General features: G+C 37.2%; 6 protein-coding genes, 5 long non-coding RNA genes and 2 pseudogenes across 65 annotated transcripts; 5 read left to right on the top strand and 8 right to left on the bottom strand.

Moving 5' to 3' along the window:
• Positions 1-3,367: 3,367 nt before the first annotated feature.
• GAUT7 (galacturonosyltransferase 7) lies at positions 3,368-33,338 on the bottom strand. 9 transcript variants are annotated; one of them, XM_088874113.1, is made up of 10 exons: positions 33,055-33,338; positions 32,572-32,603; positions 32,367-32,426; positions 32,175-32,234; positions 15,138-15,222; positions 14,989-15,053; positions 14,592-14,899; positions 5,499-5,859; positions 4,803-5,348; positions 3,368-4,198 (listed from the first exon to the last, which is right to left on the bottom strand). In XM_088874113.1, exons 1-10 carry the CDS (start codon positions 33,218-33,220, stop codon positions 3,923-3,925), a joined length of 1,959 nt encoding a protein of 652 aa, XP_088730239.1. In that variant the 5' UTR covers positions 33,221-33,338; the 3' UTR covers positions 3,368-3,922. The 9 variants fall into 9 exon arrangements, with proteins under 9 accessions (XP_088730239.1, XP_088730243.1, XP_088730241.1 ...); XM_088874117.1 differs by having other exon boundaries at positions 3,368-4,092; positions 14,989-15,047; positions 33,055-33,336; XM_088874115.1 differs by having other exon boundaries at positions 14,989-15,047; positions 33,055-33,336.
• Positions 33,339-35,425: 2,087 nt separating this feature from the next.
• Positions 35,426-74,126, bottom strand: MOR1 (ARM repeat superfamily protein). 2 transcript variants are annotated; one of them, XM_006842592.4, is made up of 54 exons: positions 73,836-74,126; positions 73,507-73,612; positions 73,214-73,337; positions 70,978-71,057; positions 70,655-70,832; positions 70,501-70,565; positions 69,424-69,506; positions 69,156-69,241; positions 68,934-69,047; positions 68,035-68,154; positions 66,938-67,040; positions 65,503-65,639; positions 65,310-65,375; positions 65,053-65,170; positions 64,518-64,561; positions 63,306-63,368; positions 63,091-63,195; positions 62,879-62,984; positions 61,886-61,998; positions 61,699-61,786; positions 59,464-59,564; positions 59,196-59,303; positions 58,952-59,057; positions 58,787-58,866; positions 58,555-58,701; positions 57,146-57,221; positions 56,855-56,979; positions 56,648-56,758; positions 56,383-56,532; positions 56,219-56,293; positions 55,519-55,597; positions 55,301-55,428; positions 55,104-55,205; positions 54,946-55,020; positions 54,765-54,860; positions 54,538-54,639; positions 54,364-54,465; positions 48,801-48,983; positions 48,592-48,703; positions 40,977-41,053; positions 40,808-40,887; positions 39,360-39,425; positions 39,064-39,190; positions 38,401-38,523; positions 38,252-38,329; positions 37,999-38,157; positions 37,767-37,925; positions 37,586-37,683; positions 37,350-37,506; positions 37,112-37,228; positions 36,894-36,989; positions 36,527-36,598; positions 36,111-36,414; positions 35,426-35,993 (listed from the first exon to the last, which is right to left on the bottom strand). In XM_006842592.4, the coding sequence occupies exons 1-54, from the start codon at positions 73,996-73,998 to the stop codon at positions 35,782-35,784; spliced, it is 6,045 nt and encodes a 2,014-aa protein (XP_006842655.1). In that variant the 5' UTR covers positions 73,999-74,126; the 3' UTR covers positions 35,426-35,781. The 2 variants fall into 2 exon arrangements, with proteins under 2 accessions (XP_006842655.1, XP_020521683.1); XM_020666024.2 differs by lacking the exons at positions 70,655-70,832; positions 70,978-71,057; positions 73,214-73,337; positions 73,507-73,612; positions 73,836-74,126 and having other exon boundaries at positions 68,969-69,047; positions 70,501-70,542.
• An 18,148-nt stretch (positions 74,127-92,274) lies between these two features.
• LOC18432491 (uncharacterized) lies at positions 92,275-97,388 on the bottom strand. Of its 7 annotated transcripts, none has more exons than XM_011624413.3 (5): positions 97,042-97,388; positions 95,652-95,733; positions 95,021-95,093; positions 92,913-92,968; positions 92,275-92,672 (listed from the first exon to the last, which is right to left on the bottom strand). In XM_011624413.3, the coding sequence occupies exons 2-5, from the start codon at positions 95,729-95,731 to the stop codon at positions 92,552-92,554; spliced, it is 330 nt and encodes a 109-aa protein (XP_011622715.1). In that variant the 5' UTR covers positions 95,732-95,733; positions 97,042-97,388; the 3' UTR covers positions 92,275-92,551. The 7 variants fall into 7 exon arrangements, with proteins under 7 accessions (XP_011622715.1, XP_020521833.1, XP_020521834.1 ...); XM_020666174.2 differs by having other exon boundaries at positions 96,985-97,386; XM_020666175.2 differs by having other exon boundaries at positions 96,944-97,382.
• Positions 97,389-117,646: 20,258 nt separating this feature from the next.
• Positions 117,647-119,813, top strand: LOC148781147 (Pentatricopeptide repeat (PPR) superfamily protein). The gene has a single exon (XM_088874122.1). It carries the CDS (start codon positions 117,906-117,908, stop codon positions 119,661-119,663), a length of 1,758 nt encoding a protein of 585 aa, XP_088730248.1. The 5' UTR covers positions 117,647-117,905; the 3' UTR covers positions 119,664-119,813.
• On the top strand, positions 117,647-133,309 carry LOC18432493 (uncharacterized). 6 transcript variants are annotated; one of them, XM_020666074.2, is made up of 11 exons: positions 117,647-120,584; positions 130,740-130,841; positions 130,986-131,105; positions 131,226-131,288; positions 131,554-131,663; positions 131,763-131,844; positions 132,015-132,073; positions 132,237-132,276; positions 132,453-132,546; positions 132,657-132,726; positions 132,873-133,309. In XM_020666074.2, exons 2-11 carry the CDS (start codon positions 130,743-130,745, stop codon positions 132,976-132,978), a joined length of 843 nt encoding a protein of 280 aa, XP_020521733.1. In that variant the 5' UTR covers positions 117,647-120,584; positions 130,740-130,742; the 3' UTR covers positions 132,979-133,309. The 6 variants fall into 6 exon arrangements, with proteins under 6 accessions (XP_020521733.1, XP_088730251.1, XP_088730249.1 ...); XM_088874125.1 differs by having other exon boundaries at positions 131,554-131,631; XM_088874123.1 differs by having other exon boundaries at positions 117,647-117,880.
• Positions 133,310-134,092: 783 nt separating this feature from the next.
• On the bottom strand, positions 134,093-135,095 carry LOC105420517 (uncharacterized; annotated as a pseudogene). Its single transcript, XR_016060981.1, has one exon. The product of XR_016060981.1 is annotated as an uncharacterized LOC105420517 (transcript).
• On the bottom strand, positions 134,093-168,626 carry LOC105420540 (uncharacterized). 19 transcript variants are annotated; one of them, XM_088874138.1, is made up of 8 exons: positions 168,156-168,620; positions 167,507-167,549; positions 166,980-167,099; positions 166,548-166,631; positions 150,128-150,198; positions 145,392-145,479; positions 145,176-145,265; positions 134,093-135,118 (listed from the first exon to the last, which is right to left on the bottom strand). In XM_088874138.1, exons 1-5 carry the CDS (start codon positions 168,288-168,290, stop codon positions 150,143-150,145), a joined length of 438 nt encoding a protein of 145 aa, XP_088730264.1. In that variant the 5' UTR covers positions 168,291-168,620; the 3' UTR covers positions 134,093-135,118; positions 145,176-145,265; positions 145,392-145,479; positions 150,128-150,142. The 19 variants fall into 19 exon arrangements, 16 of the variants coding, with proteins under 16 accessions (XP_088730264.1, XP_088730256.1, XP_088730265.1 ...); XM_088874130.1 differs by lacking the exon at positions 167,507-167,549 and adding an exon at positions 167,848-167,929 and having other exon boundaries at positions 150,128-150,201; XM_088874139.1 differs by lacking the exons at positions 145,176-145,265; positions 167,507-167,549 and adding exons at positions 155,608-156,447; positions 167,848-167,929.
• Positions 168,627-178,518: 9,892 nt separating this feature from the next.
• On the bottom strand, positions 178,519-180,024 carry LOC148781148 (uncharacterized). Of its 6 annotated transcripts, XR_016060993.1 has the most exons (7): positions 179,973-180,024; positions 179,807-179,888; positions 179,630-179,688; positions 179,410-179,449; positions 179,198-179,264; positions 179,026-179,085; positions 178,519-178,951 (listed from the first exon to the last, which is right to left on the bottom strand). It is a non-coding gene; the product is annotated as an uncharacterized LOC148781148 (long non-coding RNA). The 6 variants fall into 6 exon arrangements; XR_016060994.1 differs by having other exon boundaries at positions 179,026-179,081; positions 179,807-179,973; XR_016060996.1 differs by lacking the exon at positions 179,973-180,024 and having other exon boundaries at positions 179,026-179,081; positions 179,203-179,264; positions 179,807-179,945.
• A 478-nt stretch (positions 180,025-180,502) lies between these two features.
• LOC148781149 (uncharacterized) lies at positions 180,503-196,966 on the bottom strand. 10 transcript variants are annotated; one of them, XR_016060991.1, is made up of 10 exons: positions 196,872-196,966; positions 196,544-196,661; positions 193,021-193,105; positions 189,217-189,349; positions 189,026-189,053; positions 188,869-188,901; positions 188,567-188,764; positions 186,051-186,438; positions 181,347-181,504; positions 180,503-180,958 (listed from the first exon to the last, which is right to left on the bottom strand). It is a non-coding gene; the product is annotated as an uncharacterized LOC148781149 (long non-coding RNA). The 10 variants fall into 10 exon arrangements; XR_016060983.1 differs by having other exon boundaries at positions 188,869-188,923; XR_016060986.1 differs by lacking the exon at positions 181,347-181,504 and having other exon boundaries at positions 188,869-188,923.
• Positions 196,967-198,437: 1,471 nt separating this feature from the next.
• On the bottom strand, positions 198,438-214,460 carry LOC105421425 (transcription factor IIIA-like; annotated as a pseudogene). Its single transcript, XR_016061484.1, has 6 exons — positions 213,721-214,460; positions 206,979-207,145; positions 203,852-204,223; positions 203,001-203,138; positions 201,178-201,323; positions 198,438-198,640 (listed from the first exon to the last, which is right to left on the bottom strand). The product of XR_016061484.1 is annotated as a transcription factor IIIA-like (transcript).
• An 18,192-nt stretch (positions 214,461-232,652) lies between these two features.
• LOC148781150 (uncharacterized) lies at positions 232,653-234,406 on the top strand. The gene is made up of 4 exons (XR_016060998.1): positions 232,653-232,738; positions 232,862-232,981; positions 234,127-234,186; positions 234,319-234,406. It is a non-coding gene; the product is annotated as an uncharacterized LOC148781150 (long non-coding RNA).
• Positions 234,407-238,146: 3,740 nt separating this feature from the next.
• Positions 238,147-243,417, top strand: LOC148781151 (uncharacterized). The gene is made up of 6 exons (XR_016060999.1): positions 238,147-238,956; positions 240,487-240,589; positions 241,233-241,347; positions 241,926-242,039; positions 242,618-242,735; positions 243,350-243,417. It is a non-coding gene; the product is annotated as an uncharacterized LOC148781151 (long non-coding RNA).
• Positions 243,418-244,333: 916 nt separating this feature from the next.
• On the top strand, positions 244,334-245,529 carry LOC148781152 (uncharacterized). Its single transcript, XR_016061000.1, has 2 exons — positions 244,334-244,427; positions 245,190-245,529. It is a non-coding gene; the product is annotated as an uncharacterized LOC148781152 (long non-coding RNA).
• The last annotated feature ends 3,663 nt before the right edge of the window (positions 245,530-249,192 follow it).

Genomic DNA, 249,192 nt, shown 5'->3' on the forward strand with positions numbered 1-249,192 from the left:
AAATCATGTAGACGTTTGAAGGAGGGAAAATGAAAAGCATGTGCCTGAAAATCATTGCGTCGAGGTTTGAAGGAGCCGATGAAGGTAGAGGAGAGCTTGAGTTTCAGGGCAGGATCTTGAAAACCATGGAGGAAGTGAGAGAGGGAGGCTTGACCAGGTGGGTGGGTGGCGGAATGGGGGTGAGAAGGTGAGGAGAAGAGAGCAGGTGGAGCGACTAAAGAGGAAGGAGCCTCCGACCTCACAACTCCAGGGGTTGGCTGAAGAGGCACAAAAGAGGGGGCTTGACGAGGGGAATGTATTTGGTGTAGAGGAGAGGGGAGGGAGGGGGAGAGGCTCTATGAGCACCGCTGGATGGAGCTATAGTCAAAATAAAGTTTAAAAATGTAACATGACCATAAAATAATCTCTCTAACTCAATGTTTTTTTTTTTAATTTCTATATCAATTTAAGAGTTTTGATTTTTGAAAAAAAGTTAAATTGAATAAATTTAAGGGAAAATTTTGTATAGAACCTTGACTCTTCGTATTATTTCATGGTAGACCCTCCTTCCGTTTTTTTTTCAAGAGGTAATAAGAAATCTCTAAAGATTTCACCGTACCTCATCATCTCTTATCTCTCTCTTTTATTGACTTTTGATCATAAAAATTAGTCCCAACGAATCTTTTTATATCATCTCAACCTAAAAACTTTTTTTAACTATCTTTTCCCCTTTTTATTCAAAAAAATGTTTTTGGATTGAAATGGTATAGAAAGATTTGTTGGGGTTAATTTTTATGATCAAAAGTCAATAAAAGAAGGAGATAAGAGATGGGGGTACGGCGAAAATTTTAAGGGTTTTTTTATGTCGCTTAAAGAAAAACGGAAAGAAGGTATAGCATGAAATAATATGATAAATTAGGGTTCTATATGAAATTTTTCCTAAATTTAATGGAAGAGGTTGTTAGTAGAGAGAGAGAGAAATTTAATAAAATTGATTGTTTGAAGAGTGAGAGAAGAGAAATTTAGAGGAATTGATTGTTTGAATAGTGAGGGAAGAAAAGTTAGGTTAATTTAAAAGGGAAAAGTGTATATGGAGCGGAGGTTCTAAACAATCAAATTAGAACTTACCTCAACATTTTCATTAGAAGAGGTTGTTTTGATGTTCAAATATCATTAAATTGATCATCTCGGTATCAAGATGTATGGACATGAGAAAAAAAATGGATTTCAAGTTTTGAAATTAGTGCATCTCGTAACGTATTTTGGGACCGACAATTTTCGATTTTTCATTGATTTGCTCAATGTACACTATTTTTGAAGCTTTAAATTTTATAAATAAAGATGAAAATATAATTTAAGGCTATCACAAAGCTTTTCAGTATCGAAACTATGTTTCTCAACATTATTTGAAGTTGGGCTCTAGAACCCATATCTCTCAACATTATTTGAAGTTGAGCTCTAATTTGATTGTTTAGAGCCTTGGCTCTATACAAACCTAACCTCATTTTAAAAGACTTACATTTCAAATAAACAATAAAAACCTCTATGGTTATTAAAAAAAATTGGACATTCGAATAAACAATGAAAAAACTAAAAAAGTATTTGCAAAAATAAAAGGCAACGTAAATGTTTGAAAAAAATAGGAAACTATGAACCGATTAAGTGATCCAGTCCACTATAATAATAAAAAATAAAAAATAAGAGAAAAATTTGAAAATTCAAAATATATTAAAAAAATAAGTGAACCAGTTTTATGACATCAGTTATGTTAGAGAATCGATATGGACCGGCCGCTTTTTAGACGGACACCGCCAGATCTCGATCCTCATATGATGGGAACCAAATCAACTTTGTTGATTTTTTATCGTAATTTTGATTCTTATTGGCAATTTTTAAAACACTAAATCAAAGTAAGGTGTATCTTTAAATAATGTCAAAGTATGTTGTTGCGGTATCATAACTCTTTATGATGGTTTGAAATTTTATTTTCATCTTTAATTATAAAAATTAAAAATAGTATAGATTGAACAAATCTATGAACATTTAAAAATATTGAAAATTGACGGTCTTGATAATATCTTACAAGAGGCATGATTTTCAAGACTTGAAATCTATTTTTTCTCATGTCCATGCATCTTGAGGTTGAGATGATCAAAATTGAGGGTTTGTCAGCATTGAAATAACATTTTCTAGTGAATTTTTGAGGTGTGCCTCAATTTGATTGTTTAGTGCCGCGGCCTCACATAAACGTTTTCCATATATGAAACTAAGAAAATTTATAGCATATTAAAGTAGATACATCAATGATAACAATCGACTATAAGCTCTCTTGAAAATAAAAGTTTGAAATTTGATAAAAATGTTTTTTGAATGGATTTATTCATCGTACCAAATAGTTTTATGCTTCCCAAGAAAATTCACAGCAAGAAATTAAATAAACTATGAAATGGTCATACCTTCGGTGAATATAGATTAATTTATGAACGTAAATCATTGCTTCTATGAGTGCATTCCGTACAACTCCCTTGGCTAATGAGGTAAAAAAAAAAATGAAACTTTAGGATCCATCCAACTTTCACTAGACTCTCATTATTAAAGAAAAAAAAATGGATTTTGATAGGTCTGCTAAATATCCATCAATTTAATATATACAAAATTACGGAATTTGGAAGAAAAGAGAGAGGAAGGGAGGCGATATAGGTCGCTGTCCAACATTCTTATAAGGCACACAATCTATTATTTAAATTTATAGAGGCTGATACTTTTACATCAAATGAGAGAGAGAACACATCAAGTGGATAGGATGTGCTGTGTACAGAAACAAAAGCACTAATCTTAAAGGGTGTGGTTTCCATAAGGTTGCAACCTTTAACGATCCAATTAGGCACACCTTCAAATTTTATCATAACATATAATTTTGATGTAAAATATTCTTAGGATTATTTCAAAATCTATTTTTATATTTGACTATAAAATTTCAAATGGTTAAAATCAAATAGATCTATAAACATATGGAAAATTTGAAAATGGACGATATATATAATATATTGTAAGATACACTATTTCTGAGTCTCAAAATCTTTTTATTTTTCATATTCATACATCTCGATGTCAAGATGATCAATCAAAAAAGATTTTCAACGTGAAAACAACTTTTTCCATGGATTTTTGAGGTGCATCCATAGTTATACATTTTAAGGTTGGTTACAACCTTATATAAACTTTTCCCAATCTTAAAAGAAACAAAACTATTATTCCATACACCACTTCAAGCAAAGGCAGTCGAGCTTCCAGAGAGAGAGAGAGAGAGAGAGAGAGAGAGAGAGAGTCTATTGGGTGGGTTGGGTGGCGAAGAACAGAATTGCACTCACTTGTTAAAACCAATCAATCAAGAAACAAAGAATTGCACTCACATGTTAAAACCAATCAATCAAGAAACAAAGTCATCAACAGGAGTCCTTCCAGCAGGAGAACAAAGGCGATTCCCCTGGAGTTGCAAATGCTAATAATACCAACCCGTTCATACATCATAGAAAGACATCCCTATTCATCCGCATTGCCAGTTTTAACCAGGCAAGGTTTACCTACCTCTATACAGTTTTTGTTTTACATTGCTGCCAAAGCAACAAAACGAGAAAGGAGCAACCATCCATTCCATTTCAAATCTTTTGTGTCAAGGACCTTTTTTCAACTCAGCAGCACGCAGCTACGTTGCAATGAACCACCCTCTGAATCTTCTCTTCAAGCACAAAGATGATACCAATAATGGCCCTTTATTATGGAGGCATCTCCTCTTTTCCTCTCAAGAATAAAATTGAATTGAACCAGATCTCCTGATCTGGGAAAAAAGAATACATGAAAATGTGGTATCTGGCAGGCAATTTGCCCATGCACCATCTACCTCTCTCCCTCTCTCACTTCACTCTCCCCTTCCTCTCATCCGTTATCGGTTGACATTACACTCATTCATGAACTGCTCGTCTCGCTTCAAATACTTTCTCCAATACCTTTTGTAGCTTGGAATGGCCAGCTCCAGCCATGGCTTCATGATGCCATTGTAATGCAACACAGCTGATCTCTTTATGACTTCTTTGTCAATCCCATAGTCATGCCCTAACCCAGAAACAAGCCATGAATTGTCAAGACTGTAAGTCATGTCATAGAATGTGATTAAACTTGCAGGTAATGCCCCAGCCCTCCACCCCGGCCCCTTCCCACTCTGCTGTCCAAGTTATACCAATAAATGTGTTAAATAATAGGCCAAACTGCAAGTACTATAGTTTCTTGATTAGTTTTGCAAATTTCAAGGTGTAGTCTAGAGTCTTGGCACATAAAGTTAAACATACATCTTATATCCCTCTCAAGATACATGTTTAAGTCCAACTTATCGGAAAAAAAAAAAAGATATATACTTGATCCTCTTTATGAAGCTTTGTTAAACAGCTTATCTCTTTTTCCCGTTAAAAACCAACTAAGGGTTAGGGTTAACAAGATCTCCTTAATGTTGAAAAACATGATTATAATAAGTTCCATTAGTAGAGAGTTCTATTAGTCCCTCTGCAGATGATTTCACATGTTGCCACTGTTTCTTTTCTTTTAGCTCTCAAAAAAGGAAAAACAAATCTTTTCATTATGGATTTTCACACATCGTTGCAACACACATTTTATTCGTATGAACTAAAGTGCCACTTACCCAACAAACAGAAAAAGTGCATTGTAAAGCAATTCTAACACACGGCAAAAAAAAAAATCAGAAATTGATAGCCTATGTACAGTAATTTATCTATGTTATTATAAACAAAGAGAGTTCCTAAAGTACTCACCGATTGAAGCCACCTTCTATAAGTCCCTGTGAGATTTTGCTCCCTCCACCTCTCCAAATCAATTATGTTCAATCCCGAAATCCAAGCACATGCATTGTCATCAAATTGACTGGAACCGAGGAAACCCTTCAGGGTACCAAGCCTCACTTGGCAGTAGTCCACAGCACCCATAACTTTCCCTCCCAAATTGAGGTTCCATAAAGCTGAGAGGTCTCTCTGGACAACCACATCATCACCCAAAACTACCACCTTCGGCAGGTCAGGGAATATCTGGGGAAGATAAAAGTGGGTATGGCTGAATAGAGACAAATATCTGGGTCTCATTGGAGACAAGGAGGATGAGCCTCCTCGAAGAATGGAAACTCGGAACTCCTCAGACGATGAGAGATGGGGAGGCTCTGAACTTCCAAAGGAATCAAGATTCAGGTCTTCTATGTTTTGGATGTGAACGGTGGCAAATGCATAAGGGCTTCTTGAAAACCATTGTCTCATGGCAACATAATTCTGCCCATCTGTTATTATATGGAAAACCAGTTTCACACTTTCCTGTTCCAGTGAGCCGCAATACCACACAAATCAGATCAAACCCATCTGAGCATAGAGTCCAACAGGGACTGAGAATACAAAATTCTGAAAAACAAGAGTCTCACACACAGGTACCACCAAAAAGTTGCAGAAGATATATGCAGCCCATACCTTGGCATGCGCGACAGTTGAGTTGATAACAACAGATGAAGCAAGTATATTGTTGGAGAAAATGACATAATGGTATGAGTCTGATGGCCCATCATATCCGTTGGTTAGAAAGGGCTCCTCATCAGGTGGTTCGGTTTTGAAAAACTCCACAGTTAATCTCATTGATAAACAGTGAATACTTTTGGGCATCGTCTGGACTGCAAGTTGATAGAGGAAGGCACTCTGCTTCCTGTGGAAGTAAGCCTCATCCTCAGTCATATCAAGAATCTGTCTCAATTTTTTGTCTATGTTATTGCAATCCACAGAAAATGTTTTTGCTTTGGCTATGGCGCCTTCCATGTTCTGCAGCTTCCTCTCAACACTGAAAATAAAGAAAGCGGATTTAGCTTAACAAAAATATTGTTACCATAAAGTTACTTAATCATAAAGAACCAAAGATGGCAAGGAAAAATGAACAAATATAAGAAGACCATGGAGTAAAGGATGGATATTGGAAAAAATATATTTTAGGGAAATTTATCAAACTACACCTAATATTTGAGCTAGCAGTTTGCCCATATTTTTTTGATCAATTTCCAATTTACCCATCATTTTTTTGATGATTTTTCAAAAGAATGTAGTCTGAAAATTGATAAATATCAAATTACATCAAAGGCAAAATGCTTTTTTTTAAAATATGTTAACCTTTGTATTGAGTAAGAGAAGAGAGTGAAAAGGTGTATGACAGGGAGACCCCAAAACAATCAGGGCCATGTACAAAAACTTCATGGGTCCAACAAATGTGCACCTCTAAATGGGCTACCAGAAAATGCTTCTCATATAAGACTTGTTAAAAAAAAGAAAAAGAGATGAAAACGAGCTAAGAACGAAAGTCAAGCTGAAATGCAAAATGTTAAATAGTTCAGATGAGAATTAGAAGGAAATCTTAACTATGAACCCAGGATAACTGGTGTGAGTTTGACTCCAATGGCTCCCTATAGGCCACCTCTGGCCACTGTCTTCCTCTGCTATAACTATGTCCATCTCGTCAAGCCTCCCCCTGTCCATACTCTTCTCCATCAGACTGCTCCCTTGTGACCTGACCTCAACCCCTCTCCTCCCGCCTCCATTGCCCAATTTCCATCCTTACCCCCTCTTGTTATCCCAAACCAAAATCCTTCCAAACCTTCACCCAATGTTCGTCTCACTCCTAGTCAAGAGGACCCCACCTTGAAATCTGAACCCTCCTCTTCCTTGGTTGGCTCTTTCCAAGCCCGTCGAGATAACGTTCGTGATATCAAGAAATGGGGTAAAAGGCTTCGGGGTGAACCTAATTTCTGCTGTAGAAAACTTAAGAACAGGAGAATTCTCTTCCTCTTCCCTTTCAGTTGATAGCCTTTCTAGCTGCGAAGACTAACTCTGCTAGCTTTCGTGGAGCTTCCCTTTCCTTGGCTCCCTAGACCCATGATTTTGAGCCTTCAAGACTCGTAAGGTATACCTGAGGGCCTTCGAAATCCCTCTCCATGCCTAGACCCTTGAACCTTTCAAACTCAATGGAAACGCTTGTGCCTCCTTCATCTCCATCCATTGGACGACCTTAGAATACCTTCCAATGGGATCAATTCAGTTGTTGATAGCGGTCCTCGACCCCAACTCTATTCCTTCCATGTTGTGGATAGAAGTGGAAAGCCTCTTTTACCGGATTCTCATCGCTTGGTAGCTAGCTTCACCACCCTCTCCCCACCATATCCAACCTCTAGACCTCGGTAGTCAACCTCCTTCAGATCACAGGGAGTGGACTACGGTAATCCGCAGGTGCAAGGCTTCAGCCAACCATAACCGTCCTAGACTCAATTGAATGGCCATCACCCCTCCTTGCTCAACGTCCACAAGTGAAGCCTCGACACTTCCAACCCATCAGCCCTGCTCCGAGACTGTCTTCTGTTATTCCCTCTCTCCTCCAGAGACTGTTGTGTCCCCCTTGGTCTCCCGCCTTCTTCATGAGGACGACACGTGCCCCTTGAACTTTGACCCCAAGCCGCCTTCTTCTCTCTCCCCAATTCACCTTTTTCTCTCTCCCCTCAACACCCATTTTTCAACCCACCCATGTGATCCATCCTTCCCTATGGACAGCTTTTTGCGTCATCACCAGAGTTGAACGTGTGCAGAGAATCTTTTAGGTCTTTCCCCTGCTCAAACCATTGGGGAGTGATTTTAACGTCGTCACCCTCATTGGACATGCTCTGAGGGGAAGATGGCTTGGGGACATCCTCTTGGTGGGATGAGGAAGGAAGGATGATCGGGTCAGGGATGCAGTCCAATAAAGTTGGTAGTGGGGGAAGAGGCCTGAGAAATTCCTGCTCGACTGGCAGTTGAGCCGTCTTGTTTCTCCGGGGAGCAGCCCTTGGTTCCCGTCTTCTCATGGTTTTCATTGGCGTTTAAACACATTTTTCAGCACCTTGGTCCTTGATGCGGAATAAAGAGGAAGCAGGTCAATAAAGCCTACAAAACAGTGGAAATTTTGATAGTCTCGGAATGGCTCCAGAATTGGTCAACATCTTCATCAGCACTCCAAAAGGCCACCTGCCAAGTTTCATCGCGATCAGACATTTCTAAGGCAGTGATCACAAAGAAACAATTTTAGCAAAATCAACCTTTAGCACCCTGAAATAGACCCTGTAACTAGAACTATATTTTTGGTGCGTCAAACAGTTGTGGGACCACCTCCATTGGATCCGACACGATCAAAACCCCTATAGGTCAAGTTCCAGCTTAATCGAGCACTCCAAGACAAACTTATGGGTAAAATACCAAAAAGAGGTAGGCCGCACACTATTCCAGTGTGGCCACCCTGCACCAAAACACCATTAAAGGTGGTTGTGACTTTCGAGGCCTACATCTCACTCGATCCGAGTCAGATCGCTCTCAAATTTGGTGAGCATGCATCTCATCGAGACGAGCGTTTCGATAGGTAGTAAACCCCGTGACGATGCCCAAGCACAGAGAAAAACTAGAGAGAAATTGCTGATTCAACACTTCCAACCCATCAGCCCTGCTCCGAGACTGTCATCTGTTATTCCCTCTCTCCTCCAGAGACCGTCGTGTCCCCCTTGGTCTCCCCCCTTCATGAGGACGACATGTGTTCCTTGAACTCTGACCCCAAGCCGCCTTCTTCTCTCTCCCCTCAACACCCATTTTTCAACCCACCCATGTGATCCATCCTTCCCCCCGCCCCCCCCCCCTTCTTCACTGCCCCTTCACATGGTCTGCCCCTCTTTTGAATCCCTCCTCAGCATGTCATCCAGGCTCCCTCTCCCCTTCCGTCTAGCTCTTGTGCCATCTGGCCTTGTTGTAGCCCATCATCAAACTAGTCCCCATCCCAAGGAACCCGACCAGCCTCCTCCTTGTATCCCTCCACGCATGGCCTCTCCCCCAACTCTCGCCCTCCTCTGTCTTCTTCCTTGCCTTCCTCCACCCCCCGCCTTTCCTCTTTCAAGAGGTCTTCTCCTCATGAAACCTTCCTTAACCCAGCTCAATTCAGCGACGACCTCTCCCTCATCCCCTCAATGATCCCCCTACACCACACCCCCCCCAGACGCAAATCTAGCGCTTTCTTCTTTGGCAAACCCTCCCCCTTAGCATCCTCTACAACTCCTCCCATCTTTTGAACTACAAGTGGCGCCAAATGTAGATGCAAGTGCTTCTACCCATTTCGATAGCGTTCTCCCTTTGCCACTCCTGAAGGCAACCAACCTCCTTCATCATCATGAAAGTGGCTTTGCTCTCTCAGCGGCTTTAGCCATCTAGAACCCCGCTCGCCGGTCGATCTCTTCGGATCACCCTCCCCCTCCCGTTATTCATAGTAGGCTTCTCAACCCCCTAGCAGCTCCACCCCCCCCTCCTCCCCTTCCCACCTCCTTCCTAGACTCAGATCCTTCCCCTAGTCTCTTCGTCCTTCCCTCTACCCCCTTCTCTGTGGCACCCCTACCTCCTCCTCCAACAACACCCCCCCCCCCCCCCCCCCCCCTTCCCCAGCTAGTGCATCCTCACTGAACACACCTAAAGTCTCCTCTTGTAGGAGCACTCCTCTTCTCCCATGTCAGTGGACTCTAGATACATAGAAAAAATGTTCCAAGCTCAAGGAAATGTAATCCAAGTTTTCAAAGTGATGGTTTTCCATTTTGATGGTCCACAAGAAGCTGTCAAAGCTTTCCTCGAGGTGGATGCTCAATCTAGAACACAGGTAAACAGCCAAGGCAATAAAAAAATCTTCGACCTAGCATTCGTTATTAACTACGACTGGCACGCCCTCCCGTCTCTATCCGCCGGTCCACCTACGGCCCCTGCCCCCTCAGAGGGAACCTCTCTTCAACGTTCATCCAGACGTGTCTTCCCCCTCCCTTTCTAACCATGTTGATCCATTCTTGGAATGTTCGAGGCCTCAGGCACCCGACCAAGCACAATGTAGTGCACGACACCAACATTCGTCATTCCCCTACCATCTTTGCCTCACAGAAAGTAAATTCCCCTCACCCACCCTCTAATTAGTTCGACAAGTGTGGGGCCTAAGGCCCTGTCAGTAGGAAGCCCTCCCTGCAATGGGAGCCTCAGAAGGCATTTGGGACCCCTCCCTTCATTCCATTACCTCATGTGTTGCTTCCTTCTCAGTGACTGTGGTCCTTACAAGAATTTCAGATGGCCTCTTGTGGAATTCACGGCTGTCTACGGCAAAAACTTAGAAAAACTTAGGGAATAGTTTTGGGCCAAACTCAACCAAGCGACCCCCATACCCCCTTCCTTGTAGGGTCTCAAAGAGGACTTCAATATCACAAGGTTGTCTTTTGAACATAACTCCCTCTTAAGAGTGACCATGGGAATTACCCAATTCTCAGATTCTATATCCAGACATAACCTCATTCACATTCTCGTAGAGGGTGCCCAGTACACCTAGTCCAACCACTCTCCCTCTCCCTCTCTAACCTCAACCGTTGTTTGCTTAGCACATAATGGGATTCCTTGTTCCCCGGATCCCATACCTTAGCCCTTCCCAAACCCACTTTGGACCATTGTCATATCCTTCTCAACACCCAACCAGGCCCCAAAGTTCAAACCCTTTCGATTTGAGCTGGCATGGCTAGAAGAACCCAACTTCCTTTACCTGATTCCACTTTGGTGGGCTCTTCCCTCGTTTCGAGGAGGGCTGGTTTCTTACTCCAATGCAAGCTCCAACTCCTTAAACTTTTGCTGAAAGAATGGAGTAAGTAGCTTTCGGGTAATCTCCAGTCTTGAAAAGGTTCAATTTTACATTTCGTCTAGGCACGGGATGTCCTCGAGGAACTTAGAGCCCTTATTGTAGATGAAAGACAGAAAGAGCCCAACTTAAGATAGATTATTGATCTCTCCTTAAATCAGAGGGAATCTACTGTGTATCAATGATCCGGGGTCAAGTGGCTCAAGCTTTAGGACCTCAACACAGCATTCTCCACAAGATTGCAAACTGTAGGAGGCGTGATAAAACCATTACTTGCATCAATGTTGTTGAAGGAAACTTCGTACAGCTGGCCGAGGTTGAAAAGGCAATCTTGAATTTCTTTAAACACCTCTTCTCCGCCCCCTCTTATGCCAAACTGTCTATGAGGGACCTCACATTCCTCTGCCACCCTGCTGAGAAGGTATCCTAGTTAGAACACCCCTCCTTGGAAGATGAGATCCTCAAAGCAATCCATGACTTAGGCCAAGATCGAGCCCCTGACCCCGACAGTTTCCCCCTAGCCTTCTCCAATTCCTTTTGGAGTTCCCTCCGCAATGACCTGGCCTTCTTTGAAGAATTCTTTGATAGGGGCATTGTCCACAAGGCCCTCAATGCCAACTTCATAGCCTTGGTCCCGAAAGTTGAAGGGGCTGAAGAGCTCAAAGACTTCCGCCCCATCAATCTTATTAACAGTCTCTTAAAATCCTCTCTAAGGCCCTTGCTTCTTGCCTCAGAGAGGTTCTAGGACCAGTCATCTCCCCCCAGCAAGGTGCCTTTGTTAAGGACCGTCAAATCCTAGACAGTGCCCTAATCACCCATGAATGCATCCACTCGAGGCACCTCTCCAAACCCCAGGTCTGGTCATCAAACTCAATTGGGAGAAGGCCTATGACCACGTTGATTAGGATATCCTCGACGAAATCCTTGCCCGAATGGGTTTTGGTCACCAGCCGAGGAAGTAGATCCAAGGTTGCATCTCCAACCCTCACTTCTCGGTCCTAATTAATGGGACCCCAAAGGCTCCCTCCCTTCATCAAGAGACCTAAGACAAGGCGACCCTCTCTCCGCTTTCCTATTTGCAATAGTGGCCAAAGTCTTTGGTCGCTCCAAAACTGCTTTTTCCAATCAAGCCTGCCGCATGGTTTCAAGAGTGTGGACCCCAAGGACCAATCATAACCCACTTGACATCACGCAGATGACACCCTTGTCGTCTGCAATGCCTCCAACCAATAGGTCAACTCCCTCCTCTTCCTCAAGTCTTTCGAATTGGCTACAAGATTCAAAGTGAATATGGATAAGTCCGAGATGATTAGGGTGGCCATGGGGATTGGCAAGGGTGGCCATGGGGATGGCAATCGGAAAACCTTCCTTCTACCTAACTCAGTCTTCCCTTGTGCATAGGAGAGTCTAAACAAAGCTTGTGGGCACATATTATTGATAAATTCGACCAAAAATTTGAAGCTTGGAAAGGGTCACTTTCTCTCTTCAAAAGGAAGAGTCACCCTCATCAAGGCCACCCTATCTAATGTGCCAATCTATCAAATGTCGCTCTTCCAAATGCCAGCGACAGTTAGTTCCCACCTCGAGCAACTCGTGAGGAACTTCTTGTGGGAAGGCGAGGACAATAAACATAAGTTCCACCTGATTTCCTGAGACAAGATTTGCCTACCTCGCCACCAACATGAACTTCGCATCCATAGTCTCAGGAAAACTAATACAGCTCTCCTGGGGAAATGGTGGTGGCAATACGCAACCAAAGAGCCTCTGGCTTGGAGATCCCTCCTTAGTATCCTAAACCTCTTTAAAGATAATACCTGTATCCCTGGGATGGTAGTTGAGTTAGGTTTTGGTGCGACCTTTGAATAGGTCATACCCCCCTCAAAAGACCTTTTTCCTTCCTCTTCCTCCTAAGCCTACTGTAGCAGACCTCTTCCCTACCTAGGGCTCAGCCAGAGTTTGGAGTCCCATCTTCAGGAGAACAACCTCATACTCAGAACTCCAGGAATTCGTCTACCTCTATTCCCTTCTTCGCACAAACTTCCTCCTTATCCAAGGTGACGACAATATTATTTCGTGCCTGGAACCTTCAAGGACTTTTTCAGTCTCCTCATTTTACAAAAAACTCCTTCAACCCTCCACCTTTCCCCATGCTCCAGCTTCTATTGTGGCTAAGGCTTGGTCTTCATTCGCTCCTCCCAAGATTCAAGTTTTAAACTGGATAGCTCTCTCAAAGAGAGCCCTCACAGTCGACCAACTCCAAAGAAGAGGCCCACCAATCCCCATTTCGCAATGTGCTTAGCAGCAGAGGAATCCAATGCTCATTTATTCATTCATCGCCCCATTGCCCATTACCTGTGGGGAGCTCTTCTCCAACTTTTCCACTGGCAATGGCTGACCCCTCGCATCATCCCCCTATTTTTCTCCTCTCCATCCCTCTCCCTGGGGTAAATCAGGTATTCTTCTGTGGAAGGCCCCCATGACGGCCTCCTCCAAACTGTCTGGAGTGAGCGAAACAGTAGGATTTTTCGAGGAGAGAGTTCCTCTCTGGCTTCCTTATTTGAAAGGATCAAAACTGTGATCATCTTTTGGGCATCAAATCACAAGGGTTTCAAAGGATTTCCTCCTGTCCTTCGGCCTTCCATTCGGATGGGCTGGCCTTGCTCAGCAATCCTCGCATGTCTCACACCTCTCTGTGGAAACTGCCAGAACTAGGCCTCGTAAAACTCAACCTCGAGGGTTGCTCCCTAGGCAATCCCGGACCTGCTGGCATTGGTGGTCTCTTTAAGGACCATGTAGGCACTGTCCTGGCCTCCTTTTCTAAGCATATCGGCCACTCAGACTCCCGAACTGCATAGGCTCTAGCTCTTCTTAAAGGCCTCAAACTATTCAACCCCTCTTGGAGCCCAGCCTTAACTGTCAAAGGCGATTCCAGCAACGTAATCTCCTGGGCCTCTAGCTCAGCAACTTGCCCTTAGTCCCGGCACATATCTTCAATGAAATCTCCCACCTATGCAGGGGCTTCAAATTTCTTAGAGCCAAATTTGGCGGGAAGGCAACTCAGAAGCGGACACTGTGGCAAAAGCTAGTGCTACTAACTCTAGTGACAGAAACTTTTTGGAGACTCAGTCCACCTTCCTTTTCTTGGCCTCTTGCCCCCTGTTTTGCTGCTCTCTCCCACGCCCGTGGTGGTTTTTGTATAGAGCTCCCAGTTTGTGGGTAGCCATTTCTTGGGGTAGCTCCCGGCTCAAGGGAAGCCCATTTTTTGTACTGAGCCCTTCTTAATACATATGTTAACATTCTCAAGAAAAAATGTTAAATAGTTCAAATTTTCGGTGAATTGTGATAAATTTCCCCTATTTTTTATGAGAACCTTACTTTTCATGGCTATATATTCAATATAAAATCAGGGCCCAGACCCTGACTAAGCAACTTCCTAGCTGCATTTCCTCCACTGCCATTTTACATTTAGATTTAGGACTGCCACAGGGTTCATCATGGAGAGAGAGAGAGAGAGAGAGAGAGAGAGAGAGAGATAGAGAGAGAGAGAGAGAGAGAGAGAGCATACAGGAAACTCATACGCAAGTGATCTTCTGACAAACATATACTACACTGTACCCAGACTAACAAGAATTTTCACCTTCTCTCAACCAGCCATGGTGAGACAGGCAAGCAAGCTAAACTTTGTTGCACACAAAACATATACTACACTACCCAGACTAACAAGATTTTTCACCCTCTCTCAACCAGCCATGATGAGACAAGCAAGCAAGCAAAACTTTCTTGCACACAAGTATTTTCTTGAGTGGATTAAGATTAAGGTTAGAAAACTTGGGCCACAAGTCATACATTCAAAAGTAACTCACCTATGAGGAAGGTCAGAATCCGTACTAGCTTCACTGAGAATCCGTTCGAATTCTTGAATGTTTTGCCTCAATTCACGCTGGAGCTTGTCACGCAGTGGATGCTTTGCAATACTCGGATAGTAAGCTCTGGCCAAGAACAACTTGTCTTTCATTTTCTTCACCACAGCATCATGCATCTCCTCTTTATGCTCCTTGGACCAAAGGCAGTAGCTCCCAAACACATGCTCACATGCTTTCTCCATCTCATCGCTTAGACTAGCTTTAGCAGGATCAGTTCCCCCATCATTTGCAATTCCATCTGTTTCTGTCTGCAAGTTCAAAAATGTAAACCCTCAAGTTTGTTCAAATGCAACAAGTTAAGAGATTCAAGGGAAAAACATGACCAGGAAATGCTTACATTTCTGTGAGGACTAGAGCCCTCAGCTTGTTCAGGCAGTTGCACCGGATCTGGTTTCCCTGTTACTTTGAGAAATGGGACATTGCTTTACAACCAAAACCAACATAACAAGCATGTAGTATCTTGGAGTTCATGTCATGGAATTATACCTTTTTGTTCCTGATCTGATCTTGCATTGGTGCTGCTAGTGGTACTATTATGAGCCTCAATGACAGAGATGCTTCCTAAAACATCCTGTCCACAAGATAACATTATATTAGCAATCACAGCCAGCAAAAAGCTCATTGATCATATTACATGAGTATGTAGGCCAAAAGCCGCAGTGGTGTTTCTTCGACACTCCACTTGGTGACTGTTGTCACATACACATCTATACTATAAAAGATAATAAAATGCTTCCTTGTGGATTCGCCTCAGAATCTCTAGAGCTACGTAAAAGTACTAGACATTTTAGACATGCTAGACACCAACAGGCAAAGCATCTATAAAACCATGTCTCAATGGAAATTCAAAAGTTTTTATTTGGTAATTAGTAGCAAAGTACGTCAGCTGAAAGACTAAAGATACGAGATGCAGGGGGAACAGCTGCAGCAGCAGTAAAACATCAATAGTTCCAAAAAGTAATGTAGAAAGGTCTAGGGAACAAAGTTCAGGGGAAGGGAAGAATTGCAATTTCAGAGTGGAAGTGCCATCCAGTGTACAAAGTTCCTGCAACTACCAGGCCCTAAAGGCCACCCTCCCATCCCAAAACCAAACAAGCTCCACAACACAATCCAAGCCCAACCTATAACCATACTCCCGAAATAATCCAAATACAAAAACCAAAGTCCAAAACTTTATAATGCCACAACGCATGCACCTGCTAACAAAATTGCCCATGACCTAAAGAAAGTCTACATGTCAGTCCAGACACATTACTTACTGTTTAAACAAAGCCTTAAGATCAAGAACTAATTTCAAGGCACATACACTGGTTTTTCTTGCTCCTCTTTGCTACTTTAGCATCCCATGTCCCTGGTATGCTCAGGAGGCAGGGACAAGCCTATTTCCCCATGGGATGCGATGGCCTCCCATCATAAAAAAATAAAAAATAAAAAACAAAGGAAACTGGAGCAAGAACTAAGGGTATGAACACTTGATTTGGACCCTACGAGTGAAGCTGAAGGTGTACTACTATAACTCTCAGAATTGCAAAACCAGCAAGAGGGCCACTAAAGATCTGAAACCCTTCCATAAAATAAATTATTTGGTGATATTTCACTATGCATCGACACAATGGGCCTGCATATCAGTGTAGGATAACACAGCTATCAAAAATGACACTGAGCCCAGCGAGTCTAAGTTTATCCCATTAAGCATATTTGAGATTGTCCAGAGTATCTAGAGAGAGAAAAGAGAAAAAGAGAGAGATATGAAAGACGTGTGAGAGAGAAGACAGTGACATGAGGTTCAAAGAAACCCTTACGCACCTCTTAACTTATTTGTCATTTAAAAGAAAGTCTTAAATACAACACTGCCCGTAAAAAAATTTTACAGGCAAAACTGCCTATACAAATAGATTTAGGACACTTGGATCCTAGGGCTTAGATAACAAAGGATTTTTAACACTCCCCCTCAAGCTAGAGCATAAATGTTGCCCATGCCCAGCTTGAAACATATTACAACCAAGGCCTTTAGTGAAGATGTATGCCAGCCGATCCTTAGATTTTACACATGGAGTCGACACCTGCTTACTAGTGACTTTCTCCCTATAAAATAACAGTCTAGTTCAATATGCTTGGTCCTTTCATGAAACATTGTACTGGCTATATAGGTAAAAGCTTTATTGTCACAATACATCTTCATTGGTTCAACAACAGTAAAACCCATCTGCTGAATTAGTGTTTTCAGCCACATCAATTCACATATAGTATGTGCCATTGCTCTGTATTCCTTCTCTACACTAGATCTAGACACAATATTTTGTTTCTTGCTTCTACATGTTACCATGTTTCCACCAATAAATGTACGATAACTTGTGGTAAACCACTTGTTAGATGGTGAACCTCCCCAATCAGAATCTGAGTAACTTTCAATGGCTAAATGATTATTTGGCTTGTAAATCAAAAGTCGACATCAAAGTATATGCATAAATTGACTCACAACACTTGCTACAAAAGCAATATTAGGCCTGGTAATAGTCAGATGAATCAGCCTGCCTACCAATCTTCTGTACCTTCCCAAATCCTCAAACAAATCGCCCTGAATCCATTGGCGTATTCACCGGTCTAGTGCCCAAATTCCAGTTTCTGTCAATAAATCACCACATATTTCCTTTGAGACAAACTAATTTCATGCTTCAATCTGGCTACTTTGATTCGCAGAAAATACCTTAGCTGGTCCAAATCCTTAGTCTGAACATATTGCTTCGAACGTCCCTTCAAATGACGGATTGTTCTTGATCAGTAACAACAATATCATCAACATAGACAACTAAAGCAATTATACTGGAGTCATGTATTCAAGAAACACTAAATGATTTGCACGACGGCGATGAAATCCATATGGTATAACAATTGCACTAAACTTTTCAAACCATGCCCGTGGGGACTATTTCAGGCCATAAATGGCTTTCTTCAACTTACATACTCTATCCGACTCCCCATGAGTAACAAACCAGGTGGTTACTCCATATACACCACTTCTTGTAAATTACCATGGAGGAAAGCATTCTTGACATCAATTTGCCACAACATTGTTGGCAGCCACAAATATAACCGCTCGAACTAAATTAAGTTTAGCAACAGGGGTAAATATTTCAGAGTAGTCGATACCAAATGTTTGTGTCCATTGGCTACCAATCGAGCTTTTAATCTTTCTACAGTGCCATTAGGTAGATATTTGAGTGCATAAACCCATCAACACCCAATAGTCATTTTCCAGTTGGTAACTCAATGAATTCCCATGTATCATTTGAATGAAGTGCCACTATCTCCTCTACCATTGCTCTCTGCCACCCAGTATGAGAAAGGGCTTCCTGATAGGTCTTAGGAATAGAAATAGATGAAAGGGCTAAAGCAAAACTTTTATATGATGGAGACAAATTTGTAGAGGTAAGAAATTGTGCAATTGTTGAGTACAGGACCTGATACCTTAATGGATGGCAATAGGTACATCACCATCACAAGAAGGAAGTAGATTGGTAGACAAACATGATGACTGAGTGGCCAGTTGAATTGGTGGGGAATGCCCACCCTGCATTTTTCTTCTGGTGTAAACCTTTATGGGCTGCTCCTATGAAAGTTCATGACGTGTAGATGTACTCAATTCAATGGAATCAGGTAACTGCCGCAAAGGAGAAGTATCAATAGGAATACAAGAGGAATCATAGAAGGCAAGGACTTTGAGACATCTTCAGAAGCAAGGTAAAAAATATTTGTTTCAAGCACATGTCTCTCTTATGAAAAGTAAGCAGTGTTTTCAAAAAAAGGTACCATTAGCACAAACAAACTTCTTTCATAAACCAAGATGACAACAACGACAACCTTTTTCGAAGTGTGAATACCTAATAAACACATGCTTGAAAACCTAGGTATCTAGCTTATCATTACCAGTATCTAACTTATGAACAAAGCAAACACACCCAAACAATAGAGGAGGAACAACAAACAGTGAAGCATAAGGAAAGAGAACCGAGTGTAGTGTTTTTCCATTTAAGACTTAAGTGGGCATATGATTAATTAAATAACATGAGGTTAGCAAGATATCTCCCCGATAAACCTTTTGAACATGAATATTAATGAGCAAATAATGGGCTACTTCAAGTCAGTGTTGATTTTTCCTTCCAACAAGAAATTTGGTTTAAAATCCCACCTTGAGCAAAAGAATAACGGAATTCTCTAAAAAGATACTCTTTAGCATTATTCGAACGTGAAATAAATATTCTTATTATTTGGATGCCTTTGTAAAACAATTTAAAAATGGAAAAATCCTATCTCTCTCTTTTACTAAATTCAACCCATGTCATTTGTGAATGATTATCCACAAAAGTTTCAAACTACCTATGGCCAGACAAATTTCGAACTCTAGCTAGACCTCATATATTAGAATGAACCACTGAAAATGGAATAAATATCTATTTGTCAACTCTATGATAAAATGGCACCCTATGATGCTTTCCTAACTGACAAGCTTCACACTCTAAAGCAAACACAAACTCCAAAGAAGGAACTAACAACTTCAAGTTATTGAGAGAAGGATGACACTGCCGACCAGTCGTTTAAAAAATGGATCGGTGCCCCGGATCGGGCACCCCAAAAACACATCCGGATCAGTGAATCGGCGGTTCAGATCGAGAATCGACCGAATCGGTCGGATTTGGCACTAAAAAATCCAAAAAAAGTTTTAAAAATCATTATAAATGTTGTTTTCTAAGAATCCAATAAGAAATGAGATACTACATTATTAACTTTCATGTTTTTTCATCAATATGCGAATATTGAGACGTTCTTTCCCTGTATGAACTTATGTTAACCATTAAATTTATATCACACAAAAGAAAATCATAGAATTATCATGGGTGAAGTATATAACAATACATGGACTACAATAAAGAATGGATTAAATCGATGAAAAAATGGCCACTAAAATCTCGAATTGGCAAAAAACCCTACACTAAAAAAACCCAAATTATTACAACCTAACTAACTATAATATTATTTACTGAAATTGAAACTGTTGGTTTACATTTTATAATTATTTTACAATACAAATAATAACAAATCCAAAATATCTTATAATATCATCTACTTTAAATTATATTATTGACAACCGTAAGAAAAATAGTACATTACATAATTTATAATGCAAATAAAATACAAGATTTGCTTATCAATGTAGAAATTATTAGAATGCGTACCAATTTTTGAAATAACACTTTAATTTTTTAAAATTCTAATTTTTTAGGTTGCTAGAATAAATTTAGTGGAAGAGATTGTTAGTAGAGAGAGAGAGATTTCAAATGGCCTCATTGTATGAAATCTATCTTTAAATTAATATTTCTAAATTTATGTTAAAGACCACCATGTTATAAAAATAAAAAATATAATTAGACTATTTATTCCTAAGTAAAAAAAAAAATCTAACAATAGGCATTCATATATGAGAGAGAAAAAAAGAGCTAACATGCTTCAAGCCTATATTGTATTACCTTTACATATCTAATTTAAGCTTACAATAATCGCAGCTCAAATGCGTGCTTGAAAAGCATGATACTTGTTGTATTACCTTTTATTTATTTTTTGACAAGAAATACTTGTTGAATTACCCTTCTTTTGTTTTTTACAAATATTTATCTTTTGACAAGAAATAATTGTTGCATTTCCTTTTATTCTCTTTTTTGACAAAAAGAATAAGAAGACTTGTTGTATAACCTTTTATTTATTTTTTGACAAGAAATACTTGTTGTAGTACCTTCTTCTTTTTTTGACAAATATATATTTTTTGACAAGAAATACTTGTTGTATTACCTTTTATTTATTTTTTTGACAAAAAGAATAAGAAGAGTTGTTGTATTACCTTCTATTTATTTTTGACAAGAAATACTTGTTGTATTACCTTCTCTTTTTTTTTTGACAAAAAGAATAAGAAGACTTGTTGTATTACCTTTTATTTATTTTTTGACAAGAAATACTTGTTGTATTACCTTTTATTTATTTTTTTGAAAAATATTTATGTTTTGACAAGAAATACTTGTATTACCTTTTATTTTATTTTTTTGACAAAAGAATAAGAAGATGGTGCTGCCAAGGTTCGAACTAGGACCTTTAGGTTAGAAGACGGACGTGATAACCGACTAACCAAAGCGCCACTTTTTGTATTATCTTTTATAATAGAAGCCTATATTGTATTACCTTTTCAAGCCTATACCTTATACCATGCTCAAATCGCACATCGAAAAAATGAAAGAAGTTTAATGTGCATAAAACCTTCCTCAATACCATCTTTGTCACGTGCTTGAAAAGCATGAGTATGCACATGGCCATACTTGTATAATGCCATTATTGCCCCAATTTTTTAAAAAAATTACAAAAATGCCCTCCCCTCGGTTTGATGATGTCATAATACCGATTTCCTGTGCAGACTCGACAGTTCACTGTAGCAAACTTGGTGGTTCACTGTAGCAAACTTGGTGGTTCAGTGGAATCGACACGGGGTGACCGATTCCAGTGTAGACTCAGGCGAGTGTGTTGTGACTCATCGTTTTTTTAAACATTGTTGCCGACAATGCCATAAGAAAGGAGAATCAATAGAGTGATGAGCATCACCAATCACATCATGATCCAAGTAGCACAAGTGCCCTAACTCATACCCGCCACATATCATCCTCTTCGTCTTTAGATGCTAAAAGACACAAAGGATAAAAGGTTATACAGTTTGCTCACAAATAATAAACTGAAGGGGAACTTTGGAACGTATAGTACAAACGACAAAGAGGAAAAAAGTAGGCATAATTGTACCCTGCCCTGTCACACTGGACCACCATACATCAGCCAGGGTAACAGAGGAATTAGGAATACACTTATTTAGAGATACAAAAAAGGAGGACTCACCAGTCATGTGATCAGAAGCTCCTGACTCAATAACCCAAAGAGCAGGTTTCTGAAAGGTAAGAAGCATAGAAGTAGCAGAGTTGGCAAGGGTGGCAGTAGATGAGGAAGAGGGAATTATAGACTTTTATACGTGGCAGTAGATGAGGAAGAGGAAATTATAGACTTTTATACTTGCTTAACATGTTTATAATATTCTTCTTTGGAAAGCAGAACAAAGTCACCAACAAATCCAACTATTGTTCACGATCACTGGGTCCATTCAGATAAAGGTTATCACTCTCGGATGTGTGAATAGCCTGGTTTTCCTAAGCAAGCTTACCAATCTTGTCCCAACACTTATAAACCATATAATTTTTACGTCCACAATGCGAACACTTGCGAGTTCCTTGACCTTTGCCACCATCACCTCTACCTTGGCCTCCTCTTGAATCACAAACATGCCTCGATCTCTGCTTCCATCACCTCTCCCTACAATTGTACTCAAGGCCGACCCATCGCTGACACTTGAGTCAGAAGGAGTGGGAGAAGCAGATATATTGACACATTGAATTCATGAGTGCATTTGTGAGAGATGGGAATTCACGGCTTGCCAAGATCTCATGTATTGAATGGTACTTGGGATTAAGGCTAGATAAAAATGTGGCAAACCTAAATTCTTCATGTTGCCTCTTATGTAATTCTACCACATACAGTATTTCAAACAGCACTAGGCGGCACCTAGGCGGTCGGGGGGGTCCAGGCCGCCAAGTGCCTAGGCGGGCGCCCAGGTGGGCGCGCAAAACCTAGGCGGCCTAGTAGTTTTTTTTTTTTTTGGGTTTTCTCTCTCTAAAATAGCCTCAAATGGGTTTTAGGTTTCAAATGAACCTAAAACCCACAATTTTGCCCCTTTAGTATTAAAAAAATAACCCAAAAATACCGTCAAGGAGCTGCATTTCTGCCCCTATGCGGGGCACAGGCCCTGGGCGGCTGCCTAGGTGGGTTCAAGTGGGTGCCTCGGCGGGTTCCCGAGCGCTCAGAGATATCTGCCTAGTTTGGCCGCCTAGGCCTGGGCGATGCGCCCAAGCCTTCTGAACCACCTAGGCGCTGGGCGGTCCGCTTTTTAAAACTATGTCCACATATTACCCTGTGGCAACTGACACATGTTCTTAAATAGATGATATACCCGAGATATTTTTGTATATGATGAATTTGTTACTTTCAAACTGTTCCAAATTTCTTTAGTTCTATCAGGAAACATCGCATTCGCACTTACTTAGGGTTCCATGCTACTCCACAAAGTGGTCATAATTATATAATTCTCCCTCATCCACTCTTCACATCTACCTATCATATTCACTAGGATTGTCTTCAGTCGAGTATTTCAGTTTCCCCCTTGCACCACAGAATACTTTGACAAGATTGTGCCCATGCAACATACTTGGACTCTCTTATTTTACTGAGGTGATTTGTATACACACTTTTCAAGAAAAGTAAGGATATCAGGTTTGATTTCCTTATCCATGAGTATACAAAATAAAGGGTAAAGAAGAGAACATGATCGGCAATTTTCCGTCACTCACACAAGCCTAGTACAATGTTAGAAACCACTCAAAGAGGAGAGAGATACTTATCATTTAGATCATGTCCCGTTCTTAGACTTGAATGAATTGGGGCAACACCACATTGAACACATCTAAAGCATCATCACACTACCATTACTGAAACTATGTCATGACCTCCTTGTAGATTTTGATCATGAAAGAAAAAACACACACCCAGCAGCATAGACTGGCAGTAACTTGAAACTAGGTCACGATCTCTGTGCAGATCTTGAATTCGAAAGAGAAATTTCACACACAGCAGTATCGCCACCCTAACTGCAGATCCACATGGCCTTCTTCACACAAAGCCCTAGATAGAACAATCCAAGATTGAACAGTCCTAGGATACACCCCTTGACGAGATCATCATCAACAGGGTTAGGGTTTCCTCTTCTTTTTTTTCAAAGGGGAAGATGAAAGGAAAGGGGAAGATGTAAGAAAAGGGGGAGAGCAGGGAAGCTGAAAGAAAAGCAAAGATCGACCTTGATACCATGTTAGAGTATCTACAGAGAGAAAAGAGAACAGAAAAAAAGAAGAGAGAAGACAGAGATATGAGAGACATGAGAGATAAAGATATGAAAGATGTGTGAGAAAGAAGAGAGTGACATGAGGTTCAAACAAACCCTCACACACCGCTTAACTTATATATCATTTAAAAGAAAGTCTTATGGACAAAACTACCCATACATATTATGGACAAAACTTCCTATACAAATAGACTTAGGACACTTAGATCCTAGGATTTTTAACAGAGATAAAGCTTTACAACCTCTTGGGGGAGGAAGCCATATGTCTGATAAGTATGAGCTTTAGCACAAAACACACAACAAATATCAACAAACCCTCCTCAATGTCCAGACTGCCAACCTCCTCATAACTAATTACGAAACACCTATTGCTCAATACACATTGACTTGGAGGCTTGCTAATGGAAAGCACTAACTAAAATAACTCTCTTAAGATTCTCTCATTATGCTCTTTCCATGCTCTCCAGAAGAACCATAATAGGAACGGAATCTACAAGATGCATGACATTGTGTTTGACTCAAACTATACAAGACACATGAAACTGAACCAATACACAGGCTGTTGGTACAACCTAACAAGTGTTAACAAGCTATTCCACCCACCTATATATGGAAATGTGTTCATTTCCCCTGCATTGATCCTCATTCTATGTATCATTGATTCAAAAAGCAGTCTGCCCAGCACCTAGGTGGGGTAGGGGGGGCCTGGCCACACCGCCCAGGCCTGGGCGGACCAACTAGGCGGGCTGTCCTTTGGCACTAACCGAGGGAACCTAGGCGCCCACCTAGTCAGCCTAGGCGGACGCCTAGGTACTTGGGCATCCACCGGGAGACTGCGCCTACTTAGGTGCAAAAATAACCATCGAGTGGGGTATTTTTTTAAAGGTGCGGCTATGTGGAACTTATGGTATTAAATTCAAAATTTTCTTTTTACTTTTATTCCCAATACCTGAATTCCACTTACATGTACCACAATATATTGCTGGAAAATAAAAACAATGCCCTAAATACAATCTAAGATGTTTATTTTATTGCCAAGAGAAATAGAAACCATCCAAGAACTTTAAACTAGCTATTATAAAAAAAAATTAACACAATATGAGTTCCTGAAAAATTACAAAAAAATAGAAAATAAAACCAAAAATAAATAAAAATTAATGGGAAGATTTACTGAAAGATGCCTAGAGTTACCCAACCAGAACTTCGTACACCCCACACCCGATTCCCAGACCAATGGCACACTTTTCCTCCTTAAGGTGGTGTTGGAAATTCTTTGATAGCAAAGTTTTGTAGCCTATCCTTCTTCCTCTAAGGTTTAAAATAGCTCAAAAATAACCTAGGGTTTATACAAACCCTATGGGAACAAATAGGGTTGATCTCGACGTTAATATCTGTCTAAGTTAAGCTTCTCTCTTCTTCCTTTGAAAAATACAGCAAATCCTAGTATAAGGTTTCTCCTCAAATAGGCCACCTCTAATCTTTCCTAAAATATGCCACCTCTAATTTTTCTTTCAAGACAAAAATATACAGGAGATAGAGAGAGAGGTGGCATGTCTTAGACAGATAGCGTGCCTCTCTTTAGATTAAGAGAGAGATGGCGTGGTAAAATAAAAGAGAGAGAGATGAACTTTTTATTGGCATGAAGAGGAGAGATCGATCCCCAAATTAGAGGAAGGGAGAGAGGTCTCCCCCAAATTTGATGCGTGAGGAAGAGAGAGATCCCAATAATTGCTATGTAAGGGAGAGAGATCTCTTGGGAGCAATAGAAAATCTTGTTATTAGATCTCAAATAAGCTCGTCTTTAAATAAAAAGAGATCTAGAGAAAACTTATCTTCTAGTTTGAATAGGATTTGCCTTAGCTAATTTTCAGTTTCACCCAATTAGGATAAATAGGAAATCTATGGGGTGAGAGATTTAATCAGAGCCATCCATCCCAAAAATCAGCCATGCTTTTGGGTGAAAAATTAGGAACCTTATCCCTTTACACTTTAACCCAATCCACTCCTACTTAAAATCAAACCAATCAAATTTAAACTTTATCCTTTTAAATTTGAAATAAAACTTATAATATTTTCTAGATAAATCTAATTTAGATTTCCCACAATATTTGGGAAACCATATCTCATTAGATCTCAAATATTTGGATTTATCAAATTTAAATTTGATTTTAAATTAAGGGGGGTAAGCCCCTTTCTTCCTAACAAAAAATCCTGAGGGATTGTGCCACAAAATGTGGCGTGGGCCCCCTTTTCTTTCATAAAAAAAAGTGGCCCGCTTTTTGTTAAAAAAAAGAGGCGTGACACCCCCTTTAGCAATAAAATAGGGTGTGCCAAATATTGCTTAACAAAAATATGGTGTGATCCCTCTTCTGCACGGAGTGCCACATATAGGGTTTGATCATTGGTCCCACATGTGCTATTTTAAAGTTTTAAAAATTTTCAAAAATACCCTTTTATGAAAATTTACAGTAGAAACAATATTTTACTATTCTGAAAAAAATATATATATTTAAAAATCAAAAAAACATTTATAATACCAAAATAAAATATACTAAGAGTGGATTTGTACCATTGGGTCAAAATAAGCGACACTAAGGGCGCTCCCCTCGCCCTAGAAACCATGATCCACAAATATTCTCTTATCTAACCCAACAAAAGTCCCATGACCTACAGTCTCTTTATAGGGGTTCATGATTGGCTTGTCAAAGTTGGATAATAAAACAGTGGGACTATGATCTTAGAATGTGGATTACAATCCCCCCTTTAAGAGCAAGTCTAGCACTTATCACTACAGTGCAAAAAGGGCACTACAGTGCAAAAGGGGCTCTCTCAATGCACATGTACACGTGTCCCTGTAAAAAAGACTGCTTCCCATGCGACTGTCATATGTACATGCTGTGCAGAAGTCTGTTGAGGATTTGGCCTTTGCTCTCACAGGCCTACAACCGCACACAAGAGTTCCTGCCCTACAAACATGATCCTTGGAATCTTTACGACCTCAACAAGGGGTAACCCACTTCAAACCATTTTCGGATGTGCCACATACCCAGGGCCAAGGGTTTTAGACATGACCAAGGCCATAAACCATCCAACCCTTGGTCAGTCAACACACAGTCCCATTGAAGTGCATATTCCACTCTATATCATTTTATTTACAAGTTCTCTAGGCCTTTAAAAGCCACAAAAACCCAACATTTTTGGTGTTTTTATTTGTTTGCATTTGACTTTAATGGGGAAGAAAGTATAGGGTCAGTATGCATGAATATCTTTGTCTTTGTGGTATTCGTAAGCGAAAATAATGCATAAGTATGTATTCTTTATACAAAATTTGCACCTAAAACAGGATTACTGGACACCTCTTGGCCCCTTTTGAGCGTTGATGGCGGCCTACACCCCCCCCCCCCCCCCCCCGGCCGCCTAGGCGTCGCCCGGCGTTTTTTGGAACATGAGTGGAAGGTCCATGCTCAAACATAAGAGGTGATAGCTGAATATGGAAATCCTTAAGCTTAAGAGTTAAGACAGACACATTGCACAAAAGCTTGTGAAAATCTAGGAAACTGAAATTGAAAGAAAATCAATATGAGGCAATCTTTATAAGAAAAACAATGGGAAATAGAACTTAGATGACAAGAATAGAAAATAAACCAACTTGAGGGCATAAATTTAATTTTGCCAAAGGTATGAGCAAATGAGAGTAGGGGTGTGTTTGTTTTGTGGAAGAGGGATTGACAAAGTTTGAAAGCCACTGCTTCCATGTGTTATCGTGAAAGTGGTAGTCTCCTAAAACAATGCCACTTGACGTCACTTCTAAGGCTGTTGGAAACATCAAGCAGTGGCTTTCACTCCCACGTAACAAACACAGAAGCACAACAGTTCATGAAAAAAACACACCCCAACTTATTCAGAAATCCTAACTATGGTCCAATTAAATAAATATTACAATCATGTGTATTTGGAAAGAAGTTAAGTTTAATATTAAATCTCGATGTTCACCATTCTAAAACAATAGGGCCATCATAAATGCAAATAAAGACGCACATGAGGACTTCTAAATTTAATCCTGCAGGACACGACTATGTTAACATTCAGTTGTTAGAGTCAAAGTGTAAAAGTCAATCCCCTACCATATGTTCCGTCAAGAAAAGGGAACCCAGTGGACAATAAAAGAAGGAAACCAGCAAAAAGGGGAATCAGTGCCATTGCAAGGGCACCAACTCTGGAGCTATCGCAAGTTTATGGGTAGAACTTTCTTGCAGGAAGAGAGCACAACAGCTGATGAGATTAAGTTAATGATAAACGGGTGCAGCTAGTTGAATCAGAGCCCCTTCACCAATACATAGTTAGGTGGAAGCAATTATCACACAACTTGACAGTAATCTTGGTTTGGTAGAGCAGGAGCTGCACTTGCTGAAACTTTCTCATAAGACCATCCATCAAGTGGATCTCAAAGAATCCCCTCAGATAAACACTAAAATGCATACCAATTATTTGAGGCACAATTTTAAACTCTTTTATGGATTGATACGGTTTTGCATCAAGAGTATTTATTCAGGTGGAAGGTTGGGTAGGATTCATGTTTGTAAGAAAATTTTAGATGTTTGTATGAATTTTGAAGGTATGGACCAGTAGAGAGGTTAGGGGGCAATTGGCTAGTTGGAAGGCTGTGTTATAGAAGAACACTGCTGGACAGATATTAAGGGCCCGTTTGATAACTGGAAGCAAGTTCAGGAACTGTAAATTAGAAGTTCTTAAGTTCTGTGAACTTAAGAAGTTCCTAGTTTCTGTGTTTGATAACCTCCCTGGGAAGTTAAGAAGTTCCTGGCTGTGTTTGATAATCCCCTGAGAAGTTAAGAAGTTTCTGGTTTCTGTGTTTGATAACCTCCGAGGAAGTTAAAGAAGTAGAGTTCCTGGTTTCTGTGTTTGATAACCTCCTGGGAAGTTAAAGAAGTACTGGGTATCTGTATTGGATTAGAGAAAAGACTGGTTTTCATCCCATTGGCAAGAGTTACATTTTTCATATGTCCACCACTAACACCACATGATAGATCTCAAATACTAGAGTTACACTACCAAATATTTTATAGGAATAAAGATCTCAAATAATAGATCCCTTCAAAATGGAGAAGTAAATCATCAAATCAGTAACGAGAAATCAAAGACTAGTCATGAAAGTAGGATAATCATGACCAATTTACATGCATGATGCATCAATATATGAAACAAAAGACTTCAAAAGGTTCATAAAGCCACATTCATAGTTATACAAACGCATATGATATTAATGCCACAGGTGTAAGAAACAAATATCACCAAATATAAGGAGGCAACCTTATACAAACCTCACCCTCTTTTATATTCTAGTAACTAAACTACAACTTCAAAAAACAAAATTTTGAACTTTGTGACACACACAAGCTATCAAATTTTACATTGGATTGTTATAAATAATTCTGATCATCATATACACAATTGTAACACATATTTACATGACAAGAAATTGACTGGAAAATGACAAATTTGTTACTAGTTTTCTATTGTAAAAAAAGGCAGCACTAAGAAATTATACTCATATACTTTATCAACATGTAGAGCTCGAGCATGATAAATGTCATGCAAAAAATAGATCAAAACAATGCAAGTAACAACCATTGCCCATTTTGTTGCATTCCTTTGATGCAAAAGCAACATGTATCTATGTGTGGTGTTAATCTATTACACACAGCATGTGATCATCTCTAAATTGATAAATTTGGTCAAGATATGATTCAATTACATCAAGAGAGATGATGGTCCATTAAACTTAAGATGAACACCACAAAATCAAATCAAAAACTAAGAAAAAGTCCTTCATTCAATTAAAAAATACATTTCTTTTCAAATGTGCCTAAGAAGATATTATTTATGGTTAGTTTAGGCAATGCAAATGACTTTAACTTTAAAGGAAATTGCTATATCATTTTGAGAAATGGAAAGGAAATCAAAATGAATACCAGATAAGAATAAAAGCTGGATTGGAAACTGGTTTTGCAGTAAAATCTATCCAATAGAATAAAAAATCTAAGATGGGGAAGTGTCAGAAAAAGCTATTGCGATGGATGCCTTTGTCGCAAAAACTCAAGCATGTAGTTGAAAGAAAGGTAAAGTTTAAAACCTTATATGCTTTCCAAATTAGACTTGTAGTTTCTACCAAATTATGATCCCAAAATCTCATCTACACTTGAAGATAGATCAAATAGCATTTGAAAATTACAACAAAAAGCAAGTACAATCAATTTACCACATTTGCATGGACAGTTTCACAAAGGCCATACTGGAGTTTCTGTATTGATAGATTCATAGAACATTAAACATTCATAATTTACCAAGGACAATTCACATCCAATACACAGAAGCTACATCAGTGAATTCATCATAGAAGCACTCGCATAAGATTTCAAAACCAACTCAATATTTCAATTTCACAATACTTCAATTTCACCAACACACACATGCGTGATGTAAGAGAGAGAGAGAGAGAGAGAGCATGGTTATTTCTAGGCATTGAGCAAATTATATATTACACCCATTAATCAACAGCCATGGAAAAGAAGCCCAACATTTGGAGAAATGAACAAAAATCAAATCATCCATGATCAAAGAATACGACCCCAAATAATCGAATAGAAACACTAAGTTCCAGCAAACATTAAACACTTGGGGCATTTCATAAGCAAGTAACATCCATTGCCCATTTTCAAACAGTGAGAAAATAACAGAGAGAAAGAGAAAAAAAAAAAACTAAGAATACCCAAATTGGAAGTCAACAGAGAGGGAAAACCCCACAAAAAAACTTGTACCCTAAAATCATGGGGTATAAGAGCTCTAAGCTTCAAGAGCTCAAGAACAAACACAGAGATCAATAATACGAGCCCTTTGCTTCAAGAGCTCAGGAACAAACACAATGATCAATAACAGAGAGAATAAAGTGCATACCTCAAGATAATGGCATGTTGGGCTGGCTCAACAGCGAGATGGAAAGTTGCGAAAAGAGGGGCGCTCAACGGGGTGGGTGCTCAACGGCGTAGAGAGGAGTGCTCAGTGGGATGGGTGCTCAACAAGGGGCTGTGCTCAGAGATTAGGGTTTTATCGAAGAGGAGGGGTGCTCCGGGTTATCGAATGGGGAGGAAGTTTAGAGCTTCCTATTTTAGGTTCCGACCATTGGGTCGGAACTTTTTTTACACCGGGGTGTGGGAAGATGAAAACTTTCAATTTGGGGTTCTCATTTTTATCAAACACGAAAAGTTGAGAAGTTCTCAACTTCCAGAAGCCACTTCCTATTATCAAACACGCCCTAAAGAAATCTGGTCTCCTTGTCAGATGAGGAGAAAGGTAGGACCAAATAATCCAAAGAAGATATGCCAGAAGTGTAAAGACCAGAGGTCCTAAGTTGGATGTAAAAGTCTAAGAACAAGTGGTTAAAGGAAGGGCATAAAAATGCTAAATTCTCTCAAAGGATAGTCAATGTGAGACATAAATGTGATCTCATCCGAAAGCATGGCGACCTGCTTGAGTATCCATGGGCAATTTTATGCATTGATTGCGGATGTTTTTAATAAGCAATAAAGTGGTGAGATGCAAGAGGATCTTTGGTTGGATGTCAAGGAGTTTGAGGTGTTTTTATTCGGAGTAGGTAGCATAATGATTTTTGACTGGGTTCATTAGCACTCTAAGTCCTTATTGCCTTAATCTCACCTTGTGAAGGTTTTTGGACAAGTGCTAATGTCTCATATGAGTTCTATGATATGATCAGGATCAGTAAGGAATGCACATAATCACAGGATTCTTGTCATAAAAGTAGAAAATGCAAGATATTTTATGGAAATTCCGGCCCTCTCACTTGTTGATGGTATATACATCTAACAATCATCTAACAATAATGTAGCCAAGATGAGGTCCATTATTTCACTTAAACAAAGTGCATCTGTCAGCACAAGGGAGATTCTTTTTAATTTGACTTCTCACTAATATCTATTTTCAAGGCATACATATAGTTGACCGGAAATATTTTGTAAGTTAGACCCAGAGAATGCAGCCATCAAGTGGATTTGGCATGCCTAGACCATGAAGGATCAAAGTGGCGAAGATGGATCGGGTGTCCAAGTGTTTTGATGGCTGCTATCTCAAAAATGGTGCATGGACACGCTAAACAGGCGCTCAATTAGCAAAAAGGAAAGAAAAAATTGCTAAACAACTTCTCCAAAAAACCTTCCCACCCATTATTATATGCAGATATTTGTGAAATAAGCCATAAGGCATACAACTGTCATGATGGCAGATACCATGCCCTGATTTTTATTGTATTTGCAGCATCATTTGACATTGTAGAGATGAAAAACTAAGGCAGTTATACTAGCAAGCAACAGGACATTCATTTTTCTTTCCATCCTTCCTGCATCTTCGCACAAGAATATGATTTTCAAAAGCAAATGGATATCAATATGAAGTTGTACCTTAGCGAGCGGTGAACTTAATTGCTGAATGACATCAATTATGTGATCGGACTTCACAGCCTAAACGGAAGAAAAGGCACAAAAGCAATTCAGTGAATAACCTAAAACCTAAGCATTTCAAATCTTTTGAGCCTATGCCCGGTCTACCTAAAAATCAGCAATTCACAAAATACAATACAAAAGAGACAATACCCCTCTCTGGTTCTTAGCTCGATCAGAGACCAATGGATCCAATCCAGGGAATCTAGCATTCTGAAACATCACGCATGCACATCAAATCAAAGTGCTATTCCATTGAGAAAATGCAACCAGATCAAAAGCACACACTAAATTACCCTCTATGTTTCAGTTACAATACAAGTATTAAATAAACATCCCACTAAGGAATTGAACTTACCAGAGGAGAATTTCTATCTTCACCAATATAACCTGAAGATGATTAAAAGAATAATCAGAGGTTGCTCATCAGCCATTACAGTATCTCATAATAAACTCATAAATCACAGAAGTTAAATGAACGTATGCTTGAACATTTCACCCAAAGGAAAAAACAGAAGCTAATGCAGCAGAGATCCAAATGAGTAGACAGAAATAAAGTGATGAATCTCAAAAACTTCACCAATTAAAACTTTGATCCAGAAACTAGTAGAATATAAAATGCAGAATAATCAGAGTGGGGAGAAAGGAGCACTGGTTCATTGGAAAAAAGTTTCAAAAAAATAGTCAGGAAAAAAAAAGAAGAGGGAACTACTGTGAAGAAAAGTAAAACAGATCCAGTTATAAGAACAACCATCCATCTTCCAAAGTGGAAGAGGAAAGAGTTAGATCTGAAAAAGCAGGAGACATCGATTGATGCACGAACAAGTGAAAGCGAGAATACCGTTGGATTGGAAGCCACTGTGGAGGCCTAGTAAGAAGACGAGGGGGACGAGCATTGAGAGCATTACCAGCCCCACAACTGCTGTACCCAATCTCCTCCATCCCCTCTTCCCCCCTCCTCCCAAAACCCCTCCGCCTCCTCCTCCTCCTCCTCCTCCTCCTTTCATCCCTTACTCCCTCTCTCTCTCTCTCGCTCTCTCTCTTCTCTCTACACCATCAGCAACAGAAAACCACCTTAATACAAATGGGAACACCTCTCTATCTCTCTCGAAAGGGAAGACACAAAAAAGGAGGAGAGAATAATGAACGAAATAAGCGACAAGCGTTTTCTTTTCTTTTTCGTTTTTTTTTCCAATTTTGTCTTTCTTCCTTCCGCATAAATTGAAAAATGAACAGATTTACTTACCGGTTGCCGTTCGTATTGAATTGAGGCTCTAAAGAATCGAAGTAGCGCACCTTCAAATAGTGTTAAAAAATGTTTCATTAAAAATATTTGTGATAGCTTTAAAATATATAAAATTTAAAACTTCAAAAGTAGCATATGATCTATAAAAATTTAAAAATCTTGAAAATTGTCGGTCACAAAATATGCTACAAGATGGATTATTTTCAAAACTTAGAATTCATTTTCTTCTCATGTTCATGCATCTTGGTGTTGAGATGCATCTTGGTGTTGAGATGCATCTTAGTGTCAAGATGATCGATTTGTGGATATTTGAGCATCAAAACAACCTCTTCTACTTAAGTTTTCTAATTTGATCTCTTAAAGCTTAGGCTCTATATAAAGTTTTTCTTTATTAATTTACAAAAAAGAAATTACCAAATACCCCTATGTCTCAAGGAAATATCGAAAGAAACCTTATTAAGTCGTCTCAGTTGTGTTTTCGTAAAATGGTTGTTTGCACATGCTTTGCATGAATGGCGACTTTATTATTGTACACACGTAAACATAGGGCAGCTTTGAAGCAAAAGTATTAAACAATTTATAAAAAGGAAAAGTTTATATAGAGCCAAGGCTTTACACAATCAAATAAGAGCCCAACTTAAACATTTCACTAGAACATCTCGACATCAAGATGCATGGATATGAGAAAAAAATGGATTTCAAGTTTTGGAAATAACACATCTTGTAACGTAATTTTTTACCGTCAATTTTCAAGTTTTCATAGATCTGCTTGATCTACACTATTTTTTAAGCTTTAAATTTTATAATTAAAGATGAAAATATATTTTAAGGCTATCACAAAGATTTCTTGTATTGAAACCGCATTAACAATAAGAGCATAAAATTAAGATAGATTAACAACCAATGATGAACTTGGAAACCCCCTCATTAGCCTCCCTATAACGATGACGGAGATCAACATTAAGCTGCGAGACCTTATCCCTAATTTCATGAAACAAGGATCTTAATCTCCAAGGAATATTGAACTCCTCTCTACTCCAAGCTATAACATTTGGCGAATCTCCTGCAATTATCTTTTCACCCTGCCATTTAGAGAGCGGTTTCAGGCCTTCTAACAAACCCCGTGTTTCAGCCTCGTTAGAGGTAGTAAAACCACAGGGGACAATCATTGGATAATGACTGATCTACAATCTGTTGAATGGTAACGAATAGATTGATACTCTAACGAGCCCAATCCCAAATGTTCAAGATGAAGGGGCAAGGAAGGAATAAATGCCTTGCTTGTGCCGGATAAGTTCGTCATTTCACACAAATGCCTTGCTTGTGCCGGATACCAAGATACACCTGAATGTTCCCAATTTCGAATACCCAATAAAAGCAATTTGAAAAAAATTGATTCATATAAAAACTTAAAAGCATATCCTCAAGTGCAATTTATTATTTTCCCAATAATAAACCTGTTTAGATACCATTTGAGGCACTTTTCTGATATTATGCTGAGAAACTTGAAGTAAATTTTCCATCTTTTCTGGCCATCGACGGTGGGGCCATATAATATATCGAGAGACTTTATGCTTTCGTTGGTCGCTTTTTTCAAGAATAGTAAAACATGGGATGACAATTCGAATCTGTTGCACTCAGTTTTTTTAACAGGTATCCCAAGTTGGGTTTCACTTCTTCAAATAAAACGAAATCAGTCCGCTGGTCAAACATGCATCCAGACATATGAGACACATTAAGGATATGCATCTAAAGGTCCCCGTGAGTTTATTCCATCTCCATTTTCCAAGATTGTTCACAGAAACTACGAGTCCAATATCCTAAAGCCAAGACTCTCATTTCCAATGCTTCACTTTGATATGCGATAATTGGTTTTGGTAGTTAATTCCCACAACACCGACACAGCTGTGCATGAAGAAACCGGGAGAAAGATGGTGCAGGTTACATACATAATGACAAAGATCTATTGAGAAAAGAAAGAATTATATGCATCATGAATTCACCATTCAAACAACATATCGCGAGAGTTCAGCCTTCTCGCTACAAAGAAATCAAAACTATATATGCACCATACAGGACATCACCAATTCGAATTGAACGGGATCGAAAAAGCTGGGTTAAGTGGCAGGAAAAATATACAACTCGCTCACCAAGCATGTTATATCCACAATCCCTGGCTCTTCCTCTAGCAAATGTATAGAGGGCTTTCCTTTAATTCCATCCAAATCATTGTGCTTCATCTCTCTCTCTCTCTCTCTCTCTCTCTCTCTCTCTAAGCGCAGAACTCCTTGAAATTGAAACTGGGAAGATGCACACTCCCTCCTACATGGGCTCCACAGCACCGCTTTTTAGCCTTTCCATGCGAGCCTGGAGGCCCGACAATGCCTTCTCATCCATAGGAAGAACATTAGGTGGCATCATCGTAACTTCCACATTACCACCCCCACCCCCCTCTGTATTCCCGGCAGCTGCAGCTGCCTGCATGCTCTTCATTCTCTCTCGGATGGCATCCAATGTCCCACTAATGGGTGCAGCTGTCCACCAGTTCAAATATAAGTGAGAAGAAAGACCAATCTAAAACTAAAAGCACAACAAAATTACATAGTCCTCAATCTCCCAAAAGGGGAGGCGTCGTATCATAATCCCTTTACCTGCAAATGCATATTTCTCGTCATGGTCCTCTCTGGGAATGGGAAGCTGCTTCCTCAATTCGGGGAATGCGTTCATCAGCCTTTTTGGTGAGACATCACCACTGGGCATGGTAGCAGCATCATCAAGTTCAACACCCAAGGAGTTGTTTGTGAGTTCATGATGCTTAATCACATTGTGCTGCTGCTTCGTATGGACAGGGGACATAGGTGCAAGCTTTGGAGAGGAGAGATTCATGGCTACAGGAGGAGGAGTCGACATTGGCACACTCGAAGGTGTCCTTCCAGCTGCTGTATTTCTCTCCATCTGCATTGCATTCCATTGCAATCAAACAATACAAGTACTTCATAAGCCAGCACTTTCTTCTTATAATAGGAATACACAGGAAACCAAATCATTTAGATGGGTACCAACCAACCTGTGCTAATCCATCTCTTATATAAGTGCGGAAGGCCTCACTCGCATTCTGTAGCTGCGCAAATATATCAACCTGAAAGAACCAATGTTAAATGTCAAATCCCTGCCACCACTCCTATACACTAAAATTATTCGCAAACATTTGTTCTAGCCGTGCAAAACCCTGTTTGCACGTAGAGCGGGTCAAGGAGGTCCTATCCCTTGTGCAATCTAAACCTCCCTTCCCCCATCCCCGCATGCAAAGAGAAGAAGTAAAGTTGCATTTACAGAAGACAAAAGCCCTCAATGGAGAAATACATTTACTTCTTTCTTTGCTCCTCGTGAATCAGTCACTAAGGCCGTGTTGCAAGTACAAAAAGTGTATATACCTTGGGGTACAACTGTGTGATCCGGTAAAGCTCATACAAACCAATTGTGCATGTCTGCTTGTCACCAATTTTCTTGAAGACTGCGGCAAGCTCTTGCTGTAACCATGTCAAGAACAAAAAAATGCTGACTAAGAAGGCAGGAAAAAGATGCTGACTAAGAAGGCAGAAGACAAATAACACATTTATTTCCAATATCAGTTCCAAAGTTGAGATGGCACCTTCAATTGTGCATCTGCTGAATGTGTAGCAGGTGATGGCCCATTGGAAACAGAGTCACCCCAGTGTGTTTGGCCAATAGGTCCTGACGGAGTCAGCATTCTAGCCGCTGCAAGAGTCTGCACAAAGAAGAGAAAATTGGCTTAAAGATCCTGAATTCACATCATAATATTATAACCAAAGAGGTAAGATATGGGTCAACGTGGCAATAAAGTTTTTCAGTATAAAAGAAATCTTTACCTGGAGATTAAGGTCGATGTATGCAAGTATAATTGGTTGAGGTTCCATGTCTATAGGAACCATGGAAAGGTGACCCTTTATTGCAGTTCCCCGAAGCTTAACGAGCTCATGTAGAACAGTTTTAACCATGCGCAGTGGCTTGTCATCAGCCCCAGCTCTGGCAATTATCAATTGGTCAGGTTCAATGTCCTAATTAATGATGTAAGAAGTGGAAAACTACTGGTCTGATAATAAACCTTTTTCGTATTTCCTCCATTCCTAGTTCTTGCAAATAGAGATGTATGCTTTGAAGAATACGATCAAGATCCACCTCAAATATTGTACTCTGGAGAACCTGAAGAAACTAATATTACATTAGCAGTGTGCCCAAACATAACCAGGGACAAAGTGTTACACATTATGTTGGCATCTGACTACCTTTGTCAATTTTATGAGACACTTGACAACAAGATCAGAGAACTTTTGACTCCTGGCTGAAAAGGTCTCACCAGATGCAAGCAATGGCCATCTAGAGGGATCTAAAGGCCGCAAGAGGTTGATCAGTACAACAAAGGAGGAAGTGCGCTCCGCATTATCCTGAAACCAAAGTAAGAAATTATACATGATATGACGATGAAAACAAAAGCAGTCGACTTCAAGAAAAACTCACCAGAATCTTTAGCATCAAAACATTTAAAGCCTTCAAAAGTTGGCTTCCATCATCCATTAAAGGAACTCTTTCATCCAAAAGCCATAAAAGAAGCTCGGTAATAAGGATGTTGAGGGTACTTTCCTTTACAGCATGAGCTAGCCTTTTAATTTGAAATGTCTGCAAGAATCATATGGTTTTACTGCATTTTCTTCCAAAAACAACATCATATCAGAGCAGCACAATCACATAAAAGGGGTACAAATAAACTTGCCTGCATAAGGGTGTTCAGGACATATTTACATGACCTTGAAGAGGCGCCAGCAAGACTGAAGTCAAAAGTCTTGGGTACCTGTTAAAAGTAGTCAAATAAGCTTGCGAAGATAACTCCAACCAAACAGATCCTGGAAGATAATGATAAACCTTTGTTGCAAGGCATGAGACAAGTCTATCTGCATCCTTGACTAGATCCTCCATCGCAATACTTTCTGAATCGTTTGTGGCTTGTGTTAGCTCATGACAGATGACTTTCATACCTTCAACTGCCTGCAACGAAGTATATAACTATGAAATCCAGCAAAGTGCAAAAACAAAAGGATAAACCATGGTCAGATGCAACTCCAACTTGGGAATGCTGACATTCAATGCTCATGGATTTCTCTGGAGGCACACTTCTTTTGCAGAAAGGAAACACCTATAATTTTCATTTAGCAAAAGAAATGGCACTCATGAGCCCTATGCAGGCAGGTGAACCTCCGTCAGGAGTAGAACCGCAAAGGCATATAAATACATACATCATCCATAGCTTCAATATAATGAATAGTGAATTAGGCCTACAATGTTGTAATCTTAACTAAATAATTTCATTGGGAAGTTGAACATGTCAAAATTCCCACAACAAGAAATGTTTTGTTAAAAATATCAGGTACTCTAAGACAAGCTCCAGTCTTAATGTTTACAAAATATAAGATGCACATTTCACCTAAATCCTTTTTGGGGTCTATTTCCCCTAAATCCTATGAATAGCATAACCTACAAGAACAATAACGACGACGACTACTACTACACTAGCAATAAGTAACCAACCTGCTCAGGAGCACCCATCAATATGATATTCAACGCTTCATTCCAGTCAGCTGGTCCGCTTGATGCTGTATGCATACCAGGTAAGGGTTGCCTGTCCACAGGATCCTCAAAATGTCCATTGCTTGCCCTAGCCCAAAGAAGCATTCCACATAAAGATAAGTTGACCACAATAAGAAGTATTCTCCATGAGTTGAACAAACTTTGCAGATTGTGTGTAGATTCTATTTTTTTCTCTTTTTTTTTTAATGCTAATTATGATTCATTCACAAAATAGATAAAAAAGAAACACCATATACCTCATCAATATAGGTGCAGATACTGGCCGGGGGATAACCTCTCCACTTTGCTCTGCAACATCTAACCTATCAATGCAGAATAAAAAAAATGAACATATGAGCATAGGCTTATATATATATATATATATATATATGCATCAACTAACAGTTCCAGAGGATTACACCTATCCCAACGAAAGAAATAAGAGAACAGAATGCACAATAACTTGGTTATAACAACAGAATCCCTTAACATCCAAAAGTGATCATTCATAAAATAGATGAAAACAACGAGGAAATGTAAATATGATGCATAGGCACTGCATCTCGCAATAGCAACACCTTTAGAGTGGGCAACACATTTCGAATAGCACCGATGCACAAGCAATCCAACAAATGACCAGGCAAATCATGTAATGGAAAGAACACCACCAACAGCAAATAAATATCGTGATCATCATCAAAGCCTTTTCCCAACTATTGAGGTCGGTTACATGAATCTTGGTCCACAATTCGGCACCATCAAGGATCATATCCTCAATGAACCATTCTACTCAATCAAGGGTCATAAGTCCTCATATCTTTTCTCACTACTTCTAACCATGCCCTTTTGGGCCTACCCCTTGCCTGTTTTGAGACTTCCACTTGAACCAACTCACAACTCCTAACTAGTGTTGTATTAAGTTTCCACTGCACATGGCCAGTCCCCCTAAGTTTACTTTCTCTCATCTTATCGCCTATTGGAGACACACTTAAGTTCTCCTGAATGTATTCATTTCGAATTTTATCCCTTCTTGTCTTGTCATTCATCCATCTTAACATCCCCATCTCGACTACACTCATCCTATGGGCCCAACATTCTGCCCTACAAAGCAATGCTGGTCTCACAACCGCCCTATGGAACTTCCCCTTCAACTTTATTGATATGCGACGACCACATAAAACTCCGGTTGCACATCTCCACATCGCCCACCGACCTCTAATTCGATGTTCGGCATCTTCCTCAATTTCTCCATTTTCCTGGAGAACCCGTCAAATAAATAAAGCACAAATAAACCTTCCAACATTAGAAAACCCTTCCACTTAGCATGTCATAGCAACAATGCCTCAGAATCACCCTACTTTTTCTATAGGATGGATGGTTACAAGCTTCTAGTTCTCTGTCTTATCTTAGACTTTTTTAGGGGATAATGTGTGTGTCCTGTAGGCATTCAATATTAGTCTGGCGCATGCATGTGTGGCTAGGATCCAAGACACCCAAAAGCATCTCTAAGTCTGTAAGATGAAATGACAGCCTATATTCAAGATAGTGTTTTAGGTTATTGAATGTGTCAAGCTTTTCTTTTTCGTACAAAAAAGAAGTGTCAAGATATTGTTAAGCTTCACGATAAGTAAATAACAACACTCAAAGGCTAGTTATAGTTATTTTCTTAGATCAAAAGCTAAAAGGAAAACAACGAATAACCTACCCATTGTCCCTCACAGAACGTCTTAATGTTGCACGAGCTTCCCCAGGTTTTCCCTCCTTCCTTTTGTCCATCTCACGAGCCTGGAAATACAAAACCCATTCGAATAATAGAACTATAAAAGACTAAAGATGAAGAAAAATAAAAAGAACCAGATATATGTGCAACCGACCTTCCACTTAAATCTATCATCAAGCATGCCCTTTTGAGCGTCAGATAACTTTCCAACATATCTCCAAACATCCTCACCTGCACATAAGATGGTTGCAAAGTGAACATATTAGGCTTAAAACAAGAGACGGTCACATAGATAATTTAAACAGCATATCTAATATTAAGAACAACATTATTCACGCAACAAAGACAAACACACTTCAGGCATTATAAGTAGATCTATCAGATGTCAGCACACATAAATAATACCCTTGAGCTCGTGATCCATTTCTTCATTTCAGACAACTACAAAGGTTTTCACAAGTTCAGTAATCACAAGCATAAAATACTACGACAGGAATGCAGAAACCCCAATTCCCCAGTCACATAATAGAATAAGGGCCTCATAATGTACCATATCAAGGAATTTCTCTTTAAGTGAACCTAAGCCATTCATCCAAAAAACAAAAAGTGCACCTAAGTCAGATGAATGCCCCTAATAAGAATTCCCAGATGACTAGGTAAAAGCAGCAATGGCATGGGGTTCACAAATAAGGAACATGGATCCAGACCAAATCCTACACAGGTTATTATGACACATACACAGAGACTTTTTCAAGCACAAGAACAATACCTTACCCGGCTCATCAAAAGATTAACAAAAAATGACTTACCAAGAATGCCACAATTCAGCAAACTGTCCATCATTGTGGACTCTAAAATGAAGAGGTTGAAACACATTGAATACAAGATATGCTATACAAAAACGTAATGAACTATGATTTCCAATTTAAGTGTTAGCCTAATGTTATGCTGGCGCAACTATGTCCAAAGTTTGAATCCGACAGTTGAACAATGCAACGTGTGTTTCTGTGCTTGTGTCCGTTTTGCAGAGGAATCTTGTCCACCTCTCAAAAGTATATTTCATGATCCTAATGATTTTAAGAAAATCGTATGTTGTGGAGAAGAAATAGGAGCGCACAATGGCTACCTTCAATATCGAACTCACCAGCAAAAATTTCAAAGGAAAATAGCACCAAACCCTTGGCGCGCACATCACATGATACTCCCTCAGGTAAAACTTCAAGAAGAATATATTCGCCATCATTACCTCCACAACATCATTCTCGTCGCTACTTTCTATGGGGACTAAGAAACTTGTTACCTCCAACATTTTGGGAATAATTCCTTGACATCCACCCTGTTCTTCATAAAAGATAGGAGCATCCACAAAACCCTCTCTAATGGTAGGATTTTTTTATTGATCCTTTTTACGGATTGGATCACCATTAAAATTATGATCACCTACTTCTTTCTTGTAAGGGCCACAATTTTCTCCCAAGCCAATATCGTCGCGCGAGAAGAAAGATGTAATGTCGAGCGAGAAGGCGTAAGGATTTTCGCAGCGCGCGAAAGGCGTGTGAAGTATTGCCGTCTGAGGCATTGTCGTGCATGTTTAAGGAGCAGCGCCGGTTGGAAGAGAAGAGAGAGTAGCGCTGGTTGGAAGAGAAGAGAGAGTGGCGCCGGTTGGAAGAGAAGAGAAAGCAGCACCGATTGGAAGAGAAGAGAGAGCAGCGCCGGTTGGAAGAGAAGAGAGGGCAATGTCAGTTGGAGCAGCGCCAGTTGGAAGAGAAGAGAGAGCAGCGCCAGTTGGAAGAGAAGAGAGAGCAACGCCAATTGGAAGAGAAGAGCGAGCAGCGCCAGTTGGAAGAGAAGAGGGAGCAGCGCCGATTGGAAGAGAAGAGAGAGCAGCGCCGGTTGGAAGAGAAGAGAGGGCAGCGCCGGTTGGAAGAGAAGAGAGGGCAGCGCCGGTTGGAGCTGCGCTGGTTGGATAAGAAGAGAGTAGCACCGGTTCGAGGAGTGCCTGATAGAGCAGCGCCGGTGGGATAAGAAGAAAGCAGCGCCGGCTGGAGCAACGCCAATTGGATGCTTGATAGTGCAGTGCCAGTAGTGGTTTTAGTCAAACGTACAGCCTCTATACATGTCAGAGCCGCCCCATACGTGTCAGAGCAATGAGTGATTGCATCAGCCACAGTGTTTTCCAACCACCCTCTCCTTTTAAGCCTTGGGCAACACGGGTCTCTCCCATTTTTCTCAACTTTCCCCTCTCTCTTGAAGTTCATTGTTGCCCCTTTCAAGACAGCACACTGGTGAAGCCAAGGAAAGCCCGTGGAGGCCATGAGTGAGGATTTGTGATACCGTGAGAAGTCAAGGTAAGTGGGTTTAGCTTTATGCATCCATGAGTGTTGTAAAAATGTTGAAATGGATTAGATGATAAAAAGCAAAATGTGAAGAATAAATGGGTTAATATGAGGTTGAAGTTTCAATTTGTGCTTCTCAATGCCATGAGTGTTTTAAAAATGTTGAAATGGATTAGATGATAAAAAGGAAAATGTGAAGAATAAATGGGTTAATATGAGGTTGAAGTTTCAATTTGTGCTTCTCAATGCCATGACTGTGTCTACCATATGTTTGATCTTTTTATTTATAGAAACTCATGATATCACTCACTATGAGGCTCCTTATCACGAATAAGGTTCCAAGCCCAAAGTGTAGTTTGGCTAAGAAACATTAAGTGTTCTTTAAAAATATATTAACTTGAAAATATATTAACTTGAGAATGTGAATTTCCAGAACTGTGAATGTTTTTGCAACTATATGTTCGATGACCAAATGGCGTCCAAATAGGACCAAATCGGTCCCAAATGAAAGACATGTGTGTCTACTCCAAGTTTACTTCTTTGGTCATCATAATATTTTGCATGGATAAAAAGATATGGCCCTAAATGTCGAGGCGTGACACTGTTCACAGTCGCTGCTATTTCCAGCCACTGCGGTCCTTTTGGGCAATGCTTTTGACCAAGCTAATGGTATCCAAAAACCTTGAAATTACCGTCATTGGAAAGGTTTATGAATGTACTTAAAGTTGCATGTTTTGAGATGCTTGAAACAATGTGCGAACACGTCACTGCACACTGTTGCAGGGAAATTTCCAGCAACTAAGGCTCACTTTTTACTGGGCTATTGACCCATCAAATGGTACCCAAATTTCTTCAAATCACTGTTTTGTAAAGAATGTGTATTAGCTTAAGGTTTCATGTTGGAGGCATCCTGAAACTCCCCCTACATCGGGAGCTACACCCTCACTAAGAGGGGCATGTCTTTGAATCATTGTATGATCATGCGACACTAAGTTATGATATATGATGAATGTGAATGCCATATGATAAATTCCATGAGAATGCCATAAAGATATGTGAATGATGCCGTGTAAACTGCACTTTGTGAGAAAAAGGGGCCACGAGAACAATAATGATGAAATGAATTAACAGTGAATGCCAAATGCAACTGAGAAAGCTTATGGGTAAATGCCATGTGATAGCTTATGAAATGCATGTCTTTTGCTAAATGCTATGACGTTATGATGAATATGATCCATCTGTTATGAGACAATGAATGGCCACTGCTTATATTATTATTGACCACTACGGGGTGGGACACTCACCGGTAGTGGATACTGTTATGACGATGTGATGAATGGCCACTGCTTATATAGTTATCGACCACTATGCAGTGGGACACTCACCGGTAGTGGATACCGTGCTGTTATATTGATGAGAGTGTTGACCACTATGCATTGGGACCCGAGCCCTTTGCTAGCAGATATTGGACTTATTGATGGCAACATTGGCCACTACGCGGTGGGACCCGAGCCCATCGATAGTGAGAGCTAGGTTCACCAAGACATTGATGAGAATATTGGCCACTACGCGGTGGGACACTCACCGGTAGTGAATGATACTATGATATTGCCTGCTACGCGATGCGACACTCATCGGTAGTAAGAAAAGAGATGCTGGCATATCCCCTAACCTGCATAATGATAGGAACAGGTTAAAGGAGAGGATAAAGGGTCGCACCCTAGATTTATGAAATGATATGCGATTGATGCCTTGCAAGGTAAGAGCCTATCGAAACCCCAATGCACGTTGGGGACTGTGTGAGTGTGTTGAGGGTATTACGAAGTGGATACCCCGCTTGTCATTACCCTCCCTCATGTGTGATGGTAGAGGTCTTAAGCAATGGAATTGGCTTAGCCAGATAGATAGGGCCTCTAATGTGGGAGTAGGTGATTTAAGGAGTGCGTAGGTAATAATTGAATTTCTTTATAAAGAATGTTTAGCATTATAATGATGGAATGATTTATGATTTCAATAATTGAAGGTTCTGATCGCACTGATTTAGTGATGAATACCGTTTAAATGCAATGTCCATATTCCTTGTCTTGACTTGATATGCATTTATGCTAAATTATGACCCTATATTGATAAACTGCACTGTTGTCACATATGGATACAACCACCATAGATGCATAATACTAGACAGGCTTACTGGGCTGTATAGCTCATCCCATTATTTCTCCTCTCCTTGTAGATTGATAGCGGCAGGTACGGGGATGAAAATTCGTGTTTGGCGGCTGGAAGACAAAGATATTGTTCTTGAAGAAGGTGCTTAGACCTTGTTTATGTATGGGCTGTTTGGCCCTGGTTTTGTTTTGTTCTTGATGGATATGTGTAATATAGGGCCTAGATGCCCCGAACTAAATGTAATATTTTGAAAGATTTTTATATTATGAATTTTGGTGTGCGGAGTTTTTTCCTTACTCTTCTACTAGTTAAGCTTGTCGCTTTAGCTCTCTTCTATGGTTTGCTCGATTTCTGAATATAAAGGCGTTGAGTCCACTCCCACCTGAGAGACAAACGTTACATTGAATCACGAACCCGCGCTCGATCGCCCGTCACCGCGTAAGGTACGGTGGTTGGGGGCAGGGTCGTGACATTTCTCAACACCCAAATCTCCATCCAAGTACTTGTCAAAGATTGGTGGTGAGTCCCAGTCCATAGCATGTTAATCATGAGAACCATTTGATCAAAATAAAATTTCTCCATGCTTTTCCTCAAATAGGCATTCATAAAACTTCGGGATCTCAACCTTGAGACCGGTTTCCCACCTACTACTATTCCTATCTATCGGATCCACTAATTCTCTCCTTGGAGCTTGATCAAAGAAAAGATTTATGGATTCTTCATCTGCCTCGATCTCATAATCCTGAAATGGGGCTTCCATCTGGGCTACACGTGGAGCTAGGGTTTCGACCAATCTCCTCAGATCTACAATCTCTCCTCATGAACTAGCATCAAAGGCTTCTATGGTTGTCGCTTTTCCTCCTTTTCCTTTGCATGGAGGCATGGTTTTTTATCTAGGACACAAAAATCAATGCTATAATAACACACTACAATATCGTGCTACATTACCATCCTTACTGATCGTCGGGCTCTGATACCAACCTGGCGCTCACCTAGTAGGTTGAAGCTAGGGTTTTGGCAAAAGAGATAGAGCAAATCCACATTTAGAGAACGATTCAAAAACCATAGGCAAAAGAAGGAGCACTTAATGCTTTAGAGTTTTGAATAAAAGTCCATAAAATAATCCCTCATTATGCTTGAGTACATCCCTTATATAAGAAAACCCTAATCAATACTTAATCTTGACCATCCATCCACTCTAATCATGGCCATATATTATAAAAGATATTAAGTGAATAAAAAGACATAAAAGACTTCAAAAATTACTACTTATACCCCTAAATGAATAAATGACTCGAGAAATAACTAAATTACATAGAAGGATAGATTCAATGATTATTTTGCCCTTATGTGGTTCTTCTTATAAACTTTAAGCATATATCTCTTATCTAGTTACTAGAGAGCAACATTCTAGCCTGCAGCACAAATAGACTTCATGGGAGCTTAGGAGAATATAGATGCTTCAGGAGACCCATGGAGAAGTCAACAGTCAGTCTACAGGCCTTCAACCATCACAACCCTCAATTATATATGTAAATATATGAAAAACATTAAGAGCCTATATTGTAGATGCCCGCCAAAGTGCCTTAGAGAGCTTTGTTGAACCCAAAAAGATATCCTTAATTCATCTCATCAATCAATCTCAAAAGATTGTTGAAAACAATAAAAATAATTTGCGCCTCCTAACAAGTGCAGACTCAGAACATCACCTGTTAGGAGGTGAGAGTTAGTTCAAGTGGAAGTCTCAAAAAGGGCAAGAAGTAGACCCAAAAGGACATGGTTGAAAGTAGAAAGAAACGATATAGGGACTTATAGCCTCACTGAGGGTATGGCCCTTAATAGAACAGAATTATAGACCAGGATTTATGTAGCCAACTTCAATTAGTTGGGAAAAGGCTATGATGATCATGATGATGAATAAAAATAACTTGCATCGTAAAAGTGTTCCAAATCAACCAATAAAAAATAAAAATTAACAAAAAAATGTGCTCCAAACAAATCCAACATCCCACAATGGACATAGACTGTCCAATTGATGGGCAGTGAGATGTAGGGCTTTAAGAGCCCAAAATCAGTTTAACAGCTTCAAAAAGAAAAAGAGAGAGAGAAAAAAAAAAGAGCTCAAAGTCATTTTTCTTTATTATTTTCTAAGCTCATCACAAGGTAAATCTAATATGTCTTGGAAGAAAATTTCAACTGGTAAAATTCCCTCGAGCTAGGTGTTTAGGCAGCTTACTGTAGTCTGTAGCTTTAGGCCTCCTGGACTATAATTTCCAATGTGTGGGTTTGCGCACACGAGCATGCATGCATTGTTACTTTATAGGGTTTTGTATGGTAGATTTACCAAAAATGCCTTAGCTTTTTGGTCAAGAATATTACTTTATAGGGGGTTGTTGTTATCATTTGACAAGCGGATGATTGATATTTTTGCAAAAGACAAAGGTATTTTTTAGAAGAGTATCATGTTGCTATATTAGTATAATCGTTTAGTCAAAATTTCAATGACACCCTTTATAAATGACAAAAGTACTCATCATACCTATCAAAAATTTCAACCACGCAGAATGGGGCTGAGGTTGCAGTGGTAATACCACCTGAACCCCAGTTAAAAGTCACATCCTCCATTCTCACTAACACTTTCAAAAACATTTACTCTTTCCAAAATGGATAGGGGGCCTATAATTCCCATTGATCTACCCAAAAAAAAAAAGTCAACAATGTCATTGCCAACTGACAAATTGCTATATGAGAAACCAAATACCTTAACCCATGTTCATGCCCAAACAACATAGCCTTGAGAGCAAAAGTTGTTAGATAATAGGATACAGCCTTGAGCAATTGATCAAGGTGCTCACAATTGCAATCTTGCATCCCATTCTCAAATCCTAGTTATGACCTACCAAAAATTAAAAGAAAAGAGAACCTCCAAGCTAACGAAAACGCCCTAACCAACCATAGATGTTTTGACAAGATTTTGATGGTGGAAATAGTGCCTGAAAGAATAGGCCTCAATTTCCACTAAGCAAAAAACAAACCGGGAAAGAGAAACCCTAGGGTATGAAATTCTGCATACTCACCATCCCAAACATGATAGCAAACAGTATCTATAATAATAATTTATCACTAAATATAAGTACAACTAAGATCAGAACCAGCCATATGAACTTGGAAGAATGTAAAACAACATAGGAAACGAACTACATCTAATTATGCAAGTACATTAATTAAAAATAAAAAAAACAAAAACAAAAGCAAGGAGCAGCTTACCAAGATTCTTGTAGGCAGTTGCCAAAGTATTTAGTGCAGCCTTTCTGATTTCACCATCTCGCTCAGAAGTCAACCCAGCGACAAGTTGCAAGGCCTTTAATTGTCCACTTATCTGATTAATTGAGAAGCAGACAATAGTGAACCATTTGTAAAATAGTTTGCCGCTAATCATATGGAAACAACCATGCCCAGAAATAATCTCAAGATACCTCTGCTCCATGATTATCCATCAAGAATCCGATAAGATCCACACATTCTATTCGAGTGCGATTATTTTTTGAACGCAATCCCTCCAAAATATAGAGAAAAAGCTTGGTAGGTGAATAAATGCATGCAATTTGCTTCGTCAGAGCACGCATTTTTTCACGTACTTTTTCAATGTTATGCCCCGACTGCAACTCAACCATAAAAAATAGAGAAAAAAGTTAGAGAATGAATAAGCACTAAAATAACCAAAACTCTTGGCAATCATAAGAACAAATGAAGAAAGAGTTTACATTGGTCCAAACAAACTACGCGAAACAACTTATAGTAAAGTCTGGCAATCATAAGAACAAATGAAGAAAGAGTTTACATTGGTCCTAACAAACTACGCGAAACAACTTATAGTAAAGTCAGCTAATGTTCACAACACGCTAGGATAAAGTACTAAATAGTGCAATAACGGAGACCGAATCAGATTAACAGTAACTGTGATGATACTTGGGAAATCTACAGAAAGAAAATGTCAAAGGAACAATCATTTCAAGGCAAGTACCAAGTCTTAACTCAGGACCAACATAAAAACGTTTCTAATCTCAATGAAGATACCCTTGAATAATAAGGGTAGCTATTGCCATTTTAATACAGTGAAAAGCATTTACACGATCTTTATCAAAGATAAGAAGATATCACTTATGCATATAAGCCTCAGTGGCAGGAACCTTAGACTGGGGCTCCCACACCAGAACTTCAATGAGTCTTCCACTAATAAACTCCACAGCTAGCTGCTTCCATGCAACTACAAGACAAAGTAATCAAACTACTCCTCTGCAAGTAAAAAGTGAAATCAGAATTCCCAAAGAACCAACATCTGAACATAGAACAAGAATAGACATCAATCACTTCCCCAAAAGAATTAACAACATTTAGCTTCACAGGCCGCAATCAGGTTGGGATCCAAACCTATTGGGGTGAAGCACCTCACCAGTTCCAGCAAAGTCCAAAACTAAGCCACAGTGCCATACTAGTTCCCACCATCAAGGACGTGTACGTGCAAAAAAAAAAAAAAATTTTAAAATGCAAACGCCAAGAAAGTGTTGATTTTACAATAGGGAATGCTACCCTCTTGGACGGTTCCTCAGCTAGTTATGAACTATAAGCTCACATCTACAATGGCCCTCTCATGTGTGGCACCAACTCTTTCTAGAGCCCCACTAGAGGTCTACACATTAGGACACTTTCAGATCCCTACAGAGAATGGACAGGAAATACAAATTAATGTTAGGTCATATGTTTTTTTGAAGATGAATGTTAGGTCCTATGTTAATGTCAATCACCAATATTTATTGCAGGAAAACTAAAAACCTCGAAGATGCAACCTAACATTATGGCACAAAGCATTAGAAGCTGGCCCATTGTCATATCAGTTACATGCCAAGAATGCATCACTTGGTAAAACCCCCCCAATGCCGAAGATGGTGGCATGTGTGAAACTCATTCTTAACAACAGCAATGAAAGATTGCAGTGTTGGAACTCCACCAAAATCTACTGAAAAAGCTTCCTATCATTCTTAAACTAGAACTCAATACAAGAAACCAACCAAGAATTCCATTTGCGATTCAACAATCAAAACATATGACATCATTCCTGTAGAGATTAACGTCCTTCATGAACTTCAAGAATGGTTCCCACTTCAAGTTGAACCTTCAAGCCATCTAGCAACCAACACTCTCGTAACAATCTCACCAATTTCGACACCACACAGCATACCCAATGAATAATTGTATCTAAAGGAACCACATCATAAAGCCACTCTCCCCACACACCCATCATAAAATTTTAGGAAACTCGGTATCATCAAGATCATGACCAAAAAATATAGCAAGAGATTCAGGATTCACTACAGTCAACCAAACATTGCCATTGGCCTTGTGTTTAAAGTTGTATAAAAAAATGCAAAGACAAGAGGCAAGTTTTGATATGCTGAATCTTTAACTACAGTAAATCTGAGTCTTGACTGAGACTTCATTACATTATTATAAAGTAAAACACAAACAAGTCTTATGATATATACTTCAGGTACATTTGACAAAACAGAACAATATTCACGTTATTGGAGATTTGAATAGAGGCATTCTAGGTTTTTATCTATTTGGATTATATACTATGCTGATGTGTTTTTTTGTGCCTCTTTGACTATCGACTTGCATGTTAGCATTTTCATAGATTTGAACTTTTTTACGTTTGGCTGAAAAAATCAATTTTGATTGATTTTTCTTGTTAAGCACACATCTTTCTATACAACGTAGCATCTCACTCACTATTGAAGAGAGATAGTGTATGCCAATATCTACAAACAGGAATTAATATGAAAAATGAAACCAAATAAATGACTCTCAAACCAGTAAAAACATTTTGCATACAGGTCTATTAAACCAGTAAAAATACACATCTAATTACAAATCGCTCCTCTTACCATAAACATGGATCATTTTACCCTTCTCGAGTGTACCCAAATGTGAAAAGGCTGATTACCAAGACCACATTATCCGACCTAAAGCCACAATGGAGCATAGAGCCATAGAATCAAACAATTCCAATGCTTCCATGCTCCGCCTTACCGGAGCACAGCCAGTTAAAACCGTGCTCCATAATACCGTATCTTACGCAATATGGTCACTCCAATTTTAACTGTTCTCCATGATACTATACCTTGAGCAATACCATCTCTCCAGTTCAACATAACATGTAAACAAGACCATATGGGTCTTTTTCAAGGGAGCAAGACCTTTTAAAGGGAGCAAGACCGTATCTCTTTGTACCATTTCTTCAAGCACTTTGTGAGCAGAGGCTAAACTAGTGCTTGAAGGAATACAAGTGTGCATGAATGTATCCAAGCACAACCCTGTTTTCACAACTTGACAATGGATGGACCTTCCTGGTTCAAGCTTTGAGAACAATGGGGGAAGTTGTGAGTACCAGGGCTAATGCTATTACTGAGTGTACTATTATGCACAACAATTTACAATGTATTCAGCCTCTACCTTCTCAATTTACATGGCCAGTGAGGCAAACTCAAACTTGCGAGAGATGGCCAGTGATGGAATAAGTGTTGACAGTGTGAGTGGTGGACAAAGGTGAGGGCAACAGATGGGGCCACAAGATTCCATTGAGCCTTGCATTCTCACCATGGGTACCTTAGAAGGCAGAGAGAGAGAGAGAGATTCTTTGTGGATTATGTTGGGGAAAAGCAAGGAGTTGAATAAGCAGAGATATCACAACAAACTCCACATTCATATCTAAGAAAAACTCAATGCTTCCCCATACTTTCTGCTCCCTATAACAAAAACAAAATGTTCTACACTACTAGTAGATAATACGCAGCCAATAGCCAATTTACCATTGGCCCCAAACTAATATAACCAGTCTCTGTATTCCCTAAGAGGGTACCACCTTCTTGTCTTCATTTTCCATGTACCACGCGTCTGAACAGTGAAGCATAGCAATTGTGGTGACATACGGTCCCTTCAATAGACATTGGCTAGCTGCAATGCTCCCCCAAAACCTGTATTGAAACCCTTAATTCCCTTCTGAATACACCACATGGGGTCCGATTTGATAATGATACAGGTTATAGCCTCCACCACTGTGTTTGGGCCGTGAAAGTACCCATTTGAGTTGCTCTCTTCCACTCTGACATCATTTCATGCACGAATAATTTGTGCCACTTATTAGAACAATTTTTAATTCTCCAAGCTTCTACCTTCAAATATCAGCAGGCCATTTATTTCCTTGAATATTTGTGCAAAAAGTTAAAGGAGAGGAGCCAGCAGAAACTGAAGTCCTTGTGTCCCAAGCAATAAAGGCTGGTTCAGCAATAAAGGCAGGTTCAGTAAGAATGGTCCCTGACTTGCTTTCCTTAGAAGGAACACAGCATTTACAAGATCTCCAGATAGTTAGTCCTTGCTTTCGCAGTCCTCAACGTTGGTGACCAACAAACCCCATCTACAGCTAAGACCTTGTGGCCATCATCCATCCATGAAGAAGAACAAATCAGAACCCAAGTCCATCGTGAAGCTTTCATCTCATAATTGGGCTCCAATATTTGAATGCTAACGGCACCTCTTCCATGCTTCCTACTCCAAGGATAATAGCCCAATCAATGTTCAAGAAGGTGTAGGCGGCCACCTAGGCGGTGAGGGCTCTGGGCCACGTAGGTGAGCGCCCAGACCCAAAGGCGGTCTTCGTTGTCTTTTTCTTAAAGTTGGATCCCCACACCTCCCCCTATTTTATTGTATATATTATATAATAATAATTACAAACTAATAGTATCTTTTTGGTTTGGCAACAAATTAATTATTATCACATGCAAAAAGCATTTTCGAGAAATTAATAATTACGCATTAATACTATTTTTTGGTTTACCAATAAATTCATAATTATTGTTACATGCAAAGAGTATTTTCGAGAAATTAATAATTACAGACTAATACTATCTTTTGGTTTATCACATGGAAAAAGTATTTTCGAGAAATTAATAATTTTGAATTAATATTATCTTTTGGTTTACCAATAAATTAATTATTGTTACATGCAAAAACATTTTTGAGAAATTAATAATTACAAATTAATATTATCTTTTAGTTTACCAAAAAATTAATGATTGTTGTTACAAGCAAAAAGCATTTTCAAGAAATAAATAATTATGAATTAATATTATTTTTTGGTTTACCGATAAATTAAAAATTAGTATTTCACATAAAAATTATTTTGATAAATTAATAATTACGAATTACTACTATCTTTTTGGTTTACCACTAAATCAATTACTATCACATGCAAAAAGCATTTTCAAGAAATTAAAAATTATGAATTCATAAAATCTTTTCGTTTACCAATAAATTAATAATTACAGTTACATTCAAAACCATTTTTGAGAAATTAATAATTACGAATTCATACTATCTTTTTGGTTTACCGATAAATTATATCAGAGGCGAAAAGCATTTTCGAGAAATTAATAATTACAAATTAATACTATCTTTTGGTTTACCAATATATTAATAATTACTATCACATGCAAAAAACATTTTCGATAAAATAACAATCAATAATTACCAATAAATCAGTACGACATTACCCAATACTGTCCCTCTCCACATGCCCCACATGGCTGAAATCCCCATGGTTAGGACCGTGCCTTACCTTTCTTAAATCTGAAAGGTATATGCAACAGGCATGAAAGAAAACTCGAGACAGCGCGAGTGGAGGTTTTCATGCCCTTAATGCTATAGTAACATAGTATAGATGACCTCCACTCAAAACTCTAAAATGAAATCCCTTTCCAATGATGCAGAACGCCAATTTGTCTTAGACCAAAGGGCAACATATGCTCACAACTCCTTATTTTACCCTAGGATCAATTAGAAAGAAAAAAGAACCAAATAAACACAGGAAAAAAAAAAAGATATTCAATGCACCCCATCTCCATTTTGGCAATAACAATCTGTAAAATAAAGACCTTCCATTCCATTCAATTACTCATCATTTCAGTCTTTGTCAAGGTATACCTTTTCTATTAGGCATGGGAGGAACATGGCAGCTTCAGCTTCAGTCAGACTATAGCCCTCATTCTTCAAAGTGTCAAAAAGCTCAGGAAGAAACTCCAGCACCTAAGAAGATTGCTAAATCAATCAAGAGAAGCCAAGCGAGTATCCAATAAATACTTCTACTAAAAAGAGTACCTTTAATAAGCATGTTGTGTTTGACTCGCAAAAACGCAGAGCAGTCCATCTTAAAAGAATATCCACAATTTCGATTATCTCCTTTCCACTAGCTGGGACAACCTGAATACATAAATTTACTCCATTTGTGAAACAGAACTGAAAACGATTAACGATCATAAAATAAATAAACAGAACCAAGAAAAAAAAATGACACGAGAATGAAATTTAACAAATTCAGGCAGCACCTTCTGCAATAACTCTAGACCATCCACTTGCTTCTTGAAGTCTGTGCTCAGAAGTTGTTTGTGCAAGTCTTCTCTGAAATACTTAACTATATCATTCTGCATGAAAAAGCCAGTTAGAAGAATGAGCATAAAACATGCCTTATCAAAGATAAAAAAACAAATCCAGAGCATAAGTGTGAACCTCCAAGTCCTGAATTTGTTCCAACCGTGGTTCCTCAAATTTATGTTTACGTATGATCAATCTCTCTCTGTCTTCCTGTCGTATCGAAAACACAAATCAAATGTATGTAATTAACATCCAAAGTAAGTTTGTATCAAAGTAGGTTGCACTCAAGATACCTTGCTCGAGTCCTTCAGGTTAAATAAAGCCATCCCCTGGATGGTAAAATCTTGGGCAGCCACCATAGCATCCTGCCTGGACACCTTTGTTTGATTACCTCTCTGCCCAAAATAGATTAGAAACCAAGTCTGTCAACCTATCTATTCATTCACAGGGGCACATATGTGAATTAACGGATATCAGGCACAAAACATACCAAGGTCACAACTTTGCCTCCATGCTTTGGTGCACGATCATTGCATCCATTTAAAGCAACTTTGCCAATCTTTGAATTTATTTTAGGCCCCGGGCCGTGGGAAATCATTTTAGCAGAGTCAGATGATTCTGTCAACCAAAAAAAAATGTAACTGCAAGCATTAGCCAAGTCCAAGGAGCATGTAAACAAGAAAACTAAGCTAATGGACCGGTATAAACCTTCAAGTACACCAGGCCTTAGCCTTTCAAGAATGATGTTTGAAGCTGGTCCAGTTATGTCCTTCAATGCCTTAATCACCTAGAGCAGAAGACAGGAATAAGTCAACAAAGATCAAAATATAAGAGGGCAAGCTTTCTATGCTTCCCCTACAGCATAGAAGTTCTATCCTCCCCCGTATCCAACCATCCATTCTGAATGGAGGGCTAAGATTGCCCCAATCACAACGTCACGTCTTTACACTATTTTATTTTTAATTATTTTTCTATAAACTATTTTGACACCAAATTTTGGACATCCATTCCTCTATTAAACTCGCACTAGCGAAAATATAAAAAAAAATATTTTCAATAAAATAAAATGGCCAACATACCCCTGAAAGTTCCAAGGGGTATTTTGGCCATTATATTTTATCAAAAAATTATTTTTAATATTTTTTATAGGTGCGCCCCAATGAGAGGATGGCACGTACCAAATTTTATATTCATACAATTTGTATAAAAAAAACTAAACATAAAATACTTTGAGACATCGGATCTAAGATCAAACGGTGAGTGGCTCTCTTGATCAAAATTGGACGGCTTGATGGTAGGGGGAGGATAGAACTTCTATGCTGTAGGGGAAGCATAGAAACCTTTCCCAATATAAAAATAACCTTCTAGAAGGAACCAGATAAAATCTATAAAGAAACTCCATCTATACCAGCTCCTGTCCACAAACTCTGACTATTTCAACAATCGAAGCTTCCGCAGCTTTCCGAACATCGGCAGATTTGTCCTAAACAAATCCAAGAAGTCCAAAGTTAACAAAAATGGTCATCTTCAACTCTCATTATATCAAACAGAAGAAAAATCAGATGGGTGTACCATCATCGCAGAAGAAGCAGACTTCAAAAGGTGCCAAACTTCAGATGAGTCAGATAGCCTGGTTAGCTGCTTTGATAGCCAATCAAGAAGGTCCTTCCTCCCCTCAGCACCGAGTTTCGTATCAGCCAGAGCAGTAGATATGTACGGAACCTACAACACAGAATTTCCAAACAAGATGAATGCAGGAGAGTCCATAGTTAAATTCAATAAACATGATACAAAAATTACCATCTTATAGACCGATCAAAGAAAAAAAGATAACTACCATCTTATCGAGATGGACAGCCATAACCCAAGCATCCAATGCTTTGATAGTGCTTTCTCTCATGTTCTTTTTATTGTCACCAAGGCATTTAAAAACATCTGAAAGGATACCCTGAAAAGTTACAGTAACAGTTGTCAGAGACATGATAAAATATGTGAAAGTTTCAAAGAATCAAACCAATAATGGAAGAGGGGCTTGAGAAAAAACCTTGCTGGCTTTATCAACTGCAGATCCCATTGCAGAAGCAATATTGCCAATAGTACCAAGTGTCAGAATCACCAAGTTCTTGTTGGTATCATACAAACGGCCTCTAAGAGCTCCGAATAACTCAGCTGAGAATCCACATAAAGATAGACACCAATTGAATAACATGACATCTTACATTGCAAACTGTTCCCTTCATAATAAATTGCTACTAGATACAATCAAATACTACACAATAACAAGTTGAACACTTAATAACTATGAAATCATATGGAAACATTGCAGCAAAGATACCAGTGCCAGTTGGCTGAATGCGTCGATTGGCTTCTTCCAAAATTTTATTGATTGATTCAATTGTTTCTGAACGGACCTGTAAAAAAACCCAAAAAACATAGATATTGCGAGGTAATTAGACCAACCTATGCTGTGTCTTTAGTACTGTACTTGACTATGTATCTATCTTAATTGTAATAACCCGCTATATTTTTTGGAATTATGCCTGTAAATTCTTAGAACCGCAAAGATAATATAAATTGCTAATAAAACATTAGCTTGTTCAAAATTTCAAATGGATTGCTAAATGGTAATTCCTAAATGCAAATTTCAATTTTTTCCGAAGCACCAAGAAGGCAAGGATACCAACACATTAAACACGGAAAAAATATACAGACTGGGTCAGCAAGCTTCAAGCTAAGTGTCCTAGACGAAGATGACCCCTAAAGAATCAAACAAATATCACATAGGACACCATGACTTTATGTTTGTAGCCTTCAAATATTAATTTGGAATATAAAGAGTAGACACAAAAGGAACGTCAATCAATAATTCGTTGAGAATTCTGGTATGAGAAGTAAAGAAGAAGATGATTAAGCAGATGATAACAATTGTGATGCAGGGATACATGCACACATGCATGCATCTATAGTTACATAGCTACTTACATACAGACAGAAGAAAATACTTTTCCTATAGCTTAGAGCATCTCGCAGACTTGGGAAAAAATGGCATAACAATTAACTATGATACTTCTATATAACTTTCTAGGTTTTACAATTGTAGTTTGTAACCTTTATTTTGAGCTTTGATGATCATAGACCATAGATAGAATCATAGACAAACTCCTCAGGGAATGTCTAATAGACTAGCAAAATTTATTTAAACAATGATAGAAAGCAGAACTAAAGAGCAATGGACAGAAAAAATAATCTTTTGTAAATTGTAAAAATATAATTTCCAAGTCTTGAATATAAGATAATAAACAACCAAAATTCCTAAATATCAGACCCATATGAGAACGTTCTTCAAATTTATTTAATTGTAGAAAAATTGGTGGTTTGTTCTATTTTCTTTTAATTTTATTCTTTTACTTCAAGAGAAATAAATCTTTCCAGTCAGAACAGTTAGATCAGATTGGACGAGAGCAGCCACTAGCACCAGTATGATGGCTGGTCCAGTCCTGATAACAATTGTAAAAGTGATGCAGCAAGAATCGGTAAGAAAATATGCAAGTAGAACCTCATGTTCATTGTGACATGTAATTCTTAAAAAAAAAAAAAACCTGATGCACAACCAGATTCTTTTCTTTCTTGAAAGGGATTCAGTTATTGCACCATAAAAACAAATTTCTTCACAGAATGGGGCAAAAAAAAAGTTAAATATGAATACACACCCAATCTTAGGTAATAGAAGTTTGTAAAAGATACCTTCCAGTCAGGGCTACTGAGGTTCTTTAAAACACAAGGCGTAATCTTCCCACTAATATCTTCCCGTGGCAGCCCATCCGACCCAATGGCAGAAATAACTGATGAATCTGAAGCCCTCACGGCCTTCTTTGGCACTGCAGCATCTCCCTGTTCAATGCCATACCAAGTAATTAGAGAACACGGCCCATGAGAAAATAAGTACAGGGTATGCACCATGACCAAACTAATATACCTCAAAAGGATTTTTGTCATACTCAACATCAAGTGCGCTAAGAAGTGCAGGCTTCACATCAGAAAGGAAGCCTTTAACGTCTGCAGTAAAACTAAGTCAGAAGAATACAATGAAAATTTTCAACTCTAACCACTACTTGATTTGAAGAGAAAGCAAATAAATCACCTGGACCGACAAACTTATGTAAAACTCCAATAAGCTTGATAGTTGAATTCCTAGCAGCAGCAGCACTAGACTGTAATCCTATGTCCTTACAGAAATCAATCAAATCCTGCACACAAATATCAGTCATTTTCTCTTATATAAGACAATGGAAATATACATTTGCAAAGCTGAATCCAAAAGTGAAACAAAAAGAATAAGAAAAGGCCAGAACAGACAACAACAAGAAGGTGAGGGATCAAGCTACCTTCAACTTTAAATGTGAAATGCCAAAGTCTTCAACAGCGCTAACCATCCATAAAATTCCCTCACTAAGAACCTTAGGGTTCTTGTGCTCTTTCATGATTTTAAAGAGCTAAAAAGTTTAAATAGAACTTGTAAGCAAACATTAACTCAAACATGTAGAACCAGATAAAAATTAAACAGTAACATTAAAAGTAAAATCAATTCATATTTAAACCTCAGATAAAATATCAACACCACAATAATAATTTTAAACAAGACCACATCCTTACTCTCTCAAAAACAAATCCAGGGCCCACTGCCTCAGAGAAAGCAGTAAGACACTTCATTGCAGGGGCACGTGTTTTAATATCTGCTACTCTTTCACTTATCCCTGAAAATAAACTCATAGATAAGAATACAACCTGAGCACATGCCACCCAGATCCTTCCCAAATAACCAAGCAGCTAAAAAGACTAATGGGCAATAGAAAAAGGGAATTTTGAATCGTACCCCAAATAGATAACCCCCAAATCCCGACCTTCCCAACATAAACCCCCAAGATAGGAGTTTTTACTCATTTATAGTCAAATACCACTCTTTGTAAAATTTAATTTAATCTTTCTTTTTAAATACTCTCTACCCAAAGGAGAGCTGCAAAGGCCTCCCTCCCACTCCCTCTGCCTCACCCTCTTCCCCTTCCTCCCACTCCCTCTGCCTCACCCTCTCCCCCTCCCCCTCCCTCCCTCCCTCCCTCCCTAAATTTGTGCACAGCGAATCAGAGTTAAAAAGAATGGTAACTCCTCCCTCTCTCACTTTCTCTAACCATCTCCGAGTTAATTGGATCAAAGCTACATCCTGAATTGAAGGATTTATTATTGAATACGTCAAAATCATTGTGTAACTGTTCAACAAATGAGCTTTAGCAAGGGCATTCGTTTACTTAAGATAAGAATATGAAAGTTCAAAGAAGGATCAGAAATTTCCAGAAACACATTCTCTTTGATTTTTTTTCTTTTTATGTATACAACGAATAAATTTTCAGCCATTGAGAGTGGAAAGAGAGGGGGGCGGGAGAGAGGGAGAGATAGAGATTGAGGCCTTTTTTAGTTTCCTTTAGGTAAAGAGATATTCTAGGAACAAGTTCTTTATACCAAAAAAGGGTACTATGGTCCATAAATGGATTGAATACCTATCTTGGGGGTTTTTGGTAGAAAAAGTTGGGATTTAGGGGTTATTTATATGGGATATAAAAGCCATGGGTTTCTTTTATGGAGCCTTATGGGTTGGGGTTACAATACAAATTTCCTTCAAAATAACTCATTCATTAGAACTTCAAAGCAAACAACAGATAACACTTTCAACACGTACACACACACCACCATCATCCAAGCCTTATCCCAACCACTTGGGGTTGGGTACATGCATCTTGTTCGGTTATTTCGCTCTATCAAGGACCATATTATATATATATATATATATATATATATATATATATATATATATATATATATATATATATATATATATAAAATATTGTTTACAATAAGACCATTTACCTTTGTACAGGGAGGTCACAGTTACTTACAACCATCCTATGTGAAATCTGATAGCTTGGGTGTGTCACAAAGTTAGAGAAAATTTCTTCTGAGCTTGGTCAATGAAATAAATGCAGCCACCCAATTTCACATCCAATGGTCAAAATTAATTGTGTGATGACTTTGTATCAAACGTGAATCGTCTCATCATATACTTATATATATATATATATAGGATTGTTTACAATAAGACCATTTACCTTTGTACAGGGAGGTCACAGTTACTTACAACCATCCTATGTGAAATCTGATAGCTTAGGTGTGTCACAAAATTAGAAAAAATTTCTTCTGAGCTTGGTCAAAGAAATAAATGCAGCCACCCAATTTCACATCCAATGGTCAAGATTAATTGCGTGATGACTTTGTACCAAAGGTAAATCGTCTCATCATATACTTTCCCTATATATATATATATATATGAGTAAACCTTCCAATAGCTGGGCAGCTATAATGAATAGTAATATAGGTCGAATCTCAGCCGTCAAATCTTCATCATATGGTTCATAATGCATATCATTATATGAATTTTAATTTTTTTCTATATATCTGATTAAGATGAGATTTTGGGTGTATATACCTAACACTATTGCGCACCATATAAAAATTTATTTTCAATAATTTAAAATGACCAAATTACCCCTATCATTTTTCAGGGGTATTTCGATCATTTTATATTTTGGGAAATGTTTTTTATATGTTTTTTAATTGTGCACCCTATTTTTTAGTACACATGTCTAAAATTTCATTATGATCTGATATCTAAAAAAAAAATCAAAATTCATATAGTGATATGCATTCTAAACCATATGATGAAGGTCTGACGGGTAGGATTCCACCTATACTACTACTCATTATAGCTGCCCAGCTATTGTTAGCTATTGTTTGTGACTAAAAGCTTAACAAATAATTGCCTTATTAACTAATTCGTACCTAAAATGCATAGTACTATGCATCGCTTCGGGAGTTTGGTGACCGTAGAAGCAATAAGAGTTATGACTTCAATAAGCTGCTGCTGAACCTATAGCGATTTGGAGAAGAAGTTTGCATTGCTCATTGAGAGGAGTATTAATTTCAAGACTGTTAAAATTACAGCAACAATAAAGGGTCAACAATATACCTGGACGTTTTTCTCACCCCAACCAGGAACATGACATAGTAAACGAATCAAGATTTCTGCAACCTGATCAAGATTACCAAGACCTTCTATCTCTTGTTTCAACAAGATCATTGCTGCCAAAATCATAAATCTCATTGTCATATTGGCATATTAGTTCCAGAATATGCTCATTAAATGTTTAACTTCAGAGCAAAAAAATTGAGTATTAATATATTCAACTTTGGAAAGAACGGGAAAAGGGGAAAACAAAGTTACGTCTAGAAACACCAATCAGATTGAACATTTGAAGTCAATGAGCATGACTAAACAGAGGTCTAAACAGAATGAAGTAGATTCAACCTACACTCGATGTTTATATGTCCGGAGAACAGGAACCGTGGTCTTGTGATTACATACAGTTCAGAGAAAGCAAGTCATCTTTTTTTTATCAGTAAAAAGTAATTCACCAAACTAAATTATGCATAACAGACAAATATTTTTCACAAACAATTTACTCAATGTCCTTTACAAAGTACATTACATTGACTAATTGTTAACAAAGTAATTATCAGGAGCCAAACGTAGCAAGGACGAGAAACAGATCTAATAACTTGGATTTGCATAACGATATACCAACAAGAAGAAACACTTGCAAGCTAACTATCTTCACCAGTAAGATTTTATATAATCTTATTAAAAAGAAACTATTTCATGGGATCACATAATTAAACTGTAGAATAAATATTATCCCATGCAAATAGAACTCAAGAACTAGTAGAGTTTCCAAAACTCCAACAGCTATATGTCGCTGACATAACAAACATTTCCATTTCTGAATTCTTAACAACATACTCTGTGAAGATTATGTGAACAGATATCCAGAGGACCACCTATATTAAAAAATGCCAAAAACAATCCACATCGAACTATTACCAGCACAATTTTGATACTTCTATATAATTCTATATACCCATTGAATATTTGTCAGGCAATGAAGAGGTAATAGAAGGAAACCTCCAAGTCTGTCCTTCCAGACACCACTTTTTAATTGTGATATTGTATCTGTTTGTAGAATAGATCCCAATCTTCCTTCAATTTCCTCCAAACTCATATCTGCAGGCTGAACATATGAACAGAAATGGTGATGCTCTATATTCTAGTGGCAGATGACATCTTCCGCATGACTATTATAAACCACAAATCTAGTGATCCAAAGTACCGCTTACTTCAACATCTTCAACTTCCACCAATGCAGATGCCTTTTGGGGCGCAGTAAGAGCACTCTTCTTCACAGTGCCAGATTTAGTTGACACACCTTTTTTGGTAACGGGCTGAAAGTACAAAAAGGGACATTTTAACTTAATAGAAATACGCAAAAAGTACGAATCAACCATTGAGCAGAAAAAAAGATATCCAAATGGGAAAAAATGAGCATAACCACCTGAACCACCTTCTTTCCACTCAACATGCTTGCTGCCGATTTTTTCACAAAGTTATCAGTTATCTGAAGCAAGTTAAAGGGAGTTAAAAAAAATGTTCCCATTCACTTGAATGAAAGTAAGACATTGCCCAATGTTATGAACTAAAGAGACTTACTCAAAAAATAAAAAAACACACACACGCACGCTCGCGCACGTGCACACACACACAATCTCTCTTGTCACAATCTCTTGTCATCAGATTTCAAATACAGTGGTTTTGAGTGTGCCATTGACTAAACTCAAGTTCAAAAAAAAAAATTCTCGAACTTTGTGAAATTCCCCAAGCCATCCAAATTGACATCTAATGGCTAGTAGCAATTGTGACCTCCTTGTAACAAAGATAAATGGTCTCATAGTATACATTCCCAATGGAATAATTACAAAAATCACATTATAAGGTCGATGCATTTGCAGGACAAGGCAGCTGAATCATAACTTCCAAACAAGCTTGAGGAGAATAAGCCCTAACATAAACAATGGAAAGAATAACAAGTAAAAAAATATAATAATAATAATAATAATAATAAATAATAATAGAAAGAATTAAGTTCTTAAAGGCCATGGTATCTCATCTCTCCATCACCATTAAGATGCAGAACTACACAAAATGGCACATACTTCAAAAAAGTTCTATTGATCAAAAAGAAATTCCTTTTGTGATACAAGAAAATTATTCATCATCCACCAGAAAACAAAATGTTAGCTTGTTCCAATCAATAATACTTCTGCTCCTTTTTCTTTTCCTATTGTTTATGCAACTACTGTTATTTTTCCAAGGCTACCTAAATTCAATCCCTTACATAACGTCTGTCTAAGATACATTATGCTCAATTGGTGACCAATTTTACAAGTATGATACTTCCATAAATCAGAAAATAACAGAAAATAAGTGCCTCATGTTAGAAGAAAAGCAGGAAGAAAATAAACAATAAAAGACCTAACTAATTCATGATAAAATATAGAAACTAAAGGAAAAAGAAATAGAAATCTCCAGATACAGGATGAAAGACAACACCAAACTATGACAACATTTCTTATCAAACATGTTGCTCCGTATTTTGCCAATAAATCTCCAGATATAGGATGAAAGACAAGACCAAACTATGACAACATTTCGTATCAAATGTGTTGTTCGGTATTTTGGCAATAAAAATTGCATTTGAACCACCAACCTCTGGAACAGATGAACTTAAGCCACCCCCACTTGAAACTGAAGCTGGAAGTGGAAAAGGGAAAATCAGTATATTTAAAACAAGGGAAAAGTTTATATAGAGCCGAGGCTCTAAACAATCAAATCTAAACAATCAAATCAGAGCTTACCTCAAAAATTTCATTAAAAGAGGTTGTTTTGATGCCCAAATATCCTCAAATTGATAATCTCAACATCAAGATGCATGAACATGAGAAAAAAATGGATTTCAAGTTTTCGAAGTAGTGTATTTTGTAAAGCATTTTTGGATTGTCAATTTTCAAGATTTTCAAGTTTTCAGAGATCTGTCGATCTATACTATTTTTGAAGCTTTAAACTTTATAAATAAAGATGAAAATATATTTTAAGGATATCACAGATTTCCAGTATTGAAACCACATTCCTCGACACTATTTTAAGGTAGGCTCTAATTTGATTGTTTAGAGCCTAGGTTCTATACAAACCGCACCCTTAAAACAATAACAATTGAACAGGAACACTCAATGCTGTAGTCATACCAGATCCTGTGCTAGGAGGCTGACTGCCTCCAACATTCCCTATCATTTCTGAGAGCTTCTTTTTCCTCACCTCATCCAGTTTCTCCAATGACCTCTCCAGAGGTCTCATACCAACCATCTAGAGGGAAAGGTGACACATTTTATCATAAAGCTCAAAGTAGCTAAGATCTATTACCCTACATCAAATGAAGTATCACATAACAAAAAAGGCAAACTAGTCAAGTACAAAGTAAAAGAAAATCGTTAACTTCTTGTACCTTAGCTATTGCTGCTAAAGCAGCAAATGCAGCATCTCTAACTTCTGGAGTTCCATCATTTAAGCACTGCAAGAATTAAATGAAAACATAAAAAGAAATGCTTCAGCACTGCAACTATCAAACAACCATGGCAATTTTCCAGGGCTGCACACCAAGAAAGATGGGATGGAATTCACAAGTGCCGTCCACATACCTCCATACAAATGGGGACATAATCCTTATGCAACTTAAGAACCACTGCTTTGTTACTTGTGTCAATACAAAATGTTACCCAGTTCAAAGTTAATGAGCGCACAAGAGGAACTTTATTTTTCACTGCTGCTTTCACATCTGCCATACAACAGAAACCAGCAGCTAAGGAGCTGAAATGGGGACAAAAGAAAGAAAAAAAATGCTCCCCCAATCTATACCACATTCCGTTGTGCGAAACGCCAAAAATATATCAATATTTTCTGGAAAAAAATGGTCAATCATGAAAAATTGACAGTTCATAAACAAGAAATTGAGTGAAGAAATGGACAGAGCTATATGGCTCCAATTAACAATTAATTATATTCTTAATAGTTATAGGGAAACAAAAAGCAACGAACTTCCGTTCTTAATTCGAAAGAGTACTCGATCTAATTAGACATTAAAAATGGATTAGTACCTGGTGCAGGAAAGAGTTCTCCTGTGAGTGGATCGTCAATTCTTTTTTTTTTTTTTTTAAAACACGAATCCTAACTACTATTTTCCATAAGCTGCTGGAGTAGAGACAAATGTGTATAAGAAACAGTGTACTGATAATGAAAATCCATTCCAAAATCAGAAGAGCGATTAGGTTGCCAAAATAAAGGATTGCTAATACACCATCTCTAATAACTATAGCATAAGGAGCACAAAAAAAAATTGATGGAAAAAGATAACACCCGTTGATTAGACAACCCAGGGTATCTATTGGTATTCCCATATATTATAGATCTTGCTTATTCCGACCCTATCACACTATGTATCATTTGGTCACATCAAACATAGTTGATAAAGGAGACAACATGAAATGGATGCATGTGACAAATGAACTAAAATACTAGGAGAGAGAGAGAATCAAAGACATATCAGCATGCTTTGAACAAGATATTGATGATTTAATAGGCAATATTGACACCATTCTCATGTGAGGGTAGGAGTGCCATTAAACAAAGTCCACAGAGATTCACATTCTAGAAGGTTTTGCTTTTATTCTGCCTAAAATACAGCACAAGCGTCAAAAGACCAAGAAATGGATAGACAAGAAACAATTAGAGAACACAGTGAACTTCAATAATTAAAACATAATTAAAATAAGAAACAACATGACCGATAAAGTAAGAAAGTCGACTAACACTGATTACCAAAAATAGACAATACTCAAAAATCATTGTTGTAAGGAATCCAAGTCTAGACCACCATTACACATTCTTGGGGAGATTTAATGTTAATTTCTTTATACTAAAACTCAAGTTTAGGGTTGATTCAATTGCAAATATGATAACACCAAAGTGCTAAAAAAAATAACAAAGTAGCACTATAAAAATCATCAAATGAAAATAATCATGAGAGACCCATTCAACCATCTAAAATATCAATAATTAGATACCATGCTAAGTTACCTTCAATAACATCAAGAAGACTCAAACAGCCAGCTTTATGCATTGCTTGAAGTGTTTGAGCAAGAGCATCTATGACTACCGGTTTCTTTTCCTTCAATTTTTCCTACAAAAAGTTGAAAAAAAACAGCATAAAAAATAAAGATAAAACGAACAGAAAGAAAAAATCATCATCCCAAAATTGCATGAATGCTATAAAACAAAAGAAGATGCTTCAAGAAAGCACTCAGAAAGCACAGAACAACAAACCCAGTAATAAGAAAAAAAATTATGTCTCTCATATTTTTCATCCCATAAGAGAACATTTAACTACAATATGAAGTAACAATCCAAGAAATCTCTTGCACATAATAGCACAAACTCACAGTTCCAAGTGTTCCAAACTTCTAATATGAATTTTAATAAACTTAAGGTTTATACAGTGTTTCAAAAAGCAGATCGCCCAGCACCTGGGCGGTCGCCTAGGCGGTTCTGGGGGCCTGAGCGCATTGCCCAGGCCTAGCCGCCCAAAAAAAGCGAATATCCCTGGGCACCCGCCTAGGCGGTTGCCCGCCCAGGGGCTGCAATGCCCCTCGTTGAGGGTATTTTTGGGTCATGTTTTAATACTAAAGGTGGGGTTTTAGGTTCATTTGAAACTTAAAACCCATTAGAGCCTATTTTAGAGAGAAAAATAATAATTTCTACTAGGCCGCTCAGGTTCCAGACGCCCGCCTTAGCGCTGGGCGGCATGGACCCCCCCGACCGCCTAACGCTTTTTGAAACATTGGGTTTATAATACATGCATCAATTTAACTTGATTCTTTAACCCAGCAGAATAGATTTTGTTAAAAAAATTGCTTAAATTTAAGCAACATAACTGAAAAACCTGAACTAACTTATTCCAGTTATCACTTTCCCAGGATTTGGGAATGAGCTTTGATTGGGTAAAGTGTTGACAATAGCAACATTAATCCCAATATCGAATCCAATCACTGAACTACCATAAAAAAAAGGTAATCACTATCCCAACCATAGGAAAACACCAATCAGCATGTCTATCAGATCGAAAAACTATCCCAAAAATGCATAGATAAAAGAAAACAACATTAAAATATACTCACAAGTAAAATAGGTAAAAGCATACGTGAGCTCCCAGAAAAATCCTTTCTTAAACCCCGTGCCAAATTCCCAATCGCCAGGATTGCTTCAGAAGCAACTGCTATGTTCACATCTGTAATAAGCTGTAAGGGTGCAGATGGTTTCAGTATTTTTCTTAAGTCCAGAGCATCAACTAGTTCTAAAGCTGCTACTTATGACTCTTAACCACCCATCGAATTGTACTCAGCCTTGTAATTTTTACATGTCTCACACCGATCCCAAAAAAAAAAGTGCATGCTTTACTGTTTTAGTATTCTTCACCACAGAACAAAAGGAACACATAAACAATTGTACTCAGCCTTGCAATATTTACATGCCTTACACCGATCCCAAAAAAAAAGTGCATGCTTTACTGTTTTAGTATTCTTCATCACAGAACAAAAGGAACACATCAACAGATAAAAGCAAATGTGCACACATATGTGGCTGCAAGTCTACATTATGCACAAACATATAAAGATATGCATGTAGGTACAAACGCACAAATAGAAGAGCAACAAATGTGAGCAAAAAAATGAATGAATGCATTTTATGTACTTCGGTACCAAATGTGAGCACAGACACATGCACACACATTATCCCTGCATGCACAAATGTTGAGCATAGCTAAAACGAATGCATGACTATGTATGATCACGCACAGACATACATAGCAGTAGGCATGCATGTAGGAACAACACGGCTAACATTTCTTTTTCTTTTTCTCTTTTTTTTATTGTTCACAACATGTTTAACACTACAAATGCAACATTGCAGATAGTCATATGTAAATAATTCCATGTACGTATATGAACATCTGCAGGAATATGTGCGTATGTGCATACATAGATAAATAGTCTCAAAGACAGAAAGATAGAAACACCTTCTTAAGTGTCCTACATATTTCTGAAAAATCACCAGGTGCAATTCTCTTTGTTGAAGAAAGCTTTGTAAGCTCTGCAACCGCATCCCTCCTTTCCGACCATTTTGTAGCTTTCTGTGTTGAAAAAAATATTTTATCATGATCCACAGATAATGTTCAAGGTAACAAGTAGACAAAACAAGGAATAACAATAAACAAAACAAAAGAAATAATATAACTAACCACTCCTTCCCAAAATCCTGCCTTCTCTAATGGAGTCAAAATATCAACAGGGTCAACAAGCTCGTACTCATCTATCTCTTGAGGAACTGAAACAATCAAAACCAAGACTTAAATGTTGAAATATGATAAAAGGACTTCCAGACATAAAATCAAGCACAAGCCATGCTTCAATTAACATTTATGCCTAAGCTAAACTTAGTTGCAGGCACATTCTCCACTAAATTAAATAAACCATAAGCATGCTCATTCCATTCACTTTGTTCCTTACTTGCAACTGGAGACTCCTCTGAAGGACCAAGGCCAGCAACTTCAGCCATGGCTTCCTGCTCAAGCTCCTTATCTTGTTCAGACCTATTCAAGTGATGCTCCGAAAAGCTCAAGTTAATAAAAAAAGCAGGGTAACATGAATCTACACATCATTTAACAAGAATTGCCATTCCATTCAAACTTCATCTGCCAGCAGACATCCGTCCCATATAATAAAAAGAAAAGGGCAAGCTTAAAAACTCAGCTATCAGAAAGCCATACCTATGCAGAAATTGAGGAGCCATTATCCAATTTTTGTCTTTAAGAAATTGCATATGATGGGGAAAAAAAAAGAAAAAGGAATGGTCTTTGAGAAATTGCACATAACCCTAGGGGTGCAAGCATCTGACATATTTATTCACAAACATAGATATAAATAGGATATGGGACTTTCAACAACTACCCTTGGAGGAAATCTTTAAGAAATTGCACGTAACCCCAGGGGTGCAAGCATCTGACAGATTTATTCACAAACATAGATGTAAATAGGATATGGGACTTTCAACAACTACCCTTGGAGGAATCATACGTACCGTTATTTCCCTATATGGATATTAAAAAGAAAAAAAGAAACGGAAAATGAGATTTGTGTGGAACATAGCAGCTAAAATTTAAAGATTTTGTTTGGATGGTGCACAAATGTAGTATTGCCATCACCCACAAGCAAGATGGTGTTTAAAACTCGACAAGTCGACTCAGGATTCACCCAAGTCCACTCGCCTCCACATCCAACAAGTTCCATGCAACTATCAAGGGAAACTCCTGAGTATAATGATTTTCATCCCTTACAGAGATTTTTACCCATGATTCAGCCAAATCTTAGCGTGACTCAGCCAAATCAACCTGCTTGACTCAGGCTTGGGACCCTTGTGAGTCCCAGCCTGAGTCCAAGTTTTCAAGCATGTGTTACACAATAAGGATAAGCAAAATATGGATCCAAAAATAAAAAAAGAGAATGGCAAATAAAATACAACGAAGCATAAAAGTGTATTAAGATTTAAAGACAAATATTCTTTTCCACATAAGTCAAAACAGACACCTGATTTTGCGAGAAGGCCTAGGGACTCCAGAGACATTGACAAGCTCTGCTTCAAGTTCTTTTTTCTGCAAGTTGTGCAAAAATATATTTGCATGAGAATCATCTTCAAATGCAGAGAAATCAGGAATTTTCAGGTGAAAAAATTCATCCTCACCATTGTATCTCTCATCTTCTCAAACAGAATTGACTTCACTGTGTCCTTCCCAATCCAGCGGCACAGTTCAAGTGTCAGCCCTTTCGATGAGGCCCGAACATTTTGGTCTTGGTGGTCAAAGAGTTCAGGAAGCATTCTCAGAATCTTTTTAGGCGAGACAACCTTTGAGCCAAACTCACTGCATATCAAAATAACAGAGAAAGTTGAATACTGGATCTGTTGATCAGGTAAAAGAAGAAAGATGAGGCGGGAATGATTAGAACATCAGGGTAAACAAAATGTTTAGCATCTGAGCCTTCTCAAATTGACAATGATCTCCAAACCTGAGAGATTGAAACATAACATCGATTGCCGGCACCACAGCCTTTGCAACCTTATTCTTAATCGCTTTCTCCATGGCATCCTGAAATGGGAACGTTTGCCATAAATTTAGCAAAACAAAAATCCACAAAAAGCCATAAAACACATGTTTAATGGAGATATCATAGATATATACCTTCAATAACCATGATATAGCACAAGTAACAAAAGAAATTTTTCTTGGAAGCAAGAAGAAGAAAATAAAACTCCGAGTAGCAGACAAACATCACCAGAACAGTCGCCTATGAGTTGCTAATAATTGTCAATGTTCACATGATTCCAACAAAGTCCATGTCCAATGGGAGCAACGGTAAATGTAACTCTTTCAAAGGGCCTGCTCGTGATGCAAAAACTGATGATAAAACAGGTTTTAAGTCTCAGGTCAACTTAGGTTGGCATTTCATATTCCTTATCATGATCCACAGAAACCAGCGCTAAGGAAGCCAAGCGTAAATAAGTGGTTACAGAAAACCTCTGATTTCTCGAACCAGAGGATAACAAATACGGATCATTTCATAGAATCTCAAACCATAAAGTATATAGTGACTTTAAGTTGCCTGAGTAGATATGAGGCTCATGGAGTCAGAGAATCCCAAAATCCTAGAAGACACAGCCAGAGGAGAGAAGCACATTGAGTACCCCAAAGTAGGAGAAAGAGCTGAGTCAGCTGACAGTACCCAAGCCAGATGGAGATGACATCTGTTGTGCTCACAGTAATTCCAGAAAATGCAAAAGATCCGCTACAAACAATTTCACAAGTTGAGGAATTCAAGGTATAAAGCTCAGAGAATGGTTGGTGAAATAGTCCCTACATAACCAGATAAAACCATAGTGGTCGTACAACAGAGAACTCCCCATGTACACCCTCACACAATTGTAAAATACAATTAAATTCTTGATTCTATAATGGGAGGATTAATCATGGTATTGACTTACAAATGATACCTAACAAAAATGACCAAACACATTCAAGAACCCAAGTTTACTTTTCACCACCTAGCAAATAACGTAGGAGATTTACCTCTCTCACTTTACACCACCCCACCCCCTCTTCCATCGCAACTCAAACTCTCTATGTCCCCACCACCCATCCCTCCCCCTCTCTTTAGTGAGTAGCAAAAGAGCAATGGCTGTACAAAAAGCTTTGCAATATATTTGTGTTGTCTTAACTGAAGGAAGAAACCCACTTATGACTTAAAAGCATATCTTTGCCGGCCAACAAACAACATTGACCGGCCTGCCTCCCTCCCTCAACATCTCATAGCCTCCACCTTTATATCTATTGCACACACAACTTGTTTCTCCTTCTCCCTCTCTGCACCTCATTTTCCATTAAGGATGTAGGAGGGGAATCTTCCTCTGCACCAAAACTCCATATTCAAACCACTGTCTGACAACAAGTTTGTCAAATCTATGCACCTGCAGCTCCAATGTATCGCTCATTTCTCATCAGATTTGATAAAGGTCTTCACATGCAACTGCTCCTACATGCAAAGTGAAATCAAATGGGAAGAATCCATCAGTTCCCATTTTCAAGTAAAATTCAGTTCCCACAATTATCGGGTGAGAGTCAGCACCATTTATGCGCATCTAAGGTGAATGGATAGCTTGAGATATTGTTTACACACAATATTTTTTTCTTGTGATTCATGAGCTACTAAGTACGGTCACGAAACAGTTTATGTCAAAATGGAAATTGTGCAACACCATGCTTGATTCCAGTATGTACACAAGTAATTGTATGTTTTCCAAAACTGTCTGTCTTGCCACTTGGGAGCTGCCTCGAGGCAGGCAGGAGTGATTCCAATAACTACATGAACAGTGGTAGGTTGTAGAAATTATTATGAGGCTGATTTTTGGAAAAATGCAGAACTTCATATGCCAATGGCCTGCAAATGATGCACTTGACAAAAAATGTCAACTCTATTTGACATAAAAAATGGTTGACTGCTACCCACTTCCAGAAATGGAATACAAGAGAACAAGTTTTCAAGCAGATGAAAATATGTAATAATCAATATCACAGTTAGCAAAACAGAACTCGACAGCAAAAAGTGATTACCAGTAACACAAAATATTTTAATACATGCAACGACACATATGTCATTCTACAAATATGTGAAAACCTCAAAAATCCATTACAAAAGCACACAAATAATCCATAGATAATGGTATGAATCACATTGAAATAATGCCTACCAAGAAAATTTCAGCAGCTTCCAGCTCCACCCAAAGAAGAAATACTGTTTGAGCCTTCTCAACTGTTTTGGGACGACCCGTGAGGCACTTGGCAACGATTGCATCACAAACTTCTTTTGCATACCTGAAAAGGAAAATCAGCCAGAGTAATCATATGCCCCAGTTCACAAGCTTTCATTGTGTGACCGCTTGACTAACATTAATACGCGAGAGTATGTGAATAGAATTTCTCGATGAGACTGATGAATGTACATAGACTGGAGCTTCATATTAGAAGGAGCTGGTCCGCATACCTTGCCGCATCAGCATCAGCGGCACGTAAAAAGGCAATCAAGGCATCCAGAGCCTTCTCTTGAACAGGAGCATTAGAATCAGCCACTGTTTTCTTGAAAAGATGGCCTGCCAAAATACGAAGCCCTTGCATTTGTTAGCAGGTGACAAAAATCAAAGAAAAACACACTTGCTCGTTGGTTAAATAGGTGGGTATGTGGGAAATTGATCTGATAATCAGAGGGATCATTGAGATGAAAACTTCTTAGCCCTAAACCAAGTGATAATTATGATGCAAGTGATGATGGGGAATTAGTTAATGGAAGAAGAAGGATTATGATTCTTCACTCACCGAAATCCCGGAGCCGTGGATCCTTAGGATCGGAGATGGAGTCACAGAGAGCAGCGAGGTCCACATTGGCATCGTTCCTCACCTTCCAATTCTTGTGGGTCAGCCGCTCCTCCCATGGCAGTTTCTTCGCCTCCTTGAGCAACTTCTCGTCCTCTGACGACATTTCTATATCCTGCCGAGAAACTCAATCTCGAAGGTGGCCGCAACCTGATCTGAATTGTATTGGTGATGATGCAATCAATTATATTTCAAAACAATGGTATAGAAATGGAAAGTGACTCTCACGGCTGCTCTGTAGGACTAGGGCGGGTCACCTCAACGCCATGGATCCTTTGTTTTGGACATTAGGGCATCCTCTAACAGGGTCTTCAAGGGTTTAGTCACTAGACCAGGGGATGGATGATTTTGGAAGGATCTACGAACCTAAGGGGGATTGTCTTGGGAGGTCTTCAACACGATCTACCTTCGTGTCGTCTAGTTTCCTGCGAGACTAGAATGGGGGATCTGGTTGTGCCCTTCATGGGGAGATCGTATTTTAATCCCTCTATAAAAAGTTGAGATTTTGCCCTTTATTCTCACGTTAGATCTCAATGTTTTGATTTTTAATGTTGATTTTTTTTCCCTCTCTCCTCTAGATGTAGAGTCTCTGTTTCCTTTGTGGGATTGGTTCGTGTGAAACAGTAGGACTGGAAAAATATTTGCGTATGCAAACGGCCTCGAGGGTAAAAGCTACGCTTGTTTTCGGGTTCGGTAAGGACACTTGGAAAGAGGCAGAGCAAGGATGCGACAATTTTGAAATTTTGATTCCCTACCTAGTTTATCGCTCAAATATTTTGAAGTTTGAAAGTCTCTCTATTTTTTTTCACTATTTCATAAAAAAAAATTGATATAAGGATGATACCTTATAATATAAAACTACGGATGTCTCTCAAAAATCCATCCGAAAAGGTAGTCTTAATGTTGAAAAACCCTTTGATTGATCATCTCGACATTGAGATGTATGATTATGAAAAATAAAAATATTTTAAATTTCATAAATAATATATTTTACAATATATTATCTACACAATCCATTTTCTAGATTTTTATATGTTTATATATTTACTTGATTTTAACCATTTTTAAAATTTAAAATTTTACAATTAGATATAAAAATAGATTTTGAGATAATCCTAATAATATTTTACACCAAAATTATATACCATGATAAATTTTGAAAGGCACCGTACCTCTACACCTATGGAGGCGTTTGTGTGCCAACTGCACACTACAATATCATGTTTTTTGGGGCTTGTTTTTAGCCTCTTACTTGAACTAATTCACACTTCCCAACATGTCACATAACCCAGCTCACCTAAGTCTATTTCTATCTAAAACTTAAATTTTTATATAATTTCTCTCTCTAAAAATTTTAACACTATTTCTCTTTCTACAAATTTGAATTTTGAAATAATTGATCTCTCTTAAAACTTGATATTAAGATTTCTAGGACTAAACCCTAACAAATTTTAATCTATTGGTATAATTATATTTCATAAATATATATTTATGTATATTAAAATTTATTTCATAAATATGTTAAATAAATACATGCAGTATTTAATATAACTAAAAATATATAGTTATATTTGTTTAAATACTATTTAAATATTATTCAACTATGATAGACTAAAATTTATTTATATATTAAATAAAATATTTATATAATATTCAAATATTAAAATAACCAAAATACCCCTTAATATTATTAGGTGTATTTTGTTTATTTATGTTTTAAATTTTGCCGGTGTGTGGTGGGGAGAAGCTTGAACATACAAAATTTGAGTTTAGTCCAAATAAAATATCTCAAAGTTAATCCCAAAATTATAAAATATATGAGACTTTTAAAAAATATATAATAAAATAACATTTTTTATAAATTTTCCTAAGTTCAAATCATAATTAAAATTTTCCAAATAGTTTTACTAGTCATACTTTTAGATTTTAAATTTTTTTCTTACTGAGGTATGCACACGCTACTCCCATCCCACGTCACTGTTTTAAAGTATCATTTTACCTAATTAGCACTTAATGACTTTTTATCGCGTCTTACCAGTATGAGGAAACCAAGATAGAGAAATCAATGTTTCAAATGTGTTGATTCACTGAATTTCATCGAACAAATTTATCAATGTATGACCCCCTTTTTGCATTGTTGCTACGCCTTTTTTTTTCAAGTTGAACAGATTTGTACATAAAAATATGATATACAAATGGAACATCCGTGAGTTATTCTTCCCTTGGAAAACCTAGGCGATGGTTAACTATTGAGCTTCACGTGGAAGCTCTCAATTGTTGTACATAATCAATTCACAAGAAAAACGACATTGATGGTAATATATATTCGTTTACAAAGTAGGATGTTTTTTCCCTTGATATAGTTTAGAGTAATGATACTATGAGACCCTCTTACACCCATGCGAGTAGGATCCCAAATGATCACCTTTAGATTTTGATACAAATCTCTATAAAACCGATTTACCCAAGTCTCACACTCATGTCATAACTTTTTTAGAAATCTGTATCAAAATTTAATAAAGATCATTTAGGGTCATGTGTGGGAGGGTCTCATAGAGTCATTTATCTATAGTTTAATATAATATTTTATTGTGAGAATTTACTAATCTTAGTAAGAGACCACATTGTTATGTAACTATATCATTTTCGAAGAAGATATTTTTGGTTTAGGATTTACTTTAGGAACTTAATATCAAATCTTGTTATTGTCGGCTTCACTAACTCTCTCACCATTTGTATGCTTCCCATGAGATTTAAGGACAAATGAGTGGGTGTAGATAAATTTTGCAATGCCTTTTGCCTTATCTACAAACAATTAAATATGAGACATCCTCGCTATAGCCTTCAGCATCAAATCCATACATAGTATGTGTTTATGTGAGAGAGAGAGAGAGGAACAAGATTTATAGAATTTGTGGATGGTTTGAATGTTAGTAGACTAACAATTTCCTATTTATAATATTTAAGGAATTTGTGGATGGTTTGAATGTTAGTAGACTAACAATCTCTCATTTACAGTATGCAGATGATATTATTATCTTTTGTAGCCCGGAGGAACGAGAAATAAGGAATTTGTGAGTGTTCTTACAGTGTTAGCAATAGATATCAAAGTGAATTAAAAAAGACAAATGTGATTGGGATTAGAGTTTCAGATAACATAGTTGCATATTTGGCATAAATTATTGTATGTGGGGTTGGCAAGTTTCCTTGCAAATATTTGGGTATTCCTTTATTTGGAGGAAACCAATTGGCATCTATTTGAAATCCTATTATTGAAAGATTTAATAAGAAATTGGATCTATGGAAGTCTAAAGAATTGTCGCTTGGAGGAAGATCTACTCTTATCAACTCTATTTTGTCTAACTTGCCCATATATTTTACGTCCATTTCCAGAATGCCACAGCAGGAGGTAAAGACTTTGGAAAACAATATGAGATTTCTTTTATGGGGCAATGTAGGAATGAGAAAAAAACTAAAACTAGTGAAATGAAAGAAGGTATGCACCTCCAAGAGAGATCGGGGTTTAGGAGTTAAAAAGCTTAAATTAATGAACACTAGCCCATTGATTAAGTGGTAGTGGTGCTTCCAAAATCAGCAGGATAGTTTATGAGGAGAGGTGTTAAAGGAAAAATATGGAGTAGATGTATTGATTGGACTCGTTAAAAGTCCAAGTTCTAATGTTGGTTTTTCAAGTATTTGGACAAGATTGATGGGTGTCAATTATTATATCTTAATCAGTGTCGCAAAGTGGTTGGAAGGGAGATTAAACCTTGTTTTGGCTTGATAAGCGGCTGGGAGACCTTGCTCTTCGAGATTTTTTCCCTGAGGTTTTCTCCAAAGTCAACATTCTATTGTCCTCAATGAAAGATCTCAGAGGAGCTGATTTTACTAACTCTTATTGGACTATTATTTGCAGGTACAATAGGGTCTCGAATTTTTTTTTTTCATGAGTTCCAATTGCTTATGAATTTGTTGCATAATTTTTTCTATGTTCCCTATAAAGATGATCAATTAGTGTGGGAACTCACAACTTCAGGGGAATTTTCAGTTAAGTCTGTCTATCAACAGCTGCATGAAGATAATCATAGAGCGACTGATCATAATTTAGCAAGAATATGGAATTTGCAGGTGCCGCTGAAGGTTCAGTTATTTTTGTGGTTAGCTCTTAAAAACAACCTGCCTATTGTGGACAACCTTCATAAGAGAGGTTTCATAAATATCAATGTTTGAGGGATAACGAAAATATAGACCATATTCTTTTATATTGCCCTTTCACTCTAAGCATGGTGTAGAAAGTTGTTGAATCTAAATATCTTGATCCTACAAAGCCTAGAGTTGATCCTCTCTCACTGGATGAACCTTGATTTGTAGAAAATTGGCACCGTGTTATGGAGAGATTTATGGGTGAGCACTATTTGGAATATTTGGAGAGAGAGAAATAGAAGAACATTTGAAGGGACTCAAAGTGAGATTGAAGTTTTGAAGTCCAACACCTTAGCAACAGCAGCTGAATGGTTTTCAACAAACAAGGATTGTAAGTTTATCCCAAAATCTCATATTTTTTAGAACCCATATGAAGTTGTTAAGCTTAATAATGACAAACAGACTCAAAATACTATTTGGATGCCTCGTGAAAATTGCTTAAAACTTAACTTTGATGGAAGCTCGAATGGAAACCCAGGCACAATAGGTTATGGTGGTACCATTAGAGATCATATGGGTAATTACAAATTCACCTACTCCAGACCATACAAACATACAACAGTGAATGAAGCTAAGGCAAGAGTTTTTTTGGAATGATTAAAGATAGTAAAGAACCTCGAGGGCCAAAAGAAAATTGAAGGTGATTCAAGCAATGTTATTGCTTGGGCAAAAGAAGTAATGAAGCCACCTTGGAGATTATGCAGCATTTTTTATGAAATATTTTTCAGTTTAAGTAGTGGTTCTTTTGAGTTATCTCATTGTTTTAGGGAGTCTAATATGGAAGCTGATACTTCAGCAAAAGGTGGTGTGCACCAACATTCATTGGTGGTTACATTATTTTCTTCTTGAACCTCGTTGTAATCGTTCATGTGTGAATGAAATTCATAGTAACTGATTTCAAGAGAGAGTGAGAGAGAAAGAGAGAGAGAGAGTCTTTGTAATTTATATGAAATTTTGTTGAAGTCCGTTATAGTAACTGATATTGGTCGTAGATATTTTAGAGCCATTCATTTGCCTCATTGAAAACAACATATGAAAAGGTTTAGTTGTTGAATGTAAAGAAATTAGTTGGTTCCATGCTAAAATGTATATGTAAATTAGGTCCATTGTAGAATGGTATAAGCAGTCATTATACACTTATTATCAGTTATATATACAGTTATAAATACACTTACCAGTATGCACGTTGATATACATGCCCTTGTATACACTTGTTATCAGTCACAGTTACTAGTACGCACATTGATCCCGTGAGGAGTCCTTTTGCCATGTTCGTCGGGGCTTCAACTCGGATGCTGACACTCTTGCTCACCATACTTCGTTCCCTCCTTAATCCCCTCTAAACCCCTCTCCTTTTTCTCTCTTCTCTCTTTCCCCTTCTCTTTCCTATTTTTCTTTGTTTATTAGGCTTTGTAATCTCTTCATTATCTCACTGAAATCTTCATAATGTGTTTTTTTATTTAAAAAAATCAGTTACATTCACAATTATTAGTGTACATGTACCCTGCTATGTAGTTATTATATTATATACTTAAATATACAACAATGTATATGCTTATTGCCAATTATATACATGGTTTTAAGTGTGTATACAATGATATATACAATTACATATAAGGCACTTGATATCAGAATATATGTGCACTGATATATGTTGTTATCAATGATATATAGACTGATATATGAAATTATCTAAGGTCTGCATAATTGACATTAATTAAAACATTTACCAATTTTGCTTGTCTAAATGCAGTATTTTCCTTTAGTAGGTACTCAAATTTTCAAACTCCAGGGGCGTGTTTGATTGCAAGCAAGACACTGGGAAGACTTTATTGGAGCATCGTGCTAATGTAAGGCATTTTCCTAAGTTCATCATCCTTAGTGTTTTGCCATCTTACATGCTATTTTAAAGTGGATGTAGGAGTTTCTTCCTTTAAGCGTCTCGTAAGATAAGGTGCATGTCAGAATCATAATTTATCTTTGCTTGATGATTTAGAGTTACATAATTTGGTAAATGATCTACTAGTTTAAAAGAGACTCTGCATAATTTGCTGCATTTTTCTTTTATGGCTTCTGAATTTATGCTTCCGCTAATAGGTATGGTGGTCTAAGTATTGTTTCTTACAACTGATTACTTGACTGCAAAGGAATCCTTTGGGATGCATTGGAAACTGTGTGCCATTCCCAAAGCTTCTTTTTGTTTTAGTGGACTAGAAAAGCCAAGCCTTGTTGTAAGTTGTAACATATCCTGCTTACAAGCAGTCTTCTTATTAAAAAATCCAAACTGCCATTGTATATCATTCACATGGGTACATTGTTCTTGCCATGATTGTTCAATGGAGAATTGTTAGATTGAGAACATGAGCCTAAAGTATTTCAATACCAATTTATTGTGACAAAATAATAGTCGCTGGAGCTTCATAATTGTTTTCCTCAAAAACACAATAAAATGCATATTATGATAAATATCTAGTGTCTGTGGTCCATGAGAAAAGACAAGTGAACTAGACAGTAAATCAAAGTTGTTCTCCCTGTTTCAAGATAATTTGGGAAACCTCACTTGAGAAGTTGTATACTTTGAGCTGCAAGACACCTTCATCTGGGAGCTGTTGACCATTTCAGAATTGATTTTATTGATCCCTGCTTCTAAGAAAATAAATTCACACAATCAGGAAGCAAGCAAATAATAGGACCTGACTCAAGAAAACCATGTTATAGGTTAATGCTTGTATACATGCGTTCTTTTGCAGCCTAATGCTTAATAGGACCTGAACTCAAGAAAACCATGTTACGGGTTACTGCTTGTATACATGTGTTGTTCTTTTGCAGCCTAATGCTGAAACTGAAGACAATATTACAACACTGTTATCTGCTGTGGCTGTTGGTTTGTCGGAAAGTTTGGAGTTACAGCAGATCGTAACAAATAACTGAGCAAACCAGGTCACACAAAATAAAAACAATCAGAATAAATGAATCCATATGAAAAAACCAGTGGAAACAGATCAAATCAAAATGGATATGGAAGGTAATTAAGAAAATTAAAGCAACAAGTAGAGAGAAGTCATTTAAAGTAACTAAATAGAAAACCAGATTAGGGAAAACACCTCAAGCACAAATTAATAGAAATATATATAACAAAAATCAAAATAGATCAAAGAGAATACACAAAATGACCAACATTGATCCATGAAAACAATACCAAAAAGTCATAACAGAGTAAAGGAAAAAACTAAAAGAGACAACAGACAGAGTCCTCTAAGAGATGAAGCACAAAAAAAAGAAGGATAGAGATAATAAATGACCAGGATACAGATAATCAATGATCGAAAGCTTAGAAGAAGCAAATATTACGGGGAGAAACAAGAGTATTGAAAAATGAAACTAGATTTACAACAATAACTTCAATATAAAAAGAACAGAAAAAAAAAATGCTTAGCGTAAGATAAAGTTTGAGAGAGAAACAAAAGAAGTTATTATGAATCAGTACCATTCATGCCAATCTTGATCTTGCTGGAACCTGCATTAGATTCCATAATAAGAGAGATGAAGCACTGAAAAAAGGAAAACCCCATAGAAAGGCACAACAGAATGGAGAACCGATTGAAAAAACCATATGTTGGAATGCAGTCTAGTGAGAGAAGCACCAAAAAAGCCATATAATGGAACGAATGTACAAAGAGAAACACCAAACATCCATCTTTGTACAGTTTATGGAGAGAGAGAGAGAGAAAGAGAGAGAGAGAGACCTCTCTCTTTTATTTAACAGGAGGATAAAAAAGAATACTTAGGAAAGAAAGAATCTCAGAGAGAGGGAGGGAGGGAGGGAAACTCACTAATGTATTATATAGTTTATGTGCAATTAAAAAGTACCACCACAAAGTATGGGAAAATGACATGTACCTCTAGGTACTAAGCCACACATTAATAGTGGAGAAACTTGTTTTCCATAAAAATTTCAAGATTAGCACTTCACCTTCTTCAATTCTTGAAGACATAAGATAGCTTTTATATTATGGGCATAGTATGCTAGAAAAGTGGGCCTCAGGTCTCTGCAACATCATAGTTTCTAAGAACTTATTTTGAATTATAAATGATGAGAAACACTGGTTGCTACATTAATCATGAAGAGGGTCTTTGTTGGGAGAAATGCTGCAGAAGGTATGAGCCAACCAGGTTATGAGATTAGATTGTGCCAAACTATAAACTCTTAGGGGAATTGCAATGGAAGTCACAGCCAGATAGTGAGATAATGTGGTTGTGAAGTACATCATATAGATGTACCACTCAGGTTAAAAGAGGCACATTGACATTGTATGAGATCGGAGAAATGCTGCAGAAGGTATGAGCCAACCAGGTTATGAGTCGGATTGTGCCAAACTATAAATTCTCAGGGGAATTGCAATGGAAGTCACAGCCAGATAGTGAGCTAACGTGGTTGTGAAGTACATCATAGATATGTTCCACTCAAGTTAAAAGAGGCACATTGGCATTGTATGATGGATACAAACACGTGATACGAGAACAAATGCTTTGGCTATTAGTGCAAACTTAATCTTGTTTAAGAAAATATTAGATCAGAGATTGAGGATTGGTTATATGTCTCAGTTTCAAAATGATGGGAGTGCAAGGGAGATCTTTTAGTGACCACAAATTAGCTAGGCAGCAGGACTGTAGGATGCCTGTGCTTTACTTTCATGTCAATTGTGATGAACTGGATTCTCTCTTAAACGGAACTCACCCCATAAGAAACCAGAGGATCTAATGTCCTGTTCTTATTTTTTTATCATTAGGTGGAGAGAGGGTTTCTGAGTGGTTCTATAGACATAGGATGGAGCAAGAAACATTGTGTACGTTCTCCAACAAGTTGAGGTATTAGATATTACGGCCACATACAAACACCTCTTTCCTATGAGGAAGATTTGGAGGCAATAAACGCTCTGTGGTGGCTGCTTTCTCATGGTTTTGTTATTAGATCTTAAATTGTCGATCTGAATATATCTTAGTAGGAATGATGCCAAAGGCAAAATCTCTTCATATAATAATATAGATGATAGCCAGGAATTGCATTTGGGATGTTAGAGACAACAGAAGTTTCCAAATTGGAAGCATTGTTTGCCAATATGGGAACAACACTCATAAGAGATACATGTTGGGTGAATGTGGCCATTAAAGGCCTTATGAGTGTTTGTAAAATGAAATGATATAGTGGAACATGAACTCAGTGGGAGTGTGGTCCCTCGTGCACCATATTAAGCAAACGATATTTGATGATACCGGACTGTGCTTGACGGTCTAGGTCAATCGGTTGGGAAAAACCCATGTTACTTGGGTATAGAGTATAAACCGATAAATGTTCTAGTGAGTCATCCCTTTATGAGGTCTGAGTATGCCTGGATGAGTGATCCGAAGGACTGTGTGACCCTTGTGTGTGACTGTGTGACCCTTGTGTGTGATGGTGGTCTTCAGAGACGGGGGCCAAAGCCTCATCCATGTACCATCACACGTCATGCATATTGATATACCGTTTAGGGAAAGCAAGCCACCTTTCAAGGTAAAGCGTTTACATGTGTGAGAGATACCCCTATACGCCATATGAGCTATGGTCGCATCAGGTCTAGATGACCTTGACCCGTCTCTAGGGGAGTACCTGAAATCCACAGACTGAGATTGCGACCCTTTGGCTCATCGGCCAGACTTTGGTGACCCACTAATGAGCCTCTGCATGGACTATAGGTCATGAAAAACACTTGGTCGGTTTGATAAAGCAAGTATGGTTCGTAGTCCACAGTTGAAGGTGGAGTGTCCCAGATTATTTATTCCTAAACCATATGGATATTTATCTCATCTAATAAATTTAATTGTGTTTATTTTATGATGCTATGATTTTAGAATTATTAGTTGAATTTTTCTAGATCTCTGGATATTTTATTTATAAAATTTGGATTTATAAAATTTGGATTTATAAATTTTTAATGTTTTAAATATTCAAGTTATTTCTAAAATCATTCATTTATTTTTAAATATTTAAAAATAGCATTGGGGGCCCATTGTGCACATGGGCCCACCATACTTAAATTGGTAATATCCAGCACTCTTTTTTTGTTTATTGCTATAGTCAATTATATTGGTTTTATATTTCTAAGCATAAAATTTGTGGATATTTTCTTTGTTTAAAGAAAATTAGTTTAATTGCATCAAAGTTTTTAAGATATTGGATTTGTTAGTTTTATTTTCTTTGAAGCAAGAGCAATTGTAATAAGACTACTTGTAAGTGATCTTTGCCAAAAAAAAAAGGAAAAAAAAAAAGGAAAAGGGGTGAAAAGAAGAAAAATAAAAACATATATTCCCAGGCAATCGCATTATTTTTCATTCATTGGTGTCAGAGATATTGATACTTGATGTCATTAATTGTTTTTTCTCTTTATTGAGTCTAGATCAAGCTTGGGAATGAGATATAAAAAAACTAATGACTTTTGTGGTCAAGTAATACACCTCGGTTAAAGAATTATTGGAATATTCAAACACCGAAAAGACACTCTGCATAATGGGTATTCTGGGCTATTTTGGATCAGTGATATGAGGAAAATAATGATATATTTTTCTATTGCATACTTCAGTGATATTGTATGTATTTGAGATTAGGATCTACCTACAAAATTTCAATGGGAGATCCTAAGGAATTGAGAGTTATGGAAACATCAATGAAGGGTGTCAATTCTGACCTTGCAAAATCCAGGAACTGTCTTTTGAGTTTTGTGATTTTTCCCACCAAACATATGATTTTATTTCCTACTGAAATTTTATAGTGACTCATAAAATTGAGTCTACTTTCAAACAAAAAAGTTTCATCAAGAAAGTCCTTGTGGTTTGAAAGATGTGATCAATTTATTGAAAGGTGCGCAATGACTGTTTTCTGCAACAAAAACTATTTCCTTGACTTGGAAGTTATGATTTTATTTCTATTCTTAACATAATTTTTTATGGCTCCCACTAAGTTTTTAGACTACCATTCTGAGTCTAATTTCTAACAAAATTTATTTGAGAGATAAATATTTAGGGGACGAGAGGAATACAAATTTTGGATCGAAGAGAGGTCATCCTGAATTTTCTGCAATTTGGTATGTTCTTTATTGATACATGAATAACTATATCTATCACGTCTACTTAACAGAGTGATATAAGGCTTGTGGAAATATATGTGTTACTATTATGTGTCTACTTTCAAATAAAATTAGTTTGAAAGGAAAACTCCATGAGGGTAAAGAAAGAATACAATTTTACTAGATAGTGTTTATCTTGGAATTCTGCAATATAATTTATTTTGTGACGTGAATGTCACTTATTTATTTCTTTGAAGAAAGGTATTATTTGAGATTCACATTATGATGTTATGATTTGATTTTGAGTCTATTTTTCAACACAAAATATTTCAAGAAGAAATTCATTGAGGATTGAGAGAAACAAAATATTGAGAGGGCTCAACCTGATTTTCTACTGAGAAAATTGCATTGTGATGTAAATGTCACTAAAATGAAGACTCACTAAATGGTATGATTTAGGGATGGAACTGAGCACTATTTTATATTTTGAGTCTATTTCAATACTCAAAAGGATTCGGAGATAAACTCTTTATGAGTTGAAAGATATCATATTGTTATCATAGGATGATCAAGTTTTATTCTGCAGTAAATTAAAGATGTGGCATGATAAGCCACATCTTTAGATTCCTAATTATGAAGACCTTTTTAGGGCTCATTTAAAAAGGTTTTATAGTGTGTTATGAGTATGGTTTATTATAATAAAACTTCAAAGAGAGGTAATACAGAGTTGGCAAGATATGACATTCTATGTGAAGAGTATTCAATCTGGGCAGAAAGATGAAGAAACATAATACCTATAAAAGCATATTGGTTTCTTCGAAATGAAAGGATATATAGAGAGACTTGATGGTAGCATAGAAACGCTAAATATTAGTGGGAGAATTGAAATTGTGATATTTAAAATAATTGGATAAATAAGATTATTTCTTCACGATGTGAGATAGAGAGAATCCAAGTGCTAAAAGGATGGACACTTCATGACATGTGAAACCGATGACCAATATATTCTCCATCAGTTGCGTGCTCTTCCAAGGTCACAAAATCTTGTCAAACAAGTAAAAATAATGAATCAAGAAAGCCCAAATATCACACTACAAGGTTTTGAGGTATGAAATCTATCCCATATTACATGGTAAGGTCATATAGGGAAAGATTATTCAATAACTTTTTATTTTATGTTTAATATACTTTGGTTATATTTTGGCTAATTGTTTTATGAATATGTATGGAGTGTATGGACATTAAGTGATAGGTGCTAACAAATTTGATATAGCCGATTTTTTAATATCATGTATTTTAGTGCCTCATTGTGCTAGAGTATGAACTACTTTAGGTAGTAATACACATGGAGAAGTAATTTGATCAAGGGCTTTGAGCCTTAAGAATGAAACACGAGAGATTGGTGTGGCTCATTCAAATATGTAAGCACGAAGGGAGTGTTTTGATGGAACTCGATCTTAGTGACCATCCTCCCAATAATGGCTATAATATGATGTGTTGCATGTGATGATGATCTTTTTATAAATTCTCCATTTTTGCCAAAAAGGAAGTATTTTGTTAAGGCTTTAACAGACATTCTTTAGTCATGTTTTATTTTGGATAAAATTATAAGATGGTATTTATGATTTATTTTTGTAGCCATGAACTTGACTTGGTAGAAAATTAAAAGTGAATGCGGTAAAATGATTGGATGATTTGATAAAAAATCTAAGTCTATGAATATGGTTTTGAGAAAACCACATAGTCTTGCGAGTTCCACTAAGTCTTTATGAAAATCATTTTAAACTGTCAAACTATGATATAACTATTGCTTGTGATTGCATATATATATATATGAAAATCATTTTAACTGTCAAACTATGATATAATTATTATATATATATATATATATATATATATATATATATATATATATATATATATATATATATATATATATATATATATATATATATATATACACACACACACGCACACATCAAGTCGATATTATTTATAACATTGTGTCTTGAAGGTATTTATAAAAATGAAAAAAAAACTATCATGCACTGTTTTTTAAATACCCATATACCTTGACCCATGTTTCTAGTTATTTAAAATCCTCGATTACCTAAGACCTTAAATCATTTGGAATGTTGAAGGAAGGCTATCGTGCTAGGCTTCCTCGACACATGTTGTGTTGATTAGATAACTTGATTTATATGGATTTACTACCAAGATGACTAGTGTGGTTGAATCTTTGTGGTTCATGAAGGTTTTGCAGATTATGAAACCAACGAGTATTGAATTACATATTGCATAAGAATACTAAGAATGTATATGTTGTGTGTGCAATAATTGAGTGGGAGCTGCTACATTCCCACGTTTTTTAGCTGCTTGGATATTAAGATATACAGGTGCTAGCTATCTCACGGATCCAGATGATGCGAAGTTTATATCTGGATATGTGTTCATGCTTGGAACGGGTACAGTTTATTGGAAATCAAAGAAACAAGATGTGGCGAAATTATCCACCATGGAGGCAGAGTACGTGGAGTGCTGTTTAGTGGCCAAGGATGCCGTATGGATTGATAAATTTCTTAATCACCTTGACTTGCATCCTATGCGTTGTGAGGCAGTAATGATTTTCTACGACAACACAACGACGATATGCATGTCAAAAGAACCACAATTGCATAAGAACTACATAAAACAATGTTTCTATCACCTGAGGAATGAGGTGAGATTGAAAAAGATCGATATCCAGATAAACTAAATATTCTAGTAGGAGCACCTGCTAATATTTGACTTGCCAGATGGAACAATAGATTATAATGTTGTTCACCCATGTAATCCAGACGTGTGTCACAGGTTGTATAGCTACATAAGGGAGCAACTTATTTGAATAACTCATTTGAGCCCATGAACATACAACCCCATAAGATGAGGGTACATGATGGTGACAACAGGTCCATAATTCGCGATGTGATATGAAAGATGGATTACGGCCACTTTTGAGATGAGATCCGAGCAATAAAGAGAAAAAGGCGTTGCTTCTATAAGTCATTTTGTGAAAGGATTGATGGCGAAAGCTATCATTAATATATTGAGAGAGAATACGTGAAAAATGCTTGAGAGAGAGATTGTAATTGGGAGAGAGAGTTGGGGATGAGAGAAAGTGAAGAAAAGATAATGTAAGGCCTTCAAAGGCCAAGGGGGAGATATTGGGTGAATGTGACTATTAAAGGCCTTATGAGTGCTTATAAAATGAAATAATATAGTAGAATATGAGATCAGTGGGAGTGTGGTCCCTCATGGACCATACTAAGCAAACAGTGTTTGCTGATACCAGATTGTGCTTGACGGTCTAGGCTAGTCGGTTGGGAAAAACCTTGGGCATAGAGTATAAATCGATAAAGGTTTTAATGAGTCATCCCTTGATGATGTCAGAGTATGCCTGGATGAGTGAACTGAGGGACTGTGTGACCTTTGTGTGTGATGGTGGCCTTCAGAGATGGGGGACCAAAGCCTCATTTATGTACCTTCACATGACATGCATATTGATAAACTGTTTCAGGAAAGCAAGCTACCTTTCAGGGTGAAGCGTATACATGTGCGAGAGATACCCTTATGTGTCATTTGAGTTGTGGTCGCATTAGGTTTAGGTGACCTTGACCCGTCTCTAGGTGGCGACTCGGTGTGGAGTGTAATAAGCCCTATTGAAGTAATATTCGATACTCTCTTTTTGTTTCTTGTTATATTTAATTGTATTGGTTTTATATTCCCAAGTATAAAAATTGTAGATATTTTCTTTGTTTAAAGAAAATTGGTTTAATGACATCAAGGTTTTTAAGATATTGGATTTATTAGTTTTATTTTTTTTGAAACAATAGTTATTGTAATAAGACTAATTGTAAGTGATCTTTGCCAAAAGAAAAGAAAAAAGAAAAGGAAAAGGGGTGAAAAGAAGAAAAAAAAATAAAAAATATTCCTAAGCAAGATCGCATTAGTCTTTCTTTCAATAAAAACAACTAACTTAAAGGATTAAACATCCATTTAATAGAGTAACACAAAGGAATTTGAGTTTTTTCTGCAATTCAAACTCACGAAGTAAAACTCCCATGATAATGACCGTAGGACATAGAAACTCAGCAGGCAAGCTAATATACCAGTGTCCCACAGGTGCTTCACATGCAAGACATTATCAAATTTTCTGCCAAAATGATGACTTAAACTCGTAACCATACACCATGGAAAGTTTCGTCACATCAAAATACAGAATATTCAACAATGGAAATGAAATAACATCAAATGCCCATCCTTGTAGCCATAGGCATACCTCACACATCAGGCCATGAGCATATTTGTTTCAGTTTCGCCATCTTGGAGCTACAACAACATCAAGTTGTAACAGCAGAACAATTACTCTCTGATATGAACCACATGGAGGGTGCAAGGAACAGTTACTCTCTGATATCCGCAGTCCATTTTCCTATGGAGGGTGCGAGGATCAGTTACTCTCTAATATCCAACATAACATAATGGGTTTTGGATCCGGCCATACCAATGACATATGGTATAGCACTTCTTACATATGGTATAACACTCGTTACATTAATCTCTTAGGCTCTTAGCCCGACATAATATTGAAATATATTCCATTATTAACATTTGATCCCCAGGTCAAGGATACTTTAATCCAAGCTTAGCACACGCTTGCTGGTGTATGGTCTACCACCCACTGTACCCTAAATGGATGACGTAGATGAACCACAGTCCGATAATTAACATTCAACTCAGCATGATTCGTCTGCACCACACATGTTAGAAATGGATGATGGATGCTCCATTGGTGTACCATCTTATTGATGCAACATTGGTTTGTGTTATGCTTTCCGTTAGCTAAATCTTCTTTTGATATCGTAATGTATATTGTGTCGATCCAAATGTGAACACTACACTCATTTCATATGCTTCGCATCCGTGAATGGTATGAGTCATGTTACGTTGTTTCTTATTTAATTGATGTATTTAATTCATATTTATTTTGCTTGTCATATGTCTGGTGTTGATTTTATTCATGTAATTCGTTTGTATTATCTTTGTTTTGAATGGAGAGAGAGAGAGAAGGGTGGGGTGGGGGGAGTGTGCCAGTGGAAGTGGTCGAGGGGTGGTAGGTGGATGAGATTTCAACATATGGTTCCTCTGTGAGAGAGAGAGAGAGAGAGAGAGATAGAAGGGGTTGAAGTGGGGGGAAGTGGTTGAGGGGTGGGTGGTTGGTGGATGAGATCCCAACATACGATTTCTAAACTTACCCCTGGTACTAAATGATATTCAAATTGTTTCTGCTTGGGTGGTGTGTGTGTATGTGTGCTTGCACTAGAGGTATAAGCCATGGGCATATGGGTTGGCATATAGCTAAGTGTTAGCTGAGATTCAAAACACAGCGAGGTTATATATCGGGCTGAAATTCCTCACGTCCTGAACTTGAAAAATAAACAACTTCCATTAAAAAGGGTTTTAAATGCTTGAATCTACCACCCACTAAATGGACCTTATGCGTTGATCAAAACGGCAGATTATGTTTCCCTTTTTTGTCTGAATTATTTTTTTTTTCTTTTATTTCTCTAGAGGAGATATACATAAGTGCAAATTCCGGAGTTGTACGAATCCCTTCTTCTCATGAGTGGCATATGCTAAGTGTGTTAGTTTTGGCTTATATTATCTTTTTCACATAGAGAGAAAGAGAGAGAGGGGGAGAGGGAGAGAGAGAGCTGGTTGGCATTCAAATTGGTTACCCATCGGGGTTTAGTATAGGGAATCTGTAGGCTTGTGTGTATGTTTTTGTATGTCTGTGAGAGAGAGAATTTTGTAAATCCGCTGCTCATTAATAACTATTTTGTGTATTGTGAATGGCTTGTGGATCAGAAAGTGAAGAACCAATCACGCCATTCTCTGCGTCACATGTTCTTGTTCGTAGTGGATCACTTGTTCATCGGACAACCATCAATGCCCCTTCAGTTCGGGGAGAAGGGTACAGATACATATCTCATACATACATAATACTTTTTCCTTTTCTTTTCTTTATTTTGGGGACTTTCAGAACCTAAAAAATGTTTAGCAAAACACAAACTTGAATAATTGAATTGATCCAATGGATGAGTCTTAGGTACCGATATGCACTATAAAACTGAACTCTTCTTGAAGTCATATTTGATGAGAGAGAATTGTAGAGGACTTGTGTTTCTAGCAAAAAATCTCCGACTGCAGTATCCCTAAACAATAATATAACTTTTGATCAACCATTCCCACATACTGCTCTGACATAAAGACGCATCACTTCAAAAGTCAGATTTGTGAGTGAGAAGGGTTGTAAAAAAACTGGTATTTTTTTGAGATAAGGTGACTCGAATTTTATTGCTGACTAGAATTGGAAAAGACTGGTATTAACTGGGAACCTTTTGTACATGGTTTCTTAATCTGCTTCAGTTCTTTGTAGCCATGTTTCGGGCTTTACATTTTATTCGAATTTGTTCAAATGACTATTCTCAAACCAGGTAATTTTTATGTTAATTGGAGGACTCATAACAGAAACTGGTTTGTTTTGCTTGCACTTGTAGTTTCCTTTGGAACCTCAGAAGTCAGCTTCCATGAGATTTTATGGTGATATGGAAGAAGAAAAAGAGGTTGGACACAATAGGGGAAGAAGCAAACAATTTGTTAAAGCTCTGCTCAGCAGGTGCAGATCAGTCAAGTACAGGCAACGTCCCTCTACTTGATAAACACTCTACATCTTTACACAGCCAAGCTTGATGCATCGCAACCAACCACTAGAGATCCATTCCCCCTCAGCTCTTTGGTTTGCTAATTGTCCAGAATTGGTGACTTTTAGGTGCTTACCAATTTTACCTTGAGCAACAAACAAAAAAATATTACTGGGCAGTTAGAGAATCACAGTTGGAACTCCCTTTGGCTTAAGAGCTCATTAGCACGGGAATTTACCTAGGCAAAAACTGTTAAAAGAGGAAAATAGAAGGTGGGTATGCCTGCTTTCACATGCGATGATGTAAATGACGACTTGGATGTGTACAAGCAACATGGAAGGCTTCAATGTATTTTCTTTCTTTTCTGTAGGGCTTTTTTGGCTCGCTTAGTTTTACTAGGTAGAGACACTACACAACACATGGATGAGAATCAAAATCTTGTACATAGGTATATCCAAACTAGTGAAAGGCAACCCAAGGGGCGATTCTTGGGAATAATACCAACAGTCTTGAGAGTGATTTGTTCGTTTATACTTGAGAGCTTTGTGCATGCAAGGAACTGGAAGCAAGAGCAATGATTGCCCGCTTCTGTAAATAGCTGATCATATTTAAGTCATGATCGGGATCCCTCCTTTGGACCAAATTCTTCAATAAGCTTTGTGGCAAGTGTCGGGATATCAACAAATGCACTGAATGATGCACGGAGAAATCTGGCTTCCACTGCCTCGAAATGGCTGAGTCAAGACGACAAGAAACAAGGTTTAGCAAGTAGATCACAAAACTAGGGATTTCATAAGGAGATTACTATGATAGTTGAAGCCAGATAAGAATATGAACATTTCATACAAAAAAATAAAATAAAAAAGATGCAGTCTAGCTTGCATAATGCAGGGGGATTCGTCAATAAAATTGCCTCAAATAGGAAAAAGGAAAAGATAACTCTTATCATATGCTCTATTAATTAAGTCACTCACACTGAAAGCCTTCCATCAGACAACAACATCTGCCTCTTCACTTTATCAGGCTGCAACTGTATCATGATTACATGAAGCAGTGCAAAATGAGATAACCAACAAAAGGTTTAATCAATCAACATGGATGGCTAGAAAGCCCAACAGTTTATTAAAAAAAATAGAAGAATACCCAAAAATAACAATTCTGATCGAATTAATTCCATTCAACATACTCGCCACATTGTATAATGGAAAAAGTTCATATAAGGTCGCAACCTTAAAATGTAAAATTAAGGTGTACCTTAAAAATCCATCAGAAAAGGTCGTTTTGATGTTGGACAGCCCTCCAATTGATCATCTCAATATCGAGATGTATGAATATGTTAGAAAAATAAAAATTTTGAGTACCAAAAGCAGTACATCTTGCAATACATTCTCTAGACTGTCCATTTTCAAGATTCTCATGTGTTTATAGATCTACTTGATTTGAACTATTTTTGGAGTTTAAAATTCCTACTTAGAGATGAATATAGATTATAAGGCCCTACAAAGAATTTTGGTGTAAGACAAAATTTGGAGGTGCACCTTACTTGGATTGTTTAAGGTCGCAACCTTATACAAACCATACCCTTGTGTAATTATCTACAAAAATGGACTCAATAATTTTCATCCATGCAAGGAGCTGAATTAACAAATCAAAACTCATGACAGATTATTTAATAGAATAAAAAACACATTAGAAACAACAAATGCTAATTAGCAAAAGCAACAATTTCCCATAAGCATAAAACACTGATCAGCAGAACGGAATAGATCAATATCTTTTTACAGACATGCATTCAGCAAAACTAACATCTCTTGCTAATCCCATGAGTAACAACAACTGAGATTGCAAACCATTCATCAGCACGAAAAAAATGGTTCCAATAATATCATTTATTCAGTGGGTAGTTCTGTACAATCATAAGCTACAAAAGATCCTTCAGAATGGATACATTCAAGGATTGCCTGTGTCATGAATATAAATACCACAATTGTCCTTCAACTGGTGCTCTCTGATTTATTTGGGCACTGACATGTAATGCACTAAAAGAAGTCTCTAGTATGTAATACCAAAGAGGAGTTAAGGAACAAGTAATCTATCACAACCGAACAGCAAGAATCAACAAAATAGGACAATGAAGGAGCACTATGAATGGTTCAATCGGAATTTGGATGGAAATTGTGGAATTGCAAGTGTGCATGAAACAAAAATCTGAGGGTGAAGAAAATGATTCAAAATTCAACTGACAGATAAGTAGCACTTGATGTAATAAAATAGAGACCAGGACATCGGTCGCATTCACCAAAGAAAAATCGAATGTTTCAAGGAATTAAGTTATCTGTAAAATACACAAGGCTGCTCAAAGACAGGAAGCAAGAAAACTAACAACTAACTACTCATTCCCAACTATCAATATAAGGGAGAAAGTAAAGAGGTGATATGAGAAAAAACAAAAAATACAAAAAAAGGAAATGGATTGAAAAATTGAATCTGGAAATAACCCACCCAAATAGGGTACGACCAATAGATAAAGGAAAGGTATAATCCTTGCAAAAGGATTAAATGAGTTCCGGTGAATCTTATTAAAGAGTATTCCTGATATTGACCGTCAAAAATCTACATGTATACAGAAAGACATGGAGAAGATCAAGTGCTTCCAAAATTGACAAATCAGTTCTCCCAAATAGAACAAGTCTACCAAAAATTAAACATAGGGATGAAATTCTCTATTTTTTCGGATGTTGTAGGTGTGCATGTGGGAGGTAGTGTGCATATAGTCATTTTTCTTGCCATGAAATAGTGCAATTTTTTTCCCCCTGTATAAATACACTGCACATGATAATCCAATACATACCTGTTTCTTGATAAGCCACATCATTTTAAGTTTCTCCTAGTCCTCCCAATTTCTTTTTTTGGTCTAAAATGAAAAGGATATGGAATTTATTTTTTTGGTCTAAACTGAAAAGGATATGGGCATTTTGACAGACACAAGACTACAACTCAATTTAAAACCAAGAATGAGAGCCCAAATAATAACCATAAAGGCGGAATATGCAACATGGAAGCCTTCCATTTAATGCATTACCTCCTTATCAACATTTAAAGCTCTAAAGATCATAGAGGCATTTTCCACTGAGCCACAATCCACTTCCAAGTCACTGCAAAAAACACATTGGAAAGATTAAAGACTGCAATTGGATATTTAGGGCACAAAGCAGATTGAATTTTTGGAAAGTAAAGACATCACATAACAATATCTGCAGCTCGTCAATTCTACCCTCATTTCCTTAATGTACTACTTATCAACTAAGACATTCATTCTCTTGCCTGAAATAATGCAACTTCTCTAACAGTTTGGGGAACCCAAAATTTTTAAGGGCATGTTTGATTGGTGGAACTTTTTGAGAGCAGGACACCCAAGTTCCACCATATCTCCCTCCTGCATTTAATTATTCTCTGCTCGAAGCCGCAAAGTGGAAATCGCAGCTTCCAACGGGGAGTGAAGCCGCCCCTTCCCCTTCCTTACAAAATTCCATATTTTGGAGAGGGGGCTTTGGCAGGCCCCTTTTCCAACAATCAAACACGCCGTAAAAGAGTTATAAAGAAGTTTGGACACCAAAAGTAAAACTCGTACTTGATGACAGGTAATAAAGAAGAATATCCTCTAAGAAATAAAAATAAAATTTAAGGGGCAGAACTACGAGAGGAAAACTTACCAGGAGAACGGCCACTCTGAGAGGGGCTCGTCTGTAGAATCAATGGAAGGGCCTTCTGTGTTCACAACTATGGCACCCATCACTTTAAAAATAACACATATTTAGTATAGAGCTGAAGTTTTCTATTGACTGATAAGCTTTCTGGATAACAGGCTAACAACTCACATGGCAAACAATTTCAAAGTAAAATCTACCAAAAAATCCCAAATAAATAGCGTCTTTTTCTTTCTTTTTTCTTTTATCCTTCCGAGAAAGAGAAAGATGTTATTAGCCGAGGAAAGGGGAAAAGGGGTTATTGGCAATTAGCCTCTTAGAGAAATAAGGAATTACATATAAAAGTGCTGATAAAAGTGAAACTTTCGTCTCGTGCCACAGTTACGTGAGAACACCCTGATAATAATAAAAACAGAATTAACAAGGAAAAGTACACTGGATTAAGCAGATAGACAGACAGACGCACTTGGGGTGTGTTTGATGATTTGAAACCGGAAACACACATCGCTTGAAATTTGGAAGCTGTAAATTTGGATACCTGGTGGTGGAAAGTGCTATGAAAGTACAGTGTTTGGTAACATGTATGGAATCCTAGGGATTTTAGAAACCGGTGTTTGAATAAACCTGGGAATTCTGAAACCTGGAGATCTGGATATTAGCCAGTTTCAACCACCCCCCGGAATATATCAGCAATGATATGTATTCAATCGAGGTTTTAATAGCATGTGTAATCCATGGTAGGTCTATTCAAATGGAGGGATCAGATCATGAAACTATGTAAAAAGATGATCTCATAGAATATACAGGATAATAGAGTCATATGAACAATATTGCTATGCTTATTCTTCAAACCAAACCAAAAAAAAATGTTAAAATATGACAAACTCCCAAGGTTACTGCATCTAAGTTGTATTCCAATGTTTGGAGGGTTATGGCCGAGGAGTTGACACTCCCTCTAACATATCCCATAGCATTTTCATCACAAAAATAAAAATGGTGCAGAAAAAAGGGAAAGGAGATTCTTTTATTTTTGTTTAAAACTTTAAGGCTTGGTTTGACAAAACATAATCTGGATATTCATATTTCTAAAAATATAAATATAGCCATTACCAGTTTTCCATATATATGAATTATAAATTATCCTGAATATGCATTTTTCTATGCATATTTGACTATCCGCCTCTATCTTAAAATTGTTACATCACTGTCCACCTCTATAAATAATGCTACACAATTTAGTCTAGAGAGAAATGTTAATTTAGAAAAAGGGAAACATTAAAAAAGCCTCTCCCATTTACCGTAGCCCTTGAAATTTTTGGATAGAGAGAGGAGGGAGTACCCATTCCAACTTCCTTCACCCCCAAGCCTCCCTCAAAAGAGAGAGAGAGAGAGATACCTAGGTGAAAAGTCTTGGCATACTCTATCGTTCACAAAAAAAGAAGAAGAAGTCATGGCATGGCCTTGCCGGGTATCACATCCATAACCAGATCAGAGCTCCTCTTTTTCTCTCACTAGAGCGGCTTGTGAAACGTTTTACTGTCCTTTCAGCAAAAAGGGTCTGCAGTCCATGAGAGGTGATTGTTGAGAAAGAAATGATTTGCTGTAAGAGAGAGAAAGATGGTTTGCAAAACGTGGAGATCTATAGAAGGCGACAATGAAAGTCGGGATGAGAGATTGGTGTGGGTAGTAGTTGGACAGTTGTATAAGAGGGGGAAGAGTTCAGAAAATTGAAAGAGAAGGGAGATGGAGAGATTTCGGCGCGTGAAATTGGCCTTTTTTTTTTTTTTCCGTTGGCTCATACAGTTCGGCTCGGCTTGGCTATACTCAACTCGGTTCGGCTCCAAACAGCTCAGCTTGGCTTAGCTCAGTTTACATCGGCGCGGCTCAGTTTTATCGGCTTAGCTCAGCTCATGTTCGCTTGCTTCAATGAAGTTTACAAAGATTTTAGCCGAGTTGAGCCGATAAAAGCCTAGCCAAGTCTAGCTGAGCCAAGCCGGTCTATTTCAAGCTGAACCAAGCCGAAGTAAGCCGAGCCGATTAAAGTCGAGCTGAGCCAATACAAGCCGACCCAAGCCTATATAAGCCGAGCCGAGGCAATGAGAAAAGATAAAATAGTGAAATTACGAAAAAAACTATTAACATAAAATTATATTTCTACGAGAAAATTTGTTCAATTTGAATGAAATTTTAACGAAATTCAATGAAATTTTGAAATAAAGAAATTGTGGAATTTCAGTGAAATTTTGGAAAATCAAACAAATTTTGTACATCATTTTTTATTGAGAAAACTGCATACATATCCGTTATAGTTTCCGTTATTACAACTCTACCGAATAGTCTCCGTTATTACCACCATGTCCATTTTTTCATATTAAAACTGAAATTTTAAAAAAAAAACGACTTTACCCTTTTTTGGTTGTTGAACAACCGAATTCAAAGTATTTTCAGTTGATCAACAACCGAAATGGGGCTAATTTTGATTTTTGAATAAAATTTTTGGTTCTTCAATAACATAATTTTTTTTTTTTAAAAAAAAAACTCTCTCTCTTCCCTTCACCAAGCATCTTTTTTTTGGGTAGGTTCATAATCCCTAAGATTTCTCCTAAATTTAGGGGCTCAAACTAGCTGTTCCCCCTGATTTTATCAGATAACCATGACTTCAAAGAGGTAGAGAGAGAATACGCCACAAGATTTCTCCTGATCTTCTAATCTCAGAATCCTTAAGATTTCTTGTAAATTTAGGGGCTTAAACTAGTTGTTCCCTTTTGATTTTATTGGATAACTATGACTTCAGAGACGTAGAAAAAATACGCCACAAGAGAGAGAACATTTTTCAGAAACCAAAAATTTTAAATTTTCGGTTCTTAAGAACCGAAATTGGTGTATTTTTTGAATTCTATTGTTCAGCAACCGAAAAAGGGTACAATCTATTTTTTTAATTTTTTTTTTTCATTTTGACATGAAAAAAATGGACACGGTAGTAATAACAGAAACTATTCGGTAGAACCGTAATAATGGAAACTATAACAGATATGTATGTAATTTTCCCTTTTTTATTTCCAAATTAAATGATCTTTTTTTTTGTTTCAGCTACAAATTGTTGTAAGTCAAACTTCAAATTTTTAGAAGTTAATTAGGTTTCATATCCCAATTCTTTGCTTCCTAATCTAAAATGGTATGAGTCATCTCTTTCCCCTGTGTTTTCTCTCTCTCAAATAGACTGTTTATTACCTCTTTTTTCATCGCCATAGCCGAGCCGAGTCGAGCCAGAATTAGCCAAGATGAGCCGAGCTGAGCCAAAAAGCAAGAAGAGGACTAGATAATAATTAAAATAAATATAAAAAATATTTAAATATATAAAAATAGATGCGGTTAGCATGAAGTATGCCCGCACATGTAGAATGCGGGCACCTTAATAAGATTATTTTTGAAATAAAATTAGGTGCTAATTTGTAGAGAATATGTAATCTTTAACATGGGGATCATGAATATAAAAGAATAAATAAAAATGGAAAAATTGATATAATAATTCTATTATAAAAACATTTGGATCGTTAGTTTCAATTGTTTTTAAATGGCCCACCAATTTGCCTACATCTTTGTACCTCTGGACCGCATATCAGCCAGCATAAAACAATTCATCTTTACAGGGGTAAGGAGAGACAAGAGAAATGACATGTAGGTGTTGTCAATACGAGTTGACCTTAGTTTTGCATGGCATCTCTTCAGGGTGTGCATCCTTGTTGAGGCTTTGTTGAAACTCATTTATAGTGCAAAAATTTCATATATTCACTTCTTGTGTTTCATGAATAAGTTTATTGAGTTTAGTTGAAATGCAACAAACCCAGTTGTATGAACAGTCTTACTTTCAAAATCCCATAAATTTCTCTCTAATACTTTATCTAGAAAGAAAAGTTGGTGATGAGAGATTAGAATGCATCTAATCTTGCTATGTGTACATAAGAGAATCCATATGTGCATTGCATGTTCTTTCTTTCCAAGTTGTAATTCAGGTTAATTCTTATAAGTATGGTATGAATATCTTATCTTATAACTAATACTTGTAGGGTTAACTAGATTTGGTGAAACTGAGGTAGGGTTAGAGGAAACAGAAACACCTTCAGAAATTTGTTGGAATTCCAAATATCTAAGAAACTATCTAATATGACTGGCAACAGTAAAACTCGAGGGGTCATTGAGAATATTTAGGAATAGGGTTTTGTTTGTTTCCATCCTCGCACAACACAAACGGTCTTGAGGTGAATGGGGGAATTACGAGGCAACCTAATGTGGTCGATCTTGTAGAAGCAATTCAGTGTTGTTCCCTGCACATACATTACCACCTCACGCTGAACACTCGATACTGATAAATAAAAGAAAAAAGAAAAAAAGAAAACCAAATAATAACATTTTCTCTCACAACAAATATAATGAAACACAAATAAAAAATTACCACATCACTCGCAGTTAGAATGTTCAGTTGACAGACGCATCATTGGACAAGGCTTCTCTCCCTCCACTACTTCATGCTTACACCCCTCTTGAAATGTATTTTTAACCAATTAAATAATCAACCAATCAAAACACTAACCAATCACATTTCTCCTATTTTTAACCAAAAAAATTCCTCTAAAATCCTCTCTCTCTCTCTTTCTTCTGTACTTTACATGAACTTAAAATCATGGTGACATTTATCCGAATCTCTGAGATTATGATTACCACTAACCTCCCTCATGCCTCAACTCAATCCATATACCTACAAATCACATATATCAGATATATACCAATGCTAAGCGACTGGTAATAATATCTCATAAAATGCATGTCTGAAAATAGAATTGGAGGGTTATGTCTTCCCCACTGACTTACCCACAAAAAAAAAAATTTGGAGGGTTATGGCCGACATTCTTACCGGCTTGTCATTTCCACGGATTTTGCACTCCCTGAAACATATCCCATAGCATTTCCATAACAGTGAGCTTCTCTATCTGCTATCTCTCATTTAAATAAAAACGGTGCAGAAGAAAGGGAAACAAGATTTTTTTCTTTTCGTTTAACACTTTAAGGCTCTGTTTGACAAAACAGAATCTAGACATTTATATTTTTAGAATATGAATATAGCCATTACCAGATTTCCATATATATGAATTATACATTATTCAGAATATACATTTTTCTGTGCATGTTTGACTGTCCACCTCTATTTTAAAATTTCGTCACATTACTATCGACCTCTATCTTAAAATTGTCACATTACTATGAACAGAAGAGAGAGAAAGAGAAGTAGAGTGAGGAAGAGCGGAGTAACGTAGCTAATTACAGGTTTGAAAACATAGAAACAGCAAAAAGACTCATATCATAGTAGCCAATCAATCTTTTTTTTTTTAGGGAGAGTATAAATAATGCTACACAATTTAGTCTAGAGAGAAAAGTTAATTTAGAAAGAGGGAAACATTAAAAAAGCCTATCCCATTTACAGTAGCCATTGAAAATTTTGATTAGAGAGAGGAGAGAGTACCCATTCCAACTTCCTTCACCCCCAAGCCTCCCTCCAATGGGAGAGAGAGCAATTCGAGAGAGAGAGAAAGCAATACCTAGGTGAAAAGTCTTGGCATACTCTATCGGTCACAAAAAAAAGAAGAAGTCATGGCATACTCTCCTTAAACCTTGCTACATTTATCGTATGCTTCATTGAGGAGTTCCAAGGAAGCAAGCATGGCCTTGCCAGGTTTCACATCCATAACCAGATAAGAGCTCCTCTTTTCTCTCACTAGAGCAGCTTGCGAAGTAAGTTTTACTGGCCTATATAGCAGCCTTTTAGCAAGAAGGGTCTTCAGTCCTCCATGAGCAAAGAAATGGTTTGCGGTAAGAGAGAGAAAGATGGTTTGCAAAATGTGTGGATGTATAGAGGGTGAGAATGAAAGTCAGGATGAGAGATTACTGTACATAGTTGCCAGAGGATTATAAGAGTCCAAAAAATTGAAAGAGAAGGGAGATGGAGAGATTTTGGGAGATGGAGAGATTTTGTGAGTGGGGAAGAACAGATTAGAGAAAGAGGAGAGCGATTGGCTCATACAGTTCTGCTCGGCTCGGCTACACTTGTCTCAACTCGGCTTGAAATGGCTCAGCTTAACTCAGTTTATATCGGTGCGGCTCAGCTTTTATCGGCTTAGCTCAGCTCATGTCGGCTTGCTTGAATTAAATTTTCACTGCTTTTAGCCGATAAAAGCCTAGCCAAGTCTATTTGAGCTGAGCCGATATTGTCAAGCCGCGCCAAGCCAAAGTAAGCCGAGCCGAACCGAATTAAGCCAAGCGAAGCCGATACAAGCTGAGCCAAGCCTATATAAGATATTGAGAAAAAATAAAATAGTTAAAATACGAAAAAAAAAATTTCTACAATAAAATTTTTGGAATAAAATTTGTGGAATTTCAATGAATTTTTAACAAAATTCAATGAAATTTTGAAATAGTGAAATTGTGGAATTTCAGTGAAATTTTAGAACATTAGACAAATTTTGGACATCATTTACGAATATGAAAAATAAATAAAATTTGAAAATTAAAAATAATAATTCTATTAAAAAAATATTTGGATCGTTAGTTTCAATTGTTTTTAAATAGACCACCTATTTGCCTCTATCTTTAAGATAGATTGATGCTTTATACCTCTGGACCGCATATGAGCCCGTACAAAACTATTCATCTGGAAAAAAAAAAAATTTTTTTTATTAAAGCCAAACTATTCTTGCTCTCAATGCTATTCCCTTTATCCTAACCACTGTTAATCGAATAGAGCGGTAGATCTATCATCAAATATGGTACTTCGTTGGAAGACAAGTGCTCTTTCCCCTGAGGCTTGTTTTATATCAGGAAGTTAGGGGCAGAAGAAGGAATTTATATATTATTTTATAAACAATATTATTACTTATTATATATTATTTTATAAAATATTACTATTATTTTATAAATAACAATTATATATTATTTAATAAGTAATAATATATTAATATATATCTTTTCATTATATTATATTACTTAAATTATATAATACTATGATATAATATAAATATTATATGTTATATATTATATATAATATAATAGATATAGACAATATATTAACATATATATAAATTAATATACATAATTATTATAGATCATATGTAATATACACATTGATATTAGCAAGTATAAACATTATTTCATAAAAAATACTATTTTTTATAAATACATTATATTTCTTAAATATATGGAATATTATAATATAACATAAATGTTATATATATATATATATATATATATATATATATGTGCAGTTTGTATAGAGCCTAGGCTCTAACAATCAAATTAGAGCCTATCTTCAGTCGAGAAATGTGGTTTCAATATTGAAAATAAAAAATAGTGTAGATCGATAGATCTACGAAAACTTGAAAATCTTGAAAATTGACGGTAGAAAAATGCATTACAAAATACGCTATTTCAAAAACTTGAAATCCATTTTTTTTTATGTACATGCATCTTGATGTTGAGATGATCAATTTGAGGATACTTGGGCATCAAAACAACCTCTTCTAGTGAACCTTTCGAGGAAGGCTCTAATTTGATGGTTTAGAGCCTCTGCTCTATATAAACTTTTATATATATATATATATATATATATATATATATATATATATATATATATATATATATATATATATATATATATATATATATATACAACAAATCAGACGGCTTGAAAGCTAATGGTAGGTGATTATGAACTTGTTGTCAATAATATGGGTATATGACAATAAAAAAGGGTCGCACCAACACCAATCGTGTTCACAGACGATGACATCCCAGCTAGCTTCAACCGATTTCATGTCCAACCTCTGCACATCACTGTCTTCATACAAGGATATGAGATACGAAGAGTGCTTGTTGATAGTGGGGCATCTTTAAACATATGCCCTATGAAAACAGTGAAGCAGATAAGCAAAAGCCTAGATGACTTTGAGTCGTATCAACTAACTATCGCTGCATACGATGGAACCAAAAGACAAGCTGAAGACATATTGCATCTCACACTCAAGATCGGCCCTACCGTCTACGTGATAAAGGTTTATATCTTCCTTCAACATGTTGTTAGGAAGACCGTAGCTGCATGAAAACCTCGTGGTTGTCTCTACACTGCATCAATGCCTCGAATTTTCAAATAAAAACGGTGTCGCAAAGGTATATGTTGAACCCCATGCTTTTATCAATCCTAATATACATAACGGGAAGCTAGCCGTAGGGGTCGAGCTCGGAGAAATCCCGCTCGCTTCCTTCGAGTAAGCCGATTGTGCCACTTTACGCCTAGAGGCTGGCGACCTTGTTTCTCAAATTTTGCAAACTTCTGCATCGATGGATGACATTATCCAATGTCAACATTGATATGGCTTCGGGTCCCTCGAAGCTTGGCTCATGCCCTTCTCCCAAGGCCTCCAACCAGGCCAAGGCTTGGGGAGTCAAGGCAAGGCGTAAAGGAGGCAATTTCTGAATCATTCGAAGCCAAAATTGAAAACGATGATCAAAGATGTCTCAGGTGTTCTCTCATTATATTGCAACGTCCGATGAAGCCTTTAAGCTATTCGAGCTTTGTATCTGGAGGCATTCAAAGCCTCGATCCTCGCGATGCCCGTCCTTCAAAACGGCTAAAGGTGATCCTTGATTCCCCAACGGTTGGGAATTCTTCTTCCACATCGCAGCACACACAAGAATTAAGAATTGAAGACCTTTTTGCTGACCTGAATTTGAAGGTATACATAATCGACTCTAACGCAGCCAAGCATGCTCATCCATCGATTCAAACCCAGGAAAGGAATTGGTCGATCACTCCCCTATCTCGAAAATCTCTGGAAGCATACCAGTGGCACTTTCAAGTCCCGGTGCCAAAAAACGGATAAGCGTAGGGTGGCCATCTCACCACCCATCCAGTCCTCAACATTTCTCTCGCGAATCCCATAAGGGACACCTGTTGTGTTATTTTAAAAGCCGTTGAAAAATCAAAACATGATAAAATTGATAATATTGAATTTTTTTTTTCAAAAACGGAGAACACTCAAGATAGCCCGATAGCAGTTTACAATACCCAAAATGATGAATTGGATAACCAAGACAAAGATCAAGAGTGCTAAGAGTCTGAAAAAATCACTCAACCTAAGGAACTCACTTCCCATGTCGAGCAATTCAAGAAGAGATTTGATGGTGACCCAACGATTATCATCGAAGAGATGATCGACATAAACCCAAGAACTGAGAAGGACTCAAGGTTAACTAAGATTAGAACCTCCCTATCTCCTGAGGAGTGGGAAAATATGATTCACTTTCTCAAGGAATATCACGATGTCTTCACCATGTCATACGATGATATGACAGGGCTAGATCCCACATTGGTGCAACATCACCTAATATTCAATGAAGGGGCCGAGCCTGTAAGGCAAAAACTCCGATGACAAAAGACCCACCTTGAGCCCAAAATTAAAGAAGAAATCGACAAGCTGCCCAAAGCGAAGTTCATTACCCCCATCGATTACTCAGAATGGTTGGCCAACATAGTGGTCGTACCCAAGAAAGACGGGAGGATCCGAGTGTGTGTTGACTACAAAGACCTCAACAAGACATGTTCAAAGGACAATTTTCAATTACCAAACATAGATGCTTGGGTCAACAATACTGCAGGGCACGAGATATTATCATTCATGGACAACTTCTCAGGTTACAACTAGATCCTCATGGCAGAAGAAGACCAAACCAATACTTCATTCATAACACTATGGGGAACTTATTGCTACAAAGTCATGCCCTTCGGGCCTAAAAAATGCAGGGGCAACTTAACGACGGCAATGACTAGTATCTTCCACTACTTAATGCACACCATCATGAAAGACTATGTCGACGACTGTGGTCAAGTTGAAGACCAGGTCTGATCATCTCACCAACCTGAGAACCATTTTCGAAAGACTCCGAAAACATCAACTCAAACTCAATCCACAAATATGTGCCTTTGGGGTTGACTCTGGCAAATTACTAGGCTTTATAGTAAGCCAAAGAGGCATTGAGGTGGACCTGTCCAAAATACGAGCCATCACTGAAATGCCTTTTCCTCAGAACATAAGATAAATTCGTGGACTGCAAGGTTGCATACAAGTCATAAGGCATTTCATCTCACAACTAGCAAATAAGTGTGCGCCGTTTAATAGATTACTGAAGAAAGATACCCCATTCATATGGGATAATGAGTGCCAAGAAGCGTTTGATCAAATCAAGAAGTACATCACTAAACCTCGCATCCTTAGTCCTCTTAATCTAGACAAACCCATGTTCCTATACATGTTAGTGAGAGACAAGACCATGTGGGCAATGTTAGGACAATACGATAACCATGGAAAAGAACAAACGATATACTACATCAGCAAGACTATGATGGACTATGAGACAAGATACATGGATATGGAGAAGCATTGCTTGATGCTTGTGTGGGCCATGCAGAAGTTAAGACACTATGTCTTATCTCATTCAGTCAAGCTCATCTAAAAAATAGACCCACTCAAGTATCTATTGGAGTGCCAAAGAGGGACAACTGTAGACATCCCATTTTAAATCTGGCAAATTCTATGATTTTTTAACCCTTATGACCATTTTATCATAGTAGACCAAATTTAATTATCTCAAAACTACCCAATTCCTATCTCAATTTGAATTAGAGCCCAAGAGCTTTCCAACGATCCAAGAATCGTCTGAATCGGACCTACGGATATAAAGATATAATAAATGACAATTTAATCATTGTGAGACCCAACTGTCGGGCCGCGAGCCAGGCTGTAACGGGCCCGAACGCAGCCTGATGATGTAGACACATCATTTATGATGCAGTTAATGTGTTTTATGAAGAAGTAAACACGTTTTCTTTAATTAGATAGGGCTAAAGCTTCTAGATAAATCCAAAAAAAATATGAAAAAACTCCAAAATTTTTGAAAAATTCACCAATTAAATCTTATAAATGCCCCTTCTCCCTAACTCAAAAGGAGAGAGAAAAAGAGACAAAAAAACCTTAGAAATTCCTGAAATTAAGAAAATTATCCAAAAATACAAAAAATACCAAAAATAAAAAAAACCTTTAGAAAAATCCTAAAAAATTAGAAAAAAAAATCTCCAAAAATTAGAAAAAATCTCAAAATTCATATTCAACATTTGAGATCACAAAAACCTTCAAAAAACTAACGAAATTCTCCTCAAGGACCCCAGAAAAACCTACAACTTAAGAAAAATCCCTAGATTGAAAACCTAGGGCACAACAACTCTAGATCAAAACTAGACTTAGGGCACAATAACCTTAGATCTAACCCTTCTATATCAGAGATCTGCTAGTCAAACATCAGAATTAGAGAGGCAAAGAGATCCGGTTCTGATACGGGCGAGCCCTCGAAGGCTCGGGAGCCCCGGGCCATTCGACCCTGTTTGATATGGTTTATTTTTTTCTCTTTCTTCTTCTTTTCACTGTTTTATTTATTTTAATCTGTTAACTTGCTTTAAAAATCGTGTTTTGATGCTCTGGATCATGCTGGCTCTGCCACATATCTTAGAGTAGATCTGCTCGTTTCCGGGTAAATCTGGCCTTAGATTTGAATTCGATCTGTCCCACTTTCTCTATAATTTTATTTACATCTTTTTAATTAGTCTAAGGTGTTAAAGTTCGAGAGATCTTCATCAAAAGATATGTTAGATTTTCATCGTAAACAATGAGGAAAACTTGCATGAGATGCTCTATGAGCGTCGTCCTCATCATCCAAGAGATGACTCATCTCAAATAATCAAAGATGAGTATACCACTTGGAAGAGGAGGAACTAGAGATGTAAGAATATACTTTTGTGTGCCATGACTGACTCGTATGCTTCTGAGTATGAGTCAATTTCTACTGCAAGTGGACTCTTTGATAGACTTAAGAGAGAGTATGATGATCCCTCTCTTATGAAGAAAGCCATGGCTATAAAAAAATATAATGAGTTAAAGATGGCAGAAGGTACTAAGTTCGTGAATCATGTGCACATATTTCGTGCACTAGTCAAATAGATGGAAGACACCGGCATGAAACTTAACCCATGCAAGTGATTCATTGCATGAATTCACTTCCTAACTCATGGGAAACGTTTTTGTCCTTACTTTCGGGTAGAAGGAAAGCACCAAAGTTAGAGGAGCTTATCACGACAATTAAAGGAGAAGAAGAAAGGAATAACTCAAGGCAAGGCATGCATTGACCACAACTCCAAGAGATGATGTACATGTAGTAAAATTTTTTCCGTCTTTTAAACCTAAGAAAGCAAATGGTAGAAATAATTTTGGAAAGAGTGGAGACAGCAAAAAAAGAGATTTTGGAAATAAAGAGGGAAAGAAAGAGACTAGGATTTGCTTTATTTAGAAAAAGGTAGGCCATATAGCTAAGTATTGTCGGTCCAACAAATTTGGTGGGACTAAACAAGGAACTTACTTATGTGGTCTTTGAGACTTTGCTAGCCAATCCTAATGAGACTTCATAGTGTTTTGACTCGAGAGCTACGACTCATGTCATAAACACCAAATAAGGCTTCCGCTCTTTTACTCCCATAGGGCCGGCAGAGCAACATATTTATATGGGAGGAAACCAGAAGACTGATGTACTTGGAGCTGGAGATTTTGAGGTTATATTGAAGAGTGGGAGCCTCTTGATCCTGAAGTAAGCACTTTATGCTCTCGATATGAGGAAGTGTTTGGTTTCAGTTCCTAAGTTGACTCTAGCGGGTTTTGTGACCACTTTCATTGGAGAGAAGGTGGTAGTCAAGAAAGGAAAATGTTGTCATGACTGAACGTCTTGTGAATGAGTTATTTGTTATTGAAATAAAAGAGAACGTTGCTTATGTCGTGTTTCTCTAATGAATTGGATGCCACCCTTTGGCGGTTAGGACACATTAATTTTAAAAGAACGAAAATATTGAAAAAATACGGCATTCTTCAAAATTATAAGGGTGATTTATCAAAAGTGTGTGAGTCTTGTGTGCAAGAAAAACTAATAAGAACAAATACCATCGGGGCAAAAAGAGCTACTAACGTTTTAGAAATCATTCATAGTGACATATGTGGACCTATGAATGTAGCTACTAAAAGCGGTAAGAAATATTTTATCACCTTTATAGATGACCACTCACGATATGACCATGTATATCTTATCCACACAAAGTTTGAAGCCTTAAAGAAATTCAAAGTATACAAAGCCGAGATAGAAAATCAAACTAATCTGAAAATCAAAGTCCTTAGAATCGATAGAGGGGGGGGGGAATATTCGTCTGAACTTTTTAAAGAACTTTGTGTTGAGAACAGAATTATACACCAGTACACCATGCCCTATACTCCTAAACAAAATGGTGCTGTCGAGAGATGGAATATGACATTGGTTGAAATGGTAAGGAGCATGATAGGGCATGCTAGTTTTTCCCTAGAGTTTTGAGGAGAAGCCGTGTTGACGTCATGTTATATCCTTAATCAGACTCCCACAAAAGCTGCCCCATTTATCCCTTATAAAATTTTCGCAGGTCGTGCTCCCTCCCTTGATCACCTGAGAGTTCGGGGTTGTTCAACCCATGTCCTCATTCCCCACCAAAATAGGACCAACTCAAATTTGTTAAAACCATTTTCAGTGGCTACCCAGACCATGGTAAGGGGTATCGATTCTATAGCCTTAAAATAGGGATGGTCATCGAGAGTCTCTATGCTCACTTTTTCGATGAATAATTCTTTGAAGCAAGTTTGAGTCGAAAACCAACTGACTTCTTTGAGGAAGCAAGAAACAAGGTTGTGCTTCGAGAACCTGAACCTGAAACTTCCAATAAACCTGAGCCTGAACCTGAACCCGAACCGAGATGTAGTAACCGAATTAGTAGACCTCCTTTATACCTAGAACAATTTGTCTACCTGGGGGAACATTTTAATAGGGTTGGGGAAGATTTAGATTCTGAACCTAGAACTTACCATGAAGCCTTATCCTGTCCTGAAAATGAGTACAATGTAAAAGACATGAAAGATAAATATGCTTCTATTAACCAAAACCATGTATGAAAATTAGTGCCTCTACCTAAAAAACGTAAGGTCATTGGTTGCAAGTGGGTTTTCAAGAAAAAAGTGAACTCATATGGGAAAATAGAAAAATACAAAGCTAGGCTGATTGCAAAGGGCTTTACTCAAAAAGAAGGGATAGATTATGAAGAAATTTTTTCTCCTGTTGCCAAATTCCCATCTATTGAAATCCTTACAGCCATAGCAGCCCATTTTGATTTTGAGGTTTATCATATAGATGTCTAAACAACTTTTCTAAATGGTGAGTTAGAAAAAGAAATTTATATGACCCAACCTAAGAGATTTGTGGAAAAAGGAAAGGAGAACCTAGTGTGTAACTTAATAAATCCCTTTATGGCCTCAAACAAGTATCGCGATAGTGATACATAAAGTTTCAAGAGATCTTTGTTCTTGCAAGGTTCTCTACAAATAATGATGACTACTGTATCTATCAAAAGGTCAGTGAGAGTGATGTGATCTTTATTTCTTTATATGTGGATGATATATTAATTATTAGTAGCTCGATTGCCCTAGTAGTAGAGGCAAAAACTTTACTTGTACAACACTTCGATATGAAGGATCTTGAAGAAACTTCATATGTGTTGGACATCAAGATAATAAGAAATAGAAGTGATAAAACTATCTAATTTTCCCAGACAACCCAATGCAAGAGGATACTGGAAAAATTTGATAAATTATGTGTAAGCCCATGTCAATCCCAATTGATAAAAAGACGAACCTCAGTAACAAAATGTGGCCTACCGAATATGTAAATATAAGAGCCATGGAGAGAGTGCCTTATAGGAGCACGGTTGGATCCCTTATATATGCCATGACGGGAACAAGGCTTGACTTGTGTTTCGTCATGAGCTTGGTTAGTCGTTTCCAAACTAATACATGAGAGGAGCATTGGAAAGCGGTCAAGAGAATTCTCAGATACTTAAAAGGGACCATGAACTACGCGCTTACATATAAAGGAGGAACTAAAATAGCAATAGAAGGATATTCAAATGCAAGCTCTCTCACGGATCCAGAAAGATGCGAAGTCTACATCTGGATATGTGTTTATGCTTGGAGGGGGTGCAGTTTTTTGAAAGTCAATGAAACATGATATAGTGATATTATCCACAATGGAAGCTGAATATGTGGCATGTTGTCTAGTAGCCAAGGAGGCCGTACGGATAAAGATGTTTCTTAATCGGCTCAGCTTTCATCCCGTACGTTGTGAGGCAGTGTGGATTTTTTGCGACAACACGGCGGCCATTTGAGTTTCTAATGAACCTCGGTTTCACAAGAACTCCAACAACATCAAATCGTATTTCTATCACCTAAGGAATGTGGTGAGATTGAAAGAGATCGAGATTAACTACATATCCACTAATCTGATGATTGCAGATCCTCTAACTTAGGGGGATGCCCCTAATATTTTTGTAGGGCATGTGAGAGAGATGGGGATAAGAGAAAGTGAGAAAGAGATAATGTAAGGCCTTCAAAGGCAAGTGGGAGATATTGGGTTTACGTGGCCATTAAAGGACTTATGAGTGATTGAAATAAAACATTTGATATCGTAGATCATGAACTCAATAGGAGTGTGGTCCCTCGTGGACCATACTATGAAATGATGTTTACAGATATTAAACTGTACTTAACTGTCTTAACTGTCTAGGCCAAGATTAGAAAAAATCCATGTTACCTAGGCATAGAGTATAAACTGATGATGGTTCTAATGGGTCATCTCTTGATGAGGTCGGAGTATACCCGGATGAGTGAGCCGAGAGACTGTGTGACCCTTGTGTGTGATAATGGCCTACAGAGATAGGGGCTAAAGCCTCATCCATGTACCATCACACATCATGCATAGTGATAGCTGTTTCAGGAAAGCAAACCACCTTTTTAGGTGAAGCTTATGCATGTGTGAGAGAAACCACTACACACCATAGAGCTATGATTGCATCAGGTCTAGGTGACCTTGACTCGTATCTAAGGGAGAACTTGAAATCCACAGACTAAGATTGTGACCCCTTGACTCATCGGCTAGACTTTGGTGACTCACTAATGAGCCCTTGCTTGGACTGTAGGTTATGGGAAACACTGGGTTGACATGATAAACCAAGTGTGGTCTGTAGTCCACAGTTGAAGGTGAAGTACCCCATGTTTATTGGTTATTTATTCCTTAATCATATAGATCATTTTCCCATCGAATTAATTTCATTATGTTTCCTTTATGGTAGAAATTATTTTAGAATGATTGTTTTAATTTTTATAAATATCTAGATATTTTATTTATAAAATTCGGATTTAAAAATAAAGATATTGATTTTACAATGGTTTAAATATTCAAATAATATAACTAATTTATTTTCATAATTATTTTTATCATATGACAATTTAATGGGGCCCATTGTACACATAGGCCCACCATATTCTAAAAGGTGGAGCCCATGGGGCTCTCTCGGGTAACACACCACCTTTTTGAGGGGATGCCTATCGCCATGGGTGGCACGCCACCTTTTGAGGGGATGCCTATCCCCATGGGTGGCACGCCCCTCTTTACGGGAATTAGTTGATAAATGGCTTATCTAAATAGTTTTGTTTCAAATGGCTTATCTAAATAGTTTTGTTTCGAATGGCTTATCTAAATAGGTTTGTTTCGAAGGCTTGATACTGTTACTTAATTTTGGATAAAACACAATATTTTTTTTAATTAATTTTTATTTGATAGGATGATGATCAAAGGAAAAGGGGGACAACGTTCTAAGACATTTCGTAGCATGTTGATGATCCATCTATAGAATGGAAGGCTCAGATCTCTCACCCCACAAGTCATCCTTGATCGACGGTTCATATTCAATCTTTTGAGGCAAACAATGGAAACCCTAGACCCATATTTTCACTATAAATAGAGGATCTCCTATCCTCTTTTATCTACACCAATCTCTATTCTCTCTCTCTCTAGGTTGACAAAGGGGCACGATCCATCCCTAAAGAGCCCTCTCTCTCTCCTCTCAAAAAGGGGCACGCCCCACCTCTCTCCCCTATTTGCCTCTCTAGGGGGAATTTAACCTAGGGTTTGGAAAAAAATAGTGAAGGGGGAATTTTTGGAGTAGTATTGGACAAAACCTTCTCTCTCTAATTTTTTTCTAAACCTAGGGTTTGGGAAAAAACAGTGAAGGGGGAATTTTTGGAGTATTATTTGGGAGAATTCAACTTAAGGGTTTTCTGAGAGCGTAAGGTTTCCATTGAAGGCTTGGCGTAAACTAGCTTTCCCATTGAAGGGTTTGGCCTAAACTAGCTTTTCCGGTTGAGATTGAAGGAATATCGTTGATCCCGCACTATCGGATGGTGGTGACTCGGTGTGGGGTATAATAAGCCTGGTTGAGGTAATCTCTGGCACTCTCTACTTTTATTTCTTGTAACTTCATCTTTATATTCTCAAGCATGAAGAATTGTTATTTTGTTGTAAGTGATCTTTTGCCAAAACAAAAATAGGAAAAAAAAGAAAAAAAAAAAAAATTCCCGATAAAAGATCACATTGGTCTCACTTTCACCAGCCCCTCCTTCCTAGACTACAAACATGTTCAACTTGCGTCCTTTTCAGCCTTTAGAGCTCTCAAAGTGTGGTCTTGCATAAAAATCCCAATTCCATCCACTGTAATACAAAATTACAAACAAGTGCTATAAAGTCAAAATCCTTGGTAACGTATACCAAGCACAAATAAAGTTAACCATTCACACCTAGTTGAACTCAGCTCTTGGAAAGGGGCTAAAGTCGTGGTGGTAGCACCTCACACCCTAATCGCCACACTGTGGTTTCTATTCCCTACCATCTCCTTAACACTTTCAAAAGCTTTAACTCCTAAATTATTTGACACCATTCCACTAACACTTTCAAAAACCTATAAACTATTTGAAAGAAATGGCTAAGGGCATGTCTTTCCCATTGAATTATCTAAACAAAAAAACTGCGCACCCGTAATAAAATCGTGAGAGTTTCACTAGAACGGGTGGCATGCTAGCTTGCACTGCCACCACATTCTTGTTTAAGTAAATATAAGCTCATATCTTCTCTTCTCTTTGTATTTATTTATTGTTTTTAATTTTTTACTATAATACGAACTTTTGGAGTTTTTCCTCCTTTTTTGAGTTCTTTGTTTGTTTGATTTCATTATTGTATTTCTTCACTATCTTAATGAAATTTTTTAACATTCAACATTAAAAATACAGAAATAGGAACTCATAGCTGGCTCCTATTGTTAACAGTACAAAAAATATTTCTCATTGATTATGCGGAAAATAACTAATTACCACCATTCACATATGGCTATTTATGGCCCTAAAACAACCGCTCGATATTGCTATTAGGACAAATCTTCAGAACAGCCCCACCCCACCCCAACCCACACCCAACCCCACCCCCACCCCCACCCCCACCCCCACCCCCACTCCACCCCTCCTCTCCCTTAGAACCCCCTCCCCCGGCCTTCTTTTCCTCCACCCACAACTTGATTTACGGCGTGCACGACTCCCTTTGTTTCAATAAACTAAATCCCCAAGGTGACCCTTAATGAATCTAAATGACAAAGTATTGCTAGATTAGCTTCACTTTGGCCATAGACCGAAGCGAAACAAAGTGGTCAACTTTCAGCGGATTTAGCCAAATCAAAGAAATATCTATATAAAAATATTTTTTATTTATATGAAATTTTTATTTGTATTTTTTATTGTTTTTATATATAAACATCTAATTTTTATATTAATTGTTTTTAAAGTCCAAAATCTTCCTCAAATGAGCCGAAATATCGAATTGCTTAGTTTTTCTCACCACACCAAAGAAGATTATGAAGCCATTCTCATAGCATTGTGACCAACTAAAGACACACCCCGCGCCCCCTTATTGTTTAGTGAGGATATTCCTAGAAACCCATAACCTAAACCACTAGGGATCATAACCATTGTCTAGATCTATTAGGAAATACAAGAAATTATCCCTAGGGCTCAATTTAGGAAACCATCAACCAAAATGGTAGGTTTGAAATTGTGAATGGGAAATTATTTGAAACGCCCTACCGAGATCCCGTACTAAGCTAAAATATGGAAAAAATCTCGAATTTAAGGGAAGCACAGAAATCCCCACAATTATCCATACAATACTTTTTTGATGAAGTTAATTAAGTCATACCTCACAAAAATACATCTCATGATACACAATAAAACGGAAAATCAATGCACGGTATACTTATATGGATATGGTAGATGCATATAAGAACAATAGAACATATCAGTGTGCTGTGCATTGATATTATCAAAAATAAGAACAATAGATCAAATAATTTCATCAAAAAATAAGTTTATTAAGCAAAATAGAAAAACACTTCCCTTATTTATCATAAAACATAATTTTATTAAAAACCCATAAGTTTATCAAAAAAATGATTTTACTAAGCAAAATTAAAAACCACTTCCCATATTCATCATAAAATATAATTTTATTAAAAAACAGCAAATTTATCAAAAAAATAATTTTGTTAAGCAAAATAGAAAAATAATTCCCATATTCATCAAGAAACATAATTTTATTCGAAAGATAATTTTACTAAGCAATATAGAAAAAAACTTCCCACATTGACAAAAAACCATAATTTTACTAAGCAAAATGAGTTTTTTTTTTGAAAATCAATTTCTCAAAATATGAGGGATGATTTGAAATTAAGATCACATTTATAAAACTCTCTCTCTCTCTCTCTCTCTCTCTCTCTCTCTCTCTTTGTGTGGAATGGGGCCAGATTGGGATCGGCCAGTGACCGATCCCGAGTTAGTCAGCTGATTTTTTAAAAATCAACTGATCTTTTAAAGACTCTTTCCATAACATTCTAAAAACCTTGAAAAAAAAAAAGTAAAAAGAGAAGAACCAAGCACATACAAGACGATGGTGTAGTGTTTCATTGAACATAAGGCAACAAAATTTTTTGCATGCACTTAAAAAAACAAAATGTCCCATTTCCATCATTACAAATATAACTATATCATGCACTTAAAAAAAATCGAGCAAAAGATCGAGTGACATTATCATGTACTTACAAAAAAGAATAATCAATTTCATAAAAAAATAATTTTATCAAAAAGAATAATTTTATTAAGCAAAATAGAAAAACACTTCCCATATTCATCAAAAAACGTAATTTTATTAAAAAATCATAATTCTATTAAAAATTTTAATTAAGAAAAATAAAAAAATACTTCCCATATTCATCAAAAAACATAATTATATTAAAAAATAATTATATTAAAAATAATTTTATTAAGAAAAATAAAAAAACACATCCTATATTCATCAAAAAACATAATTTTATTAAAAAATATACTTTTTTTAGAAAAATACTTTTTTCAAAATCCCAAAATATCAAACAACATTTTGAGCAAGAAACGATCATCAATGTTTGGATAATCGAACAAATAAACATACATGTAAAATGCTTGAAAAACTCATAACAAAACATGTCCCTGCATTTCCTTTATAGATAAGTGCACATAGACAATTCTAAGGGAATTTTTTTATATGAAAAGATTACACAACTCCAACTTTTCCTTTTATTGAAATGGAAAAATAAACCTACTATGAAGATTTTATCAAAGGAAAGTGCTACAACTAAAGAAGAACAAGTCTATGTTTTAAAATGCCGTCACCTTGTTTGGGTGAAAACAAACCCCTCGAAAAGCAGTATTTGAATAATTTTTCTACATGAAAAGGGGGGAGAACGGTTTGGGCAAATATACCCAAACCTCATTATTGCATGACATTAATCAAACTACGTAGACCTTTAGAAGAATTTTGATATTGCAATTTTATCGTCGGTAGGAATCGAATTTGAGATGGTGCACAAAACGATAACCGCTAACCACTCACGCCCAAGCCCAAGGCCAAGTCCTAGCCAAACTAGCCAACCAAAGTTAGTCCGACACCATTTGTACTCAAGTCCCAACCATCCCATATAGGAGGAATAAACTAAGTTGACATTGAACTTGCATGCCTGCAGTCTACAACATAGTTGCTGGAGACCATGTCATCCTCAATTTAACCCAAGTTGCCTTCAGCTTACCCTCAGACTCTGCCCTCAACAAAAAAAAACCAATAAAAGAAATTCCCACATCATCTATGCTCATTTTTGTGTTCCTAAAAGTTGAGACTAACTAAACCTGCATCTTGTTGTCTACGACAAAGTTGTTGGTGACCACGTCATCATCGACGTAGCCCAAGATCCTCACCAGCTTACGCTTAGACTCCTCCCTAGAAATACAAAACTACCGCCATAAATAAGTAATTATCCTCGTATATGAATTCAAAGGGGAAAAAACTGAAAAAAATGAAAAAACTTAAGAAAGTATGTCATTACAATAAAGCAATTTTAGTTTCCCTAATTTAGTTTTACCACAAACAAGTTATTTCACGAAATTGGTGGCCTATTTAATATTTACAGGCAACGTCATGCATAAGACGTCATATCTACAATAATCAAAGAAACCCCGTTTCGTTGCTAAATCCACTTGCTGTACCGGTGTTCTCTCTCGACGTCATCCTACCTAGTCAGTTGGAGGGAGCTGTTTTGAGTTTAAATCCTCCGTTGAAGAAGGAAATTTAAGTAAAAGCGATGATGTGTAAGGCCTTCTTGCTGATTGCTGAGGTTTTACTGCGATTTATTGCATACCAATGTCACGTGGGGAATCATAGGAGCAACAGAGTCGAAGCATTCGGATCCTACCGCACGACCTAGCCCCGATGGTCGGACCTATGATGGCCCACTGCTAACCGACCAAGAGTCGGTCCCGAGTCACCGTAAAAAAAGTTAGACATAACGTTCAACTGGGCGGCTTCTTCATCGCTGCGAGTCGTGTTCAGTTGTGTGGGCCGCTTTTTTCATTGCTACGAGTCGTGTTCAGTTCCCTGCGTGGCCATAGCAACTAACCTGCAGGAGCCCTAAAGAATCATAGCAACCGCCTGCGCTCCTACCCCTTGCAATGGACCTAGAGGACGACCAAGCCACTGGATTCCCCATCGTTGGTAGTTCCGCCATGTGAGAAATTCCTCTATAGTTGCGCTTCCTCCATCGTTACAATAGCCATTATCACCAGGTCCACCTCTCTCCTCATAGTTTTTATGTTTGTACTTTCTCCTACAAAGATGCTTCTCCGTTTTCTCTCTCTAAAAATACCAAGACCCAATTCCTTACTTTTCTATCACTTCCACTCACGAACCCAAATCCCTAACAAGGTAGACCTTATCTTCTCAAAGCTAAAAGAAAATATGGGTTTCACTTCCATTGAAAAACAATCCATTCTAACCAATTTGAGCATGGTGGATGCACAAAGAATATTGTTGAGGTCCCAGTCAAACCCATCAATGGCTCTCAACTTCTTCAACTGTATCAGAACAGAGCCCAGCCTAAAACCGAGTCCGAAAAATTACTGCGTAATCATTCATATTCTCACCTGGTCAAGATCTTTCTCACAAGCAATGGAATTGATCATTGAATTGATAAAAACCCATGAATGCCAAGTGTTTGAAAATTTGATTCAATCAATGGATGAATGTAATTGGAACCCAGTTGTTCTTGATATGCTTATCAAGTGCTATGTTCAGTTGGGAAGGATCGATGAAGGATTAGAGAGTTTTAAGAAAGTGATAGGCTTTGGCTTGGTTCCAAGTATCAATGCATGCAATTCTTTGTTAAATGGCTTGTTGAGATCAAATGCAATCAACACTTGTTGGGACATCTATGAAGAGATGGGCAGAGTTGGGATTCCTCCCAATTCTTACACATTGAACATATTGACTCATGCTTTATGTAGAAAAGGAGATTTTGATAGAGTCACTGAATTTTTAGAGAGAATGGAGGAGAGAGAAGGGCTAGACCTTGATTTAGTTACATACAATACACTTATAGATGGCTATTGCAAGAGAGACAAACTCGGAGATGCTCTTTATCTCTACAAGATCATGTATAGGAGGGGAGTTGCACCCAACCTAGTTTCTTACACTATCTTGATCACTGGTTTGTGTAAGGAACATAGAGTTAGGAAGGCTCATCAGCTGTTTCATAGAATGGTTCACAGAGGAATAGCTCCTGATAAATTTATATATAATTCGCTTATATGTGGGTATTGCAAGGAGGGGGAGATGAAGAAATCGAGGGCCTTATTGAACGAAATGATTCATTCAGGTTTAGAGCCTGATGACTTCACTTGCAGGTCTTTTATTGAAGGGTATAAGAGGGGAAAGAAACTGATTTCGGCTTTGAAATTGGTTCTATGGCTTCGGAAGCTATGTGTTCCGATCTCTAGTGAAATCGATATTTCTCTTATGGCTTCATTATGCATATATAACAGGCCCAATGTTGCTAAAAGCTTTCTTAGAAGAATAATTGAAGATGGGTTTGAACCTGGTTTACCAATCTACAACTTTTTAATCAAAAGTTTGTGTGAAAATAATTACGTCACAGAGGCAGTTGTTGTGAGAGAGGAGATGATGGGTAGAGGTATAAAACCTGATTTTTATACTTACCAAACACTGATATGTAGCTTGTGTAAGGGAGGAAGACTCTTAGAGGGAGAAGAATTGATGAGAGAGATGGTTGAATCTGGTCTGGTTCCTAGCTCCATGATATGTGGAGCCTTGGTTAGTGGGTATTGCAAGAGTAGAGAATTGGATAAGGCAGAAATGGTTTTGTGCTACTTTTCAGGGAATTTTCAGATGCCTAGCGTGGAAAGTTACAATGAGATTATAGGAGCGCATATTAAAAATAAGGATGTTAAAAAGGCTTTCCAAATGCATGATGAGATGTTGAAATTGGGGTTGATACCAAACTGTCAGTCATGCAAACTTTTGATAACTGGCCTATCCAGCAGAAAAAGGTAACCGAACCAAACCTATCCTATTCACTCATCATACATGTTTAAATCTTTCATTTAAGAAACTCAATAAGGAAATTGGAAATCTGAATGCTTCATAATGAGCATACTTGTTGTTGGACTACTGTGGATCTTAATCAAGGGTTATGTTAGTCAATTCTCTGATGTAGAGATGTGAATAAAGGGAATGTGCACCCTCATCGTGACTCTGTCTAATTCCTCCACATCAAAGTTATTGCTCATAAGACATTTATGAGTAGGAAGTTTAGGGTTCAAGTTTGGGCTTGATTAGCTAAGGCTACATCCCAAGTTTGAATCTTACCTTTGAACTACCCAATTGATATCACACAAAAGAGCAACAACATATATCCCTATAACCACCTTAATGACGTCCCTACAACCACCTTAATGAGGAGAGACTTATGGGACAAATTACCCATTAGCCAATTTATTGGCTTAGACATTAATCTCCCTAGCCATATGGTGTAAAGTGATAGGCTTGAAGCATCCTAGATCAATGATCTCATCGACAATCATGAGAAGACCACCCACTTGCCCACATATGACATTGCATCTACATCTCATGAACACGGGTACATATGTCAGAGGCATGAGGCATCGGATTTCTCATGCCAAGGAAAAGAGGTGAAAGTCGGGACACCCATTTCCCCCTTTTCACTGTTCCTCTTAAGAAGTTGTCTGCGCATGGGATGGGGGGTGCGAGAGTTTTCACTGAAAACTTGCGTGCTATTTTCACCTTGTCAAAACCCTAGTGAGGCACTCTTCTTTCCCCTCTCCGCAATCTCCCTCTTCTTCGAGCCTCCCTTCCCTCCATTCTCTCTCTCTCACCCTCTGCGAACAAGAGCTAGAAGAACCTGTGCGAGCAAGAGCAATCCCTGAGTGAGCAAGAGCACCAACCTCTCAATCAGTGAGTTATTTGCATATTTTTCGTTTTTTTTCTTTTTTTCTTACTAATTTTGGTTTTTGGATCCTCTCAGGGTTTTCTTTTAGGAAACCCTGTAAAAAATGTAGGGCTTTCCTTATTTTTCTCTGTTGTGAATCTGCAGTAAAAAAATTAATGGCTTTCTCAATTTTTCTCTGTTCTAAATCTCCTGGATTTTGTTTTGTTTTCTGGTTTCTTGTTTCAATTTTTTTGTAAACAAGTGAACAAGATAACCTGATTTATTTCATTAATTCATACTATTTGATGCCCCAAATGCATGCCAAAAATCAACAACCTTGATTCATATATCCATGTATTGGTGATTCTAGTTTACTGATTCTAGAGAGCTACATTAGGTCTTTATTTCATGGGTTGAAATGGGAACCATGAAATTTCAGTTTACAATATTGAACTTTCATCTCTTGCTATTGTCCCTCCATAAAGATTTTTTGTTTTTTGTTTTTCTTATTGTGGGTTGGATTTCCTCTGTTTGTTTGGTGGTTTTTGGTGATGTTCTGTACATAACAATGCTGAGATTGTTCCTGTATAATCTGATTTATTTCCTTGATGCATCAAATTTGATGCCCCAAATGCATGTCAAAAATCAGCGACCTTGATTCATATATTTATGTATTGGTGATTCAAGATTTTCTAAGTGTTGATAGATCTACTTGATTTGTTCTGTTTTCTGAATTTAAATTTCATAATTAGGGCTGAATATTGATATCCAAGCCATTTCCATCATAAAATTTCCAACACCGAAACTACATTGTCTGGCAAAATTTGGAGGTGCAACTTGGTGGCACATCATACAACCTCACCCATTGAATGAATGTTGTAGAGAACCACAACCTTCTACATCAATTCAATGAGCTCCCTAAGACTCCAAATGACCCAACTCTTGGGATTTTGCTAAACAACAAACATATAACCACCATTACACTATCAAACAAAAAAGCGAAATCCCAAGTCCCATTTCGCACCATAAGAATACAAGATCAATATAGTCACATAATTTTTCTTAACCCAAAATTGAGCTCATCACTTGAACCAATAAATCCTTAGATCACAAAACCTAAAACATCTGTAGAGAGAGAGAGAGAGAGAGAGAGAGAGAGAGAGAGAGAGAGAGAGAGGAACAACAAGATTTCGATATTTCTGGAATAATTGGAAAGATTGGAAAGGAAACTCAGCGCTTCTTCGAGACACTGACATTCTGCCCCCTGCGATCGGTGGTCTTTGTGTGCTGGCCCCTGAACCTAAGACCCCAAAAGTGCTTGAACCCACAGTGGTTCCTGCGCAATACAACATTAAGAAGCACTCAAGATTAAGAAAAATGAGTCACATTTTGTAAGTCATGATCATGACTGTGGACATGCCTCTTCACAGAGGGAGACACAAACAGAGACTAGAAGAGCTTCAGGTATTGGCACAGTCAAGGGGGCTTAAAAGCTTTTGATGGATTTGGTGAGTGAAGAAAGTGGACTCAGGGTTTCTGCGCATATAACACAGTACTCAAGAGCAGTGTAGGAAAAATTGAACAAGAACAACTAACCTGACATGGGGCCGGAAGTGTTCAACAAATGAGTAATAAAAAGTGAAAAGAAAAAGACAAAAGGACATGTTCACAATTTTCACTATGAAGAGAATCACAAGGAACAAAAAATGACAAAATTCATGATACTGGAGACCATTAAACAACATTTTCATTACACAATAGGTCCATTATGACTCAGACATTAGGATGATAAAAATGATGGTACATACATAATGTAGCGCATAGTAAAAAAAAGCTTACATTCATGTGACTCCATTTAAATGAATGCTCCAGTTGTAGATGGTTACATTAAGATCACAAGACTCAAATGAGTCCCAGAGTTTTTTAGAATGGCAGGTCCATGTACTGATACTCATACTCTTGAAAAGGTTCAGGTCTATTACCATTCCAATATCATTAGAACTACAATCATTAGAGCTGTTGAGCATTTTAATAGTATTATGAATGGGAAAATATTATATTCCTATGGACCATGAAAAAACGACATTGGGTCATACCTCCCAATGAAAACATTGACAGTGATGGACATACACTAAAAATTGGGCTCATGTCATGTTTTGATAGGTCCCACTCTCTCCATATGTAATTAGTTAATTAATTCAACAACCTTATGAACTATGGGTTTTCTATAGGAAAGAGAAGGGGGGGGGGGGGAGAGGGGGGGTCTTTACTCACTTATTTAGTCTTTGGGTTTGAAAACTCGAAGGAGCATAAAAAGATAATTATCTACAATTAATAGAACATGAGCTTGTTCGAACCATCCAAGACACCTTGCAAATAGTAACAATCGCATGATGTCATCAACATGCGACCTTGTATTGAATAAAATAAAATTACATCATGAGTGCCTGGGCACATCATTTAAATATGCATCATCATCATCATCATCTGAGCTCTATCCCAACTATGTTAGGATCAGCTACACGAATCATGTTCTACTATTCTGCTCTATCAAGGGCCATAACCTCAGTTAGAGCCTTCCATTTGAACTAAATCGTGGTCATTTAATCCAAAGCAAATCCAAAAATCTGTATTCAAACAACTTTGCTTATCCATGGAAAGATTCTTTAGAATATATTAAGTATTTAGCCAAATGTCATTCATTTATCAGCCATTAAAATAATTGGGCTGTCAGTTTGGAAAAAAATAGGATTGGGGGTAACAAGTTCAATGAATTCAAACATAAAAAAGAAGGATCCATAAAACTATGTAGACTATCACTAATTATCATTGCATTTGGAATTTCCAATCCAGTATGATTTTGATTTACATCATAGTCTATCTGATTAAAGAAGCATTGAGAAACTAAGAGTCAAATAAGCATTCCCATTTTTAGTAAATAATTGGACAATCAAATGCCAAATGTCTCAAGTCATAGATAATCACCTCAAACTCACCAAATGCCAGAAGGCATATTTGCTCTACAGAAGCAAACAAAAGATTTATTGAGAAATTTTCTCATATATGATAACCAAAAATGATAAAGATAGAAAGGGGGGTCAAGAGAGAAGTTGATAAGAAGAGGAGAGAGGGGAGAAAGAAAGGGGTACATCCAGGCAATAAATCCGCATTCACTCAGGTCTAGATTCCTCACATGTCAGAAAGGTCAAGATAAAGACGGTGGGAGACTATCAAACCCACAAATCCTTCATAAGTCAGAATGAAACAACTTAACAACAAATCAAGTACACGAAGAGTTTCAACATTGAATCAAGAAAAGTTGCTCTTCTATTCAATAAGGGGGTCAATCTCCTAACTTGAATGGAGATTGATGACTCATTTTTTCCCAAGAAGGTGTCTTTCGCGGCTTGGTAGCTCTGATGTGGGATGGAGAGTAGTGAAAGAGGGGGCTTTGTAAGGCAACGAGAAAAGTCAAATAGTGGAGATCGAGATAGAGTGGGCAGGGGCGACCAAGACTGGTAGAAAACAGGGGAGATGGAGGAAGACATGGAGAGTAGGATGTCAAAGGCAACATGAGTAATAGAGCTTGGCCATGCCAACAAGTTCTATCATGAGACAAATATCATTACGGAAGGAGATGGAGTAACAGAGAACCGGAGGAAGTGCATAAATCAACGATCATTGCTCTTTTAGTCCACCCAAGGAGTACTTGAATGGATTGAGAGAAGGATGCTCTAAAACTTGGGGATGTGATATAGTTTGTAAGAAGATTCCAGGCAATAGAACTTTGTTGATGCCAAGGGAGTTTTCAAGCTGGGATTTTGGAGGTTCAACAATTCTTTAACATCATAGGAGCGGTGGTCTCCAAAATCAAGGCATTCGTATTAACCCCTCAGCTATGTTGGCTAGGGATTGAACGCATTCCAATTCATGCTTAAGAAGTTTTTAGAATAATTGCTGCTGAATGTTAAAAGTTACTGTAGATGGATTAGAAAACATTGGGCGGCTGTTATCCGAGGCTATTAATGATCAAGATTCAAAAGTTTACTGTAAAAGAGATAGCCAAAGACAGTCCTAAAATGTGGCACGGGGCTTATTTCACATCCAAGTAAGGAGATCAGAAGAAAGAAGCTAAAGGTGTTTCAAAAACTAAAGATATGGAAGGAATGGATGTGTCGTAGAAGAACAGGGCTGGAGAAAGGTTTCTAGAAAAAGAAACAGAATGTCCAGCATGGAAGCAATGTTGAAAAGGGTACCCAATGTCATCATATTTGGTCCCCGCTCTACTTTTTTAAGTATCATCATAATATCAACATTATTTTGATGTCCCAAGAAACCATTTGCATGGAATGCAGGACTTGTTTGTAAGCTAGATTTTGATATGGTTATTTTTTTATTTGTTGTTTGCTTCGCAAATCTAAATGAAAATGCTTCCGATGTGTTACTTCATTTCTATAGTAGTTTTCTTTATAAGAATTGTTTTAACTTGAACAAACAAGACAAACTTCTGCATCCGCTCCAACTAAAAAGGAAAAAGAAACAAAGAAAGAAAAGATAATGAAATCGGGAACTTCAGACAACTAAAGAAAAGGGGGAAAAGTAGCAAGAAAAGAAGAGATAACAAAATGGGAAACTTTGGGCACTTTCACCATTTCTGCTGTTAGGCAAAAATATTGTTTTGGCTAGATGCCCAAATCTGCAACTTTTTCTGGTGCAAGATTGTTTGGGCATTTTGTATTACAAATAAAAAAAGAAGTTTCTGATTTAATTTATTTTTAGCCAAATAACCAAAGATGCAGAGTTTGACATCATAAGCAAATGACATATTTCAATAATTGAAGTCTATGTAAACTATTAACTGAAAATGGGTTTATCCATTTTCAAGACTTGTTCAACATTCATCCAACTAAAATACAATTGAATACAATTAAATTGTTATTTTGAAGTACTTAATTCATCATCATCATCATCAAAGCCTTTTTCCGGGGATTGGTAAAATACCAAGTCTAACCATCTACGAAAGAAAAAGAACAGGGAATGTTAAGCCATGAAGAAGATGTGTCGCCAAATCACCTCCAATGCAGAGTCTTTGAATGAGCCATTTCTCAAGAGCTTACATGCATTGTGTGTTTTCGTTTTAGCGTGCATGTGCGTGTCACTGTGAGTGCGTCCTTGAGGTCAAAGGTTGCTGATCCAAAGAAAGCACATGAATGTGGTATGTTTTGTGAGATACAGAACAAGCACAAATCATAGCTAGACAAAATAGGAAAAATGTTGAACAAGTCTTGAAAATGGATTACCCCATTTTCGGTTAACAGTTTACATAGATTTCAATTATTGAAATATGCCATTTGCTTATGATGTCAAACTCTGCATCTTTGGTTATTTGACTAAAAGTAAATTAAATCAGAAACTTCCATTTTTATTTGTAATACAAAATACCCAAACAATCTTGCACCAGAAAAAGTTACAGATTTTGGGCATCTAGCCAGAACAATTTTTTTGCTTAGCAGCAGAAATGGTGAAAGTGCCCAAACGTTCCCATTTTGTTATCTCTTCTTTTCTTGCTACTTTTCCCCCTTTTCTTTAGCTGCCTAAAGTTCCCTATTTTATTATCTTTTCTTTCTTTGTTTCTTTTTCCTTTTCTAGTTGCAGCGGGTGTAGAAGTTTGTTTTCTTTGTTCAAGTTAAAACAATTCTTATAAGAAAAACTACTATAGAAATGAAGTAACACATCGGAAACATTTTCATTTGGATTTGCGAAGCACACAACAAATAAAAAAATAACCATATCAAAATCTAGCTTACAAACAAGTGCTGCTTTCCATGCAGATGGTTTCTTGGGCCATCGAAATAATGTTGATATTATGATGATATTTTAAAAAGCAGAGCGGGGACAAAAAATGATGACATTGGGTACCCTTTTAAACATTGCTCCCATGCTGGACATTCTGCTTCTTTTGCTAGAAACCTTTCTCTAGCCCTGTTCTTCTAGGACACCATCATTCCTTCCATATCTTTAGTTTTTGAAACACGTTTAGCTTCTTTCTTCTGGTCTCCTTACTTGGATTTGAAATAAGCCGCGTGACACCTTTTAGGACTGTCTTTGGTTATCTCTTTTACAGTAAACTTTTGAATCTTGATCCTTAATCGCCTCGGATAACAGCCGCCCAATGTTTTCTAATCCATTTACAGTAATTTTCAACATTCAGCAACAATTATTCTAAAAACTTCTTAAGCATGTATTAGAATACGTTCAATCCCTAGCCAACATAGCTGAGGGGTTAATACAAATGCCTTGATTTTGTAGACTACCGCTCCTATGATGTTAAAGAACTGTTGAACCTCCAAAATCCCGGCTTGAAAACTCCCTTGGCATCAATAAAGTTTTATTCCCTAGAATCTTCTTACAAACTATACCACATCCCCAAGTTTTAGTGCATCATTCTCTTAATCCATTCAAGTACTCCCTGGGTGGACTAAAAGAGTAATGATCGTTGATTTATGCACTTCCTTCAGTTCTCTGTTACTCCATCTCCTTCCATAATGATCTTTGTCTCATAATAGAATTTGTTGGCATGGCCAAGCTCTATTACTCATAGTGCCTTTGACATCCTACTCTCCATGTCTTCCTCCATCTCCCCTGTTCTCTACCAGTCCTGCTTGCCTTACAGAGCCCTCTTTCACTACTCTCCATCCCACATTAGAGCTGTCAAGCCGCGAAAGACACCTTCTTGAGCCAAAACGAGCCATCAATCTCCATTCAAGTCAGGAGATTGACCCCCTTATTGAATAGAAGAGCAACTTTTCTTGATTCAATGCTGGAAACTCTTCATGTACTTGATTTGTTGTTAAGTTGTTTTGTTCTGACTTATGAAGGATTTGTAGGTTTGATAGTCTCCTACCGTCTTTATCTTGACATTTCAGGCATGTGAGGAATCTTGATCTGAGTGAATGCGGATTTATTGCCTGGATGTGCCCCTTTCTTTTTCCCCTCTCTCCTCTTCTTATCAACTTCTCTCTCGACCCCCCTTTCTCTCCTTATCATTTCTGGTTCTCATATGTGGGAAAATTTCTCTATAAATCCTTTGTTTGCTTCTGTAGAGCAAATATGCCTTCTGGCATTTGGTGAGTTTGAGGTGATTATCTATGACTCGAGGCATTTGGCATTTGATTGTCCAATTATTTACTGAAAATGGGAATGCTTATTTGACTCTTAGTTTTGTAATGATTCTTTAATTAGATAGACTATGTTGTAAATCAAAATCACACTGGATTTGAAATTCCAAATGCAATGATAGTTGGTGATAGTCTACATAGTTTTATGGATCCTTCTTTCTTATGTTCGAATTCATTGTACTGGTTACCCCCAATCCTATTTTTTTCGAAACTAATAGCCCAATTCTTTTAATGGCTGATAAATGAATGATATTTGGCTAAATACTTAATATATTCTAGGGAATCTTTCCATGGATAAGCAAAGTTGTTTGAATACAGATTTTTTGGATTTGCTTTGGATTAAATGACCACAATTTGGTTCAAATGGAAGCCTCTAATTGAGGATATGGTCCTTGATAGAGCAGAATAGTAGAACATGATTCGTTTAGCTGATCCTAAAATAGTTGGGATAGAGCTCAAATAATGATGATGATGCGTATTTAAATGATGTGCCCAGGCACTCATGATGTAATTTTATTTTATTTAGTACAAGGTCGCATGTTGATGGGATCATGCGATTGTTACTATTTGCAAGGTGTCTTGGATAGTTCTAACAAGCTCATGTTCTATTAATTATAGATAATTATCTTTTTATGCTCCTTAGAGTGTTCAAACCCAAAGACTAAGTAAGTGAGTAAAGACCCCCCCTCTCCCCCCCGCTCTCTTTCCTATAGAAAACAAATAGTTCATAAGGTTGTTGAATTAATTTAAAGCTACTAAATTATATATGGAGAGAGTGAGACCTACCAAAACATGACATGAGCCCAATTTTTAGTGCCTGTCCATCACTGTCAATGCTTTCATTGGGAGGTATGACCCAATGTGCAATGGTTTTTTCGTGGTCATAGGATTTTAATATTTTCCCATTCATAATACTATTAAAATGCTTAATAGCTCTAATGATTGTTGTTTTAATGATATTGGATTGGTAATAGATCTGAACCTTTTCAAGAGCATGTGTATCAGTGCATGGACTTGCCATTCTAAACAACTCTGGGACTCATTTGAGTCTTGTGATCTTAATGTAACCATCTACAATTGGAGCATTCATTTAAATGGAGTCCCATGAATGTAAGCTTTTTTTACTGTGGGCAACATTATGTATGGACCATCATTTTTATCATCCTAATGCTTGAGTCGTAATGGACCTATTGTGTAATGAAATTGTTGTTTAATGGTCTTCAGTGTCTTGTCTTTTGTTATTTTTGGTTCCTTGTAATTCTCTTCACAGTGAAAATTGTGAACATGTCCTTTTTTGTCTTTTTCTTTTTTGCTTTTTATTACTCATTTGTTGAACACTTCCGGCCCCATGTTTGGTTTGCTGTTCTTGTTTGATTTTCCTGCACTGCTCTTGAGTACTGTGTTATGTGCGTAGACCCTGAGTCCCCTTTCTTCATTCACCAAATCCATCAAAAGCTTTTAACCCCCCTTGACTGTCCAAATACCAGAAGCTCTTGTAGTTTCTGTTTGTGTCTCTTTCTGTGAAGTTGCGTGTCCACAGTCATGATCATGACTTACAAAATGTGACTCATTTTTTCTTAATTTTGAGTGCTTCTTAATGTTGTATCGTGCAGGAACCACTGTGGGTTCAGGCACTTTTGGGGTCTTAGGTTCAGGGGCCAGCACACAAAGACCATCGGTCGCAGGTGGAAGACTGCCAGTGTCTCGAAGAAGCGTTGAGTTTCCTTTCCAATCTTTCCAATTATTCCATAAATACCGAAATCTTGTTGTGCCTCTCTCTCTCTCTCTCTCTCTCTCTCTCTACAGATGTTTTAGGTTTTGTGATCTGAGGATTTATTGGTTCAAGTGATGAGCTCAATTTTGTGTTAAGAAATATTATGACTATATTGATCTTGTATTCTTATGGTGTTAAATGGGACTTGGGATTTCGCTTTTGCATGTGAAAGTGTAATGGTGGTTATATGTTTGTTGTTTAGCAAAATCCTAAGAGTTGGGGCATTTGGAGTTTTAGGGAGCTCATTAAATTGATGTAGTAGGTTGTGGTTCTCTACAACATTCATTCAATGGGTGAGGTTTGTATGATTTGCCACCAAGTTGCACCTCCAAATTTTGCCAGAAGATATAGTTTCGGTGTTGGAAATTTTATGATGGAAATGGCTTGGATGTCAATATTCAGCCCTAATTATGAAACTTAAATTCAGAAAACAAAACAAATCGAGTAGATTTATTAACACTTTGAAAACTGCGAACAAGATCTAGAGGAACCTGTGCGAGCAAGAGCAACCCCTGAGCAAGCAAGAGCGGCAACCTCTCAATCAGTGAGTCATATGCATATTTTTCGTTTTCTTTTTTTCTTACTAATTTAGGTTTTTGGATCCTCTTAGGGTTTTCTTTTAGGAAACCCTGTAAAAAATGTAGGGCTTTCCTTATTTTTCTCTGTTGTGAATCTGCTGTAAAAAAATTAAGGGCTTTCTCAATTTTTCTCTGTTCTAAATCTCCTGGATTTTGTTTTGTTTTCTGGTTTCTTGCTTCATTTTGTTAATACACAAGTGAACAAGACACTCTGATTTATTTTATTGATTCATACCATTTGATGCCCCAAATGCATGTAAAAAATCGACAACCTTGATTCATACTATTTGATTCCTTTTATTACATTGCTTTTGTGATAACGTAAAATCATGTGTTAATGAAAGACAATTTTTTTCGTAACTGATATGAAAAGTAAACTAGAATTTTAGTTATTTTTAACAATACAATGATAATAATAGCGGTAATGCTTCCTTCTTTTGTGTTCAGAATATTCTTGCTTTTACCTGTTATCTGTAAATTTTAGGGGACTAGTTTATTGCTGGACATCTTTTTGATACAAGGCCCTTTCATTTTAGCTGGATGAGCTGCTTGGAATATATCTTCACGAGTGCATGCAATTTTCATTATTTGAAGTTCTGTGTTGAGATCATTGTTCTTCTGCCTGTTTATGCTCATGTACTTGTTCTACAGGTCATGCTCAGGGAGATGAAACCAGGCATTCTCTCTCAGGAGCTAAAGGAAGCTCTTGGTATGCCTGAAGGTGCACCACCTCCTTGGCTCATCAATATGCAGGTTTGTGTGAATATCTGTACAGTCCTTTTTGGTTTGTCGTTTTATTTGCTCTATTGCTTGAGTAGTTAAACATTCTCTCTCTTAGTTGAATTCCTTGACAAGACTGTTGGTTTGCCTCCTGCTTGGTTTATAAATTTGTGACAGAGATATGGTCCTCCGCCATCTTACCTGCATCTGAAAATTCCTGGCTTGAATGCTCCTATTCCACCTGGAGCTAGCTTTGGTTATCATCCTGGAGGCTGGGGCAAGCCTCCTGTTGATGAAGTGAGCTTCCTATGATTCTTGCATTCATGCTCTCATAGTGCTTGCAATATTTTATATGGGTTTTGTTCTGTGCAATTGTGAATTCTTTGGTGGCTGATTCTGTGAAATTTTATTCTGTAGTTTGGACGCCCGCTATATGGAGATGTTTTTGGTGTCCAACAGCAAGAACAGCCTAATTATGAGGTATGGAAATATGATATCCATCTCTTAACTGTTGAAATCCATTTTTTTTGGTAATTTATTTTTGGGTACTGTTTGGAAATTGAATTAATAGAATAAATCCTCCTAATTGTAACAAACGTGGTGCGCATGCAACTAACATCTTCCTTTGTTAGAATACAAGTTTCCATGCTTCTATGGTTTTCTTAATAATGACAATTTTTTTTTGATATTCCTTAATGATGACAGTAATGTTGTGGTCTCATTATGCATTTCACTGTGATTGCAGGAGGAACCTGTTGATAAGAGTAAGCATTGGGGCGACTTGGAGGAAGAGGAGGAACAAATGGAAGAAGAAGAATTGGAGGTTGGTATTCAATCAGTTGACAGCCTCTCCAGGTTCTCTTTCTCTCTCTCTCTCTCTTTGCCCTTCCTCTCTCCCTCCCTGTGTCTCTTTTCCCTGTGTTTAATAAATTGAGTTGTTTACGTTCCCCACAGTATGCCAACTGGTGTGGAGGCACCTGATGTCATCGATCTTCGAAAGCAACAGAGGAAAGAGCCAAAGAAGCCTCTTTATCAAGTGAGTACATTGAAAGATTTTGGTCACGACCTTTCATTGAGCTACATTAGTATTTTAGTGGAAAACTTTTATTATAGGGGTATCTTATATCTTAGTAGGTCATCTTTTGTTTACCATTTTATTCTCATGGAGTCCACTCTAAAATTTACACTTTCTCTCGTTCCACTAAGGTACTCGAAGAGAAGGAAGAAAGGATTGCACGAGGAACCTTACTCGGAACAACGCACATGTATGCCTTCGCCTTAACTAGTTGGTTGCCTGACCATCGCTTTCATGAATTTTAGGACTTCGTTTGTGCATATGCTTATTTCTCATAGTGAACTCTTTTTTTGAGAGAAGGTTAACATAGGGAAATTCTTGATTTGGTTTTGACAACTTTTTCCTTTGGACAGGTATGTGCTTTGGGCAATCAACAAAACTGGTGCTAAAAGGGTAAGCAAGTTTATTCTTATGAGCCTTAGTGTTATTCCATAGGCACTTAATGATTGCTCAATTTGTTGGCTAGAGATTTTATTTTATTTTTACTTATAAATATCTGAAATTCTTTCGACGTCATGTAAATTATCCTCTTCATTTTGTCATGCTGATTCCACTTTATTCTTACCCAGGTTGAGCTACTGCGAGGGCAAAAGTCGGACAAAGTGGATGTCACTCTTAGGTCGGAAGAATTGGAGGCTTTGGATGATGTTACTCTGGCAGCAAGTAAGCGTTCTTTGATACTAGTAAACGGGACTCTCGATGCGCTGTTTAATGCGAGCATTCATAGTTCTATTGGAGTGTGAGTTATTCAACATGGGGTGGGCATCGTGCAGGCATGAGGAAGCAAGGGAAGAGGAGAAGCTGCGGAATCAGCGAGAGGACTTCAGTGACATGGTGGCAGAGGTTTGTTCTGAGTGCATTCTAGAGTGGGGTGGAATTTTTGCTCATGTTTGTTTGGTTCTCATGAGTATTTGTTTGTTTTTGTTTTTGTTTTTATTTTTATTGTTATTACTATTATTATTTTCTTGTGTTTTTTAAACTCTGTGCAGGCCAAGAAAAAGAGGAAGCGCAAGATGCAAGAAAAGGAAGGGAAAACAAAGAAGAAGGATTTTAGGTTCTAGGCACATAGATATACAGCAATTTTGCAAAGCTTGAATGCTCCCCCACCCGTTGGATAGATTTTGTTTGGCCGGTATATTGTGAGCTCTGAAATTGGAAGGATCAGGTATTATTAATGTGAAGTTCTTTGGTCCATTTTCGGTCCATCTTGGAGCAATTAGTAAATGGACAGGGCAGCTAGCTGTACTATTGATGTAATTAAGGATTGTTGTTTAAAGGGAATTAGTTACTGAATCCATCCAGAGGTTATCAAGGAATCTAAACTGTGCTTGGATGAGCTCGACGGAAAGTTGCAAGTGATTTTGTCTTATGTTTTCCTTTAGGCAAGTCGAGATGGCTATATAAAGCATGAAATTTTTGATGTTCATCTATGTGATGCTCTTGTTTTTATCTTTAGTTTCTTCTTTTATTTTCCCCTTACTTTTGACAAAGTACGGACAGCTTCTAATTAGCGGCATCATTATTAGCAAAGAAATGTCCACTGTTGAATAACTGAGTGCAGCCAGCCTTGTTGTTGAGTGGAACGACGCACCTGAACTGTAACCGTCCATTGTTTCACACAGCTGTTCCTACAGTTCCTACAATCTGCCATCTACTTGTACTCTACCGAGGAATCTTATAGGAATTGGAGGCCTCGTGTCCCCTAAGTATTTCAATTCATAGCTAAGTGACGGCTCATGCTCTAATTTCTTGAGGAAAGCTTAATTCTCAAATAAAACTTTCACGAACTTTTTAAAGATATACCAAAAATTCCTTGAACTTGGATGCTCTTGGAAAAATCCATCAGTTTGGAAAATAAGAACTGAAGGAGGCAAAAAAACCTCCCATGCTCAGGGATGGATGCAAGATCAGGAGTAAGGATAAAGCCTCGGGTGCCATTATGAGAAACTTCATCCTGAAAAATGCCTTTGCAGCATAAAAAGTCTTTAATAGTTAACACATGGTTAATAAATATATTTGACGTCTTTTAAGATTGTCAATAAGAGACGCTTGATATGACTATCTGATTAAATATACAATATAAATTATTATAATTTTAGTTGAATGGTATAAAAGTAATAATGCTTAATAGATAATATCAAGTTTTAACAGTTTTAAAAGATGCATTGTATCTACACCAACTAAAATAGACAGTACAGAATACCAAAACTTCAGTGCGAAACAGCAAAACTTTACTTCTTGCGAAATAGATCGTCTAATATAAACTATAACCAAGAAAACTGAACGTGCAAGTAAAAAGAAGCCGATAGATGTGCCTACTAGAACAGAGAGAGAGAGAGAGAGAGAGAGAGAGATCCTCAAATTCATAGTGCCAAGGGATGTGAGGTGCACTCTCAAGAAACCAACGGAGGGAAAGAAAAAAAAGGCAAAACATGTTGGGCAAAACTGTGATCAAATCGTCAGAAAGGTATGAAATGGCACCTGCCTTTATCTACCCCTCCGAAATGCCCAATGACAGAGAGTAAAGTAGGATGAGTTGGAGGAAGCATTAGCAATATCGGACTCCCTCTGTGGGTGCGTCCTTAAGCGCCAAAACTTGAGCACGTGTAGGCTCTTCTCTTCTGTCGACCTTTGCAAAATTATCCAAGAATCATAGCCCTTTTCTCTCATCATGAGGCAAATCTCTAGAGGGTTGTTAGCAGTAAGGGTAACCAAATAGAACGGACCTCGGATCGACAAAAGGTGTTGGACCACCAACAATATGCAGTCTATGACTCTTCGTCCATGCTCCCCTCCCACCCAAGATGCAGCTATTCCATGACATCCAACCTCTTCCTCAGGGGTCGGGATGTAAGGAGGTCACCACCATTACGTCCACCATCCCCACCAACCACCTATCCAAATCGGATGCGATGTCGGTGCACACTCTCAGCATGCACACCGTGCGCTACAAGGGTCTTACAGGTTACTTGAGCTGCAACCTCATAGAGGTCAGTAGCCATGTAATGAACCCATGTTCTCCCTTGACTAGCAAGCATGATGGCTAGCAATGCGATAACATAACCACTCCCACAACCAATCTCCATGCACAAATTTGGCCTGAGCTCCACAAGGTCTGCTCTATTTGTTAGAAGGGCGTCAACCAATGCGAATGAGTCATCACAAGGTTCATAGATCTTTGGGTTTGAAGCCAAAAGTCGGATTTGAGCACATTAGATGAGTTCCCAGAAAAGACCTGTAAACAATTTCATTCACAAGGTGTGAGAGTAGTTTCAAATGGGGAAAGCAAGCAACAATCATCTCCATATGACATATGCACCCAAAAAATACACAATTCTAAAACTTGCCTCTTATGAGAGAGAGAGAGAGCACGAACACACCAGTGTGATTGGAAAGCAATGATGGTAATCAAGGCACCACCCTTGCAAAAGGGTGCTTTACATGTCTCATTTGTTACAACAAAGATAGTGTGAATGCTGGTCCGACCAGATCACATTGTCTTTGGGGGGATAATAGGAATTTACAAAGAAAAATGAGATCGCTTACACATAAAACTTATAAAATAAAGATCCTGGACGGAATATCACTATTTATTAAAAACATACTATTTTTCAGGAAGATGATGTCACTTACACACAAAACTTATAAAATAGTTATTTAAAAACTGCTATTTCCGTATTTCTATTTATCAGTATGAATTTTGATATTGTAAGTATTATGTGCAAGTGGCTTTACTTTTCCTAAAAAACAGTTGGTTAAAAATTTGGAATTTTGTGTTATAAGTTTTACATGTTTATGTAACATGATTTGTGATATGTCTGTTATTATTAAGGATATTAAACAGTTGAGAATTTTGTATTTACCTATGGATGATTATGAGAGTTCTTCGATTAATAATAGATTATTTATCATGTTACATTTCAAGAATATCTCAACCTTTCTGGAATTACTGTCCAAAATGTTTGACTGGCTACTTATAGATATTTCAATGGAAGTGATTGTTATTAAATTGCTTCAAGTGAATTCATGTTAATGTTTTCAATGATACTTCGCATATATCATATTGTTGCTTTCTGATGTTTAAAGAGTTTCAGAGATAATTTGAGTATAAGTGGACCTGCAGTGATCGTTAGGACCTATCCGGTTATGTCGATAGGGACTATTTGGACTCATCCGGGATGCCGGTGAGGTATGATCGGACCTGCAGGGATTGTTAGGACCTATCCGGTTACGCCGGTAGGGACTATTTGGACTCATTTGGGACGCCGATGAGGTATGTTTGGACCTGCAGGGATTGTTTAGACCTATCCGGTAGGGACTATTTGGACTCATCCGGTACGCCTGTGAGGTATGTTTGGACCTGCAGGGATTGTTTGGACCCATCAGGACGCTGATGCGGTATATAGGTGACCTACTTGGGATGCCAGTAGCGTATAGGTGACCTACTTTGGATTATGTTTAATTGTGGATTTGTGAAAAGTGAAATTGTTATTCATAAATGTTTTTGTTCGCAATGCTCCTCCTCATGTTGTTTTTTTTTTTAATCGACATTCTTTAGAAAATGTTTATATCTTCCAACCATGATTATTTTTAGGACCATGATGTCAGTTCACTGGGTCGTGGCCAGTTCAGGGCTACTTCAGGGCTACTTCAGGGCCGTTGTTGGCTAATTTGGACAAAGTTTACTATAAAAAAATCTTAGTAAAGAAAATACAAAAAAAGAAAGACCATACAACACCCTTGCGAGTAAGAAAGAACATACCAAATCTAGATGACAGCATCATCTAGATGTTTGCCTTTCCTGTGGCATGTACAGTATTGTTATTAACAATACAACTGTCATCTTTCTAAGAAAGTATACCACACTTTGGCTGGCACTAGCCCAAATCTAGTGAGACTAACAACCATGGCACACCGGTTAAATAAAATTGCATACTGATTTTATAAGAACTCCTAAAAAGAGTAACTTCAATGATTGCAGGGAAACATACCGACACATTGTTCTCTTCATCATTTTCCTTTGTCATGGAAGGATTGGCAGTAGTTACAGGTCCTATTTCTATACTGTGTTCCATTATAATTCTCCGACTTTATGCACTTATCACATGAGAAAGCCGATAGGATTGGAGTTCAGTTCGCAACTCTATGTGCAAGGATGCATGCTGCACATATACACGCAACCTTTAGTGATCATTATGCACAGAGACATGCACTAGATAAGACATCCTCTGGATGACGAAACCACAATGGAGCAACTAATCCAGAAGGGTTTTAGCAACATTGACAAAATCCACATGCAAGTCAATGCTAGATGCTCCAATTGAAGGTGCAAACTCTTGTGCCCCAAAACCTCTGTACATCTGATACGCCAAAAGATGACAACTGTCTTTTGAAGAAGTAAAATGTGCGGTTTGTGAGCACGCACTAACCATCTCAAAGCTCTTTTCTTCCTTGGCTCCCCAAGTCCCCTGATATTTCAGGGGACGATCTTTGGGATAGAAATCTTTCCCACCCCTGGTGAACCCCATAGAGCTGACAACAAGTGGATCGAACGGCAAATCCGCAACAAGTCTCTGGACCTCATTTTGTCGAGCTCTCCTCCTTCCAGACGCAGGGTTCCAATTCAACTCTTCGATCCCAATGGCCTCCACCACAACGATGGAACCCGTATAATCGGCCTTCTTGGCCTTCTTGGCTTTCAACATCTCAATCATCTTACCTTGACCTCCATCTACTTATAAGGCCTCTTGGACTAGTTACGAGAGCAGGGCAAAAGATCTTCCTCCAAGGAGTCAGAGGATTCTGTCACCAAAATGGGCGGAGTGCCAGGGCAGGAGGCCAATGTTAAGACACAAGGGAGATGCTCTATCTTTTATACCTTGTTTAGACAACTCCCCAAGTTCTAAAAAAACCAGCCAACTCTCAGCATTTCCATAAATTTTTCAGGGGCGTGGCTCAACTCAGCCAAGTCAACTTGATAAGGTTCAGCTTAGGACCAGGCCAAATACAAAGCCGATAGGCGAATCTAAGTTTATAATCGTTAATTTAAATCAATAGCATGCTAATTCTCATGCTAATTCTATTTTTGTCTCTGAAGTACCTCACCCAGAGACAATACATTGTGCCACAATTCTTAAAAGTAAATAAGAAAGTTCAAGAAAACAAAGATGCCCACTTTACAGCAAATGCCAAATAATCCAATGACGTTTCCCATTCACATTAGATGCCTACAACCATCTAATCCAATTTCTAAGTTCTATAGCTAATGTGTCACACTAATGAAACAGCTCCACAACGACATTTCAGGAAAAAACAAAAATACCAACACCAAAGATCTGAATACCAACTTGTGGAAGGAAAAAAGGAGTACAAGAAGTAAACACAAAAATGAAATACCAGTAGAACAGATATATCATACGTCCAGAATGCTCATCATCTTGGACAGTTGTATCGCAAAAGGTGCTCTGTACTTAACTGTATTTACAAGAAATTTCATCTTGTCTTTCTTTCCTGTGTGCTTCCCAGTTTCACTCTTGTGCATATTTCCCATATCATTACTTTAATCTGGTTGCATTGCCTAATTATAATGGCAGACCTTGACAGCATTCTTCTAGAGTTCATTATTTTATTTTTATCATATAAAATCAAATTCGCATATAAAGAGTGTTCAGGTGAAATAATACTCGAGAAAAAATCATGCGTCGCTTTTTCAGCAGCAAAGAATCACATACGCCTTGGCAAACCATGAATACAAGTCAAATGCGATCATATAGAATGAATACAGTTACACTCCAAGATTTCAGATGAGAAATCAAACAGCTGGGGTGTGTCATTCCTCCATTTGAAGTGTGTTAGAAAATTTTAACAGCCTACATGTCAGTTTTCAGATTGAAAAATGAGGTGCACACCCTATATGTCAGCTTTCACATTGAAAAATTGGTTTCTATTGCTTTTCCATTTGGAAAGTGACTTTGTCCGTTATAGCTAGGTAATCAATCATGTTGTATATGACTTTCTTTTATCCCTTGCTTTATGATTTCTTGAGCAGAATAAGTTGTCTAAACCACACACAATCTGGCACGAATGACAGCCAAGAAGTTCAAAAGAAACACAGACAAATAAACAAACTTGGAGTACAAACGTTAGATTTTCCATAACCATCAGGGACAATCTCAAAAAATTCTTTGTTAACAACAAAATCCTTTTAAGTTAAACAAATAGCTAGTAGGCAACTAGGCATATAGTAAGAAAAAACAACAAACCAAAAGTAACTGTTGTGTAATCATATGTGCAAACTGTAGTTACCGAGATCTCCCAACTTGGCGGTGATCCCACGCTCCCGCAGCTGGATCTCGGGTGGATCTCGCTCCAATATGGAAGGAACACGATCCCAATCCCTTAGGGATCACTTGATATATATCACACTCATTAGAAACAAGTCTTAAATGCATATCCTCTAAAAACGTACGTAATGCAGCAAAATCATATTGCATACATTTTTCAAAAGAAAATACACGCTTTTACCTGATGGATCTATTTATCACATGATCTTGAAAAGTTGGGATCTAGCTCTCCAACATGTTGGAATCAGGATCCCTAAAATTCAAGGTGTACGGCCAAAGACCTTAACCATATGGAGATTCTAGCTTATCTTCTTGATCTCGCTCCCGATCTCGCTCCCCTTCCTAATCAGGCTCTGATCCCAAGGCCACATGCACAATATCTTTTTAAAAATAATTTATTATTAGTACAATAATAAAATAGTAATATGGAGTCTTAACTATGGCATCTTTTAAGTTATATTGCTGCTCTTGCTGGTCCCCAATATTTTATTCTTAATTTTTGGACTCAGCTGAGTCTAACAGACTTAGCAGAGTCCAAGTTTCTGGACTTGGGCATGTTAACTAAACCCAGTCCTTGTTTTAAACCATCCATATTAAATCAAAGTCGAAGTTTACAGAAGTTGCATCTACTTTGTACATCTCATTGCATTATGTAAACAAGGGAGGCTTATGTGGCATTTGATAAGTTGTTGGGAAGAGAACACTAATAATCTCCATGATGGATCCCAATATGTATTTGTAGCTAATAGTACATCTTTTCTTTCGCGATACTCAAGGTTCATTGCTGAGGTAAAAAATTGTAGAAGCCATATATGACCTTAAGGACGGCAACTCACCATCAACAAGCATCAAGAAATGCAAAATGGCTGGTGTGGTAATACGCAACTAAGTATCTAAAGTGGCAAGAATCACTAAATCAGGATACAATGGGTGTATAAAAAAATTCCCATGAATATAGTATTAGGCGGAGCCAAGGTATGGGTGGGCTGCATCAGCAACAAGGCCAGGTGGCAGGGCCCGGGGACAGGAAAAGGAAGCTCGGTACGTGGCAAGGGTTGGGGAGGGATCCTAGGAGAGGTGTACAGAAGGGAGAATCCTATCCCCGTAGATCGGGCAGCCCATAATTGTTGGATGAGTGGTACACAACAGTAGTCCACCCCTCAGGATCATGAACCACAATAGGGTGGACAAGATTATGGTGATCTGGAGCATGATTCACCAAACAATGGTCCCTAATGGTGGACAGATAGATGTTTAAACAAGTTTGTTAAAAAAAAAAAAAAAGTTCATCACATGCCTCATTTGTCCATAAGCTTTTATGTTGTGTTATGTGAAAAATCTATTAAAAATAATATTCCATGAGGAAACTACCACAATTTCCCAATGTTAAAGAAAAGAATGGGTTCATGTATGACAAACATTCATGGTTAATACTAAGCGATGTTATAACACTTTGCTTGGGCCTTGGACTCGGCTCTTGCCTGAGCAAGTAACTCGACCAAGTACAAGGTAGAGTGGACTACAGATGATATAGATATGCAAAGGTCAGAAACCATCCAAGCATAGGCTCTCCATCTGTTACCAAATCAGATCCCAAATTCCCTCAAGCTCTTCTCAAGTTCTAGATAAGAAAAAAATAAAAAATCATCACATGCCTCATTTGTCCACAAGCCTCTACGCTGTTTTATGTGAAAAATCTATTAAAAATAATATTCATAAGTAAACTACCAAAATTTTCCAACGTTTTTTTTTTTATAATGTTAACCTTGTATTACTATAAAAAAAGTATACATCAGAAGGAGGGAAGAGAGGACCGAGAAAACCTTCGAGACAGGTTTCTCAGTCTAAAAACATCCAAAAAACCTATACAATCGATAACATTTTGCAGCTGCTGTTACCAAAAGAGAGGATACACAAAAAATTGGGCTTATAAGCTCGCCCTTTTACAAAAATGTACAACCAAACAAACTAGTGTCCTTGGAGATCTCGAAGGTCCAGTGCAAAAAAGGAGGTGGACCATTCATTGTCGTCCAAGTTTGGTCTCCGTCACGCGCCATCTTTAGTGAGAAGATCGGTGAACTCGTTCGACATCCGTCAAGTATGTCTCCAACAAACGTTGGTATGCCTGCAAAGGTGGTAAATTTCATCAAAAATTCAAGAAAGGTATCAGGGAGGGGTGGTGGTGCCTGCTGCCCATGAAAGACTGTTTTTGGCGTCTCCTTCCACCACTAAGGATTGACCCCATGAGGGATTAAAGAGTCTTAGGCCCACAAGAAGTGTCAAGGCTTCAGCGAATTGTGAGTCTCCATGTCCAACAAATTCTGAGTATGTCCAAAGAACGTTTCTGTTGTGGTCACGGAAAACTCCCCCTACTCCTGAAGGGCCTAGGTTTCCTAAAGAACAACCATCAAAGTTTAGCTTAATGGCTGTAACTGGAGGAGGTAACCAGTTGTGAGGTCTCCGAAGATTGAGATGCTGAATTCGGATAATATTGTCCCAATGCCTGAGGAAAGAATTCAGATAATATTGTCACAATGCCTGAGGAAAGAACTCGGAAGAATCCCACCAAAGATCTTATGGGTGGAGGCCCAAATGTTACAAGGAATGTAACCTTATGAAATAGCCCAGAAACATCATTTGTGTGCCCTTGAAAGACCCTATCATTTCTTTCAAGCCATAAAACCCATACTGTAGCAGCTAAAGCTGCCCTCCACAAGGTTATACCTGCTTTGATCCAAGGACCTCCAGAGTAATGAAGAAATAAGTCTTTTACCGAGTGTGGGAGGACCCAATGGAAACTAAACAATTGTAGGATCAGTGTCCAAAGCTCAAAAGCCATACTGCAATGCATGAAGAGGTGGGGGTTGGACGACTCCTCTGTCAAACACATTACACATCTGTTTGGGAGTGGCAGGCCTCTTTTTTGGATCTGATCAAGAGTTAGGGCACTATGAGAGCCAGCGATCCAATTGAAAAACTAAAGTTTAGGAGGAGCTATTGTGTTCCACACCTTGAGGAAGGGAGAGATGGGATTCAACGGGAAGGTAGGGGGCTGGGTAAGAAGCTTATAGAAAGATGCAACTGAAAACTTACCAGAAGAGGAAAGTGTCCATACCAAAGAGTCACTCCCTGATAAGCTAGGAACACCAAGTGAAGAGCAGCCGAAAGAGTGGAGAACTGTAAAATTTCCTCTTCGGATAAGTTCCTTCGAAAGGAAGGGTTCCAAGATATACGCCCCCCTACCAAGACCATATCATCTGCAATACCGAACTCTTTGTTGGAAGCAAGTTGATATTGGTCAGGAAAGAGATCCCTAAGGGGAGCATTTCCAATCCACAGATCAGACCACAAGCGAACTCTGTTCCCGTCTTTAGAATGGAAGCGAACCACTTTCTTGAACTGAGCAAGAGAGGACGCGAGGGATTTCCAAATTCCTGAAGCCCTACTCCGTGAGGGCTTTCCAAGATCCCAAGACTGGTCCGAAATTTTATATTTCTTTCGAAAAACCTGTGCCCAAAAGGAATTTGGTTGAGTGGCCAATCTCCACCACTACTTCCCTAAAAGGGTCTGATTATGCTTTCTTAGATCTCTGATACCCAGACCACCATGGGCTTTGGGCAGTCGGACTCTATCCCATGATATAAGGTGGTGTCTTGTTTTTTCAGCTTGCCTTGACCACAAAAAATTTCTCATCAATTGATCCAATCTCTTAGCCGCCGACACTGGCATATGGAAAATGGACATTAAGTAGACAGGGGAGTTGGCCAAAGTTGCCTTAACCAGCGTAGACTGACCGGCCAGAGAAAGGAATCTTTCTTTCCATCCAGCTAGACGCCTATCAACCCTATCTATGACATGTACCCAGTGTCTCTTTTTGGGTTTCCCGAAACCTAAAGGGATCCCCAAGTAGGTGGTAGGAAGGTCCTCTATTTTGCAGTCCCAAGAAGGAATCAGGGACTTTATTTCTTGAGGTGTGAGACCCACTCCCATCATCTTAGATTTTTCCATATTTACTTTGGAGCCAGTGGCATTCTCAAAGTATTTGAGGAAGATTCCGAGGTTCTCAATTTGCTAGTGGATCGCATCTAAGGAAACTAAGGTATCATCTGCATACTGCAAATGAGATACCCTAGGGCCTTGTGAGCTACAGAGACAAGCCGAGAGAAGTCCTTCTTGGTAGAGACGAGAGATCAACCTGCGGAAGACCTCGGCAACTATAGTAAAGAGAAAGGGAGAGAGTGGGTCCCCTTGACGGAGCCCCCTTGAAGCAGCAAAGAAACCTTTTGGGCTACCATTTATAAGGACTGAAAAGTGGGGGGTAGAAATACAGCCTCTTATCCACTTTCTCCATGGGGGGCCAAAGTTCATTCTTGCCATAATCTCATCCAGTAAATGCCAGTCGGTGGTCATAAGCTCTCTCCCAATCAATCTTGAAAATCAATCCTGGTTTCTTAGAGAGAAACCTAGAGTGAATAGACTCATGAGCAACCACCACACCATCCATGATCAACCTGTCTCGGATGAAGGCTGATTGGGATTGCGAAATGATGAGTCGAAGGACCTGCTTGAGTATAGAGGCCAGAACCTTGACTAGAATTTTGTATGAGGAGTTGAGTAAGCTAACAGGACGATAGTCCTTAAGCTCTTCAACACCTTCTTTCTTAGGGACAAGAGCTATAAAGGTCGCATTGCTAGCTTTGTTGAGGATCCCCCTATGAAAGAATTCATCAAAGAAACTCCTGAAATCAGGTACCAAAATTTCCCAATGTTAAAGAAATGAATGGGTTCATGTATGAATATTTACACCATGGCCATGTCTGTGTGTGTGACAGACATTCATGGTTAATACTAAGCAGTGTTATTCCACTTTGCTTGGGCCTTGGAATCAGCCCGAGTAACTCAGCCAAGTGCGAGGCTGAGTGGACTAGGCCTGTACATGACCCAAAGCCCCTTAAAAAAAAGATTTCTTTAAAATGCTAATAAATAAAATAAAATATTTAGACCCAAAACAAAACTAAAAACAACATGTAAGGAATCCAAATAAGTACAAAAGAATATAACAAATTGGATTACAAAATATGGTTTAGGGTTGGAGATTCCAAAAAAATCCAGAAAAAAAAAAAAAAAAAATAGGACATTTGACAATAAAAACTCACAAACCATTGTAAAGCATATCTAAATTACATATACATAAATTGATCTCACAAGTCTATATAATTCTTATGTTTTTTTCGTTCTTAATGTACCCTTGTTGTACCCTGGAACTAAGGTAGGCCAAAATCTGATAGAACCCATGCGATGAACTAGAAAGAAGAATTAACAGATGTAAAATTCATGTAACCATCAAATCCAGACAGTCCAAAAGAGGGGTCAGAAGAGACAAGAGAAATGCAATATAGGTGTTGTTAATACGAGTTGACTTTTGTTATGCATGGCATCTCTTCAGGGTGTGCATCCTTGTTGAGGCTTTGTTGAACCTCATATATAGTGCAAAAATTTCATATATTCACTTCCTGTGTTTCATGAATTAGTTTGAGTTTAGCTGGAATGCAACAAACCCAGTTGCATGGAGCAGTCTTACTCTCAAATCCCATAAATTTATCTCTAATACTTTATCTACAAAGAAAAGATGGCGATGAGAGATTAGGATGCATCTAAACTTGCTATGTGTACATAAGAGAATCGATATGTGCATTGCATGTTCTTTCTTTCTCAGTTGTAATTCAGGTTATTTCTTACAAGTATGGTAAGAATATCTTATCTTATAACTGACACTTGTAGGCTTAACTAGATTTGGTGAAAGTGAGGTAGGGTTAGAGGAAACAGAAGCACCTTCAGAAATTTGTTGGAATTCCAAATATCTGAGAAACTATTTACTATGACTGGCAACAGTAAAACTCAAGAGGTCATTGAGAATATTTAAGAATAGGGTTTTGTTTGTTTCCATACCCACACAACACAAATGGTCATGAGGTGAATGGGAGAATTACGAGGCAGCCTAATGTTGTCGATCTCGTAGAAGCAAGTCAGCGTTGCTCCCTGCACATACATTACCACCTAACGCTTAACACTCGATACTGATAAATAATAGAAAAAAGAAAGCAAAAACAAAGGAAAAACATTTTCTCTCACAACAAATATAATGAAACACAAATAAGAAATTACCACATCACTCGCAAGTGGAATGTTCAGTTCACAGACGCGTCATTGGACAAGGCTTCTCTCCCTCCACTACTTCACGCTTAAACCCCTCCTGAAATCCATTTTGAACCAATTAAAAAATCAACCAATACAAACACTCACCAATCACATTTCTCCCATTTTTAACCAAAACAATTCCTCAAAAATCCTCTCTTTCTCTCTCTCTCCTTCTCTCTTCTGTACTTTACGTGAACTGAAAATCACAGTTACTTTTATGAGAATCTCTGAGATTCTGATTACCATTAACCTCCCTCGTGCCTCAACTCAATCCAAATACCTCCAAATCCCAGCGTTAATATCAGATATATACCAATGCAAAGCGATTGGTAATAATATCTGAGAAAGTGCATGTCCGAAACTAGATTTGGCGGGGTTATGTCTCCCCCACTGACTAACCCAAAAAAAAATATTGGAGGGTTAGTCCGACATTCTTACCGGCTTATCATTTCCATGGAGTTCGCATTCCCTGTAACATATCCTATAGCATTTCCATCACAGTGAGCTTCTCTATCTGCTCTCTCTCATTTAAATAAAAATAGTGCAGAAAAAAGGGAAACGAGATTCTTCTCTTTGTTTTTAAAACTTTAAGGCTCTGTTTGACATAACAGAATCTGAATATTCATATTTTTAGAAATATGAATAGCCATTACCAATTTTCCATATATATGAATTATTATTCTGAATATGCATTTTTCTGTGCATGTTTGACTGTCCACCTCTATCTTAAAATTTTGTCACATTACTGTCCACCTCTATCTTAAAATTTTGTCACATTACTGTAAAGAGAAGAGAGAGAAAAAGAAGTAGAGAGAGGAAGAGAGGAGTAATGTAGCTAATTACAGGTTCGAAAACAGAGAAACAACATAAAGACCCATAGCATATAGTAGCCAATCAATCATTTTATTTTTCAGGGAGTATAAATAATGCTACACAATTTAGTCTAGAGAGAAATATTAATTTAGAAAGAGGGAAACAATAAAAAATCTTGTCCCATTTACAGTACCCATTGAAATTTTTGGATAGAGAGAGGAGAGAGTACCCATTCCAACTTCCTTCACCCCCAAGCCTCCCTCCAATGGGAGAGAGAGCAATTGAATGAATGAGCCGAATTGAATGAGCCGAGTATCCCTCTCTTTTCTGATCATCTATCGCCCTCCTCTTTCTTTCATCTCTTCTTCCCCACTCCCCAAATCTCTCCATCTCCGTTCTCTTTCAATTTTCGAGACTCTTGCCCCATTTCCCGAAATCTCGTCAGCTCCCTTCTCTTTCCATTTTCTGAATTCTTCGCCCCCTTATGCCAACTACCCACACTAATCTCTCATCCTGACTTTCATTCTCACCCTCCATAGATCCACACATTTTGCAAACCATTTCTATCTCAACAATATAAAACTTCAAATTTTTAGAAGTTTAGGGCTTCCATATCCCAATTCTTTGCTTCATAATCTGAACTGTTATAAGGCATCTCTTTCCCCCTAATTTTCTCGCTCTCAAATAGGCTGTTTATTACCTCTTTCTTCATAGCCAAGCTCACGAGCCGAGCCAAGCCATAAAGCGAAAAGAGGAGTAGATAAAAATTAAAATAAATATAAAAATACAAAAAATATTTAAATATATAACAATAGATGCAGTTAGCATGCAGTCAAGCCTGCACATGTAGAAATGTAAGCGCCTTAATAAATTTATTTTTAAATAGAATTAGATCCTAAGTTGTAGAGAATATGTAATCTTTAACATGGGATCATGAATATGAAAAAATAAATAAAATTAGAAAATTAGAAATAATAATTCTATTAAGAAAACATTTGGATCGTTAGTTTCAATTGTTTTAAAATGGACCACCTATTTGCCTCCATCTTTATACCTCTGTAGCCGAATAAATCGCCATTAAAAGCCTTGCCGCTTGGTTTTTTGATTTCCGCTCTCATATATTCATGTGTTTATGAACTCATATTTTTGCACTCTTGGGAGTGTGGTTCTAATAGAGTGAAACCAAGCATTAAAGTAATGGGTGTCACATCCATAGGTGAAAGATGTTGTGCGAGGAAGGCTCTATGGATAATTGATCCCATAAGTTACTTTTATCTTAGATCATAAAGATGGATTTGATCTTGATCCCTGATGCCTTAGATCAATAGCATATGAGAGGCTTTTATCCAAGCCACTCATTCATATCTTATCACCAGTATCAATGGAGGAGCTTTTGACACCCTTCACTCCTTAAAACCTAGGTTTATAGTCATTTTACCTGGAAGCCCTTAGCTCCATGTTTTATTTCCCATTAAGTCCAGATTCATGTTTACATTTATGCCCATGGTTTTTAAATAATTTGTGAGAGTAAATAAAATACAAGAACATAGACATAAAGGTAATATGGGATATCCACACAAGTGAATAAAATATCTTATGACACAACCAATAGGATTTTAACAACACTAAAGTTTCACATGGGTCAAGCCCATAAGGTGGTGCCATATAAGATATACCCACATGCTACAAAAACATATGTGGATAATAATATGAATTAAATTAATTCTCAAAATCCCATGATTTCACACATGCCAAACTTGGCACATATGAGCAAGAAAAAAACATGCGACTTAAATCAAACTGAAGTCATAACAATATATAACAAGATAACATGTTATAACATAATGCCAACAAAAGAATTAATGACAAATAGGTCCCCACATGGATATGATGTCAGCACGATGTCATCCACGAGTGGGGAGGTGGGGGTGCCACATGGCATCCCTATGGCCACTTGGGATCCATGTGGCATCCCCATAGGATGTCCTTGTTTGGTATTTACGTCAAACAAATTTGAAAATCACATTTTTTATTGTTTAAAACATTTGAAAAATTCTCCAAAAATCCCAAAAAAATTCTCTAAATGATTTCTCAACATTATTACACAATTTCTCATCAATATAAAATATTTTCTCATCAATTTTAGATTAATTTGAGCCAAAGGTAAATGAGATCTCTTGACTTATAACACCAGTCAGAGTCTTCCATTGGGCTAACCCAAATGACGTTCCACCGGTGTCTCAAGCCGGCCCAATGAACCTATGCTCCATAGTCTATGGCAAGGAAACATAATTGCTAACATCAAATTCACCGAGCCAGAGCTTCCCATCACCGGGGGTTCAATGGATTACTGGAGCACCCCTGTGGGGCACGTTCTTATTCAAATACAGGGGTCCTCTCAAAGCACATGTGCACTAGCTCTTCTAAGTCGGATAATACTATAGAAGAGGGGCTTCTCCAAACGACTGTGGGGTGCACATGCCATAGAAAGGTCTCGTGCCAGTATATGGGCTCATGTCCTATGAGCCGACCATTCCATACAGGGCGAATACTCTTTTAAATACTCGTGTTCTATTATTCTCGATTGGATTCTCAAAGCCGTGGCTTATCACATCAACTATGAGCCATTCTAATCAATATACTCATGACTGGGAGGTGACCCTCACACCTCCCCGAGAGTTCACACTCTCAAAACGTATACTCTCAATGCCTCAAATACTCGGGGTATATGAATCTAGGCCCCAGTGCGCCAAGCATCCAGATTCAGTCTCTCTCTAACTCGCACTAAGCGTAAGACTATTGGCTTTAAGGCCTTGAAAGGCCACATAACCAACAATAACATAGTCTCGTATGGAATGACAAGCCTAAATAGAACTTTGAGGATTGATATTATCTAAAGTGGTAAGATAGGAGTAATTGCAGATGAGCCATCAGTTTTATAAAGTTTGATACTGCCATTGTGATCTAGAAAATTTGGAAAGCCATCAAGAGTTTTAAAAGAACTAACAGAACCAAGACCAGTTCTCAATAACTTGTTAAATACATTTTTCAGAAGATAAATACAGTGGCTGATGAGTTGGCTAACTCGGAATTAGATGCATCTAGGAATAAGCCACAACTATATGAAACCATAGTTCGTAGTCCTTTTTTCTCCATGAAGAAACATTCCATATAGTCAAGTATCTTTATTAACAAAAAAAAAATATATATATATATATATAAATAAAAAACCACTAAATGGCAGAAGCTTGTCACTTAGAAAAGGTACAATCCTTGAAAGTTCACAAGTATGTTGCTAGTCTAGAAACTTAACAAATACTACTCTGAAATTGATAGATACCATACTTATGTTTCTAACAACCCAATTTTGAATGACAATTACATTTGATTTGGATAAAAAACAAGGAAGAATAAAGGTTCCATCTCCCATCTCAGAAAATAACATATCCTCTTAATACCATGAGCCCTATATTTGCACAAGTTCACATGTTGATGCTCTATTTCTCACTGCATGCCAGAAAAGAATTATAAAAAGAGAATATATCCTAAGGTTAATATGCATTACTGAGAAAAGCTTCATGCATCTCCTAGTTTTATGTTCAATCTTCTTCAAAAAACTTGACTATTTTCACTTTAGACTCCCTTGTTTAAGATGATAAGCCTTCTAACACATATTGACGTCCAGCAGCAAGCCACACTCATGAGCATGCATATAATCCTACACATCCCATGGCAACAAATGTTCATAACTTCACATGGTTTGGTCCAGCAATACCATGGTTAGTGCATTAGAATATTGAAGCATACAAAGTATCCATTTGGTTTAAACACTAAATATTAACTGCAGCTCATCTTCATTTCACAGGGAAAGCAAGGAGATGAGAACTTACCCCAATACTCCATCTTCACCGTAAAATTTGATACATTATTTCATGAACCAAAAGTTTCAAAATCAATTGAGCTGCTGCGCAACAAGGTGAGGTCTTGTAAGCCCAGCGGGATATGAAAAGCCATTAGTTAACATTAAAGAAATTTCAAGCTATACTTGTGTCTATTTGAAGCAGTCATTCCAGAAGCATTAACAAGATATTTGGTCATGATTTATAGTTCCGTCTTTTTTTTTCCCCTTTTTGATCTGTTTTTTTTTTTTGGTAAGTGTTAACATTTATATTACTGAAATAAGATTACAAGAGAGACAATAAGACGAAAGGCCCCTGCATGGCCGGGAGTTTTTTGAATGAGTAAAGTGGGTGTTTTCTTCATGTTTGCAGTATCAAAGAACCATGCACAAAAAATAACTGCACCAAATCTACGACATAATGCTCAAAATGTGGACCAACATTCCAATACTAAAAGTGACCAGCTCCCACCCCATTAGAAGCTCGCTTCAGTATTCCATTAATTGCGTTTTCAATAGAAGGAAGGCATTTAGCAGTTTCCATTAAAATATAGGAAACGAACAGAAATCCAATATTCCAAGTATAAGAAGCACAAAAGAAATGAGATACAAAATATAAAGTATTACAAAAGCTCTATATAGGCAACGGTCAAACATGTACATGTAATATGAAGAACAGTGTAATTCATATGGCATGAGTGCATCGAAAGCCTAATAAATCGCCTTTAAAGCCGCTTGGGTTTTTGATTTCCGCTCTCAGATATTCATATGTGTTTAGGTACGCATATTTTTGCAGCCCTGGGAGTATGGCTCTAATTGAGTGAAAGCAACCATTAGAGTAATGGACGCCACATCCATGGGTGAAAGATGTGTGAGGAAGGCTCTATGGATAAAACATGCTATGTGATATGTGCTACTTGGAAGGAAAAGATCATCACGGAAGGTGTACTCTAATTGGATGAAAAAGGCCATTAGAGTAGGGCTTTACTTGGATGAAACAACCTACTAGAGCTGGTTGGAGCTGATTCTAGCTAGGACATAGGGGGCTCCATAACTCTCGCCTTGGCATGTGAAAAGGCATTGACTTGGAGGATCCAAGGTGGTGGATGTGTATAGTCCATGTAATACGCACAGCCAAAGAGGATCCAAGGTGGTGGATGCTGAGCCAGGAGGAAACCAAGACTCTATTGAGCAAAGCGAGACAAGAGGAAACCAACCTAATTGTTCAATGAGACGGTGGCTTGTAAAGGCGAGTACCTAAAAGCCTCTGCATAGCATCCTACGCAGCACGCAAGCATGACAATGACATTGGACCAAAATGGGAAAGAAAGGCGTACTTGGTTCTTCTTTTGCATGTAGTTGGACTCCCCTTGCACTGAAGAAAGAGATCAGGACACTCCTATGCAGTTCTTGATCTTTGTGACCACAAACTTGTCCTTGGAGTGGCCACGTAGGATCTATAGCTATCCATGGTCCCTCTATGTCTTGGTTATCATTGATAGGCTAACCACGAGCCCATTGCATGGGAGACATGTGGATCGTGGATTTGTTGGGTTGGCTTGATGTCCAAAGTGCGGTCATAGGGTGGTCATGGAAATTTTAGATGACGATCTGGTACCATTGCTAGATAAAATTAATAGAACAAATTTTTGTGTTAAAAAAAAAAAAAAAAAAAAAAAGAAGAAGATATGTATGGTTCCATGATAGGGTGGTGATGTACTTGAATTAGATCCTCCAATTATAAAACCTAATGCCAATGGCCAAGCTAGAAGAATATTAGAAAAATGGCTAGAAGATGTCAAAGTAGATAGGACAATAATGTCAAGCTTCATGGAGGGGAATTTGATTAGAGTTGTAGCGGACTGCATCGCTAAAAATATGATCGGTGCCATGCCTTAAAAATATGAGATTAACTCTAAGACCCAAGTTCAACTCCAACTAGAAAAGTACAATTCTTGAAGGGTGAAAGAAATAGACTTGGTCACCGAGCATGTTAATAAAAATGAATGTCCTCGTAAAAGACACATTCGGGAAAACAATCCCAGACCACATACCAGCCTCTATTGTCCTAAACAGTCTAACGCCATCATGGGAGCACACTATGTTGGGTATTAGTGGACTTATTGGCTTTGCACCCTTTGCGCAGCATTTCCTCCAAATATGCTAAAACCTTCAATTGCCCTTCCAGTGCTAGAAAACCCTTTGATCAACCTATTGTAAGTGAAAAACTAACACACGCTTTGTCGAGTATATCATCCCATAATCTCCCTGCCTCTCACAACTCCCCATTCTATTATATGTCAATGTACTTGGATAAAACCCTTTCTCAAACTCATCAACGAGCTTCCTCATCGCATTAAGTTTACCACCTTTACAAAGACAATATATGAAAGTACTATATATAGCATTATCGGGGTGCATTTCCTCTTTAAGAGCTTCTTCCATAGCAAACAAGCCTCATCAACCTTGCCTTCTTGACAAATAAGATAAAAAAATTTGCAACACGATGGTATAAACTTCTTCTCAAGCATTTCATTCAAAAGGCTTAAAGCCTCGCTTGGTCGCCCCTCTTTATGGTAAGATTAATAACTACGCCATACGTGACATCATTTGGAAGAGCCCAATTGTCCTCCATGTCACTATGAGCTTAACAGCCTCCATTAATTTCCCTAAACCATCAATTATGACTGTGTAAGGTGAACGGTCAGGGACCCAAACTCTGCTTATAATCTCATCCAAAAATCCTTTTTACTCCACAAAATCCACTCATAACTGTAAGTCACAGCTTATAGAGTTGCAGTATTTGGAAAAAAATAGCTTGGCATCTCCTCCAAAACCTAGAAAGCTGATTTCAAATCGTTCATTTAACACAAGGCCTTAATTAGGATATTGCAGGTAAAAACAATTGGAAATATCCCAAATTTCCTTCAATTCCTATACAATACATATAATTAACCAAATAAAGCTTTTTGGTCTAAATCATTGCATTCAAAAGAGTATAAAAAGATCTGAATCATTGCGTTCAAAAGAGCATTAAAAGACCTGACTTGTTTATCCCAAACTCATTCATCTTGAAAAAGGACTGAAGGCCAACTTGGGCTTGTTTGCAAAGCCATAGTTTGGAATCACATCTATGAATGTTACTTCACTGAAAAAATTCTGGAATCCTTTAACTCTTTGAGTATAATTTCCATGGAATTCAAATCCCTAGCCATGTCTAATTTCTCTATGATCGTATGATAAGTATCATGATTATGAAAGAAATTGGGGTGATATTTAACAACATGGTCAAAGAATTGTAAAGATAGGTCCTAGTGACTGAAATTGAAAGCTTCGGGTATTGTGTGCCTACCTTCTGGATGGTGTTTTTTTGGCTAAACACTGCCTCATTATCATGTCAGATTGGTCACTGAACAATTTATTGAAAATTTGTTTTTTAGTACCATGAAACAAGGTGTCGTCTTTCGGTTGATAAATTTCTACTGGAAATGCAATTTCATGTGTAGTCTTGAAAAAGAGAAAAGAAGTTAGTAAAACTTGGTCCCCATGATCGGAATAGATACATAGAATATGATGCCATAATAGGGAATCTTTTATGAAAATGAAAGCATTTAGATGTGTGCTGAAAATTCAGTGGAAAACTCTGACGAATACTTCAAATGTATTAGCCTGAGAAATGCATGAAAAATCATGGGGTGCACGTGCAAAATGCTTGGCAAGCTTGGAGGAGATATTGGAGATACATAGGTAAGTGTGGTAATGCTTGGTAGTGCTGAGAGGTGACATGACGACGATGCATTCCACTTAATTTTGTGTGGCAGCATCATGCTGGTTTCTGAAGCATTTATTTTGGGGAGTTGAGTTCCTTCATATTATCAAATTTTAGTCATTTTCACTTGATAAGCAATCATCCATCTTGGTATCAGTTTTACTTGTTGCAGTAGGTAAAACAAAGAAACCAGAACAGTGGTCGTCTCCTACTCTTCCCTGAAATTGGTTGGAATTTTCAAACAAGTGGTTAAATTGTTAGCTAACAACTATAAACTTCTTAGCATGTTGTATATGAAGATTGCCTGCGACCGCTTCCTATTGTGATGCTATGTTTACCACCCGAAGGACTGACACGCCACTCTCTAAATATCTATCTTCTTCTCTCTCCAAACTTTAGGGCTTAGGAAGTAAAACTAAGCCAAGGGGTGGCATGCCCAAGCCACATACCCTAGCCCTAGGTCTTGGCCTCATGTTCATGTGTTGAGCCTTGGCCAAACATATATTATGTTATGCTCTCTACTGGTTTTTTCCTAGGCATCCCAAATTTGTGAGACAAGTTCTTGGACTTAGATCTCATGTGCTATTGGTGGAGGAGACCCGATGTGGGGTATGCTAAGTCCTTGGGGGTAACCTAAGGCAATGTATAAGGTATTCTCTTAGTTTATGTTCTTTTGATTCTATTGCATCTTTATTTCCAGATCTGTATTTGGAACGTATTTTAATTTTAATGGCAATCAAGTGAGAGTTCTTGGCAATTTTATTTGATTCATGTTGTATACGAACATTTGTGAGTGATTCGGGTGGCAATACAATAAGAAAAAATAGAAGCATTTTAATTGGGCATGTAGGGCTCCGGCAAAGGGATTACAGGTTACCACAGTTACCCTTCTCTTTTAATGATGTCTCTATTAAAAAAAAAAAAACCAAGGAGAACATTTTTAAGTATTTAAAAACAAAGAAAACAATGGTAAGATAGAAATAATTGCAGATGAGCCATCCGTTTTATAAAGTTCGATACTGCTACTGTGATCTAGAAAATTTGGAAAGCCATCAATAGTTTTAAAAGAATTAGGAAGAACTAACAGAACCAAGACCAGTTCTCAATAACTTGTTTAATACATTTTTCAGAAGGTAAATACACTGGCAAATGAGTTGGCTAACTCGGAATCGGATGCATCTAGGAATAAGTCACAGCTATATGAAACCATAGTTCGTAATCTTTTTTTCTCCATGAAGAAACATTCCTTATAGTCAAGTATCTTTATTACCAAAAAAATAAAAGAATAAAAAACCACTAAATGGCAGAGGCTTGTCAATTATAAAAGGTACAATCCCTGAAAGTTCACAGATATGTTGCCAGTCTAGAAACATAACAAATAATACTCTGAAATTGATAGATACCACCCTTATGTTTCCAAACCAACCCAATTCTGAATGACAATTACATATGATTTGGATAAAAAACAAGGAAGAATAAAGGTTCCATCTCCCATCTTAGAAAATAACATGTCCTCTTAATACCAGTGAGCCCTATATTTGCACAAGTTCACATGTTGATGCTGCATTTCTCATTGCATGCAAGAAAAGAATTATAAACAGAGAATATATTTTAGATGACATGCAAAATGAGGTGTGTCAAAAGAGTGACAGGAACCAGGGTTAATCAAGATTTTAGCTTCCTCCCAGAAACAAATAGCGTACCTCTGATCACCGAGGTAGATGCCTTGGCCTCCTGCTTCGTAAGTGCAAATACCCGACCTTGAGTCTTTGGTCGATTCTCCGGCATTACCATGGGGCAGTCCTTGATCTAGTGGTCAGGCTTTCCACACCTAAGACATGTTTTTTATTTCTTATAGCACTCTGCCGCAAAGTGGTTGCTCCCTTCACAATATGAGTAGGTCGGGCGCCGATTCTCCCTCACATCGCTCAAAAAGATCTTTTGAGCTTTCATGTTCCCCTGACTAGGCCTTCCCCTAACATCTCTCCTCGGAGGCAGCCGAGTCTTCCTCCCAAAATTCCTGGATGATGCGGACCTTACTATCCTTCTTTCCTCAACTGAAATTCCTTGCAATCTTTGTCAATCTTCATAGCGAGGTCTACCAAAGGGGAGAATGACTTAAGGTTGGCTGATATTACTCTTCCTCTGATATCTGGCTGGAGGCCCCTTCAAACTAGCTTGCCTTGTGTGCCTCTGTATTGATGATGTAAGGCGCGTACCGAGAGGGTTCTGCAAACTTGGCTGCATATTATTCTACTGTCAGCCTCCCTTATTGCAGCTCAATAAATTCAACTTCTTTCCTCTCCCAGACAGAATCAGGGAAATATTATTTTTCAAATGCTACTTGGAAATTCTCCCATGTCGCCTCAGTCCCTGTCTCCATCCAAGACTGTTTTACCGAACTCCACCAATGTTCGGTCTCCCCATCCAACATAAAGGTTCCCAATCTGACCTTCTGCTCATCGGAGCAGTGTAAATGGCTTCTCTTCTCTCTCTATCTCTCTTTATGTTATTTAGGAGTTTGGGTTGTCATTTGGGTTCCTCTGGATTACAGAAACAATAAGAACTCCTAATATTTAGTATTTTAGTGATATAGTAAAGAGCAAAGAGAGAAACTAATGAGCCAAAGCTGCTGCCTATGTACCTGGGGAAGGCCCAATTAAGAGAGAGAAAGTCAAAGTTCTAGCCTAAACAGAAAAATAACCCCCCATGCTCAAAGTGGCAGAAGGTGTTGGGAATTTCCTCCTCTCTCAAATCCTCAAGATCACCAAATATGCCATAGCCGGCAAGCTAAGGATGCAGTCGCATTATTAATGAATGACGACACAATCACACCTTCTCAATCGCATGCCATCACGCAATATCATATCATGGAATGCCATGTTATCAGCATACATACATCATGGCTATATCAGAGAGGCATTCTCTCTCTTCGACGCCATGCTCATCGGAGACGCATACTCATGGACCGTGATAATCAAAGACTTGAAAAAACACATATTACGATCATATAAAATCTGAATATATGAGAAGCAAGGCAATGTCTTTATTCAAAATTTTAAATATTATAATATTTATATCCTGTTTATCAACCAAACCCGAAATAATTGTGAATATATCAAATTAACATGCAAACATACATGGAGGAAGGCATGATTCGAACCCCTTGTGCCCGGGCCACGAACATGTATTTTGAGGACTTAATTTTATCCCATTGTCTAAAGCACGGGTGATAATAATAACTCAGGGAGATCAATCTAATGGGAAGCAAATAATCACTTTTATTTCACTTAATGGGGATCAAATCATGAGAGAGATATATATCACAAAAGCCTTTGAAAGTTTGAGAGAGATACTACACAAAATAAGGAAGATATGGTGAAACTACACCATAAGGGACCACACGAACTTTTCATTATACAAAAAGAGGCTCAAGATATTATCTCATATGCTCAAATATAATAACATAAACCTTTGATCAAATGTATATTCTCGATAAATATTCCATAAAATTTGGATCAAGAAACTCAAAGTGAAACTATTCAAAACTATGGAGTAAACAAGTTAGTCTACACATGCTTTGTGTGAGGACTACACTATTGCTAGGAGACTCTACAAAAACCAAGTATTCATGCCGAAAAGATGCAGAGAGCTACTGTAAATTAAAAATTACAGCAACCTTTGATAATGGAAATGAGGTAAGAATTGAAATATAAGAAGAAAAATTAATACCTTATGAGATTGCAATTAAAATGAATGAATCAAAGTGATTGTGAGTTGACATAAGAATCGAGCAAATTGCAACATCAAAGTCAACAGGCTTGACAAGATCAACCTGGGATTCCTATTGCAATCAGGATCGAGTTTCTTTCTCTAAAACCTGGTGGATTAGGTTTTTTGAACTGCAACACCCTAATCCACCATAAATCTAATTTTCTCCAGATTAATACACAACCATTAGACCTACCTGATTAGGATGGCCAAATGTCTGCGGTTGTGGAGCTTCAGACTGCAACTTTGTGGAGAGAGGGAGCTCTGGGCAAACAGGGTTTTGGGGCATTCTAGAGCACTGTCCAGTACTACGAACATTGGACAACATAAGCTAGTTGACTGATAATACAAACGCCGGACAGAGCTAGTGCTTTGTGGAAAGATTGGGCCCTCCTGTCCGGCATTGTCATTGCCAGATAAGAGCCCCCAAAGGGTGTCCATACATAAATCGCTCAAAAATTTAAATAATAAAAATTGTCAAAAATTATTTGTAGGACTATTTTGATCATTTTCACAATTTGAATTATTTTCATAATGTTCTTAGGCTGCATCTTTCTAAGCGCACACACCCTCCAAATTTCAGGTGGATTTTGATAAGTAAAATTAAAATTAAAAGTCTTGATATTTGAAAATTTGGAGCATGCACAGTTATATTTAATGCCCGCCACTAGTTTTATAGAAAGGAAAAGACACAGGTATTTTAAAATTGTGGATTATAGGTTTCTAAAATTACCATTTAGAAACAGGATGTGCGCGTGTGTGTATATATAATGATACATATAGGAATCTTCATAGCCCATTTGATACTAAAACAAAGCAGCCAATTTCATATCTCAGAGTCAAATGACAGACCAAGCTAGAATGAACGCGTAGAAATACACGCCAAACCACACACCCACACAGTGAAACCTTCATTTTCCACGCACCCACATGCCAATCAACAGGATTGCTCTCTTTCAGAGATTGACCAATTGCAAAGAGAGGCTTCGCTTTACCTAATTGATGTATCATGTGTCGAAAGAGCCGAGGAAACTAACCCTCACCTCTTTAAATATTGTCCCTTGGCCCATTCCTTGTGGGGAGCTTTCTTCAGCTCTTCAAATGGCAATGGATGACGCCAAAATATATTCCAATCTCTTTTCCTCTCTCCACCTCTACCCCTGGGCCTCTTCAGGTATCACATTGTGGAAGGCTTCAATGGTAGCCCTCGTTCGATAGAACGAACAATCATATCTTCCGAGGACAATTCTCTACCATTGAATCCTTGTTTGATGTAATCAAAGCAGCAGTTATCTTCTAGGCTACTAATCACAAGCGGTTCAAAGGCTTCCCCCCTTCAGCCTTCCACCTGTACTGGTACAATCTCCTTTTCTTACCACCACGCGAGTAACTCACGAGCCTCCTTGTGGCTTCCTCCAGAGTTGGACTGCGTAAAGCTCAACTTTGATGGTCGTTCCATAGGCAACCCAGGGCTATCAAGTATAGGTCTTTTTAGAGACCACAAAGGTTCCACTTTGAGCTCTTTCGCGAAGTCCATAGGTTACTTCGATTTCCAATCAGCAGAAGCTAGATCATTTCTTGCGTGCCTCAAACTATTTGACAACTCTTGGGGCCAAGCTCTCACCAAAGCAGGGGACTCCCACAACGTTATTTCCTGGGCCTCTGGTTCGACTAACTGCCAATGGTGATCCAAGCAAGCAGTACCTCACTCCATGACCAGGCTTGAAAGTTCTACAGCAACCATGCAGTCAACTCCACTATCACTACCTACCCTCCTCTTTCCTCTTGACCACAACCCCTTCGTCCAATTTCCTAAATCAAAAGATATTGTGTTCCCCTCATAAATTAGAGTTCGAGATAGAAATATGATTAACATGCTATAAGACAATATTCTGGAATTTGCATTACCAAGGTTTAATTAACTTGCAATCAATCTAGGCATGTATGTCACAAACCATATTGAGATTGCCCATTAGAAACATTTAGTCACATCATAGAACATAAAACTGGAATGATTTGATAGTAGCTTGAAGAATAGTGAGGCTGTTTAAGGTCTTCCACTGCATAGTTGCACCTCTCCCAAAACGTTTGCTAGTTTGAAGAGCGGACCTCAATTCAGGTACAAGTTCGAAGAGACGATATCTTGTCCAGTTCAACCTGCATGAATGCTGGAACAATTTGGACCTAATTACTATGTTCCTTTGTTTTGGGGAGCTAGCAGAATTTTCATGTCATGTGAGTTTTATTTGATGCAAATACAAAGGCTGCTAAGTGCTAACAATGATTTAGAAGGTGATTCAAGAGAAGATTCATCTTAAACTGAGATTAAGTTTACATAAAACAACAATTCACATGAAGTGACATGTTAATTTTTATTAGTGAAGTGAGGGACCCCATTCCCATATGCATTTGGTTGAATGTTGAAACATGCCTCAACAGATATTCCTATGTGATGAATCACACCGGTGTGACATGAGATGGAAGACAAATTCCAAAGCTATAAAAAGAAATATAAATAATAAAAATTGTAAAATCTCCCCAACCACAACCTAGCCTTTCCTCCCACCTAACCTGCAGCATTCCCCAACCTTACCATCCACAACCTAGCCATTTGGTTCACTACCCTTGAAGCCTCACTGTCCCTTCCTCCAACAACTTCCACCACCAAAAAGAAAAATGCATCTTTCCATTCCCACATATCATCCGTCCACCTATTTCAGACCTCCCAGAATGAATGTCAAATCATGGTGATCCAAGAAGGTACCTCACTCCATGACCAGGCTCGAAAATTCTCAAGCAACCATGGGTCAACTCAACTATCACTACCTACCCTCTTTACACTAGACCACATCCCTTTCATCCCATTCACTAACCAGAAGACATTATGTTCCCCACGTTAATTAGAGTTCGAGATAGAAATATGATTAACATGCTATAAGACAATATTATGGAATTTGCACTACCAGGGTTTAATTAACTTGAAATCAATCTGGTCATGTATGTCACAATCTGTATTGAGATTGCCCATTAGAAACATTGAGTCACATCATAAAACATAAAACTGGAATGGTTTGATAGTAGATTGAAGAATAGTGAGGCTGTTTAGGGTCTTCCACTGCATAGTTGAACCTCTCCCAAAACGTTTGCTAGTTTGAAGAGCAAACCTCAATTAAGGTACAAGTTTGGTAAAATTGAGCTCCAAACATAAATGAATTTTACAAATAATGCACGAGATAACTAAATTTGAAGAAACTGCAATCCCTACAAAAGGGCATCTTAGACAAAAATGAGACACGATATATTGTCCAGTTCAACCTGCATGAATGCTGAAACAATTCGGACCTAATTACTGTGCTCCTTTGTTTTGGGAGCTAGCAAAATTGTCATGTCATGTGAGTAATATTTGATGCAAGTACAAAGGCTGTAAGTGCTAACAATGATTTGGAAGGTGACTCAAGAGATATTTCATCTTAAACTGAGATTAAGTTTACGTAAAACAACAATTCACATGAAGTGACATGTTCAATCTTATTAGTTAAGTGAGGGACCCAATTCCCATATGCATGTGTTTGAATGTTGAAACAGGCCTCAACAAATATTCCTATGTGATGAATCACACGGATGAGACATAAGATGGAAGACAAATTCAAAAGCTATAAAAAGAAATATAAATAATAAAAATTGTCAAAATCTCCCCAACCACAACGTAGCCTTTCCTTCCACTCAACCTGCAGCATTCCCCAACCTTACCATCCACAACCTAGCCTTTTGGTTCACTACCCTTGCAACCTTATTGTCCCTTCCGTTTCCACCAACTTCCACCACCAAAAAGAAAAAAGCATCTTTCCATTCCCACAAATCATCCGTCCACCTATTTCAGACTTCCCCGAATGAATGTCAAATCATGGTGATCAGAGCAAGCAGTACCTCACTCCCTAACCAGGCTTGAAAGTTCTCAAGCAACCAAGCAGTCAACTCAACTATAACTACCTACCCTCCTCTTTACACTTGAACACAGCCCCTTCATCCCATTTCCTAAATCTAAAGTCATTATGTTCCCCATGTAAATTAGAGTTCGAGATAGAAATATGATTAACATGCTATAAGACAATATTCTGGAATTTGCATTACCAAGATTTAATTAACTTGAAATCAATCTGGTCATGTATGTCACAATCCGTATTAAGATTGGCCATTAGAAACAATGAGTCACATCATAGAACATAAAACTGGAATGGTTTGATAGTAGCTTGAAGAATAGTGAGGCTGTTAGGGTCTTCCATTGCATAGTTGCACCTCTCCCAAAAAGTTTGTTAGTTTGAAGAGCAGACCTCAATACAGGGACAAGTTCAAGAGCTCCAAACATAAATGAATTTCACAAATAATGCACGAGATCACCAGATAACTAAATTTGAAGAAACTACAATCCCTACAAAAGGGCATCTTAAACAAAAATGAGACAATATCTTGTCCAGTTCAACCTGCATGAATGCTGGAACAATTTGGACCTAATTGTTATGTTCCGTTGTTTTGGGGAACTAGCAGAATTTTCATGTCATATGAGTTTTATTTGATGCAAGTACAAAGGTTGCTAAGTGCTAACAATGATTTGGAAGGTGACTCAAGAAAAGATTCATCTTAAACTGAGATTACGTTTATGCAAAACAACAATCACATGAAGTGACATGTTAATTCTTATTAGTGAAGTGGGGGACCCAATTCAAATATGCATTTGGTTGAATGTTGAAACACACCTCAACAAATATTCCTATGTGATGAATCACATGGATGAGATATAAGATGGAAGACAAATTCAAAATCTATAAAAAGAAAGATAAATAATAAACTTCTAGACCAATGTCAAAACTTCTAGACCAATGTCAAAACTTATGGGGGCAAACATGTCAAACCATAGGTGTCCATGTCTGAAATTTCAATATGTTAACACGAAAATGCCTCCATGTTTGACACCAAACATGACACATGCTTGGTGAGGCTCATCAGATTGTCTACTGGTATGTCGAAAGAAACACATTACTCGGATATAGTGGTAAAGCCACGCACCACGACATGTCGAAAACAAAAGGCCTCTAGATCCAATGATCGAATGGGCCGAATGACAAATTCAATATTTATCAAGATAGATTTGGGAACAGGAAATAAGAATTCCAACTAAAATAAAGCTATTATGTATCTTACCAATTGCTCATCAGTTTATGAATAAATCTAACAAGCAGGTCATAAATGACCAAAACAAAATTCATGTCTACAAACAGCGTCGTATGATGTTGGTTATCTGGGGGAAGAGAAGAGCAGGAGACGAATTAGGAGGAAAACGCTGATGTGAAATAATGAGGCTAGGGGAGGGAAAAGAAAGCAAGGGTAGAGTGGGTATAGGAGCTTGGGAAAAACGAGATGAAGGAGCAGTTTGCATGTGAAACACGATTGGATGGGTGAAAAGGGGGGGGAAGGGGCACGATAGGAGAGGGCAAGTGTCCACCATCTGTGTAGAGGAAGGGCTCAGAAAAGGTAACTGAGGAAACAATAGGGTCAACGAGAGAAAAGAGGGAAAGGGAGGAGAGTTGCTTGCTAGTTTCCTAAGACCGGAGGGAGACATGGAGGGAGGACACCTAGTGTCACGGGATTGGAAAGGGAAGAAACGATCACATGCTCAACAGGAGGATTCGACGAAGGACAAGGGCCGTGGAGCCACGTGGCATATCCTGAAAAGAGGAAATTACGATCAAGAGATCGTTGAGATGCACAGTAGGGGAGGATCGATGGCGAGACAATCGAGAAAGAGCCACGTGGCTGTTCCAGATGGGGAGAAAGAGCCGCCTGCTCTAAGGCCAGGGATGACTTGCCTTGGGAAATGGGGTTTATGAAGCCACCTGTCGTCCCATCAGCCTTAAAGATGGGAAGCTCAAGAGGTGGTAAAGCTCTTGGGGCAGCAGTTTGCTTAGCACCAACTCTGTTAGTCGCACAATCGAAACTTGGACGCTGATGGTCATTTCCCGACCATCCTCCATGCGAGACCTCGGTCCATCTCTGAGATGGCGGGACGATAGGGGAAAGGTGAAGGACCATGCCATGGGAATGTTCAAGAAGAGGCCATCAACTTCAGCCAGATGGAAGGCGGGATGCGGGAAGGGGCCAACGATTCTATGAAAAGTTGGATTGATCCAAGGGGAAGGGTGCCTGAGGACCTCTAATGGACCAAGCTAAACTCGTCGCAAGAGTCCCCAATTGTTTTGAAAGTGTCGATGTGCCACGCCTGCATGGGGATGTTGCTGGCCTGAAACCAAATTGTTTACAAAACGACTCCTAGGAACTAATTCCAAACATAAAGGGTGAGAGATGCCCCATTGAACCGAGAATGGTGTCCCTGCTAGGCACTATTACAACTGACTTCAGATGGGAAAGAGAAAAGAAATTCTCTAGGTAGGTTAGGTCTGAGAATGTCCAAACTTCCCATTTCCATTTTTCTATACCTTTGATGTCGTGCCTGAGTGGGTGTATAGACCTACCGAAGAGGACCTCAAAGCCTTCACAATATGGGAAGAGTGTGGCTCCCCCAACTAGAATGGTGAGAGGGGCGAGGGAGCTCCATTATGGATGAGGTAGGTGTAGCTATGGTAAGGAGAGTGGGGGGGAGGGGGGGGGGAAGAGGCTAGAGAGGAAGAGGGTTGGGCGAGGAAGGCGGCGGTTGAGTACGAGTCAGGGCTTGAGAGAAGGAAGGCTGTGGTCGAGGGGGGCCCAGGCTAGGGAGAGGAGGGAAAGCACTCCAAGACGGACCCAAGTTCTTTGAATCACCCTCTCTCTGTATTTTTAATTATCTCTAATACGGTCAACCAACATTCTTCCTCTTAATCATTGGTGGTACATACAAAAAATTACTCTCTAGTTTAGTACTATTACCACAAAAAGTTCTTAATATCTTAAAACATCTTAAAATAATAAAACATGAATTTTAAAATTATAAATATTATTCTTTTACCAAAGTACCTATACATAATTAAAGTAATAGATAAATAAGAAAAACTAACATAAAAAAGTAAATATATGCATCCCATGTATGAATATGGCTGTTCAACTTCTAGACACATGTCAAAACTTATGGAGGCAAAAATGTCAAATCATAGGTATCCATGTGTGAAACTTCGAGATGTGAACAAGCAAATGCCTCCATGTTTGACACCAAAAAATGACATGCTTGGTGATCCTCACCAGATTGTCTACGCCAAACACACCATCTGAACCTATAACTAAATTTTAATGAAGCTATGTATGTTCTACTTTAAGTGAGAGAAGTAACGACTAAACCCACATCCATGAAAAGATAGACTAAATTAAATCATTTATAGGAACAACATGTAAAACCAAGTTACATCCTAAACATAATACCCGTAAATTTCCACTATAAAGAAAATAATTAAGAAGATAAAAAAATCATAATCAACATACAAACTAAGAAAAATTCAACTAACAATTATATACTAAAAAAAAAACCACTTCAAAAGAAAAATGTACTCAGATTCAGGGAAATGGTAGCTGATGCAACTGTGGCTGCCATTTTCAGATTAGAGAGCAAGATCTATAGTACCTTCAAAATCTCTTCTGTAGATATTGGACCAGATGTCCAGTCCAATGTATATTGCGGGCAAATAAACCCCAGGACCAATAAATAGTTAAAAAAAAAGCGACCTAGATAAACCTAAATTATCTAGATGAATCACCACAATGAACCCCCAAACCATTGAATTCCAAAATCCAAGCTTATGGCAACAAATCAGTAGCATAAACCTTCAAAAAGAAACCATGAAAAACTAGATAAGCCGTAAATAGGGCACCAAGAACAAAACCCTAGTTCAGGTTAATGAATGGCCTCGAAATTTCAAAAGCAAAGCAACATAAACCAGAAGAAATCCCTGAAAGAACGATACCTATGACTTGGATTCAACGTAAGAAACCCTAATACTCTTCGTGCTCCATGGATTCAACATCCTCTGGGTTAGCTAAAACACCACCCATATATGTAGACTAGTGTAGAAGAAAGCCTAATACTAGTTTGCAAAGCAAGAGTAGAACAACAAGAGAATCGCAGTAAAGAGTTTCTCTCTATAAAAAAAAAAAACTAACCAGTATGTAAGAAAAATGAGGGTGAATAGCTTTTATAGTGATACAGATTTTTATTTTACCAAGTGTCTAAAATGCTAACACTGTAAAATAAAAATAACTCCCTAAGTCTGTTTACACTATAATTTGGAAATGGGTTCCAAAAGTTTATAGACACTGATTGATTCAATCTTTCGTTTAACAGGAGGATAAAACAGAAAACAAAGAAAATGAAAGAATCTTGTAGAGAGATAGAGAGAGAGAGAGAGAAAAGGGAAAATCTAACTTGCTCTTAGGGTTTTTAAGTAAAAAGAAAGCACAAAGAGATGTGAAGAACAAGGAGGAGGAGAAGAAGGGAAAGGGTTTTTAAGTAGAAAGAAAGCACAAAGAGATGAGAAGAACAAGGAGGAGGAGAAGAAGGGAAAAATAGTACTTCAAAATTCAAACTAATGGGCCTCAACAAATATATGACTGTTGGTTTTGTCTCTACCTCAACCATCATATACTTCCCCTTCATAACAATCTCTCTCTCTCTCTTTGGTTCGTTCAAGCCTTAGATTGAACTTTCTCGGGCTCGTCATAGTTGGAGTCTAGATGGAAATAGAGATTGAAGTCTAGCTCTCAGAGAGAGATCGAGGTGGAGATTGAAGCTGAGCGCTTGCTCTCTCTCTCAAAAAAAAAAAAAATCTAAAAGATTCATCGCCACCAATAAATCGCTTCAATAAATAGATTAACAAAGGCTAGTAGAATCCCATACCTTTCCATCTTACTCTGAATGGAGCAACACCATGCTTTGACATTTGTAAATATATGTATCCATTTTTTATATGGGCGCGCAAGACTGAAACAGAGCGTAAAAGATACGAGCATAAACAAAACAAGTTATGGCCTATTGGGTATTCAGAGAGAGAGAAAGAGACTATTACAATCCCGATAAATAAGGCTGAGAGCATACAAAATACAAGATTCAGAGAGAGAGAGCGAGAGCAAACAAAGGATAGATTAGAGAGAAAAAGGGCAATTAGGGGCATCTTACTGGTGATGAGAGAGAGAGAGAGAGAGAGCAACGAAAGGATAGCTTAGATGGAAAAAGGGTAACTACAAGCAAAAGGAACTTATCTTCCAGAACCAAATTTTTAATAAAAGAATGAAACCAAAAAACAAACTTATATAAAGTTTTTGCATTCACCTTGGTCATCAAGATCTTGAGTTTCAAATCGTAACAAGTCTTGAGATTCTTCTTCCTCCTTTCTACTCTTTTGAATTCCCATAAGCTTGAGTCTGACTTTTGTAGGATATAGCGTCCCTCCTTGGAAACAAAAAAAATGCTAATCATAAGCACTTAAAAGCATAAATGAGCAAGGTAATCAATAAAAAATTTGAGCATTTGAGATCCGAAATCGTCTCTGACAGCTAAGCATTCCATTGGGGTTGGGGGGGGGGGGGGGGGGGGGGGGGGGGGCGGGGAGAAAGAAAACATTCCACTAGAAACCACAAAATGAGTCCTAGAAACACAATTCAATTCCCTAAACCCTATAAGAACTCTAGAATTTCCAAAAGATGGCATTTCCATTAAAAAAATACATATACCACAAAAAAAAGGAGAAGAAAATAAAACACAAGAGAAGCCCTGGAAGCATAACTTCAACAATACATATCCTAAAAAAATACCAAAACATCCAAATCCAAACACACAGGAAAATCATAGAGTATTACCAATAAGAAGAATCATATGAAGAACTCTTCTCATTCTCATTTTCTGTTTCAATTTAGCACATTATCAGAAGAAGAAGATAAAGGAGAAAAAAAGGTAAGAAGTATTACCAATAGCCTCCCATAACAACATCTCTCTCTCTAAAGTGGGTCAAATCATTGGTGAAAAGAAAATTGAAAGGGACATGAAGTTGGGAATGTTATGACAATCCATGCCTCTCTTAAAACTAAGAAATCAAGTTGTGACACAGTTGAATTCAGAGGAAATGCAGAGCAAATTCAAAGTAAATACAAAGATGAGAGAAAAATAAGAGAAACAAAAGCGATTGAACCATTTTGCTTACGGGGTAAGTTAACGTGTGACGACATCCTGAGGCAATAAATAAATTGCTTTTTCTCCAATATCTCCCTTTCGACCCAAAGATTCTTGGAACAAATGTTTGAAAAATTCAGAAACCAGAAAACAAATTTTAGAGAGAAAAAGTAAATAGAGATAGAGAATTAGAGACTAAATTTTTCTCTTTCAATAATTAATATAGTGAGAACAAAACAAAATGATGGAATTCGATGCATAAGCAGAGGGGTTAGAACACTGAGAGAGAAAGAGAGATTTCTATCTTCGAGAATAATGATTAGAAAAGCTAACTTTTACCATTATAGAAATCACTCGAAGAGTCATGCTACTGTGTAATCTGCCATCCTTCAGTGGTCTCTTGCCAAACTCGAATGAGCGAGATGTGCTCCACTTTGTAACGTTCTTCATTGCGCAGCCACTCCATAAACTCATCGCGTGTCGACGGAAGATCCAATGCTTGAAAGGTAGTGAGGTGTTGGAAGCCTTGAGGTAGCCGCGACATTCTCCATATTCTAGAAATTCGCAGTCAACAGAAGCATGGCATTGCTCCCTTCTCCAATAATATTCTAGAAATTCGCAGTCGACGGAGGCATGGCGTCGCTCCCTTCTCCAATTCTTCCCCTCAATTTGAAAACCCAAAAAACCAGAAGAAGGCCATGGAAGCACTTTTCTAGCTTGGCTTTTACAGTGTAGCCTACACTAACCCTATTAAGTTTCGAGATGTAACCCTTTTTTGGGGCAGAATGGTCGACTGATTACATATCGCTCGAGCCAGGCCCAACTTTTTAATCTTTTTTCAAAGGAAAACACATTAAAATTTTCGTGCTTTTGTTGATATTTTGTTGGCCGTCATAGAAGTTTGGCTCGGCTTACATCAGCTTGGCTCAGCTTAAAACGAATCGGCTCAGCTTATATCGGCTCGGCTCGGCTCCTCTTATTCGGTTCGGTTCAGCTAAAGTATCTAAATCTAACGTTAAGATTCATTAACCTGAGCTGAGCCGAGCCGATTTTAGCCGAGTTGAGCCGATATTAGCCAAGTCGAGCTGACGTTAGCTGAGCCAAGCCGAGACATTTTAGCGAGAAAAAAAGCTGAGCCAAGTTCAATAAAAAGCTGGCCTAAAATCCCAAAAATGAAAAAATCAATAAAATTATCAATAAATTATTAAAATAAAAATTGTGAAAAATAAGAAATTTATTTAAACATGTACAAAAGGAAAATATTAGTTCTACCTACTATTTTGAGATATATGATTGTTTTAGTCACTTTTTTTTGAGAATATATTGCATTTTTTTGTACATTTTTTTAGGGAACTCATTGGTAAAACTTTTAATGGTATTTTTTGTTAAATCAAGATTTTAAATTTACTCCTATTGTAACTTTACTTTTCTTTAAACCAATTTTCAATAATATTAAATAAATATATAAATAAAGTTTTAAGGAATAAGTATTTTTTAGAAAAGATCAAATATGAATTTATATCAATACTATTAAAAAAGCGATTTTTTGAAGATCTTTTAAAAAACTCAGAATTCTTAACGGATTTAAAAAAATCAGATATTTATTTAAAAAATCATGTTTTAAATGGAGACTTAGCAACTATGATATTTGCATATCTGGTTTTTTTTCTACTTTTTTTAACCAAATCCAAAATATTCATGACTTTATAACTTACCATTTTTTTTTTTGGTGATCCATATTTTTTAACTGATTTTTTTCCTCCGACCTTTTGAAATAAAATCGATTTCATACCGATATTTTGATCTGCCGATATTTTATTATTCTCTGGCTTGCTACCCATTATTTCATGACAACAATGGATATATCTTATGCTGATAATAATGCTCCTTTATGCTAATAATAATGCTCCTTTAGACGGTGAAAATAACTTCTAAAGCTCTTTTAGACGGTGAAAATAACTTCTAAAGAAAATAAAACCACTTCTAACTTTCCACCAACTTCAGGCACAGTTAAGATTCATTGACGATCTCATATTGGATTCACTAATCAAATTACCTTTAAACATCACTCCTACCTCAATGGTAGCTAGCTGTCCTGTCCATTTATTAAATCGAACAAAGATGGACCCAAGATCAACCAAAGAACTTCACATTTTACATATCAATAAGAACTTTCAATGTGTCAGATATTTCAAATTTCAGAGTTCATAGTATATTCCCCAAACAGAATATATCCAATGGGGGAGGGGGAGCATGCAAATTTGATGTATAGCTTTGTGCCTAAAACTTGAAATCCTTCTTATTTGCCTTCCCTTCCGTTTTCCTACATCTTGCGATTCCTCTTTTTCTTAGCCTGCATAGAGTTCAATTTTTTTTTTTAAAAAAGTGAAAACCCATAGAACAACACGAACAAAAATTCCAACCTACTCTAGAATGCACTCAGAACAAAACTCTGCCACAATGTCACTGAAGTCCTTTGTGTTGATTTCATAGTTTCTCCTCTTCCCTTGCTTCCTCATACATGAAGCGTGTCACCCAATAATGAATAACTCACTCCCATAAAACTTTGCATGCATGCATCAAACACATCAAGAATCTGGGCTCCTATTATAAAAAAAGCAAAATACCTTACTTTGCTGCCAAAGTAACATCATCCAAAGCCTCTAATTCTTCCAACCAAAGAGTGACATCCACTTAGTCCTAGTAGAAGCTCAACCTGGGTAAGGAATCCTGTGGGTACTTGCGTGCAGCAAAGCTTGCCAATTTTGGTGAAGATCCGAAAAGGAGAAGTTGGAGAAGCTTGGGAGGGTTAGGGCTCAGAATGTGACAAGTGACCTTCGTTTTTCAATAAGAGTTGAGGTAGAGGCTCTCTCCCCACTAAAGATCCTATTACTCCTCTCAATTCAAATGGTCCAAAGAGTGGTTGAGATGGAAGCTCTCCATAGAAGATTTTCTGAATTTTTTCAAGGAGTTTTAAGGCATAAGGAGAAGAGGTGAGGCATCTATTGGGGAATGACCCACAACCACTTGAATAGAAGAAGAAGGTCGGTCCAAAGGGCCAAGGCAACCTCGCAATTTAGAAATAGATGTTGATTGGTTTCTTCAGCTTTGAGGCACATGGTGCATCTGTTAGGCAGAGGGATACCCCTTCGCTATAGTTGATCGAGTGTCAAAGCCCTTTCATGGAGTGCTATCCAAGTAAAAAGCTGGATTTTGGGGGCAAAAAGGAGCACAGCCTTGGTGGCTATAGAGGGAAAGGCCGAGAGGGGAGGAGAAGGCGGGGAGTACAAGCTTCAGTAAAATGAAGCAACTATGAATGAACCTGATGGACAGGGGGATCAGGCAATCTTGTCATTGCTTGTGGGAGAAAAAATATCGAATTGAACAAGACCGAGAGATTCAAAAAGTGGTGAAGCTTGTGGTCAACTAAGAGTCTCTTGAAATTTGGGTTCCAAGATGTCGCATTAGGTGGACCAGTAATGCTTTCTGCCACTGAAGAGGAAGGGTTACGGGCCAGACAAAAGAAACTAGCACGAGAGTAGGAAAGTGAGTGGGGAGGAGGTGAACAAGGAATCGAGTTTCATCGTGTCTATGAGGTCGGTTCAAGTACGGCTAGTTTGAGAGCACTCTGACTGAAACAAGTAATTGATTCAATTCTCGCTTCGTTGTCAGGGGCAAGTGAGGGAGGGAGTGCGGCAAGTTCAGGCCTCCCTTCCCTTGAAAGGAGCCTGAACAACGCCCACAAATATTTGAATTTAGTGAGAGACCATCCAGTACCTTCGCTAAGGCTCAGCCGACGTTCCTCTTGATTTGCCACAAAGTTGCATGTAGCCCGGTGTCTATCATAGCCTTAGTAGGTTTTCCATTGATAAACACTTCCACATACATAAGCTCTCATGCTTGGGGCTTGACTTCCTTCACTTGCCCCTTCAATGCATTGAGTAGCCTTAGAGCCCTCATGAGTTTTTTCAGTCTAGCGACTACAGCTTGGTGAAAGGACTCTCCCTTACCATGAAGCCAGGTGCCACTCAACTTTGTCTATAACCAGGCTCCATAACTGGATTCGAGGAAGGCCAATGCAAAATGGAAGGCTAAGATAGGATGCGGGCTTGGCTCTATAGCACATCCCCATGAGTCAGTGAAGCATTTGACTCTGGCTTGGTCAAGGCAGATTCTTGTCATCTTAGTTTTTTCTAGGTTCACCCTAAGGCCCATAGCCAACGGGAAGCATTGAAGGAAGAGCAACAAACAACGAACTTTTTTAAAAAATGCATCGCAAAAGAGGAGGGTATCATTGCCATATTGGTGGTAGAATATCGAGAGACCCAACCTAGCCACTTGGAAACCCGAAATGTGTCTCGCGCTGTACACATGAGATAGTGAGGCACTGAACACCTCAGCCACTATGGTAAATAGTAAGGCTGAAGGGGGTCCCCTTGGTGGAGCCCTCTCGAAGCATGAAAGTAACCCTTAGATGTGCCCTTAATATGGTCTGAAAATTGGGGTTTTGAAATACGCCCTTGGATCCATCTCCCCCATAGAGAGCCACATGGCATTCTGGACAAAGTCTCATCAATAATTTCCCAGTCCACATGATCATAAGATTTTTTATTACCAAGCCTGAGATTTTTGCGCTACGGCGGGAATGTATGCATTCGTATGCTATTAGAGCCCCATCAAGAATCTGGCATTCCTTCACAAAGGTCCCTTGGGATGATATGATCACCAGACCAAGGACACATTTAAGGCGGGAAGCCAGGCCCGTAAGAGAATTTTATAGGAAGTATTAATCAGACTAATGGGTCTGAAGTTTTTAAGCTCTTTTGCTCCCTCTTTCTTGGGGATCTTGGCAACGAAAGTGGCATTCATCACCTTAGGGATAGTGGCTCGAGAGTGAAATTCAAAAAAGAAAGCCATGATATCAGTCCTAAGGGTATCCCAAAAGACTTCGAAGAGGGCTATGGGGAAGCTGTCAAGGCTGGGCGGCCGATCCCCATTGAGATCCTTAATGGCCTAGAGTACTTTGTCCTCTTAAAAAGGGCTTTCCAAATAGGCTGCAGATTTGGGAGAAATAGAAGAGAAGGAGAGGTCCGTCATTACTGGCCTAGGACCAGAACGGGAAGAGAAAAGCTAGGAAAAATACTCGACAGCCACTGCCTCAATGAGATTGGGATGGTCAACAATCTGGTCCCACACCTTGAAGTGGGTAATATAGTTCTCCCTTCTTCAACAGTTGGCTATCTTATGGGAAGTAAGCTATATTTTGGTGCTAAGCTTGAGCCATTTGACTTTGGCCCGCTGAGCCCAATAAATTTCTTTTTTCTTTAGGAGGCATTGGTAATCATGTTTGTGGATGTATCGAGAATCCAGCGTAGAAGGGGAGAGAGGTCTAAGTTCTTCAATGAAGTCTCAGTGTTGAATAGACCTCAAAAGGGAGTCTTTTGGGTATCATAAGTTTCCAAGGAGCTGTGAACTACATGATTTCAGGAAAACTTTGAGCATTCGAAGCTTTTTCTACAAGATAAAACAGGCTCACCCATTCACGAGGGGGAGAAGGACTCCCAATGGTTACAGACAGGAGAGGGAAAGCCGTGCTCTTAGAGCCAAGACAGCTCAAAGCGAAAAGGCTTAAGCCCTCGAGGAAGGGACTGGGATCTAGCAGGATAGGTCTATAATTTGAGGCGGGCATGGGAAGCACCAGAGAGTGGGTGCTAGGGACTCATGATCCCACTCAATAGGGGTCAGAAATCTATCTAATTTTGAGAGGCTTGGATTAGCCGAATGACTAGACCAACTGAACTCCGCTCCTTCCAACAGGATGTCTAAAAGACTGTTATGAGCTAAGAAATCAGAGAACTATACCGTTGAAAGGGCAGTTTTGTCGTGGGAATTATGTTTGTGAGACCATCTGGTGATTTTAAAATCACCTCCTACGCACCACTAAGAAAAAGGGAGGATCATCAAAGATTGTAACTCTCTCAAAATAGCCAATTTCTCGTTGTCTTCTTGTGGTCCATAGACAACAATGCACTTCCAATAGAAGAAATAAGTGATCCTAGCTAGGGTCACTATGACAGAGAACTTGCCAATGTGAGAGGCAACTAAGACGTGTTGAGTTGGGACCATCCATAGCTAACCACTGTTAGGGGAAAACCCCAAATATTTCGAATTTAGGAGAGTGGGGGAAGGAAACTTGGTTTCCAGCAAACCAAGAAGAGAGGGAGAATACTGTGAAACAAATTGACGAATATTTTGTTGTTTTACTGGGTGGTCCAAACCCTTATATTCCAAATAAAGATCTTCATAGCAAAAGTAAGGGGCGAATGGCACTCATGGTCAAGCGGCGAGAATGCTGAGGAGCCGAGGGAGGGGGGAAGACCTTAGCTGAGGGTTCCCCTTTCTCGTACCTTACTTTGAAAGAGAGTTGGATAGCTCTCGAGATGCTCTTATATTGGTGGTGGGAGCCTTACCTTTGACATTCTTCGACTTATACTGGCATCTTGATTCGCTATCAGCATTGATGAAGGCTTCAAGGGCTTCATGTGGGCCATTGAACAGGAAGCCCCACTTAAAGGATCTCGTGAGGATTGCCTTGGGCTGGGTTGATTGAGTTCGCAAAGCTAAAGTCCACAAAGGCCGGTGAAGAAGATTTTGAGGAATAGGAAGAAGAGGGATTGCCTCCCTACGACACAAGAATGGAAATTCTTCTTTATTAAATGGGATTGCAACTACATCAAATGTATCGAGGAGAATGGTAAAGTGAGACAACAACAAACAGGTTCTTACCTTCTCAAGAAACTCTAGTATACTTCTCCTTTCCAATCTCGCATCAAATTCCAGCCTGCGAGTAGCTCAATCATAGTATTGCTTTGATATTAAAAGAAAAGAAAAGAAGAGTATCCAAAGATGGATAGATATCCAGACAAAATGGCAGTGGTGGTTACCTGAGCACTGCTTGAGCCTTTTCAATGGCTGCATGAAGTGGAGAGGTTCAGTTATCCAGAGCAACAACTCGTCTAATTCGCTTCTCCTTTCCTCTCTCAATCAAATTCTCAACTGCTTTGATATTTTTTTTAAAAAAAAAACAGCATCCAATGATGGACAGATATCCAGAGGAAAATGGCAATGGTGGTTACCTGAGCTCTGCCTTTTCAATGGCTGCATGATGTGGAGAGGTTCAGTTATCCAGCGCAATAACTCTACTATCAACATCATCTTCCGCTCCCAATGCTTCTAACTCTAAACATTTAAGTAAGACACCCACCCATCCTAACAGCACCATCACATGGATGAATATATATATATATATATATATATATATATATATATATATATATATATATATATATATATAACATATTTCAAGAATATGTAAATGCTGTGGGGAAAACAAACTCATGATTCAAATGCGCAATTGAACTAACGCTAGCATAATACAAGCCTTTCAACCACGTTAAGGTGCTGCATCAAAATACTTTGTACCTTTTTTGATAGATAACAAAATTTCTACATATAAAAAGGATCAAAGAACACAAAAATACAAAAGCGAATGACATGGGTCAAGAGCTGCCTTGGGTCAGAAATCATCATCTCGAAGACCAGCTGGTCTCCCTCTGCCTCCACAAAGATACCTAGAGACAGATTTTCAATTTTATTTTTCTTATTTGGGAGATAACTGTAAGCTGAAGGGTGGCTACATCGAGCAGCATGAGTAAGGACATAAGTCAGGCAGCAGAAAAGCTGAAAATTGAAGTGCATCGATGATTCTCTAGAAATTAAACAGTGGCCTTATCAGAGTTACACCGATGCACATTCAAACTTTGCACAGATATGCCCCTTATCCTCTTGATCGATGATCAGTTAGAGAGAGAGAGAACCACTGCACCTTTTCATTTTCCTTTTCCACTTGTTCCTTCTTCTATTTGTATTTCTGTTACAATCTCTTTATGTTCTCTCTCTCTCTCACTGAAAGAATGCAAACCTTTATCTCTCTAACTATTTACAAATGTACTTCTCTTTCTCTCACTAAAAAACAGTGCACAACATAAGTCAGAGATAGAGCTTTGTCAAAGGATGCCCGTATGAAGTAAAGTCGGGGCATGGAAGCAAACAGAAGTCTAATCCAGTACCTCAAAAGGGATCAGATATCCTTCAATCTCAGCAATGCAATCATTTATAAGTGGAAAAAGTTCCAAAATATGGGCATTGGATAGTGCTTTCTATGCAACAAGTCTGACTGGCACTTCTACTGTATGGTGGAGATATTCACCTAATTGCTCGCCAAATAGGATACAACACTGAATTGCTCAATGGGGATCTCAATAAATGAGCCATAACTTTCATGGACCTCTTTTACGATGTAAAGGATTTCTCTGCTATATACACCAGAGGATTTTTCATTTTCAGGAACGACTTCAGGTCTTCTTTGTCTCAGTTTTTCCAGATGTTGCCCATACTTGTCCTGTAAAGTTTTGAGAGTATCTCTGGTTTGCTTCTCTTCAAGAATGTCATTTCTTTTGAGGAAAACCATGGCCAGTGCATGTAATTTCCAAACCAAAGGAACATGCAAAATTGGTGAACTTGGATTTTCAGTGCATAATGCAGACATAGCTTCAAGACCCAACAGAAAGAAATGCCCACTCCTGGCAACATCTATACTCTCAGTGGCATCGACAGTTGCCAAAGGACTCAGGAACCAATGCACAGGAAGTGGCAATCGCTGGTTTGCCCGCTCTATTTGCAATGTGATATACTGCATATTTCCAACTGAACTACTTGGGGCATCAACAGTTTCTTCATAAATTGTATCCAAATTACGGAACTTTAGTTTGGTTTTGTCTAGGGTTGCTTTTGTTGTCCACTGCATTGCGTGCTCTATTTATGAAATTTTGTGATGGATTCCTTTCATTCTAATTCTTGTGGTTGTATTTATCTAAAAGCAAAAACTTTACTAAGAGCCTGAAAGAAATGAAAACAAGAGGTCAAGCAACTCAAATTCCTCTCGCATCGGATACACCTTTATTAAAGAGTGAGCCCAAGGAAGTGGTGGAGGTCAGGATGCTGGCATATGCGCTTTTGCTCCTTTCTTTTCTGGCCAGGCATTTTCCCTCTCTCTCTTGCATATCAGAGTTACACAGATGCACATTCAAACTTTGCACAGATATGTAGGCAAAGCAAAGCAAACCCCTTATCCTCTTAATTGATGATCAGTTAGAAAGAGAACTACCGCATCTTTTCCTTTTCCACTTGTTCCTTCTTCTATGTGTTTTTCTGCAATCTCCTTATGTTCTCTCTCTCTGAAAGAATGCAAATCTTTCTCTCTTCTAACCGGTACAAATGTACTTCTCTTTCTCTCAACAATTGAAGCAGCCGCCATTCCATTTATTTATTCTCATAGTGGTCAAGAAACAAACCACAATCATTTTCTCATGACACATGAAACCTAAAACAGTGAACAAGTTTCTCACAATCCCAATCCTCAAACTAATCTCCACTTTACACAAGGACACAGCTGAAAACGGAGTGAAGAAGTTTGTGCCCTTTTTTTTTTTTTTTTTAATAAAAACGGAAGTTGTGGACGGACTGGCTGGCTTCGTCGGTACGGCTCGGCTGATATTTGGCTTGGCTAAGCTGATATTGGGTCGGCTCGGCTTATTATTATGAGGTTCACCTCTGTTCCTTTAGAGGTTCATTATAAATTTACAATAAAGTTTCACTGGCTGAGCCGAGCCTAGCCGAGCCGAGCCGAGCCAATATTAGCCGAGCTGAGCTGACATTAGCCGAGCCGAGATAAATTCGCCCCGTGCCGAGCTCATTTTAGCGCGGATAAAAGCCGAGCCGAGTTCGAGAAAATTGATAAAATTGTGAAATAATTATTAATATAAAATATGTTAAAGCTAAAAAATTTATTTAAATGTGTACAGAAGTTGTTAAAACTAAAAAATTATTAAAACTAAAAAATTATATTAATAATTTTTAATATAAAAGTTGTACTAAAAAAATTGTACTAAAAATTGTACTAAAAAAATTGTACTAAAAAATTATTAATATAAAAGTTGTTAAAACAAAAAAATTTATTTAAATATGTACAAAATGAAAAAAGTATTTTTTGTTAAATCAAGATTTTTAATTTACTCATTGTTACTTTACTTATCTTTACACCAGATTTCAATAATATTAAATTAATAAATAAATAAAGTTACAGGGAATAAGTTTTTTTTTAGAGAAAATAAAATGCAAATTTATATCCGCGCTATTAAAAAAAAACGATTTTTTGAAGATCTTTTGAAAAACTAAGAGTTTTTAACAGATTTAAAAAAATCGGAGATTCATTGAAAATATTGTGTCTTAAATGGGAGACTTACCGACTATGATCTTTGCATATCTGATTTTTTCACTACATTTTTTTAACCAATCCCAAATATTCACGATTCTACACGTGACCTTTTTTTTTGGTGATCCATATTTTTTAACTGATTTTTTCCTCCGACCTTTTGAAATAAAACCGATTTATTACCAAAATTTTGATATGCCGATATTTTATTATTCCTTGGGTCGCTAACTATGGCACGCACCCAGTTAATTCATGCCAACAATGGACATTTCTTATGCTGATAATAATGCTCTTTTAGATCGTGTTTGTGGCTCGTTGACACAAAAGAAGAAACAAAACATAAAAACAAGAACATCACACAGGCGAACCTTGAGAAATTCATGCTTTATATAGGTCCTGGCTTCCCTAAAGAAAATAAAACCACTTCTAACTTTCCACCAAGTTCAGGCACAGTTAAGATTCTTCGATGATCTCAAAATGGATTCACTAATCAAATTCCTTTTAAACATCACTCCTACGTCAATAGTACAACTACCTGCCCTGTCCATTCATTAATCGAACCAAGATGGCCCAAGATTGACCAAAGAACTTCACATTTTACATGTCAATAAGAACTTTCAATGTGCCAGATCCTTTGAATTTCATAGTTCACAATATATTCACCAAACAGAATATATCCAATGGGCGAGGGGAAGCATTCATGCTATGCGAATTTGATGTATAGCTTTGTGTTTAAAACTTGAAATCCTTCTTTGCCTTCCTTTCCTTTTTCCTACATCTTGTGCTTCCTCTTTTTCTTAGCCTACACAGAGTTCAAAAAATTAAAAAAAAGAAAAGAAAAGTGAAAACCCACTCTAGAATGCACTCAGAACACACCTCTGCCACCAGGTCACTGAAGTTCTTCGCGTTGATTTCATGACTTCTCGTCTTCCCTTGCTTCCTCATACATGAACCATGTCACCCAATAATGAATAACTATGTATAAAACTTTGTATGCATGCATCAAACAACACATCAAGAATCTGGCCTTTTATTATAAAAAAAATACCTTACTTTGCTGCGAAAGTAACATCATCCAAAGCCTTTAATTCACTTTGTCCTAATAGTAGCTCAACCTGGGTAAAGATCATCTGGAATCAGCATGACAAAATGCAGAGGATAATTGAAAAGAGGTCGAAAGAATTTCATATATAAATCTAGCCAACAAATCATTAAGTGCTTCAGAGCAACACCAACATACAAAAGAATAAATCTGTTTACCCTTTTAGGACCAGGTTTATCCATTGCCCCAAGCACATTCCTGTCCAAGGAAAAAAGTTCTCAAATGCTAATCAAGAGTTTCCCTATGATAAACGCTCTCTCAAAAAAAAGGAAAAAAAAAAAAAACTCACACAATGAGAAATAAGAAAATGCACAAAAGAAGTCCTAAAATTCATCAAAATGATAGTCAGATAAGCAGCTAGTTAAGGTGTAGACGTACATGTGCGTTGTTCTGAGTAAGGTTCCTGGTGCAATCCTTTCTTCCTTCTCTTCGAGTACCTTATTTGGAACAAGAGAAATAGTGTGTTGGACTCCACAAGAATAAAATGATAATCAAAAGATGACTAATAATGTAGCTCACTGGAAGATAGGGCCCAAAATCTTTCGATGTACTTACTTGGTAAAGAGGCTTCCCTGGCTCTTTCCTTTATTGCTTTCGAAGATCAATGACGTCAGGTGCCTTCACACCAGTTGGTGTACTGTGGGGAACTTAAAAAACTCAATTTATTAATACAGCAGTGAGAGAGAGAGAGAGAGAGCCCGGCATCTGATTGGATAGTGGCCTCCAATTCCTCTTCTTCCATATGTTCCTCCTCTTCTTCCTCCAAGTCATCCCAATGCTTACTGATATCGACAAGTTCCTCTTGCAATCAAAGGAAAATGCATAATGAGACAACAATGATAAGAAAACTAAGAAAACCATAGTAACATGGAAGTCAGTTTCCAACAAAGGAAGATTTAATTGCCAGTGCATGAAGTTTATTATAATAACACAAAGGATTTATTCTATTAATTCAACAAACCAAGTGAAAATGGATAGGGAAAGCTTTATGTGTGACCCAAAAAACATAGAAGTTATACGTGACCCCACTTCTTAGCTGTTTGATTCAAAATTGATGGCTACGATTGTTCATGCCACAATGACATGCCAAACGCTACATTGCCCAAGCAATCCATTTCACATGTCTACACAATACAACATGAGATCAGATTTTTTAGGACATGAACATCCATTAATGAAAAGAAAATAGAAAAGTTTAGATACTCTTGACTCTACAGTGAGACCCACACAGTGAGACTTTCATCCTCATCCTTCTCCAAAACCTTTTTTATATAACCAGGGCAACATATATAACGAGCTACAATAACCAGCAAAAAGGGTTTCCTCAAAGCCACTGGCTTGCTTCGAATGTCAAGAAAACGTGAAAATGAAGCTTTACAAAAAGCAATTGCTAATGCCTGCTTAGTTCCTTTTGCTAATGCCTGCTTAGTTCCTTCAGTTTCAAATGAGAACCTTGGCAAATGGAGCAAAACATGTGCACAGAAGCAAGCTCTCCATGTTTCGGCATGGTAGCCTTCCATAGCCTCGCTGATACATGCATCGATGCCTTCGATTATTGAATGCTTGGAAATAGGAGGTGCAGGTGGGGCTGGCAACTCCCTTTACTCTACACCCTCTATGCAAATGAACAACTTCTTTTATGGCATCGAAGATGGACATGTCCTCCATGCATCATGATGGGGGTGAAATACTAAACTATGCATGTTCCTGATGCAGAAAATTCAAGATTAGTAATTTTGCAGGGGGTACATGAAAAAAGAGAGAGTCAAAATTATATAAAATAAGCATATAAACTGTTCACTCGTTAAACCATGGGAGTAACAAGTATTCAAAATTTGAAAATTACTATGCATATATAGGAGAAAAAGGAGAATGTATAATGAATGAGATGCTTGAAACAAATCTATAAAAAGACAGTAAAACTAAGAGGAAATGGTGAGAAATCGTTACAAGATTACTTATAATGGCACATACCACCAAAGACTACAGCACACAGAGAATATCCCAATTTCAAAAATTGAGCTTTAACCAGTCATTTGGATATTCCTCCAGCCTAAGGTGATAAAAAATATCCAATAACAATATAAAATAGTACCTGTACAGCAAGCAACCAAGCTTCCTGTAGCAGAGCTGAAAACATGCACGCAATGGTTGAACAGCAAGACCTCCACACTTGACATAACATACTGGTCTTTTCATCAGGCACAGAATTCTCCCAAATATGAGCCAATACTACTAGTGTAAATCCCATCTCTACCACCGGCAAAAAATTACATTGATTTAACAATAGAGGTAACTGAGAAACCATCTTGTTTTTTTTTGAGAAAAAGTTTAACTGCCAGAGAAACCATCTTGTTTAACAAAACAAACAACAAATATCTATAATGCAACCAGAAAAGGCAAACAAATAGTATACAAAGTTGCATTTTCCATATTCAATGGCTATTTATACTTTTGTGGTCGCTAATCCCAACGTTTCATACTACCAAATGTTCCATTGGCAGGTTGCCATCCGATTATGGGCATGAATCGAATCCCAGGTCAACAAAATTATTTGTCTTGTGATGCAATTCATATCATCTATGAATCTCTCTCTCTCTCTCTCTCTCTCTCTCTCTCTCTCTATCTATCTATCTATCTATCTATCTCTCTCACAAACACACACACAAGAAGAGGGAGAAATATGAACAACTAACCAAATTTGACCAAATTCTAGGTGAAATGAAACCAAATAGATGGATCATGTAGCAAAAAGTTTTGAATCTTCTTATGAATCCTCTAGGCATAAAACCCAAACGAAATAAATCCACATGCATCATAATTCTCCACTGCAGTCTGACAAAGCGATTATTCATGTAATAAATATCAGTCACAAGCTTTTTCATAATGCTCCAGCCAAGATAGGGTCTACCCCATGATTTGGTGAGGTAAAGAATAAGGTAACAGAAGAGATCATCTAATGTCCTTAGATCTTTTGAGATATCTCTTACTCATATCTTTTGCACTCGGTCATTAGTAGAGATTTCTAAAGAAAACTGATCAACAAGAAACAAATCTTACGGAGCCTGTTTCAAGTATATGTGAAATGACATCAGAGGACATTATATATTAGTATAGCTAGTTTTAGTTGTTCTAGAATCAAGAAGTATAAGTACTCAAGTAAACCTTCAATAGCGTGATACCAAGTATGAATTTATCATGATGGAGCACCCCTCGTCTGATTAGGAATTGTTTATCGGATTTCATTACCATCTGAAGCATGGTGAGTCTGTGGGTGCGGATGTGATCAAATAATATAAATGTTTGTTTGTCCATGTGCATGCGTGTGAAAGAGGGAATAAAAGAATTAGGATTTTTTATTGACATGGCAGGCCAGTCTCACACGCTTTGATGTGTCCATAGACCACAATGCACTTCCAAAGGAGGAAATCTGTGATCCTAGCTAGGGTCACTGTGATAGAGAACTTGACAATGTGAGAGGCAACTAAGGCATGTTGAGATGGGTACTAGAGGACCCAGATACCGTTAGAAGGTCCTATTGCATCCAGAGCTAACCACTGGCAGGGGAAAACCCCAAATATTCTAAATTGGGAGAGAGAGGGAGAAGAAAGCTTGGTTTCCACCAAACCAAGAAGAGACGGAGAATACTGTGAAATAAATTGACGAATATTTTGCCGTTTTCCTAGGTGGCCCAAACCCCTTATATTCCAAATAAGGATCTTCATAGCACAGCTACGGAGCGGATGGCACTCTTGGTAGAGTGACGAGAATGCTGAGGAGCTGAGGGAATGGGGAGGACCTTAGCTGAAGGTTCTCTTTTCTCGTATCTTACTTTGAAATAGTTTGAATAGCTCCCAGGATGCTCTCGAATTGGTGGCAGGAGCCTTACCTTTGACATTCTTCAACTTACACTGCCATCTAGATTCGCTATCAGCATTGATGTAGGCTTCAAAGGCTTCATGAGGGTTGTTGCACAGGAAGCCCATCACTAAAAGGATCTCGTGAGGATGGGCTTGGGCTTTGCGTCCACAGAGCTAGAGTCCGGTATACAAGAGGAATAGGAGGAAGAGGGGTTATCAAAGGGGAGGGAAAGATGTGTGGGTGGGGGAGAAGGATGCTCTTCACTGAGATTGTACGGTAGCAGAGGGGGAGGGGACCTTCAAGAGGGGGAATGTGGAAAAAATGATAGCCAGGGGGGAAAGGAGGTTGAGGTGGAATTAAGGGTGAAGAGGTAGGCCGAGGGGTGGAATATATGGCTAAGGATGGACTTGATTGAGGGCTTGGGCATGAAGCCATTTGGTGAACAGGCTGGGTAGGCCTCAACATCAATGCTTGATTAAGCTAGTTAAGAGTTATTATGGAAATATTTATTTTATCAAGGGTAAAAATGTTATAAAATTTTTTGTTGTAATCAAGACTTCTTTTTTTTCAATTAGAATTAGGATTACTTGGAATTTAAGTAAGATCTTTTATTATAAATAGTAAGATCTTTTATTATAAATAGTGGTCGTATTCAGGGTTTTGCTTTCAGACTTAGATATCATTTTGTTCAAAATCTTGGTTTCACCAGAGAGCTAGAAGCTTGGATTGTAAGCTTCCTGTTATTCAATCAATTCGATCTTTGATTTTTCTATTTCTCTTTTTTCTTTCCACCATACCATCTGGTATTAGAGCAGGCCCGTTCCCAAAGCGCATGAGCATTTGCTGCAAGTTTGCTCGATGGCGGTTAGAGAGGTCAAGTTCATGGATGTGGTGGTGACAAAGTTATCTGTGAGGGAATAAAATGATCTGATGAGAATTGAGCAAGTGGTGTACGAGGGATGTAAAAAAGGTCAAATCAAAGGAGATTTGAGGAAATACAAAAAATTACTCTCCAGTTTAGTACTATTACCACAAAAAGTTCTTAATATCTTAAAGATCTTAAAAGAATAAAACATGAATTTTAAAATTATAAATATTATTCTTTTACCAAAGTATCTATACATAATTAAAGTTATAGTAGAATAAAAAAAACTAACATAAAAAACATTTCGAGATGTGAACATGCAAATGCCTCCATGTTTGTCACCAAAAAATGACATGCTTGGTAAGCCTTGCCAGATGGTCTACTGGTGTGTTAGAAGTAGCAACAGATTAATCGGATATAGTGGTAGAGCCACACACCAAAACATGTCTAAAAACTGCATCTTTGATTCATCTAATCCATTCAGCTACTCACATGTTCTATGAGCAGATTAAATACTGCCAAACTCATGAGTGCACAATATCATCATGAATATGACAAATCAAAATGAAATGACTCCAGATCCAATGATCCCATGGGCCAAATGAAAAATTCAACAGTTATCAAGATAGAATTGGGAAGAGGAAATAAGAATTCCAACTAAAATAAAAGCTATTATGCATCTTACCAATTGCTCATCAGTTTATGATTAAATTTAACAAGCAGGTCATAAATGACCAAAACAAAATTCATGTCTACAAATAGAGTCATATGATGTTGATTATTTCTTAATGTACACCTAAAATGAAATCAAATGCACATAGTTACATACCTTCTTAAACATACCTATGTACACATTATTCACAAATCCCTCTGGAAATACAAAAAGTGGATCGTTATCAAGGGCTTCAACATGTTGTTTCATTCCATGATAGTAAAACTCACTAATTTAGGGTTGCCACAACACAATAAAGACACTATAATAAGCTCCATCAATTAACAATATCCTCAATTCTTTACTACGATTTCATGACCCCTGGCTAGGTAGAAATCAATTTTTTATGACTTGGGTACAGACCAAGATTGGCTATATAAAACTACTTGGCCTAGATCGCAACTAAAGTTTGTCAAAGTGGTTTGTAAATTTTATATACAATTGTGGGATGCCCATCGGATTGGGTATACATGGCCCATGTTCAGCCATGCTATGCGGACTCTAAAAGAAAATAATTGTACTTTGTTGTGATTGAACCATGAAAAAAATTTAGTTAACATTATCAAAAAAAAAGAAAAAATGGCCCAAATGCAATGCTCTTTAGTAATGCCAAAATCGATCCATCCTACTGTGCAATAGACCTGCTAGCCTTTAGTATCCTGACATTGCGGCTGCTAATGAGCAACATTATTTCTCTTGCTAATGCTCATTGTTTTGTTTCAATTTTCTATGTTTGGAGTTACTACTTCTCATTTTGAATTCTTTTTAGTACGCATTCCATGTATATAGGCGCAGTAGGGAGGAATCGAAGGAATCCCGAAAGATGGGCACATGTGGGGATAGGTTTGGCATGCACATTGTGTAGTGGGAATAAGAGAAGCCGCAACGGATCTCTGAATGGAAAAAGCATCACAATTCTTGTTTAGGAAGGCAAGCTAGACATAAATGTGGGCTACCTTCGAGGAACTATGTTGCGTTGTACACTCAATAGTGCAAACTGAGGATTTGGGAATCCAAAAACGAGCAGATGGATTTGTATACCCCACGAGGTTATGGAGCATGGTGAGCATAAATTAGTTATTTTTATGTAGTTTCTCTATTTTCCTTAAATAATCATTAGCATAGAGTGCAGTTTAATGTTCCTACAATTTCGATGAAATAGATAAGCCATGTGAATAGAAGCATATAGATCTAGGACACCCTTATGATGGTCCAAGAGCGAGGGCCCAATGCTTAGGGGACCTTGTAGGGGCCCTAAGTTCCATATATAATCACTATTACAAGCAGCAATAATCAACAAAAGAGGCTTCCAAAAAGCAATTGCCAATGCCTGTTTAATTCCTTCAGTTTCAAATGAGAACCTTGGCCAATCGAGCAAAACATGCGTACAAGAGCAAGCTCCCATGTTGCAGCAAGGGGTCCTTCCATGACTCGCTGATAAATGTATCGATGCCTTCGATTATTGAACGCTAGGAAATAGGAGGTGCAGGTGGGGCTAGCAACTTCCTTTATTCCACATCTTCTATGCAAATGAACAGCTTGTTTTATGGCGTCAAAGATAGACATGTCCTCCACTTCTTCCCATGCATGCCAATCAGCAATCAGGTCAGCCCAGATCACTCAGAGTTCAGGAAATTTTAACTCTACAATTGCGTTCACCTCTATAGTATACTTCAGGATGGACTTCAATAAAAGTGATATGTCCTCCATGTATGATGATGGGGGTGAAATTCCAAAGCATGCATGTTCCTGGTGCAAAAAATTCAAGATTAGTTATTTTGCTAGGGGTACATGGAAAAAAAAAAAGAACTCAAAATTAGGCAATATAATCATATAAATTGTTCACTCAACCATGAGAGCAATGAGTATTCAAAATTGAAAATTCCCATGCAGATTTAGAAAAAATAGGAGACACACATGCCCAAGTCAAATTGTCGATTGATATCAATAGACCTTATTGATCACGCAAGGAGAAAATATTCTTGGCATTGTATACAAAGAGACCATTTACTTTTTGTAAAAGGAGTCACAATTATTCCTACTCATTGGATGTCAAATTTGATGGCTTAGGGTGAGTCACCAAGTTCGAGAAATTTTTTTTAAAACTTTGAGTATATTTAATGACACTCCTACAACGACCCAATTTGAGATCAAGGGATATGAATGATTATGACCTCCTTGTACAAAAATTAAATGGTCTCTTTGTATACTTTTTCATTGTTTTATATATGCTTGTAAAAAACCCAGAAGCAAATGTTCTACATGTAAATGTGCTTAATACTTCTTTCATGGGTAGCAACATTTATTTTTCATTTTGTTTGTGCAAATGTGCATGAGCAGGTGTGTGTCCTCGTGTAAGGGGGAGAGAGAGAGAGGGGCTTGCACAATTACAAAGTAATATCATAAATATGGATATGGTTTGCTCTAGTTGCTGGGGATAAGGAGAGGGGAATAAGGGGAAAAAAGTGCTGAAAAAAGATTTAAGACAATGTAGAATGAAAAGGTTGTTTAATCACATACATAGTAGGATGGAAAGAACAAGAGGAACTGGTGAGAAATGATTACGATACACAGAGAATTCCCCAATTTCACGAACTGAGCTTTAATTAGTTATTTAGATATTCCTCCAGCCTAAAGGGTCCAACAACATAGAATAACAATATAAAATAATACTTGTACAGCAAGCAACCAAGCCTCCTGCAACAAAGCTAAAAATATGCCTGCAGTGCTTGAACAACCAGACCTCCACTGCTGGCATAACTTACTGTACTTTTCATTGCCAAGCTTGAGCCATTTGATTTTGGCCCTCTGAGCCCAATAAATTTCTTTTTTCTTTAGAAGGTATTGGTAATCATGTTTGTGGATGTATCGAGAGTCCAGCTCAGAATGGGAGAGAGGTCTAAGTTCTTCAATGAAGTCTCAGTGTTGAATAGACCTCAAAAGGGAGTCTTTTGGGTATCACAAGGTTTCAAGGAGCAGTGAACTCCATGATTTCAAGAAAACTTTGAGCATTTGAAGCTTTTTCTACAAGATGAAACGGCCCACCCATTCACGAGGGGGGAGAAGGACTCCCAATGGTTACAGACAGGAGAGGGGAAGCCGGGCTCTTAGAGCCAAGATAGCTCAAAGAGAAAAGGCTTAGGCCCTCCATGAAGGGACTGGGTATCCAGCAGGATAGGTCTATGATTTGAGGCGGGCTTGGGAAGCACCAGAGAGTGGGTGCCAGGGAACTCATGATCCCACTCGATAGGGGTTAAAAATCTATCTAATTTTGAGAGGCTTGGATTAGCCGAATGACTAGACCAACTGAACTCCGCTCCTTCCAACAAGATGTTTAGAAGACTGTTATGAGCTAAGAAATCAGAGAACTGTACCATTGAAGGGGCAGTTTTGTCATGGGAATTAAAGCGTGTTGAGAAGGGAGCAATTAAAGCGTGTCGAGATGGGAATTAAAGCGTGTTGAGATGGGGGCAATTAAATCAGAGAATTGTACCAATGTGCGAGGCAATAAAAGCGTGTTGAGATGGGACCATCCAGAGCTAACCACTGCTAGGGGAAAACCCCAAATATTTCGAATTTAGGAGAGTGGGGGAAGGAAACTTGGTTTCCACCAAACCAAGAAGAGAGGGAGAATACTGTGAAACAAATTGACGAATATTTTGTTGTTTTCCTAGGTGGTCCAAACCCTTATATTCCAAATAAAGATCTTCATAGCAAAGGTAAGGGGCGAATGGCACTCATGGTCGAGCGGCGAGAATGCTAAGGAGCCGAGGGAGTGGGGAGGACCTTAGCTGAGCGTTCCCCTTTCTTGTACCTTACTTTGAAAGAGAGTTGGATAGCTCTAGAGATGCTCTTAAATTGGTGGCGAGAGCCTTACCTTTGGCATTCTTCGACTTATATTGGCATCTTGATTCGCTATCTCAAGGGCTTCATGTGGGCCATTGATCAGGAAGCCCATGGCTTAAAGGATCTCGTGAGGATTGGCTTGGCCTTGGTCGATTGCGTTCGCAAAGCTAGAGTCCACAAAGGCCGGTGAAGAAGATTTTGAGGAATAGGAAAAAGATGGATTGCCTCCCTACAACACAAGAATGGAAATTCTTCTTTATTAAATGGGATTGCAACCGCATCAAATGTATCGAGGAGAATGATAAAGTGAGACAACAACAAACAGGTTCTTACCTTCTCAAGAAACTCTAGTTCACTTCTCCTTTCCTATCTCGCATTAAATTCCTGCCTGTGAGTAGCTCAATCATAGTATTGCTTTGATATTAAAGGAAAGAAAAGAAGAGTATCCAAAGATGGATAGATATCTTAAGAAAATGGCGGTGGTGGTTACCTGAGCAATGCTTGAGCCTTTTCAATGGCTGCATGAAGTGGAGAGGTTCAGTTATCCAGCGCAACAACTCGTCTAGTTCGCTTCTCCTTCCCTCTCTCAATCAAATTCTCAACTGCTTTGATATTTTAAAAAAAAAAAAAAAAAAGCAAATGATGGAAGCATATCTAGAGGAAAATGGCAATGGTGGTTACTTGAGCTCTGCCTTTTCAATGGCTGCATGATGTGGAGAGGTTCGGTTATCCAGCGCAATAACTTTGCTATCAACATCGTCTTCCGCTCCCAATGCTTCTCACTCTAAACATTTAAGCAAGACACCCACCCATCCTAACAGCACCATCACATGGATGAAAAAAAAAAATATATATATATATAACATATTTCACGAACATATACATGCTGTGGGAAAAACAAACTCATGATTCAAATGCACAATTGAACAAACGCTAGCATAATACAAACCTTTTAACCACGTTAAGGTGTTGCATCAAAATACTTTGTACCTTTTTTGATGGATAAAAACATTTCTATATATAAAAAGGATCAAAGAACACAAAAATACAAAAGTGAATGACATGGGTCAAGAGCTGCCCTGAGCCAGAAATCATCATCTCAAAGACCAGCTGGTCTCCCTCTGCCTCTACAAAGATACCTAAAGACAGATTTTCCATTTTATTTTTCTTATTTGGGAGATAACAGTAAGTTGAAGGGTGGCTACATCGAGCAGCATGAGTAAGGACATAAGTCAAGCAGCAAAAAAGTTTAAAATTGAAGTGCATTGATGATTCTCTAGAAATTAAATAGTGGCCTTATCAGAGTTACACAGATGCACATTCAAACTTTGCACAGATATGCCCCTTATCCTCTTTATTAATGATCAGTTAGAGAGAAAGAGAACCACTGCACCTTTTCCTTTTCCACTTGTTCCTTCTTCTATTTGTATATCTGTTACAATCTCTTTATGTTCTCTCTTTCTCTCACTAAAAGAATGCAAACCTTTATCTCTCTAACTATTTACAAATGTAATTCTCTTTCTCTCACTAAAAAACAGTGCACATAAGTCAGAGACAGAGCTTTGTCAAAGGATGCCAGTATGAAGTAAAGTCGGGGCATGGAAGCAAACAGAAGTCTAATCCAGTACCTCAGAAGGGATCAGATATCCTTCAATCTCAACAATGCAATCATTTATAGGCGGCAAAAGTTCCAAAATATGGGCATTGGATAGTGCTTTCTATGCAGCAAGTCTGACTGGCACTTCGACTGAACGGTGGAGATGTACACCTAATTGCTGGCCAAATAAGATACAACACTGAATTGCTCAATGGGGATCTCAATAAATAAGCGATAACTTTCATGGACCTCTTTTACGAAGTGAACGATTTTTCTGCTATATACACCAGAGGATTTTTCATTTTCAGGAACGACTGTGGGAGGAAAGGAACATGAAGCATTGGAAGTTGGGTTAAATCATTGGTGAAAAGAAAATTGAAAGAGATATGAAGCATTGGAAGTTAGGAATGTTATGACAATCCATGCCTCTCTTTAAACTAAGAAATCAAGTTGTTACGCAAAGTTGAATTCAGAGGAAATGCTGAGAAAATTAAAAGTAAATAAATACAAAGATGAGAGAAAAATAAGATAAACAAAGCGATTAAACCAGTTTGCTTTTGGGATAAGTTAGCGTGTGATGACAACCTGAGGCATTGAATAAATCGCTTCTCCTCCGATATCTCCATTTCAACACAAAGATTCTTGCAACAAATGAATGAAAAATCCAGAAACCAAGATAACAAATCTTATAGAGAGAAACTAAATAGAGATAGAGAATTAGAGACTAATGATCAGAAAAGGTAATTTTTACCATTATAGAAATCACTCGGAGAAAATGACTAAAGATTTATCAAAGAAAATGACTAAAGATTTTATGTTTGAAATTTTAAGAAATAAGAAAACTCCATCATCTATGTTATAAGGATATGGGTACAAGTGTCAGTGTCATACACCAATATACATGTCAGAAACACAACTTAGCCCCTTCTAGATACAACACATTCATATATATATTCGACGGGTCGGGAGGTGGGATTTTAAGCGATTAAAGTATCTTAGTTTCTATAGTGTTAGACATGTGTGTCACATGCTTAGTGTCTACATGAGCCCAAAACCTTGGACGCTCATCCAAGTCTTGTAGCCCGTCATTTATTTAGAATGTTGGTGTTTACATTATTCTTGATAAGGATTTATATATCTTTTCTCCGGTTCTTTGTTTATTTTGGCAGTGCTGATGGCGAACAACAAGGAGTTGAAAGATTGTGACAAATATGAAACCTGTAGAGAGAGAGCAAAGTTAGGGTTCATGCGTAAAGATATCATGGATATTGGGAGGCTTATGTGGACTAAAATATGCCCCTTATTAACATATTGCTTGAGAATCACTTACTTGTTGCAAAGCCTACTAAACACTCTACACATTCGGGCCTTCCCTAAATGTTTATTTAACTTCAGTTGCATTTATAGTTAGTTAACAATTAAATTTTCATTTGGATGATGAAAGTGCAAAATATATCCATTTTTTTATTCGAATTATATCCACCTTTTAGCTTCTCATGCAAGGGTGTCCTCTCTCTCTCTCTCTCATACACACACATACACAGATTTGGCTTAGCAAAGTGGTTAGTTATTTTTGGGTAGCAATGCAATATCCTAAGTCCTAGTTTCATTTATCTTTCATCTTATATCAAATATCCCAGGTTTCAATCTTTGCTTTTCATATTTTTTCCCCCATTATTTCAAATCACATGCTTTCAAAGTATTGTTTTTATATTCATATACATTTGGAATACTTTTTTTAAAAAACAAACGTAGACTGTCCAACATTTTAGGAACAGATCTGAAGCGAACACTTGTTACAGTGTGGGTAGCCATGTTTTTCTTATTATTCTTTCATATATAATTTGGAATGGAAGCTGTCAGGGAAATGTTGGAATTCTACTAAGAGCCTACAAAAACAATTTTAAACACCCTCGCCAAAACCCGATGTTAAATTACCAAATCAATAGAAGGATTCAAAAACAAATCTAAAGACCACATCAAATTCCGAAATGATAAATCGACAAAAAAAGCAGAAGTGTTATACTTTAAAAAAAAAAAAATTTTTTGAGCAAACAAGATTGTAAACAATGTCCAAGTCTAGCTTCACTACAGTTAATTGCTTACACAAAACAATAAAGCAAGCAAGATTATAAACAATGTATATTTTCTTATCAGTAAATTATAACAGCATCCTAGAGGCCAAAGAAAAAACCAGAATCATAAAACACAAAAAGCATTATTGAAAAACAAGCTCAGGTTGGAAAAGAGAACTAAATAGCCTAAAGTCTTGCCAAAGCCGCCAAATCTCCAAGTATACATTAATACAAATTGGTGAATATTTGTTACCAACATATATGCTTGTTGACAGCAGCTAGATATAATGATTGACCAACTCATTTGGTTCTATCAAAATATGCATATGAGGATTTTGATGAATTACAGCAAATTAATAACTGGATTGGTTTTGGTCATTCATTTTTATCAAATGATTAATAACGCCATTGCAAGCGTTTCAAAAGCTCCCCAACCACAACCTAACCTTTTCTCCCACCCAACCTGCAACACTCCCCAACTTTACCATCCACAACCTAGCCTTTTGGTTTGCTACCCTTGCAGTGTCACTGTCCTTTCCTCCTCCACCACCAAAAAGAAAAGAGCATCTTTCTATTCTTGATCACAGCCCCTTCCTCCCATTCCCTAATTCAGAAGACCATTTGTTCCCCACGTAAATTAGAGTTCGAGAGAGAAATATGATTAACATGCTATAAAACAATATTATGGAATGTGCGTTACCAGGGTTTAATTAACTTGAAATCAATCTGGTCATGTGTATCACAATCAGTATTGAGATTGCCCATTAGAAATATTAAGTCACATCATAAAGCAGAAAGAGTGACATAACGAACCTGGAATGGATTAATGGTAGCTTGAAGAATAGTGAGGCTATTTAGGGTCTTCCACTACATAGTTGTACCTCTCCCGAAAGGATTGCTGGTTTGAATATCAAACAGGTACAAGTTTAGTAAAATTGAGCTCTAAACATTAATGAATTTCACAAATAATACAAGTGATAACTAAATTTGAACAGAAAGTACAATCCCTACAAAAAGGCATCTTAGACAAAAATGAGATACAATATCTTCTCCAGTTCAATAATTACCTCTAGAATGAGAATTCAGGCTTTTAGATGCCAATCCCAAAAAGAATTCAGACTTTGTCAATGTGATTACTACAATAAAAAGTTCGTAGGCCTCAACATCAATGCTTGATTAAGCTAGTTATGAATTATTATGGAATTATTTATTTTATCAAGGGCAAAAAAGTTATCACAAATTTTGTTTTAATCAGGACTTCTTTTTTTCAATTAGAATTAGAATTCCTTGGAATTTAAGTAGATCTTTTATTATAAATAGTGGTCGTATCAGGGTTTTGCTTTCAGACTTAGATATCATTTTGTTCAAAATCTTGGTTTCACCATAGAGCTAGAAGCTTGGATTGTAAGCTTCATATTATTTCAATCAATTCGATCTTTGATTTCTCTATTCCTCTTTTTTCTTTCCACCATACCATCTGGTATTGGAGCAGGCCGGCTCCCAAAGAGCACGAGCATTTGCTGCAAGTTTGCTCGATGACGGTTAGAGAGGTCAAGTTCATGGATGTGGTGGTGACAAAGTTATAAGTGAGGGAATAAAATGACCTAATGAGAATTGAGCAAGTGGTGTACGAGGGATGTAAAAAAAGTCAAATCAAAGGAGATTTGAGGATCTGGTGGATGAGGTGAAGCCAACCTGCTTTGAATGATGTTTGGTCGTTCATGACAAAGGCGGATCTGTATCCAATTGCAGTTATAATTCACCTCATAACTAAAGGAGAGGTAACCTCGTTGTGTGAGCATAATTTTTTTTGTGGTCTTAAATAGACAGACCATAGAGAACCCTTATCTCATCAAATTATCACTGCACTTAGCAACTTGCCGCTGAACTGAGGCAATTTCAACGAGTGTAAATGGATGAAATTAGGCAATTCTAGTATGTTTAGGTGGCTGAATCGAGCATATCACATTTACTCCATCAAACATACAACGACCATGTCCTTGAGTTGTTCTCATAACAGTTTACGTACTCGTCGGCACAGCGGTGCAAAACCATCCCCCAGAAAGGAGAGATCCGAGACCGATTCAATAACGACAACCCGTCGATCATGCCGGTCGATCAACAAGAGGAAAACATTCTAGATCACCATCAAGAAAGGGAAAGGAACAAGGGGCCTTTCCAGCCCTAACCACGTTAGTACTCGAAGTAGGGCTGCACCTCTACACAAAGTAGGCGCCTCTATACTACACCAAAGTAGGAGGGAATGTTTTTCAATTCCACAAATCAAAATAACATCAATAACAGCGTCTGTACAGTACATTTATACCCGGTTGTGGACCCTTGATATTAACCAAAATACCTCTAACAAAATAGTACAATGACCAACCTACCCTTATACCCTATTCCCCATACAATTAAATCAACATACATGCAACCTAGTTCCCATTTTGCAAGTCCTCATTTATTTAACCAAATTCTCATGCAAAATAATAAATACCATAGATAACCCAAAAAAGATGATAATCATGGGCCACCCTTTCATTAAATTGAGATACAATGTCAGTTTTCCTTATGAAATTAGTATCCCCCATATAAATAAAGTTCATAACAGAACTCTCTAATTCAAGCCAATGTGATAAATATCCAATAATTTTAATAGGTGGTTGCACATTTGTGCCCAAGAAGGGCGAATTTTATTGTAAGCGTCGGTAGAAATGAAATTGAAATGAATGAAAATCATCTACTTAGTCACAAACAAAGGAAAGAAGAATTGATCCTCAACAAGGAAAAATGAAAAGGCATAAATCCAAGCCAGTTGAAATGCATGAAAATCATCTACTTAGTCACAAACAAAAGAAAGAACAATTGGTCATCAATCAGGAAAAATGAAAAGGCAATAAATCCAAGTTAATTTTAAAAACAACTACTATGTGCTAAACCTCTTGAACTTGTGCATTCGTCTGTTGCAAGGCCTTTTGCATTTTGACGAGTGTTACTATTAGGGGAGTTTTGAAAAAAAAAAAATACACAATATATTTTTCTTAGATACTAATTAACTTGGAAATGCGTATGCACCTCTATCCTCATACCATCAATCCAAGACAACTAAATTCGATATGTATAAAATCCAAAGGATAATTCTGATTCAAGTTAAATCTCCCAAAAGATGACCAAAGTAAACTAAAATTTCTAACTTACCGCACTCAACTTTAGTTCCGAACCAACAAATGTATTGCACCCATCACTTTTTCCTTTCCCTAAAATCTCCCCATTTTACATTCCTTTCAATTTGTCTCTTTCCTCCCTCTCTCTCTCTCTCTTTTTCGCTCTCTTTCTCTCTTATCTCTAAATATAATTAAAGTCCTATGGAAATCGGCTTCAACCTAAGTCTCACCTACTCTCTTCTATATTCTCTCTCTTAGACATTGATTCTATCTCCCCTTTCCTAAACCTCACTCCAAAAGAAGAACCTCTCATCTCACAGGTTTATCTATGCTATTACCAAGATTCTCTCTCTAAAGATAGCATTTTTTTTGACAAACTCCTATGAAAATATAGTTATACATAAATTCTCTCCCATTCTACAATTGCCCTTACCAAGATACTCTCTCTCTCTCTATCTCTCTCTCTCTCTCTATCTCTCTCTCTCTCTCTCTCTCTCTCTCTCTACACACGCACAAACCCAACAAAAACAGTGGTAAGATGGGGGTAATTGCAGATGAGCCATCAGTTTTATAAAGTTCGATACTACCACTGTGATCTAGAAAAATTGGAAATCCATCAGTAGTTTCTAAAGAACTAGCAGAACTAAGACCAGTTCTCAATAACTTGTTAAATACATTTTTCGAACGGTAAATACAGTGGCAGATGAGTTGGCTAACTCGGAATTGGATACATCCAAGAATAAGTCACAGCTATATGGAACCACAGTTCGTAGTCCTTTTTTCTCCATGAAGAAACATTCCTTATAGTCAAGTATCTTTATTAAAAAAAAAAAAAACCAGTAATGGCAAAGTCTTGTCAATTATAAAAGGTACAATTCCCGAAGGTTCATAGATATGTTGCCAGTTGAGAAACTTAACAAACACTACTCTGAAAATGATAGATACCACCGTTATGTTTCCAAACCAATCCAATTTTGAATGACAATTACATCTGATTGGATAAAAAACAAGGAAGAATAAAAGTTCCATCTCCCATCTCAAAAAATAACATATCCTCTTAATATCAATGAGCCCTATATTTGCACAAGTTCCCATGTTAATGCTCCATTTCTCATTGCATGCAAGAAAAGAATTACAAAAAGAGAATATATCCTAAGGTAAATGTGCATTACTGAGAAAAGCTTCATGCATCTTCTAGCTTTATGTTTCATCTTCTTCCAAAAGGCTTGACGATTTTCACTTTAGACTCCCTTGTTTAAGATGATAAGCCTTTTAACACATATTGACGATCTGCAGCAAGCCACACGCATGAGCATGCACATAACCCTACATATCCCATGGCAACAAATGTTCATAACTTCGCATGGTTTGGTCCAGCAATACCATGGTTAGTGCATTATAATATTGTAAAGCATACAAAGTATCCATTCAGTTTAAACACTAAACATTAACTACAGCTCATCTTCATTTCACAAGGAAAACAAGGAGACGAGAACTGACCCCAATCCTCCATCTTCACCGTAAAATTTCATGCATTATTTCATGAACCAAAATTTCAAAATCACTTGAGCTGCTGCACAACAAGGTGAGGTCCTGCAAGCCCAGTGAGATATGAAAAGCCATTAGTTAATATTAATGAAAAGTTCAAGTTATACTTGTGTCTATTTGAAGCAGTCATTCCAAGAGCATTAACAAGATATTTGGTCATGATTTATAGTTTTGTCTTTTTTTCCCTTTCTGATCCGTTTTTTAAATGAGTAAAGTGCGTGTTTTCTTCATGTTTGAAGTATCAAAGAACTATGCACAAAAAATAACTGCACCAAATCTACAACATAATGCCCAAAAGTAGACCAACATTCTGATACTAAAAGTGATCAAATGAAGGCTCCCCCCCCATTAGATGCTCGCATTAGTATTCCACTAATTGCATTTTCAACAGAAAGAAGGCATTTAGCAGTTTCCATTAAAATATAGGAAATGAACAGAAATCCAATATTCCAAGTATAAGAAGCACAAAAAAAACGAGAGACAAAATATAAAGTATTACAAAAGTTCTATCAGGGCAAAGGTCAAACATGTACATGTAATATGAAGAATATTGTAATTTGTATGGCATGAGTGCATCGGAAGCCCAATAAATCGCTTTTAAAAGCCTTGCCGCTTGGGTTTTTTTATTTCCGCACTCATATTCATATGTGTTTAGGTACTCATATTTTTGCACTCCTGGGAGTGTGGTTCTAATTGAGTGAAAGCAACAATTAGAGTAATAGGTGCCACATCCATGGGTGAAAGATGTGTGAGGAAGGCTCTATGGATAAAAGAGGCCATGTGATATGCGCTACTTGGAAGAAAAAGATCATCATGGAAGGTGTACTCTAAATGGATGAAAAAGGCCATTAGAGTAGGGCTTTACTTGGATGAAACAAGCCACTAGAGCTAGTTGGAGCTGATTCTATCTAGGACATAGGGGGCTCCATCACTCTTGAGTCTCGCCTTGGCATGTGAAAAGGCATTGACTTGTAGCATCCAGGGTGGCAGATGTGTATAGTCCTTGTAATACGCTCAGCCGAAGAGGATCCCGGGTGGTGGATGCTAAGCCAGGAGGAAACCAAGACTCTATTGAGCAAAGCGGGACAAGAGGAAACCAAGACCCTATTGTGCAAGGAGATGGTGGCTTGTAAAGGCGAGTGCCTAAAAGCTTCTACATGGCACCATAAGCAGCATGCACGCATGACAATGACATTGGAGGGCAATAATGTCAAGCTTCATGAAAGGCAATTTGATTGGAGTTGTAGCGGACTACATCGCTGAAAATATGATGGGTGCCTTGCCTGACAAATATGAGATTAACTCTACGACCCAAGTTCAACTCCGACTAGAAAAGTACAATTCTTGAAGGGTGAAAGAAATAGACTTGGTTACCGAGAATGTTAATAAAAATGAATGTGCTTGTAAAAGACACATACAATCCCAGATCACATACCAGCCTCTATGGTCCTAAACAGTGTAACCCCATCATGGGAGCACACTTTGTTGGGCATTTGTGGACTTATTGGCTTCGCACCCTTAATTAGCATTTCCTCCAAATATGCTAAAACCTTCACTTGCCCTTCTAGTGAAAAACCTTAGTAACACACGCTTTGCCGAGCATATCATCCCATAATGTCCCTGCCTCTCACAACTCCCCATTCTATTATATGTCAATGTCCTTGGATAAAACCCTTTCTCAAACTCATCAAAAAGCTTCCTTGCCGCTCTAAGTTTACCACCTTTACAAAGCCAATATATGAGTGTACTATATATAGCATTATCGGGATGCAGTTCCTCTTTAAGAGCTTCGTCCATAGCATACAAGCCTCATCAACCTTGCCTTCTTGACATATAAGATAAAGAAAATTTGAAACACAGGGTTGGGCATGGTATAAACTTCTTCTCAAGCATTTCATTCAAAAGGCTTAAAGCCTCGCTTGGTCGCCCCTCTTTATGGTAATAACTACACCATACGTGACATCATTTGGAAGAACTCAATTGTCCTCCATGTCACTATGAGCTTAACAGCCTCCATTAATTTCCCTAAACCATCAATTATGATTGTGTAAGTTGAACGGTCAAGGACCCAAACTCTGCTTATAATCTCATCGAAAAATCTTTTTTACTCCACAAAATCCACTCATAATTGTAAGTCACAGCTTATAGAGTTATAGTATTTGGAAAAAAAAAAACCCAAGCTTGGCATCTCCTCCAAAACCTAGAAAGCTGATTTCAAATCGTTCGTTTAACACAAGGCCTTAATTAGAATATTGCAAGTAAAAACAATTGGAAATATCCCAAATTTCCTGCAATTCCTATACAATACATATAATTAACCAAATCATGCCTTTTGGTCTGAATCATTGCATTCAAAAGAGTATTAAAAGATCTGAATCATTGCATTCAAAAGAGTATTAAAAGACCTGACTTGTTTATTCTAAACTCATTCATCCTGAAAAAGGACTGAAGGGCCAACTTGGGCTTGTTTGCAAAGCCATAGTTTGGAATAATATCTATGAATGCTATTTCACTGAAATTCTGGAATCCTTTAGCTCTTTGAGTATAATTTCCATGGAATTCAAATCCCTAGCCATGGCTAATTTCTCTATGATCATATGATAAGTATCAGGATTATGAAAGAAATTGGGGTGATATTTCGCAGCATGGTCAAAGAATTGTATAGCTAGGTCTACATTTTCTTGTTGATTGATCATGTTTATGAGCCTCTTGGGTGAGAGTTTTAGACGCCAGTGAGTGAGAGGTGGGAGTATGGGGAATGACAGCATAAATGACGCTGCAGTGACAAAGTTTTGTGTTGTGGTGGTACTTGTGCGTATCGGCAAAAAGAGTTTTTTTTTGAGAAAGGTTAACATTGGATTACTGCATAAGAAGTGGACTGGAAAAATACAGTCAGTGTATCATATACAAGAAGGGCTTATAAGACCGCCCAATGTTTCTGACTACTACGGAGGATCCGGATGATGTGCACTAAGTGATTGTAGGAAAGAGCAGTAGGTCCTTGTGACTGAAATTGAAAGCTTCGGGCATTGTGTGTCTACCTTCTGGATGGTTGTTTTTGGCTCAACACTGTCTCATTATCATGTCAGACTGGTCACTGAACAAATTGTTAAAAATTTGCTTTTTAGTACCATGAAAAAAGGTATCGTCTTTCGGTTGATAAATTTCAATTGGAAATGCAATTTCATGTGTAGTCTTGAAAAAGAGAAAAGAAGTTAGTAAAACTTGGTCCCCATGATCGGAATAGGTATATGATGCCATAATAGGGAATCTTTTATGAAAATGAAAGCATTTAGATGTGTGCTGAAAATTCTGTGGAAAACTCTAATGAATACTTCAAATGTTTTACCCCGAGAAATGCATGAAAAATCATGGGGTGCATGTGCAAAATGCTTGGCTAGCTTGGAGGAGATATTGGAGATATATAGGTAAGTGTGGAAATGCTTGGTAGTGCCGAGAGGTGACATAAAGGCGAAGCATTCCCCTTAATTTTGTGTGGCAGAATCATGCTGGTTTCTGAAACCTTTATCTTGGGGAGTTGAGTTCCTTCATATTATCAAGTTTTTGTCATTTTCACTTGATAAGCAATCATCCATCTTGGTATCATTTTTACTTGTTGCAGTAGGTAAAACAAAGAAACCAGAACAGTGTCTCCTACTCTTCTGGGAAATTGGTTGGAATTTTCAAACAAGTGGTTAAACTGTTAGCTAACAACTATAAACTTGTTAGCATGTTGTACATGAAGATTGCCTTTGACTTCTTCCTATTGTGATGCTACGTTTTCCACTAGTTTGTACTATCACATTTGCTATTGAATATTTATAAAGCATGAAATGTTTTCTTACAGTTTACACCACACCTGCAGCATTCCCTAACCTTACCATCCGCAACCTAGCCTTTTGGTTCACTGCCCTTGCAGCCTCACTGTCCCTTCCTCTTCCAACAACTTCCACCACCAAAAAGAAAAAAGCATCTTTCCATTCCCACAGATCCTCTGTCCACCTATTTCAGACCTCCCTGAAAGAATGTCAAATCATGGTGATCCAAGCAAGCGGTACCTCACTCCCTAACCAAGCTTGAAAGTTCTCAAGCAACCAAGCAGTCAACTCAACTATCACTACCTACCCTCCTCTTTAAACTTGACCACAACCCCTGTCCACTACATTAAGGTTCCTGACATACATGTGGCAGAGGATTCTGTCCACTACATAATGGAGAATCTTCATCATGATGTCCTTCTACGTGGCCGTTACATTACCCTGGTAAGTGAATTTGTGATTACAGTTATTCACATGACACTCAAAAAGTTAAAAGTTTCCCCTTGTGCTTAAGTAAATGTCGGGTGAAGTGATCTTTCCTCCTATAACTGCTATGGCAACCATCTACAGGGCAAGTAAATGGTCTCTGCTACAATTGAAGTTGGGCATATGTTAGAACTGCTATAAATGTCATTCCACAAAGTCTGAAGAGCATATTATGAACATCTTGGGAGCATCCAAGACATAGTTAATTTCAAAGAAAAGGATGTCCAATACACAAGAATGAACAGGAAACACCACTAAAACTCCATTACAATACCTTACAGCTCTATTTTTTACAAAATGCTAGTCACAACAGTCATGGGCCACAAGAAAATTGCCGATTACATCATAATGACCAGAATTATGATTCACACACACGTAACAGTTAAAAGATAAAAAAAACAAATCTCTGAGATACATTGCGCGTGAATAAGGTGGAAAGGCAATAGCTTGATGGAGCTTCACAGGTGGTCCCCCACGCTGATACTAGTCCAATCAAGACCAAAACCACCCCTTTGCATTTTGGAGTTCTATACATGGGATCCATTGCTTCACACGCCATACTCAATTCCTGAAACCCAAACTCCACACAACTACCTAATCAACCAAACATAATCGTCAAATTACATTAAACACAAGAACAAACAAGGCACATTGGTTAAATAACAGAACCCATAACTCCCTTGTGATAAAAAGTGAACAAAGGCCTCATAACCCTATTAATCCTGATTCTCTAAAATAACAAAGAAACTGGAAGTTCCCAAAAGACGGGTCAAAAAGTATCAACTTTGAAACTGAATTTTTGTTTTCTCTGAAATGAACTTCTAAACGTTTACCGCCTCAAAAAAAAAACCTCTTAAATGCAAAGGGTTCTCATTATAAGAAAAAGAACTTTCCAATCGGTTCCTAAACCGTCAAAAAAAAAAAACAAAAAAAACAAAAAAAAGAAAAAAAAAAGAAAAGAAAAACATAGACACCTTTTTAATCCTTAATTACCATGGAGAAGGCAGCGAATTGCAATGCCATTTTTCATTAAAAACAGAACTTGCCTCATAAACAACAAAAATAAAATTTACTGCATTAAAGAATTCCAAATGCTATCAATACCAAGGGTACATTTTGAAAACACCATTCAGCTCATTTTGTTAAATTGTCCCATACAGGCTCAACACCCATCTCAACCCGCTTATCACACATAACAGGAAGTTCAAATTTCTTACAAGACCTTAATCTTATTTCCATAAATAAACAGCAAGTAAATTCAATTGAGTTTTCATGATGATGTTAGATGACAATTCAATCAATTATTGGATTCAAGAAATAAAAATTTATTATGCATCTGCACCATTTCTGTGGTTTATAATATTTAACCACATTGATTCAATGGGCAAAATCATAACAAAACTAAATTCAAAAGAAAAAATACCTCTTACTTGAACTTTAAAAAGGAAAACTATAAAGAGGCTCGAGTCATAACAGAGAAGATATGAAAGTAAAGGGGAATTTAGTGCTCAGAAGTTGCAAAAAGAAAAACGCAGTGTGACCATTTCATAGCAATATGAAGGCCATTATGGCTGACACAGAGAACTATTTACACACATAAAAGTAAGAAAAAAACACAGGAAAACAACAATTTGTTTGTAAAAAAAACCAGAATAAACAGGCTAGAGTTATCATGCTCAGAAGTTACAAAAAGAAAAACACAGTGCGAATTTCCGATTAGAGAAGCACCATCGCAGTAATGAATCCTAATTGAGGAGCAAGTTGGTTACAAAGATACCTCTAATCAATGGCCCTGCTTATGCTGTTTAAGATGAGCTGGCTTTCGAAAGCAGGCACCACATTCATCACATGCCAGCTTCATTCTTTTATTTTCCAGGATTTCCTCTTCATCTTTTTCAACCTCATTAACTTCATCCTAAGTAAGAGAGATGAAAAATTCAACCACAATATTCCAGTTAGTTTCAGGAGAACACCACAGAGATACAGAGTATTTGTAATAACTACTACTTTTTTTTTTCTGAGGAAAGGTTAACTTTTATAAATGAAAGTAAGAAAAATCCTATTAAATAAAAGAAGACCCACAAGATGGGCACTCAGACTCCAGGTAGAGGGAGATAGTAAGCGAACGAGATAGTACAGTAGAGACATAAAATAAAGTAAACCAAGTGAGAAGGAAACTAAAACAGGTATTAAGCTGCGGGATGGGAAGGTGGCTTGGGGGTGTAGAGCCCGTGAGAGTCCAAGTGAGAGCTGAAGCATGTTCTTTAAGAAAAAAGATTAACTACTTTGTATTTGTATTAACTACTTTACTATCAAAATACAAAAACTTCCATGGTTTACTGCAATAAAAATAGAACTACATGATATAGCTTAAAAAATCAATGGAGCATTTTCATTTGAGCATCCAAATCCCATTTTTTGGGGTTTTTTTTTTTTATCATCAATGAAATATGTGGACATTTAATTAATCAGATTTTCAAGATGCTAGCTTTAGATAAAAAACAGCAGATCACTTTGAAAAAAATAAAGCCCTTGATCCTTGATTCAGTTAATTCCACCAAAAAAAACACGGAATATTGAAGAAATGGAGAATAAATCATTAAATGAAAGCAATTATATAATGCATACCTTGTGTTCAGAAAGTATATGAGATCTTATCAGAGACTTCTTAGACCTGAAAATTCCACAGATATCACAGTAATATCTCCTTATATCCTTAAATATTACTTTTCCTTCCATTTCTCCTCTTCCAAACCCTAGCTCCCAAACTATGACCACAACTGCATTGTAATGGCCACAAATTACGTGATTTAGACATGGTTGTGTCTAAAAACCCTATAATTGGACCAAACCCAAACAAATCAAAGCGTTCCTGCAAGTAGCTTAAGGGTTTAACATAAACTGTTCTATGAAAACCTAGACTCCAAAAGAAAGTTGGTGGACACCACGTCATCCTCAATGTAGCCCAAGATCCCCTTCAGCTTACCATCAAACTCCTCCCTGAAAAGTTATAATCACCACCAACAAGAGGTAATTATCCTTGTATATGGATCCATAAGGGAAGACACCAAAGAAATGAGAAAACTTAAGAAATTATGTTATCACAAGTTATTCAAATAATAAAAACCGTTTCACTTAAAGAAGACCACATAGGACCCAACTGTATTTTGATCAGTATAGTGTGAATAACGAGAAAAAAGGTCTTTCCAGGTTTTTTATTCTTGAGGTACGGCATAAGAATTTGTTGAATACCAACAATTTCTTTGAATTTGAGGAGATCCATACTATACCTACAAGAATAACAATTACAACAACAAAGGACACGCATGCATATATTAATGCATTTATGTGCACATAGTAAGGTTAAGTGTACCTCAATTTCTCACCATCCATGTTATCTCCAAGATAAACAATTAAAGAAAGAAAAATTATGGGATTTTGAGAGCATGACAGCTATATACAACTGGAAACATAGCATCTACATTAAAATGATGGAATTTTTTCACTCTAAAAGAGGTTCAACAAAGCCTTAAAAACAAGTACGTCCACCTTGATGAGATGCCATGTACAACAGAATGTATCTTATAATAAAAATCGTGTTCAAACAATAATCTGAACACACCTAATATAAGTGGAGGAATATACCATGCACTAATGTGTACACTCTTGCTCTCATGTGCACATAACAAAGTCGGATGCATGATTTCTTTCCAGATAAAGGTATTAGAAAACAAAATTATGGAAATTTGAGAGCAAGACAACTCCTTACAGCTGGATCTATGGTACTCTAAACAAACTAAATAAACTAAAATTTGATGATTGATGAATACAAATAATTTAAAGAATGATCAATACCAAGCTACCAAACAAAGAAAGTGAAAAGATGGAGAATTATTGCACTATAAAGGCTGGACAATAATGCCTCGTAAAAAAAAAGGCACGCCTGGATGAGATGTGATGCACAACACGAGTCAACTCCTTTTGATAATTGTATGCAAGGACTTAGGGTTGACCAAAAGCAAGTGGGCCAAGAGGGTAAATGGGAAAGCAGTAGTTAATATTGTTTTGGATTCACGAATTAGGACTAGGGTTCTATGCATTAGGTATTTTTAGGCTATTAGTGAAGGTATTGCAGTTGATTGATAGTGAGAAGGAACTTGTAACAGATCATATTTATAAAGCAATTGGATTTCCAAGGATGAAATAAAAAAATATTAGGCAATGATGAAGCTAAGTATGGTCCTTTTCTGAAACTTATAGAAGAGGAATTGAACTCACGGCTTGTGAGGCCCCTACAGTTAGGTAAATTGAATACCAAGCATAGGACTCAACAGTCCAACTGTTTTAGGGCTAGATTCTGTGTAAAAATTAGAAAACATATTGAGACATATATCACTTTAAGAATACGTAATATATAGTCCATCCATAGTCCATTAGTCCATAATTTCATACATTTCAAATTCAAAAATCAAAGATCAACGTTCAAACTTCAAACCAGTAGACATTAGAGTATTAGACCATACACCATAGTCTGTACCATGATCCAAACTCCATGCACACCATAATCCATACATAGTAAAAATAGGAAAATATAACCCAAGGCGAAAGACATAGATTCATCATCAAGAAAAGGAAATAAATAACGCATAGGACATATCAAATGTTCCATAAGTCCATATCTAGTATCCATACATAGGTACAACTTAGAAGATAAATGATGCATGAAAGATCATCATCCACCACATGAATCCTATTCCTCTATGCTTCTCCATCAACGGTCATACTTCCAATAAGGCTAGAAGGTTATATCTTTTCTTATTACTTACTATCCATGTCCTTTTAGGCCTTCCTCTTGCCCTTTTAGAGCTTTCCACTTGAACCAAATTGCACCTCCTAACAAGTGCTATATTAGGTTTACATTGCACAAACACAATGCACCTAAAGTCTTCTTTACCTCATCTTCTCGCCTATTAATGCGACACCTAAGTTCCCTCGTATGTATTTATTCCTAATTATTTCCATTCTTGTCTTACACATATAACACAGGTTCAAGATTCAGGATAAATGTGGCAAAGTTTAATGATGGCTGCCTACTTAACGTAACCCGCCTCCTTTAACCAAGCTTGGGACGAGTTAAAGAAAAGTTTAACCAAGCTTGAGACGAGTTAAGTGAAAGTTTAAGGTCCTCACTCATATGGGGAATAAGTTTCCCAACATTTGCAAGTTATTTATGGAAATTGAAGTTCGGCAGTCAAGTGCTTCAAAAGGAGTAGCATATATTGTTCTCATGTTCAAGGATATAAATGCAGACATGGCTACACAAATAATTTACTGTGGTTCCATATTTGCTTTTTATATCCAACATGAATAAACCCATATTGCAGCACCATGCATCCTAGTTAGGCAGGAACAACAAGGAGGTCTCCAAGATAGTGGTAGGTCCATTGCAGGGGATCTTCATCCCATTGAGGAGATAGACAAGCAAGGTCAATTACAAAATATCATTCATGGCTCATCACCATCCAAAGTCCATTAAATGATCATGATTATCTTATAGTGTTTGAAAGTCAGTTACAGTATATCATTCATGGCTCATCACCATCCAAGGTCCATCAGACAAGCATGATTGTCTGATAGTGTTTGAATTTTAAATTTTTTTCTACAAACTAGATTGACCTGAAATTTTGTGGGTGTGTGTGCCTTTGTGCACTTAAACTATTTAAAAATTATCAAAATATAAAAATGACCAAATTACCTCTATAAATGGATTGTGCTGTGTCCAACTCAATGACTGTGAAACCTTTGTGGGATAGAGCTTAGTGGATCGTTGTGTGGTAATAGAATAGCACGGTCAATCATGTGAGCAAACCCTCCCACTTAACTTGGAACTTGTGCCTTGAGAGTTTACTTGTTGTGGGAACACTGACAAATTTTGAAATTTGAATATCCCATCAGATCATAACAAAGGCATATCTCCATGCGCTCATATCATATCTTAGCATGTTGCCATGCACACATATCTCATCAGAAGCTTGTTTCCATTCACACATATCTCATCAGAAGCATGTTGTCGTGCACACATATCTCATTAGAAGCATGTTTCCATACACACATATGCACACATATCTTATCAGAAACATGTTACCATGCAAACATACCTTATCAGAGGCATGTTGCCATGCACACATATCTTATCACAAGCATGTCTCATATGTAATCTCAAGAAACATCAACATTTCTATATCATACATATAGTCACAAGGGACATCACTATGTCATACTATCATGCATATAAATTCAAAAGACTTTATTATGTCAATTGCGGGCCATATATCAATGTAGTAGATATCAGGAAACAACAATATCGTATTTTCAAAATATTCTTAAATTCATTAATATGAATTCATATGAAGCAATTCATAGTAATTACTTGCACATAACACTTGCACATAACATTTGTATTTACACATAACACTTGCTCATAACACGTGCATATAACACTTGTACATAACACGTGCACATAACCCTTGTACATAACACATGCACATAACACTTTTACATAATATGTGCACATATGTACATAACATTTGCATATACTTGCATATAACATTTACAGTATCTAGAATTTATGCTGCAAGTATTACAATTAAATACAGAAATACATAGAACTTGCAGTTTTGGAAATATTACAATTAAATGTAGAAATATCTCTGGGATTATTATAAAAATATCAATTTTCTTCGAACAATGATTTTATAGGAACAATGAAGCCACTTACCCATAAAACTTACGATATTTAAAAGGTTTTGGGTTTTCAGTTGACACCAACGATAGCCCAAGATTCCCACCATGGAGGAAAAAGGTTTTGGGTTTTCAGTGGGATGGTTTCAAAATGCATGCAGAGAGAAAGAGAAGGCTGAGGAGATTAAAATAGGAGAGAGATTGAGAGGCGATTAAAATAGGAGAGAGAGAGCTTCTTCTTCTTTTTTTTTTTGTAAAAATGGTACACCTCAGTGCAAGGTGTCTTATAAACAATTGAGTGGGGTGTAAAGCTGCCACAAGGTGCTACAAAACAAAAGCGTCATGTAAAAACATCAAATAGAGAGTGGTGGACTTAAGGTCCACCGCAATGAAAATGAACCATCAAATGTTAAGAAATGGTTTATCAATAAATTATGGTATATTAACAATAATATCGCATTATTTATATTAACAATATAGAATTAGTAATATATTAACAGTATATTATAGATTTATTATAATTTAGGGTCATCATAAGACCTCCTTGAATGAATGTCAAATCATGGTGATCCAAGCAAGCAGTACCTCACTCCATGACCAGGCTTGAAAGTTCTCAAGCAACCATGACGTTAACTCCACCATCATTACCTACCCTCCTCTTTATTCTTGACCACAACCCCTTCGTCCCATTTCCTAAATCAGAAGACATTCTGTTCCCCACGTAAATTAGAGTTCGAGATAGAAATATGATTAACATGTTATAAGACATTATTCTGGAATTTGCATTACCAGGGTTTAATTAACTTGAAATCAATCTGGTCATGTATGTCACAATCCGTATTGAGATTGCTCATTAGAAACATTGAGTCTATAGTAGCTTGAAGAATAGTGAGGCTGTTTAGGGTCTTCCACTGCATAGTTGCACCTCTCCCAAAAAGTTTGCTAGTTTGAAGAGCAGACCTTAATTCAAGTACAAGTTCGGTAAAATTGAACTCCAAACATAAATGAATTTCACAAATAATGCACGAGATAACTAAATTTGAAGAACTACAATCCCTACAAAAGGGCATCTTAGACAAAAAATGAGACACAATGTCACAATATCTTGTCCAATTCAATTTGCATGAATGCTGGAACAATTCGGACCTAATTACTGTGTTCCCTTGTTTTGGGGAGCTAGCAGAATTGTCATATCATGTGAGTTTTATTTGATGCAAGTACAAACGCTGCTAAGTGCTAACAATGATTTGGAAGGTGACTCAAGAGAAGATTCATCTTAAAGTGAGAAAAAGTTTACATAAAACAACAATTCACATGAAGTGACATGTTAATTCTTATTAGTGAAGTGAGGGACCCAATTCCCATATGCATTTGGTTGAATGTTGAAACACGCCTCAACAAATATTCCTATGTGAGGCTTAAGATGGAAGACAAATTCAAAAGCTATAAAAAGAAATATAGTAATAGCTGTAGAGTGAAAAGGATACATCTACATAAATTATTTTCTTGAACTAGTGGAAATTGAAAGGATGCCTGTCATGCATGAGATGATTAAAAAAAGGAGGATTTCAAAGTAGACCATGAGAAATTCTCAAGTCCACTTTCTCATGTTATTAGTAATACAAAATGTACTATTTGGACTACATGCCTCGCTTATGTCTCTCTCGTGTTCATACTTTTATTTTTAAAGGAAGTGGTTTATATATATATATATATATATATATATATATTAAAAACGCTTATAGGCAATTTTGAACAGTGTTTCGCCCCCCCCATGGACATGCTATGATGGCAGTTTATTGAATGGAGCTGCAACTTGCGACGCGTGGTCCGTGGCGTTTCCGCCGCCATGGACATGCTATGCTCGTGACGGGGGTACCGTCACAGACATGCTAGCTCCGTAGCAGTCTTTAGTCCTCCAAAAAAATCTTCATTTTTCCCCATAGGTGTTGCGTAGGAGGCAATATATATATATATGGGGAAATGATATCATGTCGCTATGCCATTATAATATAATGAAACACAGTTCTAGAAAACCATGTTTGTGGTATTTGTATGACCCAAATTTTGCACACTCTATTCATCTCAATAATCAATCTAAAAAGAAAATGTTAATTTACAATTTATATATAGTCAAAATGATTCATCTCCAACAATGAATCTAGATCGTCCATTTAGTAAATTTCAAGATCTAGGCCTTGAAATGACAAGAAAGTTATCTAAAAATTTGGAAAAAAAATGATCCTAAAGGCTAGATCTAAGCATCTCACCAAAATGGACGGCCTACGTTAATTGGGCTAAAATAACACTTTCTAGGTTATGTTTTCAATTATTTTTTTTTTGTGATTATTCATTAGAATGAAAAGAGTGTATATATATTTTTTTTGTGAGAAAAAAAGAGTATATTTTAAAATTTGGATCAAACAAATGGCCATAACATGGTTTTTGAAGATTGTTTCATTAGATTACTATACAACCGTTGCATGAAGTCACTCCTCCTATATATATATATATATTTGGGGTGCTTCCCCTGCACTTCCATATACATGTAGATGTAGTTAATATATACAAGATTGCTTCTAGGTTGCTCCCTGAGCAATGCTCCCAAGTGCTCCAAGGGTACGGAGCTTTAGCTAAGTGCCGATCTAGGCTCCCACACTCGCACCCGTACCCGCTCCCGCTCCCGCTCCCAACAACTATGGGCCTTCCCTTTGCCCTTTTAGAGCCTTCCATTCCACTTGAATCAAATTGCACCTCCTAATCAGTGTTGTATTGGGTTTGCATTACATATGTCGAGCCCTCCTCTCATTGCCTATTGGAGCCACCCCTAAGTTCCCTCAAATGAACTCATTCCGAATTCTATCCTTTTTTGTCTTTCCACTCGTACATCTCAACATTCTCATCTCAACGACACCCATCTTATAGGGTATGTTGTTTCTTAACCGCCCAACATTTTGTCCCATAAAGCAAAGCTGGTCTCACAACTATCCTATAGAACTTCCTATTCATGATTGACATCCACTACCCATTTATCTAATGGGAATGGTTTCTATACTTCCCCTACAACATAGAAGATATATGCCTCCCCCTCCATCCAATCATCCAATTTAGATCAAGTGAGCCACTCACCGTTTGATCTAGATTCGATGCTTCAGAGTACTTTATTTTTAATTTCTTAATATAAATTGTGTGACTATGAATTTGGTGCATTTCACCTTCCCAATGGGCCGCACCTAAAAAAATATTAAAAAGAATTTTTCGATACAATATAATGACCAAAATACTCCTTGAAATTTTTAGGGGTATTTTGGTTATTTTATATTATTGGGACTATTTTTTTTATATTTTTTACAACTGCGGGTTTAAGAGAGGAGTGGACACCCAAAATTTGGTGTCAAAATATTTTGTAAAAAAATAATTAAAAATAAAACAGTATAGAGACATGACATTGTGATTAGAGCCATCTCAACTGTCCATTTAGAATGGACGGTTGGATAAGGGGAAGTATATAAGTTTTATGTTGTAGGGGAAGCATAGAAAGCTTGCCCTTATCTAATAGGAAAGTGGCAGATAGGTATAAAAGAAAAAAGTAACTCCAAACCATGTGTCCAGGTCAAACCATTACTATTACCAACAACATCTACTTTCATTTTATCCATCAATATCACTTCTATCAATGGTAAAAATAACAAGAAAAAAGAAGAATAGAGAAAAATAGAATTAAGGCATCCATCGATACCAATCTATCAAGGTCCTATGCCAACGACCTTAGGGCGATAAAAGACAGAAAGTTTTAAGGCATCCAACCTAGAACGCAATTAAGGCATCCAATCCAGAACGCAATTAAGGCAAAATGGAGGCAGCATCAAATAGAGGGGAGAGATGTGGAGTAAAAGAAAAACACAATTAAGGCATCCAACCCAGAAGAGATAGAAAATGGTTAGACGGAAAAAATTGGGTCATCGAGAGAAAATAAAACATTCTCTAAGAAGAAAGTTTTATGGATCATACTAAATCTTTTTCTTGTAAACTGTAGATTCAGTCCTATAGTCTAAGAGTTAGAGCTTAAATTGTTGAGAATTTCTCCTAGGACATTCTGAAGAAATTTTAAACCCAATATACAAAACACATGACAAGAACAGATAAAATCAGCTGAATCATAAAAGCATAACAAAATATGATGAGCTTCATAGTGCAAAATCAATTATAATAAAAAAAAAGGAAGAGATAACAAACAAAAACAATGAGGAAAACCTATAATAGCACAGATATAAAGAAGATTGTGGTGAGAAAACATAAAGATGCAAAGGTTAAAAACCATCCAAGAGTAGGCACTCCATTTGTTAGCAAATTAGATCCCAAAGTCCCTCGAGTTCTTCTCTAATGCTAAAAAAAACGCTTCGATCTCACAAGGTTTCATGTCCTACCTCCTTGACCTCTACCGTCTCTATAATCACCAGTGTTATAATCACCAGTGTTCGGCCAATGCATCAAACCTAATTGTTCAAGGAGGGTCTAAGGTTTACAACAAATATCTTTCTAAATATAATTCTTATGTTTTTTTCGTTCTTTAATGTACCCTAGAACTAAGGCAGGCCAAAATCTGATAGAACGAATGCCATGAACTAGAAAGAAGAATTGATAGATGTAAAATTCATGAAACCATCAAATCCAGACAGTCCAAAAGAGGGGCCAGGAAAGCCAAGAGAAATGACATATAGGTGTTGTCAATACGAGTTGACCTTTGTTTTGCATGGCATCTCTTCAGGCTGTGCATCCTTGTTGAGGCTTTGTTGAACCTCATTTATAGTCCAAAAATTTCATATATTCACTTCTTGTGTTTCGTGAATAAGTTTATTGAGTTTAGTTGGAATGCAACAAACCGAGTTGTATGGAGCAATCTTACTCTCAAAATCCCATAAATTTCTCTCTAATACTTTATCTAGAAAGAAAAGATGGGGATGAGAGATTAGGATGCATCTAACCTTGCTATGTGTACATAATTTACAAGGAGATATTAAGTGAGAGGCTGAAAGCTGCAATGGCCATGAACCTATAGAACCCAAAAACAAACCTTCAAAATCCAAACTACAACCCAAACAAATGTCACAAAACAAAAACCAAAGAAATCTATGAAAACCATACAAAAGAGAGCTTTATCAGAAAGCCACCTTCCGTTGGTGGTATAAGACCAAGGTGCTAGATACGCAATCTTTTAGAAAAATTTTTTATTGTATTAAAACTCAAGGATTTAAATTTATGAATATCTCAATAGAAAACCACAATACATAAATTCCGGCCCTCAAGCTTGGTTTATACACATTTGAATAATAAAACTTCAACCCTAATAGGTCCCTTACAAATCTTTTACTCAAAAATATAATTAAACTCCATACAATGTCCAAATACTCACAATGTACATTGCTACGTACATGACTTGCACTCAAAATTCCTCGTTATATCAAAATTACATGATAATTTCATCTTCATTCTACATCCTCATCATGTATAACAATGTTTTATACACATCATACATTTGATCATAATAATCCAATGAGATTTCAATTCACATAAACAACTAAGCATAGCATTAAAGTTCATACCACAAGCTTGAAGAACAATCTTAGCATTCACATAACATACTCAATTCTATCAATTGTAAATCACTAAGGGACTGTTTGATAACACCCCAATATTGTGATATTATAAGACAATATAGAATCTAAAGAAACTCTTAATTTTAAAAATTTACATGCCTTGTTTGATAGAGTCAAATCATATCTTTTGAGATTCCAATAACGCCCAAAAATCCGAATATCAATCCGAATTTTGCGGCATTCAATTTCCACATCAAAATTTTTGCATGCGTCTCTCCCCCAACAAAGATCCTACCTCTCTCTGCCGAGATGAAAAAGCAGTGGCAAGCATGCCAGGAATCCTTCCTTTCTCTCTCTAGAAAACCCAATTTTGAACATAGGCTGCTCCCCCCTATTTGTTCTTGGGGCCCCTTCTCCACCACTAAATCTCAGACCCCAATAGAGCTCCTGCTCATCTCTCTCTTCTCTACACTCATGCCTTTTTTCTCAATCCTGTACCTCGATTCCAAAAAGTCCCCATTGCTTAACCTCTTAAGATTTCCAAAACCTCTAAGCTTGGGTAGGCTGATTAACATGGGCATGAGCTCGAATATTGTGTTAAAAAGGTATATATTTTTTGTGGGGTTGTTGAAGAAGAGGAGGTTTGAAGAGTGGAGGTCGTTGCAGAGATTGTAAATGGTGACCATGTGAGCAGCTGCGGAGATTAGGTGTTGGAAACCAGGGCTTGTGAAAAGGGCATGGGCATGCCTTGCCCCCCCTGAGAGAGAGTGGTTGAGTTGAGAGAGAACGAGATAGTGCAAGAGTGCAGGCAATTGGGCCTATAGAGAAATAGCTCATGGAATTTGAGTTCCAGATAGCCGTCCGGGAAGTGGCCTTTTTGGATAAGGGTCTAAATCCTCATCTTTACCATTGCACGATATATACACTATATAGTTGTCTATGGTCTAGAATCGTATCTTCTTCACTTTATTGGTTGAATTTGATAGTCCAATCATGAACCCTTGTCAGAGGTTGTGGGTCATGGCAACTATTGGGTCAGTTTGATAAGGTGTAGTGAGATATGGTCTTTAGAGATGATAAGTCCTCAATATATTTGTCATACTCCTAACTCTATGGATCCTTCACATCAAATTTTCTTAGATATGTTTAAATATGTTAATTATTTTTTGGATAATTAAAAAAAAAAATTAGACCTCTCTAGGTATTTTATTTTATTGAGAAATTAATTTTAACTAAGAAAAATCAATTTCTAGATTTATTTTAATCAGAGAAAAAAATAAAATATTTTGAGATTTTATAAAATTATTTTATTATTTAAAAGTATGTTTAAAGTATTTTGGACTGATTGGGGTACATTGGGCCTACCATATTATGGGACGTAAGCCCCACATGGCGACCCTATGGGTGGTGTGCCCCACCTCCTCTAAACTTTCCTAAATTGAAAGATGGCAATTATGTCATATGTTGACTTGATATTTTAGGAAATCTTTTGTGCAGAGATTTTGATTGATTTCAAAATAGGGAGGTGTAAGAAATTAATTGTGATTCATTTCAAAATAAGAAGATATAAAGAAATTAATGTGATCGATTTATTACTTTCTTTATATAATATTTGTTGGGAATGGAGTTATGAAAACTGAGGGATAATGGTTCTACCTCATCCTTCTAATCAAAATGGCTGATCTAAGGAATGAATGTGTGAGATCTTTTCACCCGACATATCTCCAATATCAAAGGTTAAGATTATGTCTCACAAAGATGACAAAACCCTAATCTCATGAACCCTGACCTTTATTCTATATAAACTGGCTATGGATGGGGCTCATTCTCTACACTTGATCTCTCTCTCTCTCTCTCTCTCTCTCTCTCTCTCTCTCTGTGCTTGAAGGACTGACACGCCACTCTCTAAATATCTCTCTCTTCTTCTTCTCCAAACTTTAGGGTTTAGGAAGGAAAACTAAACCAATGGGTGGCATGCTCAAGCCACATACCCTAGCCCTAGGTCTTGGCCTCATGTTCATGTGTTGAGCATTGGTCAAACATATATTATGTTATGCTCTCTACTGGTTTTTGCCTAGGCATTCCAAATTGTGAGACAAATTCTTGGACTTAGATCCCGTGTGCCATTGGTGGAGGAGACCCGGCGTGGGGTGTGCTAAGTCTTTGGGGGTAACCTAAGGCAATGTATAAGGTATTCTCTTAGTTTATGTTCTTTTGATTCTATTGCATCTTTATTTCTAGATCTGTATTTGGAACGTATTTTAATTTTAATGGGAAGCAAGTGAGAGTTATTGGCAATTTTATTTGGTTCATATTGTATTAGGACACTTGTGAGTGATTTAGGTGGCAATACAATAAGAAAAAATTGAAGCATGTTAATTGGGCATGTAGGGCTCCGGCAAAGGGATTATAGGTTACCACAGTTACCCTTCTCTTTTAATGATGTATCTATTAAAAAAAAAAAAAACCAAGGAGAACATTTCTTAAGTATTTAAAAACCAAGAAAACAGTGGTAAGATAGAAATAATTGCAGATGAGCCTTCAGTATTATAAAGTTCGATATTGCCACTGTGATCTAGAAAATTTGGAAAGCCATCAATAGTTTAAAAGAACTAGGAAGAACTAACAGAACCAAGACCAGTTCTCAATAACTTGTTCAATACATTTTTCAGAAGGTAAATATAGTGGCAAATGAGTTGGCTAACTCGGAATCGGATGCATCTAGGAATAAGTCATAGCTATATGAAACCATAGTTTGTAGTCTTTTTTTCTCCATGAAGAAACTTTCCTTATAGTCAAGTATCTTTATTAACAAAAAAAAATAAAAAACCACTAAATGGCAGAGGCTTGTCAATTTTAAAAGGTACAATCCTTGAAAGTTCACAGATATGTTGCCAGTAAGGAAACAGAACAAATACTACTCTAAAATTGATAGATACCACCCTTATGTTTCCAAACCAACCCAACTCTGAATGACAATTACATCTGATTTGGATAAAAAACAAGGAAGAATAAAGGTTCCATCTCCCATCTTGAAAATAACATGTCCTCTTAATACCAATGAGCCCTATATTTGCACAAGTTCACATGTTGATGCTCCATTTCTCATTGCATACAAGAAAAGAATTATAAAAAGAGAATATATCCTAAGGTAAATATGCATTACCGAGAAAAGCATCATGCATCTCTTGTTTTATGTTTCATCTTCTACCAAAAGACTTGACTATTTTCACTTTAGACTCCCTTGTTTAAGATGATAAGCCTTCTAACACATATTGACATCCAGCAACAAGCCACACTCATGAGCATGCATATAACCCTACACATCCCATGGCAACAAATGTTCATAACTTCACATGGTTTGGTCCAGCAATAGCATGGTTAGTGCTTTAGAATATTGAAACATACAAAGTATCCATTCAGTCTAAACACTAAATATTAACTGCAGCTCATCTTCATTTCACAGGGAAAGCAACGAGACGAGAACTTACCAATAAGAAAAAAGAAGAATAGAGAAAAATGAAATTAAGGCATCCATTGATACCAAAGGAATATCGAGAGACTCGACCTAGCCACTTGGAAACTCGAAATGCATCCTGCGCTGTACACACAAGATAGTGAGGCACTGAACACCTCAGCCACTATGGTAAATAGTCAGGGTGAAAGGGGGCCCCCTTGGTGGAGCCCTCTCGAAGCATGAAAGTAACCCTTAGATGTGCCATTAATAAGGTCCGAAAATTGGGGTTTTGAAATACCCCCTTGGATCTATCTCCACCATAGAGAGCCAAATGGAATTCTGGACAAAGTCTCATCAATAATTTCCCAGTCCACATGATCATAAGATTTTTTATTACCAAGCCAGAGATTTTTGCACTACAACGGGAATGTATGCATTCATGTGCTATTAGAGCCCCATCGAGAATCTGGCATTCCTTCACAAAGGTCCCTTGGGATGATAAGATCACCTGACCAAGGACACGTTTAAGGCGGGAAGCCAGGCCCTCAAGAGAATTTTGTAGGAAGTATTAATCAGACTAATCGGTATGATGTCTTTAAGCTCTTCTGCTCTCTCTTTCTTGAGGATCTTGGTAATTCATCGCCTTATGGATAGTGGCTCGAGAGTGAAATTCAGAAAAGAAAGCCATGATATCAACCCTAAGGGTATCCCAAAAGACTTCAAAGAGGGCTATGAGGAAGCTGTCAGGGCTAAGGGTCTGGTCTCCATTGAGATCTTTAATGGCCTGGAGTACTTTGTCCTCTTAAAAAGGGCTTTTCAAAGAGGCTGCAGATTCGAGAGATATAGAAGAGAAGGAGACGTCTGCCATTTCTGACCTAGGACCAGAAGGGGAAGAGAAAAACTTGGAAAAATATTTGACAGCAGCTGCCTCAATGAGATTGGGATGGTCAACAATCTGGTCCCACACCTTGAAGTGGGTAATAGAGTTCTCCCTTCTTCAACAGTTGGCTATCTTGTGGAAGTAAGCTGTATGGGAGTCTTTTTGATATCATAAGTTTCCAGGGAGCTGTGAACTCCATGATTTCAGGAAAAATTTGAGCATTTGAAGCTTTTTCTACAAGATAAAACCGGCCCACCCATTCACGAGGGGGGAGAAGGACTCCCAATGGTTACAGACTAGAGAGGGGAAGCCGGGCTCTTAGAGCCAAGACAACTCAAAGCGAAAAGGCTTAGGCCCTCGAGGAAGGGACTGGGTATGAAGTGGGCTTGGGAAGCACCAGAGAGTGGGTGCCAGGGAATTCATGATCCCACTCGAGAGGGGTTAGAAATCTATCTAATTTTGAGAGGCTTGGATTAGCCGAATGGCTAGACCAACGGAACTCCGCTCCTTCCAACAGGATGTCTAGAAGACTGTTATGAGCTAAGACATCAGAGAACTGTACCATTGAAGGGGCAGTTTTGTCGTGGGAATTACGTTCATGAGACCATCTGGTGATATTAAAATCACCTCCTACGCACCACTAAGAAAACGGGAGGGTCATCAAAGATTGTAACTCTCTCAATACGGCCAATTTCTCGTTGTCTTCTTGTGGCCCATAAATCACAATGCACTTCCAATAGAGGAAATCAGTGATCCTAGCTAGGGTCACTATGACAGAACTTGCCAATATGAGAGGCAACTAAGGCATGTTGAGATGGGACCCAGATACCGCCAGAAGGTCCGATTGCATCCAGAGCTAACCATTGGTAGGGGAAAACCTGGTTTCCACCAAACCAAGTAGAGAGGGAGAGTGGGGGAAGGAAACTTGGTTTCCTTCACTGAGGTTCAGCAGGCGTGCCTCTTGATCTGCCACAAAGTTGTGTGTAGCCCCGGTGTCTACCATAGCCTTAAGGTTTTTCATTGATAGACACTTCCACATTCATAAGCTCCGTGCTTGGGGCTTGACTGTCTTCACTTGCCCCTTCAATGAGCAGCCTTAAAGCCCTCATGAGTTTTTCCAGTGTAACGACTACAACCATAGAGAAAACGAACATAAAGAAAAGGGAAATGCTGGAGATTATGGCCTTGATAAGGGTCACTCTGCAGCCTGGTGAAAGGACTCTCCCTTTCCATGAAGCCAGGTGCCACTCGACTTTGTCTATAACACATCCCAAGAATATGTAATCAAAGTAACAGGAGCAACTGAACAAGTTTGTCTATTTGTTCTGTATTTTCCTCAAGTTGTCTAAACTACTAAGCCAAAAAAGTGAGGTGTCGAATCACCAAGCAAAAAGCAGGTTGTCAACAGCACACACAAGCTGGCACGAGTGACAGCCACGAAGTTCTAAAAAAAAAAACTGAAGAATTTCATGAAAAAAAACACATATGCACACATACACACAGAAAGAAACTGGGAGTAATAACATTAGATTTTCCACAACCATCCATATGTTAAAGTCACTTCCAAAAATGTTAAAACACCAAAAAAAATACAGTTTCTTTTAAGTTATACAGCTACATAGTAGGCAGTGTTCAAAAATTCGGCCGCCCGACCGCCTAGGCTGCTGACTAGGCGAAAAAATTCAAAAAATGCCTAGGTTGTTTGGGCGGGGTCATTATGCGCCCTATCTCCGGGCGCCCACCTAGGCGGGGAAGGCACCGCCTAGGCACTACCGTTTGGGCTCCCGCCTAGGTGCCCCCCGTGACACTTTGCGGACGGACGGAAAAAAAACCTTAGGTAGGGTCAAAAAATGTAATTTTCCCCCCTTAAAAAGGAGGGAAAAGGGTTTTGGGAGGTATTCTAACCCCTAAAACAAAAACCGTGGCCTTTAGGGTGAGAAAAACCCCCAAAAACTACTCTTTTGTGATTTATCGAAAGATCGATAAATTTTTTATTTTTTTTATTTCTTCCCAAAACAAAGGCAATAGTTTGTGGGTGGATTTGGAGCTTCTAATAGTTGATTTTCATATTTTTAAAGTAGTATCATATTTTAAAGAGGGTTTTGATTTTATTTGATTACAACATATTATGTTACGAATCATGTGTTTTTTCCTTTACTTTTTTTTTTTCTTTTACGCTATATTTACATGTTTGTAGTTAAAAGATTGCTTTTTTGTGATTAATTGAATTTTTCTCATTTGGACAATGAAATTGAGCATATATTCTATTCTTTTATGAATAATTGATTCATTTTTTTGTACAATATGTCATGTTTTGATATTATATTATTTTTGATTTACTTTATTTTATAAATAAATGATTATGTGATTTCTTAATGACTTAAATCTTATGTGAAAGTGAAACTAAGGTCTTATATATTTACTTATTCATTTAAGTCTTAATGGTGAGGACACCCTGTCTCTCGGTGAGAGCATGGGGCCCTAGGCGGCCAGGCACCCAAACCGGCTAAGCGGCCAAATCTGCATTTTTGAACATTGATAGTAGGCAACCCGACATATATTAAAAAAAAACAACAAACCAAAAAGAACTCTCATGCAATCACATGTGTAAACACAAGGCCACGTGCAAAACATAAAACATCTTGCTCGCAATCCACCTGCTCATAACATGCTGCAAGTAAGACTCCAAATGACTAAGTTTACATGCATGAATGAAGTTCTATTATTGAGAAACTATGAGAACAAAGCATAAAGAAACACAAAAAAGGGAAATTTTTTGTTTTAATAACACATAAATAGCAACAAGGGTAAGGATGCAATATAAAAATGAACCATGATCCAAACTCCGACACTAGGGCTATAAGAATCGAGGGCAATGTTCCAAAAAATGCCCGCTCAGGTTAAAGGGGCAAGGGGTATCCAGTAATCATGTTTTAAGTCCTAATTCGCAAGCATGAATATGCATTTTTTATTATCCAAACAAAAAAAAAATACCCCACCTGATGGGTATTTTTGCACCTAAGCAGACGCAGTCCCCTGGGCACCACCTAGGTACCCTGGCCATCTGCCTAGGCAAGGTACTAGGCGGGTGCCCAAGGACACCCACTTAATCGGTCCACTCAGGCTTGGACGATGCGCCCAGGCCCCCTAGCCTAAGCAGGCACTAGGTGGACTACTTTTTGAATCAACGGTCAATCGCCCAGGCCACCTAGCCTACCTAGGCACGGGGCAGACAACTTTTTGAATCAATGGTCGAGGGGAAGCATAATGGAAAGTAGGTAGAAAGGATGCATTCAAAACAAGTAGCTTAATAAAATCCAAAATAAAGAAAGAAGAAAAAAAAAAAAAGATTTACGATTTAGGAATCATCACCATCAGAGCCTTTTCCCAACTATTTGGGGTCAGCTACAGGAATCCTGATCCGCCATTTCGCTTCATCAAGAGCCATACCCTCAATGAGGCTATAAATCACCATATCTTTTCTCACTAGTTCCAACCATGTACTTTTGGGCCTACCACTTGCCATTCTTGAGCCTTCCACTTGAACTAACTCGCACCTACCCTAGCTTGCCTGAGTTACTTAGACAACAGAGTCTGAATGAAAACTATAGGAAACAACCGAGTCTCGCTAGTTCCCATTAGTTTTCACTCAATCGAGTCTCTGCCAAACTTGGCAGAGTCCAAGTTTCGAGACTCAAGCACGAGACTGACCCTAGTCCTTGTTTTAAACCATTCTTACTAAATCAAAGTGGGAGTTCAAAGAAATCACCGCTATTATGGAGATCTCATTTCATAAAGTAAACAGGGAATGCTAACAAGGCATAGAGTTGTTTGAAAGAGAACATTAAGAATGTTTAGGATGGATCTCAATATGTATTTATAGACACCAGTGCACATTTTCTTTTGGGATACTCAAGGTTCATTGCTCAAGTGAAAAATGGCTGAAGCAATACATGACCTTGAGACAGGCAACTGATTCTACTGAGGGGCCGGAAGTTAGAAATGGATCCTCATCTTGTTTTAATGAATCTCATTAGTTGGAATATTTGAGGCTTGGGGGAGGTTAAGAAGAAGCGTAAAGTTTTAATGTTGGTTAGGTCTCATAGACCAGATGTTTTGCTTTTTCAAGCGACAAAGCTACCTTCTCCCTCAGTTATGTTAGTTAGGGATGTTTGGGGTGGGGGACTAGTAGATTTTGTGGGTATCGATCTAGGTTTTTCTGGTGGTTTGTGGTCTGTGTGGGACCTGACGAGCATTAAGCTCTTAGGGTCTGTGGTGGGGGAAAGAGGTTAAATGATAGCTTTAAATGGATTTGTTTCAATGTATATGGACCAAACTCTTATGCTTTGAAAGAGGATTTTCTGAATAAAATTTCTACTATCATTTTGGATTTTAATTTCCTTTTTGTATCGGTGGAGACTTTAATATGATTAGATGGTAAGTGGAAATATAATGTAATTCATCTTTGAACCATTCCATGCGTATTTTGAATCATTTTATTATGCGGCACTATCTTGAAGATCTTCCTATTAATGGAGTACATTACACATGGTCAAATAACAGTGTAGATAATCTGATTCAATGTAAGATTCATCGGTTATTGATTTTGGATTATTGAGAGTTGAAGTTCCCATTGGCAAAGGTTAATGCACTTACTAAGTTATCTTCTGATCATATTGCTATTTGTTTGCAAATTGATAATGTGATGACGGGTCCTAAGCCTTTTCAGTTGGACTTGGTATGGTTAGAAGAAGCAGACGTGATAGAGCTTATCTAAAATGCTTGGAAAAATTCAATCTGCCCAGAGTAGTATGGATTTCAAATTCATAAAAGGTTGGTGAACAATAAGCACAAACTTATTTAGTGGAAAAAAGAGACGAAATTCCATATAAAAAAAAAATTGGGGAAGTGCAGATGAGTTCAGATCTGATAGAGATGGTTGTTTACAATGGGGGAAGTTCATATGTTCAATTAAAAGAAGTGAAAATGAGCCTTATGAATTCGCTTCATGAGATTTTAAGGTCAGAAGAGATATATTGGATGCGGAGATCAAGAGTTAGGTGGCTTAAAGAGGGGGATTTGATCACGAAAATTTTTTCATGCTATAGCTAATGCGAGGAGAAGGCAGAACAATATATCAGGAATTCAATTTGAAGGTGTGGATGTGCAGCATAGGTCGGCCTAGGCACTGAAATTCGTTAGCCATTTTCACAGACTGTATTCTAAAGAATTGGCTTTTATCTCTAGATTTTCTGGCTTGCAATTTTAGAGTTTATCAGTTGAGGAAGCTACTTCTTTGGAAAATTGGGCTACAGAGGAAGAGGTTAGGAGGGTAGTCTTTGCACTTTCAGGAGATAAGGCTCTAGGTCCGGATGGGTTTCCTTTAACATTTTTCCGAAGATTTTGGGATTTGACTAAATTTGAATTGCTGACGATGGTTAATGAGTTTCTGAATAAGGCTCTTTGAGTAGAGCGATAAACTCTACTTACATAGCTTTAATACCTAAGAAACATTCAATCTTTGGGATAACTGACATTCGGCCCATCGGGCCCTTAGCTTGAATACCTAAGAAACATTCCTTTGGTTAAGAATTGTTGTAACTTTCTTTGAAGCAATAAAATTATAGAACATTGTAAAAAAAAAAAAACCACAAATGGCTTGAGATCAAGCTCCACAACTAAACACCTCATTAAATAATAAATAATTATGATATAGTTCCCATAGAGGGGACACCCATTGGCCATTTGGGTGTCATGTGTGGGTTGCTCAGGTTTGTCCTTATTTGTCATTTCTTAAAAATAATTATTTAAAATTCATTTTTATGTTAAACAAAATTTTCGAAAAATCTACAAAAACTCCTAAAAATTAACCAAAGCATTCTCCATCACAATAACACATTTTGAAACAATTTGAAAAATAATTAAAAGAAAAGTTAGCATTCTATGAGGTTGAATTAGGTATCGGAGCAATCCACTCAGCTAGATTTGGAATCCAAGGTCACCTTATCAAAGTTAAACCAATGAGTGGCTTAGGACTCTCAAGTTGTTTGTGTGCAAGAGAGCATTCTTGAGGCTTTATGATTGCACGCACATGCACTCGAGATAAGTAGAGAGCGTTCAAAGGAGCCTTGGTCTGAGATCTTATGACCCTCATCAAAGAGGATAGGGCTTTGATTGCTATTAGGATAACCCAACAAAAATCAGAGAGAAAGAGAGAAGACGATCAAGTTTGTAACTTTTTTTTGGGTAGTTAGATGGAGTTTGCATTGCTCTTAGGGTTTTGAAGTGGAAAGAGAAATGTTTCTCTGATACTACACAAGAAAAATCATAAAATGCTTGTTCAAACCCTCGAAAGTTTAAATCTGTACGAAGTTAACCCCATAGAGTGAATATACATGTTCCGATTATCAGACTAGAGAAAAAGAACCAAATGACCAATCAGTCCCAGCCTACACGAGGACATGGACAAATGGCGTCTAACGAGACCCCCAAAAAATAGGGTATCAAGCACGACATGTTTATACACTACTAAGCTTCAACATCTTGTAGTTGTTGGGTACTAAGTTCTCTATACATAATTAAAGTAACAAATAAATAAGAAAAATTAACATAAAAAAGCAAATACATGCTTCCTATATATGAATATGGTTGTTCAACGTCTAGACCCATGTCAAAACTAATGGGGGCAAACATGTCCACCATAGGTGTTCATGTCTGAAATTTCAAGATGTGAACTGGAAAATGCCTCCATGTTTGACACCAAAAAATGACACATGCTTGGTGAGGCTCATCAGATTGTCTACTAGTATGTCAGAAGCAACAACACATTAATCGCATACAGTGGTAGAGCCACACACCACGACATGTTTAAAAACTGAACCTTTCATTCATCTAATCCATTCAGCTACTCACATATTCTATGACCAAATGAAATACTGCCAAACTCATGAGACGCATAATTTCATCATGCATATGAAAAATCAAAATAAAATGCCTCCAGATCCAATGATCGAATGGGCTGAATGAGAAATTCAATATTTATCAAGATAGAATTGGGAAGAGGAAATAAGAATTCCAACTAAAATAAAAGCTATTATCCAGCTTACCAATTGCTCATCAGTTTATGAATAAATCTAACAAGCAAGTCATAAATGACCAAAACAAAATTCATGTCTACAAGCAGCGTCATACACTGTTGGTTATTTCTTAATGTGCACCTAAAATGAAATAGAAAGCATATAGCTACATATATAGCTACATACCAACTTAAACATACTTATGTACTCATTATTCACAAGGTTGCCACAACACAATAAAGACACCATAAGAAGCTCCATCAAATAACAATATCCTCACTTCTCTACTACGATTTCATGACCCCTGGCTAGGGTTGATTGAACTTTTAGTGAGAAATCAATTTTTTTATGACATGGGTACCGACCAAGATTGACTCTATAAAACTACTTGCCCATACATGTCGTGTAAAGTTTTGAAGGTATCTCTGGTTTTCTTCTCTTCAAGAATGTCATTTCTTTTGAGGAAAACCATGGACAGTGCATGTAATTTGCAAACCAAAGGAACATGTAAAACTGGTGAACTTGGATTTTCAGAGCATAATGCAGACATAGCTTCAAGACCCAACAGAAAGAAATGCCCACTCCTGGCAAAATCTATACTCTCAGTGGCATCGACAGTTGCCAAAGGACTCAGGAACCAATGCACAGGAAGTGGCAATCTTTGGTTGTCCCCCTCTATTTGCAATGTGATATACTGCATATTTCCAACTGAACTACTTGGGGCATCAACAGTTTCTTCATAAATTGTATCCAAATTACGGAACTTTAGTTTGGTTTTGTCTAGGGTTGCTTTTGTTGTCCACTGCATTGCGTGCTCTATTTATGAAATTTTGTGATGGATTTCTTTCATTCTAATTCTTGTGGTTGTATTTATCTAAAAGCAAAAACTTTACTAAGAGCCTGAAAGAAATGAAAACAAGAGGTCAAGCAACTCAAATTCCTCTCGCATCAGATACACCTTTATTAAAGAGTGAGCCCAAGGAAGTGGTGGAGGTCAGGAAGCTGGCATATGCGCTTTTGCTCCTTTCTTTTTTGGCCAGGCATTTTCCCTCTCTCTCTTGCATATCAGTGTTACACAGATGCACATTCAAACTTTGCACAGATATGTAGGCAAAGCAAAGCAAACCCCTTATCCTCTTAATTGATGATCAGTTAGAAAGAGAACCAAACTAACCCCATTATATTTAAGCCCAAACTAGCCCTATAAAAACCAAAAAGCATTTCTAAAAATTCGGTAAAAATTAGAAGAAAAAATATATTAATATTTAGCATCAAAAGCTATCAATAAAATCATAGAAAACTATTTAGATATTATAAAAATAAATTTTCTTAGGTAAGCTCAAACTTTTAACTCTTTCTCTCTATAAAACCCTCAGTTTCAATCTCCTCCTCCTGGATGGTCTAGTATTGATCATAAAAAATTTAAAACTCCAATTTCCTTAAACCCGAACCTACAAGGCCAAAACTTGAACCCCCAAGCTCGCAAGTCGTCATTTAAAACACGAGTTTTTAAAAAATCTCTGAGTTTTGAAATCCTTTAAGAACCCTGAATTTTTTCAATAGATCTTCAAAAAATCATATTTTCTAACAAAAAAAAAATATATATGTACTTCATGTTTGTATGAAAAACACTTCGGTAATATGATCTCTTGCATATTTAGACAAAATATGAAATTTTGAAAATTTGAAAATTTGAAAAATACTTCGGTAATATGAAAATTTGAAAAACACTTCGGTAATATTATCTCTTGCATATTTAGACAAAATATGAAAATTTGAAAATTTGAAAAACACTTCGGTAATATGAAAAACACAAAATTTGAAAATTCCTATGCATATTTAGACAAAATAGGAGACACCTATGCCCAAGTCAAATTTTAAATTGATATCAACAGATCTTATTGATCACGCAAGGAGCAAATGTTCTCGGGATTGTATACAAAAAGACTATTTACTTTTTGTATAAGGAGGTCACAATTATTTTTACTTATTGGATGTCAAATTTGTTGCCTTAGAGTGGGTCACAAAGTCCGAGAATTTTTTTTTCAAACTTTGAGTTTATCTAATGACACTCCTACAACCATCCAATTTGAAATCTAAGGGACATGAATAATTGTGACCTCATTGTACAAAGAGTAAACAGTCTCTTTGTATACTTTTTATTGTTTTATATATGCTTAACTGAAAAGCCCATAAACAAATGTTCTACATGTAAATGTGCTTAATACTTCTTTCATGGGTAGCAATAGTTATTTTTCATTTTGTTTGTGCAAATGTGCACGTGCACGTGTGTGTCGGCACGTATGGGGAGAGAGAGAAAGAGAGAGAGGGGCTCTTGCACAATTACAAAGTAATATTAGGAATATGGATATAGTTTTGCTCTAGCTGCTGGGGATAAGGAGAGGGGAATAATGGGATAAAAGTGATGAAAAAAATATAGATATAAGAGAATGTACAATGAATAGGTGCTTTAATCACATACATAGTAGGATGGAAAGAATAAGAGGAAATGATGATTAATGGTTACAAGATTACTTATAATGGCAAATACCACCAGAGACTATAATACGCAGAGCATTCCCCAATTTCACGAACTGAGCTTTAATCAGTTATTTAGATATTCCTCTAGCCTAAGGGGATCAACAACAAACCGAATTTAGCCGAGCCGAGCCGATATTTGTCATTATTGGCTGAGCCGAGCCGATACGAGCTGAGTCCCACTACATTATTAAAAAATATATTAATATTTTTAACTCTTTTCTTGGCTCTCACGCAGTTTCTTTCTAAAGCCCTCAGTTTTCTCTCCTCCTCTTGGATGCTCTATTATTGATCATAAAAAATTAATCATAAAAAATTAACTCAGTTCCTGGATGCTCTAATATTGATCATAAAAAATTAGAAACCCCAATTTCTTAACCCCGAAACTACAAAGCCAAAACTTCAACCCCCAAGCTAGCAAGTCGTCATCTAAAACACGAGTTTTAAAAAATCTCTGATTTTTTAAATCTTTTAAGAATGCCAAGTTTTTTCAAAAAATCTTCAAAAAATCATATTTAAATAAATATATATATATATATATATATATATATATATATATATATATATATATATATATCCGTACTTTATTTTTTATAAAAAAAAACTTCTTCCCTATAACTTTTGAAGTATGCTTTTTTTCTAGAGAGACAAAAGAGGTAATATGATCTCTTGCAATAGAGGCAGAAAGTATGGCTTCTTTCAAGTCCTTCCTTTCTATAAAGTCTCTCTCATCTTGTAAAATGCTCTGTTTGCCATGAGACCAATCTTCTTTCTCTATAGTTGTTATCATAGGATTTTTCACTTATGCAGTTATTTTAATAATGGCACCAATTTTGTTGGTTACTTCCTAGACGTGAAATTGCGCTCAAGCTTCTTTCTCTTTACAAAATCTACAGTCTCTCTCTCTCTCTTATTGTTCTTGGACAAGGATAGAATATCAAATGGGAAAGTCATAGTTCTAAGTGTGCCACTTGCAATGCTACATTAGTTAAGCACATGAGAATCTCATTGCATCATTTCAAGATAATTTGGAGCATGCACAATTATATTAAGTGCCCTCTATTGGTTTTATAGAAAGTAAAAAACATGTATTTTAATAAATATAAGGGCAAAGGGTTGTCCAAAATTTTGGATTATAGGTTTCTAAAATCACCAATCAGAAATAAGATGTGTGTGTATAAAGATACATACAGGAATATTCATGGCCCATTTGATACTAAAGCAAAGCAACCAAACTCATATCGAAAAATCAGAGGAAAGACCAGGCTGAAACAAATGAGCAAAAATACATTCCGATCAACACACCCACACAGTGAAATCTTCATCCTCATCCTTCTCCAAAAACTTATTTATATAATCAAGGCAAAATATATACAAGACGTAATAAACATAAAAAGAGGCTTCTACAAAGCCACTGGCTTGCTTCGAATGTCGAGAGAATGTGAAAATGTGGCTCTATAAAAAGCAATTGCTAATGCCTATTTAATTCTTTCAGTTTCAAATGAGAACCTTGGCAAATCGAGCAAAACATGTGCACAAGAGCAAGCTCTCCATGTTGCAGAAGAGGGTCCTTCCATGACTCGCTGATAAATGTATCGATGCCTTCGATTGTTGAATGTATTACCTTTAGGGTGTTTGGCAATTGAAAATTTGGGTACCAAAAGCTGAAATTTTCCAATTCACCATAGTTATTCCTAGTCAAAGTAAAGTAAAAAAGAATATGCATTTATCAAAATGAGATTGATATTCCTTCAAGTGAACTATAATGTAAAGTTTTTTAAAATTTTTACAAATTTGTGACTGTGAGAAGCATAGAATAACTATAGCGATTTGGAAAATTTCAACTTTTGGTACCCAAAATTTGAATTGCCAAACACCCCATAGAATATTGTATTGTAGACATCATAATGCTCCATCTACTTTCCTCAATATAAAAGCAACCTTCGAGTCTGTCATTCTCCCTCCCTCTCCCTTGAAAGCGTTACACATGGTTTTAGAAATTGTCGATTTTAAGTTTGAAATTGTTTGTTTGAATAATAATTGATGGCAACTAGGTCAATTCCTTTGCAGAATCGGGTATCAAATTTATCACGACAAAATCACCTAATTTTTTAAGAGAACCACTTAATTTTAATCAAACAATTCACACAAGAGCTTTAAATTCTAGCTTTAATATACATTTATATTTAATATTTTAATATCTTTTTTACTACAACAAAACAATGAATTATTTTCAAATTGCCAATCTAGATTAAGTTATTTTTAAAAGGAAAAAGTTTATATTGAATTGAGGCTATGAAGAATCAAATTGGAGCCCACCTCAAAATTTCCACTAAAAGGGGTTGTTTTGATACCTAAATATTCTCAAATCGATAATCTTGACATCAAGATGTACGTACATGAGAAAAAAACGTATTTCAAGTTTTGGAAATAACGTATATTGTAACACATTTTTTTACTGTCTAGTTTCTTTGTTTTTAAAGTTTTCATAGATCTGTTCGATCTACGCTATTTTTGAAGCTTTAACTTTTATAATTAAAGATGAAAAATATATTTTAAGGCTATCACAAAAATTGAGGGTACGCTTTATTTTGATTGTTTAGAGCCTCAGCTTGATAAAAACCACACATTTTTTAAAATTATAAATATTCAAAACCCAAAGATCTCAAATTAATGTTTTTCCTAATTTTTTGGATTTTAAAAATCCAAAATTAAGAATTAAACTAATTTCAGATTTGGAATATCAAACTTTAAGAAAAATTAATTCCAAATGTGTTTAGTTTTGGATTTTAAAAGTTCACTTGGCGGACTTTTTTAAACATAGACCTTCAAAATACTATAGCTATTTTATCATTTTCGAAAGTAATGAACAAATTGAAAACTTAAAAAAATAAAAAATAAAATTTTAAAGTAACAGCAGGGACACACTAAAAAACACCATCCGTTACATAACATTAAGTCGATGTTTCCTTTAGCTTTTTATCAAACGACTACTTTCCAAAACGGCTACATCCCATGCTCGCCTTCTCTCATCCTAAACGGTTACATCCTAAATGGCTAGTTTCCTAAACGGTACCCTAGTCTTACGAAAAACCCTTCTATGCTCTTTCCTAAACGGCTACATCCTAAATGCCTAGTTTCCTAAACGGTACCCTATTTTTTCGAAAAACCCTTCTATGCTCTCTGTGTCTCTCTCTCGATCACCATTCGCTCTGTGAGAAGGAGCCTCAATCTTTCTCGCTTTCTCTATCAATCACCAAGTGTAAGTGTTATGTGAATTTGTTGCTTTTTTCTGTTTTGCAGGCTACATCTTTTTCTTTGCTCTTCCTCTGCTTCAATGAAAGCAAGAGAGGCATCACCCTCTTCGTGAGCAGATGGTTCCAAGAAGACCTTCTTCATGGCAACAATACGTAAGAAATTTGTGCTTCGTAGCCTCTTTATTTTGAAACTCTCCAGGAATTAGGAAGTTAAGGTTTCACTTGTTTAAGGGTTTGATCTTGTTTCGTTATTTCTTGGGTGATACTTTATAGTATTAACTTTTATCCATGATTGATTTCTCCATTTTGCCTGCTCTGTGATAAACCACAAATTAACCTTCCTTCACTTCTTTATGATTTCTGTAGTTATTTGTGATTCTTGATGAAATTGTAAATTTAGGTATCTGATTTTAATGGAGTTTAGAATTATGTTCATATTTCTTGTTTTTCTCTTCGTTGATTTCTTTTTCTTTGATAACAACATTTGGTACCTTAGACTTATTCCATGTTGTTCATTTTTATCCAATAGAGTCTTCCCTTAGCAACGCACATGAGATGATGGGGACTCTAATCCTCTATTTGAGGATTTTGCCACTTAATTGTTTTATTTGCCATATTAGGCTATTTACTGTAAAGGGCCTCTTGGGGTTTAGTCAAGATTTATTTTTCCTTGACATAGGTCCCTTCCTTGGGTCAAGATTTATTGTTTCTGTTTGTGGCTTCTTTCTTCAATTTCTGAGTAAGATTTTATAATTTCAATCTATTTCTGGAGGCCAATTCCATGTTGTCTTATTCTTGTCGAGTCAAGATTTATTTTCCATTGACATAGGTCCCTTCCTTGAGTTAAATGGACCTTTTCTTGTTTCTGTTTGTGGTTTTTTTTTTTAAGTTTCTAAGAAATATGTGCTTTTGAAGCCACTTTTTTTTACGTGTGACTTTGATTCTCTTTGTAGATTTTTTATTTATGGAATGATATGTATAATCTATGTATAATGATATAAATATATTTCGAGTTATCAAATAGAAGTCATATACACATAACACCTATATCGTATAATAATGAAAATATTTTGCATAAGAACATAAACATGCAGTATTTAGGAAACCTCCCATCCATAATATTACCATGACTGTACGTAATACACTATTTAAACTCATAGTAGTTCAAATCCAGCCACATTGATGAGAGAGATAATGGTTTCTCTCACCCTCCAGATTCAACCCATCTTGGAACAGTAGAAACTATAACATTCATCTTGAAAAGTTTAGCCACTATGCTATGATACAACTTGTATCCATTCAAAGCACAAAAGAACTCATCAAAAGACAACATACCTGATTGTCTCCGTGAAATGATGGAATATCATATACAAAGGTGAAAGAATTTCTTTTGCAATGAGCTCCAACTGCTGAGGCATGGCTCCCTTTTAAGATGTGGGTTCATGAAGTACTTCAATCATCCATAATCCATTAGCTATGGTCCCTTTCCTTTCATAGCAATCTGTTGAAAGGCTTCACCATCAAGTTAAGAGGACTGTTGAGTTTTTATACTATAACCAGGTCAGTAATGGCAGAATGCTTTTTCCATGGGTCGCATTGGTCCACCCTCAAATTGCTCGTGCATGTTGAAAGTTCATTAAACAATTGCGTTGTAATAGTGCTAGAGGGCCCAGTGCTCAGGGACCTTGCAGGGGCCTGGAGTTCCATACATAATCACTATTAAACTAATGAAGGCTATTTTCAATGGGAGCTCATTTGGTTTTCTAACACATTTAACATGATAAGCAGACAATATTTAGCATTACATGTATGGATGTATTTATTGAATATTGTCAGTTTACATCCCCCTTGCGCATCTAATGTCTAACTTAACTATTGCAGTTGATGATTTGGACTTGAATAATGTGTAGACTTTTACGGGGTGTTTCTTGCCTGGCAATTGGGAAACAACTATGTGGTCCTGCCACAGGTTAGCAAATTCAGTTTGTCACCCAATAATTAACTAGGGAATGCATGTGAAGATAACTTTCTCAACATTCATGGCTTCGGTAATCCCCGCATTCTTTATTTCATATTTAAATTGTGCTTGCAGACTTTCCTATAAGGTGCTGCCTCACTCAGCAACATAATGGACCAGGAGACAATTGCAGCCTGAGAGGTGTTGCCTTTGCAACATGCTGTCATAATATTTGCCAATGGAAATGTTACACGAGTAATCCCTATTCTTTAGTATACAAATACCTTTGATCCTTTACAATCTAGTTCTTGTATCTGTTGTATATGTCTTGTGAAAGATACACACATAGAGAATTAACATTCTATGAAATCATAGGATCATTGTTCACACAAGCACATGCATGGACATGTAATATGGAAATATCTGAATGTTCATTTAGAGCACTATTAAATTATACATAATTTATTGTGCACAGTTCACAGTTAATGTGAAATATGCAATAACAGGAGAGATCACCTAATGTCCTTAGATCTTTTTGAGATATCTCTTACTCATATCTTTTGCACTAAATCATTAGTAGAGATTTCTAAAGAAAATTGATCAACAAGAAACAAATCTTATGGAACCTGTTTCAAGTATATGTTAAATGACTAAAGGACATTATATATTAGTATAGCTAGTTTTAGTTGTTCTAGAATCAAGAAGTAGAAGTATTCAAGTAAACCTTCAATAGCGTGATACCAAGCATGAATTTATCATGATGGAGCACCCCTCGTCTGATAAAGAATTGTTTCTTGGATTTCATTACCATCTGAAGCATGGTGAGTCTGTGGGTGCGGATGTGATCAAATAATATAAATGTTTGTTTGTCCATTTGCATGTGTGTGAAACAGGGAATAAAAGAAATAGGATTTTTTATTAACATGGCAGGCTAGTCTCACACGCTTTGATGTGTCCATAGACCACAATACACTTCCAATGGAGGAAATCTATGATCCTAGCTAGGGGTCATTGTGACAGAGAACTTGCCAATGTGAGAGGCAACTAAGGCATGTTGAGATGGGTACCAGAGGACCCAGATACCGCCAGAAGGTCCCATTGCATCCAGAGCTAACCACTGGCAGGGGAAAACCTCAAATATTCCGAATTTGGGAGAGAGAGGGAGAAGGAAGCTTGGTTTTCACCAAAACAAGAAGAGACAGAGAATACTGTGAAACAAATTGACGAATATTTTGCCGTTTTCCTGATTGGCCAAAACCCCTTATATTCCTTAGTGGGATGTTTATTTCATTCTCGTATTATAATTGAAAGATAGAGGTGATTTAGTGCGTGCTTTTGATCTGGTTGCATTTTCTGGATGGAATAGCACTTTGATTTGATGTGCATGCGTGGTGTTTCAGAATGCTAGGTTCCCTGGATTGGATCCATTGGTCTCTGATCGAGTTAAGAACCAGACATGGGTATTGTTTTTTTTGTATTGTATTTGGTGAATTGCAGATTTTTAGCTAGATTGGGCATAGGCTCAAAAGATTTGAAATGTTTAGGTTTTAGGTTATTCACTAAATTGCTTTTGTGCCTTTTCTTCTTTTTAGGCTGTGAAGTCCGATCACATAATTGATGTCATTCAGAAATTAAGTTCACCGCTCACTAAGGTACAACTTCATGTTGAAATCCATTGGCTTTTGAAAATCGTATTCTTGTGCGTAGATGCAGGAGGGATGGAAAGAAAAATTAATCTCCAGTCGCTACTTTGCTAGTATAACTGCCTTAGTTTTTCATCTCTACAATGTCAAATGATGCTGCAAATATGGTAAAAATCAGGGCATGGTATCTGCCATCATGACAATTCTAGGCTTTATAGCTTATTTCACAAAATTTTGCATATTAGAATGGGAGGTTATTTGGAGAAGTTGGTTAGCTATTTTTTCGTTCTTTTTTGCTAATTGAGCGCTTGTTTAGGGGGTTCCATGCACCATTTTTTGAGATAGCAGCCATCAAAACACTTGGACACCTAATCCATCTTCGCCACTTTGATTAAAACACTTGGCCTTACGTAGACTTCCAGATTAATCATCAATATATATGTTTGGGATTCTTGGATTTAAGATGGAGTAACTTCGCCTCTTATCCATATATATTCTGTCCAAATTCTGTGATTTGTTAATGATGGTTGCTGTTTCTGAGTTACATACATCGAAACAGTCCTTTTGTTGCTTGAGTTTTACTTATTAGTTATTTTTGGTTAAGGAAAAAATTTTGATTTTGATTTTGATGTTGTCATTGATTCATTCTATAGGTGACTGGGTATTTATTGAATCCACAAATTATGGGAGTTGACCTCAAGTATATAAAGCAGTTTATAAGTTTGGTTGCTGGTCTTTCCTTTTATATTGCTTATGGTTTTCATTTAAATTCCCTCCCCTGAGGTCATAGTTACTTTTTTAAAATATCAACTAGTATGTGATTTTTTGTTTTTTCCCTTTTGCTTGGATCATGCCTCTAACAGATTGATAGTTCATATTCAAAAAATTCACAGTTGAATTTGTCATTCTTGTCCATGTTGGAGACCATTATCTAACAGTTGTAGGTCAGTGTCCTAGGTTGGATACATTTTTTATTGGTTTTGTTTGCTGCTTAATGCGTTTACGGTAGTGTCTGGGCTTCTGCCATTGATATGAGATTGTTCACAATTATCCCTTTTGTAATTATCATTGAGAGGAAGTTCGGGAGTTGAGTCTTGTTTCTTATGTTCTTTAGTGTGTTTTGGTTGGGATTTGAATTGTTATTGCTAACTTATGCTCAAAGGTTTCCTTTAGGGAGTTTTGCAAGGTAACTAAAGTCTGGGGAAGGGACTCTGTCACCCACTTTGAGTTTCCCATTTAACGAGAATTGTTTTAGATCCATATATGATGTTGACTGTGAATTGCTAAAAGTCCAATTCCTCTCTATCAATGCAGAATTGGATTCATATACTCTTTGAGCTTTCTTCTGATGTTCTTGTTCTGGATCTGCAACTTCCTATATACTTGAATCTTTTTTTGGATGGATCATGGTTTCATCATCAGTAGTGCACGATGAATATGTGATCAGTAAATGTCTGGATCAATTAAATTCTCACAATTCTTCATGAGTAGTGAATCTGAACTGTTAAGTTTTATATATATTTAGTTGGAGTATAACTCAGTCTCCTTTTAAGATGGGTTGCCCATGTTCATAATGCACAACTGTGGACCTCGCCAAAAAAAAAAAGACACACAGCAGTTAGAATATCTGTTTTCATGTAATTCCATTAAAATGTTTGTATGTTTTGACAGTTCCTTATGTTACAACCTTTGATATTATCTATTGTTTGATATGTCATTATACCTAATCATAATCATGAGTTAAATAGTCATTGAAAAAGGAATAATGATGAACTCATGTGTGTTTGTTTGGTTGTTCATGTCCCCTCAATGATTTATGATGTGTCACCTTTTGTAGCTTTATGTGCATGATGAAAAATTTAATCAGCCTATATTCTTTTGCAATAACATATCAGGTCTTGTTGAGCTTGTAAGTCAAGCCTGACAACAGAAGAATGACAACAAACGAATAAAATAGTTAGACGTGAATATATTCTCCTATTGCCTTTCTATGTCATTCTATGTGAATATATTCACATAGAATATATTGTGAATACATTCTTCTATGTGAATATATTGTAAATATATGTCATTCTATGTGAATATATGTCATTCTATGTGAATATATGTCATTTTATGTCATTCTATGTGAATATATTCTTCTGTTGCCATTCTATGTGAATATATTCTTCTGTTGTCATTCTTCTGTTGTCAGGCTCGACTTATTTTATTCTTCTGTTGAGCCTGTAAGTCGAGCCTGACAGCAGAAGAATAAAATAGAATGACAACAAAAGAATAAAATCTTGAAATAATGAGTTGGATAGAGAGCCCTGCGTTGATCTTCAGGTACTACCTGAAATAGTTAGACACTTAGACACAATTTGAAATAGTTAGACACTTAGACACAATTTGACCAATGTAAGTCGAGTCGAGCCGAGCCGATACAAGCCGAGCCAAGTGTATATAAGCCGAGCCAAGGTATTGAGAAAAAATAAAATAGTGAAAATACAAAAAAAAAAAAAAAAAAAAAATACAAATTTCACTGAAATTTGTAGAATTTCAGTGAAATTTTAACGAAATTCAGTGAAATTTTAATATAGCAAAACTGTGGAATTTTATAACATCGGCAAATTTTAGACATCATTTTTTATTCCCAAATTAAACTATCTTTTTTTCGTTTCAGCTACAAAATGTTGCCTAAAAATTACAAACTGACAAGCTTCAAATTTTTAGAAGTTAATTAGGGTTTCTATATCCCAATTCTTTGCTTTACAATGTGAACTGATACTAGTCATCTCTCTCCCCTTCATTTCACTCTCTCAAATAGACTGACTACAACTCAGTGTTTCAGATTGGTTAATTGGACATGGCCCTGAAGCGGTTTGACCCCTGACTGGTAAATTGTGGCTGATTGGTTGTTTTTTTTATTTGATTTTTTATTTAATAGGAATTTGTTTATTATTTTTTACAAATTGTTTTTTTTATTTGATTTTTTTAAATTTTTCTGTTTTTCCTTGGGTTTTTTTGGTTGGTCTCGGTTTTGGCTAGAGTTGGCTAGCTCGGCTCCTCTTATTTTGGTTAGGCTCAACTTATATCGGCTCAGCTCCACTCAAGAGAATTTATTATGAACCGATCGGATGGGAGTTGAGCTGAGCCGACTAAGCTGAGCCGAGTTGATTATGGCCGAAAAAAGCTGAGTCAAACCAAAATAAGCCGAGCTAAGCTCACAATCGGCTAGCTCCAAAGCCCAAAAATGAAAAAACCACATAAAAATTGAGAGAAAAACAAAAACGTGACTAAGATGTGGATGGTTTACATTTTGGAAGAGACACATGTATATGTGATAAAAATATAAATATTAAAATAGAAATAGATATTTTTTAGAAATAGATATTTTTTATTTGAAATAATCTAATTCATACGTATATATATATATATATATATATATATATATATATATATATATATATATATATATATATATATATATATATATATATATGTAGACATAATCTTATATATATACTGTAAGGGGTTCTCACTCGCAAATTTTTCTCTAGATAAATCCCAAAACTACTCCTTACTCAAGTTCTCGATGAGGGCCAATCCATATGTCATTGATTCATGTCCCCATTAACAATCTACTGATCTACTCTCTTTTCTCTCTCTCTGTGTATCTTGATCAGAAACCGATCCATATCTCTCAATGCATTTCTTGATCACAGAGCCAGCAGGCATGAATCTTTTCAAATATCTTGCTCTAGTTTAGACCATAAGGCTTCATTAGTCATTGATTAGAAATCCATTAATCTTTTTCTTCTACTTTTACAATCAAGAAAATAGCGCAGGGTACTTCAAGCGAAGATGACGAGCTCAACAACGAGAGCAACCCAAAAAGAAGAAACTATTTTTGTGGCTTTTACAAGAGAAGAGCTCATCGAGATCAAGATAGTCCCAATTCTCACTCTAACACAAGCAGGGAAGCAATCTTCTCAACTTTCTTAGAAACTTGAAAACTTGAAAACTTAAACATAATCCTTAGTTGTCATTAGTCTCTGCTTGATCTTAGTCTGATAATTGTGTTTGCTTCTCTCTCTACGCTCCCCATTTTTTTAATATGTATGAAGTGTGGTGTTGATTTTTTTCTTGTGATGATGTTGAAGGGTAATTCGTCCAATATATTTGAAATATAAATTAAAAATTATCGAGAATTTAATTCTTGTATTTCAGCACGTTCTTGTATGCTTCATAATTCTTAGTTGTCATTAGTCTCTGCTTGATCTTAGTCTGATAATTGTGTTTGCTTCTCTCTCTACGCTCCCCATTTTTTTAATATGTATGAAGTGTGGTGTTGATTTTTTTCTTGTGATGATGTTGAAGGGTAATTCGTCCAATATATTTGAAGTATAAATTAAAAATTATCGAGAATTTAATTATTGTATTTTAGCATGTTCTTGTATCCTTCTAAATCAAATCGGAATGGCCTTTGCCTCTTTTACAGGGAATGACTTCATCCCCTCAAAACCCTTAGTCCACAACAAGATCACAAGCTCATGTTTGGTCTTGTTTTCTTCGTCAAGTCCTTCACTACCAAGATGGATCCATCACGTAAGATCGAAAACCTAACCTCTCTCTTCTCCTACTTTCTCTCTCCACATTTCTTACATCAAATTTAAATTCTAACATCCTTCTCATTTAAGCTTTTGCATGGATGGGTATGCATGGAAGATGGTTTGCTGGCCCAATCTGCCATATTTATTTCCTCTTATTATAATATGGCTTCTTTTTTTAGCTGTTATGGATGCCTCTATTTGGGTATAGACAGAGACATGGCATGAGTTTTTTGTGGAGTGGCATAAATTTTCAAAGTAAGGGATAGGGGTATCTTTCAAATTTTAGTTTTGATGTGCCACTGTTCAGTTTGCTTCTATAGTAAGGGATATTTGTAAAAGTTTTGTTTTCGCAATTTCTGAAGGGTATCAGATCCTTAATAGATGGTCAAATGTATTTCATGTCAAAAGGTATGGACCATGAGAAGTTATTGGATTGGAACTGGACCATATAAATTCTACAAAGCTGAGTCTTTGCTCTGTTGGAGAGGCTGAATTTGTATGATTATAGTGGGGCCCTCCGTTGCAGTGGAAGGGGATACAATGAAGAACACGTATACTACACTCCCTCAGGAGCATAGTTTACTTCTTCTCCCTCTGTCAGATGACCTACTAGGAGGATTTTTTCAATCTAAAATTTTGATAACCACCTTAGAATCACTAGATGATTATTTAAAAACAAAAAATTGAAATTTGAATTTTCTAACACTTAAATCTCATCCTCTAAAAATTAGACGGTTTCTATTCAAGCTTGAGACATTTTTTTTTTTCAAGTGCTTTGATGGTGCAATTAGGAAATTTCTTCTATTGATGCTAATCTATGTGTTAAAGAGGTTATATTCCCTAAAACTAGTCTTAGGTGGGGTTTTTTTCAAGGGAGTAAATGGACTGTATACTCCTGAGGGAGTAGAATATCTTTTGGCTTCAATGAATGTTATTAGATTGGCCTCAATCAAGTACCCTGTCCCTAGCATCTCGAACCATTTGAACACATCACCATATTTTGTTAAATATTTGACAGTCATGCAATATTGTATTTCACTTTATGTCTATCCAGTTTATCAACTAGGTTCCACCAAGGTGTCTCTGCCTTTCTAAGTTTTCCTTTTTAAGGTGAAAAAATTCCATTATTTTTCTGTAGATGCGATGAACCTAGTTGTATGTAGTCTTGGTCTCAAAAAGCCCATAAAATTTATCTTTAATTGTTTATATAGGAGATAGCATGGATGGTGAGAGATTGAGATACACTTAACCTTGCTATGTGCTCATTAATATATGATTGGAGAGAGAGAGGTATACAAATTTACACATCTCCTTTTTGTAATTTTGTTCGTGTTTAATTGTAATGTTATGTGTATTGGTTTTAACGCCAAATGTTGTGACTGTTTGGGGGCATAGCTATTTATTTCTCAATCATAGTAGATAGTGTGTCTCTTGCAATTTTTTATCATTATGATTTTTATTTATATTTGTAAGATAGCTTTTGAGAATTGGGGTTTGACAATCTCTGTCTTCTTCTTTCTTGCAGTGCTGATGAAGGAAAGTTTGGGTTCCCCCAAGGATGCTCTTTTCATAGCTTTCGAACAATCACATACAAACTGAGCTTTATGGAGAGTCCCTCTAAGATTAAGGTGGAGTTTCTTTCTATTATATGCATTCTTCATTTTTTATTTGCATTAACATAGTTGCATTTTGTTGAGTGAAATTCATCTCTTTCTCCTCTTCGTTTTCTCTCTCTTTCGATATAAACTTCCTCAAAAAAATAAAAAAGATAAAGAGTTGAATGTACCTAGGCAATTTCCATTTACACTAGGCAATATCAAAACAATTCTTAGACATGCTTAGCTGAAGTGTACCTAGGCAAATTCCATTTACACTAGGCAATATCTAAACAATTCTTAGACATGCTTAGCTGAAGTGCCCTCAGTCAACTATGGAGTAGCCATGTTAATGCTTTTCTAAATCAAATTTGAATACTAACATCCTTCTCACTGAAGCATGGATTGGCTATGCATGGAAAACTGTTTGTGGCCAAATTTGCCATATTTATTTCCTCTTATTCCAATATGGTTTCTTTTTTTTAGCTGTTATGTGTATTGGTTTTAACGCCAAATGTTGTAACTGTTTGGGGGCATACCTTTTTATTTATTTCTCAATTATAGTAGATAATGTGTGTCTCTTGCAATTTTTTTTCATTATTGATTGTTATTTATATTTGTAAGATAGATTTTGAGAATTGGGCTTTGACAATCTCTGTCTTCTTACTTCTTGCAGTGCTGAATGAGGAAATCTTGGGTTCCCCCCATTACCAAGTCAAGGATGCTCTTTTCATAGCTTTCAAACAAACACATACAAACTGAGCTTTAAGGAGAGTCCCTCGGGGATTAAGGTAGAGTTTCTTTCTATTATATGCATTCTTCAGTTTTTATTTGCATTAACATGCTTGCATTTTGTTGAGTGAAATTCATTCCCTTTCTCCCCTTTGTTTTCTCTCTCTCTTCCAATATAAACTTCCTCTAAAAATGAAAAAAGATGAAGAGCTGAAATGTACCTTGGCAATTTCCATTTACACCAGGCAATATCTAAACAATTCTTAAACATGCTTAGCTGAAGAGCTCTCATTCAACTATGGAGTAGCCATGTGAATGCTTTTCTAAATCAAATTTGAATTCTAATATCCTTCTCAGTTAAGCATGGATTGACTATGCATGGAAAATGGTTTGTGGCCCAGTCTGCCATATTTATTTCCTCTTATTCCAATATGGCTTCTTTTTTTTAGCTGTTTTGTGTATTGGTTATAACGCCAATTGTTGTGACTGTTTGGGGGCATAGTTTTATATTTATTTCTCAATTATAGTAGATAGTGTGTCTCTTGCAATTTTTTATCATTATTGATTTATATTTATATTTGTAAGATAGCTTTTGAGAATTGGGGTTTGACAATCTCTATCTTCTTCTTTCTTACAGTGCTGATGGAGGAAATATTGGGCTCCCCCAATTACCTGGTCAAGGATGCTCTTTCATAGCTTTCGAACAAACACATACAAACTGAGCTTTATGGAGAGTCCCTCTGGGATTAAGGTGGAGTTTCTTTCTATTATATGCATTCTTCAGTTTTTATTTGCATTAACATGGTTACATTTTGTTGAGTGAAATTCATTCTCTTTTTCCTCTTTGTTTTATCTTTCTCTTCCGATATAAAATTCTTAAAAAAAAGAAAAAAGATAAAGAGCTGAATGTACCTAGGCAATTTCCATTTACACGAGGCAATATCTAAACAATTCTTAGACATGCTTAGCTGAAGTGCCCTCAGTCAACTATGGAGTAGCCATGGGAATGCTTTTCTAATTCAAATTTGAATTCTAACATCCTTCTCATTTAAGCATGGATTGGCTAATGCATGGAAAATGGTTTGTGGCCTAATCTGCCATATTTATTTCCTCCTATTCCAATATGGATTCTTTTTTTTAGCTGTTATGCGTATTGGTTTTAACGCCATATGTTGTGACTGTTTGGGGCATAACTTTTATTTATTTCTCAATTATAGTAGATAGTGTGTGTCTCATGTAATTTTTTATCATTATTGATTTTTATTTATATTTGTAATATAGCTTTTGAGATTTGGGGTTTGACAATCTCTGTCTTCTTCTTTCTTGCAGTGCTAATGAATGAAATCTTGGGTTCCCCCCATTACCTCCAAGTCAAGAATGCTCTTTCCATAGCTTTCGAACAAACACATACAAACTGAGCTTTATGGAGAGTCCGTCTGGGATTAAGGTGGAGTTTCTTTCTATTACATGCATTCTTCATGTTTTATTTGCATTAACATGGTTGCATTTTGTTGAGTGAAATTCATTCTCTTTCTCCTCTTTTGTTTTCTCTGTCTCTTCCGATACAAACTTCCCCAAAAAAAGAAAAAACATAAAGAGCTGAATGTACCTAGGCAATTTCCATTTACACTAGGCAATATCTAAACAATTCTTAGACATGCTTAGCTGAAGTGCTCTCAATCAACTATGGAGTAGCCATGTTAATGCTTTTCTAAATCAAATTTGAATTCTAACATCCTTCTCATTTGAGCATGGATTGGCTATGCATGGAAAATGGTTTGTGGCCCCATCTGCCATATTTATTTCCTCCTATTCCAATATGGCTTCTTGTTTTTAGCTGTTATATGTATTGGTTTTAACGCCATATGTTGTGACTGTTTGGGGGCATAGCTTTTATTTATTTCTCAATTATAATAGATAGTGTGTGTCTCTTGTAATTTTTATCATTATTGATTTTTATTTATATTTGAGATAACTTTTGAGATTTGGGGTTTGACAATCTCTGTCTTCTTCTTTCTTGCAATGCTGATGAAGGAAATCTTGGGTTCCACCCTTTACCAGGTCAAGGATGCTCTTTCATAGATTTCGAACATACAAACTGATCTTTAAGGAGTCCCTCTGAGATTAAGGTGGAGTTTCTTTCTATTATATGCATTCTTCATTTTTTATTTGCATTAACATGGTTGCATTTTGTTGAGTGAAATTCATTCTTTTTCTCCTCTTTGTTTTCTCCTTCTTTTCCGATATAAACTTCCTCAAACAAAGAAAAAAGATATAGAGCTGAATGTCCCTAGGCAATTTCCATTTACACATGGCAATATCTAAACAATTCTTAGTCATGCTTAGCTGAAGTGCTCTCAGTCGACTATGGAGTAGCCATGTAAATACTTTTCTAAATCAAATTTGAATTCTTACATCCTTCTCATTTAAGCATGGATTGGCTATGCACAGAAAGTGGTTTGTGGCCCAATCTGCCATATTTATTTCCTCTTATTCCAGTATGGCTTCTAGTTTTTAGCTGTTATGTATGAAAAGTGGTTTGTGGCCCAATCAGCCACATTTATTTCCTTTTATTCCAATATGGCTTAAGTTATTCTAATGTGTATTGGTCTCAATCGACTATGGAGTAGCCATGTAAATGCTTTTCTAAATCAAATTTGAATTCTAACATCCTTCTCATTTAAGCATGGATTGGCTATGCATGGAAAGTGGTTTGTGGCCCAATCTGCCATATTTATTTCCTCTTATTCCAATATGGCTTCTGTTTTTTAGCTGTTATGCATGGAAAGTGGTTTGTGGCCCAATCTGCCATATTTATTTCCTCTTATTTCAATATGGCTTATGTTATTCTGATGTGTATTGGTTTTAACGCCAAATGTTGTGACTGTTTGGGGGCATAGCTTTTATTTAGTTTTCAATTATAGTAGATAGTGTGTCTCTTGCATTTTTTTATCATTATTAATTTTTATTTATATTTGTAAGAGAGCTTTTGTGAATTGGGATTTGACAACTTCTTTCTTGCAGTGCTAAATAAGGAAATCTTGGGTTCCCCCCATTACCAGGTCATGGATGCTCTTTTCATAGCTTTCGAACAAATACATACATACTGAGCTTTATGGAGAGTCCCTCTGGGATTAAGGTGGAGTTTCTTTCTACTATATGCATTCTTCATTTTTTATTTGCATTAACATGGTTGCATTTTGTTGAGTGAAATTCATTCTCTTTCTCTTTGTTTTCTCTTTCTCTTCCGATATAAACTTCTTCTTCAAAAAAAAAAGAAAAGATAAAGAGCTGAATGTACCTAGGCAATTTCCATTTACACCAGGCAATATCTAAACAATTCTTATGCATACTTAGCTGAAGTGCTTGCAGTCAACTATGGAGTACTCATGTTAATACTTTTCTAAATCAAATTTGAATTCTAACATCCTTCTCATTTTAGCATGGATTGGCCATGCATGGAAAATGGTTTGTAGCCCAATCTGCCATATTTATTTCTTCTTATTCCAATATGGTTTCTTTTTTTTATTTGTTATGGCCTCTGGATATAAGATGGTGCCACAGACATGGGGTGAGTTTTTGAAATTCATTCTCTTTCTCTTTGTTTTATCTTTCTCTTTCGATATAAACTTTCTCAAAAAAAAAAAGAAAAGATAAAGAGTTGAATGTACCTAGGCAATTTCTATTTACATCAGGCATTATCTAAACAATTCTTATGCATGCTTAGCTGAAGTGCTCGCCGTCAACTATGGAGTAGCCATGTTAATACTTTTCTAAATCAAATTTGAATTCTAACATCCTTCTCATTTAAATATGCATTGGCTATGCCTGGAAAATGGTTTGTAGCTCAATTTGCCATATTTATTTCCTCTTATTTCAGTATGGTTTTTTTTTTTTTTAGCTGTTATGGCCTCTATTTGGATATAAGATGGTGCCACAGACATGGGATGAGTTTTTTATGAAGGTAGCATAAATTTTAAAAGTAAGGGATATAAGATGTGTCATCTTTTTTTGTGATTGATGAGCGTGAATGTCTCTTAAATTTTTAGTTGTTGATGTTCAATTTGCTTCTATAGCAATGAACATTGTAAAAGTTTTGTTTTCGCAATTTCTGAAGGGCAAATGTATTATTCATGTAAAATAGGTATGGACCATGAGAGGTTATTGGATTGGAACTGGACCATACAAATTCTACAAAGCTAAGTCTTTGCACTGTTGGAGGGGCTGAAATTGTATGATTATAGATGGGGCCCCTCCATTGTGGTGGAAGGGGATTCAATGAAGAGCACGTATACTATGCTTCCTCAGGAGTGTACTTTACTTCTTCACCCTTGGTCATCTGACCTAAGGAGGATTTTCTCAATTTAAAATTTTGGATGATTATTTAAAAAAAAACAAATTTGAAATTTGAGTTTTTTAACACTTAAATCTTATCCTCTAAAAATTGGACGTTCTTGGGCATTAAATCAATACAGTCACAAGCTGCCAATGAACCGGTAATTTGTATGTTCTTGGGCATTAAATTAGTTGAAATGTTCATCGAAGTTACTAATTGTGTCAAGTAGTCTTGTCTCACAACACTTAGTGGATGAATTAAGTTATGCTCTATTATTTTTTTTCCTTAAACTGTATATTTATCCTCGTGATTGGGTTTATTAAAATACTTTATGGAAAACATTTTTTAGAAAACATTTTTGACAATGATTTCTAGAAAACGTTTTCTTTAGAAAATATTTTATAGAGAAAACATTTTCATATGAAAATATTTTCATCTAGAAAATAATTTCTCACATGAAACATTTTCTAGAAAATATTTTTTGGAAAAAGTTTTTTTAGCAAATATTTTTTGGAAAATGTTTTCTGAAAAAACATTTTCCTAGAAAACATTTTCCTAGAAAAGGTTCTCTTAGAAAGCAATTTCCTTGAAAACACTTTCTTAGAAAATGTTATCTTGTAAAACATTTTCCTAAAAAACATTTATTAGAAAACACTTTTTAGGAAAACGTTGTCCTAGAAAACACTTTCTTGGAAAAGGTTTATTTAGAAAACAATTTCATGGAAAACATTTTCCTAGAAAACACTTTCTTAGTAAAACATTTTCCTTTTCTTAGAAAAGGTTCTCCTAGAAAGCACTTTCTTGGAAAACACTTGGAAAATATTTTATTGTAAAGTACTAATTGTGTCAAGTAGTAATTGTGTCAAGTAGTCTTGTCTCACAACACTTAGTGGATGAATTAAGTTATGCTCTATTATTTTTTTTTCCTTAAACTGTATATTTATCCTCGTGATTGGGTTTATTAAAATACTTTCTTAGAAAACATTTTTATGGAAAACATTTTTTAGAAAACATTTTTGACAATGATTTCTAGAAAACGTTTCTTTAGAAAATATTTTATAGAGAAAACATTTTCATATGAAAATATTTTCATCTAGAAAATAATTTCTCACATGAAACATTTTCTAGAAATATTTTTTGGAAAAAGTTTTTTTAGTAAATATTTTTTGGAAAACGTTTTTTGAAAAAACATTTTCCTAGAAAACATTTTCCTAGAAAAGGTTCTCTTAGAAAGCAATTTCCTTGAAAACACTTTCTTAGAAAATGTTATCTTGTAAAACATTTTCCTAAAAAACATTTATTAGAAAACACTTTTTAGGAAAACGTTGTCCTAGAAAATATTTTCTTGGAAAAGGTTTATTTAGAAAACAATTTCACGGAAAACATTTTCCTAGAAAACACTTTCTTAGTAAAACATTTTCCTTTTCTTAGAAAAGATTCTCCTAGAAAGCACTTTCTTGGAAAACACTTGGAAAATATTTTATTGTAAAGCACTTTCTTAGAAAACATTTTTTAGAAAACACTTTCTAGGAAAATGTTTTCCTAGAAAGCAATTTCCTATAAAATAATTTCCTGGAAAACGTTTTCCCAGAAAACAATTTATAGGAAAAGGTTTTCCTAGAAAAATGTTCTCCTAGAAAGCACTTTCATGGAAAAAGAAAATATTTTCCTGTAAAGCGTTTTCTTAGAAAACATTTTCTAGTAAAACATTTTCTTAAAAAATATTTTCAAGAAAACACTTTCAAAGAAAACATTTTCCAAGACAATTTCTTGGAAAGGTTTTCCCAGAAAACACTTTCCTGGAAAACGTTTTCTTAGAAAACACTTTCTTGGAAAAGGTTTTCCTAGAAAGCACTTTCTTAGGAAAATATTTTCCTGGAAAACATTTTCTGAGAAAACATTTTCTTGAAAACACTTTCAAGGAAAACATTTTTTGAGACAATTTCTTGGAAAAGGTTTTTCCCAGAAAACACTTTCTTGGAAAGGGACAATTTCCTGGAAAAGGTTTTCCCAGAAGAAACTTTCCTGGAAAAGGTTTTCCAAGAAAACAATTTCTTAGAAAAGGTTTTCCCAGAAAGTACTTTCTTAGGAAAATATTATCCTAGAAAACATTTTCCTAGATAATTTCTTGGAAAAGGTTTTCCCAAAAAACACTTTCCTGGAAAACGTTTTCCCAGAAAGCACTTTCCAGGAAAAGGTTTTCCTAGAAAGCACTTTTTTGGAAAAGGTTTTCCTAGAAAGCACTTTCTTAGAAAAATATTTTCCTGAAAAATGTATTCCTAGAAAACATTTTCTAGAAAACACTTTCAAGGAAAACACTTCCCTAGACAATTTCCAGGAAATGGTTTTCCCAGAAAACACTTTCCTGGAAAAGGTTTTCCCATGAAACATTTTCCTGGAAAAGGTTTTCCAAGAAAACACTCTCCTGGAAAAGGTTTTCCTAGAAAGCACTTTCTTAGAAAAATATTTTCCTGGAAAATGTTTTCCTAGAAAACATTTTCTAGAAAACACTTTCAAGGAAAACATTTTCCTAGACAATTTCTAGAAAATGGTTTTACAAGAAAACACTTTCTTGGAAAAGGTTTTCCTAAAAACAAAATTTCCTGGAAAAGGTTTTCCCAGAAAACACTCTCTTGGAAAAGGTTTTCCTAGAAAGCACTTTCTTAGATAAATACTTTCCTGGAAAATGTATTCCTAGAAAACATTTTCTAGAAAACACTTTCAAGGAAAACATTTCCCTAGACAATTTCCAGGAAATGGTTTCCAGAAAACACTTTCCTGGAAAAGGTTTTCCTAAAAAAAAAATTTCCTAAAAAAGGTTTTCCCAGAAAACACTCTCTTGGAAAAGGTTTTCTCAGAAAGCACTTTCTTAGATTAATACTTTCTTGGAAAAGGTATTCCTAGAAAGCATTTTCTAGAAAACACTTTCAAGGAAAACATTTCCCTAGACAATTACCAGGAAATGGTTTTCCCAGAAAACACTTTCCTGCGAAAGGTTTTCCCAGAAAACAATTTCCTAGGAAAGGTTTTCCAAGAAAACACTCTCTTGGAAAAGGTTTTCCAAGAAAGCACTTTCTTAGAAAAATATTTTTCTGGAAAATGTTTTCTTAGAAAACATTTTCTAGAAAACACTTTCAAGGAAAACATTTTCCTAGACAATTTCTAGAAAATGGTTTTACAAGAAAACACTTTCTTGGAAAAGGTTTTCCTAAAAAAAAATTTTTCTGGAAAAAGTTTTCCCAGAAACCACCCTCTTGGAAAAGGTTTTCCTAGAAAGCACTTTCTTAGATAAATACTTTCCTGGAAAACATTTTCCTAGAAAACATTTTCTAGAAAAAATTTTCTAGAAAACACTTTCAAGGAAAAGAATTTCTTGGAACAGGACTTCCCAGAAAACACTTTCATGGAAAACGAACAATTTCAAGGAAAAGATTTCCCCAGAAAACACTTTCCTGGAAAATAAAATACAATTTCCAGAAAAGGGCTTTCCTAGAAAGCACTTTCTTGGGGATTAAGATTTTAAAGTTTTAGGGTTTAGGGTTTAGGCTTTTGGGGTTTAGGGTTCAGG

Source organism: Amborella trichopoda, chromosome 8 (assembly GCF_054954075.1).
Source record: "Amborella trichopoda isolate Santa Cruz 75 chromosome 8, AtrichopodaSantaCruz75HAP2 v2.0, whole genome shotgun sequence".
In the NCBI taxonomy this organism is placed as follows: Eukaryota; Viridiplantae; Streptophyta; class Magnoliopsida; order Amborellales; family Amborellaceae; genus Amborella; species Amborella trichopoda.

What these genes read in the sequence shown, in the direction of transcription:
- LOC18432493 (XM_020666074.2), top strand. Translation starts at nt 130,743, where the DNA reads ATGCTCAGGGAGATGAAACCAGGCATTCTCTCTCAGGAGCTAAAGGAA. An exon ending in AAGAACAGCCTAATTATGAG is followed by an intron (nt 131,289 to 131,553) that starts GTATGGAAATAT and finishes CTGTGATTGCAG; the next exon opens with GAGGAACCTGTTGATAAGAG. An exon ending in TCAGTTGACAGCCTCTCCAG is followed by an intron (nt 131,664 to 131,762) that starts GTTCTCTTTCTC and finishes CGTTCCCCACAG; the next exon opens with TATGCCAACTGGTGTGGAGG.
- MOR1 (XM_006842592.4), bottom strand. Translation starts at nt 73,998, where the DNA reads ATGTCGTCAGAGGACGAGAAGTTGCTCAAGGAGGCGAAGAAACTGCCA. An exon ending in CAGGATTTTGGGAAGGAGTG is followed by an intron (nt 69,048 to 69,155) that starts GTTAGTTATATT and finishes TTTTCAACACAG; the next exon opens with AAAGCTACAAAATGGTCGGA. An exon ending in CGTTCTGTGAGGGACAATGG is followed by an intron (nt 39,426 to 40,807) that starts GTAGGTTATTCG and finishes CTGCATTGATAG; the next exon opens with GTTAGATGTTGCAGAGCAAA.
- LOC148781147 (XM_088874122.1), top strand. Translation starts at nt 117,906, where the DNA reads ATGTTTGTACTTTCTCCTACAAAGATGCTTCTCCGTTTTCTCTCTCTA.
- LOC105420540 (XM_088874128.1), bottom strand. Translation starts at nt 168,290, where the DNA reads ATGAGTTTATGGAGTGGCTGCGCAATGAAGAACGTTACAAAGTGGAGC. An exon ending in GTCACACGTTAACTTACCCC is followed by an intron (nt 167,100 to 167,847) that starts GTAAGCAAAATG and finishes TTTGTTTCCAAG; the next exon opens with GAGGGACGCTATATCCTACA. An exon ending in TCAAGATCTTGATGACCAAG is followed by an intron (nt 166,632 to 166,979) that starts GTGAATGCAAAA and finishes GCTCTGTTTCAG; the next exon opens with TCTTGCGCGCCCATATAAAA.
- GAUT7 (XM_088874112.1), bottom strand. Translation starts at nt 33,220, where the DNA reads ATGAAAGGAGGAGGAGGAGGAGGAGGAGGAGGCGGAGGGGTTTTGGGA. An exon ending in CAGTGGCTTCCAATCCAACG is followed by an intron (nt 32,604 to 33,054) that starts GTATTCTCGCTT and finishes AATCATCTTCAG; the next exon opens with GTTATATTGGTGAAGATAGA. An exon ending in ATAGAAGGTGGCTTCAATCG is followed by an intron (nt 4,202 to 4,802) that starts GTGAGTACTTTA and finishes TAACTTGGACAG; the next exon opens with CAGAGTGGGAAGGGGCCGGG.
- LOC18432491 (XM_088874121.1), bottom strand. Translation starts at nt 96,150, where the DNA reads ATGTGTGTTTCCGGTTTCAAATCATCAAACACACCCCAAGTGCGTCTG. An exon ending in TTTTATCAGCACTTTTATAT is followed by an intron (nt 95,734 to 95,981) that starts GTAATTCCTTAT and finishes TTATTTTTAAAG; the next exon opens with TGATGGGTGCCATAGTTGTG. An exon ending in TCTGATGGAAGGCTTTCAGT is followed by an intron (nt 92,673 to 92,912) that starts GTGAGTGACTTA and finishes GTCTTGACTCAG; the next exon opens with CCATTTCGAGGCAGTGGAAG.